A 249,127-nucleotide genomic window follows, 5' to 3' on the forward strand; every position below is an offset into this window, starting at 1 on the left:
AGACCCCTCAGTCTTTCTTTCACATTAACCTGTGCAACATTAAGTTGGAGTTATACACTGCCAAAATAATCAGAATTATTTCTTAGATGTAATAAATAAATAAAAGAACATAAATTGGTCACATTAGTCATGGCTGTCTGAATGGGTGGTTCCAACATCATTGGACACTGCTGCCGTCTGCATAGTTTGCATTCTCTCAAAATATGGAGAGGGATGACCTTTAACCTTTCTATCTCGATTACCAAGGTACAGAGCAGAAAGGAAATAAGCCACATTTTGACTTGCACTTCTCCTAAGGACAATTTCTGACTAAAGTGTGCAATGGAAAACAGCTGCTTGACAAAAAATGTATGTATAAAATCTAATTTAATTGATAGATCACATCATTACCCTATATACCCTATAACCTGGATTTGACATCTGTAAACCAATGACACTCTATTTCCTAAGACCCCTTCAGCAGCTAAGAAAAAAACACTAAACATTTTTTACGGGAGAGACATATACATTAATTCAATCCAGATAACAACTTTGCAAGTCTTCTGCTTCAACATCCCCCTTAAAGGTGAAAAAGTGTTAATAATTAATTGAGTTCAGAAACTAAACTATGCATTATTTTTTTTATTTTTTGTTGTCACAAATCTTACCGCTCGCAAAACCAATTAAGTGCTCACTTTATATTCAGAGACATCACAAAACATCACACATTTGTGGTTTAAAATATATCAGAAATAGTTTTGACTGCAATGCAGCACATATACAGAGTGTATCGTTCAAACAAAACAGAGTGAAATCATTGCACTATTGCAAACATGTGTCCAGGAGCTAAATGGAATATCTCACACTGATCGAGAAACATATCCTCTAACATGATGAGCTGCTGCCCCCTGCTGTAACACTGCAGGCATGAACATCTTCAAATCCTCCCATCTATATGTGTGACAACAGCTAGCTAGGACAGCATTGGTTTTTTTTGAGAGTTTTTAATTCAGGGGCAGCAGTGTACAGTAACAAAGTACATTTAGTTAAATAATGTACTTTACTTGTGTATTTCCATTTCCTTCTAATTTACACTTATACTACAATTCAGAGGCACACTATTGTTGTTTTTTCTCCTCATTACATGCATAATGTATGCTGTTACATTTCAGATAAATGACACAAAATATAATCAACAGATAATTAATCATTTATTTTTAAGATTAAGACACTTTGGATGCCTTGGTGAGATTTACAAGCTAACCGTTTACTATCTGCAACATTAAAGCTCTATACACAACATTGCATTAATAATTTAATTTAAAATATTCTGAAATGAGCCATTAAGTACTTTTACTTTTTGGACTTTAAGTACATTTTGATGCCAATATTAAAATATGAATGCATTACTTTAAAGAAGTATTTTATTTATTACTGTTCAGACGCTGCTCTTCACCTATAATCATGAAAAGGTATTCAATCAAAGTGATAAATCCAAACGTTCATAGCTTTGGAGCAAAACAAAAAGCACTCTGAACGTGCTGCGACAGTAATAATGCTTCAGTGTGATTACAGCAATCAAGAGAGTAAAGGTGTTGTTTAGAATAATGGCACTCCTGGAGTTGGCACTTCACATCACCATCAAAATTTAAAACCTTGTAATTTCCTGGCTGCGTTCAGAGAACATAATCTTTGACAAGACTCCACCGTTCCTTCTGTTATACTTGGCTGTTGTGAACAGTTTGCATGGTTGCCTTGATGGGATCTTAGGAATGTTCATGTTGTACATTTCAAGTAAGTAGTTGAGAAAAAAGACAAAACAATTACAAGTTTTCTTATATATGTGAACATTTTTATTACAATGAAATACAGCTAAGACGACTGTTAAAGAGTCAATGAAGTACAAAAATAGGTGTGCACATTGAAATGATTGTTCTTTACATTCATTATATTTCAACATTTAAGGTGTGTTTTTTAAGGTATCCTGGTGCTCGGTGAAAAGAGTAACTGTGGATACATTTAACTGCTCTATAAAGATAATATGCTTTGGTATTGTAAAGTGTTTAAGAGAACACACATACACACACACGCACACTCTTGTCTTTGCTCTCTCTCACACAGACAGGCACATTCAACTTTTTGAAACTTTATTTTGTTAGTACATTCAGTAAGTGATGCAACTCCTCAAAATCAGGACGCTTCACTAATTCTGATAGTGTTTTTAGTTAGTTTTTGTTAGGTTATTAGTTTATTAGTGGGTTAGTATGTTAGTTTGCAGAGAGCTAAGGAAAGCTCTTTGGTTAGTAAATGTTAATATAACTTAGAGGTTAGTAGCTTGTGTTTATAAGGATTTCTGTAGAGCATGTCACCGCCACGGTTAGAATTATATAGTTCCCATTGCTAAAAAGCATACACTCATGGCACTCAGAAATGTTTTGGATAGAAGTTTCTGTGTAAAATAATTGAGTGAAAATCACTTAAACCATGAGGCATGCTTTGATATAATTAAAGATTAACAAAAGTCATTTGATCACAGATTAGAGAGAATTATTAGTGAGAAATAACACAGATGTTAGTAAGAGCAACCGGTGGGCCTTTATCACCTCACCACTGTTAGTATCCACACCATAATAAGTTAGTATGAGGTTTGCTAGGCCTGCTGGAACAGCAATACAGGCACTCACCTGCGAGGGTTGACCACACAGCGCACAGACCGTCTCTGCAGATGTGAATTTAGCCTGTGAAGCGTGACGATGCATTTTTGGGAATCAGATCATAATCAGTGTTGTGAGGAATCTTCTAACGTATGTGGTCAACCCAGTTTGATATCCGCAGCTGTTTCTGCTCCTCTTTTTATCTACTGGTTAATAACATTTCCCTTCCCAAGTCCTGAAACCCTTCTTGACATGCTCACTTTAACAGTTTCTCATTGATTTTCCCCTTTAATCTGATTTCAAGAAGAAGGATTGCAGGCTCATGAGAGAGGAGTGTGTGCATCGGACTGCGGGCATAAAGCAGAGGGTTAGTCAGTGAGTTAGGAAGAACAAGGCCAGCCATGAGCATTCAGAGTACATGTTAGTAATCACCCGACTGTTAGCAGATATTAGTATTGTTAGATATTAGTCAGATACTGTTAGTATAATCCAGACATGGGTAAAAAGCTATTTGGACATAATTATTAGCATTTGCTGTAATTTGCTGGAGTATCAGATGATGGGGCTGTAGGAATCGGGACAGTTTAATTAACGCTAGCATACACCATTTAGAAAACTACACACCATTAATTTCCAGCGACATTCCTGCAATTATCTAAATCACAAGAACCCCCACCTAACTGGTACTGCAAATATGTCGTAACAAATGCCAAGAATCATTTGTAAATACTTTTTTATCCTTTGTCCGGTACATCCATTGTGTTTAAAGAAGAATTTCAGGCATGTTAAAGTCTGTGCAGCGATAGAAAACCACTGAAAAGCAGCTAGTAGCTTCAGGCCCATTACAAACGTGTTTCATCAGACTGACACATGCACACATAGGAACAAACACGCACAGAAATAGAGCACATGCACAGACACACACACACAGACACACACACACACACACCCACGCGCTACAGCAGAAATACGCAGTATATGCACTGAATACAGTACAATAAAAGAAGCTGACATCACACATAATAAGGGTGTTTCAAGACAAACAAAGAACATATTGTCAAAATGTGAGAAAATGTGAGTCATTCTCACACCGAAGCAGATTTCTTCACGTAAATTATTAAAGGCTTTGCCGTTTTGGATCTGGCATAGAAACATGCAAGCTTTGGTGAGCAGATAACACACCGCTTCTTGTGAATTTGATACGAAGAGAAGAGAAGAAGTGTTGGACAGAATAAAGAGAAAACGAGCAAAGAGGTCACTGCACACGGCAGCTTAGGAAAAAAAAGCATGTGAGATGTTCAGTGGCTGCAGTGTATGTTTTTTATCAGGCCAAAAATAACAACATGAGAGTGGGGGTGGATGAAGCTATATTAGTATTACTCACAGCTCGGAAAATAGGCACATTCGAGAGAAACAGGAATGAACACTGCAGCAAATTATTTTGGACTCAAAACACCACCCCTGCTAAATCTGATCATGCTGACAGTGACTACAAAGCACTGGTGGCATCTTGAACTCTTCAAAGCCTTTTTTACTGATACACAAAAGCTGCGGAAGTCGTCTCTCAGTAGGGGAACACGAGGACACGGATCCTCTCCTTCTGAGGGACCAGAAGATCAGTGAAGGCCCCATGCATCGGTCACTGCAGGTGAAACGACACGACAGCTGTTAAAGGATGAAATACAGAAGTGATGTACAGATTTCCTTACAGCTTAAACACATTCCTGTTGGACTCTTTTACAAGACTACCAAAGACATATATGTGTGTCCTGGTCTAACAAACATTTTCTTTCTATGATAATCCTACATAATGTTGAAAAAGCAATCTGAAAAGCTGATTAAGCTAAATCTGATCATGGTATCCACTTTCAGGTTAGTGTCCCCGCCCTCTTTACTGTAATCCTCAAAAAAAAGGATAGCAGCATATTGCGGAAAATATGGCAGAGATTTAACACATAACTAATCTCCCATGTTCTATCTGCTCCCCATTTATCTGCACTCTCAGCCAGCAGAGGCTTAACACACACACACACATAGGGACACATCCAGTTTGTGGGCAAAAGGCAAGATAAGAGTCTGTAAAAATGTGCTCTGCAGTTTATATTCATCTAGACCCATATAACAAGTCACAGGGCAGAGAGTAAAGTGAATATGAGGGGGATAAAAGTCACAGCGGTGTAAATCTACTGACAGATCCTGTACCGGTGTGTGTGCAGCGCAGCAGAGGGGCGACGGAGCCATGTCGCTCGCGAGGTCCAGAGCAAGCCAGGTCTGCTTTTTCGTCAACGTAACTAGAGAGGAACACACAACACAAAGCAGCAGAAAAGTGGGACACAACTCAACTGTCCTCCTGAGAAACCCCAGGGATTATTTGTTTTTTCTTATATTGTTCCTGACTGAAGTACACCCACTGCTAAAACAGTCAAAGTATCAGTTATCTAACTGACTGACTAAGGCTATTCAATTCTTCATCTTATATTGTGTGTCATTAAGAGCTATCCTGACTCATGTTTTCTGAATAAGTATATAATAAAGCCTGTACACATAACCTGTCCGGATGTTGGTTCCCATGTGGATCCTCCCTGTTTCCCACCGGTGACATGTCAGCAGCTCTGCAGATGAATCCAGTGACACCGACAACAGGGGTTGTACCTGGAAAATAAAATTGTACGCATTGAATAAATGTGTGAAACATTTTGCAAATTTTAATAATGGTGTCTTTTAGAACAAATGTTGTACTGTGGTGTCTATTGTTATCTATGTTTTGTATTGTCTGGTTGTAGGCCATCGTATTGCCTAAGGAAATGGATTTGTCTTTGCTAAAAATAAAGACATTCAATCTATCCATATATCTATCTGTCCATCTATCTATATATCTATCTAATCAGAAATGTCTGTAAGTTGATTTTGCAGTAAATGACTAATATGCTGTTGCATTTCATTCATTATTTTTAGTTAATTTGCCCAAGTTGCCCTTTAGAACAAAAATAAATACAAACATTCATAACCTGAGACCATAGCTTAGGTTTAAGTTAAATGTGACACATTTTTTGTCCTAGCAGTGCAAATATAATAAATGTACATTGGCTGCACAGAAACTGTCCTTCTTAGGATAAAGACTATGGAGGCTATTCAGTATACTGTAACACTTTCTACAGCAACTTATTGTCAGACATTATATAAATCTTCATTATGTGGTATGTGTCTACCAGAAATAGATTTTTCTATAAATAATCACATTCTAATATTCATAAACCCTTCAAGGAAGACAGGCTGAGGAAAGACAGACCAGGCCCGCCTCTGCAGGAAATTAAATGAGTCCATGTTTATCTAACTTAACAGCAAATACATCTGATTGAACTAGTTTAAACAGCGAAATAAAACGTCGAGTGTGAAAACAGAAACAGGAGGGTCTTTGTGTTCCTACCAGTGTTCTCGGGTCTCCACATGCACCTGTCCCGCAGCATCAAACGGTGCGAAAATATCTCTTCTTCTTTTTCTTCCTCCTCTTCCATGCTGAGGGCCAAGCGCCAGATACTGCAAATCCACGCCGTGTGTGTGCAGCGGTTAGCCCGCAGTGAGAGGCAGCTCGCCCCCCGGACCTCTTCACGCTACGGACTAACACAAGAACAGAGCTTCGTCTACATGGCTGCCGAGACGAGCAGATGTGGGAGTGCCAACAACAGCTGCGCACTGACGGCAGACCAGTCCGGGGAAAACAGGATAAAGTGCGAGACGGAAGCCCCGGGACAAAGGAAATGGATGGGAGGTATTAGAGCGAACAGAGACGTCTTTGAGTGAGAGGGTCCGCACAGACCTGAATTAATCATTAGGCTCGCTCTCCAGCTGCTGCCACAGGTTTAGGGTCTTTTGTATGCGCACCCTTCATCCACCATCTGTGTTTCCTGGGCAACAGAGGACTGCCTGAAGGCAACACCGCCTAGTACACAGCAGCCACCTCAAGCCAAAATACACTATTCTGCTGTATTACACTTAAAAGAGAGATACTCTAGGTTTATGGTTTATATACGTCTAAAATGTCCTGATTTACTTATATCTCTGTTCAAACATTTATTTTTATTTTACTCAAGCAGCACAAAAACACACAATGACAATACGCAGCTGTGCTATCATAATGAATTGTAATTACATTACAAGTTGATTTAATGGTTTATTTAACATTCAAATGACAGCCTTATTGTTTGCATTGTGATGTTTACGCTTAATTTTTGCATTTTAGAGTGTCTTTTATATAAATAATACTTTGCCATATCTGTAATTGTGGTTTCATGTTTTATGATTAAAAACATCTTTGCAAGGTTGTGATTGTATTGTTTTATATAAATATGTGTAATAAATATAAAGTAATTGTTATGAAAATAATAATACATATGTAGTTGTATTTTTCTATATTTTTTAAACATACTATACGATGACTTTTTTCATAACATTAGAGTTTGCACAAAATGAATTCAAGCAAGTCAAGATTTGAGAGCATGCATGGACAGATGGCAGAAAGATCTGCAAACTTCAATGTATTCTTATATTCATGTGTTGTACAACTAGCTTTAACAGGAAATCTCTGTTGAAGCCCATATACCAAAATGTCCTTTGTGCAGTTTTTGAGGAGCTCTAGATAAAACAGCGCACCTTGCAGGAACATTTCTTACATTGCAGTGTCTAACAGGATGTCACTTCTAGGTCAAAAAGTCCTGCTTTCGTTTTGAGTGTGCATGCAAAGGAATATGTCTGACCTGAAAGGCCAACTTTGAAGATGTGAGAAAAGAAAACACATTTCTGTTGACACATTTCTTCTTGCAGGTTCAAACCATCTGTCATGCTTTCATACTCGATTTGAACTTAAACCAGAATTGTGTCTTAGATCTTGACTAGTGCTCAAATTGAACTTTTGCTTGTATTAGTGTTTAAATTCAATGTGACATCAACTTTTATCTTTAAATTATTTTTATAAGTAGGGCTGCAATTGCCAATTATTTTCCTTATCCTTTGATCTGCTGATTATGTTAGTTGACCACATTTTCTTGAATAATCGGTTATCAAGAAAGTTGCCAATTATTTTCCTGCTGTTCGACTAATCATTGCAGAAAATTGTTATGTTATTTCGGTATTGAAAAGCGTTGTCTCTCAGTTGAAGTAGGCTACTGTCTTTGTGACTTGAATGGGAGAAACAAATCAAATATTCAACTATCTGCATATTTGCGCAGTGAGGAACGTAAGAAAAGTAGAGTTTATTTTAGTTTGTTGGTTAAATATATTGTCATACTTAAACCAAGCTGCCTGAAACCTACAGTAACCTGCTGGTTCATAGCGTACAGTAAGTCAAACTCTAAATAAGAAAGTAAGCCTGGCTGCCAATCATGTTTTTATGAGTGCTGGTGTGGGAGAAGGAGATGATGAGCTTCAGACGCAGACTGCCATTTCTCCAGCTCCACCTTTAACTCCACGGTCACCGGCTCCAGATGCACTTCCATCTCGCAGTCCTTCGTTTCCTTTACTTGGCCTACAAAACAAACAGGAGTCATGATTATAATTTTAAGCAGACTGAAAAGAGAAGTTTACATCCATCAAAAAACATCCCTTTGAAAATGTCCTTTACATTGGACAGCAAATATGGAAAGGGAGTAAGGAAATCCTCTTTAATCGTCACATAGGGGCATGTACACAACACCGCACACACAGTGACATTTTTCTCTCTGCACTTAACCATTGCTAGTATGAGGATGTGTTTGGGAGCTATTATAAAGCACCCTGGTACTGTGCCTTGCTCAAGGGCACCTGGACAAGGCCCCTAATGCAAACTAGCACCTCTCAAAGTAACGATCCACAGTCGGGACTTAATAATATTTATAATAGAGTGTATTTATATGGCACTTTTGTCTGAATCAAAGTCGCTTTACAATATTAAGTAAGGGAGGGTTGGGGCACAGGGAGAACAAACAAAAACGTTTACCGGGCATGGATTGATGGGGTGGGGTGGGGGGGCTATGGGTAGGCAGAGGAGAAGAGATGAGTCTTGAGGCGGGACTGGAAGTGTGTGAGGTACTAAGTCAAGGAGAGCTTGGGGACTTGGGGTCTGCTGTGGGACTTTAAACCCTTGTTTCAATTATGTCAGAATGTTTTTAAATAAATAATCTCTGTACTTGGTTTTACAGTGTGAGAAGTCATCTGATAATGTAATGGGGATGTTCAACCTTTTGAAGCTGCTGTATTCTTCTGTTTAGTGCCGCTGTCCGCTCTCCGCTTTGGTTCCTTCTCCTTCTTCTTGTCCTCTTTGAGTTTCTTTCCCAGATCCTAAAGATGAGAGAAAACATATCCCACATAAAATAAATCTCCACGTCGGTTCGATACTTTATAATCCTGAAGCTAGTTTTTCATATATCCTGTCTCGATATTTCCAGACTTCAATTTGACTCCTTGTAATTCCTCTGAAATAGACCAGATAGTTGAACAATTTCTGCAGCTGCTCAGGATGTAAACTTGCCTTTTCAAGTGTTGGCGCAGCTTCCACCTCAGTCTCAGCGTGAAGAGCACCGAAGTCACAGAGGACGTCCACCTTCCCTCCTCTCTGCACCAGGCTCTGCAGCGGGACGTGCACAGAGCCAAGGGTTCTTTGGATGGAGGCGTCCTGCACCAGCTCTGGCAGAGATTTCTTCTTTTTGTCTTTAGACTTATCTTTGGTGGAACCAGATTTAATTGCAGACTATGGAGGAAACACAGACAGGAAATTATGAAAATGATATGCAGTGGAATCTGCCAAAACAGACTTGTGTGAGCTCTGGTGGATTTTACTTTGATCTATTGATATAAGTGGAACTTCAAATGCACAACCACCTCATTAATAAAACCATGATATGGAGACAGAAATGTTGTCCTCTGCAGATAAACAAAAAACGAAATTACACGGGAACATTTTATCTTTTTTGAATTTAGGGTCAAATTAACCTGACCTGCTCTCTCCAAGAAGTCAAACTGCAATACCCTCACACTAGGGGTGTGTATATTGACTGGTAGTGACAAAAACTGTGATATTTATAATCTTAATCAGTACTAAGATACATTCTGATATTGCATCAATCAAACATAAAACTAGAATAAGAATGACAGTACACTTCCCCTTTCTGATTTCCTCTCCACCCCTGATTCATTTCTCTTTGAGATACACGCTGGAATTTCTTAAGGGACTGTAGAGGGTAAGATAAGGATCAGATTCTCTTCCATTATGAGGTTGCTTAAGGGTATTTCAGTGGAATTGGCAGATGCCATAGAGTCTTGGGTCAGCTGCAGATGGCCCGGAGCAAACTTAGCCACTGATTTCTGTAATAGAACTGGAACCTTCTTGTTATCGGTCAACATAAGACTATGGAAAATCATAATCTATAATATTGAAAACATCTGTAATGATATATTTGCTTTTGGATCAATAATATGTATAATACTAATGAAAGTTACTTCAAAACAAATGCTGAACTATAAATACAATGTGATCACAGTATAATGAGATTTAGAGCAACCGAGGCGGTTTTAATAACCAGTGGTAAAAATCTAAATCTCATACAATATTGCCCGGTCAGTGTGAGCACACAGTTTCTATCTACGTGCCCCATTATGGGTATAAATAATACAGCATTTCCCTCAAATGCATACTCATTATTTTTGTTTGTACGTAGTGTATATTATATAGCTTTAAGAGGTTTTCATTTTGATTGAGTTGAATTCAAAGACAAACTCACTTCTTTCCCTTTACCGCCTTTCTTTTCTTTCACAGTCCGGCAGGGTTTGGGCCCCAGGACGTCTTCAGAGGCTGCAGGCCATGACAGAACCTAAAACGTCAGATGCCAGAAAATGAGTCCTAACACTTGTTGATGCATCTAAACATTTACCGACTGTTAACTCACGTGACCTTTTCCTCCACTATCGTCAGATAAAGGCCTTGATTGAAGAATCGTTTAAGGCCTCCGAGATCACTCATGACGTGTGTTTTTGTGTTACTGAAGTCAATGCAGTCTGACCATGTCAGCTTTGTTGTGCTGTGTCTTGTCACTGTAGAAATTAGAGAGTCCAAGTGTCGCACACAGTGGGTATTGCATGTACAAAAACACACAAAAGAATGTCTGTGATACATACAGCCGTTGAGTTAAGATAAGTGATACATGATAACTGATAACTAATCAGTCATCCAGTTTCACTTTGTGTACAACTCTCTTCTACAGTATTTTTCTCTGAAGTTCACGGAAACTGATAAGAAAAAGTTCCTCTCACTTCCACGTGATACACTACCAAATTAAATGAATAATGACATTATTTCAAAATTCCTTGGCACAATACTTTTTTTGTATCATTGAGTGGAAACATATGTGTCAGCTCTCACAGCGTTTATGATGTAATACAGTTTCATGCAGGAAGTCAAATGACTTGATTTACCATGAGCAATATCATGGCAGGTTTCCTCAGTAAACACTGTCAAGGCTTGTGTGTCAGGTTTGGAAGATTCTTTTTCACTACTTTTGTTGGATTGTAGGCCGGAAGAGCTGAAGCAGTCCTCTGTTATATGTGCTGCGTCACATTTAGAATCACTGTCATTATTCTGTAAAACAGCAACACACAAATAATTAAGTGCTTTTTAAAAGACCGTTTCTTGTCATGTTTACTTATGACATCTTTTATATTCCACAGTGTTTTATGTTTTACTTTAAATAACAATACAAAACAGGGCAAACATAAAACTGATGTTCATGCACACATATAGATTCTTAACAGTTTCTGTTGTTATGAAAGTAACTGTGTGCAATAAAGTTAAGTCTAATTTATTCGTATACCAAAAAGGGAAGTTCAATCTAACAGAAATTAAACTTTAAAAGCCAACAAAAGACTCTTGAAATAGGCCTTTGAAATGTAAAGAAAATGTGAAACTTTCACTAGAGTTCAGAATACAAAAGCAACGAAAGATTACGTCACCAGGTTAACAGTTTGATGACTGAGGAAGTCGTATGTGATAAAATAGCTGTAAGCGATGACAGGGAAATCAGGAGTGTTTCCGTCCTCACTCATCAGCGGGTCTGGGATTCCCCTCATCCTGCCCACACTCACTGTGGCTGATGCCCGGTCCACTATTAGATCTGAACATATGGAGAAAATGACAAAAATGATGATAAAAAAAGCCCCCTACATTCAGAGGACTCAGATCTACTAATAACAGCCCTCAGGCTCACCACTCTTCTTGGCCAAGCCTCTAAAGCAAAGTCTTTCCTCAGGGGAGATCCATGAGGCGTCCAGGCAGGAGAGCTGAGGGAGACTGTCCAGAGTGAAGCCTGGGTACGAGGGGGCCAGAGTGAAGGGGTTTCCCTCGAGCACCAGCGTCCTGAGGCAGGGGAGCGTGCTCACAGCGCGCAGCAGGGCCTGCTGGTCCTGAAACTCACAGTGACTCAGGTCCATACACACTAGCTGTGGCCTGAGATCACAAAAACAGTAATAAATTAAGAAGTGGATGGACTCTTTTTTTTTTTTCTCTCTCTTCATTTGTAATAAAACTTGTTGCACAAATAACATAACAAAAAATGTAAAGCTGCTTTTGAAATGCTGTAATAAACCATTATGTGCAGCTGGAAAATAATTGTTTCCAAAGAGCGCTCTAGTGATTTACTATCCCATTTCCAAAAGAGACACATTTTTTTATATATGTTTTTTTAATAACATACTTTTCAATGGTTAAAATTGAAGCAAGAGACCGGATATATCCTGTCTGCTGGCCCCCTGGTAGGGAGTTCCAAAAATGCTGGAACCTACATTTCCCATAAGGCAACTAGAGTATTTGATTTGATCTCCCTGCCTCCTATATGCCAACTAGTTTTAAAGGCCACCACTTTAGCTGATAATGCAGGGTATCTGTTTAATATTTAAAATATTCGCTAGAGACTCAATTTAAAATTAAATTGCAACTGTCTAAAAATCCCCCTGCCACACACAAAGATCCATTAACAAAAGAAATACTGAGATAATTAGTCCAAGCGGCCCCTCCATCCCCAACTTTCTGTAAAAGTTTCTATTCATTTGGATATTTAATTGTAATCGAAACAAGTATCTAAAAGCTGTTGTCTATGTTCATTTTCTACTCCAACGTGCAGGAATACATTCTTATTGCGCAAAATCGAAACAACGTCCCATGTCATCACATTTTTATCGTCAAACTAAGATAAATAAGATGAGATAACATAAGATACACTTTATTAATCCCAAATTGGAAAATGTTTTTTGTTGCAGCAGCATGTAAGAAAAGTATTGCACATAATACAAAATAAAAAAGAGTACGACATAAACATTATACAATATAAACATCTCAAGATAGATAAACCAGAACTAAAAGTGAAAATATAAGAAAAGATATGTAAACTATCTGACAAATAAAACACCAATATAAACTGTTATCATAGTAGTATGATGGAAAGTAGTACTTAAATGGTACTTGTGATAAAAAAAACTGGACTTCATGTCTTTGTAGATAATTACAACTATTCTTAATTGATGATAAATAAGGAAAGCTTAAGAAATGCTTCGCTATGTTGATGTTTTATGGAGATATGTCATTATAAAGCAATACAATTTATTCTGATGTATTTATTTTCTGAAGGAAATCAGAAAATGTTATGTATTTGCTTAAAACATGAGAAAATGGCTCAATTGTGTGTAAAATACAACAATTATAGGCTTTTGCTCTACATTGAAAGCCAGACATAATGAAGTGCATAAATGTATACTGTAATTGCCCTGGGATAAAAATGCTGAATGTAACAGGTTTTAATCGGAACGGACATTTTTGTGTTTCAGTCACAGGTTTCTGTATTTTGGCTAAACAGTTTTCTTGGAGGTTGGAATTCCAGAGTAATAACACAAGTTATGCAAGATACTGAGACAACATCTCACAGATGTCATACATCTTTTTAAAAAACATTTTCTACCTAATCGCTGTCATCACTGTGTCACCAGCTGACCACTTTAAGAGGAAAACTACCGGAGTTATCTCATTAGGTGTCACCATTCAAAAAATTCAGGCACACTGCCATCAAATCAGAATATCTGTGAAATCTAAAAAACCTTCATGACGCTCCATGACATGACATCAAGTCATTCTCTTCCCTTACTCATAATAATAAAAAGTACACTTTGATTGAGATCAGGGTCAACCTGGTTGTGGTTTACCTCTTAAATAACCAGCAACTTCTTACGTGCGTGCATGTGTGCATGCTTGCTTGCGTGCGTGTGTGAGAACTAACCAGTGTCTTCCTGTAAGATAACAGATATCATCATCAGAGCCCAGACAGTTTGAGCCAAGGCCGAGGTACTCCAGGTGAGGAGGCAGGCGGTGGGTGAGACTGTTTAGTGCAGACAGCCGGTTGGCACGTAACTCCAAAATCTGTGTAAGCACAAGTTTTGCAATCAGAGTTAATCATCTCCACATCACAACGCCTGCGACACTGATGTGTACGTGTAATTTTCAGTGAGATACCTCAACGGAGGAAAAGCTTTTCTACTCTGTTTCAAATATTCAATCAAACTGTGGGACCTTTGCAGAGGACACTCACCTTTAAAGTGCTGGGTAGGTTTTCTGCAGGTATTTCTGAAATGTTGTTGGAACTCAGCACCAATTCCTCCAGCTTTGAGAACTTTAACAGCCCATCGTCAATGACAGATACCTGAACACAACACAGGCAAAACAAGTTTTAGTTTGAAGTTGGGCGTAGTCCCAGTAAAGGGTGCGAAGGGGGAAATAGGCCCCCCCCCTCCTCTGACTTAATATCCCTAAGTTTAAGAGTCTCAAAACTTTACAACTGTGTACCTGAGATCAAAATGAAGGCTGAGGTCCAAGATGGAGTGGTATCACTTTTCACCCCTCTCCTGATTTGAAACCACAGCCTTATTTGATCCAATCGCAAGATGGATTCTATTTTGATATAGTGTTGCGTTTGTTAAACATGGCCCCTATTGACTTTAAGTTATTAAGACCTTTTTCCCTTTTGGGGATTTTTTGTCATCGGGAAGGCATGCGAGGAAATCAAATGTCTTCTCCATGAATTAAAGGTAACAGGGTGAGTAATTTGGTACAGCTACAAAGGGTGGTCAGAGTTGTCAGAATCAGCTCATATAAGCTGCTGATGAGTTTTTTTTATATAAAAAGGAGAGATTGTTCCACAGTGTTGGAGCTTGAATAGTAAAGGCATGATTCCACATGTTTTAAGGAGATGGAGGTACTATTAACAACATTAGACTATTTGATCTGAGTGAGGTGGAGATAAATCAGTACACTCACTCCATTGTCCACAATGCGAAGTGTAATAAAGTAGTTGTAGATGAAGTCTGCGTGCAGGCGTTCATGTTGGAGCACAGCCAGCTGTCTGAGGGCCGAGGCCTGAGGGCTCCAGGCTTCATCCAGCCGCCACGGAGAGTGAGGGCAGGTCAGCAGGTCGAGGAGGGCGTCTGTCTCCTCCGTCCCTGCTTCTTCTGTACTATCTCTGCTCTTTCTCTGGAAACATATTCACTCTGTTTATCAATGTCCTGTATAAAGAAACTATAGCTACTGTATGCAGTTTTGATATTGCAGGAAAGGCTAAAAGCTTTAACAAATAGACAAAACAATGAAACTTCCCCATTTGATTTTCTGTTGAATTATGCAAACGATTCGTTTCTAGAACATACTGCCATTTTATCAGAATATAAGAACAAACCAGTCTTTAAAGACCTTCAGAATATAGACAGGAATAAAACTGCATGATTTGTGTAGGAGCTTCTGAGACTTCTGGCTTAAAGTATGAGAACTATTTTTATAGATTTCAAACATATGTTTTCCATACAGTTGGCATAACACTACAGGTAAATAGAATAAAAGATTAACTAATAGATTTCACTTTGAAACTTACCCAGTTGATTAAAAATACATTTTTCTTTGTAATAAAAGTTTTCTGGAATGTAATGTTTAATGTTGAACATGCAAACAAAGCATTATCCTATGCTCAGTTTTAGTGAATAAGGAGAATTCAAAAGGTCAAAGTGAAGCACCATAAACACACTTAAAGAGGCCCTATTATGCATTTTTGGGTTTCCCTTTCCTGTAGTGTGTTATTTAGGTTTTGTGCATGTAAATGGTCTGCAAAGGCCAAAATCCTAAAGTTCCCTCAAGAGGGAGTTTCTCTCCCACACACTCCCCCTCTGCCCGAAACGCCTCCATTGGACTCCACTACATAGTGACATCACTATGTAACACTCGCACTTCTATTGGCTAGCGCTCCAACACATTGGACGTGATTGGCTAACGGCCCACGGCGGCATGCGTTGAAGCTTCAACGCTTCTGCCCATTCACTTTGAATGGGGTGACGTCACGCTTTGCCGAACTGCATTGTGGGAGCAAAGCGTAGCCAATCAAACCGCGTGCTTGTGTGTCTGGGCGGGATATTCATGTGGTTGGTTGTTGGTCGAGCTTCAGACAAGCCCACCGGCATACTTCAACGCACGCCGCCGTGTGTAGGGGCCGTAATGCTGCGTTCACACCGGACGCGATGCGATGTTTGGGGGGCGGCGCGATTACATGTAAAGTAAATACAAAAACGCGGACAGACGCAAATTCACTCTGACGGCGAGCATGAAGCGGTTGATGCGAATTCTGCGGCGCGATTGAGGCGATTGAAGGGGGCCGCGACACACGCTCGAGTTCAATTTTTTCAACTCGAGCGCCATATTCGTGTGACGCGATCTCGCCGTAGCCAATCAGCGGTGAGGATCTCAGCCTGCCGTCACTGACGTTCAACCAGAAAACGTCAGCCGTTAGCTGTTAGCAGTTAGCACACAGAGCTCACAGCTCCTCATATCTGTTCAGAAACTAGACAGAAGTTAAAGAAGAACAAACCACAGACTGTCTGTGTCATGGTGAATACAGTCGCTGGTTTATTTATGTCTGTATGCCATTGTTGTGAGTGTGGACGGAGCATATACAACGTTAGCTTAGCCTGATCGATCCGATCTCCATTCAGAAAATACGCATTTTAAAAGGTTTTTCGCCTGCCGTCTGTCTGCAGACTTGTCAAAGCATTAATTCATGGTTTTTACTAACCGGTATCAGTATGCTGTTACTTCGGCATCATTTTGAAACTTGTATTACAATTAAATCACGGTAAAATATGTTCATTTTGTTGTAGTTGTAGCCAGCGCGTCTTGTTTGAATGACGCGAGTAAACACAGCTGACAGCCGCGGTGAAACTCGAGCGTTTAGAGCGATGCGATAGGAGCGATTCGAGCGAAGCGAATATTCGCATCGCGTCCGGTGTGAACGCAGCATAAGGGTTGACAAATCACAACAGAGCCGGCCAGCAAACCAATCAGAGCAGATTGGGCTCTGGTTTCAGACAGAGGGTGGAAATATGTATGCAGTATTGCTGGTATGCATACAGGCAGTATGAGAAAAATAAAGCACTTTTTCAACATTAACGCATGTAAACATGTCACAGTAGAGGCAGCAAATACAAATATGAACATGAAAATGAACATCATATGTCCTCTTTAATCTCTTTAGTGTTTTCTCTCCATAAGTTGTAATGAAAACATGTTATGGAAGCAAAAAAGCCCCTAAACCCCTGAAAAGACATTTTTTGAAGACAACCTGTTAAACCCTACAACCAATTTAAAAAAGGAAAAACTCACCCAGGTGCCATATCCACATGGAAAGTCATTTAGACATAGGCGGCGAATCTGCTTCTCCAACACAGCAGAAAGTTTCTTTGAGCTCATGGCTGTTACGACTTGTTAACATATAACATGTAACATGTATTTGTTAAGAAGAAACACATGAGGTAAAGTCATTTTCTTTTCTCAGGTAATAGCCCCATGTGTTTATTTACAAATGGCGGCCGGTTGCCCAGCAACAGCTTGTGCTCCCTGCATGGAGTCAGGACTTCAGAGTAAAGGTGGAGCAGATATTAGTTTGGGGGGAGGGTGTTTTTGACAAAACTCTGAAGTGACTTAGTATAATTAAACAAATTCAAGACAAAAAAAGGAGATGATGTCAGGTTTAGACAGATTCTCTTCAAGAAATTGCTGTTGCATAATGTAAAAATAAAACGGTTGACTGAATTTTATTGTAATTTAATAGTGATTTTATTCATAAAGCACTTTTTAAATGTAATTTACACATTGCTTCACATTTGTTAAGAATAACATTAATCCACAGACATAAACAAGTGTGCACGTGTAGCTTAATTACAAAATTAAGCTACAAACCATGCTGGTTTAACAGTGCACAACCTCACTGGTGATGCTGGCACCACATACAAAATACTCCTGCTACTGTTTTTTATTTTTAACTGAACATCAAATGTATAGATCATTATTTTGCAGTTTGCATTGCCACCCAACACTACACCACTGTGGTGAGCAATGCCCCAGAACAGCAAAATGGAAACCTACAGATTTTTCAGAAGATACCGCAACTAAAGCGTCATTCACACTATGATGAGCAAAAAAAAATCCCATGTTTAGATATAAAAACCCAGTGTGTGTCAGCTTAAGAACATTAAATCAACAGCAAAAAGAAAAAGTTCCACCATGCCTGTTGGTAAAGGTAAGCTGTTTTTACATGACAATTAAATTGATTTGGATACTGTTTTGGTCTAGTTTAAGTTGCATTGGTTATTATGTTGTGATTTCAGGAATATTGTTTGATTGACTATAACAACCTCTTAAGCAAACTACCAAATCTGAAATAAGCTTTTATCATTAAAAAATAATCTCTCTGTCTCATCCTGTTTTGACACTGTGATAATGATACTTGTGACACTTGTTTGTGTGTGACCTCCTGTAGAGCTCCTGCTTTGCTCCATCCTGATGATGCACGTCTCTCTTATGATCTCCAACCCAACACCAAGGCCTCTTAAGTATTACTTTTCGAAACTGCAGGAATGGTCTGTAACATGTGATCTACGGGAAGCAGAAAAAGAATACGTGAGTAAACGCATCCTACTTTATGAAGTGCATTAAGAGTGACACCGTTTTTTTCGCATATATCTTTAGAAAGACACGAGATATCCCAAGTTGCTTCACCAATTATTCTGCAGGATGTTCTGACTCGGGTTCCGTAAAAGAAAAAGGCTTGTGAGTAACCAATGTACTCACGGGAGTCAGGTACATCTTGCACATCAAAATTGCATCTAAAAACTGTCCGTAACAGACTTGATAATTCAATACTATAACCCTGCAAAGACGAACAAAAACAAACGTCTGTAGGTTAACACATAGTTTGCAGAGTGCCAGCAGTTGCCAGTTTCACTCTTTTGGACATGCGCACTGAGGCTGCGTTACGGCAATGTCACCTCACCTGTCGTAAATAAAAACAAAAAACAGAACCTTAAAGGTAGTGTAGTTAATTCACTTCGGAAACACTTTTTGTTATATTCCATGGAATGCTCTTAACATCCCGATAGCAAAGAATAAATTAAATGCTTTGACAATAAATATATACAAATATTTCATCTGTGGAAGCCGTGGAAGCCGTGACGCTGTAAAAAGCAAGACCAATTGTCAGCCTTTCATCTCGTGCACAAACTTATCTCGTGCCCTCATTGGTCATGTGCGCGTTCGTGTGTGTTGGAGGAGGGGCTCTGTAAGGAAGTCTGAAGGAAGGGGCACATTTTTTTCGGTTGTGTACTTTCAAATTCTAGCTTACTCGAGCTGGTTTCTCCATTCTTACCTACCCTACCTTTAACATAGTCCAGTAACAATAATATTCATAATAATATATATATACAAAAAAACGGTGTGATTAATTTAAATAATATTTAACACAAACATATTTTCTAAAATAAATGCTTAAATGGCTCATACAAGATGTGTAGGTAAAAGCCAAATAATGTAAGACAACATGAGACATATTAGAAGGTGAAGCCTCCTTACCAGTGGTCACTGTAAGTAGGCTACATTTACTCAGTGTTGGTGTAAGTGTAAGGTTGAGTACATATTCGAGGAATTCGTTTTTCATGTATTGCTACTAAACTTTACTCCTAATTTGTCTGACTGCTTTATTAGTTAGCCTACTCATATCCCTGCTGAATAGAGACACAATTTTGGAGATTTTCGGATTTTAACTGTAAAAGTAATGATGGCTGACAGCTTCGAAGATCTTCATCCCTTAATTTTTTTGTATTGACTCTCACTACCTCCGCAGATCAAAGTCATGTTTCCTGAAAAAGGAAGTGAACAAGGGGACATCTATTTAAGAAACTTAACTTTACCCCTTGAAGGAATTACTCTTGGAAACGCCACTGAAATGGAGAACCAGACCATCTGTGCCATCCACGATTACCTCAACCACCACCTGCCGCCAATAGTCAAGAATCTCTCCATGGGCCAGAACAGCATCCTCAAAAGAACTACAACCTTTCTCACTCAGTTCACAGCAGCTGTTAGCAAATCAAGAGAAGGGGAAGATGTGCTAAAACACTGCCACAGAAATATCACAACTTCAGACCATTTCAGTATGAAAAGACACGGCCTCAGTATCATTTACTACTCCAGACGATGGTTTGAGGAGTACACAGAACCAACCACCTGTCTGGGCTTGACAGATTGAGAAAAATGTATCAAACACTCCTCAACAGTTATTTATTCATCTTATTATTTGTTGGTATGCTATTTAAGGTTTTCTATGTTTATTTATTGATATTTGCCAGTATTTATTTAATTTATATTGAATGATGTCTTCCACCTTGTCTATTTTTGTATTAATAAGTTGCCAATAATAAAATATTTAAATCATGAGTGATTTAACTCCTAGGAGACAATTTAATGTTATTTACTCTTCATCATCATCCCATAATCTATTACAATGCACCTCTGTTTTGAAACACACATACACACAAACACACACAAACACACACAAACACACACACACACACACACACACACACACACCTCAGGTATAAGATGCAGTGTCCTTGTTTGAATGGTGGCTGCCTATGATATCAGAGACAGCACACAAACATGTGACATGCCCTCGTAACCCTATGTGAGTGTCACAGTTAGCCTGCTCCTATTTTCCACCTCTGAGATGGTTTTTGGGATTGGTTGGTAGTTAATCAAATCAAATCAAATCACATTTTATTTATATAGCACTTTTCATACCCAAAGGTAACTCAAAGTGCTTCAACATAGACAATTTACAAATAAAATCAAAACCCCTTCCCAAGTAATAATCAGAGTAACACATAGCTTTGTGTATACATATATATGTGTATACACATATATATATATATATATATACACACACACACACACACACATAGTAAAAAATAAATACAATAAGAATAAAGTGATAATAAAATAAGGAATAAAATCAGATTAATAAAAATACAATTAGAATACAATTCAGTTAAAAGCAAAATGATAAAGGTGGGTCTTGAGTTTGCTCTTAAAAATATGCTTGCTCTCTGTTGCTCTCAGGTCCTCTGGGAGGCTGTTCCACCGTCGTGGGCAGTAATAATAGAAAAACGCCTCACTGTGGGTCTTTGTTTTCACTTTTGGTACGATTTAAAGGCCAGTACCAGAAGACCTGAGGGTTCTAGAGGGCTCATAGGTTTAAAGCAAATCCAATAATTAGCTAGGCCCAAGACCATTTGGAGCTTTTAAAACCAATAAAAGTATTTCAAAATGAATAACCTTGGCCAGAAAAGCTTCCTCTACACTGTAAGCCCGGATAAATTGAATCTACTTAAAAAAAATAGAGGAAAGTGGTTGCCTTTAAAAATGTAAGTAAAGCATTATGAAAACTTGAGTCAATTAAACTTAAATTTATCAAGGACTTGAATTGTTATTTGAAGTACAATCCACTTCATGTCAAGTTGATAATACTTACATTTTTAAGTCAACCACTTTCTATTTTTTTAAGTAACGCATTAGGAAAACTTGAGTGAATTTAACTTAACTTATTCAAGGACTGGAATTGTTATTTGAAGTACAATGCACTTCATGTGAAGTTGATTTTACTTAAAATATTGTGTAATATCAATTGCTTTGCCCAATTATTTAACTTAGAATTTTTAGTTGAAAGTGGTTACATTTCGTATTTATATTTTTTATTCCGTCAACTACAAAAAAGAAAAAGACACAAAAATAAAGTTGTACCTTTTATTAAAACTTGAGTGTTTCATTTGGAGCTTCCTATACAAACTGTGGCAAAAATATTGTACCATACATTTTCCTGAGAACATTTTTCACATGAAACATGAAAGTATAGCAATCTTTCTATATATAAAGATATATAGATCTATATATTTATGTAGAGCTCTGAAAAAATTAAGAGACCTCTGTAAAATGATCAGTTTCTCTCGTTTTACTATTGGTAAAAACTGGATTAACATTTGTGTTTTATTCTATAAATTAATGACTGACAACATTTATCCCAAGCGTTTATTTACAAAAAATACCAAATGTTCAAAGTAACCAAAAAAGATGGAATGTTTTCAGACCTCGAATAGTGCAAAGAAAACAATTTAAAATTCATTTTTCAACAACACAATACTAATGTTTTAACATAGGAAGAGCTCAGGAATCAATAATTGGTGGAATAACCCAGATTTTCAATCACAGCTTTCATGCGTCTTGGCTGCTCTGCACCACCTTTCACATTGCTGTTGGGTCACTTATTAAGCCACTCCTGGCACAAAAACTCAAGCAGCTCGGCTTTGTGTGATGGCTTGTGACCATTCATATTCCTCTGGATCACATCTGGATTGACCTGGCTGTGGGGCATGGAGCATTGTCCTGCTGGATAAACCCACCCTCAGCTTAATTCAGGTGTGAATGGAGGAAGACCAGATCAAGACCCTGTCATGGAACAGTTGGAACCCCACTGAAAACCTCTGGATGTGATCCAGAGGAAGATGGATGGTCACAAGCCATCAAAGAAAGCCGAGCTGCTTGAGTTTGTGTGCCAGGAGAGACATAAAGTCACCCAGCAACAATGTGACAGACTGGTGGCGAGCAACCAAGACGCATTGAAAGCTGTTATTGAAAAATCTGGGTTATTCCACCAAATATTCATTTCTGAACCCTCCCTAAGTTCAAACATTAGTATTGTGTTGTTTAAAGGTGGGGTAGGTAAGTTTGAGAAACCGGCTCGAGATACACTTTTTGTTATATTCCATGGAATGCTCTTATCATCCCGAAAGCAATGAATATCTTAAGTGCTTTGACAAAGAATCCATAAAAAAATGTCATCTGTGGAAGCCGTAGTACTGTAAAAAGCCCGACCAATCATTTTAGCCGGCCCGGCTAAAATAACTGGCCTACCTGCCTGTCAGCCTTCCATCTGTGCACAAACTTATCTCGTGCCCTCATTGGTCATGTGCGCGTTCGTGTGTGTTGGAGGAGGGGCTCTGTAAGGAAGTGGCAGATTTTCTCCGGTTGTGTATTTTCAAATTCTACGCACTCGAGCTGGTTTCTCCGAAATTACCTACCCCACCTTTAATAATGAATAGGAACTTGTTTTCTTTGCATTATTTGAGGTTTGAAAACACAGCATTTTCTCTGTTATTCTGACCAGTTGTAATTTTCTGCAAATAAATGCTCTAAATGACTTCTTTGTTTGGAGTTTGGGAGAGATGTTGTCAGTAGTTTATAGAATAAAACACAAATGGAAATGCTAACAAGCATAGGTCAAACAGTGCAAACATGCAACAACAACAACAAAATGCAATATTGAAGCCTAAATATTTGCCATATGTAACAGTAGCCAACTTTTCAGAACCCCGTTTCACAATGTAAGCTGATTTTTCAAAGTCTGAATTTTGGGTGCCAGCTCAACTTTACCAAGGTTTAACATCACCTGCTGAACAAAGTGGAAAGTGTTTTTCATGCACTTTGGGTACTCCAGTTGCAGGGCATAAATGAGTCCGAACAGGACACAGAAGGCCTGAGGCAGGTTAGCCGGTCCATCCATCACCACATTCCCCTCCAAGACGATTGCCACACTGGATGGGTTGAGCTGAGGATTTTCTCCGACACAGAGGATTCCCAGTGGAGTTTGACATAAGCACATCTTATCAGCCGCATCCTAACAGAGAAATAAAGAGATTGACATATAATTCTACATCGTCCACCAAAAAGTAGCTTCCACTGTTTATAATGAAAAGCATCATACAACATAAAAAACAAAAGTAATAAATAAAAAGACAATCTGGGCCTTAAATTGGCCTTACGTCAGACGCCATAACTGGATCTGTACATTACAAGTACTAGTTGCAAATTGTGCACCAAATATGGTTTTGTATGTAGCTTGGCTGCCATGAATGTGCATTTGATGCAGACAATCTTCATTATTCACCTACAACATATTTGGTGTGCGGGTCAAATTTTCCATTTTCAATGAGTAAAAAAAATATATAAGGATATTTTTGTTCAACCCGTGGGTCGCGTTTGCCATTCGATCAGTGAGAGGAGAGGAGAAAAATGCAACAAGAATTGTCAAAATCCGTTAATATATGGATGAGTGGGGGGGGGGGGGGACACAGGCCGTGGGGGGACACCCGAGACCGGGCTATGTCCCCGTTAGAAGGAACCGGGTGAAATAGCCAAAAAAAGAAAAATTAATAAAACCGGGGGAAATAGGGGGGAAAGTGAAAAAAAAGTGTCCGAAAATAGGCACTCGTGAGGCGGGCAGAGTCCCCTGTCAACTCCCGTTACATTCCTCCATGGTGTCATTTGAGCGAAAAATGGCTAAGTCAACTTTTACGAGAACCAGGATGGGGGGTTCAAAAGGGCTTGACCAAGGCCGACCCAAAGTGCATGGTGAGCGGACTCATCACCTCCGTGAGAGTGGAGGTGTCCTGAGAGTGGAGGCCTGCAGGCAGACCCCTCTCAGGCTGACAGGCAGGTAGGCCATCCAGCTATTTTAGCCGGGCCGGCTAAAATGATTGGTCGTGCTTTTTACAGCGCTACGGCTTCCACAGATGAACATTTTGTATGTATTTATTGTCAAAGCATTTCATATGCATTGCTATCGGGATGTTAAGAGCATTCCATGGAATATAACAATAAGTGTTTCTGAAATAAATGACATACCCCACCTTTAAGGGACGTTAAAGGGCCCATGTCATGGCCATTTCCACTGATCATAATTACATTGTTGAGGTATACTAAAATAGATTTATACTGTGCAATTTTCCAAACTCACATTGGTTTCGCATACAGCATCTCTGTCAAGCATGTGTATTCAGCAGTATTCACTCTCTCCACTAAACGACTCGTTGGAGCTCTTGCCCCCCCTCCCTGTGAGCCTAGTGTGCTCCGATTGGTCAGCTCGGCCACTCTGTTCTGATTAGTCAACCACCAGAGAGGCTCCGCCCGCTTTTTTCGGGGAACATCAGTGTAATAATGGCGTCGGTACAGCTGATATTTTATACGCTAACTAACCGAACTGAACCTACAACTGTTGTTATAGAAGAGTGTGACGGCCCCAGGGCCTTTGTGCAGGTGTGTTGCAGGGCTTACGGTGGGCTGGAGCTGAAGAGGGTAATCAGCGCGATCACGGACACCTCCGTAGCCGGTGCTATTAATCCCAGCGGCCCGGCGATTCTCTCCCCGACCACCTATCTCTGCATTTACCACAATAAATGTGCCGTGGTTTTGTAAACTCGTGTATGTCTCCTTGCCTTTCCGTTGTGGCCTACGAGCCGGTCATAACAAAGAGTAAGTTATTTTTACCTGTAATAAACTACTACTGATTGATGAGAAATCAAATCATGGTTTGCTATATATGAATGATATGTTATAGGAGCAAATAATTCAGGGAAGAAAGGATAGGCCTACTAAGTATTTCCATTAAACTTTATTTTTAGAAATGTACAAAATGAACATAAATATACATATATACACGGTATATCATCCATTCCTCCTCGCATCTTGCCTGGGCGCAGCCGGTGCCTTTTAGCACGAGGCCTCAGTAGTAGTAGAAGTCCCGTCCCCGTCATGGATTGTCCGCCAGGATCTGGCTGGACGAAATCAAATGCAAATCACAAAATATTAGAGAAACTTAGTTGTTTTAGATTCGTTAGTAGTAGTTGTGGTAGGAGTGTGGATCTATCTAATGAACAGCTTGCCTGCTAATATGCTAACCTAGCTTTGTTTACCTTGGTAGCTAACACGATATGAACGTTAGCTTGGAGGAACGGCAACTATAATGCAGTGTAATAAAACTACTATGAACAAAAGCTAGTGGTTCATATTAGGCTAGCAATAACATGTTTATAATTGCAATCGTATACGGGTATTCTGCTACGTTCGGTCATACAATGTAACTTGCATGAATACATTGTTTTGCGCTAGCATACAGCTAGCCTCGTTAGCTATACATGCAGTATATGTACTGTCACAATGTACGGTAAATCACCCGGAGTATACTGTATGAGTATTCCGTGTGTGTGACTGCAGACATTCTCCTGCCATGACAAACATGTAAGGCCATCTGCTGACATTGTAGTTGATATATTTAAATGCTAGCAACGTAGCATAACAAAAATGTTTTTCCGTCCAAACCTAGCTCTAGCTCCGTGGGTTAGATCGGTAGCATACACGCTACGCCAGCTATAATGTAATTACGTTTCGCGACTGACCGCACGGCAAATCACCCGGAGTATACTGTCAATAGGTATTTTGTGTGTGAATGCAGACATTCTCCTGCTATGAGATACATGTATGCAAGGCCATCTGCTGATATTAGAGTTGATATATGGAAACGCTAGCAACTTAGTTAGCACAGTTAGCACTGTGTCAATGGCTTAGCAGTCCAACACAGTTTACACATTTAAACAGTCTTGTTTGATAAATACACAAATAACAATGCAAACTTACAGGTTGTGTACCCGGATCTTCCCCTGCTCCAAACGGTCCAAACAAGCTGTGCATATCCGGCCTCAAACTGGGCAATGTTTTGGAAGCTTTCGTCTGTGAAATGCCGGTTCTTCGAACCTCTGAAGGAACAGTGTTAAAAATAAATTTCAACCACTGACTTCGTCGTGGTTCTTCCGTCGGTAGGACAAACAGCTCAGATTTCTCCTCACATTTCAGGAAACAGGTCCTTGGCAGTGGCATGACTGGATGATTGTGAACTGAACCAGAGCTTCCAACAGTAAATGTTAGGCTGGCAGAGGGTGCGGCCAGCGCCGCTGGGTGTGACCATAGCTCTTCGGGATTGGTCCATTTCGTTCCGGGTACCGCATGACATCAGGCCGTACCCGGAACTAAATGGAAGACTCAAATGGGCAGTGACGTATCTCCAACGAGGCGTTTTGGGGAGGTATTTTCTGTGTTAGAGTTTTACTCGCTACAGGGTGTAGTTTGAGGGTTTTGACTCTGCACACCGTTTACATGCATAAAAACCTTCATAACACACAAGGGGACGGGTAATAACCGGAAAAGCATGACATGGGAGCTTTAATCAACAACATCTGAAAACGTAATGTGATCGCTAATGTTAGCTAAATGGCGTCTCATCAGATGTAGTAGCACAAAGCAGCCGTCCAAGCGCCAGCCTCCTCTCCCTATGATGGAAGCCTGAGACAGCCCGTGGCAGGGTTCTAGCGTCCAGCGTTCAATGTGGGGTGGTGTCCGACTCACACTAAAAGAAAGGTGACAAAAAAAAAACAGCAACTGGGTGAAAAAAGTACAGCACTATCTGTTTAAAACTATCTGCACCTCGTAGCCTACTATCGCTCAGTAAAAGTTAACAAAAGCGAGGGAAACACACATTGCCTGACTGCAGTAGCGTAGAAGTGCTGCAGTTAAGTGACGTAAATCAACTGAAAACTTAATGCGGTCGCTATTCAAATCTAGATCCCTCCGCGGGCTCCATGATCACACTGCGGGGATTGTTCCCCCCCTAATGACCACCTAGCAGCACATTATACCGCTTATTACACGGCTACATACAAAAAAAATAAAAAGATATTCATAATATCGATTTTAAAAGGATTTCATTGACTTAAAAACGATCATAATGCTTCCGCCAAAATAAAAAGTCCGTTCCACGGCGCACCAACTAATGGAACTGTAATTCAGAAAATAAACGGCAGCATTGATCGAGTTTACCTGTAACTGTCAAAGTCTGTTAACATTTTATTTTCCTCTAACAAGTACTTAAACAATGCGAGAGAAGCCCACACCGTGTTCCCGCCAGTTGATACTTCCTGTGGCTGTGACACCCAAAAGTACGAGAATTCAACCACGCCGTGTTAGCTAAATGGCACTCACCAGATTCAGTAGATAAGGCAGCCGTCCCAGCGTCACCCTCCTCTCCCTCCTTTGGAAGCGTAGCATAGACAGCGCGGTGGAAGGGTGCAAGTCAGGTGCAAGTCGAGAAGGGTCTAGCTGCGGCCGCGGCCAGTACACGACACTACACGACACGCCCACTACACGACACGCCCACCTGACACGACACTACGGTGGCTGAGAGACATTACCGTACATGGCAGATTAAAAGCGAATTGACGACACTGACGCTGACGCAAGGATATTTAAGGAGACATGAGGTTTACAGAGAACAGACAAACAATATGGCGCACCGAGTACAGGTAATTAACGTATTGTGGTTTTAGATATAATTACATACTATTTATTTAGGTTCTCGTTTGTTTGTTGATGTGGCTGTTTAGCGCAGTGTAATTGTGTTTATTTTGCTAATTTGTATTTTAAATATTAAATGTAAAGGAATGGAATACATATATATATATATATATATATATATATCTTAGCTCTTAGCTTGACATGCTCGATGTTCAGTTAGCATATATGCTAACTGAACATGCTCGTTCAGTTAGCATGTCAAGCTAAGAGCTAAGATATATGTATATATTTTAGCTTGACAGATGGAACAATGCATGTACTCGCATTTTTACAAGAATCTGATTTTGTGTAAGTTTTAAATATTCATTGAAGGTGTCTTTCACATTTGAATGTTTAAAAAAAACAAAACATGTATTAGCTGCTATACTGACATGCACATATGTATAATTATATTATTATTTTAAGTGTGGTTTAAAGTTAAATGATATATAGTTATTGGGTAGAGCCAAGTAACCCAGGTGGATGCAATCAGGCCTCTGTTTTTAGATGGGGTTTGTGACCATGCTGTAGGCCTGACATTTAAACCATAGACTGTATATATAAAGATTTAAACTAGCTGAAGGGCTTTCTGTTCGAACCACAGTGACATCTAGAGGTTGTTTTGTGCATAACATGTCAACCAAAAGGGTAGAGCTGGCTGAATCAGATGGAGTTAAACTTTTTTTTTTTTCAACAAGATATCAAGACACAAAATGTGCTCTACCAAATGGTGGCGCTGGCAGTTAAAGCGTTACCTTCTGAAAGTGAGGAAGTATGACCAGTTTGTCCCATAGGATTATACAGGCCAGTCCATTGCTGCTTGTTTAAGGAGTTAACTATTTCCAATATTAAAGTCACTGAAATTGTATTCTATTTTATTCACCTATAGACAAACAACACAACACTCCGTGATGGAGCACGCCCAGAGCTCAACAAATTGGACTCGGACACCTTCCAGTGTACATTTTGTGAAAGGACTGGGTCATACCCTGGTCTGATGGCTCATTTGCAGAGCCACCAGAGGGCACTTGTGAAATATGGAGGTAAGTACATCTATAATTCTATATGATCATTGTATACTTCATCACATTACATTACATGTTACTTGTTAGATGTGTTTAATGCCTCACACATTATGGATACATGTGTTATTTCTGTGCCCCAGGACATCCTTGGTGTAAATTAATTTTGAATTATAAATTGAACATTAAAAATTAGATTTATATTCAGGTTATGAAGTGTTAATAATGCTGGGAAAGTATCCTTATTTGGGGTAGGCACAATATGAGCATAATCACACATTCAATCTGCAAAAATGCAGTTTATAGGCAAAAATATTATTGTTGGTGACATGATTATTTATTGCTCTCGCACAAACACCTTGTTTCAAATTGCATATTTACAAGAAATTCATGTTGGTTTGTTTCTAGAATCCTCTAAACCACTTTCTGTCTCTTTTTAGGTTATAATGTTTATAAATGCCATCTCAAATGTGTGGCCAGCAGCCATTATCACTGTGGCTTTTGCCCAAGAATCATTGGGAGAAAGGAGATGTTTATTAGTCACTTTAAAAACTGCTGCACTGAACATCCAACTACGTTGGCGGCGGCCCCAGCAACCACAACGACTCCTCCAGTGATGGCCCCGACGACCGCTCCAGTGATTGCTCCGGCTGCTGCAGCAACATGGCACAATATTTCCACAGCCCCCAACATTTTGATGTCAAAGCGCAAAACCACAACATGTTGTTTTTGTAGCCTACAACTAAAAAGGAACATTTTTCACATGATGTTCTGTTCAATAAATGTTCATTGAGGAAAACGGTATCAGTGTCTTATTGTATATTCATCACAGTGAATGCAGTGCATGCTGAACTTGCCGGACCATATACTGTAGTTGAAAGTACACAATGAAACACTGGCTTGCTTGTATCAAATCAATACAATTCCCACATGCCCTACCCCGGAACCTGCGGTCTTCAGACTCTGGCCCCCCGCACCAACCTGCGATCCTTCGGGGACAGAGCCTTCAGTATGGCAGCCCCCACTCTCTGGAACGCTCTCCCTGCGGAGATCTGCAACATCCCCACGCTTGACGCCTTCAAAAGGGCCCTCAAGTCTGCCAAGGTCTTTGGCCCTGAATCTATTTGTTTTGTCTGTCTAACTGTTCGTCTGACTGCCTTTTGTTATGTTTGTTTCTACTCCTGTTCTTTTTAAAGCGACCTTGGGTCTCATGAAAGGCGCTATATAAATCCAAGTTATTATTAATACATCATTGGAACGGTAAGAATCTCAGCTACAACACTGACTAAAGCCTTCCCATCTCCAGTATGCCTACATGACAAGCATTTTTATAATATACAGTAAACATATCTTTGACTTATTGCAAAATTATAAAATGAAATTCACCCTGCTGTCATTCTGGCTTTGACTGTTCAAATGATGTCAACCATCAAAATGGGATAAGGGGTTCCAGAAATATCACTCTGCAAAACACACCGGCCAATTTTGACCGATAATAGTATGGGAAGGGGGGTATGACCGAATGCAAGAGAAGAGACAATCATCAAGCCAGATACCAAGGTATTTACAACAGGCAACCACTTCAATTACTTTTCCTTTATGTTATTGTTATTTGGTTTTTATTAGTGCTTTTGTCGTTTTGAAGGAAATTAAAATACTGTATTGAGTTGGTTTCTTCTGTTTTGGAAGCCTTGTATATCTTTTTGGTCTTGTTAGAAATACCCCATGGTAAAACTGTGTTCTAGCAGCAGTTAAAGAAGCTTAGTTTGCTGTCTTAGACTGCCAGATGTATTAAGATGGTTTGTTCACAATTTACACATAAAACCTAAATGTTCATCTGTTTATTGTTCTTCTTCCTTTATATTCAAAGCATGTTGATTGTCTATTGGCTATATCTTGACATTATGTTAATTTGATCATACTTGCCATACATTTATTTTAATTGATGCGATTCCTTCAAAGGTTTTGTAATAGACCCCTAGTACTTTTAATTTATAAAGTAATAATACATGTGAATGATTGAGCTCATTAGTGGCCTGACTGGCCCTCCTAATTTGTTCCTTAATGACCCCATGATGTGATTATGTATATCTTAAAACCTTTAACAACTATATTTAGATGTTCACAAATATCTACATTTATGTATAAAATACATGTGTAGCAGTTAGACAAACATAATCAATAGATTATCTCATTAATACCTATTTTATATATTAAAAAAAAGTTTACTAAACCACCGTTTGTTGACAAAATGATTTGGGTTGAAAGTTATACTGTTGTGTCTCAAACGGATAGACTAGGTTATTCATTTATTTGCCTAATAGTTGCTTAAAATGCTACAATAACATTTGCAATTCGTTTTTAATCTGCCATGTACGATCTCAATAATAATAAATGTCGTCAATTCGCTTTTAATCTGCCATGTACGGTAATGTCTCTCAGCCACCGTAGTGTCGTGTCAGGTGGGCGTGTCGTGTAGTGGGCGTGTCGTGTAGTGTCGTGTACTGGCCGCGGCCGCAGCTAGACCATATTGTGCAAGTCCGGCGTTCAAAGTGGGGTTGCGTCCGACTGAGAAATTGCGAGCTGGAAACGTGGCCGCGGCACATTAAAAGATCCTTCTCTTTCCCATCATGCATTGTGAACATGACTAAAACTTGATAATGTAAAGCTACTTAACTTAAAATTATTGACACATTGCTTAACTAACACATGTCAGTATTATATGCTTACATTTGGTAGTCAGCAAGTAGTATATGCTTACATTTGATAGTAATTCAATCAAACTTAAATAATGTCAGTAATTTATAATTCATTATTTAATTAGATATGAACTCCGTGCTAACAGTGTAGGACAGTGTCTCCAAATATTTTAAACCCCCCTCCTCTATAGGCCAGTGCAGAACCATTAAACAGGGTTGATGCATGCCACCTTTAAAATACTGTTTTGGACTTTTCATTGAAGAATAAATAATCTGGTTTACTGGAACAGATGTGAAAAGTACTTGGCTATTGCAGTGATAAAAGTTTTACATTCTCACGAGGATGGAAAATGTTTCGATATATATAATATGTCCTTATCTATGATTAAAGGTGTTGCAATATGTGTATGGTGTACTGTAATGTATGTACTGACCATAACTGTATTGTTTAATACCTGACATTTTGCGATTAGTGTTATTGATAGCGCCAGCGCCTATTATATAATTATTTCTGTTTTCTGTCTTCACGATCCTCCAATGCCCTACACACAGATGAGTCCTCTTCTTCTACTTCTTCTTCTAAGTTACCGATGAATTTGAAAGATAGCATTATCATTTTTTTAATCACATTTTCTATTGAAACTGCAATAATAGTGTCATGAGTCATTATCGTCACGATAATTGTGTTGAATCACATCAGTTGTGATTCTGGTATTGTGACAGCCTTCACTATAAGGTCCAAAGACTCACACACTGACACACACACACACACACACACACACACACACACACACACACACACACACACACACACACACACACACACACACACACACACACACACACACACACACACACACACACACACACACACACACACACACACACACACACACACACACCCTGTGTGAGTAAACGATGTTATCATTGTTTGACTATAGCATGTTACGGGATGTGTAGGTGCAGGGATTCCTCAGAGAGAATCCCCATGCACAAAATTAAAATAAATCCTGAGATTGTGTGACTTATTCTGTGTCAGCATACTGGAAATACCCAGTGGGAAATGTAAAAATGTTGATCATTATCTAAGGATCCCCAATAAAAGGGATCATCAATAGAAAGATGTATCACAGAAAGTCTCACATCAGCCTGCTACTGACTAAAGCCTCCTGTTGTCATGGATTGTCGCGCTGGTAAGCATATTGAAGTCCTTCTGTTTCTTTTCTGAAACCTGGCAGTCCTACATCTTCAACTTCTGCAGGCAAAATTGAAAAACACTTGAAACGTAGTAGCCTAGTGACAGAAGATCTCCCTTTCTCTGTTTATGTGCATGTGTGTTTTAAAAAATCTTCTTTATCTCCACTGTGTGATCTTTTATGTCCCAGCAGCTGTTATCATCTTCCTGTGCCTGATTATTGCACAAGCAGCATGCAGACCCAACTTGGTTATGAACAGAACCATCAAGTATATGCAGACTGAGATACGGAAAACTCTGACCGACCTCGTAAGTATAATTCAATCTAGACTACTTTATTATTTATTCATTAAACTGTACTTTTTACTGAACTACATTTATTTAATAACTTGAGATATTTATGAGATTTGGATTTAAAAATGTTTTTCCCAAATTGGGATCAATAAAGTACTATCTTATCTTATCTAACACAATAATAATTAATTCAAAACATAATCAACGTATAATTGATCATGTATTATAAATAAGATACAACTTTATTTATCCTTTAGTGAAATTAGCTACCTGGCAGTAAACATAGCAACAGAAAAAAGAAGACATTGCCCAACCACTGACTTTTTGAACCACTTAAAGAATCCTCCAAAAATGAGTTGTTGCTATTCAACTTAAAACTTAATGGATCATTTCTTCTAGAACATATGCACTACATGTCTATTTCTACATACTGTAAGTAGGTAAAAGCATATGCCAACATTTGTTTAAATGCTAGCCAGCTGTAGCAGTGTGGTGTTTTGACTACCCTTTAGTCCTATACGTAATTCTTTAACAGCATTGGTAGGCTACTTATTAAAATCCATAAAAATAACTTTAATAGCCAAAAATCAGTATTTTGGCTGCAAAATCACAGCTTTGACACTTCACATGCAGGGTAAAAAAGATCTCATTATACTGAAAGTGGTGCAGTTCAAGCATCACTGGTCAGTCCAACTTATCCCGGGTGTTGGCATTTTAAACAGTGTATTGATATTACTTGCTGATATGGCCACATACTGACCAAGTGTGTCTCCTGCAGGCTCCAGTGCTTCCCAAGACCCCCTGCCACTCTATGAACATCACGTGGCTGGTGGAGTTGGAACAACCCCTAACCGCTCACCGCCTCTCCCTTCTTCGCTGCTACATGCAGACCATATCCGGGATGGCCCCAGATCTGTCGAGCGACCTGCGTATGATCAGCCAGCAAACAAAGCTCATGGAGGATCTGATGAGTAAATCCGTACCCCAAAGGAACTGCAGCCTGCCCGCCATGGAGATGTTGGAGGCCTCTCGGAATGTAAAATGTCTGCTGGAGCGTCTGGACAAGCAGCTTAGCAAAGTAATATTAACTGTGTAGTGTAAATGTAACTATTTTAATGATTGTTTAAATGGTGAAAATATGATATTTATTGAACTTCATTGAAAATAAAGCAAGTCAAGATTTTCAAAATTGTTGTTTTTATTGTGATTCCGAATCATTCAAGGCTTCTTTAAACTTGTTAGGTGAAGAAATTCGGGAACTTTGCAAGAACACAAAAAAAAACACAGATGCAACACATAGAAAATCTCTTTATGTCTTAAAACAATAGAAATATAACACTTAATTGGTGAAGAGCCAACGTGAACGGATGCAGTCTGCAATGATTGTTCACATCATCAGGTAAAAAACCCTCAGCCTGGTATGACAAATATTTTACAATCAGAGGGGAAGGGAAAAAATAACAAACCAATAAAATGCTGCAGTGTTACACTGGGGTATTTGACATAGGCCTATTGATTTGCGTCACTGTGAATGTTTTAATTGACATCGGTGATTACTGCTATCCCTATCTTACTGTATAGAGCAGACTGTACATTAACAGGTAAAGTATTTTAATCATGTAAAAAAACAAAAACAAATAAAAGACTGCAATCTGCAATCCAAAATAAAACACACAAAAAGCTGCACATTCAAGAAATAAGAAAGACCAGTGTTGCCATTTTCTAATGTAACACTCAGAGTAAACAGGGTTGTTCTGCACAAAAAGAAAGAAATATCCCAAAATCATTGCCTGTCTGAGGAGAGCCGAACCAAATTAAAGTAAGGGCAATTCATTTGAGTTTAAAGCTGATGTACGGCAGACATGCCGACTGCACATTGTCTTATTCCAAAGCAGGAAACAGAGCATCGTCAGTAACAAAAACAATGACCTATATGTCGGTTAACTATGTTATTTATTTGTTTTTGGGTCTGTTTCTGTCTTTCCACGGTATAAATTAGTGTGTCTACGAGCAGAAAAAAAACATAGGCAAATGTAACTTGTAACCTTACATGCAGGGTTCGAGTTAAAATCTGAGTTTTATGGGGGTCTTTAAAACTAACGCAACAAACACACACACACAGGTTTTTATTTTAGCCTATTTACCTCGTTAACGAGTAATAAGACTCATTACATTGCCACATGCATTTTTTGTGATTAAAATAATGGTTGTTGGTAATGCGACCCCCACAGATGTATGATTTCACTGCTTTCATAGGAGCTCAGACCCCTCCTTATGGGAGCTCAGCTCCCATTGGCTCCCACATAACTCGAACCCTGCTTACATCCCTACGACATGTTTCCTGCGGAGAAGGACACAGACTAGATTTGTTCAGCTAAATGGAAAATAATTACGCTGACCAGCAAAGCCCTGAGTGACTACTTTGCATTCAGCTAAGATCTTGTAACACTGTACATGTGAAATATGGTATATATAACCTCTACTGCTATTTCAGTTAAGTTCCCTATGAGGGTTGTAAGTAATATTGCTCCATGATGCTGTGACCTGCCCAGTTGAGACCCAGGTATGTAACATTCATACTGTATTTAATATGACTGCTTTCTTGTACATTTTGCAGTTGAATTCACTGGAAACGGGCAGAGCAAGCAGCGTATGAAGAAAAATGTTCAGCATGGGTGGAAAACCACTTGCAAAAAGGCGTTCACCTGAGTAAATGATAGACAGAAAAGAAGACACAGCACTCTGCTTCCTTGTCCTTATTAAAGCACAACATTGGTATTTTTCAACTTGGACACTATTCTAGTTTAGTCTTAGTGACTAATGGGTTAACATTTCTTTTAAATTGGTCATTTAGGGAGAGCGCTGTTGTTGGAGTAAAGAAAGTGTAGCTTAGTGTTATCTTACAGATTTTAATGTCATGGCTGCTGTTTTTGACAATGTGGATGTGACAAGATTTCAGGTGGAGACATTTCCGGGCTAACAGATCGGATCAAGTGAAAGAAAAAGGTTTTCATTCACTGAATGGTCCTTTCCATAATGCTGTCAGACAGTTAAAAGAATAATATTTAACAATATGAGCATGTCAGTGGCCAAAAAGCACTTAAAGTAGAAATACACCGACAGTGGTTGATTTACGGGAAGGGTTACATTGCAGCGCTCTCCCTGCATGACCAATATTAAAATATTGTTTTCCCCATTAGTCAGATACAAAACCATAAGAATTAGGGTCCTAGTTGAAAAATATCGGTTATACTTTAAGCACAAGTGATTTTCGTGACCACGTTTCAGGCAATCCACTACACTCCGATATAAAACCTATATAGGTTTCAGAGCTGCCACAAACAATGCTATACTCCACCATCTCCTTGTTATGAAAGCATCTTATCTCTACACTTAAACAACTGCTAGAGAACATAAGATGAACAATCACTCAATAATTCCCTTTCCAACACATTGTTGTGCTTTCACATCATGCAAGTAATTTTTTATATATATTGTTGTTCACAAATAAACAAAAAGTACCACCTTTCGATTTTTTCAAAAGATCTTCACCTGATATAGGCGAAGGTAGACGTAGTTGTCATTAAAATACAACATGATAAAGCCATTTTTGCACTATTGTTATAAAAGTAATGTAAAAGATAAGGCCCCCTGTGTGCATTATTCCCAAGAAGCAACGTACAACACAACAAGTGTAGGACCGTCGTACATACAGAGTGAAAGTAGGACAGACCTAGCTCGCATTTTTTCATTTTGTTTATTTTTCAGGGAGGTGGAGGATCTGTGGAAGACGTGGTGTCCTTGCTGAGCGGCTGTAAGGTGAACTAGTGATATGTCATTTTGATGATTGCTTTAAAAGTTTCAGGTGTTTTTTTTGGCCGCCTCACCTCTGAGAGCGAGGCTACACGTCTGTGTGTGAAACGGCCTGGATGGCTTCTTCAGGCAGGAGGGATGGATCGCTTAGGATGGACGTGTTTGTGCTCAGCTTGCGAAGAGTACTCAGCACCACTAAAAAAACAAAACAAGAAACTGCATTTTAGTTACCAAAACTGGACTGTAAAACAACATTTTCTTCTTTACAAGATACAACTGTATCTGTATGGATGTACTTGATTAAAAAATGTCAAAACCAATTTTGATTTGGAAGCTCATTACTTACTAACTATGACTGACATATTTGTGGTTACTTGGTGGGAGGCGATGCTTGGTCTATTGTTAAAAAAAGCTCTTTTGGAAAATGTTAATGTGCAACCAAGTTGTAGATTTGCTGTTATTTTGCATACTCTGGGCAAATGTGTCATATAACAAGACTTTCTTTTAGGACTGCTGAATTTAATATTTGCATTTTTTCCAGAATGCATAAGAAGAGCCTTGTTTTTCATGCTAAGGACAGTGACTCAGGGGAAATTTAAAACATGTCTCATAACCAAGCAGATCTGAATGATTACATTTGAGGGGGCAGTCCAACCTGTAATGGAGTAAAACAGTGGAACGATAGTTTTTTCGATTATCTCTCGCAATTGTTTTCGGTTTGATTTGTCTGTTTGTTTCTAAGCCCGATTGTAGAACAAACTATTCGGGCATTTGGCCTTGATGGAGGTTTGCTTTATCTGAGTTTGCTTTTAGTTCTTTACCATTTCCTGCAGCAGTGCAGGCCCAGCCTCCAGCGAAATGCTAAAACTGTGACTTTACTGATAGAAATCTTTGACGTCACCATTATCAGATCCAAGTGTCATTGTTAAAGTCACACTGAGTCAGCAATACAAGAGTATTTTTTTGAAGTGGGAGGAAAAAAATGATTAGAAAGTGATTCTACACATCAAAGGAAAGTTAGATGCACTGTTACATTTTCTGTTACGGCATGGCTGATTGATGACTACATGAAAAAAATGAGACAGTGACAGATAGCAGGTGTTTAACCATTACACACTGTAATGATCTAACACTTTGCAGTTAGCAGGGTTCCTGCAGGTTTCGCCAACTCAAATTTAAGACTTTTTAAGACCTTTTTAAGACCACTTTGAATAGAATTTAAGACCTATTTCACGGCAAGAAAGTATGAAGGAAAATTGCTATGAAAGAAGAAATACGTCCCATAAATGTATTCATGTTCAACATAAGAACAATGACTGAACATAACAGCATAACAGTACAGAACTGTGTTAGCGTGTTAGACAAAAAGTGTGTATGTGTGTGTGTCTCTGTGTGCTTGTGTGTGTGTGTGTGTGTGTGTGGGCTGTGCAATTAATCATATTTTAATCGCAATTACGAAACAACATAATCGATTATTTTGCTTTGCTAGGTTGTGACAGTGCACTACAACATATTTGATTAATTAATTTTAGTCTAATTTATTTTTATTTATCATATGTGTGGAAGTGCGCTCCAAAATATTTGTTGATCTTGTTTATTGGTATTTATTATTTTTGATATTATTTATTTAAATGTATAATTTATTTAATTTATTTTTTCAGTTGAATTATACGTTCAGGGTAATCAACAGTTAAAAAGATACTGTCCAAATTATTATTTGTTTTAAAGTTCAATAAATGGATGTTTTCAAAGTCAATTAATAATTGTATTTAATAATTGTGATATCAATTATTGACCAAAATAATCGTGATTATGATGTTTGCCATAATCGAGCAGCCCTAGTGTGTGTGTGTGTGTGTGTGTGTGTGTGAGAGAGAGAGAGTGTGACAAGAGCTATATTCAGAGCTCTGCTGCCTTGGCTACAATCTTTCATCGTTGCTGTTGTATGATTGGTGTTTAACTACGGTATTTAGCGTCTACAGCACCTCCGCTTTTAGGGTTGACGTAGACCCAAACGTTGCCCGGAGGTCCCAATGTGTTGTTGCGGGAGCTGCTGCACTAGCTAACGCTGCACTAGCTAACGCTACATTAGCCAAACAAACGCTAATTTATTTTGCAAAAGGTGCAGCGGGCTTTAAACACGTTCCCCTCCCCTGGTTTCAACCAAGCACTAAATTCGATGTTTTCCAACCAATAACGGTTGAACTTACACTTCCCCATATTTATTCGAAGATACATGAGTTTCTGTCTGCCGCTAGCTGAAGCTTGGTTGCTAGGTTACTAGCTGGGTGTTCTCCAATAAGGGGCCGGCGGAAACAAAGTTAGTGATTACTGGTTCCATGTTGATTTATTTCAATACAAATTGTTGGGGGGAACTGAAAGGCTATTACCATACTGGTTACTTTGCAGCCCGGACATTTCCCCCAAAACACATTTAGACGCTATCGCAACACAGAAGTACCTTTCAAATCCGATCATTTTTAAGACCTTCTAAATCATATTTAAGACCTTTCTTATTTTTTTGGCCATATTTAAGACCTTTTTAAGGCCTTAAATTCATATTATCAAATTTAAGACTTTTTAAGACTTTTTAAGACCCCGCGGGAACCCTGAGTTAGAACAAAGCTGGACTGCAAATGCTCCGACTATTGATTTGTTTTTTGCAACCATATGCCCCTTTGATACATGCCACCCCAAAATCCAGAAGTCCAGATGTATGTGAGAATGCAAATGTATGAATCATTCAGACTAAGTTATCAAACAGTAAGTCATTTTCTGTGTAATGTCCAATTGAGCACATGTGTGAACAGATCTCCGCTCATTGTCCGGAGATTTCACGGTAAGGAAGTGGGCTTTTTGATTTTCTTTGTCGGCTAGAACACAACCGGATGCAAACAAATATCTAAGGGTGAATAAAAGTGGTCATTTACATAAACTGGAGAGAGATTAGGAAATGTTTTTCTGTAATGGCCGAACTAAAGACAAATTCAAGGAACAGCAAGAGACGGTGTTGTTAATGACCAATTTAAGAACAGTTATGTGACCGTTGTGTATTCCGTGTCATGTCGTGCCTCCTGCAGGCTCTACCAAAGCGCCACCACTTTCTTAAACTGAACGTAGTGTTTCCAGTAAGGGAGGATGGGTCTGACACGGACATCTCCTGCTTTGTGATAACCTGGATATTAATGGGAGTACATGAGGAAAAACTGCGATAGAGTAGGAAGGCTGGTGATGTATAAAATATCTGTTCTTCTGGATTTCCACCTGATAGTCCTTTACTTACTGGGTCTGAGCACTGGGAGGGAGCAGTGACGATCGACCCACTGCAACGTGGTCTGACACAGCTCTGCTCTGCTTGTGGTTGACACCATCTCATTGAATGAATCAAACAGAGGCTTGATAATGATGCTAAACTATAAATGGATGATGGTCAAGGATCTATTACACTACAGAGTGAGACAAAAACAATTCTGCCTGACCAACTGTAAGAGCGCAAGACTGTAACATTAACATATTTCTTTTACTGCCTTTATTAAATGACTAAAACATGAACACTGTCAGAGATAATTACTGCACCTGATAGCAAATACATGGCTTCTGCATTTGTTAAAAAACAAAGCAATTTCCCTTCCTAAATACAGTGTCTTGTACAACTTAACGTACATTTTTGGTTATACACCTAGGTATGGAAGCCCTGAGAGACAAGTGGCTAAACAGATCTTGTGATCCATTTTCTAGGTTTAATCTTAATGAATTTTTGCCCCTGTGCTCATGACTAAAGAAAAAAAGGCAACAAAAGCCAATATAAAATCATTCATGTTTTCTCCATTTTAAATGTCTCTATTCACCCATATATTGTGGGTTAGTAAGGTGAACTTGCAACATCACTGTTCATTGAAAATAAAAACTCACATGGTAGAAAATATGAATGATCTTAGATTTCTTGAACATGGTGTAGTGGTGCACTTCAGCCTCTTGTGGCCTGAATGAGTAAAATAATAAAAAACATTTGGCAAAATAGTTTGTTTTGATGACTGAAACATTTCTTGGTCCAATCTTTGTTCAACCTTCTTCATAGATGAAACAAAAACAGCTAATAAAGATCATCTTCGCACACCTTTTCCACCTGTTCTTCAATCATAAACACAGGACAGTAAACTATTTAGATCAGACTTAGAAAATTGTTCACCAGAATTGTTCTTCTTGCATCTCACGGAGCCATATTAAGGCTACTAAATGAAGTTGAAGAGGTCTGTATATAACCTGGACTTAAAGTAGATTGCTTGTCCTCAACAGCCATTGGAAGATTTTAAAATGTTAAATGTACATTGTCCTTTGTTATTAATAAGCAGCAATATGTATCAGCCGCTTTATGTAAGGATACAATCCAGAACTTCCAGTTCTGCAGGGTGCGGTTCTTCACATATTCTTTGAACCTCTCCTGCATGTGTTCGAAGCGGTTCCTCCTGATGGGCACCCCTGTCGCAGGCAGCTGCTCCTGACACGAGCTGTGGTTGAGCGGAAACATTTGAGTGGTAATCAGTTAGGTATCTGTTCAACTTTTGTATATCAGACGAGAGGTGAAGCATATAGAATGATTTGAAATACTTAATGGAGGCGTTGAGCTCCTCTATCTCCTCTCGTAGTCTTTTGACCTCCTCCTGCATCTGCTGCCTCTCCTGCTGGATCTTCCCAATGTGATCCACAGTCTTTTGCAACGTGATGGCATTACTGATCTAAACACAACACAATGATAATGAATATCATAAGGCAGATTGCAAAGTAAATGTGTATAAACTATATATAGCAACATGAACAACAATAATGGTATCCTGAAAAATAACTAACGATGAGTTTCATTATCCACTAACCGACATATTCTTGATTAATAGTTTTGATATATAAAAAGAAAAGATATTCAGTTTGATATTATAAACACAACATATATTCTTTATGAAAAATGATTGTAATGATTAATCCTTAGATACAAATGTGTATTTCAAACGATTAACAGATAAATCAACTACTCATTGCAGCTCTCGACCTGAATCTGTTGCAGAGGTTTTAATAAGACACAGGTGTAAACACTTACATTGGATTGGGACTTTAAAGTAGGGATCAGGTTGCAGAGTGTTTTATAGCCAATGTTTATATTTGATCGTCTCTTTTGCTCAGCAGATATGTGTGTTGTCCTTCGGCTCTGTCACACAACAGCAGTGAAAATATTACACAGAGGCTGACTGAGATTGTATCATGGGTTACAGAGGAAAAAGTCAAAATGCTACTTATGTATAAACAGGTTTATACAATTGCCAAGGGATTTAATCCAGCCTTTCTTAATTCATGTTCAGCATTGGGATTGCCCTTTTCACGCTTTAACACAAATTGTCATTTTTGATTCATTGCAAATATGTTTTCATTAATTGCCCCAAGTCTGCGAGAGGCCAAAATGTCATTCAATATTCATATCCACACACACCATATATTTAGCATTAATGCAAATAAACGGGTTCATGTTAAGAAACAATGACGCATAAACACAAACCTGGTTTTGTTCAATCTTCACCAGCGTTACAGTGCTGCTGCTGATCAGCGACTGGGGACTAGGAGCTTGATCTAACCCACACGGTGATCCCTGACCTGATCCTGGCTGACTGTGACCTGGAGAGAACAAAAACAAAACCAACATGTAACGAGTTGTGGGTCAACACTTAAGACTTTATTTTTTGGAGTAGTGAAGTCTCACCGGCACTGGAGGAGGCTTTTTGATTTTTGCGGTTAGAAGACTTTTCTTTGGGGACTATCAGTTGTGGAGACTTGTGAGACACAACGTGAAATCCAGGAGCCTGAGATACAGGAAAAGAGAACAAATTGGCAGGATATAAAAAAAAGAGGACAGAGAAGCACAATAATAAAATATGACCTCACTCTGATCCTTAGTAAGGTTTGTATTTTACATTCATGCATTACAAACGACAGGAAAATGACTATAAAATGTAAACGTTGCCGTTTTTAAATGTTCTATTTGCAACTCAAATCTCTTTTGAGGATGAGACATCAAGTGTAAGTGCAATTTCCTGTATATATAAAGGTTAATTAAAAAAATAAAGACCCACAGAGGAATAAGAGCTGAAAACATACCCCTCCAAGTTGAGAAGGAGCGATGACTACTCCAGTATTATGGACGTCTGCTTTCAGAGGTGTTGGTGTAACAATAACAGCGTTGGCATGACCTGGGAAAGGGGCTGAGAGGATGAACATTGACAGTGAGGCGCTGCAGGATGACTTTTATGTGCATTCATACGTGAACATCTATTCAGGAGTTATCATTTTTGACATGCTGCCACGTCCTTTCTTCCTCAGGGGATTTTGCAGAAAATAAACTATGTGGTGATTAACATTAGTCTGTACAAGTTTCATTGTACGTTGACTATGTAATGCAACCAATTGTTGTATAAGTTATTTATTATATTAGCTCTATTAAGTATTTCAACAGTCGTATGGTTCTAGTATCTTGAATAATGTTTTAAATGTGTTTCAGATTTTAATGAAAAAACAATATTAAAGAAATAACATGGTATTTATTTGCTACAGAGATTATTTTCCTCGTTTAACGGTAATAAATTCATAGGAAATGTACTTGCGTACACTTCAGTGCTTACAAAAGGCATCATTGTGGCCTAAACTACAGTGACTACAACATTGTGAATCAAAATACTGAATAAGAAAGGCTTGAGCGCTATCTTGTGTAATTTAAGTTAAAGTGACACAGCTCCACTGACAGATCAACAAGGTAAAATGCACATTTTCTCCAAATGCAGAAGCAATGTCTTGATTTTGAGTAGAGAAACAACAGACCTGTGAGGATGAGGTGGGAGGTGGGGAGGGTGTTCGCAGGAGCAATCCTTTGCACAGGGCGATTTTTGTTGGAACTGGATGACTGAAAGGGGCGAGGCAGGACAAAAGTCTGAGGGTGCCTGACAGGAGGGGCCGGTAATGGAGCCAAGGACTGCAGTTGGGAAGGGGGTGCAGATATGGAGCCATACTCTGAGGCCTGGCTGAAGGTGGAGGCTGCATCGCTGGGTGGGACTGTAGAGGGGGCGGTGTGCGTCTCATCCAGTGCTGAGGTATTGTCCAACGGTGAGGGAACCATCAGAGCTGGTGCTGAGGTCAAGTCCTGACCAGAAAGGCACTGCAATAACGGATCATGGCTTAATGGCTGAGAGACTGAGGAAGCTACTCTTAGATCACAGGGCGCCACCTGCCCAGGAAATAGAGGCATGTAGTCTCTTGCATAGACAGAATCACGACCACCACCCCCAGCACCTCCTGTTGGACTGGTTTGACTGGCCATGGGAGAGGGGATGGGCAGAGGGCCAGGAGGGGATATGTGGTTGCTCGTGAGCATGGAGGACATTAACTGGGTCTGATAAGGGATGACAAAGGGAAAAGTAAGTTCATAAAAGATGTACATTTCATTTTTGTGCTGGTTAAGATTATGACAACAAAAAGGGTTTTTACACACCAATTACACACTCTGACCCCGTGTCTACATCGCAAATGGAGCGACTCTATACCGCTTCCATCTGATCGGAGCATTTCAAAGTGTCAAAGGGTAAAGGAACTTCCCATCCACAATACAGAATCAACCAATAAAGACGGAAGGGTAAACAGAAGATAATTGTGGAAACATTTCTGTCAAACTAAAGCATTTGTGTCAGTGTTCACTTTCTATTACATTCTATAGACCGTTCAGGCAGATGCAAAATGCCTTTACCACTTTTAGGCCAAGGTTTTAGCTAGAGCAAATCAAAGAGGCCACTATTTCTCCTCCACTGTCTTTAAGTGAGTTTAAGGATTCTTTGTTTAATGAAGTTCATTTGTTAATCTAGGTTCAGGAGCATGGCCACGCCTCAACCCCATCGCTAATCACGGCTAACGGCCCGTCCACACGGCGGCGTGCATTGAAGCATCAACGCTTCTGCCCATTCACTTTGAATGGAGTGACACGCTTTGCTGAACTGCATTGTGGGAGCGCTGCTTCGCTTTGCTCGCGTTCCTCGGCCGTCAGTATCCCACACACCAGCCGTCACTTCCGCTCAAGGAAATGTCTCCAACTCCAGACAGATCCCAGGCCTCCTTCGCCAGTGAGGGCCAAAAAATCGGGGCCGAAACGGGCATAGCCAGCACCAATCCTCCCATCATCGGCAGCATGCCTCATTCACAGCCACCAGCTATTCACCTTGGCGGACTCGACACGCCTCTCGGCAGAATCTGCGTTCCGAAACGGAGCTCGACATCACGAAGTGGACAGTCATACAAGTACAACGTTTCCTGAAAGAACACGGCATTCATTTCCATCGAAACTACAACAAAACAAGACTGTTTAATCTCTATAAAGCCTTCAGCAGCACACAGGCAACAACAAAAAGGCCTTCAGCTCTTCCTGCTTCAGAGCCAATCACCGCCCGCTGCCCGCGTTCACCTCCACGGACACAGCCCGAGTCACTAGCACCCCCTGGTGGGGGCCAAGCCGTATTACCCCCATGTGCCTGCTCTCTCTGTGTCTGACCTGTTTCAGCTCATCAACCTTCTTCTCATCCCTGTGCCCACAGGCCTCACAAATCCCCTTGCACATACATCCCTTCATCCCTTCTTCTTCTCTACCTTCAGCAGTCCACAGCAACCCGGCTTCTGCTTACCTTCCTCCTTGAGCAGCTAACTTTGTAGCACCAGTGCCTCATCCAGCAAATTACCTAGCTACTGCCTTATAAAATCATCCAGATAGACAGTTTGTTTACTTTCTTAGCAATGGCTTCACTCAGGGTTTCCACCCAAGTATAGAAATACTCCCTAACACATCTCACATCTGCCACAACTAGGGATGCTCCGATCGCCAATTTTGGGGCCGATCGCCGGAATCAGTATCGGCCGATACCGATTGCCGATCCGATCGAGTGGGCGGGGCCTAAATGGAAGATTTAAACATCACTTTAAATGGAAGATTTAAAGTCAGTTAATGGGGCTCATTCACTGGAGCTTCCACAAACAACCAACTTAATTATTACATTCAAATGATGTACATTATTTAAGTTTACATTCACTTTGGATAATAACACGGGAGAAATTAGCGGAAGCGCTCTCCTTTCCTCTCTCCCTCTCCTGACAGCCTGTCAGTATCTCATGCAGCTCACTGATCCAGTAATGAGTGACCCGACAGTGAAGAATAAATATATTTATAACTAGTTTAGCTAGTTCCAGAGGTAGATAAAATAGCTAAGTGTGTTAGGTCTAACTCTTGTGTGTTTCGCTCCGCTCACCGGTCCGTCACAGCGGGCGGAGCTGCAGGATTTCTGCTTCACACACACGTTGCATACCGCTATTTTACTGTCTTTTTCGGACACCTTAAAATACTGCCAGACCGGTGAAGCCATTTTGGCGAGCTTGTTTTGCCGCGCACAGAGAAAAGTGTCATGTATTTTACGTCATGCGATCGTCTCTCGCGATCGGCATGTTTAGAGAGCACCCGAGATCGATCGGAGCATCCCTAGTTACAACCTTCAGTCCGCTTTAAAAGAACCTCACACTGTCGATATCTTACTGGCTACAGAAATCGAAGAAGGATTCATGATAGGCCCATTCGATAATCCTCCCTTTCCCATGTTTCACAGACTCCCCTACGTCCTCCATCTTCTCGACGATTTTTCTCGTCGTGTCTCCACCATCCTCACCATGGGCTGAACACACTTATACAAACATTTTCAGACCTTGGCATCCCTCTGTCCGAAGAGAAAACCTCAGGGCCTAGAACCTCCATTGAGTTCTTAGTAGGGATGTGCATCTCCATCACTGAGGCCAATGCGATGCGCATCTCGATACGTTGCCAACGATACGATACATTAACGATACATTTGAAACACCAGGCGGTGCGATACGATACGATTCACCCCTGTTGCGATACAGTTCGATACGATTTGATTCAACATTATGCGAAACGGGGCGATACGATGCGATTCAACACGATGCAAAATAATGATACTTCAATATGGTACGACAGAGGATTTTGTTGTATTCCTTATATGCAGCAAATCATATATTAACAAAAAGGTGCTTTACATATTTGGTTCTCTCTACTAGTACTGCACATCCCATTATGCTGTTTCTTTTTTACCTTAAAAAACTCTCCAGAGTACAGTACAATTGTATAACACCTCACAGTTAAACAATTTAAGGATGCATTGACCATGATTAACAATGTGCAAATAACAACTACCATAGTGCAATGCCCATACAACTGCCAGCCTGATGTGCTTAACACTCATTCATAGGCTAACTCACCAGTGAGCAGAAAGCAGTGGTTTCTATATGAACAATAACAAATACAAATAACCTTTCACAAACAGGTATTTCATAACTGCTTACAATTGTAAGGAAGACATGTAAACTATTATTGGCAGTCACAGGCTGCTGTAAACTAAACACCACTCTCTCTGACATTACACCTCACTGAGTGATTGAACTCATATGTCTTACTTTCAGGTTTCTCTTTTCAGCCGCAGACCCCATGTCGCCTCTTTATGTGCGTCGCTAAGTTCCTCGTACTACTTGTGTACTTTAAAGCGGCACGGCATCGTTTACAATTTGCGAGCGATTTTTCAAGTTGTCCGTCTTTCTTGAAAAATCCGAATTGTTGCCAAACGTTTGATTTGTAGGTATTTTTCGGTGCGTTGTGTTTCTCTTTCTCCTCGACTTCCATGTTTGTTGATAACTGAGACTCTCGGCCTCCGTAGTGCGGAGCAAAGATCGTCTCTGCTGAGTGCTGACAGGATGAGAGGATATTATATGAATGAATCGTTTTTTTACCTACAATCGATGCATCGCGAGTTCAACCCAAACTGTAGCCGATGTGCACTCTTTCAACCGGTGCACTCGCATCTTGAACGTTTATGCCGGTGCACCGATGCGAATCGGTGAATCTTAACATCCCTAGTTCTTAGGCATCACCCTGGACTCAATGTCCTTCCAGGCTTCTCTACCCTCAGAGAAAATGCATCACTCTTCTCCTGTTAAATTACATGCAGGCAGACAAATGCACAAAACGTCAACTGTTAGCCCTCCTCGGCCACCTAAATTACAACCATTCGCATAACACCACAAGCAAAACCTTTCTTGTCAAACCTGCTGAACAAAGTTGCATCTGTCCCCTCCATCCACGATCAATTGGTTCTAGACGATGCTTGCCAAATGCATCTCTGGCAACATTTCTTGTCTTCATGGAATGGCATCTCCTTCTTTTATGACGATTTCATCCCCAAACCCGAGGATATTCAACTCTTCACGGACGCAGCTCCTTCTGTAGGCTTCAGCGGCTACTATGCAGGGAGATGGTTCTCTTCCGCCTGGAGTTCATAGCTCTCAATTCACAGGTGCTCTCTCCTTCATCTACGCTTCACAAACTGTACCCAATCATCATAGCTTCCATTCTTTGGGGGCACGAATGGTCTAGGAAGCCATACTCGTCTACACCGATAACAGTGCAGTCTTAGAGATCCTTAACAAAGGCCGATCTCGCTCCCTGGCCATCATGCAGTTCCTGCCCAAACTCACTTTAATCTCAGCTCAACACACATTCCAGGTCATCAGAATAGCATCGCCGAGTCTGTGTCTTGTTTCAGAAATTCAGAAACTTGGCCCCAGAATTGGATCTTCATCCCATACCAGTCCCACCATTTTCAGCAACAACATTCAATTAAGTCCACAACTGGAAATGCTCTCTCACGCTTCACGGGAAGCCATCCTCAACAGCCTTGCCCCAAGCACCATGTCAGCGTATATTACAGGCTGGAATTGCTTTAAGGCATATCACGGCACATACCAGCTACCATTCCACACACACGTCATATCCATCTGCAATTTCATTACCCTGTCATTCCATCCGGAAATGCCAGACCTCCACCATTCAGACATACTTGGCAGGAATCAACTTCTTTATAAAAAATAGCCAGTGGCCAACAATGTCCTTCCACGTCCCAATGCTGATCAAAGGCTTGCGTAAGCAGGAACCCTTCCTCACCGCCAAACGACTGCCACTCACTTCTGACCTTCTCAGCCTCTGCATCCGTTCCCTAGGCTCAGGATACTTATCACCCATGGTCGACCTCACCCGCGAATGCATGTTTCTGCTAGCATTTTTTGGCTTCCTGCGATGCTCCGAATTTGCTTCTACTTCATCTGCCTACAATCCTCATCATCATCTCAGCCTATCTAACATACTACGAAGGACTAAAACAGATCAGCTGGGAATTTCTTTCCCCATCTACATCTTCCGCCTCAACTCCTATCTCATCCCATACGAGCCGCTAACAAAATACCTCAGCGCTAGGTGCGCTGCCCACCCGACGCCTCAACATCCACTCTTCTCACCGAAACAGTAAAAATGGCCACACATTTCATTTTCAAAACATCCTGCGTATTTCTGGGATATTCTAAGAACATTAGTCGAGCCATTCCTTCCACATCGGTGCAGCGTCCACATCGGTGCAGCGTCCACAGCGGCGAGACTGGGCATCTACAATCAAACCATCCAGGTCCTCGGCCACTGGTTATCCCAAGCAAACCACGCTTACATCTGCAACAATCTAAACAATCTCAGACATGCACACGCTCAACTCAGCTCCATTTAATCGGACTCTTTTGGGGGCCCGTAATCAGCCTGAGCGGATCATGCCGGAGACAGAACCCCCACTCAGTCTCCCTCTGCACGGACCACAGCACGTCTTCCCAGACCAGACCAACAGACGTCATTCATCATAAACATCTCATCACCACCTCCATATCAATTCATTGTTACTTCATTCAATAAGGCTACAAATATCACACTGTTGTGGCGTGGTCCCTGCTAGTGAAATATTATTATTTGTTTTTAAGAATGTGTCCATGAACATGTCCCTAACTACACTGACAAATAATGACTTCTGTACAACTCTTAGATACAGTTTTAGTTTTCTATGTGTACCTTTAAAATCAGAGAAAGACTGATGGTAAAACTGCATTTTTGATCCGACAGTAAATACAACATCATTAAGTACTACAGGGAGAACTTCAGAGAGGATGATGGCATGAAATAAAAGTAAAATTAATTTTAAATGTTTTAGATTCTAGAAAGGAAAATAAGTTTAATGTTAAGCAGAGGAATAAGTAATGCATGAAAAGTGCTATGTGAATACATTTTAGTAATATTATGTTACATAGTTGTGTTGTGTGTGTAACTACATTAAGACAGAAACATGTTAGAAGATGTGACAAATGTGACCCGCTCTATCGAAATCAGTCGGAATTCGCAACGGCTCATTTCAAAATAAACGTGGAATTGCATAAAAAAATTGTTTTTCGGGGTTCGGGTGTTTTGTTTGATTTTAACTAAACAAAGTCTTGGCTTTCAGAATATGAAACTTTTATCTCCAAAATCACACGATAAATAAATCTTTGAAGCTTGTAAAGGGAAGATGACAGCTCTCACTCGCACTCGTGCTGTTCCGCAGCGCTGCTTCCCCTCCCTCCGGCTGAAATTATGAATGTAAGGCGTATAGTAATCATAGATAACACGGCAGGGTCCGTTACAGTTTGTTTTCATCTGATTTCAAATAAACAATGTCTTGGCTTTCAGAATATTAAACTTGTTTCGGCAAATTCAGATGATAAATACAACTTTGAAGCTTGTAACAGCATAATTACAAGCGGAGAACGGAGTAACTAAACGTCACAGCAGTTATAACAACAGCCAGTGTTTCTCGTGAGTGTTTTCCCCGGGAAACAAACACAATACACACAAACGCAAAAATACACAAACACACACACACATACATACACACTCGCGAGCTTCCCCCAGACCAGTAATCCAAACGAAAATATTTTCCCTCCGGACTATTTTGATCATTTATTAGCCGCTAATAATCAATCAGATCGATGGATTCCAGAGAAGAGGACATTTTGAAGGCCTTTTTCTCAAAATGATGACTCGGTGACAGTCATTATATAATGTAACATATTTTGCTTAATATTTGGAGTACAAAAACAATCCTGATATCATTAGAAAGCTAGGAATCTCCTCTTTCCAAGAGTGTATACAACTCAAAATGTGTCTTCGGGTCAATGCGACTGATTTCGATAGAGCAAGTCACAAATATCCTCATCAATTGACCACAATCACAAACAAATTGAGGAAAAATAACAGTCGTTGGACAAATCTCTTGCTGGTGGTGTGTGTTAGGGGATGTGGCTTTATGTGTGTTTACCTGGGACCGAGAGCTGCTGCTGGGTAGAGGGGTGACAGATGGTGCAGTGGGTAAAACAGAGGGGAAGACGGGCGGACGGAGGCTGTGAAATAAGTCTGGAACAAGAGTCTCTATGTTAGCTAGAGGTTAGTAAAACCACACTACTTTGTGCGTTAGGCTAAGCAAACTGCTTTTCCAGAGTTACTAGAACATGTGCGTTGATTCCTGTAAAGTGTGTGTGCACCACTACAGCAGCTACAGGTGGTGCCTTACTCCTACCTTGCAGTGGATCAAAGGAGTCCATGAAGTCTAGGTTGGGTTGTAAAGGGATGAGTCCAGGTTGGATCATGTCTGCGTTCCCAGCATGAGCTGTAGAAGGTAAAGAGGCAGAGGTAAGGAGAGGAGGGGGAATACAAAGTAAATTACCAATAAATAAAGCAATAGTATCCCTCCAAAATGATCATTTGTATATCTCTTACTTACCCTGTGTTACCTTGAATCAGAAATCGGAGTAAAGACTTGATAAATGAAAATAATATTAGGGCCGTTTTAACAGCATCAATACTATATCAAAACATACATTTTTAAACTCTCATACATCAAGTTTCTAAAACACTTTAGACTCGCACAGACAAGAAGCATGCCTGTGCATGAGGGACACTGTTTATGTGGTAGAGTTTTAAATAGGAAGGTTTTAGCTAAATGCATGTGTTTGGGAAGCAGTGAGCATATGAGTGGATAAATTAAACTTGGAAACAGTTTGGACATAGTCTCAAAATATGTATTTCTTAATAACATGTAAGGATAAATATAAACCAGTGTTTTAGATTTGTATTTACTAAGTTTTGCTGTTATTAAACCCGGCCACTACAAGTAATCAAGTTCAGAAATTCTTCAAGTCTTTAACGTTTTTTTCAACAGTTCTGAGTAACACAGGGGGTTAATATTCCTTTAAATTACTGAGAAAGTAGGAGACAATAAAAATCTATTTATGATGTCTTATGACCACATAAAATACAATGCTTTTCTCACCAATCTCCCTTGGATTAGGCCATGCTATGTGCTGGTGCGAGGCCAAGGTTGAGAACAACGTGTCTGAAAACTCAGACATCAGAACATCCATGTCAAAGAGGGGGTCCATCTCCATGGGGGCCGGCATTTCATTATGCCTACGAGGCACACGGCGAACTGCAGTCTCTTCATCCTGATAAAATGAGACACGGAGCATGTCTGGAGAGACTTCCCCAAACAGCGAAAACTGCTCCTCGGGTCCCTTTGGGTGTTCAAAATGCAACCAGCAAGCCAGTTAATGACACACAAGCATGCAGTGTTGAGTACCGCAAGCATGGGATACACTAAACTATAAACAACACTTTGTATCCACACGTCATGCACTAGAAACACATTTATAAATGCATATATACAAAATATTTTACTCTGACAGCAAGATCAATTAAGTGAAACTAGTCAATAGGAATTTGTTTATATCGCCAGGTTTATCCATTGAAAGGTAAGTCATAATGTGAGGGTGACTGGGTTAGCATGGGTTAATTCATGTTGGAGCTAAAAGCACTTTGGTGGGTTGAACATGATGCAGTTTTACATACCTTAAGTAAGCTTGAGAGGTCATCATCCTTGTGCTTTTGTAACTATAAAAGAGATAGATATGAATGTTAATGAGCAGTAAAACATATAGGATTAGATACAGAATACCCAGTATCTCTCTGAACTATTACAGAGCCTTTATATACACAATTGAAAAATAGAATACCCTTTTTTTAAAGTATGTTCTCCACTTGTGGTATTCTCTGATGACAATTTCAATCCTCCTTTTCAAGCATTTCCCCTCTGTGGCAATGCCCTTCAAAAAAGAGGGAGATGGGGAATAATTGAAGTTACAAGTGAAACATAAATACAAGTGTTTAAGAGAGAACAGAAACAAATGAATGGAGGAATTCGGTGACAAGAAACAACACAACAAAGTTTGAATTGCCGTTGCGTACATCATAATAGTCAAATGTTTCTGTCTTTACCTCTGCAGGACGATGGACGTCCAAGTCCATGTTTCCATCCAGGGGAGTTGCAAAGTGACACACAGGATTCTCCCTTCTCTCCACATCTGGGGGTAGAAAAACAACTTCCATGTCACCCCAGGTGAAATGCACAGTGGTTGTTATTCATACTGTTAAATTACATTAACAATTAGGGATGAGACAATAGGATTTTATGCCAATTGCCAATTTGCTGTCATGGGGGAGCAGTGACATGAAGAGCTTAATTTACAAATAAATACAAGAAGTATCATGTAAAACTTAACAGACTCAAACAATGTTGCCATTCATTTATGCAGAGGGTTTTATTATGTTTTACGATTGCCTTATTTCAAATGTTTTGATGAAGACACTTAGGTACTTAACACAAAAGTGTCTGTGTAGAATAACTAACAGTCACTGTAACCAATCCACTCGTGGCATGTAAACGAACAATAATATTGCAGCAAGTTGCGAACAGGGTTCAAATATGATCTTAAAATCATGAAAAACAAAACCCAGTTAATCATTTTACAGATAATGTTGCGAGTTCTGTTAGTTTGTTATAAACCAAACGTATTAACCAAGAAGAAAAGTAAAGCGTTGATCCTGACGTCTTCTCGCCCCAGCTTGATGAAAGAGATGTTAAAAAGTCATATTAAACTAAATACTAACAATGCAGTGTACACGCTCTATGGAAGACAAATGAAAGTTGAACTCTTACACTGCATATACCAGGCTCTCCATATGGCGTTGTTGAGACGGATCTTGTCTCTCCAAAGCAGTTTTAGACCTTTGAAGTTTTTCCATTTGGGAGATACCAACTTCCCACTGAAAAGACAAGGACATGACACAAGTCATTTTATGATACACAATTGTTGGCTTACTTGCACAAGTTCATTAATAGCTCAATAATAATTAAAACGTTCAAAGATCATAATCCTCAGCAGAATAATCCTTATTCTATTCTTGCTTGTGGAAGATAAAAACATTTTCAACAGATTAAAATACTTATTCTAGCACCCTACAAAAACACCTTAACTGAGAATATTAAAAAAGTTTGTTTTATCAGTAATTTTATATGCTCTATTTTTGTTAGGGATGACGGGATTACAACATGAAGCAGCAGGAAGAAATGTTTTGTCTCTCCCAGAGGCTTTTAAAAAGTCACTTTGAACCTGACGCTTGTCAATTACTTTAACCATTAATAAGAAAGAGAATGAGGCTAGCTCGCTGTAACACTGCTCCAGCATCCATCACTCAGTAAAAGGTAAGATAGCACGGCTTAGTAGGGCTGCTCAATTAATCGTATTTTAATCGCAATTACGATTTTGGCTTGCAACGATTATGAAAACAACATAATCGAAATAAAACGATTTATTTTTTTTATTGGTTTTTCAGTTGAATTATACTTAAAGTTCAGGGTAATCAACTGCTAAAAACATACTGTTCACATTTTTTTTTCAATAAATGGATGTTTTCAAAGTAAATGGATAATCGTTTTTAATAATCGTGATATCAATTATTGACCCAAATAATCGAGATTATGATTTCTGCCATAATCGAGCAGCCGTCATCAGACATGTAACTCCTGTTACTAAGCCCTAGGGCTTAGTAACAGGAGTTACATGTCTGATGACGGACTTATCTGAAGGTGGCTTCTCATACGAGTACACTAAGCCCTGGAAGAATGCCTCTAACAAATGACACATTGTACATTCTGTTCTTGCAGAAAAACACTAAACTCTACCCTGAGGATCTCAATGTGCTCAATCTATGGTGTACACATGACTTAAAATAAAAAAAGGTTGCTTGCACTGGCAGTGCAACGAAAAGACCTCCAGAGATAAAGCAAACAAAACAAACAAGCATCTGCCAAGGCCACGCTCAAGTAAGATTGATAACTACAAGTTTGATATGGAAACAACTCAAGTTTAGAGTCAACTAAACAGAGAGCCAACACACGTGCACTATCAAATGAAATCAAGGCCTCATCGGAGGGATTCATCACTATTATGGTTACAGTATGTGAAACTTTTTATTACAGCACAGTGGCATTACATAACCAAAGCTGTGGGCGGTCTGATAAAAAAAGTGTTTTTAAGTCAAACCGACTATAATAAAAAAGTGAGTTGCAACGTATTGGATTAAAACTTTGTTGCCTAAAGAATGCTGAGTGTATTATTATTAATGGATCATAACAGTTATATGCACCGACATTTTAAAAAGTTTTTCAAATAACATGACTTTAGTTTAGGTTTTATTTGAAGGGGACAGTGGAGAATAACTTTAAAATCTGCTTAGATAGGGAAATGTTTACCACGATCCAAAAGGGTGAGCTCAGAGTTCCCCTCTTTCCTTCCTTCCTCTTCCTGTCCAGCCTTTCCCTGTTGTCATTTATGTGCTTCATTTTTTTATGAATACTGTTTAAAAAGCTTTTCCAATAAGTAAGCGGGTAGTACAATTTGAACAGAGAAAAAGCTGTATTTTACAGATCCCCTGATGTTCTTGTTGTTATTAAAGGCTCTTCATGTACATACATAGTCATCACTTGAGTTTAAAACAACAGCAGAACATTAACTGGTAGTAATGCTTTCCTAGTCTATAAATAGTTGAATCCAAGTTGGTGCCATTTGCAAAGTCAGAGGGAATCCCCTGAGCAGATGGTTCTGCAGCCCAGTAGAGTAATTAGATTAACTACACTACAGTAAACACAGAATCATGGGTACGATGGTTAAGGTACAAAGACTATGGATAGGTACCTCACATTAAGCCCATTTACAAACAATCATCTTAAATGTGAAAAAGCCTGACTGAACAAGTCCTGAACAGTGCCTGCTGCCAGTGTTTCAACACTATCAAAACAAAGCAGTATCTCTCTGCCATGAGAGAAGCCCTTGTCTTTCGGCTGAGATTAAAGACTTGCATAGCCTGTGGTAACTTCTGTGGTAGCAAGACGTGCCAAAGCTCTGATTGCATCTAGTTTGGGCACAACACCACCGAAAATGAAAGTTAGTTCCTGGTTGCTTGTTTAAATCGTTCCAGCCCATGCAAGTTAGAAAAATGATCTCTCTTTTTAAGAGCAACGAGAGTGTGATCTGAGTTTATCAGGCCCTGTCACCAGTCCTCATGTCCCAATAAAAGAGTACACATGACATACTAGTTACTACTAGTACTATACTGAAGTATAAACACAAAGTGATTTGCAATTGTCTGTATATCTCTAAATGATATACTATCATATGTATATACAGTATAGTATAAACCTATATTCCTGCTACTGCAGTATTTTTGACCTTTTAAAAAGAACATTGTATAGAGAATTTGTTATATTGTTTATATTTGATATACTATTTTTTTTTTTTTTTATTGTTAACTATTCAGCTTCTTAAGTATTTGTATTTTAATGTTGAACACACTGGCCCTGTAACTAAATCATTTTCCAATTTGGGATTGATAAAGTATCTATCTATCTATCTATCTTTACTTGAGTGTTCCCATTTTAGGCTACTTAATAAAAATATATATATATATGTTTAAAAAAAACAAACATTTGATAAGATCAATTAAAGGGTTTTACAATTTGTTTGGCTCGGGACCCATTTCAGATGTCTATGTATTGTTAGCATTTCCTCTTAAAGCTTCGCAAATGGTTATTTTTAAATAACTGCTTGGGGCCCGAAGAAAGAAAATGTACTAAAATGTATTGAATGCATTTTATCTTAAGACTTATTAGCGGTTATACATCTGTATTACATCCTATACTTAGGTAGAATTAAGTGCAGCACTTGTGCTTGTGATGGAGTATGCTTACTAGTGGTATACCTACTCAGTGGTTTGATTGATTGATTGAATGAAAAGTTTATTAACAGCTTGTATATTGGGTACAGTACAGTACAGCTCAAAACATACAATTGTTAAGGGGATGCAGACCAGAGAAAGACTTTCGTCTTGTTTACATCAGGGTCCCCCATTTCCAATTCATCATATTACGGTATGGTATTGGTACAAATATACATAATTTATATTTAAAGATGTTTCCCTTGACCAGAATCATGAGTGGTCAAGCAGGAAGTGACAATAAGAGGAGTGACATTGCTGGCCTCGTGACAGCAAGTGTCCGATCCCTTTCCTTAATGTTCTGATGTGCACAGTTGAAGAGATAACATGAATAGTTATACGGGGGGGGGTTAAGATGTGTTATTATTACAATAACATACCTGTACGCTAGAGTCATGCACTCAAAGAGTTTGGTCAGTGAAGCATCTATGGAGAGGTGGGACATGCTCGCCTTCCCAAAATGATAAGTTTGACAGGTCTGTTTGTTGACAGTGTCGAAGTCGTAGCCTTTCTTCGGAGGGTGCTCGATGTGCGGCGAAGACACCATGAAGTGTCCGCTGTGGATGACCTGGTTCTCCAGCCCGTCCACCCTGATCAGCAGACCCGGTGGAGGCTCCTCCGCATCCGAGTCTTCATCATGACCCTGCTTTATGCTCGGCGGAGGGCGCCGGTATTTGTACCGTAAAGACATCCCTCTCCGTCTGTATCCACCAGACAAATAGCTAACGTTAGCCAGCAAGCTAGGACAATAAAACTCTCTTTTTCATGAGGCTTGGCAGTTTCAGCCTGACTCCCCGTTAGAGTTTTTCAACGTCATGCTGTGGAGTCCTGTTGGTCCGTTGCGACATTTGTAAAGCTCGCTGTTTGTAATGAAATGCCTAAGTTAACTTGTTGTTGTCTTAAATAGTTGACGTAGCTGCGAGTCGCAGCGACCAGCTGGCAAAAAACAGCCTTCAGCTCCTCTCTGTCGGAGCAGGAAGTTCCTGTGCTGAAACGATTCTGATTGGTCCGAGTCACAGCCCCACCCGCCAACCTTTATATATACAGTCTATGCGCAGAACTCAAAATAAACCTCCGGTGACAGGTTGCACAGCACTGAATGAAGGCAACTGGAAATGTGTCACAATAATCTAGACTCAGTTCAGTTACTTGAACATTTAAAAATACTCCATTATAAGTGAAAAAAAAATCATAAATTAAAAAGGTACTTAAAGGTGGGGTAGGTAATTCACTTCAGAAACACTTTTTGTTATATTCCATGGAATGCTCTTAACATCCCGATAGCAATGAATACATGAAATGCTATGACAATAAATACATTAAAAAATGTCATCTGTGGAAGCCGTGGCGCTGTAAAAAGCACGACCAATTATTTTCGCCGGGATGGCCTACCTGCCTGTCAGCCTTCCATCTCCTGCACAAACTTATCTCGTGCCCTCATTGGTCATGTGCGCATTCGTGTGTGTTGGTGGAGGGGCTCTGAAGGAAGTGGCAGATTTTTTTCGGCTGCGTATTTCAAATTCTAGCGCACTCGAGCTAGTTTCTCCACTCCTTTAAGTAGAAGTAAGGAAATATTAACATCAGCTAAATGTAGACTGCTTAAATATGGGCTCAGAACAGTCTCATAATACACACATGCACACAGAAGGATTCACACTTGTATTTCATGATCCGCAAAAGGATTCACACTTGTATTTCCGGATCCACACTTGTGTTTTTCAATGCACACACAAATGTGTTCCGTTTCATATACATGTAAATAAAATCCAAATACAGAAAAAAGTTTTACATATGTATTTTTGATCCTCACATATTTGTTTTCCGTTTAAATCCCCTGAACCTGCAAACACAAACCGCCTTCTGTGCATGGATCGCTGTGCATTCGTGTGTGGGTTTTTTGAAACTCCCCTGACGGTGACCCGATTCGTACTTGTAATTTTTTCTATCTATAGCCAATCAGATGTCTCCTCAATTCTAAGCCAATCACATGAGCGCGTCCCCACGAGGGTAGATTTCTTGCGTTCATGACACTTCATATACGCATTTTGCGCTGTCCGGAGCAGGGTGGACAGAATTTATTTTACCGGACAAATTTGAAACTTACCGGTCATGTTTCAATAATAATAAGAAGAAGAAGAAGAAGAAGAAGAATTGTGTAGCAGAGTTTCCGTTAGCAGGTAATTACCGGACTATGACCGGATATGGCTAATAACACGGGAGTAACGGATCCCCTCTTTTCCTCTCTCCCTCCCTCTCTCCTGACAGCCCGTCAGTTTCTCATGCAGCTCGCTAAAACTTCACTCGCGTTTATGTCCATATCGATCAGATCCAGCTCTCCTGTTCGGCCTTTATAGAGAGCACCGATCAAACTATTAAGAGTGAATATCGGCCGATAATGACCGGCGGGGCTCCCCCGTTGACAGTTCACTGTCTAGCACTGGCTTCGTAGTGCACTGATCGATTAGGCAAAGCTAACCTGTAGCTGCTCCCTCCACACTCACAACAACTTCATACAGACATAAATAAAGCAACTGTATTCGCCATACAGGAAACACACATTTAAAGCTCCCATGTCATGCTTTTCCGGTTATTACCCGTCCCCTTGTGTGTTATGAAGGTTTTTATGCATGTAAACGGTGTGCAGAGTCAAAACCCTCAAAGTACACCCTGTAGCGAGTAAAACTCTAACACAGAAAATACCTCCCCAAAACGCCTCGTTGGAGATACGTCACTGCCCATTTGAGTCTTCCATTTAGTTCCGGGTACCGCATGATGTCATGCGGTACCCGGAACGAAATGGACCAATCCCGAAGAGCTATGGCCACACCCAGCGGCGCTGGCCGCACCCTCTGCCAGCCTAACATTTACTGTTGGAAGCTCTGGTTCAGTTCACAATCGATCCAGTCATGCCAATGCCAAGGACCTGTTTCCTGAAATGTGAGGAGAAATCTGAGCTGTGTGTCCTACCGACGGAAGAACCACGATGAAGTCAGTGGTTGAAATTTCTTTTTAACACTGTTCCTTCAGAGGTTCGAAGAACCGGCATTTCACAGACGAAAGCTTCCAAAACATTGCCCAGTTTGAGGCCGGATATGCACAGCATTTGAAACTGAAGGACGATGCTATTCCTAGTTTGTTTGGACCGTTTGGAGAGGGGGAAGATTCGGGTACACAACCTGTAAGTTTGCATTGTTATTTGTGTATTTATCAAACAAGGTATCTACCACAACTGTTTAAATGTGTAAACATGTTTCGGACTGCTAAGCCAGTGCTAACTGTGCTAACTAAGTTGCTAGCGTTTCCATATCAACTCTAATATCAGCAGATGGCCTTACATACATGTATCTCATAGCAGGAGAATGTCTGCATTCACACACGAAATACTCATAGACAGTATACTCCGGGTGATTTGCCGTACGGTCAGTCGCGAAACGTAATTACATTATAGCTGGCGTAGCGTGTATGCTACCGAGCTAAACAACAAGGCTACTAAGAGCTAGACATGAGTTTGCTCGGAAAAACATTTTTTTTATGCCAGCTACAATGAATGTAGCAGACTACCCATATAAGATTGCAATTGTAAACATGTGCTTGATAGCCTAATATGAACCACTATCTGTTGTTCATAGTATAGTATAGCATATTGAACAACTGAACAACTAGCAAACGTAGATTAGCATTGTAATCCAGCTGGCAAGCTGACGAACATCAAACAACTAAGTTTATTTCACACTTCCAGCAGAGACAACGGGGAAATCCCCTCTCTTTGCCCGCTGACAGACCCCCAAAGGACGGTACATTACAGTTAGCTTTCCTCCGACGCTGATAGCATGTATAGCTAACGAGGCTAGCTATACATGCTAGCGGGAAACATTGTATGACCGAACGTAGCAGACTACCCGTATAAGATTGCAATTATAAACACGTTATTGCTAGCCTAATATGAACCACTAGCTTTTGTTCATAGTAGTTTTATTACACTCCATTATAGTTGCCTTTCCTCCGAGCTAACGTTCATATCGTGTTTGCTAAGGTAAACAAGAAAGCTAGGTTAGCATATTAGCTGGCAAGCTTACTGTGTTGATTATATAGAAACATTGTATGACCGAACGCAGCAGACTACCCGTATAAGATTGCAATTATAAACACGTTATTGCTAGCCTAATATGAACCACTAGCTTTTGTTCATAGTAGTTTTATTACACTCCATTATAGTTACCGTTCCTCCGAGCTAACGTTCATATCGTGTTTGCTAAGGTAAACAAGAAAGCTAGGTTAGCATATTAGCTGGCAAGCTTACTGTGTTGATTATATAGATGGATTAGATAGATCCACACTCCTACCACAACTACTACTAACAAATCTAAAACAACTAAGTTTCTCTAATATTTTGTGATTTGCATTTGATTTCGTCCAGCCAGATCCTGGCGGAAAATACATCACGGGGACGGGACTACCACACTGAGGCCTCGTCCTAAAACGCCCCGGCTGCGATAGGCAAGATGCCGACAACGGGGAGGAATGGATGATATACCGTATACGAATCGGGTGACCGTCAGGGGAGTCTCAAAAAACCCACACACGAATGCACAGCGATCCATGCGCAGAAAGCGGTTTGTGTTTGCAGGTGCAGCGGTTTTAAACGGAAAACAAATATGTGTGGATCAAAAATACATATGTAAAACTTTTTTCTGTATTTGGATTTTATTTACATGTACATGAAACGGAACACATTTGTGTGTGCATTGAAAAACACAAGTGTGGATCCGGAAATACAAGTGTGAATCCTTTTGCGGATCATGAAATACAAGTGTGAATCCTTCTGTGTGCATGTGTGTATTATGAGACTGTTCTGAGCCCATACTTAAAGGGTATACCTTTATATTTGTATGTCTATCTATTATGCAAAATCCACTTTTTCATATCTTTTATAAACATGTGTAAAGATATTCTGAAAGTTTCAGGAAAAAGGATTCGCTCACTTTTTGTCCTGATCCATTTATATAAAAACCTGACTGAAAAGGAGCTGATCAGATTTTGGCAACTTTATGATGTCATAACGATTTTTTGGCTTGTGTAACCATTAGCCAATCACCCGGTGGAGGCTCCTCCGCATCCGAGTCTTCATCATGACCCTGCTTTATGCTCGGCAGAGGGCGCCGGTATTTGTACCGTAAAGACATCCCTCTCTGTCTGTAACTCGCCAGACAAATAGCTAACGTTAGCCAGCAAGCTAGGACAATAAAACTCTCTTTTTCATGAGGCTTGGCAGTTTCAGCCTGACTCCCTGTTAGAGTTTTTCAACGTCATGCTGTGGAGTCCTGTTGGTCCGTTGCGACATTTGTAAAGCTCGCTGTTTGTAATGAAATGCCTAAGTTAACTTGTTGTTGTCTTAAATAGTTGACGTAGCTGCGAGACGTAGCTGCGAGACGTAGCTGCGAGACGTAGCTGCGAGACGTAGCTGCGAGTCGCAGCGACCAGCTGGCAAAAAACAGCCTTCAGCTCCTCTCTGTCGGAGCAGGAAGTTCCTGTGCTGAAACGATTCTGATTGGTCCGATTCACAGCCCCACCCGCCAACCTTTATATATACAGTCTATGCGCACAACTCAAAATAAACCTCCGGCGACAGGTTGCACAGCACTAAATGAAGACAACTGGAAATGTGTCACAATAATCTAGACTCAGTTCAGTTACTTGAACATTTAAAAATACTCCATTATAAGTGAAAAAAAAATCATAAATTAAAAAGGTACTTAACCTGTTAAGCTGAGCCTGTTTTTCAGGTCTCAGGCTCGAAAATGACATTCCCAGAACAAATGACCATATCTTCCCTTCTAGAAGGGTTAAATTAATATTCTTTTTCCTCAAAGTAATGATAAACCTGTGAGTTGGATGTAGAAGAGTCAGAACAATATAGATGTTTTTTATTTTAAAGGGCCCATGTCATGGCCATTTCCACTGATCATAATTACATTGTTGAGGTATACTAAAATAGATTTATACTGTGCAATTTTCCAAACTCACATTGGTTTCGCATACAGCATCTCTGTATAGTATGTGTATTCAGCAGTATTCACTCTCTCCACTAAACGACTCGTTGGAGCTCTTGCCCCCCCCTCCCTGTGAGCCTAGTGTGCTCCGATTGGTCAGCTCGGCCACTCTGTTCTGATTAGTCAACCACCAGAGAGGCTCCGCCCATGTCTAACAGTGCTTTTTTCGGCTCGCTCTCGGAACATCAGTCTTATAATGGCGTCGGTACAGCCGTATATTTTATACGCTAACTAACCGAACTGTACCTACAACTGTTGTTATAGACAGGGGTGCACACAACTTTCTCAGTGAGGTACTCAGATGAGTACCTGGAGTCAGTGTTTGGTACTCCAACTTCTGGCGATTGTCAACGGAGGGGGGGGGGGGGATGGCGTCAGTGGAGTACAGCGCTTCGCGATTGTCAACGGGGGGGGGGGGAGGGGTAGTGGAGTACAGAGCTTCGTGACCGCGGAGCGTGTGAACGTTGTGATCAGCTGTTTTAGCGCAGGGCTGCTGTACAGACCGACGTTAACAGCAGCCCTGTCTGTGCACACGGAGACCGACTCTGTCGTCCGGTGAACTAACCGCCATTTACGTCGGTACGCAAATGCGCTTTGTGACACAAGTGACGGTACGCATTTCAGATTGTTGCCGCGCATGCGTACCTGCGTACCAGTTATGTGCACCCCTGGTTATAGAAGAGTAAGCATAGACTGTATATATAAAGAGAGTAAGTTATTTTTACCTGTAATAAACTACTACTGTTTGATGAGAAATCAAATCATGGTTTGCTATATGTGAATGATATGTTATAGGAGCAAATAATTCAGGGAAGAAAGGATAGGCCTACTAAGTATTTCCATCAAACTTTATTTTTAGAAATGTACAAAATGAACATAAATATACATATATACACGGTATATCATCCATTCCTCCCCGTTGTCGGCATCTTGCCTATCGCAGCCGGGGCTTTTTAGGACGAGGCCTCAGTGTGGTAGTCCTGTCCCTGTCATGTATTTTCCGCCAGGATCTGGCTGGACGAAATCAAATGCAAATCACAAAATATTAGAGAAACTTAGTTGTTTTAGATTCGTTAGTAGTAGTTGTGGTAGGAGTGTGGATCTATCTAATCCATCTATATAATCAACACAGTAAGCTTGCCAGCTAATATGCTAACCTAGCTTTCTTGTTTACCTTGGTTGCAAACATGATATGAACGTTAGCTCGGAGGAACGGCAACTGTAATGGAGTGTAATAAAACTACTATGAACAAAAGCTAGTGGTTCATATTAGGCTAGCAATAACGTGTTTATAATTGCAATCTTATACGGGTAGTCTGCTACGTTCGGTCATTCATTGTAACTGGCATGAATACAATGTTTCCCGCTAGCATGTATAGCTAGCCTCGTTAGCTATACATGCTATCAGCGTCGGAGGAAAGCCAACTGTAATGTACCGTCCTTTGGGGGTCTGTGAGCGGGCAAAGAGAGGGGATTTCCCCGTTGTCTCTGCTGGAAGTGTGAAATAAACAGAGTCCCCATTTCAGGGACACGTCTTGGAGGTCTCTAGGCCGTCCTTTGGGAGTCTGTGAGCGGGCAAAGAGAGGGGATTTCCCCGTTGTCTCTGCTGGAAGTGTGAAATAAATGTAGTTGTTTGATGTTCGTCAGCTTGCCAGCTGGATTACAATGCTAATCTACGTTTGCTAGTTGTTCAGTTGTTCAATATGCTATACTATACTATGAACAACAGATAGTGGTTCATATTAGGCTATCAAGCACATGTTTACAATTGCAATCTTATATGGGTAGTCTGCTACATTCATTGTAGCTGGCATAAAAACAATGTTTTTCCGAGCAAACTCATGTCTAGCTCTTAGTAGCCTTGTTGTTTAGCTCGGTAGCATACACGCTCGGAACGCCAGCTATAATGTAATTACGTTTCGCGACTGACCGTACGGTAAATCACCTGGAGTATACTGTCTATGAGTATTTCGTGTGTGAATGCAGACATTCTCCTGCTATGAGATACATGTATGTAAGGCCATCTGCTGATATTAGAGTTGATATGGAAACGCTAGCAACTTAGTAAGCACAGTTAGCACTGGTTTAGCAGTCCGAAACATGTTTACACATTTAAACAGTCGTGGTAGATACCTTGTTTGATAAATACACAAATAACAATGCAAACTTACAGGTTGTGTACCCGAATCTTCCCCTGCTCCAAACGGTCCAAACAAACTAGGAATAGCATCGTCCTTCAGTTTCAAATGCTGTGCATATCCGGCCTCAAACTGGGCAATGTTTTGGAAGCTTTCGTCTGTGAAATGCCGCGCACACAGTAACGTTCTTCGAACCTCTGAAGGAACAGTGTTAAAAAGAAATTTCAACCACTGACTTCATCGTGGTTCTTCCGTCGGTAGGACACACAGCTCAGATTTCTCCTCACATTTCAGGAAACAGGTCCTTGGCATTGGCATGACTGGATCGATTGTGAACTGAACCAGAGCTTCCAACAGTAAATGTTAGGCTGGCAGAGGGTGCGGCCAGCGCCGCTGGGTGTGGCCATAGCTCTTCGGGATTGGTCCATTTCGTTCCGGGTACCGCATGACATCATGCGGTACCCGGAACTAAATGGAAGACTCAAATGGGCAGTGACGTATCTCCAACGAGGCGTTTTGGGGAGGTATTTTCTGTGTTAGAGTTTTACTCGCTACAGGGTGTACTTTGAGGGTTTTGACTCTGCACACCGTTTACATGCATAAAAACCTTCATAACACACAAGGGGACAGGTAATAACCGGAAAAGCATGACATGGGCCCTTTAATGAAAATTCAGATTGAACATAGTAAAAAACTGTAAATTATAGTGTCCGTCCAAAAATTCTTTTTTATTTATAGTGAAAACTACCCTTGGATGATGGTAAGGTAGACTAAAAGCTTTAGGAATCCAAAGTGCAACATATAATAAGTACCCTGTATCAAGATTGATGCAAAACAAGTGACATTTGACCTTTTTAGAGTGGTTTAGCAAAAGAAACTCCACCTCTGAGGTGATTTGGGTGGAAATGGGGGTTTTACCGTTTCTCTGGAACCCATTGGTCGATTTTGGTGATTGACATCTCTTTCTGACCGTTAGAGCTAATAGAATCGAAGGGGAATCTCCCCACTCACTAACATTGTACAACAAAAAGGTGGGGGCTTCGCGCATTCAGAATTGCATCAGGGCGAACCTATACTGTAGCTCTGACATCTAGAAACGGAAAAGCAGTTTTATTGCTCATGGATTATCAGAAATCATTTCAAAGGGACACAGACACATTGGATTAACCTATGGATTAACCTCAGCAGCGTTTTTATCGTTTTAATGCCATTGAAGACCACTTTGGACCAGACTACGACACAAGGTAAACCATGTTAGCATTTTTAGCTACCTAGTGCCACATGTTTTGATGTCTGTTTTTGTTTATAAAGTCGCGATTTCGTATAATTGAGTGATAATGAGGGTACCCTTCAATTATGTGTCACCTCACAATGTGAAACGATGTCATGGATGTGCAGAAAAGATCAATAATAAGGTTTTGTGAGTGAATTTCGGTGCAGTAATCTGTTAGCATTTTTCGTTGCTAATTCAGAGGCTCAGTGTTAGCATTGTGGGTTTTATTATTTTTTTTAAATAAAAATGATCAGTTAGATGAGTTTCTTCCCGTTACATGGATATAAAACATTCATAGTTTATTAAATGAACATGCCCTCAGCCACTGTTTCCTGCAAGATGTTGCGGCAGTGCCCCGGTACCGGGGTCTCTCGGGCTTAACAGGTTAAAGGTGGGGTAGGTAATTCACTTCAGAAACACTTTTTGTTATATTCCATGGAATGCTCTTAACATCCCGATAGCAATGAATACATGAAATGCTTTGACAATAAATACATTAAAAAATGTCATCTGTGGAAGCCGTGGCTCTGTAAAAAGCACGACCAATTATTTTAGCCGGGATGGCCTACCTGCCTGTCAGCCTTCCATCTCGTGCACAAACTTATCTCGTGCCCTCATTGGTCATGTGCGCGTTTGTGTGTGTTGGAGGAGGGGCTCTGTCAGGAAGTCTGAAGGAAGGGGCAGATTTTTTCGGCTGCGTAGTTTCAAATTCTAGCGCACTCGAGCTGGTTTCTCCATTCTTACCTACCCTACCTTTAAGTAGAAGTAAGGAAATATTAACATCAGCTAAATGTAGACTGCTTAAAGGGTAGCCTACCTATTATGCAAAATCCACTTGTTCATGTCTTTTATAAACATGTGTAAAGATATTCTGAAAGTTTCAGGAAAAAGGATTCGCTCACTTTTTGTCCCGATCCATTTATATAAAAACCTGACTGAAAAGGAGCTGATCAGATTTTGGCAACTTTATGATGTCATATTTTTTGGCTTGTGTAACCATTAGCCAAACACCAACCAAGGTAACCCCGCCTACCTTATCACCTGAATCTCCTGCTAGAGCTCCATTGTGTTCTTGTTAACCAATCATCTCGCAGAGGGGCGTTGGGAGTGGCTCCTTATTTTCATCTAAAGTAACAGACAGAGAATCAGCACTTTTGAAACAGGGCTGAAACAGAGGGGATTATTGTATTCTTTTTTTTTTTTTTTATTTAACCTTTATTTAACCAGATAACATTGAGATAAAATCTCATTTTCAATGCTGACCTGGCCAAGAAGGCAGCAATGTTACACATAACACATAACACAAACATATAAAATACGGAGAACATAACTAAGAAAACAAAAGACGAAAAAGCAGTCACTACATTGAGCACATTAGGACAGTAAAAAAAGTACACTACTTGTTACTGCAAGAGCAGCTGGTGGTGAGGACTTCAGACAACTTCAATTTAAAACATGATATAGAGACAAGTGCCATCAGTTTTAGGCTTGATTGAAGGTCATTCCAAGACCAAGGACCATAATAAGAAAGACTCCTTTTTCCAGCCTCAGTCCGTACAGTAGGTGCTACAATGCATGATCTGTTTGGTATTTCGAGCCAAACACTTCAGAGACATGTTTTGTATATATCTGAGACCTATAATATATTGATGAAAAACAGTATAATAGGGAACCTTTAAAGTTTTCAAAAAGCAGAAAGGCACTTCACATTTGCATCAGAGGGTTTTTATTGAATATTATATAATCCTGTTTATATCATTTTATTACAGACATTTCAATGTCATAGTTTTTCAAACTGTAAACCCAATGTATGTTAATTTGTAAAATACTGTGTTGATTGGCTACTATATCATATAAAATAAGCATATCATGTGTTTTTATGTGAAAACACATGATATGCTGTGTTGAATAAATGTTAATGAGTAAAAAATACAATATCTGCCTCTGAACTGTATATCATTGAAAATAACTACAGTAATGATTACTGTGGTATTTGCTACCGTGTTTATAGATATATACCTTTCTTTCTCCTGAATGAAAACAGCAATGGATCAATGGAGTATCAGTGACTCCACGGCGACACTATCTATAAAGACCACATCTGTAGTGCTTTATGAAGTCAGTGAATTATATTGTCATCATTATATTCATAACGATTTATGTGTAACCAAATAAATACACTTATATAGAAGTGGACTGATAAGGCTTTAACATTCAAAAGTTATACTCACCTATACGTCAACATTCAGCTGTTGTAAGGACTCATAGTATACCATAATAGTCCATACATTTTTTACATAAATCTTTTATGTGTGGGAGTGAGAGGGTGTGTTTCAAAAGTATGGAACAATCATAACAAAGTCATTATCTGCTGGGTGTAACTATTACAATGGCTGTACAGCTGATGATTTGTTAGAATATCCCAACCTATTGCTTTGGAGAAGTATTGAAGTTTGTTACTGAAGCAACATCGGAAATATCAGTAGCAAGATGTGCCTTAAATACATATTCTTAAAAGGAAAATACAGTTAAATTAATTAATTTTACAATATATATTTTATAATTGATATTTGACAAAGCTGGACATGACGATCTAACTTCCAATTTATATTTATTTATCACATTTCAAATTATAATACATACACATTCCAGTATATTTGTTAGAGCATGTCATTGAACTACATCTTAAAAAAGCGTTGCAGAGACTCTGAGGCTCCTCATCAACACCACTTCTTTAAGACGAGCAAACCGTTTCTTGCTTCCATCACTCTGGAGGGGAAGACTGGCCACTCTTCTCTGCTGAGGACGGGAAGCACATTATGTGAGCCGTAAATGTCTCCATGGATATCTCATCTGGGACCGCACCCTCCAGAGAATACTCAGAATCTCCACCTGGACACACAGCAAAAAGTGATGATGTATTTCAGCTGTTTTTTGAGTTCTTAGTATTGCCTGCTTGTTAGTGAGGTTTTTCATTTACATACTCTTAGATGTATTATTGTCATGCCCAGAATGTTGTCTTCCTCTGGCTTCTAGTGCCTTTTCTTCTCCTTTTTCTTTGTCTTTATTGAGGCCTAAAAGTGTAGTGAAACACTCTGCCATCTCTTCCTCTGTCATGTGTTCTCCTGTCAAAGATAATATATGATAATGAATTTGCATGTAGAAACTGGAAGAAGAGCAATGTGACAGTAATCTGACTGGAAAGACTTCAGAATACCTTGAGCCTGTAGGAGTTCCAGCAGTTCCTGTCTCTGCAGAACAGGCTTTCCTCTCTTATCAGGGTCTCCAAGGATATGAAAAGCTTGAGCAAGCTCATGGTTAGAGATGCCCAATGCTGGCCGGTGGTTGACATACAGCTTAATTACCTCCTCCAGGTCAATGTCAGTCACATATTTTCCTGTTTCTGCATACTTGCTGAACTTGACCTCGTTATGCATATTTTCTATCTGGTAAGAAATAGAATGAGCAATTTGTTACCACATTTGAGTTATTTGTAAATCATTTATCTTGTAATGAATCATGTCAGATAGAATCACATGCGCCTTTGAAACATGTTGCTTCATTTTCACACATTGTACCTCTTGCTCAGTTGGGAAATAGGCCAAAGCTCTCATTAGAGAGGGAACCTCTGACAGGGGGATTTTGGTTGACAACTGCCATTCCTTTGTTGAGTCATTGCCTTGATGACGGAGTTGGCAGTAATAGAAAAGGTCCTCCATCTCCTAAAGACAGAACAATCTCATAAAACGGAGAATCTATGGATAATACCATGAATGCAAGTATAAGCTATTATCTTGATAGTGTGGCATTTTATAATCCAAATATATAATATACAGAATGTGTGAATATGGGCAATGCTCCCCTATATAAAATACAACATTTTTATAGTAAATGTTGCATGTGTGTTAAATATTGTGCCACTAAAGAATCCACTGTCCAAAATAATCACCCACCCATCTTTTCCAATTGTTTAGTGTATTACATTTCTGTGACAATTAAGATCATACTAACATACTGATAAAGAGTAAAACTCTTACAAATGGTAAACAGGAAAATGCAAGAACATATTATAAGATTGGAAAATTACATGTGCAAGCTGAGCGCGTCTTTCTTAATGTAACAGAGCTTTAAATAACAGAATAAAAGATGAGTGTTAACCATAAGGGAACTTACAAATGTTGACCCCAAAAACTGACCAACAAACCAAGTTCTTAATCAAAATCAAAATGCAAATGATGCATTTTAACCTCGATGACACTACACCTTAACGAACAGAGCACATGCTTCTTCTTTTAGTAAATGAAAGAGAAATATGTAGCTGTTGATCAGTGAACACAATTTTAGGTAACAAGGAACTCTTTCAACGGACCCTGTAGAACTTTCCGTCTCTGCCTCCCTCTAAAAGAGCATAAAAGGGCAACATGTTCTTTCCTCCCAAAGCAGCTGCCCCCTCCAATGCACTGCAGACACAATAAGAGAGACAGTTAACAACAGAAAACTTGGCCACACTGCAACAATGCATTTCCTTCTATTATCTGGTTGGTACTATTTGACTTTACTTGAAGCTTATCTCCCAGGACAGGACAGTGCCGTCAGATCCTCCTGCAGTGAAAACAAACTGGCCATCGTAGGAGCAGGCTAAAGTGGACACCCCTGTCGGGTGGCATACCACAGCATTGGACTTGTAGGGGTTCCCGTCCAGAGGCAAAATCTGGAGACCAACCTGGGAATATTACACAGTTTTAGTGGCATTATCTTTATTGTGAGTAACAGTATTTTCTTACGTGAAAAAACCCACTTTCATCTACATCCTTTCTTATGTCCAACTGGCCTATCTCACACTAAACCAAATACTGTGACAAGAAGCAACAGAGAAAAATAATGAATGAGAAATTAAAAGAGAAAAGCCTTGCACACTGAGCTGCTGGCAAGGTGATCATGTAAAAAAAAAGAAGTGTTTGTTCTTGTGACTTCACACAACCTGTACAAATATAATTACATTATTTGTAATAACACTAACAAGAGCAACAACTTTTCTTAAAAGGCTTGTAATTGTTTATAAAACGCAAACATTTAAGAGAAATACTTTACACATCTGACGCACAAACCTTAATTTTGATCACAAACAAAATAAAATAAGCATTAACTTACTAGAAAATACTAGATACAGATTCCAGCACTGACCTTGTCCTCTGTGATGTATGCCATGTAAAATGAGTTCGTGTCAGGGTCTTTAGTCAGAGGAAGGACCATGGTTTTCTTAATGGGCGAGCCATAAGTTGGGCCAAGGAGAGTCTTTCTGTTTTAGTGAAAAATGTTGTAATGTATATAACATACAACACAATATAAAGTATTTGTAAAGACAGTTTGACAAATACAAATACATCTGATTTCTATATATCTCACGGACCTGCACATCTTGGTGGTGCTGTTGAAAAGCTTAATCTTGTATTGGTCTGAGGAAACAAGTAGAAACTGCTCTGCAGTGAGGGGTGGATACCAAGTCATGCCAGTTGGCACTTCACTTTGCTCAATGCGCTCCGAGCTTAGGATGAGAAGTTCATTCACGTCACTTTTTTGTAGGTCATACTCCACCTATTATTCACAAAGATGTGTGTGGCATTAAACACACAACTCTTAACTAGTCCACAGTGATACAACTTTGACAAAGGGGACTAACCAGTCTGCGGTCCATTCCCAGAGAGAGCAGTCTGGGTTGAGTGCTGTCCAGGTGAACTCCAAAAAGAAGGTCTTTAATGGGCTTGTAGTGCGAGTAGTATCTGCCCAAATATGTCCAATGAGGCTTAGAGCCTTTACTAGTCTGCAAGCGAAACACCGTCACTGCTTTCCCATCATCCTAAGAGAGAACATGGAAGTAAAACATGTCAAACATGAAATCATAAGAAGATAAGGATGAAAATATACTATTGCAGTATACATCATCAAAGCCTTAAACCTATTGTATTTCGTTGCTCACCGCAGTAGCAAGATACTTGGAGTCTGAGGAGAAAGTGATGTGATGGATGCTGTCTTTACTGTAATGGAAACACTCCGCGGGATCACTTTTTAAAGTCCTGGAATTCAATATGTGAACGGCTCCACTGCCAAAGCCAACTGCCAGGTATATCCCTGTTCAGAGACAAGGAAGAAGAAGAAGACATACTTTATTTATCTCCGTTTGTTTACACACAGGACACACAGGCTTGTTATACATGCACAAACAGAAGCATATGCAGGATAGGAGAGCTGTCAGAGTGAAGGGGCAGCCAGTTAGCCGGCACCCAGAGCTTTTGGGGTTCGGTGCCTTGCTCAAGGGCACCTCGGCAGTGCCCAGGAGGTGAACCGGCACCTCTCCAGCTACCAGTCCACACTCCAGATTATTTTGGCCTGATCGGGATGTGAACCGGAGACCATTTGGTTCCCAGGCTAAGTCCGACTGAGCCACTGCCGCCCAACAAGGCTGGTGTTTACATAGCAAAACACAATGGCAAATTCCTGCAGCTACTGGCTGGTAATATGCAACATGTGTTTGTTACAAAGAGAGTCTCAGTAAGCAAGTTGGCTAACCTTGAGGGTCAAAAGTGACACACTGAATCTGCTTCTCTGTCTCAAAGATCCTGCTGCAGATGATCACTTTGGTGTCAGAGTCCCACACTTTTAAAACACCCTTATGGTTGCCAATGGCCACGATTGGCTGCTCAGGGTGGCAGGCCACTGCATGTATAGGACCACATTCTTCGTGTAGCAGGATGTCGAGTCTGCCATTCTGTGTATTTACATGTACCACTGTAGAACTGACTGTGGACACAACAAAGTTCCTGCAGAAAAAGAGAGGTTAGAATGGATTCAGATACACATAACATCAAGACTGAACACATAATAGATTGTGTTTCCTCTACCCGATGATCAAAGGTTTCGCCTCCACAGTGCAGTCCTCCAGGTATCCCTCTGTACACTCTTTGGAAAAGGAAATGGAAACAATAGCATCCAGGTGGAATTTAGTGTACGAAGTGAGAATCTGGAATTCTTCATCGTAAAAGTTGATGTGGCCTTGAGTGTCACCCGTCACGAAACAGCTGTGATATCACAAGACACACAAACAAAGAGACATTAAAGACAAAATACATGACACATTTCTAAAACATTATGAATATTATGTTCTGGCTACCTGTCAGTTACGGTGAGAGCAGTGATCGGGTGCTCCTGAATGGGAATCAGTTTGACTGTGTGGAGGCTTTGGTTTGCAGCTAAGTCTTCCTCCAAAACCCACACCACAATGCTGCCTGCTGCAGTCGCTGTTATGATTTCAGGCTTGCTCCAGTGGAACACAGACTGGCTCAGTGACCCAGCCATGAAGGTTGTCTGAGAAGTGTCAGAAGAAGACTGAGTTAAAACAGAAGTATCAGATCCATGGAAAGCTGCATCATCAGACTGCAATGTTGAACAATGATATATATTTATCAAACAATGATTTGCATTAAAAGTCAGAAACATCTCCGATAATTTGATGGCAGCCTTTAAGACATTTTGATTATCATGTCACCTTTTAGCCTTCAGTGCAACGTATTGAAGAGCCCCAGGGGTCTGAAAAAGACCAGATGATTATCGCAATAAACATACCACATAACAGCTGTATTAACTGTTTAAATTAAAAAAGAACAAGTAAAAGCAAGACTTACCCTGCTGTAAAACAACACATGGCTTTCACTGCTGCTGAGCAACTGAGTGCTATCATTTGGATTAAAAATTATGTAATCCTAAAAAACAATCCAACATTTAAACATTTGATCTGCTGAATGCAATATATCTAAGATAAGGTGGCATTAAACTGTTAAAAGAAGTTACCTACTTGGAAACCATGTTTAGGATCGAGTTCAGTAAACCACAAAGGCTTCATGTTGGTCATGTCTGTTTCATTTGTCCAATCCCAAATATACACACACTGTAAAAATAAATGTCAAATGGTTAATAGATTGTGACTAGATGGTGGTGTTTGTGTGGAGTCATACTATGGAGCTTCATTTAAGAAGGTCAACAGTCCTGGCTGTCATTTCCTTTCATCATAAATGAAGACCAGAAGGTGATACTTTGTATAACAACAGATATTATTATGTGTCTCCATTTTTTTTTAATGGATTGTGTAATTTACAATCTATATTAAACAACACTGTTAACTTTATTTTTATTTTTTTAACTGCTGTGATACTCACTTGAACTTCCTCAGCCCCAAGGGTTACCAGATGCTTCGTGTCTCTTGAAAACGCCATTGCCATGACACCACTCTTAGGGTGGCATTCAAACAATGTATGTACAGGAATGCTGAAACATTTATCATTAATGTGGTTACCATTTAGAGCAAAGGTTAATACATAAAAAGCCTTTATACACGTAGAACAAAAAGCTACCCAGAGTAGGAGTCCCATATGATCACTGTGCTTTTTGGACCTCGGTCTGCTGTTGCAATCCAGCGTCTGTCTTCACTCACACACATAGTTGAGATGGGATGGCAGTGACCCTGAAAGAATTGAGTATACATAGAAGGTTATTTGAATCAACACTGCAACCTGCATGCATGATACTTGTGAAAAGATTTCTGTAGCCAGTGAAAGTATTCAGATCCTTAGGTAGTTATAAATACCCCACTACAAAAATAAATCCTTTACAATAAGAGTCCTACATTGAAAATGCTACTTAAGTAAAATAATGTAGTATTTATCAGGTGAATACTCAAATTAAATGCATTATATATTATATCATTGGGTTTTTATTATGCATACTATAATTTGAAAGCAGAATTTTCTGATGTAATGTAGCAATTAATTAATATTATGTTATTATTGATTAATCTTGTTAAATTCTGAAAATAGTGAGAATGTTTGCAATAATCTTAATTTGTAAATTAACTAGTAAACAAAGCTCAATAATTAGACTAGAATCTTCTCTACAATACAAACATTTCAGTAGACTCTGAGCTGCATTGGAGTAGATCTGGATTGTGGCATTATGAGAAAAGACTCAAGTAAAGAATAAGTACTTGTAATGCTAACTACTTAAATACATCGCCACTGTCTATTGGAGATTTTTACCTAGATAACTTAATCTAAAGGACGCTGTCTCGTCTCATTTTCAACATATTCCATGAAGTTGTAAACTGTTTATTATTTTGTACTTGAAGTATGTGCTGGGAGTTGGAGGTGTGATTGTAGAGGACCCCGACATGAGCTCCAGCATAGAAGACCACCAGTTGGCCGTGGTCTTGCAGACAGAAGGCAGGCAAAGCAGGATTCATCCCAAATACCCATTCTAGGGACTGAATGAGGAGCAAAAGCAATTGTTACTGCAAGTGCAGAGGGTAAACATAAAAAAAAACACTTATTTCAGTAGAAATATAGGTCACCTATTCGACAGGATATGCTTACCAATGCATGAGTTCCATTATGAGTAATCTTCTTTGGGAACAGTGTGTCTCTGGTTGCAGTGTAGACCTGAGACTGCCTCTTGATCTCAGCATCTGTTTCTTCTCTTCTCAATTCTAAACTCTCCGTGAATTCTTCCTTAGCCTCAGCACCTGACATGATGACTAACCTCTCACTTGTTGAAGGTTATTTTCTCTTTTTAAACAACTTTAGAGAACGTCTCCCATTGTCCTGTCAAGTCGAAATCTCTTTTTGTGATACGAAACATACTATTCGAAATGTATTAAATAGAAAACACATTATCAGGTCCGCTCTTGAACAACTGCCTCCTTCGTGTCGAACGCATACACTTTTTATTTGGGTTTAGCTGGTAAATTTGATTTAAAAAACCCGCAATCTCTATAATTTTGCTCGCTCCTGCGAAGCGTTTCGTTGCCTGGTTACCGTAGCGAGGTTGGGGAACGAAGGGATGGTTTCCTGCTATTCCTTTCAAGTTAAAAGCGCGATCATTTTATAATAAAATAAAGAATATCAGACTTCAAGATTTGGCTTTAGTTTGCTTTACTCAAGTGAGTGAGAGAGAGTTTTAAAAGTGTAGGCCTTGTCTGTTTTATTTCAATGTATTTACACATCACAGAATCATTAGCTTTCAATAATGATGGTTCTCTTTTTAAAACAACAAAATAGTGATGCATTTTTGGTTGAATGGACAGATAAAATACATTATTCAAAAAGTTTTCATAAAAACGTCATCAAAACAGATACTAAAATGACAATGAATGCAGTAGTTAACTTAAAAAAAGCACTTCTAAATGTTTTCATTTAATAATGTAGAGTTACAAACCGCAAACACTTAAACAAATAATTGTAATTTTTTCAGTTTTGGTCATTTTTTTAAACTACCGTTATGCTAGATACGATATTATAATAAAACTTCTGGTTAAAACATTAACATATAAAACTTTTATAAGAGACACGGGTGTAGTTACGCATTGCGACCACTAGAGTGTAATGTAGACACGGGACTGTTATTTTTTTATAAAAACAATGTTATTCTAGTGAATTTATTTATTAATTATTATGTGTATTTGATGTTATTGTATTCATTTATTTATTAATAATTTGTACTCAGGCTTTTCAATGCTCTGGGGACAACCCCAGAAGTAAAAATCAAGGCAGGCAAAAGCAAATAAAGATTTCCGGTACAGATTTTCAAAACAAAATACCTTTATGTTTCAATTAGAGAGACATCAGGTTACAGCGATTACGGAACGTGTTCTTATTCTATATCTATAGTTTTGGTTGACGGATAAGTGATGCTGACTTGATGTTCGTGTTTTGGAGGTAAAAATATCGTGTTTACTTAGGGAACAGGTACAATTTTTTGCGATACTTTTGCTTTGAAAGGACGCTGCCTGGTCGATCACAGCTTGCAACTTGACTTTTTATTTCCCTCAATACTTTCCGGTTGCACAGGTTTGAAATCAGCTGATTTTCTGTCTGCGTTTCTAATTAGTTCACCGTGAAGTTTACCTACCTTTGTTTAATTCTTATTTAACAACATCTCATCGACCAAGGGCTGAAGATTATGGTTTTCATTTCATACTTATGATGAGTTTGTGACAGTTAAGAAACCAGAAAGGCGACACTGCGATCAGGAAGCGGCTAACTTAGTTATGATGTCACCAGCTGACAGGTGAGGAGGCATTTCAATAACTGGACCTTATCATTACACTTATTTGCTTTTTACCTGCGACACAAGTTAAATTAGATTGTACATTTAACTACAATAGTTGTCAGCTTTAGCCAATCGGCGTTAGCTAACAGCCATTGGTTCTTATCGCAAATCCCCTCAGCTGACAGGCAGCTTTTTACTGTTAGCTAACAATTTAGCCAACACTCATGAACACAGTTTTGTATAGGAAATGTAAGCCTGAGTTTCAGCTTCTTTTCTTACTAGACTGCTGACGCTTTCATGTAGTATTAATCATTTGAAAACTTTTAGGAAAGGACTATTATGGACTTGCATGAAATAATTAGAAAGAGGAAATAAAAGCAAAAGGAGTGAAAGGATACAAAAACGTACTTTCAATTAAACTTTGCATGTTTAGGTAAAAACATTGATACATTATTGGATAGTATTTCCTTAAAATGTATCTTCCTTAAATCAATATGTTGTGCCTGAGCATAAATCTCAATTTTTTTTCAATTACTGGATAACACACTATTTGGTTATTTTCAGTAGCCTACTTAGCAAAATATTCAATGTAAACGTATTTATATACGCACAACACTATATGTTAGTTGTCAAGTGCTTTTGGTTGTTGTTTTCTGCTGTTTATAAAAGAAGCCGTAGTTTTTATTGAAGCAGAATATCTCAATTTAAACCAGTTCAAGCTAAAAATACAAAATGTCATCCCTTTATGACACAATGTAGTGTAGTGTTCCTCGGTTTTAAGGGCTGAATTGCAGCATTGTGTGTCCTAAAAGGATGTCTAGATGAACAAGTAAGATGCCTGAGGTGATGTGCCAAGTTTAGTAGCACAACCAGGCTATAGCTTGAAGTTTTAGTTTACATATGTACAAATGTCTGAAGGAATTATATTAGAACCACAGAGTTAGTTGGACAACTTGAATTCAACTTTAAATATTAATGTTTTGTCCAATAGGCGGAAGTAGTATATGAAAGAGCTCCACAATGTCGACAGATAAGCAAAGGGGAATCCACGTTTCTCAGGAGGAGCTGCTCTGCAAGAATTCCTGTGGGTATTATGGAAACCCTGTGTGGCAAGGCTTCTGCTCCAAGTGCTGGAGAGAGAAAGCACGTATAGCTGGAGCTTCTAGGCAAGACACAAGGTAAATAGAAATATTATTTATATATATATATATATATTTTAAACAGTCATTCTGACTCAAAGGAGCCTTTTAGATCTTGATATATTTGCCAGCAGTCATTTAAGTCACATCTTAAAAGCAACACGTGAAAGAAACGTCATAGTTACGACCTTAATGACTATTGAAGAAAACAGTTTCACATATTAATTACACATTTATGGGAAAATTCAATACCATACCTAGTAAAGTTCTTACTTTATAAAGTGCATTGTAGTACCAACTGGATTTGTAAGGGTAACTAGTATGTCATAATGATATAATTACTGGAACATAAAATAAGTAACGTAGGGAACATAAGTGCTTTTGGTTTGAACTGTCTACAGATTTGAGGTCTTATGTTGTCATTCTTTGTAGGCCGAGCAATGATGGAACTCCTCTCACCTTCTCCAAATTTGAGGAGAAGAAAAGCACTGAGAAAGGACGTCGTATCAACACAATGAGGAGACTCTTTTGGGGCAGCCCATCCCCTCCTAAACTTCAAGGTACTTCTGTTTGCTTTGTGTCCTCTGATTCATTCTCTGCCAACAAGTCAAAACAGTATCTGTAAGCTACTCACAACCAATTTAAGAGACCTAGTAACAAAGGTAGAATATAAAAGTGCAACCAATGTGTAGCTTCGACTGCACACTGCTTCATATATATGTCTTATTATCCTAAAAAGTAAATTCAGTAAAAGTAAAAACGTAACTTGATTTTTATCTGCGCCATTAAACCAGCACTTTTAACATTACTGCTTCATGAGCCATAGACCATATATTTCACAGCAGATAGCAGGTGTAGCAGGTTTTCAACCTCAAAGGATTCTGAAGGTATCTGCGGTGAATTTTGTCCCCTTGTTCGCTTGGTGATTCACTTTTTTATATTCTTTGAAAAAATGTTTTAATTTCTGTTTGTAGCACTTAAAGGGGGTGACGTATTTAAATCCAATGAAGTAGCACTTAAGATTGGTTTTCTTATTGAAAGCTAATGTGCTTGAAAGATTCAGGCGGTTTTTGGTCTCTTCATGGTTGATTACTGTAAATCGCTTTGGATAAAAGCTTCAGCTAAATTAAATGTAATTTAGATTTGACCAAAAGCAGTGACTGGGCCAGAAGTCTTTCAAAAATCTGACGCCATTTCAAATATGATATTAAGATATTAACATGTGTTTATTTATTTATCTAACAATAACATACACCTCTTATCCCTCTAGAGTCTTCTGAAAGCCATGCTAATGTGCTAAAAGCTTACCAGAGCCTCGAGGCCGGGGACTTCACCGGTTTCCTGAAGATACTAAAGAGCCCTTCCTCACAGCGCTTGCAGTCCCGATGTACAGCCTTCCTCAACACAATGGAAGCTTATCATGTAAGTAGCTGTTTAAACGTTTGACAATACACTTATTTTAACTTTTCTTTGTATGGCCAGAGCTGTTCTGATAAGTGGCTTCTCATCATCTTTACAGGATCTGCCGGTACAGAAGCAGTCAGATCTCGTGCAGGATTTCTACCAATCCTTTGCTGAATATTTTAACAGTGAGTCAGATTAATTCAGTATTTCTTGTCCTGTTTATTCTGAAATCAAAAACATTTGAATGACTTTTACATTTTAATAATATAACTGTATATGTTTATTTTAATTTCAGGTTTTCCTGAGGCTCAGGTAACTCAAATAATGGAGCATGTAGAGAAGCTAATAATGACCCGGTTGCACAAATGGGTTTTCTGCCATGACAGCTGTGATGATGAACAGAAGGACCTGGCTCTCCAGAGAAGGATACGGTAACCCTTATATACCAATCACCTTTGTTGATTTATCAAAACCTCTTACCTACAACCCTGTTTAGACGATAATGTCTTTACTTTGCAGCTCTTTAAACTGGATCACTCCTCAGATGCTGAGCGTACCCTTCCCTGATAAAAAGATTGAAGTCACAGGCGACCCCTTCCTGCCTGCTATAACAGGTGATCACAAGGACTCTTTCGTAACTTTGGGAAATATGTTTATTATCTTTCTGGAGGATAGTTAGCTGAGAAGATCAATATAACAATCACATCAGATCTGAGAGAAGGGTAGGGAAGAGCGAAACAGGACAAACTGACTATGTTCCTTTTCTTAGATTAAGTGTATTTGTATTGATCTCCATGTACCTCTTGAGCGGAAGTATATTTCCCAACAATAACTCCGTAAATGTGGTTGGGAAAAGCCCTTTTTTAAAGCTCATTGGAGAAAGTAGTAGGTTTCCCATATACTGTTAGCATCACTGGAAGGTCTGAAATGCTAGCCTTTGATATTTCGTTCTGCCCTCTTATTTTTTAACAGCCATAATTGAAATGGATGCCAAACGAGCGCCTCAGGACAAACTTGCATGTGTGTCCAAATGCAGTCAGCATGTCTTTGAAGCGCTCTCCACCTCGAACAGTGAGCCCGCTAATGCTGATGACTTCCTGTCAGGCTTGGTTTATGTGGTGCTGAAGGCCAATCCACCCCGCCTACACTCAAACATGCAATATGTGATTCGCTTTGGTCTTCCTCACAGTCTGATGGCAGGAGAGAGTGGATACTATTTCACTAACTTGGTAAGTTTATTGCAAAGTGACTCATCTGGTGACCACGACAGGATGCTGTGGAGCGAGGTCAGTTATGCTCACATCTTTGCTTTTTGTCCCCTGTTTTAGTCTTGTGCAGTGGCCTTCCTCGAAAAGCTGGATGGACCGGCTCTCAACCTCAGTCAGGAGGAGTTTGAGGGCTACATGCTGCGTCAGCGTGCTCCTTCTGCAGGAAAGAGGCAGCGGGTTGTCAGTGACACACAACATCTGTTAGAAGAGCTTCAAGGCAGACAGGAGAAGCTCGACCAAGGGATGGATTCTCTTAGTGTGCAGCTACAGAGTTGGGTCCATGCTGTTAATTCACAACTGGATGAGGCCACAGCTCAGTTTGCTCTGGTACAGACGGAGGTCACCGCTAAGACTGAGTCCTCACAGGTTTTATCATCCTCATCTCATGATGCATTACTGCAAGGTGATGATAAAGACGAGTCTGTGCTGAAGCTTATGGATCAACATGCAGGTCCACAAGATACAGACTGTTAGTTGTATTAAAAAAAAAACCTAATCTGGTACTAAGCTCTTTTTAATCAGCATTACTAACGAAACAAACAGATTTATATTTCACACATTCCAACTACAGAAAGCCGGGATTTGGAAGCCAGTTGAACATGAAGGAAAACTTTTTGAAGGAAACGTTTTGCATTTGGTATCACGGGGCACACAGAGGTTTTTATTGATAAAAAAAAAATTGCACTTGGATCCTGTTTCAGGATGAAGGACATTAAAAATGCATTCCAATTTGTATTAACGGATATGATCAGAATGAATACTCAAGCACTCAGGGTACACAATACTTGGAGCTGTCAGCTAATACTTCAAGAGTGCTTATATAATATTCACTTTTTTATTTACGTGTATACCAGTGTGCCTCTATGTAAACCGCTGTGAAATGAAAATAAAAATGCTACAGAGGAAATGTCAGATGCCAGATGTAGACCACTACAAGTCAGAAGGTGTATTTAGTTATACAATGATTTCTTTCAGAGCTGTGGATCTGTTCTCAACATGCTGCCTTGAAGAATAGCAACACATTTTGCCATCTGCATTAGTGTGCTAAATGTTTCCGTTGTTTACAACTTTTAAAAAGATTTCTGAAGTAATTATAGTGTAAATGTTATGAGGAATTATGTACCCAATATTATATTAAAGGTTACTTTAAAGGTTAAATGATGTGCTTTGTGAGAAAAAAATTCGACGGACAACTCTTAAAAATGAAGACATTAAGAGTACAGTTTTATTATAGGGTTTTGCTTCAAACACAAGTAAAGTATTTAAACACCAGGTTAAATCCAGTTCTTAAATAATTACTATAAGAGTAAATGTGTCTGTTTGGTTATTTATTTGAGAGGGGTGCTTTGGAGTGGGAAGTTTAACAGGTATTCTTTTGACTTTTTATTTTTTATGTTGGTGATATCAATTTTTTTTTAATAAAAATGTAGTTAACCTAATGGTAACATACTGTATCTGCTCTTCAACGGTTTGAATAATAATCCTGTTTATAATCACTTGACTATAATCAATTTCATGTATTTTATGCCATTCAGGAGCTAAATACGTACTTTGAACATGCTGTATAATAATGCACTTTACTGTGAATATCTGAGGGTTAGTAAAGTAAACATGAATATAAGAAATCAGATTTGTTTTTGTAAATTATCTGGTAGAAAGAGAAATACCAGTAAAATGATCCTTATTTTATCCCTAATTTATCAGAAATGTTGCATATAAAATGTAAATAATAACAAAAAGGGCATTAAATGCAAAATAATATTTACTGCCTATTATGCCTACCCTTTTAACATAGCATATTCCAATAGACAACAACAAAACATTTGATTTGCAAGGTGCACAACACGTTCTTAATTACTTATCAGTATCATTCCACAAACTACATTTTTGACAGATATTCGTCCTTTATATATATTTTTAAAACGTTATCATTGTTTTGTAATCCCTGCACTGCCCTTGGAGAACAAACGTATTTATGTATTTAATGCATGATTTAATGTAATGTTCACATCGACCAGTTGAGGGCGGTATAGCGCGAACACTGCCTTAAAGCTACCAGATAGAAGAACCCGGATGGGATGTACGTGCAACCATGAAGATGACAGGGGAAAACAGTGCTGGAAATTTGGAAATAACAATGGATGACGTTAAAAACCTGATGAAAAAGAAAGATGAAATTGAAGAACAGATAAAGGCTTATTATGATGTGTTGGAAGACGTAAGTTTGTCTGTTAGACATATTAAGAAAGCGGCGCAAAGCTAACACAAGGCTACATACATTAACTCTGAATAATCTAAACATGCCTTCCTTTATTTTTTTATGTTGACAGCAAGGTGTCGGAGTTGAAGGTTCCTTGGTGGACCCGGAGGGCTTCCCCCGAGGAGATGTTAATGTATACCAGATCAGGACAGCAAGGCACAGTATTTCATGTGAGCAGCGTGGTTGTTGTTGTTGTTGTTGTTGTTTACTCCTGTGTAACTTAGTCTGTGAAAGCCAGTGATGGAACAACAATTGAGATGTTTTACTTAGGTACTTAGATACCCAACTGTAAAAATACTATGTTACAACTAAAAGTCCTGCACTAAAATTGTTACCTTAGTGAAATGATGTATAGAGTGGCGAAGTCCCTCCCCTTCCGGTGGACCTCCATGGGACCTTATTTCGGAAAAATTATGTATTGAAGTCAATGGAGAGAGAAAGATTATCTTTCGATCCCGTTTGAATTGTGCCACGAATTACACATATGATGTTTGTCAATTTAAAAGATAATTTTGCAAGTCAAAAAAAAAAAAATGTGTCGTAAAACTGTGAAGTAACACATTTGTTTGTGTGAAACGCTCAATGAACTACATCTCTGGTCAACAACACACATCACCAAGATGGCCGTCACTACTGTCTTGTCAACAAAACGATTGACTATCCTCACTATCACCACAATGAAACACGTCCTGAAGAATGTCATGCAAAGCTGCCTGCCTGCCTTCCTTTGATTCTCTCTGAACTGCCTGGTCGTTTTAATGTTTAATGTCAACCATTTGTGCAGATAGCATGAAGTAGAGAAGATTGCCGATGCTAACGTTAGCGTTAGCATTTCTCCCCCGGGCTTAAATGGTGTATTATAGAATGATCACACCGGTGACAGTACTATTCAAAGGGTTCACGAAATATGACTACTACTCTTACTGTTTAACATTTTGGGTTACTTAATGTTACTTCATGTTAAGGCTAATAAAAATGACAAGGCTGTAATGCTAACTAACGTGCTAGCTAGGTAGCTAACTTGATCAAGCCACTCCTGGTCCTTTCATCAGACGGGAAGCAAAAGAACGAGCAAGACCCATTGCTGGTATAATAACAACCTGGTACTAAGCACACAGGCATCTTGTTAAAGTTATCTTATCTTAGCCAGCGCCATATAGATAGATTATATCTATATTGCGCTGATCTTAGGTATCTGAATGGTGGAGGAAAACAATTGTGACATCACTTACGCGACTCTGGGATTTGTAGTCTTTCTCGTTACGTATTTTTCATAGTCTTATATTTCAACAGTTTTACGACAAACTGTGACTTTTTTGACATGGAAATTATTTTTTAAGATTGACAAACATCATATGTGTAATTCATGGCACAATTCAAACGGGATCGAAAGATACGTTTTCTTTCCCCATTGACTTCAATACATAATTTTTCCCGGAAGTAAGTGGGCGTGACTTCGCCACTCTATAGAGTGGCGAAGTCACGCCCACCTACTTCCGGGTAATGGGACCTTATTTCGGAAAAATTATGCATTGAAGTCAATGGGGAGAGAAAACATATCTTTCGATCCCGTTTGAATTGTGCCATGAATTACACATATGATGTTTGTCAATCTTAAAAAATAATTTCCTTGTCAAAAAAGTCACAGTTTCTCGTAAAACTGTTGAAATATAAGACTATGAAAAATACGCAACTAGAAAGACTACAAATCCCAGAGTCGCGTAAGTGATGTCACAATTGTTTTCCTCCACTAAGAGATAGCTAAGATAAGATAACTTTAACAAGATGCCTGTGTGCTTAGTACCAGGTTGTTCATACCAGCAATGGGTCTTGCTCGTTCTTTCGCTTCCCGTCTGATGAAAGGACCAGGAGTCTCTGGATCAAGCTAGCTAGTAGCTAGCACGTTAGTTAGCATTACAGCCTTGTCATTTGTATTAGCCTTAACATGAAGTAACATTAAGTAACCCAAAATGTTAAACAGTAAGAGTAGTAGTCATATTTCGTGAACCCTTTGAAGAGTACTGTCACACCGGTGTGATCATTCTATAATACACAATTTAAGCCCGGGGGAGAAATGCTAACGCTAACGCTAGCGATCTTCTCTACTTCATGCTATCTGCACAAATGGTTGACATTAAACATTAAAAAGATCAGGCAGTTCAGAGAGAATCAAAGGCAGGCAGCTTTGCATGACATTCTTCTGGACGTGTTTCATTGTGGTGATAGTGAGGGTAGTCAATCACTTTTTTGACAAGACAGTAGTGACGGCCATCTTGGTGACGTGTGTTGTTGTGCAATGATGTTTGTCAATTAAAAGAAAATTTTGCAAGTAAAAAAAAAAAATGTTTTACCGTAAAACTGTGAAATAAGACTTTTTTTTGTGTGAAACCGCTCAATGAACTACATCTCTGGTCTCGCACAACTACACACGTCACCAAGATGGCCATCACTACTGTCTTGCCAAACAAGGGATTGACTACCCTCACTATCACCACAATGAAACACGTCCAGAAGAATGTCATGCAAAGCTGCCTGCCTGCCTTCCTTCGATTCTCCCTGAACTGCCTGATCTTTTTAATGTTCAATGTTAACCATTTGTGCAGATAGCATGAAGTAGAAAAGATTGCCGATGCTAATGTAGCGTTAGCGTTAGCATTTCTCCCCCGGGGGCATCCAGGCTTAAACGGTGTATTATAGAATGATCACACCGGTGTGAAAGTACTCTTCAAAGGGTTCACGAAATATGACTACTACTCTTACTGTTTAACATTTTGGGTTACTTAATGTTACTTCATGTTAAAGGTGGGGTAGGTAATTTTGGAGAAACCAGCTCGAGTGCGCTAGAATTTGAAAATACACAGCCGGAACAAATCTACCACTTCCTTACAGAGCCCCTCCTCCAACACACACGAACGCGCACATGACCAATGAGGGCACAAGATAAGTTTGTGCACAGATGGAAAGCTGACAGGCAGGTAGGCCATCCAGTTATTTTAGCCGGGCCGGCTAAAATGATTGGTCGTGCTTTTTACAGTACTACGGCTTCCACAGATGAATTTTTATGGATTTTTTGTCAAAGCACTTAAGATATTCATTGCTATCGGGATGTTAAGAGCATTCCATATAATATAACAAAAAGTGTATCTCGAGCCGGTTTCTCAAACGTACCTACCCCACCTTTAAGGCTAATACAAATGACAAGGCTAAGGCTGTAATGCTAACTAACGTGCTTGCTACTAGCTAGGTAGCTAACTTGATCCAGCCACTCCTGGTCCTTTCATCAGACCGGAAGCGAAAGAACGAGCAAGACCCATTGCTGATATGATTACAACCTGGTACAAAGCACACAGGCATCTTGTTAAAGTTATCTTATCTTAGCTATCTCTTATATTTAGTGGAGGAAAACAATTATGACATTACTTACGCGACTCTGGGATTTGAAGTCTTTCTAGTTGCGTATTTTTTCATAGTCTTATATTTCAACAGTTTTATGACAAACTGTGACTTTTTTGACATGGAAATTATTTATTAAGATTGACAAACATCATATGTGTAATTCATGGCACAATTCAAACGGGATCGAAAGATACGTTTTCTTTCCCCATTGACTTCAATACACAATTTTTCCGAAATAAGGTCCCATGGGTCGGAAGTAGATGGGCGGGACTTCGCCTCTCTATAATCTTGAAAATGGTGTTAAGAATAGAAGTAATCAATGCATTTCTCACATTTGAGAAGCTGAAGATTCTGGGAAAAACTGCAAATCTTATTATATTATTAGTTTAGTTTCCTCGTTAATGGTTAGATCTTGTTTTCCAGGCCTGCAGAATGACCACAAGGATGTGATGAAGGAGATAGAAGAAGCCCTTCACCAGCTGCATGCTCGAGAGAAAGCCAAGCAGGGCGGGGACGCAGCAGGAGGCCAGGAGGAGCCCATGGAGCAGCAGGTCACTCTTCATGCTCCCTTTGCACGGGTGGACGCTGTCACACAGGGCTCTCCTGCCTGTAAAGCTGTGAGTGATGTGAATGATGCTTTGGTATCTGGTTAAAGATAAACCATCAGTATTCTTTGACGAGTTGAAATTAAGAAGAAACCAATCTGCTTTTGATCCTGGGATTAAAGTAATCGTTTTTTCTTTTTCAAAGGGGCTGAGAGTGGGTGATGAAGTCACTGAGTTTGGTTCTGTGAACACGGGGAACTTTCAGAACCTGCAGAATATTGCTTCTGTGGTGCAACACAGTGAAGGGGTAAGCTACAGCAACTTTTTGTTTTGTCACACTGCACAAAGACAACCATTTTTTTAAAACAACGTTTTGATATATATCCTTTCAATAATCTCCTATATAGTGTCTGGCGTTGTCTGTACCTTCAGAGACCTGCAGCCCTCTGCCTGTATTTCTTTTTTTGCAGTGTTGGGGAAGTTTCTGGGTGTCAACGTCTGTAAAAACATAGAAACCAGGTGCAGGCGTAAGCTCACATCTAAGAGGAAGCTATAGAGATGGAGGACAAAGCCTTGAATACTTACAAACATAGGAAAGCAAAACATCAAGCTGACAAAGCTCTTTCAAATAGACTCTGGGATTGTCTTTCACATGCTGCAGAGCTTTGAGTGTTGTGTTGGAAAACCACAACCGTCACATTCTACTCATTGTGCCTTTAATTGTGTTGTGGTAGTTTTATTATTTTGTGATACAGATGGATGTGTGAGTTAACACCAAAACGATTTTAATAACCAAGCTGTTTCCAAGCATTTTTTTTTTAAAAATCCCATTTGAACTACATTTTTATTTGATTTATTCAATTAGGTTTTCTCAGACCTATCTGTCCTTTAGTTAAAATTAGAAGAAAGTCTTCTGGTAATCACTGTATATTCTTTCTCCTCATTGCACAACCATAGGTTACATTTTGCTGAACACTCTTAATATCTGGAGTGTAAACTGTAATATTGTGTCCTTTTACAGAAACCATTACGTGTCGCAGTCATCCGGGATGGCCAGAGAGCTCAGGTGAGCCTGACTCCACAGCGATGGACCGGCAGAGGTCTGCTGGGGTGAGTGCTACAACACAATCAGTCATGTACATGAATTGGCACAGATTTATTGGAGTTAATATCATGAAACAAAAACAGCTGTGAAGCCCATGTAACACATCTGTTGAAGGCTTTGAGTGACCCAAGCAGATATGTTAATTTATAATAATATTATAATTAAATATATTGGTGCATGTTTTACATGACCACACGGTAGGGATATTGGTAAGATATTCTTTAGTACATCAAACTTAGTTCATGAATGGCAGTAATAAAATGGTTCACTGGTCCTTGTTCTTTTTCGATTTCGATTCTGGGCCCCATCCTTTTTCTACTGTACATACTGCCCCAAGGTTCAATTCTCACAAAACATAATATTCCCTTCCACTGCTACGCCGACGATGTACAGATATATCTGCCTCTAAAAGCAAATGTCAAACACTCACTACAGCAGCTGATGGACTGCTTAGCAGAGATAAAATCCTGGCTGAGCAAAAACTTTCTCAACCTCAACGAGAGGTCATCTTTTTTGGACCGCAACCTCCAGCCTCTCCGGTTGATATTCTGGGGTCTCTCAAAAAAAACATCCTCCCCTCGGTCATGAACCTTGGAGTGACCTTCACCAGCACTTTTAAATTCGACAAGCAGATCAGCACTGTAGTCAAATCCTGCTTTTTTTAAATAAGACTATTGGCCAAAACCAAGTCGTATTTATCTTTTAATGACTTAGAAAGGGTTATTAACGCCTTTGTAACCTCGAGACTGGACTATTGTAACGCTCTGTATGTGGGTATGGACCAGGCCTCAATTAAACGCCTGCAGCTAGTCCAAAATGCAGCTGCATGTTTGCTGACTGGCCACAAAAAGCGTGACCACATCACCCCTATTCTGGCTTCACTGCACTGGCTTCCAGTTCGGTTCAGAATTGATTTTAAAATCCTTTTATTTGTTTTTAAAGCACTAAATGGGCTGGCTCCGGCCTATATAGCTGAACTCCTCGAGCGCTACACCCCAGCCAGAGCTTTAAGGTCTGCTGACCAGCTGCTGCTGGTAGTGCCCAAGACCAGGCTTAAAACCAGAGGGCACCGAGCCTTCGCAGCAGCTGGCCCTAGGCTCTGGAACACTCTGCCCCTCCATGTGAGGTCGGCCCAGACCCTAGGGGTTTTTAAATCCACTCTAAAAACACACTTCTTCTCTCTGGCTTTCTAGTTAGAGCGGAGCACGACTCCTGACTTTTCCTTGTGTTTTTATTTTAATTTTGTTTTTTATATATATCTGTTGTAACTTATTGTCGTTTATTGTGATTGTAGTAATGTGTTTTTATTACATGTACAGCACTTTGGCTCGACCAAAAATCGCTTTTAAATGTGCTATATAAATAAAACCTGATTTGATTTGATTTGATTTTCAGATGCAACATCGTCCCAATCCATCAATGAGCCCCATGACGAACAGAATTTCCTCTGTGAAACCTCCTCCTCCACTTCTGTGAATCCTGTATGGTTTTAAACTAACTTTGTACATACTGCAAACATTTACACCTGTTACATTTCTCCAAATGTTAAATCAAAACTGGTTCTATTTTCTTTATACAATAGAAGACTTCTGAAGGGGATTTATGAACATTGAGTGTCACAGTACTTTTGTTATGAGGACATGCTGAGTTTCCCAAATAAACATTGGTTGACCAAATTGTAATTTTTTCATGTCCAATGCTGTTATTTTGTATCTATGAAAAAATTGCTCTTGGGGAAAGATGTCCCATCGACTATTATGCATGAGCAATAGCAAATCGGGGATTTTTGGCATGATGGTAAAATATCAGCAAAAGGTTTATTCCACAAGTAATATCTTATTTTGAGTAAAGTTCAACACAGCTTCTTTACCCATTTAGAGCAGGGGTTCCCAAACTTTTCAGCCCGCGACCCCCGAAATAACAGTGCCAGAGATTGACAGCCTCGCTGCGGGGAAATTCTACAGATGGCCAGTCCGCCCCTGAAAAATGTCTATGCACACATTATTAATCATAATAAAAACAAATCATCTCGCGACCCCCACTTTGGGAACCCCTGATTTAGAGAACCTCGACCAAATCCATTGTAGTCATCTAAAGTCATATATTATTACATCAACACATTGATTCAGCCACGAATTAAAGAATATTCAGAGCAATATCTGAAAATCCCAAAACTATAATGAGAAAGGCAACAAGCTGGGAGACAATTTTAGGATGTTTTTTTATTTTGTAAAAATGTTCATAAAAAATCAGAAAGGTATTTTTTCCAAAAGCAGTGAATCCATTTACATGTAGGCTCAGCCAATCTTTTTCCAACAGCATGAACATTAATGGCACTTGTGATTCACTGGAACAGCTTTTTACCACAAGGAAGTATTTGGTATAATGAGATGAGACTGGAATGTTTGTATTATTTAGACTAGAGAACTGTTGAAGTGAAGTAATCAGCCTGAACATGTAAGTACATTCAACATGTTCATATGGCTAAAGGATGTCACTGAAGCGCGTACAAATCTATACCACACAAAATGGTATAATCCTAATATAAAAATGAAAACTAAATCCTCTACATTATTTCTATTCTAGCAGAAATCATGTTTGTTGCTTGAGTTTCTTCTTTTTGGGCTTGACCATCTGTGGTAGTTGGATTTTGAAGGCAGTCCTGAAAAGAAAAGGAATTATAGAAATGTGAACCAAAAGAAGATTAAATCAAACTGCATGATTTCAGGTGAATAACATTAGTTCAAATTTAAGAGGTTTTGTATTGAATATTTTATATAATTTGTTTTAACTCACTCGCAGGTTGTGCAGATGGGGCTGAAGTTGCAGAATACTTAGAGATAAAGAGAAAACAGGAGAATGCGTCACCACAACAAATAACTAACTGCAGCTTTTGACAACTATTTAAAGATTGAGGTCAAGATTTTTTTTAACTAGTATTCAAACTTACTTGATAGACATACTGAGCACACATAGCCAATCTCAATGAGGTTCCTGTGGCAGAAGCATGCGGCTCTGTAGTCCACGTGCACAGGTGGAGGAAGAACCAGCTGGGCCCGCTGCTCACAGTCAGGCAGGAACACCCACTGTTCAGAAAACACCACCATAAACAGAAAGCAAAGCTCATAACAAAAACATGAGATGAATGATACTCTGATATACATTGTGTAAATCTGTGTTGCACTCTCACCAAAAGGTATTGTGCCAAAGCAACTTTTTGTGGTATCTTGAGGTACAATCCTCCAGTTATATCGCAAGCCTACAAAGGACAAACATATAAAAGTAAAAAAACTGAGTATAAACATACAGCTTAGGACAGCATACAGTTGAAGTATGACCATTAAAAAAAACCTGTACACTTGGCCAATAGAATGCCACAGTGACGTGTCCTAAAACCCGGAAGTAAGTTAGCATTTTACCACTTTCTTTATCATTTTCGATTCCTAAATCTTATTGATAGATTTATGATCGATAGATTTATGATTCGGAAATTATAAAAGTAGGGTAGACATGTGGATATTATCCGGCTGAACAAAACGTGATCCGTCTCTTAAATGTGTGTCAACCACAGACCTTATTTCGAGCTATTTTCCACTTGGAGAAATTGCATTGTTTTTTGTCGAAGGAACCGGAAGGAGTTTACTTCCGGGTTTTAGGACGCATCACTGTGGCACTCAATACAAATGTATTTTTATTTAAAGCTTTTTGAATTTCATTACATTTGAATCACCAACAAAATCCTCAATTATTTTGTATTAAATCAACTTCCTCTAATAATTATACATTTTCCATGCATGACTCACTCTTTGTATGGCAAGCAGGAGAGCAAATTGTTTTTTGTTTGCAGTGAAAACTATTTTTTTTTAAAAATATGGATGGAAGCAGTATATTTGGCAAGAAAATTAATTTGGTAAATGATTACATTTATATATTTTCAATTTATTTGGGATTTCAACCCACTGGAGTTATTGAAAATGTTTGGATCACACAAGTCTAAAACAATCCTGATGATTTTAATAAACTAAAAAAACACTTTAAAGAATAATACAAATTATATTGGTTTGAGAGACAATTAATGGATGTTGATCTTCCTTGAATTATTCTACAAGTTATCCAATATGATTGCATAGTTGTGTTTGGTATTCTCAGGTTAAGCCTTTGGATGGAAATGTCCATCATAATAAAAGTATAGAATAACATTATAGTCAATGTCCTAACAAAGCCATAACATTGTACCTGCTGAAGGAGACCCGAGTCTGAGTCCAACACACAGGCATCTATCAGGATGTTCTGTTTTAAAATACAAAACAAATGTATTATAAACATATGTAAATGTTAAAACAAAAAAATAATACAAAACAAAATTGAGATCAATGATTGTACCTGCTTCTGGGAAGCAAAAATGACATTCATGAAGTTCATGTACTGTAGGGCACAGTCCTCGGCTGCTTTTATCACCTATTCAGTCAAATACAGAGATTGATTTCAAAGGCACGGACTAAAACAAAAGCACTCTCAAGCCAAATTCAACTTTTTAGGGCTTACCAATATTCTTGATTTTGTTTCTTGTCCAACTTAAAAAGAAAAGACAGTATTATTAAGTATGACAAGGAAAACAGAACCCGTTAAAGAGTATAAATTAAGATTAATAATAAAATAAACATTTAATTACCTTCATGATCTTTTGCGACTCTGTTAATATCTAAAGTTAAAGGATTAAGGAAAACTAGAAAAAAATGTTTTGCCTCTCTCTCTCAACCACAATCCTTGCTGTGTACAGAAAATGAGAAAAGCAGATATTACTTTCAACGAAGAATCCATCATCTAAGCAAGGGAAATAATAGCATATAAAAACACAAATGTTATCTTCCAACATATACAATTCAGTAGAGTCATTCATTAAAGTAAATGTATTCTAATACTAGTCAATTTACCTGTTCTTAGATGAATCCTGATCTTGTAAAAATGTCAAATTATTATTGAAAGGATACAGCACAGAGCTTTGGCCAGTGACCCAGCCAACAGAGTATCTGTGGAATTTCCCGTCACATCCGCTGTAATCACATAAGACACATTGTAACAATGCACAGTGTCATTAAACACTTGAACCAACAACGCATTATCGTAAATTCAACAACCAAACTTTTTTATATTAGTATTTTGAGAAAGCTACTGTATATATATATATATATATATATATATATTGAAAGGTCAAGATACCCTACAACAACAGACCTGTACTTACTTTTTGCAATAACCTTCCTGATTTCTTCAGCAATAAAGTTATTAGCGACTGACAGGAGTTCATATTTCCATCCCCACTGGAGGAAGCATCCTCCTCACAGCTGTCGCCCGCTCCCCAGCTCTTACCGGGATATAGGAAGTGACTGAAATAAAGGGAAGTTGGATAAATGAGGCACAGGTTTATTTATGTCTTCATTGTTTATTTTGTGGTCTGAAAATGAGAACATTTACGACAATAGTCTATATTCCTAAGGGCCATGAGATAAAAATGAACAAACGTTTTTTTAATGTAAACAATTTCAATTCTTAAACTGAAAAGTCACTTACAGCTCCCAAATAAAGGTAGTAGAGTAACATATAATAAAAATACAACACATCCAACCCCACCCCCTTCAGTAAATGCACTTTTATTAATTATATATTGATTTTCACCACTGTTAGCTGCTCTATAATTACTTAGACCTGAAAGGGTTTGGATTACCAGAAACTAATTTACTTTCAGGATTATTGTGGTTCTGAATTGTTGTCCTTGTGAATGATTGGACTTATTGTAAGTGTATTTGGATAACACCTTCAGCTGAATGAAAGGAATAAAATAAAAGAAGACCATAATAAAGTTACCTGTCCTGACAGTGGCTGGCGATGACAGCCAGCTTGTTGGTCCTGGACATGGCCATGTGGGAGTTCCCCAGCACCATGACTGCATCCAGACACTTGGACAGGGTGAGCTACACGGAGACAGGAGGACAGTACGTGTTCTTTAGACATGTAATAACTACAAACTGAAAACCATTTATAAAAAGGTCAGAGAAATATCTGACTATACTACCTCTGTCTCGCGTTGAGCTTGCTGCCCCCACCATATCGGATTTACATCCACGACGATGACCAGCAGATTAATATCATCTTATAAAGAAATGTTGGAAAATTCAAGATAAACCTGTATGTAGCCTACAGGAAAAGCTAACTGTATGAGATAATCATCAGGACCACCTACCTGATGCCATGTTGGGATTTATCTTTCAATGAAGAGAAACAATAAGTGATTATTGTTGTTCTCCTGGTGCTTTATCTCTTGTTACATTCCATTTTTGCTCTGAAAATACAAAACACATATTCAACGTTTTTTTTTAAAGTCTGGATATCCCTACTATGATATAAAAACCCTGACATTTGTAAAGTACAGCCCTTTTCATTCACTGTTGATGTTACCCACCGTATTAGCCACATTAGCCGACCATGTTCTTCTTCTACTGTTCATATTGGTACCACACGGTGCATTGCTGACACCTAGCGTTAGTTTACGTAATGCCTCCTACACACACGGGGGGTGTTTCTCAATCGCGAGTAAAGCTGCTTCAGAGCCACTATTTCAAGCATACTACGTCATCGAGTGCCGCCGAAGTACTGTTCCAATCTCCAGCATACTTGGAAATCTACCGAGCCCGGCGTACTCCGTTTGGAGAAATATCGAGGCTGCACATGAGTAGACTCCGCGGTCTTAAAATCCCCACAATGCTTTGCGCACGGACCAATTTCCCCAAATCTGTGGCGGAAGATGTAAGGCGGGGCCTCTCATATGACACACACCTGCACACTTGCTAGCGTGTTCCACACTTCGTTTTCTGAATGCCAGGAAGTATTCTTGACTCGCTTCTGAAGCAAGATGCTCGGCAGACATGTGCTACCAAGCAAGCGTACTCGCGATTGAGAAACACCCACACAGTGTACACACACACACTACTAAACGTGTACTGATAATTTATGTAATGATATAACAATGGAAAAAAAACTCAATTAAAAATAGTAGACAAGTATATGTTGGCTTCTGTAAGTATCGAAAGCAAATTAGGTGTTAAGCAGAGAACACGTTTTTTTATTACATAATTGTACTGTTTATTAATACAATTGGTGGAAGTAGTATTGTACTGTTGTAGTTGGTTGATGGTCATCCCTATGTTCCAAGGGTCCTATGTTCTGATGTAAACATTGGAAGTGTTGGTAAGGGCTATCCTTGCAGTTCAAAATGCAAAAATACAAAGGGACCATGTTTCAAATGCAGTTTAGTATACTGTAAATCCATTCAGCCAATGTGAAGTTCAATTCTAAAGTCAAGGCAATTGTTTAGATAGCAGATTTGAGGGTAAGAGTTTCCTAGACCTAGAGTATAACATCAGAAAGCTTTAAGATACAGTATATGTGTGATATTTCAACATATTAACCCAGGGAGACATTCAATTAAAAAAATGTTTGAAGGTCTACTTTATGTCTCATTAAAAGGACATTGAGCTGTGAATTAGGATCCTGGAAACATACAGTACATCCTCTTGGTTGATTTCTTTGTACACTCTGTACTGTTGGGTAATCAAATTGCAAAAATCCAGTGATAGAGTAAACTAGAGTTATTTCCAAATAATTCCCTGAGTGTCTGGTTATTTTTAGGGCTTTGGTTTTGTCTGGGCCTGAATTGAGCCAGTCCTGTATCTCTCAGTCTGGTAGACATCTGACTCGATGGCCTCGCTGCAGTCGTTCAGTGTTACATATACACTCCCTTTGACCTCAGTGACCTTGTGAATCCTCTGTTTGACACCCTTGGAGCGCCAGTGTGTCCTCAGGGGTTTGACTGTAGGGTCATCCACGGCTTGGTAAAGCCCTTCCCCTTCTGCTAGTGTGATCTTGTACTTATGCCACGGACACACAATACATAGCCGCCCATTAAACTCCTGATGTTGGCACAGCATGAAGGTGATAAGAGACATAAGAAAGACACTATTAGCGGCAGTTTTGAAAAAAAAGGCAATGTTTTTTAGAGAATATGTAAACTTACCTCAATGTCTCCATGCTGTAATGGACCACCTGCATCTGTAAGTGGAACATTTGTGTCATCATCAGTAGTGTTTCACAAATGTGATGAGCCATTGCATTCATTTTAAAACACTTAAAATAAACATTAAAATAATGAATGTCAACATCTTTCTAAATGTTTCAACAGGAAATACCTAAAGATTATGACAGGATCTTACAATTATAGCTTTATGCATAACATTTCCATACATTTTTCAGCCCTCAGTAGTATGGGAGATTTCAGTGTTTGCTTTATGCATAACATCAACACAAACACAGACAGAGCTTACGGTAGCAGCGCATGTCCATTGCATGAAGCGTCCCTTGGTGGTACAGGACCAGTATTTCCCTGCATCCATTCACAGTCTTGATCAGGCGCCCTGCCTTGACAATGTCCTCCTTACTGCCGATGAGATGTGAAGCAGGGGCAGGTGAGGAGGATGGAGGGGGAGAGGAAGAAGGAGTGTCCTCCTCAGAAGACATTTCTTGATCACTTCTTACATCAGTTTTCCTGATAAAAATAAGAATATAGTTAGTTAGACAGATATTTGATATATGATATGTTTGAAGGGACAACACATTTTTTAAAGATGTTTTTCTTTGCACAGGGAATTTTAGACAATTAAGATTAGCCTATTTTGGGAACATGTAATGGTCTGCTCAACTATTCCTGTAACATGCAATATGTCTATTCCTCCCCAGTCAAAAATGTTCACCTGTTCTTTTACTTTTTCAAGGTGCTAACATTATTTGGCATGGATTTCTGCAGAAAAAAACTATTAAAAAAACATTAAATCTGCCTACTTCATATGTTGAGGGTTCACATCTCTGACACTTCCCAGGTCTCTAGTAAGCGGCTTTGGTCGTCATCTTTCTGAATGGGTCTGATAACCTGGCAACTAGTTTCTGGTTCAATTGTATTCAAGTCCTGGGCCGGATATGAGAAACTTAACTTCGCAAAAAGTACACACAAGAATATTCTCATGTTGCTAAATATGTATTAAACAGGCTCTGTTCATTTTAGCGTTTAAAGTTATCTACGGGTCCTGTCTGATAAGTTTGAATTGAGCAGAGACGGTTTGAGGAAGTGCCAATGTTGTGTGTTACGTCCAATGTTGTCCCTAGTGAAACACGGGTTGATGACATTGATTCCTTGGCTTCCTTCACGTCCATGGTTTAACTAAGCATACAACACAAGTATGCACTCATGTGTTCCCTGCATGGATGTGTACAAAAATAAAGGTTAAGTTATATAACATAGCCTTCTAATATCATGTATAAACGATAGTTGCAGAGACGTATGAGGACCTATGAGTGTATATAAATACAATTATAATAAGAAGAAAAACGAATAAACATCTCTGTTAGTATTAGATACATATAAATGTATACTTTTTTGTGTTTATTAATCAATCTATGCATTTATCAATTTGTTTTGTTGTTTTATCATTAATAATAAACCATAAAAACACATTTACATCCATTGTTCAGCCCTCAATACTATACGTCGTACAGTCATTAGGGCACATGTCCTAATAGTTTAGTCTAAGAAGGCTTTTGTCCTAGCAGGTTTGTTGGTGGGTATTAAGCCCTCCGAGGGATTATCTCTCTTTCATGCTGAACTGAGCGTAATTTGACCGGCTGTCCTTCTGAATTCTGCATTTAAATAAGATATGATATGGTATCCTTATTTCTGCCACCTGCCACCTCAGGAGTTGTGTTCACGGACAACAGGAACTAAAATCCCCCTCCCAAAACCGTTTTTGTCGCTATGGAGACCTACTCTGTGTACGGAAATAGTGATACTCCTCAAGCAAGCAACTTTTTAAACATTAATGCATTTTGTCAGTTCAGAATGTTCCATCAGATAAAACGTCATGCTCACTCATTTGCCTTTTCAGGTAAGTATTCTATTTACTTTTGCCATTTGATGTTACAGTTTACAGCTTTTCACTCAGTCATTCAATTATTTGGGAAGCACAAGCACCCAATGATAATAATGCATTGTCCAATGTTTGATGTGTATTATAATGTGACAATGATTTTAAACTGGAACAACGTTTACCTTTTTTTTTAATTGAGGGTTTGTTTAATAGATAGGAGTTAATAATCCTCTTCCACTTTACTTTGTGCAATATGGCTAAGGGCTAAACCAGCCGTAATGTAAACTGCTCTGCTGGTTGTCTTTGTGTAATTTAATTAGCAGAATTACCAGTTGCTGACTCTCAAATTCCACCACGTGTTCAATGTAGGGACTGTGACCCCACCTTATGGAAATATGGAGCTCTAGGAGGGGGATGATTCGAAGAGGTGTACTGTTTCATGAACACAGTAATGAACGGCACTCTCACCTTAATGCATTTGAGTCATATGGCAGGAATATTGCAGCTGCCAGCCAATCTACTGTAGAAGTCAAAGAAGCAACAGTTGCATTCTTATGTCTGCTATATTTATCATATTTGCTACGGTACAGACATGTGTCTGCCCTGGTTCATTGCTGACCAAGTGTCACATTTCAGCATCATACCAGTGTCGTGTGCTTTGCTTGACACCACAACTCTGCAGTGTGGTAGTATGACAAAGTGACCAGCCAGACCATTGGCAATCGGTCTCTGACAGGAATCACTGAGGGAGAGAAACAGCAAGGGTTTACTGTGTTGGAAAATAGCAGTGTGGAGCTTGTGTGGGGGGGGGGGTTTAGTGTGTAGTTGTTTGGAGTTTTTTTTGTATATTCAGCCTGTGTCATAGAATTTGTCTAGCTGTAAAGTCCTTTCTTTCTTGCCTTTGCCTTGTGTGGCCAACTGATGGAGAAACTAAAGCGATATGTCTACCGCCCCCAGGGTAAATGGAGGGAAGAAAAAGAGAAAGAAAAGAAAGGGGAGGAAATGTCACTTTCCCTGTATGAGTGTCTGAGGGCCGTTGGGCTTCAGCGTCACTATGCTAGGTAAGCTCACTCACATCACTTCCAAACTAACACTTGCCCTGCCCCCTCCTCATCTGACCATATGTCTCCCTCTGTTTCCTCTCCTTCAGGTTTACTTCTGTGGGTATTTGTCGTGCAGCCCACCTCTCAGCGCTGACCATGGAGGACTATCCAATCCTTGGGATCTGCTGTATGGAGGACAGGACTCGACTCTTCAATCTGGTCCAAATGGTCAAAGCTCTTGACCTAGAATATGAAAATACTAGTGAAGATTATGGTGCTGACAGTGGTGATGAAGGCTACATTGCAGCAGATAGTAGCTTTTCTTATGTTGGTGGTGAAGATGAAGAGTATGTTTACAATGATGAGAATGAGAGGGGTGCTGCTGAAAGTAAGCTTAATGCAACGCGTTTTACAAAACCCTCATCCGTTCGCAGACGGCTTGATTTTAATTGTGAAACCATCGATCACAATCTGAATCTTTTTGTTTATCCTGATGCCTCTGTATATGTAATGAATAGTGAGGCAGGGCAGGGCAAAGGGTCGGCCCTATCTGTGCAGCTTGACTCTGCGGTATGTGGCTGCAAAGGGAAGAACAACCACAGGCTGGATTCTCATAGGCATCAATCTGGTCGTCACACAGGAGCAAACACTGAGCCAAAGATTATGGAAGGAAAATCCATGTTCAATTTTCACACCAGATTATCACCAAAGTGTGAATCATCCATCAAACCAAAACCCCAGCCTGAAACAGTGGCATCAAAGTTGTTTACCAACAAACTATTTGGGCATAAAGATAGAAAGGGACTTTTAAGGAAGAAGAAACCCTTTACAGAAATTAGCAGTAATGCGGCTTCTGAACACACGCCTAAACCAACGCCTGTTTATGAACTAATGAGAACAGCTGGCTACAACTATGGACTACCACTGAGTTCCCCTCCTGCTCCAAACAAAACGTGAGTGGCAGTGGTTTGTGTTGTTTTCGTATTTAGTCCATATTTACAATTAAGTATCTTAGTGCAGTAACAGTACTAGATACATGTATTGAATATGAAATACATTTAGATAGTAATATCAAGTATCTAAATGGCTACAACATTTACATCTAGGCAATGATAATCATGATTTTCTTTGCACATGATAATCATGATTTGGTTTGTCTGTGATTGGTGTGTGTTGCAGACGACCAGGGGCGCAGCGGATCAGTGTGTGTGTGAGGAAAAGACCTCTGACACGCACAGAGTGCAGGAGAGGAGAGACAGATGTTTTGACAACTCCAAGTGAAGAGTGTGTTATTGTTCATGAAAGCAAAGAGGCTGTGGATCTCACACAGTACATACTAAAGGTAGATATAAAGTCAAGATATGAGGCAATGTCTGAAACATCATGTAGGAAGAACTTAAGACAGCATTTTCTTCAAATAAACACTTTATCATTAAACTGTGATGATGTGAAATAAAGCAGGGTGGATTTTCACTTTAAGATCTACTTCTCAAATCATTGTGCTGTTCTTCCCCCTTGTTCTTTTGTCCCTGCAGCACAGGTTCTACTTTGACCAGGTGTTTGGGGAGGAGAGTTCCAATGAGGAGGTGTATCAAAGAACAGCATATCCTCTGGTGCAGCACATGCTCAATGGGTAGGTTAGCAATCATGTAGTGGCATTTATGGAGTTGTGTGTGTGTTGTCAGCCTTACCTGCCTTTCTAATGAAGCACCTGCTTGTACATGGTTTTGGCCTAATGTTTCTACCAACCTGTGCTCCCTAACTATCTTTATTTGTGTTGTGTTGTATTTGTGTGTCCATAGAGGCAAAGCCACCTGCTTTGCATATGGCCAGACAGGTGCAGGGAAGACTCACACCATGCTTGGTTCCCCTGTGAGACCAGGGTTGTATGCTCTGGCAGTCCGGGACATTTTTGCTCACCTCTCCACCACACACATGAACTCACCCTTGCTGGTGTATGTCAGTTTCTTTGAAATCTACTGTGGTCAGCTGTATGACTTGTTGGACCACAGAAAGAGGTGCGTGTTTGTATCAGTAAGCGTGTGTATGTGTCTTGTTGTGAATACAATTGGTTAAACGTTTTATAGGTGGAGTTGCTATCAAAAAAAGTAGCAATTGGTATAAAGAACAGATGAATAATACCCCATTTGTTCCATAGGCATGATTATTTTTTTTGGTAATCCACCATCAAAATGAACCTCTTTAAGCTTGATTTTTCTTCTTTCTTGAGTTATTCCCCCTCTTAATCTCGTTTTTTTCTTTCTTTATTAGATTGTTTGCCAGAGAAGATGGATTTAAGGTGGTTCACATTGTTGGGCTGCGTGACGTCAGAGTGGACTCAGTCAGCTCACTGATGGAGGTTCACCCTTTTTTTTCTGCTGTCCATGCTGTGTAGACAAGAGCTAGTCTTCTGGTTACCACTCAAACTTTGTGAACACATTGATGCAATGAGTAATTCCAAAATCAGAGATCTACCATTAAAAATAAACATCAATAGAAAAGTATAACAATATATTGTGAGGAATATTCCAATCTTAGGTCACACTTACTTGAACATTATCATTATGTTTTCTTTGTCTCTCTTTTTAATTATTTGTCCTCCTTTCTAAGGTGATTTTACAGGGAACAGAGGTGCGCACACAGGGGGTGAGTGGGGTGAATCCACTCTCCTCTCGCTCCCATGCCTTGCTTCAGATTCAGCTAAGGGATGCAAACCAGCAGATAGCTGGAAGGTGAGTGACAACATGTGTTTTTATCATATTGTAGGCTTATTATACTGTACACACTATCTGATTGTATTGTCTTGTGCTCCCTTGTTTGTGTGCTTTCAGAATGTGGTTTGTGGACCTGGCAGGAAGTGAGCGGGCATCAGACACCAAAGAAGACAGGCAGAGTCGCATGGAGGGAGCAGAGATCAACCAGAGTCTGTTGGCTGTAAGACACACGGACACACACAGACAAACACACGCTGGGATTTTACATATTTTTTAATTTGTTTGTCTTTCTTTTATTTCCTCAGCTTAAAGAATGCATTCGGTCCCTGGATCAGGAGCAGTCTCACACACCTTTCAGACAAAGCAAACTGACTCAGGTACTGCAATATTCTGTTGTGTGTGTATAATTATTATGGCTGATTTTTTTGTCCAGCTTGATCAATAACCTCTCCTGTGTTTTGCAACACATTGTTCCTTTTCTAGGTTTTGAAAGACTCATTTGTTGGTGACTCAATGACGTGCATGATTGCCAACATTTCACCTGGTCACTTAGCAACTGAAAACACACTAAATACACTGAGATATGCTGACCGGTAAGTGTGCGTGTTTCAATATAGTTGCTGGAACGTTTTTTTTCTTTCTCAGAGCCCTAGTGGATTGCATTCATCCTACTTGAAATCCTGATTAAATGACTTTGGAAAATGTAAAATATAAATGTGATGTTTAAGAACAAAGTTTATTTTCATCTTACTCCCAGTGTTGACAACTTATCAAGTCTTATTATAACGTTTTGTTATGGACTGTTAAGGCAATAATCAGTGACTGCTATTTGAGATATTACATCTTGTATTTTTTTCATAGGGTGAAGGAGTTAAAGGGACAGGGGGGACAACGAGGAGGAAGAAGAGGAAAGACAAATCACTCCCCCAAGCGTAACTTGTCAAACAGCAGCAGCAGCAAAAGCACAAGCAGCATAATTGGCACCCGAGGGAAAAGTCCTCCCAAAAAGCCAAAGTTAGGGAGATATAGGGAGAATTTTTGCCCCATCTCTCCCATTAGATTGACCATGGGAGGCGAAAATCTTTGCTCTACACCCAAAAACAGCAGATGGGGAGAGGAAACAACTGCAACAACAAGAAAGGGAATTGACTTTGAACATATAACACCTGTTGGAGGTTTGCTGGGAATGAGTGGTAGGAGGGACAGGACGGACAGAGCAGACAGGAGGGAAGGTAGAAAAAGAGAAAGGTATGGAGTATCTGACAGTGTAGACAACACAGTTGGTGACCAAAACATAGAGGCAGAACTGGTCTTGAGACAAGCAACAGATGAGCGGCTTCACTTGTGGGAGGTACCGAGAGAATCTGGATTATGCTACAGAGGAAAAGAGAGACAGCAAAGTTCAAAAGGGGCAGGAAAAGATGAGAATAGAGGGATAGAACAAAGAATAAAAGTGGGAATCAGTAGAGACACATGTGATGAAGCAGAGAGGCTAAGGGAAAAATATTTGAAAAAGGCGGATGAAAGGGAAAAGGACAGAGAGAGCCATCTGAGACAGTATCACCAGCAGTTGCAGCAGTTCATGCCCTCATCTTCATCTGTCCTCTTCTCATCCTCTACATCCCCGTCTATTTCTTCCTCAAATCAGGCCTCTCTCTCTTCTTCTGTCTCTCCTTCTACCTTTCAACAATCTTCCAGCCTGTCAGTTTCTGCCCTTATGTGTCATGGTTTGGAAGGAGTTTTTGATGCATACGGGGCTAATGTTAAGGTCAGGGTAGATAGTAACAGAGGACAGTCATCTTTCTTCCCCAGTCAAGAGATTTGCTTACAAACTAAAACCTCCCCTAGCTGCAATACAAACAAGGCTGTGGTTAGTCCTGGTGACTCAGGTGGATCTGGTGATGCTTGGAGGGTATCCAGGGATGGAAAAGAGGAAAGATTTGGGCAAGACAGAGATACACATGAGAAGTTAAGGTCACTGAAGGCAGCAGGGGAAGGTGAGGTCAGAGTAAGGAGGGAGGAGTGGAGACCAGCAATGGAAGGAAAAGGAGTGGGGAGGTGGGCCTGGGTAGCATCAACAGAGACAGAGCAGGCAGACAGGATGACAGGTGCAATCCCCGATGAGGCAGTAGTGTTGTACAACCGTCACTCAGAAGAGGGTGAGGAAGGTCTTAATGCTTCAGATGTCACAGCTGATAGAGTGTGTAGTACTGAGGAGCGAAGAGGAGCCGACAGTTACGGTTTTCTGTCCTCCCAAAGAAACATTGACAGTAGCAGCCTCTTTAACCGCCCTCTGGATGAGTCATCCCGTCAGCGAGCTACAGCAGAACGACCTCTCTCCCCAGCCTGTGGACAACCAAACACCCTCCTGACCCCTAATCCCTCCTTTGAGTTAAAACACACTACATGCACCTCAAACATCGAGCCAATACCGTTGAAAAATGCTCATCAGGAAGTACCATTAAGCAGCTGTAGAGTGAAGCCACCATGGTTCAATGCCTACGACAATATACCTGATTTTTCAAATTCTCAATGGGCCACACTACCTCTCACTACTCCCACAACACAGAATAGAGGTAAAATACCAGCAGAGCCTCTCAACATTTCATCTGAAAATCCAGCCTACACTATGGCACACAACGGTCCAGATGCTGACGCCAAAAAGTCAGAATTACCTCAGGAAGAGACTGCAGGTTCAATCAGCTTCGTCATGGACCCCCTCAGCATCTCCTTGCTTCAAGTGGACCAACAGGCTGACAACCTTTCTTTCCTTCAATGGGATCAGAACAGAACCGCTGCATCCCCACTCAAAACCTCTACACGTTCTTCTATGCAAACTTCTGTCATGCAGTCCAACTCCTCCTCTGTCAACCAGTCTGCAAACACAGGTTCACTGAGCACACACGATCTAACGACCAATGGTCCCAACCAGAAGCCATCAGAACATGCACACAATATGCACAAAGAACTTTCTTTGGCCATTTCAACACCACAGTCAGAAAGGGTCTTGGGACAGTTGACCACAGCGCCAAAGCATTGTCAAACTGTACATTCAAACACCTCAATCCAAACCAACAGTCCTTTACAATTAAATAATCAAGAGAGCACCAGCAATCAGCAAATTAGACCCATCTGCCTTTCTAGGCTGGAAGACTTGGATCACGGCCAGTAAGTACCAGACATGTCACAGTTTTTACACAATCATTTTAATGTTGTTAATGAGTGTTTCAGAGGCCAGTGCCCATTATAATGAGACAGACTGGATTGTATAATTCCCCATTGTGTTAGGTTGATATCTTGTTACAAGTTGCTTTGTTTTAACATTTGATTTAATTTGCATTTAAGTGGATCCTACAGACATGATACAAACCTTTTTGGTGGTCAATTTAGAAAACCTGCTGTTTATTTCAGAGTAACGGAGCAATCACAACCTACAATATTAGATGAAATAAAATAAGTATGTATTTTTTCCAATCCAATTTAAGGTGGCGTGTTGTCCAGGCCCACTGGGAGGAGCTAGAAGAGATGGAAGCTTTATGTCGTAAAGAGGGGATGCTTCTGTGTCGTCAACCTGATATGGTCAGAATAGATCAAAGCCACATTTGTGAACTCCTTCATTTTTGTATATTACATTTTAACTTGCTCATTTAACCTCTATCCCAAGCACTAAGGCTGCTTTTTAGATCATTCTGCAACCAACAACATCCCACATTTATGTATTTATATATAGGTAAATACTGCTGAGTATCAAGCATTGTTATAATGTTTTGATGGACTTGCAGAAAAATCAATTCACTCATCGCTTCTATTACTGTCACAGATTTACAAATGAAGAATTGCTGTGTTTTGTCTTATATGTCACTGCCAAAGGCATTTTTTGATTTTATGCAAGTCTAATAAACAATAAAGTTATTTAGATCTGAATACATTTTAAATTAACGTGTGTCTGTCCTTATACTCTCTGTCTCTCTCTTTATAGGCATTTGGGGATTATGTCCACAAACTGAAGGAGATCATGGAGAGAAAAGCTCAGTGTGTCCACATCATGAAATCTCACCTACAGCCATACCTTAAACCCAGTCAGTGTAATCAACCACACCACCAAGAAAAAGAATAATCATGATCCAATTCATTGAATTAAATTAAGTTAATAGGCATATAAAAAGGAATATTTGAATTGTTAAGCGGAGTCAATATCTTTAAATGGCAGGTTTGCTAAGGTGGGCTGTTGATGAGTGAAATTTTTCCTGACAGCACTAAGTTTGTGCATTCTGCAAATTGATGTGGTCTGTGTATGTATGTGTGTGTGTGTGTGTGTGTGTATGTTTGTGTGGGTTTTGTTTTTGTCTTCGGTGCAGGAGTGTGGTTGTTTGGTGTGTGGTTTATTTTGTACATTCTCATTTAAATGCTTATTCAGATAAATACTGTATGTTATACTGTATACTATAAGACATATTGCCTGAGTTCTTTGAATTATAATTTCTGTTTTTCTGCACAAAGACCCGCCGAACCTGGTCTTCCCTTTAGCTATTACTTAAACTGTGACTCTGTAATGATGATGCTCTGAACTTTTTTTTTGTTGCAATTACAATTGGAATTTGTGTGATTGTTGCTACTTGTTAAATACAGTTCTTATAAGACTTTAAGATTAAATGAAGTTTGTCTAATGAACTGTTCTGTCTTTTGAAATATTTATCTTGCGTAGTATATATGTGAATATCATTTGAATAGAAAATGCCATCATAAGACAGTGGATTTAGTTGATGCTAGTATCAGTAAAGAAATTTACAAAAACGGTTTGGCTGAAGAAAAAAAAACTCCCTCTTGATCAAAAAATAAATAAAACATAACCTATCATATGTGTATTTGATATCGTATCAGAAATTACATGTGTGCCTAATTAGCTAAATATGGGAAAATATCAGCATATTTTATTTGTAATAAACTATTTGTATAAGGTTTAATTTCACCATGGTTTTCACTTGTACTCAGACTCAAACATAGGCTGGACTCAACCCTGGAAATATTACAGCAACGCGCGCTCCCACACAGAAACGCGCACGCAAGGGCACGTTGTTGAACCACGTGATCATCTCGTAGGGTTATGGTTGGCAGTGTCGGCTTCTCCTCGTTGAACAACGGCGCGTTGGGTCACGTGACAGCATCTGCTGCTGCTGGCTGAGCGAAGCGTGTTAGCAGGTAAAATGAAGAATAGACATTTGTTGTTATATTGTTTTCGAATTGAAAGCCGTTTGAACGACACAGTCAGCCTATCGTACAACTTTTACAGTAGTTTATAGAAAAACGATCGGTCGATTCAGAGAAACAGTTTGTCCTTTTCGGTGGTTACCTAACTAGCTAACTTACTAGCTAACAAGCTAGCGTCGTATCCGTAATGCTCATTGTATGCGGACGGGCCGTTCACATGCCGGGTCAGTTCGCTAACGTAACTGCTGATAGCCGCTGGAGTTAAACATGAAGGGTTCACACGTTTCTTCGATACGTCCCCCCACACGCAAACAGTATTACAATATCAGTGTAGATACATGTTGATAACCTCTCGTGTGTTCGTTTAGTTTCGGTTATGTTTGCTGCTGCTAACTTTAGCTACATGTAGCTTTGAGTGACTAACGTTAGCTTCTCTCTTGGTTAACACAATAGGGTACATCGTCGCACTTTGTTTATTATCTTTACCTGAGTCGAGGTGGCTTCACGAACCCAATCACAATAACGCACAGGTTAACTTACTATATAAAAAACACTGATACCTTGGCAGTAGTTGTAATATTCTATTTTAACGTTATGAACCGTGTGTGTATCGCACACGGAACAAAGACGAGGCAGGCTAAAGCTAGCCCGTGCTAACGTTAGTTGACAGAGCTAACGCTGATGTGAAAGTTAGCAGTGTGGCTCATATTTCCATCGAGCTTCTTGTAACGTTCACCTTAATGCGTTTACGATTCAGTATGATCCTAGCCGGTCGACATAATTTGTTGTGTTAACAGGCTGACATGTTGTCACTTGTTAGCGTTAATATGACTTGCTACAATGAGTCACTTTATGTGGTACAGTCTAACCCACGGAACTTGTGTATGCTTGCAATTTCCTTAGACACAGCTCAGCATGGCGTTAAGCCCAATATATTTTGTGTTAGGTTACTTTATACTTTAAGTCGAATTCCGAATCGCTGTCGCTATCTAAACGTATTTATTAGGTGAAACGGGTTATTATTCTTAATACCCTTAACATATGGTGGGGCATAATCGTTGTGTTTTTGTGTGGTAGACTGAGGGAGGGTTGTAAGTTGACACCCGGATAGTACCCTCTTGGCTGGCTAAATTTAACCCGGGTGGTGGGGTGGGGGGGGGGGGGGCGACAGATGGGGTTATAGTCTTACATGGTATACTTGACAACAGTAAGTCTCAGTCTGCTCTTAGTTCGTTTATTGTACTTGTATTCGACATTTATTCAGTATTATATTTCACATAGCGATTTTACTAACTCACAATTGTTATTCAACTTTGTTTATGTTCCCTCTTCCTCTCTCCCCCAGATTTTTCTATTTTGTACATACATTGTTTTGTATATACTGTATATGATGACTTCAGTGGTCAGCAATCCAGCCCGAGGGCCTCGGGACAGAGCGCTGCCCGCCACCACACAGACAACACAGCCACAGAAACAGATACAGGTGAGGGGTCACTGTTGGACATTCAGAGGTGAATCCAGGCCTTTCCTGTTCAAGTATTATTGTTTCATCTAACCAAAGGTTGCCTCAAAGTGATAAATACATTTTTTGTTAAAAAACGTTATCATACTGAATAGGGATGGAAAGATAAAAGGTATCACAGATTGCAAAAAAAGTTATGGCGATTGAATTCCCATTTTTGTGATCGTGAATATCCTCACATTAATGTCTTCAGAAAGCTTCTTTGCTTACAAGCATGGTAGTTGGGTGAAAAATAGTCGGGAATTAAAAGATAAAGGTATTGTCAATTGCAAAAGCACAGACTCTGTCTTCTTAATGTATTGTTTTAAACTGAAGTCTGTTTCTCTACCAGGCAACAGCAGAACAGATTCGCTTAGCCGAAGTGATCTACGACAAAAATGATGCTGACTTTGAAGACAAGGTTAAACAGGTAACAGTCTTCTATATTCAAACTTAACATTTTTAACATTACAGCCCTCATTGCATCATTGATGATCTAACATAAGACTGTCTGTTTTTCATACTCAAAGCTGATTGAGGTAACTGGGAAGACTCAAGATGAGTGCGTGGTAGCCCTCCATGACTGCAACGAAGATGTAAACAGAGCCATCAATTTTATGCTGGAGAGCACCTCTGACCCAGTAAGAGTCTTGTATACACATTCCTGAACCATACTGATATGATACTTTTTATTATGCTTGTGTTTGCATCTGTTTGCAATTCCTTTGGGTTTTGAAGAATTCACATATATACAAGTGTTTTTTAAATGTAAAAATTCTTCTTCTCTGATTTACCTCTGTCAGAGCTCCTGGGAGACAGTGGGGAAAAAGAGGAGCCTTGGGAAAGAAGGACCCTCAGAGATAAAGGAGAGCAGAGAGAAAAGGGGAGGAGAGAGAGAGGCTAGTCGAGGACGTGGGGCGTCCAACAGGAGGGGCAGAGGCATCAGTCGAGGGCGTGAAGGTAAGCCTCTATATGTTTTATGTAGCTGCTGCATGTTCCCTGTTAGTTTGTTGAAATAATGTCCTCTCTTTGATGCATCTTTCCTCATTGACTGCTTATTATCACGGTTATGTTGCTTAAAGTATGGTTGGTATATGGATTTGTCAACTAACCGTCTCTCCCAGATTTAAATAAACTTTAATTTACCAGCAGGTTTCATTAAAAAAAAAAACGTTATTTTTGTATTCCACTTTAGTGTTCACAATGAGATTCCTAATTTAAATGAATCACTGTTTGTTTGTTTCCAGGTCGGTTAGAAGAGAATGGGTTTGAGGTGGCACCTGGAGAAAGAGGGGGAGACCGTGGGCGCAGAGGGCGTGGCAGAGGTGAGTCATATGGGAAATTACACTCCTTCATAGATTATTTACTACATTGTCATTTGTTGGCAATGAAACCAAAAGCACACAGTTTGAGTATATAATTATTATGGAATAAAGCTGGATCCAAAGCTACAACCACATTTTTCAGATGCTCTTTTTACGATACATAAAAAAATAAATAGAATGACAGCAGGCTAGAAACTGAAATGTATGCTTTAAGAACATTTAATAACGTCTTGTCAACAGCGATGATAAGATAGGGTTTTTTATGTGTTGATGAAGTAGCTCGCAACACATCTATTTGTGTCTGCAGGCATTTAGAGTGTTGCAGCACTCAACATGTGTGGAATGTGCTCAGTCCCTGCAGCTGCTTGAGTGTTTGGTGAGGCAGGTTGTCAATAGATAAAGAGAGTGAAAGGGAGTAGGATCTGACTTGATTTGTTGGCATTTTGTGATAAAGAATGGTGAGGTTGATCAAGGCCTGGTTCAGAGGAAATTGGGTCAGATTTGTTGTTGTGCTTTTAACAGCGGAGAAAGGCATGTATTCTTGCCACTTATTTGATATCTATGAATGTTTTAGCAGTTATCTAGTCGCTAAACCAATATTCCCAGAGGTTCAATTATTCTGAACATAGAAATGCAGATCTTATGAGTTGTTCAGACAGCCTGTCAACAGTTGCCTCAATAGCTCATGCTTCTTAATTTTTATCCTACAGATTGGTTTGGTATCAATTTCAGGCAGTTAACTGTGCTATGCTTTCATTGTAGAACAAAAAGGGAAAATATAACTTAATATTAAAATAAATAGACACATTAATGTAGGTATACTAATGCTCAACAAAGATCAATGATTACAACAGATGTCATCTGGTTGTTTTGTTTCCTCAGGGGCAGGGGTTCGCGGTAGAGGAAGAGCAGCTGATGGCACCAGGTTCTCCGGCGAGGGAATGGGGTAAGAACATTTGTCAATTGTAATCTTAAGCCTGAAGTAGGATGAGGAGGTGATGATGGTAATAACAAGCACATATCTTAAAAAAACAAACGTGTAGATGAATGTTTCTGAATCTCCTCATTTATTAGCTACAGCATACCAGATGATATTCTCATTAATTGTATCTTGGCTCATCTACCTTACCTGTCTCCTCACCTTTCTTGTTGTCTTTTTTTCCACTGTCCACTTCTTTCAGCACCTTCAATCCATCTGACTATGGGGCTAACTCTCGAGCTCGCCAGGAGGCATGGGATGGCAATGGACCTGCCGAAGGATCTGGTAAGTAAAATAACAGAACATAAGATGTTTTGAAGCAGGCTTTTAATTTGACTGGTGTTAAGCCAGGCACTTTTTTTATTTGGTATCAAATTTGTTTCATATAGCCCAATATCACACATTTGTCTCAGGGGGCTTTCATGGGTGTACAGCAGACAACACCCTCTGTCCTTAGACCCTGACAATGGACATTGGAAAACGCCCAAAGTAACCCCACAAAAAACGTATAATAACATTAAAACATGGCCAATATAAAATGCAAACTTATATATATATAATAAAAAACAATATATATATATATATATATATATATACCGGAAAACCGGTTCCGAACCAGAAGAGCGCAAGCACGGAGCGGCGTTGGTGTGAAAGGGACATTACATTACTCTGCAAATGTGGCTATATAAGGAAATGGCCTTTTTGCATAAAACATAGTTGTGTTAAAGGTGGGGTAGGTAATTTTGGAGAAAACAGCTAGAGTGCGCTAGAATTTGAAAATACACAGCCGGAAAAAAATCTGCCACTTCCTTACAGAGCCCCTCTTCCAACACACACGAACGCGTACATGACCAATGAGGGCACGAGATAAGTTTATGCACAGACACACTGACAGGCAGGTAGGCCATCCAGTTATTTTAGCCGGGCCGGCTAAAATGATTGGTCGTGCTTTTTACAGCACTACGGCTTCCACAGATGACATTTTTTTTTATGGATTTTTTGTCAAAGCACTTAAGATATTCATTGCTATCGGGATGTTAAGAGCATTCCATGGAATATAACAAAAAGTGTATCTCGAGCCGGTTTCTCAAACTTACCTACCCCACCTTTAACTCAGTTATTGTGCAGTTGGGTTATTTGAATACTAGATTTTCTTACCGGATTACACCAGACGTTTTAGAAAATATATTCCTTGATGACTTTGGCCTGGAGATAATGATGACGTTATCAAGCACATATCCTAATCTTTTATGTGGAAATAATCGACTGAATCTCGTGCTAATGTATTTTTGTAAAGGTTTTTTTATCCCAGTTCAGCAGATTGAGCACTGAAGTTGTGCTAACCAATTGAGTACAATTGTCATTCTTGAATCAACCATTTATTCCTAATGGAAATTGACCAAACGATAAGTCCTCCCCCTGAACGCAGGACTCCCTGGTAACCTCAGTAGCTTTTAATACTGGCCAACTGCCAGCTAAGAGACACAAAAACTCTGGGGATGCTTAGTTAGTAACATGCATTTAGGGCATACGAGTGCATACATTTAAAAAAAGGTCCCCAAACAGTTTAACTCATAGCACTGAGTATGTGAGACTCATATGAGTCATGAGGCAATACTAACTTGGCTGATTTCCTTGTCTTTTTTTATCCTAGGACCATGGACAGGCCAGGTTGAAGACTGGGCTTCAGAGGACTGGAATGAGGATGTAAGGCTAATTAATATGGCTCTGAATGGTTTCGGCTGCACAGCACATATGCCTAGATTAATCTGATGGATGCCTGTGTTTGCCCATGTCTTTTTTTACAGTTGTCTGAGACCAAAGTATTCACTGCCTCTTCTCCTCCAGCCAATATCACACCTGGACAAAAGTAAGCCACCCTGCCCAATTGTGCATTCAACTTAACACACTTCATAAAAAAAATTAAGCTTTTTACACATCAAGTTTATTTTTGAATAAACACTTTATTTGGTCAGTTTGGTTATCTTTTCATTTTTGACCCACTTCATTAAATTCCTTATTTCTCTTCCTCTCTATTCCCCTCACTCTTTCTGCTCCCTTGTCCATTGCTTCTCCTCAGTGTGGACCTTGCTGGCCTACTGCCTAATTCTGGAGTGGACTCTGACTTGGGGGCCATAGTTGATGGACCTTCAGCTGAGGATTTGGGCCAAAGCCTGGTGTTTACCAATTCCCACCACAATGGACGCACTGCAACACACAGCTACGCACACGCAACAGCCAACAGCTATGCCCATGCCGCCTCGGCTAGTTCCACCTACGCACATGCTGCACTGGTACAGAAAGCCACACACACATGCACTTACACATGACAGCACCAGCAAACACTTGTACATGGTGTCAGTGTATTCAACTCTTGTTTTGTTTCTCTCATCCTACCAGTCCTCTGTCCTGGGTTCCGGGTTCGGTTCTCTCAATGCGCCTAAGCCGACCCCTGCCGCTGATGTCCGGGCGTCAGAGCCGCTTAACGGGCCTCGGCTCGGTCAGAGAGCTGGTCCGACGTTGGCATCAGCCAGCAACATCAGCGGTTCCAAAGACACAGGGCCATCCCCGATACAGAACCCTGCTCCTGTCCTCTCTGCAGAAATCAAGACTCAGAGAGTGGAGAATGGCTCTGTTACTGCCCAACACAGTAAGTGGATGAGAAATCTAACACAACATTGTAAGACATGCCTATTACCTCTTTACTATGCAAGATGTACAGTGCACTGCAGTAAAATGATAAATGTATCTCCATTCTCTTCAGTGGCCATGAAGCTTCAACCGGAGCCTTCAGCGGTGCTCAGCCAGCTGTCGCTGAGGCAGCAGTCCTCCAACCTCCCCAGCACAGAGCCTCTGGGCATGTTTCATGCTCCACAGGTCCCTACCCCGCCAGGTACGGCTGCATGGCGGTGGTATATTAATAATTAATAGATATATGATATAAGACTAGCGAAGGTGAGGGCAACATTTGAAGTGTACCTTTTGCCGTTGTGGACTGTGATCACTGTGGACTGAAAAACAAAAAAGTGTTTTAGCCTGCTATACAACTACCTAAGCAATTGTTTTTCAGTGCATCTGTAGAAGTGCAAACGCACTAACAGTATCTGCATTATCATTGTGTTCTGCTCTGACAATTACTTTGACTTTAACAAATGTGTTAATATTCTTTAGGTCATGAGTCCTCAGTCTCTCTTATGAGAGATGGAGCTTCTCCAGGAATGAAGTATCCAGGCATGGAGCCTTCTGTCACAGAACCCCCTCAGCGGCAGCTAAAGACACAGAGACGCAGAGTACCTCCTTCCTCAAAGGTAAGCGCCTCTAAAATAGGAAGGTTCTTATGACAAAACAAGTGTTAACTTCACTGAAACAATAACAAAGGACTGTTACTTGTTAGACATAGTAGAAGCTGAAATTCTTTTCAGTAATTGATCTGCTCTCGCATGCTTGACAAGACGATGTGACAGACTCAACAAATAGTTCCTAAAGCTGTAAACTGAACTCCCATGACTTTATTTTTCATGATCACAGAGAATATCTTGTCAACAAACACAAAGGGTGCAGATAAATATTCAATACTTTTTCGGTATATCCATCTCATACCTTTATTTGTTAAAGCCTGCTGCTTAAGTCATGGCAATTTATACTGTAACTCATTCAAGTGGCAATTTGAAATATTTTGACTGAACATTGCCACTAACAAGTTAACATCTACATTCATTTTTGGACTAAAGAGAACCTTGCACACACACTGAAACATCTGATGCTTTTATGTATCATACATAGTAGAAAAACACATGCAAAATAAATAAAATTGGTTATAAAGTTATCAGCTATACTCAATTCCCTCCTGTGTTTTCAGATCCCTTCATCGGCAGTAGAGATGCCGGGCTCAGCTGATATCCCCGGCCTGAATGTTCAGTTTGGGGCTCTTGACTTTGGGTCTGAGGCTGGTGGTGGAGCAGTAGACATGGGACAGAAAGAGTCGGGCAGGGAACACGCCCTGACTCAGGGCCAGGCTCCGGCAGCTCCGCTTCCCATGGCTGTCCCCACTGCTGTCCCCACGCAGCAGCAGCAGAGCAGCCTGTTCTCCAAGCCAGGATCCATGAGGTTTGTGTGAGTTGTTTTGAAATGGTGTAAGGCACAAGTTACAAAGAGAAAACAGTTTTTATGTTTTAAATTAAATCAGTAATAATACATCCCACCTTTTACTCCAGCAGTACAGATTTAAACATATGTATCTAAATGATGTTAAATGATAACACAATTACTACCTGTTTAATGAAACTACACACGTCTGTATGTATCTTTTATTTATTTCGTCCCCTTTTTTTTCCTGGAGATAATGATGACGTTTACAAGCACATATCCTAATCATTTTATGTGGAAATAATCTACTGAATCTCCCATTCTCGTGATAATGTATATATATATATTTTTATCCCAGTTCAGAAGATTGAATTTAGCACAACTGATAACATTAAGATGGACATTTTAGGCAACTTTCGCAATGTACTTTCTTTTTCTTATTTGGTTGCTTCTATGCAATTTTATGTTGGCTGTTTAAATTAAATCAGTAATAATACATCCCACCTTTTACTTATTTCGCTTTCTCAATGTTATTGTGTATTCATCCATCTTTTCCCTTCTCTTGGTCCTGTGAACAGTGAACACATGAGCAGCCTACCCACCATGGGCGTCTCAGATCCCAGTTTCCCGTCACCATCCTTGGGTTTACCCAGTGCCACGCCCTCCCCCTCTATGGGTCTTCCCAGTGCATCGGCTCCACCCTCTTCAGTCGCTCCTCCAGCCAACCGGGTGGACACCAGTGGGCAAAGGTCCCTGCCCCCTCATATGGGCTACTCTCAGAGCCAAGATGTTCAATCAGCTGCTTCTCTTACAGTGAGGACAAACCTTTTTCTCTAAGTGCATAAGGACCCCCCCCCCGAAAACGAGATCATCTCAAGGGGCTTATCCTAATAATACCTCTAATGACAATAGGATGTGTGCTAATTTCACTGTTATTTCTAGAAACGGTCTACTTAAGATCTGACAGAGTACACTGACAGATAACAAATCAAATGATAACACTTTGATGATTTCTTCTTTTCATAGAATGGCTACAATGGCATGAAGACACAGAGCATACAAGACAGTAAGTACACTCAGCAACCGGAGTGGCCAATCAAATCCAATATGATATTGATTGCTAAATGCATCCGGTAGGAAATGGAAACTGTCCTTTTACTGAAAGTGAAGGATGTCTGATAAGCACCAGGACATACTCAACCAATCTGTTTTTTTTCCGATTACTTGTCATTATTTTCTCTCACAATCAGCTTGTAACATCAACCCACAAAAATTGACATCAAACCATTTTTTTTTTTCAGCTACGTCAGCATCCAGAACAGTGATGACTGAGTCTCCCATTATGACGAGTGACAGTGGCCACCACATCCCTTCCCCTGCAGTTACACCTTCCCACTCAACATCCATCCCCTCGCTCAGCAGGTACGGCATGGTTTAATGGTATTTTGTATTGCACCTCGATTCATTTATTTTGTCCCTTTTTTTCCCCCTTGGAGATAATGATGACGTTTACAAGCACATATCCTAATCCTTTTATGTGGAAATAATCTACTGAATCTCCCATTTTTCTGCTAATGTTTCCTGTGTAAAGGACTTTTGTTGCCCTAATAGATGTAAGCAGGCTTACTGAATCCTTTTTGCTTTCTCTAGTCATGTGACCAGTGCTCACTCAACTGGATTGGCCCTTGCCACAAGCTCCTCCCTCACTGTAAGTGTTTGTTTATGCTTACACACACACAATCACTCTTACATTACTTTGCAGATGTGGCTATATAAGGACATGGCATTTTTGCATAAAACATAGTTGTGTTATTTGAATACTAGACTTTCTTACCGGATTACACCGGACATCTTACAAGAAAATATATTCCTTGATGACTTTGGCCTGGAGATAATGATGACGTTTACAAGCACATATCCTAATCATTTTATGTGGAAATAATTTACTGAATCTCCCATTCTCGTGATAATGTATTTTTAAAAACAAGTTTTTTTTTTTTTTATCCCAGTTCAGCAGATTGAGCACTCTGCTGAAGTTGTGCTAACCAATAGAGTACAATTGGTATTGCCAGGCCACTCATCCTTGAATCAAGCATTTATTCCTAATGGAAATTGACCAAACAATAAGTCCTCCCCCCGAACGCAGGACTCCATTGTAACCTCAGTAGCTTGATGGGGGTTGGGCCTGGCAAAGGATCAATGAGCGAAAACATAGTTATTGTTTTAACTCAGTTATTGTGCAGTTGGGTTATTTGAATACAGGACTTTATTTGAAGCTAAGCTCTAAGGAAAACAAACAGTTGATTTATGAAGATATCCATGACCTGATCTGAAAGACTGTAAGTGGTTACTTCCCGCTCACTCACTCTGCTCTTGTCCTGTAGCAGCAGATGAATCATGAGGAGAGCAGCCACCTCCATGCCTTTTCGTCGGCCAGCCAAGCTGTCCATTCCATTCCCTCAATTCCTATGGCTGTCAGCAGTTCAATCTCCAATGGTATGCACCTATCTGGAGCACCAGGACTTACTCCTAACGGCACAACCGCTGCGCTCTTAGCTGCTAGCAACCGCGGGGCCCCCCTGCTCACCGCCACCTCTGGTAAGCTCAATGTTCCCATCACCGTAACACAGGAACTCATTTACAAAAGATTCTTTCAAAGGAAAATGACTTCCTCATCCCAATTGCTTGTGGAATCAGGCACTTTTGACACTCATATTAGGCAGTACAGATTTAACCTGTTAAGCCCCAAAGACCCCGTCGGCGGGTCCTTTTTTTCCCCACAAATTCAATAAAGAAAAAATAAATATATATTTTTTTTATTTAATCTTTTAATTGTAATTGTTTTTCTTTGGATGGAATGAATACCTATGGTGATAATTCAATGTAATATACAATTTTTATAGTCTGGTACCTGAAAAAGGTCAAATGGCACTGATGGAACCAGATGTACCCAAATGTGCCCAAAGCTTATTCCGCCTGGACCTTTCTTTTGCTAAACCTCTCTAAAAAGGTCAAATTTCACTTGTTTTGCCTCAATCTTGATACAGGGTACTTATTATGTTATACTTTAGATTCCTAAAGCGTTTAGTCTACCATCCCGTCATTCAAGGATGGTTTTCACTACAAGTAATGGTTTTTTTTTTTAGGCGGAGGTAAGAATTTACTTTTTTTTTTTACTATGTTCCATCTAAATTTACTCTGACTGAGAACAATCTATATTGATTCTGACACTTCTACATCCAACTCACAGATGTAACCTTGCTTTGATAAAAGAAATTATTCATATAACCCTTTTAGAAGTTAAGTTGTAGTCATTTGTTTTGGGCATGTCATTTTCGAGCCTGAAACCTGAAAAACAGGCTCGGGGCTTAACAGGTTAAACGAATGTATCTAAATGATGTTAAATTATAACAAAATGACTCGCTGTTTAATGAAACTGCACGCACGTCTGTATGTATCTTTTATTTATTTCGTCCATTTTTTTTTCTGGAGATAATGATGACGTTTACAAGCACATATCCTAATCCTTATGTGGAAATAATCTACTGAATCTCCCATTCTCGTGATAATGTATTTTTCGTATCCCTGTTCAGAAGATTGAGTTTAGCACAAATGATAACATTAAGATGGACATTTTAGACAACTTTCGCAATGTACTTTATTTTTCTTATTTGGTTGCTTCTATGCTATTTTATGTTGGCTGTTTAACAGATTATCTTTCTCAACTTCCGTTTTGTCTTCTTTACTGTCATTTTCTGTAGTATTATATAAATCCCAAGATAAGTAATTACTTAAACAATGTCCATGATTTAATTCAAGCCTAAAATCCTTGTTTGTCCTCTTCAGGTAAAGCTCCTCCCAACTTGGCACAAGGAGTGCCACCTCTCCTGGCAAACCAGTACATCATGGGCCCGGGGGGGTTGCTCCCTGCTTACCCGGTAACTACACTTACCTGATATCGTTGATGTACTTGTTTGTGTATTCATTAGTTCCCTAGTGATCCAAAGGCTTGATTACTAAAAGCAATTGAAGTGTTATATCGTATGGAAACTGTTTAGCATCTTCATTCTGTCAATCTTAAAGAGCCATGTGTTTACCATTAGTTTATAAACTGAAATGTGTTTTGGTTTTGACACTCCTTATTCTATAGAGCTTGTGATGACTGTTTTAGTAGCTTCTGATCAAACATGACGTCTTTGGCACGCACTGATTAAAGCAGAGTAGATGAAAGTTGAGTTGGCAGGAAACCGTGAGGTTAAGTAGGTACTCCCATAGATGTGTATCTATACACAGTATTTTATGATCACTAATTATTCTCGACATTATCTTTTATTTCGACAGCAAATCTATGGATATGAGGACTTGCAGATGCTGCAGTCTCGCCTTCCTATGGTGAGTCTGGTTATCCTGCACTGTACCCTGCTTTCTGGAAATCAACAAATTCCCAAAGAAGTCATCTGTAATGTATTGATTGGCCACCTTTGGCTTTTAAATTAATTTGTTTCTCTTTCTACTCAGGATTATTATGGTGTTACATTCCCTGGTACTACGGCTGCTATGCCTGGAAGAGATAGCCTGGCAAATAATCCATATTCTGGTAAGTCAATTTTTAACACAATTGCTCCCTGTTTCATGAAATGTCTGTATTTATTTCGTCCCTTTTTTTTTTTCTGGAGATAATGATGACGTTTACAAGCACATATCCTAATACTTTTATGTGGAAATAATCTACTGAATCTCCCATTCTCGTGATAATGTATATTCATCACAGTTCAGCCGATTGAGTTTAGCACGACTGATTACATTAAGATGGACATTTTAGGCTCTTTTCCTTATTTGGTTGCTTCTTTTGCTAATTTATGTTGGCTGTTAAACGGATACTTTTTTTTCAACTTACGTTTTGTCTTTACTGTCATTTTCTGTCAAGGTGAGGCAACAAAGTTTGGCAGGAATGATTCTTCATCTCCAGCCCCCCCCACCAGCCTGTCCTCTGCGGGGGTGCAGTCGCAGGCTCCACAGGCCGGAGTACAGGGGCAGGGCCAGGGCCAGGGTCAGCAAGCTCAGAACCAGGCCTTCCTCAACCCCCCTCTGCCCCCTGGCTACGGATACACTGGTAAGGAACTGGGATGCCATTCTGTGGAACATTTTCAACCGTTGACTTAATTGACAACACCTTTCTTACCGGATTACACCAGACATTTTAACAAGAAAATATTCCTTGATGAGTTAATTTGATCTCTGACGTTGTTTGGCCTGGAGATAATGATGACGTTATCAAGCACATATCCTAATCCTTTTATGTGGAAATAATCGACTGAATCTCCCATTCTCGTGCTAATGTAATTTTTTCAGTTTGTTTTTTATGAAGTTCAGCAGATTGAGCACTTTGCTGAAGTTGTGCGAAATAATTGAGCACAATTAGTATTGCCAGGCCACTCATCCTTGAATCAAGCATTTATTCCTAATGGAAATTGACCAAATACTAAGACCCCCCCCCCCGAACGCAGGACTCCATGGTAACCTCAGCAGCTTGATAGAATAGCAGCGAGGGGTGGGACTTAGCAAATGAGCGATGGGAATTAATCATTTCTTTTGTACAGGTCTGCCGTACTACGCTGGTATGCCAGGAGTTCCCTCAGCGTTCCAGTACGGCCCCACCGTCTTTGTGCCTCCTGGTTCGGCCAAGCAACCGGGAATGGGCCTTGCGAACCCCTCCAATCAGTATCATCAACAGCATCAGCCCAATTACGGACAGCATGCATATGGCGCAGGTAAGACCAGAACAAAACAAGAAGGCTCTGGCTGTCACTGCACTGACTGGTGTTTCCAGACAGCCAGCACATCGTATTTTTGTCAATTAATGATAAAATGTTTGAAATTAGGAATTCATCCAGTTTTTATTTGATGCATCTTACTTAAACCTGTGCTTTGCTGTTTGAACTAAGACGGCACAGGTTTATCTTAAAATGTTACTGCAAAAATATCTCAATCGCACAAACTGTCACAGCCACTTGCCACAAGAAAAAGGTGGAAAGGTTACTTGATGGACTTCACCAGTTGGAAAAGTTCTGGTGGTGATTGGTGCGTTATCTGGCCAATCGCTTCTGTGTTATGATTCTAAAAAGTACACAAGTTACTGTCTTGTAGAAGTTCTGAAGTTTTGGCGTAAGGACTCTTTGAATTCCATAATGTGTATTCAGAGACCTTGGAATTAATTAGGGGTGGACAGTGTAGAGGGAGAAAAGACCATTTAATTTCCAACCCTTTATACACCTTATGCTGCATGTGTGTGTGTGTGTGTGTGTGTGGACTTGGGCCTATGTGTGTTTTTGGCTTGTGCTGCATGCATAGCTCAAACCCCCTGCTGAAGTTGGACATGGCTCAATATAGACACAGCTGCCATTTTAGTCAGGTTACCTTACTGCCTCTCTCTCCCCTGCCCCCCTCTCTTTTCTGTGCCCATCTTTCCTCTTCTTCTCTTCCCCTTATCTCTTTCTCTTCTCTCCCTTTCCTTTGCTCGCTCTGCATCCTCTCTTCTTCTGTACTCCTGCTCCTCCTCCTCCTTCAGCCTTTGATGACCTGTCTCAAGCCCACGGTGGGGAGTACAGTAAGGGAGGGTACGGAGGCTCTGTCCAATCACAGGCCAAATCAACGGGCGGCGGCCCAGGGAAAGGTACATACACAACACATGTGCGCACACTCTAAAAGCCAGTCAATGTCAGTGGGCATTTCCGTGTAGGAAAAAACGGATGTACTCACAATTGCAGATGATTCTACAGTCAAGAGTGTACTGGAGGGAGGTGTGTAAATGCACGTGTGTGTGTGACTGCACTTTGATGTGCATTTAAATGAATATAGGCAAAAGTGAGAAACATGCCTCTGCACCTCCTCACTTAATATGCTTCTTCCTACTGGCTGGCCCCCCTCTTACTAACAGTGGAGATTGAAATGTTTAATATTCAATTATCATCAGTGAAGTGACACCGTTGTACTTCTTCTCCCTTAACCCCCTCTACTCTCCTCTCCTCTTCTCTCTATGGTCTTCTTCCCTCCCTTTTTGCTTTCCAACCTTCTTCATTTCAATCTTTCCTTTTTTATCTCTTTCCTATTCCCTCCTATTATTCTGCTCTCAGCTCCAGGACTGTCAGGCTCAGGTAACAGTGGAGGCGTACCTGACATGGGAGGGTCAATCTACAGCAAAGCTCAGGTGAGTGACTTCTGTCATGTGCTATGCCTGTATTTAGTGCAAGACGTAATGCTTGTTAGATAATGGTCTTAAAATAACTCCTGTGACCCATTTAGCAAATAAGTCTCTTCATTGAAGCTAGAAAATACCTTCACTTTATCAGCACATCATTTTGAATTGCCCGTTTACTTATATTGTAAACTTTGGTTACAGTAGCATGTTTATTGAAAGCTAAATGAAATTAGCTCTTTTTCTGGACATGCTGTATTTGCTAATGTACTGTCTTATGTCTCTGTTCTCTCCAGTCATTTGACAAGCAGGGCTTCCACACGGGGACACCGCCTCCCTTCAGCCTGCCCTCTGCACTGGGGGGGACGGGGCCCTTGAACCCCGGGGGGGCTCCTGGCTACGCCCCTGCTCCCTTCATGCACATCCTGCCACCGCACCAACAGCCCCACTCCCAGCTGCTGCACCATCACCTCACACAAGATGGACAGGTAAACAAAATGTCATGCATCACATTCTGCCTACCAGGGTTTTCACAACACAAATATGCCAAAAAAAAAGGTTAGGCCTAGTTGGGCTACTAAACAAGTTAACTCCTGTGCAATAATGGAATTCTTCACCTACAAAAGGACAATTTTTAGATCAATTACCTGCCTCATATTGCCTTAAATTCTTGAAAAATGTTTTTCCCTTGCATAACTCCACAGTGAACGAAAGATTCCCAAAATACGTAAAAACTTGAGTGTAAACGAGGGCCGCGTTGAACGATTGCAAAACATGCGAATGGTCGGTTTTTGTTTATAAATTCAACTTTTGTGGGTTAATTATTCTTTAAAATGTAATAGGCCTTTCTGAAGAAAATAGTCAAGGATGATTTGAACTTAAGTCAGGTCCTCTTAATGCTTAAGGCTAAGCAGCCAGTAGCATCGAGACCAATTCTTGATCTATAGATACTGTGGGTTGTTTTTGTGACGTTTGAGTCCGTGAAAAGGTTAATGGAAAATATTCCTGAAGCTGGAAAGCTCGTCTATCATAGATTAAAATGTAATAAACCCGTTTCTCTTTTTTCACCATTATTGACTGAATGGCTTGTTTCCCCCCACAGGGTGGTCCCGGTCAGCGCAATCAGTCCAACAGCATGCAACAGAAAACCCAAGGCAGCAAGTCCAGCTATGGCAGCTCCCCCTACTGGGCCAACTGAGGAATGCTTTCCGCCCCCCTCTCCCCGAAAAGGATGTGTGTGTGTGCGCGTGTGTAAAGCTAAAACAAAAAACAGAGACACACTACCTTCACAATGAGCAACCTTGGGCCTCCTCGTCCCGCTCCCCCCACCTCCACAAGTCCTCATAAGTCTTTTGGATTCTCTCTTCCCCCCCCATTTCAAAATTGGTTGTACATGTAAGATATTTATGTATGTATTTATATATATATACTGTATATGTAATAGTAGAACATAAAATGTGGTTGCTGCATTTTATTTTTGAAGGACTTTTTGTTTACTTTTTTCAAAACTGCAGGAAAAGATGTTACATTAAGACAGAATGAGATGGTAATTATGATGGTGAAGAGAAATTATCTAAAACTTCCTGTAAGAAACCAGAAAAAGGAAAAAGAGAGAGCTATAGCACTGATTGCGTATGAGGACATTTCAGATGGGGGTGGGGTTTATAATAACTAACTGCATCTGTCTAGTCTTTTTTCTTTTTTTATACATAACTTCCTGAATGACCAGGCTCATCCCACAAACTTAATTTTGTAGCTTCCTGTCTTCCCCTCCTGCCTCTTCCTCTTCTCCTTGTGTCAGCTCCCTCCCTTTAAAGACAGACCTGCCCATCTAAATTTTATATTTTTATTTAATTTTAATCCTGATTTCCCTCGAAATAAAAGTTCTGAGCAGTTCGAAGTCTGACTTCTGAGTTTTTTGTGTATGTTGTGCATGATTGTTTTTTTCACATGGATTTCTTTCACATTCTTACACAGGCACACATTTTCTGATCTATGTATGCAATGTCAGAGATTTCAAATGTCAAAAACCTTCTGGCCACTCATCCATTTAGATTTACAGTTCATGAAGAAACAAAGAAAAGGTAACCTGAAGACTTAATCCAAATTGCTGAATTGTGTGTATGTAATTGCATGGAAACATTAGTTTAGGTGCCTGTGTATATACAGCTCATACATTTATTTAAAATGACCGTTTCAAAATATTGTATTTTTCATTTGTCAATCATTGCTTAAAGATAGATCTTTGAAATATTCACAATCAGATGTGACAAGTTTACTTCAAAATATTTACATTTAACTTGAACCAAATCTGGAACAACATTTCTGGTAACACTTAATTGAGATATCCTGCAACTCCACCATTTTTCTTAAACGTTTAGAAGATTATATACTATGCAACAATTCATTACCATGTCTACATGTACTTGAATTACTCATCCAACCATTGCTATACAAAATAAATCATAGGTTGAGTGAGCAGTTCAGTATATAATTTATACCTTGTAACATTGTGGCTTATATGATGTCTCAACAGGCATTTTAAGCAGACATAAGTTATATAATACACAAGAAAGATCATGCTAATTGATGAATTAGATTTCATTTGTATTACTGTATCTCCTCAGTGAACTAATAAGATGTTGGTTTTTTTCCTTAGATGAACTGTTAACTGGTGAGAGGTTCTGTTGTAAATGTGCAGAGTTGTGTGAAGCGCTGAGGGAGCTGGGTATGTTGTTTGATCCACGGGCAAATGAGCATTTTCTGTGATCAGGTTGCCATAAGGTTCTCTGTAATAGTCTTTTAAGCCCTTTGGCCATATGGTAACCCAGCTGGTGTGAGACGCAGGTGGCTCTATCATATGAAACCTGCATATTACACAATGGTATTAATTAAAAACTTTGTACAAAACCAAAGGAACGAAAATTAAACCGTTATAACTCAATATTGGGAATGTATTTGTTCTTGGCTTGACTCTGCTCTTATAGTTTAAAATAATTAAATATGAAAAGAAGTAACTGGAGAATATAATTTGGCTTTCAGACTACAGCAATTAACCAACATCACGTTGTCTTAGATGTGACGTGTGCAGCCATGCAAAACAAATGTGAAAGAGAGAAAATGGTACACAAGATAAACTGAGATATCAGCCTGTTTCAGACCTAGCCCCATTTGCTTTTTTTAGTGAAGTAGTGGCGCAAGAGGGAGGTGGATACAGTTTTGTCAAAGATAATGTTCTCTAACAGGTAGAGGGTAAATCTCCTCCTGTAAAAGTGTAAAATGGCACGAATATGATAATATTGATAGGATTGAACTGTTAACTCATATTTGTAATTCTATTAGTGACCACTAGATGGCGATATATAGCTATGTCTCATGAAGCAAAATGCCGGTTCCATACCATACACAGCAGTCTTTTTTTTTTAAACAGGAAACCAGACCAGGTGGGACACAGCTCCCAGGTAGGCCTACAAAGAAAATAAGTAATTTTATTTAAAAGGTGATTTATAGTGCATAACATCGACCTCTGTGCTGAGTAAATGCACAGTCACATTCAGTACACAAGAAGATGGGAGGCTGTGGCGCAGTGGCTTAGTGCGTTAGGGTTCGGATCAGGGGAGCACAGGTTCAATCCCCACTGGAGTCAGCATGTCGTTGTGTCCCTGGGCAAGATACTTCACCCCAAATTGCTCCTGTGGGGATTGTCCACAGTATTGAGTATGTAAGTCGCTTTGGATAAAAGCGTCTAACAAGTAACATGTAATGTAATGGAATACATCATAGTAAAAAATGCATCGTCAATAATACGCAAATTAAAGGAAGGCATGTAAAACAATTAATCTTATGTGTTGACATCTGTGTGACAATGCCTGCGCTTGAGATAATGAAACCTGATAAGCTCTTCTTACATTATTTGACTTTTTTCAAACTGTTGAATTGATACACATTACCATACTGAGTATACATTCAACTGAGTCCATTGAAGAAAATAAATCATATTCCTCGTGGATGCAGGAGACCAAACCTTGACTTGCATTGCTATACCGCTCTATCTCTCTCTGTCTCCCCCTTCTTCCATCTCTACAGAATGTATAGTAAGTGTGTTACCCCAGAAAAGCCTGTCTCACACTGGTATGTGTCTGACAAAGGAGAGGGCGAAGAGAAGAAGAACGGAATGGTGGTGATTGGAGGGTGAGATGCAGAGCAAAGAGGATGGAAAGTGGGTGAGTGGCAGGTGCTATTGTGGCCTAAGTGCAGGAGCCTACAGCTACAAGGTCAAAGGTCAAAGTGAAGTTGAAAGGTCAACCTTTACTCACAGGAAGCCCACCCAGTGAGAGATACAGATAAGGGGGGTCATAGAGAGCAACTAGCCCGAGGCCATAACTGAAGGAACAGAAAGGTACATGAATGAAAAAAGAGTGAAATCAAGATGCAGACTTGGTGAAACGAATGAAAAAAACCCTGAAAGAAATACAGGCTATAAAGAATGGATTCAGATTTATTAAAAAATACAAAAAGTGGAAAAACATAAACAATCGAAGCAATAATCGTGAAGCAAAGGCTTACCCCTAAATGCAGAGACATTAAAGAGGTATGGAGAAGCAGTGGTTGATGGGTAATCGCAAGATGCCCTTGAATGCAAGATGGGCACACGTTTGATAACACCCCTGTATTGATGGGATGAGAAAATCACGTGGGAGGTTCTCCCCTTAAGATGTTGGGCTTGCTACTGAATAAACAAATTAGCTGTGTCCTTGGTGAATAAAGCTTATTGGCTGCTGTTCCCAATTGGAGCCTTCCATTGTGTTGTATCCTGGGGGTTGTGTGAAGTTTTTTTAAAAGTTGTGTTGGGCCTAAACACGCGATGCACCACGTTTTTTCATTGAAGAGGCGCAGGAATGCACACAGGAATGCCCCTCAGACTGTTTGTTGACACTCATGACCGATCCGCTCTCACATGCTGACAAAGACGTTTTGTTGGGGTTCACTTGGTTCACTCCCTGGAGAAACCCGGGGAGCTGTGAGTCTGTCACACAGGATATCGCGACACTTCGGACCTGAATGGAAATTGGGGGCCCTGGTTCTCAAGGTGGCCTCGTGACCTGGGTACTTGATTTAGACACTCAAATTAATTTCTTCTGTGTTTCGTCTCCTCCCTTTATTTTCTTATAATTTCAAGCCCCTCCATCTGCCTGAATGGAGAATGATCACTGAGTGTTTTTTTTCTTCTTATTCTCTTTCATCTCCATCTGGGGGACCATGAGATGTTCTTGTCCCCCTGTGTTGTGAGATGTGACAGCGGGGTCCATTCAGTGAGAAATTGGCTGCAATTAGTGCAATTATGCTGATTTTCACTTGTGTCCCATGAAGAACAGACTTTTCGCTGTGCACAGAGACATCCCCGGGAAACTGCTGCAAAACAAAAACCCATCAATCAACAAAGGCCTTGAATGAAAGGCTCAACACGGATAATACCGGGCACATTCCATAATGACAGCGTTTAGTCAGCTGTGACCTGTGCTGCGATGTGGGGCATGACGTCTAGAGCTTCACTGATTCAAGGGGAATATGCAATAAAGTTGGCCAGCGCATGTCAGTGCAAAATTAATATCCCTGTGGTTGTTTACAGGATGACAGAGGTAAACACATCGGACATCAGCTCATGACCAGCGATTTAGCTGACTCAATCTTGTTCACCCACTCTGCTGCAAGATACATTGCAAGCTATTCAAACGGTCAGCCATAAATAACTGACATTCACAACAAGAAAATTATAAAGTTGAAAAATGGCTGGTTGTTTTAAGGGAGAAAAAGAGTAATATCATGTTCTTTTTAATATATATATATTTTTCTGTGGCTGTTTCCCATTGGATGATGACTGAGGTGAAGGTCATGGTTTACCTAACATTGCTATGACTATGTCAATATTTCCAAGGAGACCAACAAGGCTTGCTTTCAACAGCAGATTTAAAGGTGTGGGACGGGGAAGCTATATCCAAATGTAATGCATCCACTTGTTAACAGAGGGACATTTTAAAGTAAACTTTCAGAGGAGAATAATTCACTTTTCTTGCTGTGCAGCAGATTGTTTCACTAGCAAACATACTAATATTTAAGTCACCCACGGAAATCGTTAGAACACCACCTTGCTGCTGCAAGCTGCTAATAAAAAGTCTTTAAAGTAATGCTTTAAAAAAAAGTCACCGTTTTTTACAAAAAATAAATATGTCAAATGCCTGTTACTACTTGTACTTTTTTAATTTCTATCGGAGTTATTGGAATTTATGACCTGGGTTATAGGGTCAGTGCAGGGTCATGGCAACAGGCTCAGGGTTATGGTTACTATGTAGGAATGGACCACACAAATAACCATATTGTAGCAGTTGTGATGTAATGCATTCTTGATATGGAAGTAACAGCATTGACATGAGCACTGCCAAATATAATATGTTTCTTTTGTCATTTCAATTATGACAATCAATACAAATAATCAATTGTTATTTACTTTTCGACCATTTTCAGTAAATTATTCTTAATTTTAACAATAGGCCCTCCTGGAGAAAGCCCTGGAAGCTGGTCCCCAAGTGGCTCCCTGGCCCCCAGTTTGACCCCCCTGTCTGTGTCTGGCTGGCGGCGGAGTGTCTTTAAGACCCAGCGGAGCTCGGCAGGGAAACCCCGCGGCTTCAGTTGTTTCTACTCTCCGGAGTGTCAGCTAGTTATTTGTGGGGAGGCGCTGTAGCCATTTCGCCACATGAAAGCCCGATGAGCTGAACGACCAACATCCGAGTTGTTCGTGGAGAAGAGAAATCAGCTTTGAGGAGCTCCGCGCGCACACAGACGTACACGAACTCACGCGCAAAGACGCACGGCGCGCAGACACGTCCACTTCTCCCTCCTCCGCCGTGGAAAAAAAAAGACAGCGAGAGAGGAACAGAGAGAGGGCACACGAAACGCAAACTTCCAACTCTCCCATGTGGAAAGCAGAGGTTTGAGGATAAGGTAGATTTTTCCTCCTTGGGGCTCCGTTCCTCCCCCCTCTCTCTTCCTCTCTCTTTAAACGTATTTGCACCGGATAGTTGTGTTTCTATGAGAGTCTTGCTCGGCGAGAAGAGAAGTTTGGTTGTTCGCCTGGTCGGCTGAGGAGGAGGAGGAGGACAAGAGTCGGGTTAAAGTGGGGGGAAGATGGTCCAAAACGCCGCTTGTAGAAGAAGCTTGCTGTGCATCCTGGCGCTCAGTCTCAGCTTTGCGTGTCCGCCGTGCAATGCTCGGATTTACACCAACCACTGGGCGGTCAGGATAGCCGGTGGACCCGATGTCGCCGAGAGGATAGCGGATAAATACGGCTATAGGAACATGGGACAGGTAAGTCGTCTAATGCTCTATCAAAAGTTGCCTCTTATTTGTAGGGATGTGTCGTTTCTTGTTTTTGACTAATGTTGTTATTACTTTAGCAGTAGACAAACAATACGAAGTCAGTGGTCTGAAGTCCAAACCTGAGCCACAGACCTTCTCTAACTCAGCCTGGTCTTTCTGTAGCTGTGTGTCCTCGAGACAAGGAGAGAGAACCTGCAGGGAACAAGTAAAGAAGGGCAGGATGGCACAACAGGTGCCTCCTCACTGTTTCTGCGGATCATGTTCAGCCACAGGGAGCTCTCTACCAGCCTCTCGGCCACAGCAGTCGCTCGGTCCTTTTGACAAACAAGTGAGACTGCTGTTTGGCTTGTGGTCTGGGAATTGACATTAAAAGAACCAGTCAAACTGAGCCTCATCTTGGTCCTTTGTTACACTAAAACGGTAGTTTCCCATACTTTCCAGGACTGTTTGATAACAAAAAAAACTCCTGATTTACTTGGAAACATGAACTATTTCATTTAAAAACGTGCCAATATTTTACATTACATAGAAGAGATGATCCTATGAGTATTAAAACGTATCCATGTGATCCCACTGGGTCAGCTGCTAGTAATCAACACTGTTGAGCTTTGCCTTCAATTAGGATAATTTGTAAAGTAAACACTCGCATACACCAAAATAAATGACAGTTTAGTTGTTTTTCTTCTGTGTTTCTTTATTAATTATAATCCACCACTAGCTGAACACATTGAAAATAAGCTTGTCATCTATTGGTAGTAGTAAACCACCAAGCACATGTGCATCAACAGTGTAACACCTTACAATTCAGATCTGACCTTCAAGGCCAAATGGAGGTTAAATCTAACATGAATTCCAACCCGAGCTGTAAAAAAGGTACATAAGTACGGTAGGGAAACACTGCGATTTGTCTGTCTCTCGTCACATTGTGTCATTTTATTATCCAACAGGGTCTGCACAGGTCCAGGAGGAGGGGTTTTAATGGTCACTTTGTTTTGGCAAAGTTTAAAGAAGAATCCGGTGTCCCTTTGTAATGAAAAAGAAATGCACCACACAAACGTGGACCCCACACATACTTCAGAGTATCGTGACCAAAATACGTGGGTAGTTCATGCCTGCACTTGCCGACGCGAAGACGGCGTGGAACAGAGGGGGGCATTCTGACAGGTTGTTGTGGGGTAGCCTAGTCAACAGCTATTGAACCCCCCCCCCCCCTTTCCTCTTCGCCTTATCCAGCCCGCCCACCCACTATACTCCCCAGAGAGCAGGCCTTAATGGCCTCGTTTATCCCCTCTCTTTGACGGGAACTAATGTGTGGAGTCCTCCCCCCCCCTTTCCATACCAGCCCCCATAGGAATTCCCCTGTGGAGTGCACTGTCGCCCCCAACCCCCACCATTCGCCCTAATTTCCATCTCAATATGGAGTGTTCATTGGACTTTGACACCTCATAGACAAGAGTTTTACTTCACTTCCTGGTTTTGGGGTCAGCTGAAAGCCGCTCCCATGGGAGCGATAACAGCACACTCTGGTTTCCTAATGTGAACTTTGACATCCCTATCATCAACCCCCTCCCTCATATATCAGTGCAGCACTAATAAATATTGAAAATTGATTTGAACTTATCAAGTGAGAACACATATTGCATTTGTTTGCAGTTGGAAATTACTGTATATTGCGAAGGCACACCGTAAAAGTTATTTCAACTAAACTTGCTTTGACTATTCATAATCATTGGACTGTTTGCAATACACTATTTAGGTATATTACTGATACATCTAATGGGGTTATTCCATGTAAAGGAAAGCAAAACAGGGGGATGGGTAAGGAAAACATGTGACATTGGGACAATATACTCTTCTTGCCAGGGGTGTAAAGAGAAAAACAGACAAAGATAACCACACACAAGGAGATGGAGGGAGGAGGGAGAAAAAGAAGGGACGATAGATGGACGGAGGGATGAAAAGAGTTGGCATGGAGTGAGAGAGCATCTCGTTGGGGAATTCTGGGTAATCCTCTTAACCATGGAGCCCCCTTCCCAGACTAAGACAGTGGCCCAAAATGAGTCTAATCACAAGACAAGATCCTTGATGTGGATATCTGTTCAAACTGAAGAGAGGAGTTGGATCCATTGAGAGGTAGACCTATGATCTGTACCCAGAAAGGGGGCATTGCATCGATAACACGTTTTGAGATTATTGGTTGATCTGTCGGTTCTTAAAGGGATCAGGCCTGGGATGTTGTTGTTAATAAGAAATGTATCACTCATGCTGATCATTTGAACCAAGCTGATAATCCAGTGTTGGTGATGATTAACAAAAACAATCAGTGTCTAGCCTGATCCATTTGAATTCTTATGATGGGCCAGTAGATTATATTGCAGTGTGACAACAAGCCTTAACAGAATAAATAAAATTTCAGTCTCAATTTGCCTCCATCTATCCATATGGGGACTGGATTGTATCAGCGTCAACCTTGATGTCACACCACGTAGGACAAAGTTAGATAACATTTATTTTGTAATTCCAATTACACTTTTGTAGGCACACCAGATGTTTTTTGCACTTACCTCACGTCTGTGGCAGCAAACATTTATCTTATTCTCACTTATTCATGTCAAGCCTACACCTATATCTTTGAAATCTAATCCAAGTATTACACACCCTGAATCAGTCCCGGCAAAAGTGGTATTACTGTAAGTCATCTGTGTCAAGTAAGATTGAAATGGTAATACATAAAATAACAAACGCCTGTGGTGCAATACATCATGAATCAATGAACTGCCAGTAGTTTGGCTTCACACATTTGTTACGACATAATTCCTGGTAACCAAAGATGATGCAGAAGTTCAGATTCACTGAGTTCAGTTTACTTTATCACCTCTGCCGTTTGTTATTTATTCTATTTTCAAAACTCAATAGGAGGATGAACTCCTCGAGATGCCACAAAGGTGTCCTCAGACACAAAAAGTGGAAGTTAACAAACATTTAAGCGAGGGAGGGAGATGTATTACAAGTGGTGTTGAAGCTATGATTAGGATGTGCATGTCACTGTATTAGGTGATTCTTCTAAAAACACACATTGTAGATGGCTTTAAAAAGAGCAGTGCAGTAAAGTTTAAAACCTGCCTTTAGGGTTTTTTTAATTCTGTGTGTAGAGCTTTTCCCTACAGACACTCCTAGAGTGAGGGGTGGCCTGCTAATGGGAGTGCAGATGTTGGGTAGATTAAATAGGCATTGGAAGCACGATATGTTTGGACCTGTTTACACTATGAGAAGTATCCAAAGTGGTAGCTATTATGGCAGCACATTTTTTCAGCATTTATGCAGAATGCTTTTAACTCTGATAACCAAAGACATCTAACGTGTGCCGCATGTTTAGCTAATGTTTGGTGTTTGCTGGAAGGTGATCCAGAAGGGCCAATTGGGACTTTCTTGTTTCTCATTTCATCTGTCTTGAAGCTGTAGAATATGTGTATGTGCATGAGCTTTGAGCTGAAAGCTGATCTAATGGGTTGTGTAGCGGTGGAGCTCAGCTGTGGATCAGTGGCGCGCCACAGGACCCTTGGCAGCCATGACAGTTTGGATTGTATGGTCTTTATCAATTATTAAAAGTAATCACCACTGTCCAGCAGCTTGACGTTCTCCTCATCCCTCTGTCACTCAAAGTCTGTGTGTACACTTGTCCGTCTGTCTCATTCTGTCTTTGTGTGTGTTTTTGTTTGACTTGTCTGCCCTTTCTGTCTCACCTTTTAGTCCACGTCTTCTTCTCTAATAGTTTTTAAGACCTCAACATAACTTTTTGTATAGCCCTTTAATGTTTGTTTGTATAGGGGCAGGTATGTAATATCGACGACTGACATAGCCAAGGAATTGCAATGCCTATGCCGAGATGGGCTTCTTTTTTTTTAGATACACCAACAAATAAACAGGAGACTAAACAAAACACAATCTCAACAACAGGTACATACATTGAAACACAAAGAACTAAACGAGAAATACGGTGAATTTAAGACAAACCAAAGCTGCATAAAAGAAGAAGCATCATATCACTTATGATTACTTCACTGGTCCTTTTATAAAAATGATCCCAGTCAGGATACACTTTTGAGTTTTCTAGGAAAGGAATTCCACATGTTGATCCCCCAAATAGGAAAAAGCTGTTTTCTATCAAACGAGGATTCATGCAAGGTCACCTCACATTTCATGTTGTTTTAAAAAAACTCAAGCTTTGAGTGGAACCACAAAATCGCTGAGCACCGATCAACCTAGGCATTTAGGATTTTAAGATTAGAAAACCGATTAAAATTATCAACAATCAAGGCTACCCTACATCAACACATTTGACAAACATGGATATTAAAACTATAACCTACTCTACTACTTTGAGAGAAGGACCTAAAATTACACATTTATTCTTTAAAGTACTCAGTCACTCACAACAGGACTTTACTCTATTCATAATTTCTGTCTTGTGTTTGTACAATGTGTTTACAGCACGTGTCTATCTGTTTCAAAATGCAAAACGTCTCTAGAAGAATAAATAGAGGACACGGTTGTTGATTACTTTTAGTTGGTTACCATAATGAGTTATGTGAGGTAGAAAGGGTTATGGAATTCATAAATAAGTTTCAAAATAAATAATAGATAACAATAAATAATGTATACATGTGTTTTGCAGATCGGGGATCTCAAAGACCACTATCACTTCTTCCATAGCCGGACCATCAAGAGGTCGACATTGTCCAGCCGCGGTCGCCATAGTTTCATCTCCATGGAGCCCAAGGTAAGCCTGATGTATTGTTTTGTGAATGATGGGTTGAGAATCCAAATACTTTATATCTCAAAGATTTATATTTAAATATCTGTCCTATTCCATCTGGAAATTGAGTTATTGAATAGTAAATTGCCCTATGGCCCACTGGTTAAAGCCCTTTCATTTGCAGTATTATAAACTGGGTGTCTGTGTAGTCACTCCTGGGAAATAAAAAAAAAAGTAAAAAACGGAGATCTTCAAGTTTGTAACTGGAGATAGTTTCTTAACTCGAGGTTCCAATACCAGCTTTAACGATTAATCAATAAAGGTAAATTATCACGATAAATGACATTTATTTGTCTTATTATTGACATATCGATTAGCAGTCCCAAGTTAATTAATTCAGAGTAAAGGAGAAAAACAAATCTCATGTTTTCTACTTCACGTTGTTTTGGATTGCCTTATTAAGTCTAAAAAACATGTTTGCAAGGCATCCTAGTCATCTGAACAATATTTAGTTTTGTGTAAGTTTGACCTCAGCTAAACCCTTCTTCTTGTCCTGTCAGTGCTCCTCTCATCACTGCCCAACCCTCGCTGCATTATTAATGAAGCCTGAACTTTACACCACTCTGAACTTAATCAAAATACGTAGAACAATTTGCCAATTCAAAGCAGCACATTGTTATTGTTTAGCCTTTTTCCTTTACTGATGATTAAGAGATTGGTGTGTACTAGTGCTACATTTAAATTATATGACAATACAGTTTGATTCTAAACATGTGAAAGCCTCACTCTAATAGAGTATTGTTTTGTTAAAAGTGGATTTTTGCCTGTTTTATGAAGTGAAACCAAGCAGGCCGGCACATGATCCTGAGAAAATAAGATGAAACTCCCCTTAGAAATATTGACTTTTTGGAAATTCAGCAATGACTTTGTGAGAGTGTTAAGGGCAGTCGAATCACGAGCATGCAAGTTTGTTTGCTTCTGTGATGCACATGGATGCATGCTGACCGCTGAGGAATAATAATGACGTATCAGTATGGCTATAAGAAGAGAGGATTAAATAGGAACAGACATAGTGAGTGAAACATAAAGAAAAGATAACACAATGGCTGTCACCTTTTGTTTTCAACCTAACTTGTGTTCTGCTATCTCCTTGTTTCTTTTCAACTCTTCCTTTCTCTACTTTTTGGTCCACTCAGCTTGTTTTGTCCACCTGCTGTCCTTACCTGTCATCACGTTCCTCTTCTTTTCTTCCTCTCCTATCTCCTTTTATCACTTTCAGCACACTTGTCTCCCTCCCTCCGCCTTTGGTCCTCTTGCTCTCTCGGTTTGTGTCCTGACGCCAGCTGGCCAAGAGATGGAGATTTTAAAGGTGTAGATCAGAGAAGAGAGGTTAACGGAGAGAAGAAGGAGCTTCAACAACAGGAGAGGAGCTGAGGAGAGAAGGGAAGAGGGGAAAGATGAATTAGAGAAACTGAATAAGGGAAAGGCAGTGTGGAGAGGAATGGAGCTGTCAGTGTTTTCACGCTCACTGGTTCTACTTTCAGCGTAATCTGCGACCTGTGTATGTGTTTGGGATCAACATGAGGTCTCGTTTGGCACCAGCGTAGTCTGGCATTGTGCTAATGATGTTTTGCAATCAGGTTTTGTAATAATGACAGCGTGTGTGTTTGTGTGCAAGTGAGTCAGATGGGTGTAGCGGTGCCATGAAAGGCGCACCCTGCCATCCACAGTAGTTATTGGCACGCATGTTACCATGGTGATGCAGTACAGCAGAGATTACTGCTTTACGGCATCTGCCTTAACTGCAGTGTCACTTACCTCTCAGGTCAAAGGCTTCTTATTTGTTCACACTGGTGTATGACTCTGTGAAGGCCGTTGACTTGGAGAGAGTGTGTCTTGAGTTGGAAAGCTGCTCCATTTTATTCTGTTTTCAAATATAACATTTAGATTTTAAGACTATTATGGGATTGTTATATGAGCATTTCTGGAAGACAGAGAAGACCCAAACTAATTTGTAATCTCAAAATAAGGACATTTCTAAATGACCATAATTCCCATTTCAATAACACTCTTTTATAAAACAACTTTTTATTCTCTTAAGTTATTGTAGTGTCGTTGTAATTCAACTAAAATGCCAGTTACACTCAATGTTTGAAATGTCGGTTTCCCTTAGTGAATCACCATCTGTAAATCATTATGAGAAAGACAAAGTGGTGAAATGCATCTGCAGAGGCATTAAACAGGCATATACAAACCTGTATGAGGAGACCTTCTCTTCGTTTGTTAACCAGCACTCGGCTTGCACCTTGCACGGCTCTGCTGACGTGCGCACATGACTCATTCATACTGGGAGTTCCAAGAAAATGTGCACAGCCAGATTTTTTTCTTGTAGCTCTGCACTGTTATTAGTTTTTGGTGTGAAATGAGTTCAAGTAGACTCGGCCTGCTTTGTTTAAAATCCATTTCTAGCCATGTTGAGTTTACTGTAAACACCAATTGGAGTACTACAGTGATTGTTCCTCCTTTATATAATGGCTTTTGAAGTCTGTGCAGAGATTAGTAGAGAGGAACAAGTGCTGAATGCCGGCTGTCTGTCCGCGGCAGGAGCGTGGTGTTTCCATACGGTTTCACTTAGCCAGACTCTTGTTTACTCAAAGTCATTTATCCAGAAATCTGCTGGAAATCTGAGAGCCAGGTGTGGTCCGCAGCTGTATCCTCGATGGGATGTACTGAAATGCAGAATTGCTTTGACGCCAAAATGTAATTTCAGTCTTTTATAATATCTGAGTTGCAGGCTTCTAGAAGTCATGCCACAAAGAAAACTATATTATTACATTTGAATGAGCTCAAATGATTGAACAGTTGTAAGTCTGCTCAATAGTTACCCATTACGGCATTTGGATATTTTCTTATATTTATAATCATGTTTGGAAGACTCACAGCATCGTGGAGCGTGTGTACCTTGGGGGGTAACTTCACTTGCATATGCACAGTCCCAGATACATGCATCCATAAAACCAGGATACTTTTGGGACATTCTGCCAAATACTCCCCTATCAGTTTTTGCCTTTAATTTGTTTACCAGATGAACCATTAAGCAGTGGATGCCCTGAGAGGAGCACCTACAGCTGGCCAGCACAGCACCACAGGGCTCAATCCGTCTGTGAAAAGTTGGGCTGAGGCCCTAAATTGCACTTAAGAGAGCAGAAAGACCGGCTTCTCATGTCGGTCCAAGGGTTGTTGTGGGTGTTCTGCTACACAAGCCTTTTGACCTTTTTTCTTTTTTTAAACTCCCACATTTCTGTTCATTTGCCTGCAACTCAAACGGCGTCTCAAAAACAGCAGTGAAAGTGGATCAATTTGTTCCCATTTGTTCTTTTGAAGTGAACTCTTCCCCAGTTTCCCCTGGTTACTGACCCAGCCAGCAAGAGCCACCTGCTAACTCTTACACAGAGAGGGAATGAGAGAGAGAGAGGAGGGAGGAAGGGGGTTGGAATGGGGAAAAAGAGAGAAAGACAGGCAATCTAAGAGAAAAAATCGGCATCTGCAGAGAAGACCTGAAATGCCACCAAGGAGAGACGGCAAGGGTGGGATCGAGATGAGAAAAGTAAAGAGTGAGATAGGAGAGGGAGAAATGAAAAAAAGCAGGGTGACGGTACAGGTGATCGCACATCATTCATCTGCTCCACCAAGCTGGAGTTAAAAATATTGAGTAGATCATATCTTCATGCCCCAAAGCCTACCCTCAAATTGGCAAAGAAAAATTACATTACATTACATGTTACTTTTATCCAAAGCGACTTACATACTCAATACTGTGGCCAATCCCCACAGGAGCAATTTGGGGTGAAGTGTCTTGCCCAGGGACACAACGACATGCTGACTACAGTAGGGTTTGAACCTGTGCTCCCTTGATCCGAACACCAACGCAATAGCCCACTGCGCCACACGCCTCCCTCCCAACAAAGGCAGTGATACATAGGCACGTTTTAGAGGCATAATGGAGAGCAATATTGTCTTTGTTTGGATCGGGATTGGCAAACGTGACACAATTGAGGCCAATAACCGCAGGCTGTTACCATTGAGTGGTGTTCTTGCAGCGAAAACAAAAAATGGCATAGCCCTTGATTGCTTTAGAGTAGCCCTTGATTGCTTTACAGTTGAATACCATTTATTCACCTCAGGTCGTCCTGCAAATAGAGGATGAATGTGTTTTTAAAATATATTCATGTAAAGAAAGCAACCTATGTTTGTTCCCAGTTTTTTATCTAGTAAGATAGGGACTCGTTTAAAAAAAATCTGTGTTCTCTTTTTTTAACTTTTGAAAGTAATCGCATGAAATACCTGAAAAGACACATTTTGTAGTTAAACTTTTTATTAGAAAGTAACACGAAAGATTTGAAAAGCAAACCAATATTATTTTGACTACACGGCACAAGGTAGATGAACACTTGAGTGTTTCTGCTCCTGCTGTTAGAAGGTCTTGTAGCACCAAGGTAAATGTACCGTATATAGCAAAAATAAAGCCTGGTACTTCACTGATCCTAAATGCTTTATTTAGCACCTCTTCAGGGAGGATCAAAGACATTATTTTCTGCAGAGCAGCACCTGACAGAGGTTTAAGTGTTTCAGTGTCTTGCTGAAGGACACTTGTGGATACTTGCCAGAACCCAAATGCAGGAACTTGTCACATTCAATTTAGCTGACGCTTTTATCCAAAGTGACACACAATAAGTGCATTAAACCATAAACATACAAACTCGGGACAACAAGAAACATTCAGGTTAATTTGCTTTGCTTTTTTCATCAGGCAACTTCAACAAAAATCGGAGACATCTGAGGTTAACTACAAACCGATTGAGATCTTACTTTAGCAATTTATTCTTTCCCCGCCATATGTTAAGGGTCCATCTCGTCGGTCTGCAAAATAATGTATGGCTTAAAGGACAGATGGCAGTGATGCATTATTTGTCAGACCTTTTATTGAATTACCAAGGAACAGACGAGAGCAGTTAAGAGTTACAGTGCTGATCAAAGATTGAGGTTGATGCGATGCTAATGTATGCAAATTGTAACAATACACCAGAGCTTCAGCACAGATCCACACATGCACATTTCCTGATGACAGTGTTGTTTTTGGGGCTAATGGCGTGTGTAAACGGTCATTTTGAAGCTGATGTTCCTGACAGAACTTGGCGTGAAATGAACTGAGACCTCAGCAGACGTACGAGCACACTGCTGAAACAAAACGTCTCACTGCGCTTTGTACTCATTCTGGTCTGTCGTTTCTTTTCCTCCCATATCTTGCCCTCGTATAAGCAAGGTCTCCACTCTTGGGTATGTCATTTACCGACTGATTTTCTGCTCTCCCTCCTTTACGATCTCTAAAAAGCTATATACTTGAGTTATTAAATCAATTTGTAAAGTCAATCATCCTCCCTCCACTTGCTGTCTTTCGGTCTCACTTGCTATTTGTTTTCTCTTCCCTCCTCCTCGGGCTCTGTCTTTTTTTTTATTGACTCTCCAGGGTCTCGTTCTCTTCAGCTCTTTATCACCTCTCCTTCTCTCGTCTTATCTTGTCTTGTTGCCTTCCTCTCCAACTCTCCGGAGAGCCTGGCAGATTATTTCAGTGCATGAGAGAGAGCAGATAATCACTCTGCAGTCATTATGTCAGCTTTTCTCTCCTCACTGTCTGCTAGAGTTGTATTGATGTGGAGAAAGGCTCTCTCTTTGCAGTGGGACATTGTTCACCAAAGCCTCAGACTCCTGGATCTAGCAAACGGAGCATCAAAACACTTTTTCTGTGTGAAATGTACTCTATTGATTAATCTGTTATAGGCAGAGTCAGTAGATGTTCATCGCTTCAGCAGGAGTGCACATTATTTGCCGTATAAATAAAAAGTAGACGTCTGAACTAGTTGTTTTCCCGAAGTCTGTTGAAAAGGGTCCTACTGAAGTCTGTGTAAGCTGTCACTCAATCAGGTTTTTGTGTTAAGAAATAATTTATTTATCCACATTAACATATCAAGATGCTTTCATACAGCTTCACACATGCTCCCTCTCAGTTTTATGCCTGCTGATATTTTAGGTTGTGTGTTTTCATTGTTGCTGCTACAGAAACACTTCTCATGGTGTCTCTTTAGACAGATTAAGTCTGCAGGACTGAATGTAGACTAAACACAAGATGTCAGGTTTTAAAAAGAGGTGACCAGCCCTCTTGTTCAGATCCAATAATGCTGATTTTGAAATCGGAAAATTCCGTCTGAAAGTGAAACGAGATTCCTGCCAAGGAATGCCTTGTGCCTTGAAGCGAGCCCATAACATTTGAGAGATTGATGTTACCTGAGAGACATTTATGTCTTTGGTGCATATGTGTGTGTATTAGTCTGTCTATTTTGCAGATGGGATGAAAAGTACTGATGGAGAGGAAAAATTGAGTCCACTAAAAAACCCTTGTAGGCTAAAACTAGAAAGAATAAAAGGTGATACTTCTTGAACGCAGGATTTCGGTTCTATAGTTTATCTCCGATTCTTTTTTACAAGTCTTAATTTACTCATCTTTGTTGCAAGTTATTCAAAAATGAGTCATATGGCTGAAATCACTTTACAGCTGAGCATTGTCACACTTTTAAAAATGTTTTCTTAAAAATGAAAATCACCTTTACAAGTGAAAGACTGCTTTTTTTTAAATTCCGCTTTGTTTGCTGCTGCAAGTAAAATGTCATCTGGATTCATGGCTCACCCATAGCAGGAATGTAATTCTCCTCTGCTGCTTTTTTATGTTTTGCCTGTGCTGGTCAGGCGCCTCAGTATATTCGCCATATCTATTCTGTGAAGATAGATATGCCAAAAAGAGGAAAAATAACCAGGATGTTCACTTTTCTGTGGAAGATGCAGCACTCATTAATGAAAAAGATCCCAGGTTTTTCACAACTGTATATTTTCCTGAGTGTACATGTTGAATCATTTACACACCATTTCAAATGAACTTTGATGACATTCCACCTTTTGCCTGATTGTACTGGTCATCCAGTATTTCTATCACTGTGTGGTATTGCTCGATGCTTACTCCGTTTTTGTGTGTTTCAGGTGGAGTGGATACAGCAGCAGGTGGTGAAGAGGAGGATCAAGAGGGATTACCAACTTGTCCCGCCCCTTTCCTTGACAAGCCCCGCCCACAGCAGCCCTGCCCAGAACAACATATTCTATAATGACGCCAAGTGGAGCAGTATGTGGTACATAGTGAGTACGCTGTATACTCCTAACGCAGTTTATCCCCGCCTGTTTGCATGTTTGTCGCACCAAAACACGCATATCGCAGTCCGAGGCAAATGCTGCGCAACATCATTTAGGGTCCTTTATGCTGTCTTTGTCTGCTCCCCATATTTATCGGGTTTGTGGGTCAAAGGTCAGCCGAGGTCATGGCATGATCCTGATTACTGCAGGGTCAGTGAAGCTGAGGGATTTGCGTGTCTGTTTCCCTGAATGAAAGGCTAGAAGAGCCATAGTGAGGACATTTTTTGACTTAATTTGAAAACAGAAAATGTAGGGTCAGGGTGAGACATTCAGTCCACAGCGTTCTGCTTTTTCAAATCATTTCCCCTTCAAGCGTGCACACACAGAAGCACACACACCCACACAGTACATTCAGATTCTCATTGCAGAGATTTGCCTGCTTATCACGAGTGTTTGCATACACCCATTAGAACATTGCTCTTTAAGATACGCATTTGTGTGTTTGTGGTGGAGTGTACTCTGCTCTGTCAATTGTTAACTTTGTGAAGATAACTGCTAATACTTTGACCAGAGGTTTAAAACATGTTTTTAGTTGTAGGAAAGACTCTCTGAACTGTGTTTGCAGGTGTACTTTGAAACAAATGCTTCCTCTGGTCATTTTACTGACAAAATACTTGTAATTTGACACACATAATGACACTGAAATATTTTTGTCAGTTTGTCCACATGGGATTTTGATCCAATTTTTATATATATATATATATATATATTTTATATAAAAAAAATAAAAAAAAATGTACAAATGTTCAAAAATAACTTGGACTTTCGAATCAAATGAAAAGTTTAATTCTTTAGTTAACATACTTTAAAATGTATTTAAGGTATCTAAATGTTTATTTGGCATGTAAACAAATGACAGCTGGTAGCACATGCAGTGCTTTTAAAACAATGTGAAGGGGAGGATATTGAATTGCACAATAACAGCAAGAAAAAGTGTTGTGACTGAAACAGCTGAGTAAGAGTTGTCTGAGATTTCACTTTTTCAAACACTTTGAGACTTTACTTGTTTGGACTGGTTTATATGTGTCCGTGCCTCTATGTAAAAAAAGGTATGGCTCACATACCATTTTTGAAGTAAAGTGGAAAATGTCATTATTTGAGCCTTTTCATATTTAAGGCTCTGCATCCGTTTTGTTTTGTTTTCCCACTCCTCTTATTTGTCACCTTCTCTTTTTTCACCTCCTGCCCCCCTCACTGCAGCACTGTAACGACAACGTCCATAACTGTCAGTCGGATATGAACATCATGGGGGCTTGGAAGAGGGGCTACACGGGTAAAAACGTGGTGGTGACCATACTGGATGACGGCATCGAGAGGAACCACCCAGACCTCTTTCAGAACTACGTGAGTGTGTATGTATGCATGTGTAGGGCGGCTATGAGCGGCATTGCATGTGTGTGTATGTGTGTACATGTTGATTCCTTAGTGGTCACTGAAAATGTAAAAAAAACAAAAACCTTTTCATCTATATGTCTGGGTGTGAAGTTTATAGTTATCAAATGTAGGCTATATGTAATCTGTATTTGTGTGTTTGGCTACGAGTTTGCCTTATTGAGGATTAACAAGTCCCATCGGTAACAGCATTTCAGTTGTCTGATTATAAATATATCAACAATGATTATCTTTTTTAAATAAAGTACTATTGTTATTATAGTAATTGAACACATTCATTTGATTTCATACATATTCATTGGTTATTCCCCTTGGAATGTTAAAAGATACCTAAGTCTCAAAATGTAAACTACATTTCGATACTGTAATATGGATCAGATAATCATGCGTCATGGATCACACTTCCAAGGAAGGCTTCCCGGAACCTGTGGGTGTTCAGGAATGCTGACATGTTTATTTGTTTGTGGTTACATACTTTATGTGCATGCCGAGGTATGTCTACGTCAGACCAAGGCTGGATAGTTAGAGGAACTTTTTTGGCCTGTGGCGGTAGGTAAGGCCATCAATCAACTGTGCAGATAAAATGATTCACCCCCTGTGTGACAGCGCCTGCTCTGCTGTTATTAGCTACTCCTAATGCCTGGATTTGTTTATGCCGAGGGGGAGCGAAGCAGCAGATGGAGTTTGCTCTGATTGCATTCGATTTACAAAACTGTTGAGTAATGCTAAAGTGAACTATTTGATTGGGTTAGAGAAGCTTGTTGGTGTTCTAATGATCTATTACTTAAACTTAAACACACACACACACACACACACACACACACACACACACACACACACACACACACACACACACACACACACACACACACACACACACACACACACACACACACACACACACACACACACACACACACACACACACACACACACACACACACACACACACACACACACACACACACACACGTAGTTTGCAACTCTCATTTTTATGTTTGATTTATTTGCTCTGACCTCCATGTCTCCTCCAGGACCCTCAAGCCAGCTTTGATGTCAACGGCAACGATATGGATCCCATGCCTCGATATGACGCAACCAATGAGAACAAGTAAGAATAACAATCTTTATTAAATCATTTGAAAAGGAGACATTTCATTCCAATTCTTACAATATGATTCAGGTGAAAATAAGGATGTGGCGTCAATGTTGTGGGGTTACATTGAGCCAAATGTCCGTCTGTGTGTTTTTCTTATTGATTTTTAGCAGAATTGCTTTGCCTCAATATGTTTGTGTTTGCTGAGCCTGACCTTGTTGTGGGTGCAATGAGTTACTTTAGAGAATTTATTTGTGACAATTGTGGATGGGTTGTGGTTTTTCTCTCTTGAAGAATTGTTGTGCATATGTGTAAGCAAGAGTGTGTGTGTGTGTGAGAAGAGAGGGGAAAAAGAGAGGCTCGCTTGTCTAAGCACTTGTCTTGTGCCAGTTTTGGCTTAGTGAGTGATTTTTGGTGTGTGTGTGTGAGAGTGTCTGTGTGTGAGTATGTGCAAGCGTGTGTATGCGCTTGGCTGCAGCAACCCAAATGCCTTGGCAGCGGCTCAGTCCCTGCTGGTAATGCATTGTCTTAAAGAGACATGAGGCCTACAGATGCAGCTTAATGATCTGGTTTCCTTTTTTAGGCTGAATTCATACTTGACTATTATGTTATACGTGTGGACAGAAATCTTGTCATATTACTATTCTTTTTCAAGGGGTTTTGTAGGATATAAACGCTGGAAGTAATGTTGTTTAGTCATAGCATTAAAGTACTGAGAGAGTCTGATGGAATAGATTTTAAAGAATGGTGTGTTGAGGTCCGCAAATTATAACTGGTTGTTATGCTGTAAAGGCAAGAAACACACTCTTAAAATAACACACTATTGAGGAATAACGCTAACTTTGTTAACTAGTTTTAACTATGTTTTGGTTACCAAAACAAATTATACAATGCTGACTTTATCATAATGTCAGTCGACCTTAAATGTGAGCAGGAGGAGGAAAAAAAGCAACTAAGAAGTAATACATTTGGATGCACCAGCATCTATTGCTAAGCCAGTCCTTTGTGTAAACTGACTTTTTAAATATTGTCCACAGAAAATCTATCCAGCCCACCACGGATTTAAAAGGATAGTATGACAAAACAATTTGCGGAAAATCCTGTTATGTCTGAGTAGATGGTTCGTCACTCAGCTTCCTGAAAGTTTTAAACAGTTTGGGAATCTTTGGGATTCTCTACCTGCTTCTGAACTCGCAGATCTGCTGCACATTAATCACTTTGTGTGTCCAATGAACAAAGCTGCAAATTGATTTTTCACTATGACCTTCTGCTAACTTTCATAAAACACAACACAAAGCAAATATTACTCCCTAAATAGATCTAGGAAACATAAAATGTTCTCCAGTATTCTGCCATACTAAAACTATAAAACAAACCATCAGGCACACACTGCAAAACTCTATTTGAAATGATTGAAAGCCTGAATCACAAACAACCAACAAATATGATATTTTTAATTGTTAGAGTTTAAGTTAAAGGCAAAACACACATTTCTCAATAAATGTGTGTACTACAGAGAGTTGAATGTGAGTTGTAAGAGGCTGTGTCCTTTGAAACCTTCAGAAAGGGTAAAAAGTATGTGTTTTTCAGTTGAATAATTACTCTTGTGTATTGTTCCGCTTGACTTTTATCGATTGCACAAACATTATAAGACTCGGGTTTAAAAGAGAGAGCTCCCCGAGTGACACAGATGTGTATAAAATGGAAAATGCAGGCAAACACAAAGACTGGAAAGGCAGCCAGACAGACAATTTTATGGATTAGTGGAGTGAAGTGATGTGAGTAAAGACTGCTGGAGCGTTTTGAAAGAGGAAGCCAGCAGTTTGGCTCATTAACTGTGACAAAGGGGCCTATCACGGATGTGCAGCCGTTTAATATATTAAAGCCTTCTTTAACCCACACCGTTTTATCTGTGTTCACTTTTCTGTAAACTCATACTCAACAGATGATAAGGTTTCCACATAAACACAAAGGCTGACACATCTAATATCTTTACTGGATATGAGTTTAAACTACATCTGCATATCATTGTCGAGTAGTTTCAGTTGAACACGTAGAATGGGTACTGAGATATACTGTGCAATGAGGAATGCCAAAATCCCGTTAAAGTCGAATGACTTGAACACAAGTTGTTGACAGAATTATTGTTAATTTTAGAAAATACACATTCACTTTCCAATTGGCAATAGATCAGAATATGGATATGACCCTTATAGGCTGTCTGGTTTCATTTATTTCATTTTTAAGAGACAGCTGTTTAGCTTAGCATTCACCAAGGGAAACAGCTAGCCTGGCTCGGGCAAATGTTAATCTTCCTATCTTTTAAATTCACATATTGACAAATGATATATATCTTGTACTGGATTGGCCTGATGTTACCTTTGGACACTGACAGTCTAGCAGTTTCCTCCTTTTTCTATTCTAAAAGTTTGAAAAACATCCACTAATTTCATGATAGGTTAAATTAAAGTTCTCAAAACCTTTGAATCACCTTTTGTTTTGTATTGCACGAGTGTAGGGGATTATTAAATGCTGGAGCAGATTGTGGGTGGAGAAAAGTAAAGAGTGTGATATAAAATTCATACATTATAGAATATTTAATTTAATGGTAGTAGAAAGAAATGACCATTGTTTAAGAATGTTCCAAACATGGATAGTGCAGTATACATCTTAGATAAGTGAGGACAAAAGTGACGATTAAAAAAATATTCAAACATTTGATCAAGGTAAATAAATGTTGACCTGAAATCATTAAGTTAGTAAAAAGTTTAAAGGTCCAGGGAAGCAAAGGAAAGTCTGTGTTCCTCAGGGGTTTGGAAAGCTAGATGCTCGGTCTCCATGGCAGCGGTCAGCAGTTTTCCCGGGGGGTGTTGTGTTGCAGATGTTCTCTGCAGGAGGTGTGTGTGTCTCTGTGCGTTTGTGCCGATCCAGAACGTGGTGTTTTTGAGGAGGCGGCGGACGCAAACATAGTGATGTTTGTTTACGCTGGTTGCTGACCCGGGCCGATTGTCACCACTGCAGTTACTGGTGGAATGTTACCCTGGTGTGTGTGTGTGTGTGTGTGTGTGTGTGTGTGTTTGTGTGTGTTTGGTATGAGATTAATCACGGATGTGTTGGATATTGTTTCAGCTACGGCTGAACAACTACCACTTATCTTAGTCACTAGTCGATATTGCGATTTCCCCAAACATATATTCAAATTTCAGGAAGCACAACATTTGTTAGAGGCTAAATATGTGTTAAATGTTAAATTACCATTTTGAATGAAGTATTGTGGAGCTGCAGAGTTATTCCGGCCTACAGATCTGATTCTACAGACTTGGCAAAACATTTGTGTTTGTTACAGATCCTGATTAAAAGAGAACACCATAATTATCTTGCAAATTTTAACATTATTTTAAATGTTTTTTTCCCCGCATCGTGCAGCCCTTCTAGTAACTTGTATCTAACCCTATCTTAATCACAGGAGGAGAAATATGTTTGACAAACTATTTGTCCTAATTCTGAAATTCAGCATTGTGGTGCTGCAGAAATATCCCGGTCTACAAATTGATTTCTGAGTTAAAAAAGCTTACCTACAACGGCCTGCAAATCCGGGAAGTAAAGAAATCATAATTTGGTGGAGATCCTCACAGATAATTCACTCTATGATCATTTTCTATCTTATTTACTGCAAATTAGATTAATAATTTAAATAGATTATTCCCACCAATATCATGAATCATGTCGCGACTGCAATATCAGTCAAAAAACACATTCATGTTTTCTATCTCGTTTAGCCTTGTTATAGATGCTGTTGTTTTTGTGTGTCTAATACAAACACAACATTGGCATTAAGGAACTCCCAACACGTTACCTTTTTCTGTTCTGTTAGGTGAGGAGGAAATAGAGATGAGGAATAAACAAGTATAGTAGAAATATTTACAGTGGTTGCTACATTTGTAACACTTATTACTGTAAAACTATTTAGTTTAGGATTGCATTTACAGGAATGTACACATCTTTTTGTGTGTGTTGACGTGAAAGTGTCCTTGCTTTCCACTTCAAAAGCTGCGTGTTTATCTGGTAGTTTGCGTTTGCTCTCTTTCCTGTGTACACACAACATTTATTTTAGCTTTGTGTAATAAGATGTTCATTTATCCCGCTTTCCTAAGGCATGGGACACGGTGTGCGGGCGAAGTTGCTGCAGCCGCAAACAACTCCCACTGCATTGTGGGAATTGCCTACAATGCCAAAATAGGAGGTGAGTTATATTTTTTCTGGTTTAACTAAAATGAACTCATCAGACTGCTTCTGCACACACGCATTCTTGTGACAGCAACAACTAAAAACGGATATGTAATAGGAGGTGGAATCATTTAAACCTTCCCCTGATAACCAGAGGCTCAGCAGTGTGTGTGACACTGTACAATTAAACACCGGAGACAACTTTACTGCTAATTTCCTTTTGGCCTCGAACTGATCTGCTCTGAATCCATCCACCCTGCTTTCCCTCTCTCTCACTCAAAACATACTTTAAGTTTCACGTTTGCGATAAAAAGTAATTTACTCATTACACCACATTTGGTTTTTTTCAAATCTGATTTGGAATTTTAATTGGTACCCACTTAATTGCGCACACTACGATGACAACCTGTGTGTCCTGAAGACATCCACCTCAGTGGTTATGTGGGACAAGCATACCGACTTGCTCACTAATGTATATTTGATTAATGACAGTTTTTTCTTCACTTTTTCCTGAATTTGTTATCATTATAATGATAGCAGCTTAACTGGCTTTATTCATTTTTTCATACCAGGTAGTTCAGTGGAAAACCATACAATCCATTTGTGTGTGTGTTTCAGGTGTGCGAATGCTGGATGGCGATGTAACAGATATGGTGGAGGCCAAGTCTCTGAGCCTCCAGCCGCAGCACATCGACATCTACAGCGCCAGCTGGGGACCTGATGATGACGGAAAGACCGTGGACGGACCGGCATCTCTGGCCAGGCAGGCCTTTGAGAACGGCATCCGTATGGTGGGCACATGCACGCACACATGCATACACAATTACAAGAACATCATCGTATAATTGAACATATGCTTCATGCTCGGCTCAGACTTAGACTCTAGTATCCATCTGTTGAGAAAAGAGTTTGCACTGCACAGATGTGTGTGTTTCACGCTCATTTACTTGTATCCCAAAGTTCTCCCTGGCTACCTCCACCTGTGAAGCTTCGGACATTACTATTAGCATACATTCATTTACATATTCATCGCTTCATTTGCATAACGACAAGCTGCCGCTGTGTTGTTGGCTGTGTGGAGTGGAAAAGCTATAACAGAGGTTAAGAGGGGCGATGTCATTTACTGGTCACACTTTCACACACACGTCTTTACACACACACACACACACACACACACACACACACACACACACACACACACACACACACAAAAACAAAGTTTGCCTAGACAGCTCTCTGTTATTTGGTCGTGCAGATGTACTCCTTCGAGGAGGTGAGACAGAAACTGTTGCTTGAAGGCTAAGTGCCTGTGGCATGTTACAAAAAAGAGAGTAAAAAAGGGACGGACAGGTGGGGAGTGTGAGTAAAAGAAAGTATTCGTGGCTCCTGACAGGCTGGCCTTTAAAGAGGACAGAGGTGAGGGAGACATCTGTCCAACTGCCAAGAGTTGGGCGTGTGAATATGTCTTCAGCCCTCACACTGTGTGTTTGTGTTTGTGAAGCTGAGTGGACATGACATGCTTGTGAGTGTTACAGGTATCTATGTGACACTCTGAAGAGACAGTTTATCACAGAGAGCTGAGGTGTTAGATTTCACTGACAGATGTGGAGAGGGTTGTACTCAGGTTTCTGTAACTCTGTGTGTAAAATCTGTAAGAACATGTCTTTCCTTTCCCTAATAAGGCAAACCCTGTTTTTGTGTATTTAGCTTCCAATCCAAACAGTGACCAAAAGTAGGACATTTAAAAACTTAAACTTAGTATCCTCTTTATTGTTGATTAATCGGCCCTATTTTCTGGCACACGGGTTGACTGTTTTTTTATTATTTTTTATGTCAAACGAGCATCACAACCCCAAGATAACAATAGTAATTTTGATAAGTTCAAAACCCAGAGATATTTGATTTACAATAACGATGTAATCATTGCTCTCTTTTCATTATGATTGCTCTATGAGTTTCACATTTACCTCTCTTGACCTTCATCGTCCTCTCGTCCTCGTCCTCTCTACTCACTGTTCCCTCTCAGTCTTTGTCCTCTTTATCCGTTCAAAGCGCCATTGCTCTCATCTGTCAGCGTTTGCTCTTGTCTGATCCCCTCTCACTCAGAGGGGCTCCACTTGCTTATCGCTGCCTGACAGAAGTCCCCTTTTTGAAGAACTTTATTCCACCTTTTATATCTTTTATGTCTGTGTGTGTGCACAAGTGTTCTTTGAGTATGCCCTGACAAACCCTGTGAATCTCAGTGCCACTCACTTTGTCAGTCTTTTGTGCTGACTCCCTGCTGAACCCTGCCTTCACACTTCAGTTGGACATCACCAGCTCAGTGACCAGCTCAGTGTGGCTCCACCAGGGCAGGCTTTAGATTATTTCCAACTCTGCCAACTTTGGACTGACAATGTCTAACCTAATGGTACAATTAATTTTGCCTTCCAGTGAAAAGTTTCCAATTAAAACGAATTCAGAGTTTATACTCAAATATCAAGATCCTTTGAATACATCTGGGATGAGTTTTAATATATTTTGTAACAACTTCTGGAAACCTAGATTTGAATATTAAAAAGCTGCCTGTTTGCACATGTATTGGGCCTCAGGTATAACAAATGTGAAATTTTTTTGCATGGTTTAACCAAATCACGAACGTGCAATTGTTGTAAAAACACTCTTGACTTATTTGCTGAAAACTTAAAATACTACAAGGCATGTAAAAAAAAAAAAACATATATATTTTTGTAAATAAGGGGAATGGAACTGACTTATTCTTTTCAACCCTTTTATTGCAATACAATGTGCGAACAATCTTCCCTCTAAAAAACCAAAGGCAAAAAAACTAAACTAAAGCACAAGACCTGATGCTAAAAATGTACCACCAAATAATGTCCTTTACCTGACTTATAGCGCTACTAGGACCATTTTGGTAGTAAATAAAGTCTGATGTCAGCGAGTAAATATCCTAACTTGTCTTTTCTGCTACTTATGTGAGAATAAATGGAAAAGTCTGAGATGGGGGAAAAAAAACAATTGAAGTCACTCGCCAATGTCAACTTTTCAAAAGAGAGAAAAACCACCAATGTCTTTTGCCCAGTTGAATCAAAAAGATGTACTTGTGTCAAAACACGTCAGACTGCTGCCAGACACTAACAATATCCTGAGTGCTAACATTATATCCCAACTGTTGTTCGCAGCTCAACCCCACTGTTTCTGTTATCCTCAATTTATTTATACAGTGATTTCTGCACATTAAACACACAAATTGATACTCTGCCTCTTGATTTAAAGATCATGTGAAAACCAACCTATAACAAAGGCTGGCGAGGAATAATCATCTCTAAATACTGAGACAGATCTGCAGCCTCTGACTGTGTTCTCTCTGCATTCTTTCCTTCCAGGGGAGAAAGGGTCGTGGCTCCATCTTCGTCTGGGCTTCAGGCAACGGCGGGCGCAGCAGAGACCATTGCTCCTGCGACGGCTACACCAACTCCATCTACACCATCTCCATCTCCAGCACAGCAGAGAGCGGACGCAAACCCTGGTACCTGGAGGAGTGCTCGTCCACACTGACCACCACCTACAGCAGCGGGGAGAACTACGACCGAAAGATTGTAAGGACTGAAGTGTGTGTGTGTGGTATATTTGAACATATCATGCTGAATGCGCACACATATAGGCACACACGTTCTTGAAAGAAGCACAAGCATCCATGGCATATTGTACTGCAGGTAGAGAGTTCTTGTTCCTTCTTCCCTAATTTCCAATTTAGACAAGATTTATGTTTCCTGTCTTCAAATAAGGACTCTTTGAGGTATGCCTCGCTGTCCTAGATAACTATTGATTTACATCTGCAACTGCCCATATGTGGAATGGGAAGTTTCATTTGGTTTCCATATCATTTCTGTTAAAAGTACACGATTAATAACTTGGCCTGGTTTGTCAGTACTTGAGGGTAGAGTTGTGTGGCCTCTTTTCACCCAAATTGACAAAACCACTCCCATAATCCACTGGGATGGACAGTGACAGTTGTACTCTGTAAACTAGCTGGTCTGGCAGTGTCTTGCTACATTCCTTGGACTGATGCTACACACACACACACACACACACACACAGACACACACACACACACACACACACACCCTTTACAGTTTCCCTCCAGCTTTGTACACTTACAGTAGAATGTCATATATCTTAATGTCAGTCTAATGTTCTTGAGCACACAATGTCCTGTCTACTAAATGCTATTGGACCATTTCACGTCTTACTCTACAGTTTCACTTTCTATCTGTGTGTGTTTGTGTGTGTCTTCAGTCGATCCCTCAAACTCAAGGAATGGTCCTTTGAAGAGGGCTCAAACTGGAAGTTTGCCAAGCTTTTCTTGGCTTACTGACTGCCAAGCTGTCTGACTAGTTGGCTGTCTAAAGTCCATACAATTTAAAGCGTACATACATCACTTTAACAACATTTTTTTTACTACTTCTTTCGTACTCTTTGTCCTTGATTTGTACTCGGGGAGGAGCTGTACTGAATGGAATTTTTCTACATTCAAAGTTTCTTCAAATTTAAGTTTTCCAATCCTCAATTGTATAAAGCGATTTACAGGATTGAATTTTTTATTTTTTTTATTTTTTACTTTACAACCCCCTGGGGTTATTAGAAAATGTTTGGATCAAACAAGGGTGAAACAATCCTACACAGCCACCACTAGAATGTAACTCTTAAAATAGTACAATACAAATAATATAAATGTAGTCTAATCTTTATCTGCAACTGTGTAGAAGTATCTGGTTTAAAAATATGTACAGAATTGTAATCAAAGCTTCAAAAGATTCAGTACAGCTCTAAATTGGGGATTTAATTGATTCCTTGAATTCTTGGGGAAACTGGTCATTTATGTTTCACAGTTTGAATGTGAGTTTCTGGTGTTACAGCAGTTTCCAGATTCTCCTTAACCTCACGACTTCTATCTCTGTCTCTCTGTTTATGTATCATTCTCCTCCTGCCACCACTGTAACAGTCTTCTCTTCCTCTTCTTTAAACTTTTCCTTTTGAGTTCTGACTTTTACTCTTTTCTCATCTGCGGTCTCTTCCCTGCCCCACTTTTCTACTTCTTAATACTACAGGTATCATCTCACTTTCCTCCCCTGTCTAACTTTGTCTTACCTCTCCTTCTGTCTTCAGATCACAACAGACCTGAGGCATCGATGTACAGACAGTCACACAGGGACATCGGCCTCAGCTCCCATGGCTGCTGCCATTATTGCTCTGGCCCTGGAGGCAAAGTATGATCCACTTAACTTCATCCCTTCCCTTCATCCCTTTGTCCCTTTGTCCCTGTCTTACCTTATAATGCCCTCTTGTCCCCTGGCCTCACTGATCTATAAGGGGAAGCACTTTCTCACAAATACTCCATTGTCAAGTCAGCACACGGAGATGCATTTCAATACTTTGAAAAGCCGACTCTGTTTAAGTCAGTAACCCAAACAACAATTCTGCAGCGGAATACCAAAACTATACATTGACTCTTCATAGACACTCAGCTCCTTGCTTTTAGTTCGAGCAGTACAACATAAGTAATTGTACTTCTGTATGATTGGCTTGTGTATGTAAATGTTAGAGCATATTATCTTAGTATCTTACATTAGAAACCGGCATCCGGTTAGTTCAGAGTTTCAGCACTTAAGCAGCCTCTGAGGAGTGATCTTTTCACATTTACTGATTCTTCTTCAAAAGGGTCTGCTAAATAACATGTAATGTAATGCCTTATCTTAAAGGTGGGGTAGGTAAGTTTGAGAAACCGGCTCGAGATACACTTTTTGTTATATTCCATGGAATGCTCTTAACATCCCGATAGCAATGAATATCTTAAGTGCTTTGACAAAAAATCCATAAAAATATTTCATCTATGGAAGCCGTAATACTGTAAAAAGCACGACCAATCATTTTAGCCGGCCCGGCTAAAATAACTGGATGGCCTACCTGCCTGTCAGCCTTCCATCTGTGCACAAACTTATCTTGTGCCCTCATTGGTCATGTGCGCGTTCGTGTGTGTTGGAGGAGGGGCTCTGTAAGGAAGTAGCCGATTTCTTCCGGCTGTGTATTTTCAAATTCTAGCGCACTCGAGCTGGTTTTTCCAAAATTACCTACCCCACCTTTAAAGGGCTGTATAAAGACAGGACTCCTTCTGGTTTGTCCAAAGCAGATTTGTCACAAATATCATTTTATTAGCTGAATGCTTGTGCAGATGGTAAAATTGAAAAGCCTGAGTCATCAGCTATTAATTGTTAACCATTATTCTCGATTCAAGGCTAACATCAATGACAGTGTGTTGATGTGATGGTAAAATATAATTTTGTTGGTGAATCCCTGCCCCTGTTTACCTAAGCTGGGACATATCATTTGATTTTATATTTGTTATTGCAAAGCATGGCCTTCAAAGAGAACTGACCTCCTTTTAAGGCTAATGGTGCATTCACATGCTGTTTGAATGGTCCCATTTCTAGAGTTGGAAAGTCATTCCATGACTATTATGTTAATGAGCAAAGAAGATATGATTTATTTTAGTGTTTAAACAAAACGTTTATATTTAATTGATTTTTTTCATTCACGAAGCACAAAAACCCTGCGACAAAGCTGAAAACATGATAACCTCTGTGGTTAAAAGGTGTCACAGGGTCCTGAGTTTCAGAGACCAGGACTCTGTGCTGATCTACTTTCTCTCAGTTTATGGTTGTCCCAATGATGGCACTCTGGTACACAGTGTTTTATCTCATGTTTATACACCTATAAAAAGAGTCCATGTCTATAAAACAATAGTCTATTCATGAGATCGTGCATAGACTACTGTATGTTCCTGGTTAGTGTGTGTTCTTAAACAAGTGTTTCAGTTTAAAGGCAACAGATGTATTAATGGTTGTCTTAAGATAAATCTGTTATTTTAAACACAATCCCCTGGATAGTGATGTCATCATTATTGCGGAAAAGGTGTGATGATAATTTAAAACCCAATTCTCCTAATTTCTTGTTGATTTAATGCTTAGAACATGATTGTGCTACCAATAGACATTTTGGCGCCAGATCCTTTCATGATAAACATTTCTGTCAAATGTGCCAACTTTCAAAGTGTGTACTGTGATATAAGTTAAGACCATTTGAAAAGTAAGACTTCTTTTCAAGATTTTATTTTCAATTAGCTATTTATTTGATTGTCCTTGGTTGATGTTTAGTGTGAGAGACCAGAGATCCCTTCCCCACCCTTTATAAAAACGTGTTGATGTGCTTCATTTGTGTTAAATGAATTAATTGGAAGAGTGCAGTACAGGTGCAGAGACTCTGAATTGGGCTTTACCTCATCATCACATGTTGAGCGGCTCAGTTAGAAGAGGTCACTTCATTTAACCCAGATAATCCAATCCAAATCCTCCCCAGTTGAAAATATTCTCGGTTTCCAGGCAGTGCTGTGAACATAAGCCTGTTTCCTCAACAAGATTATCACACGGTGCTTCTTGCCTGTCTGCTTTTTCTTTTCTGCTAGCTCTCGTGTCTTCTCTGTCATGCATGCGATGCCTCCACCTCCATCATGAGATTTTTCTTTTTTAAATGCGAACAATTTTCCTTGCCTTCTAACCTTTCATTGGCTTTCGAACATAGATACACTTGCATGCATCCACATGTGGGCGAAGCGGATGAAAGAGCGTGAGGGAAAACGTTTAGACAAACTCTGTGCGATACCGATCGTATCTGCTTTTATCTGGTGAATGAAAGCGAGGAAACTCTTTGATAAACTTGTGGAGACGCCATTACGCTAGACTTCTTTAAACTTTATATTGCCAGGTCTTTTCCCTTCCCTACTTAAAAAAGTGTCCCATGCTCTGTTCTCTGCCATTTTGCCAAGTTTAATATGTTTTAAGTCAGCCCGTGATGTATCCCTTTTATGAGCGTCAGTCTAGCACGGCAAGTGGCAACGCTTTTGAGGTTCAGAAACGTTCCTTTCTTTCCCCTTTCCCTTTGTCCATAGTGAAGAAATAGGAAAAGTGAAAATGGAGACAGGGGACTTCAGTGAGGAAATCAGGAGGGATAAACATAGACGAGTAGGGATAAGAATCTCATTTACTGGGAGCTTGTAAGCAACCAACGCAGCTAAAAAGAAGTTTGATTTCCTCTACATTTGTCAAATTTAAATATTCATCTAGAGAGGTAGATTTTTGTGTTAAAAAAGCAGACTATAGTTTAGTGGGTAATCTTACAGACCGATCAAGTTAAGACAAAGATGGACTATTGTCATTTTGCTTCTTAATTTTTCTCTTATACATCCCATTTAGCTTTTTCTGTGCAAATTACCCATGTGTGTTTTTCCATAATTACACAAGCACCAAGTAACCTATATTGGGCACACTGATCTGCTGCTGGTTTCTCCCAGTATGCATGCTACTCCATTAATTAGCATTGGCTTGTTTATGGGAGACTGTGGTGGCCTAGATAACGTTGCCAAAGTTACTTTTAATTAATGACCATAAAACATGTATGGAACCATAATCACACAGTGGCAGCTAAGCCTATTAATATTGATCCGAACATTAATTATGCTGAATTTCTACGAGTAACTGTGCTATTGATATTTTTTGCATCAATTCAATCTATGTATTCAGTTGGATTTGATTATGAATTCAGGCCATGAGTTAATCTTGAACGTGTTACAGACTTTGTTATGTCTTAATTACTGTTGACATCAAAAAGCAGTTTGTCTTAAATATAACCTGGATAACTCCAAAAGTTAATTTGATTATTTTAATTAAAATCCAAGAATGATTTGACAGCTAATGTGTACAAAAACCAACCTTGCACCCATTGACTCTAGTGTGCATTTTCTAAAATCGCAGTGTTTAAACTTTAAAAACTAGTTTTATGTAAACCGATGCAGAGTAGTGCAGATTGTGGAGGTCTGGGATGGGAGGGAGTGACATGATGGGAGGGAAAAGAGCATCTGGTCGGCATATGAGATGGAAGGGAATCCCAGGAAACTTGGTGACCCACTTCTTACTGGTTTTTCCTTTTAATGTAGCATTTGGACATCAAAGCAGTCGAGGCACATGGCTGCCATCTCGTAATGGATCTCACGTGAGATCTGAGAGACTAGTGACGGATGAATGGGCATCTATGCGCTCCATCTATGCCTCTCTGTAATTTTCTCTCTCAGTAATCTTCCACCTACTGTTTATTACTATGTTTTATTTACCTTGTTATACATTTAAGCTGTTAACCTCTTTCACCTTTTATCCTACTCTTTTAATGTTCCTCCTTCATCTATCTATCCTCCTTCTTGCTCATGTCTGAATTTACATCATAAGGAAGATTTTGTGCCTAATGACTTAATTTAAATCATCAGTCTTGCTTTAAATGTATGTGTGCTTAAGTTAACGCGCAGAAAAAGCATTTCTTAATGTGACTTTGTTCTTGCTCACTTATGTCTTCCTAATGTAATTGTGTGTGTGTGTTTTTTCCACTGTAGTGCCCGTCTCTCATGGAGAGATGTTCAGCACATAATTGTAAAGACATCTAGAGCTGGACATCTAAGCGCCCCTGACTGGAAGACAAATGCTGCTGGTTATAATGGTACACACACACACTCACACACACACTCACACACACACACACACACCACTTTTCTCAACCTAGAATCATAATATCTTTATAGCAATTCTACACAAAACTATCTTTAAAATACTCAAACGTTTTTTGCAACTTCATTCTATCAGTTTATCTTTAGATCTATATAGATTAAATTGCAATGGTTGCATTTAAGATTCATAGTGGGGTGTAGTGTGTTTGAAAGACACAAAACAGTTAAAGAGAACTCTAGATGCAGTATTTTTTACTCCTGAAGTTTTTTCCAGTGATGATGATGATGAGCAGTTTCCTATTCTTTTTCTACCTTCACTACTGCATCACTAGCCGCCATCTGTCAGAGTGCTTGTTGTGTTTGCTGTTTGTACATTTAAGTGCATATTTTAGTGTGTTTGCAAACCTGTGCATACGGGCCTGTTTGTGTGTGTGTGTGTGTGTGTGAGGGAGAGAAACCAACACAGTGAGACCTTGAGGTCAGCCGGGCTGCAGGCCCAGTGTTCCTGGAGATTTTCAGATTTTTTTTTGTAAAAGGGGAACTAAAGAGGAACAGAACAGGAAAGACAGGAGGGAGAAGTATCGGAGGAAAGCATGTTTTCGGCTGCTATATCCATTACTTTGCTGATGTTCGATCTTTGTTTACAATGTTTTGAGTAATGCCTAAATATCCTCAGTATTTTCATCCGCCTGTTCAGAATATTAAAACAATTGATGCTCTGAATGCCTTTTGGTCACATTTTAATGTAATAACCAAGAGATAAAAGTCTTTACTATGAATATTCCTTAAGGAGTTTGTAGTGTAAACAATCTCTTTTTGATAAACCATCATTTTAATGAGTGACAGTAGAGTTGGCAGTCTGTTCAGCTGTGACTTCTCTTTGTTTCCCACAGTAAGCCACCTGTACGGCTTCGGTCTGATGGACGCTGAGGCGATGGTGATGGAGGCGGAGCGATGGACGCACGTTCCCAGTCAGCACGTCTGTGTGGAGACCGCAGACCGACAAATAAGGTAAAACAAACAAACACAGACATGTCCTGACCTAGCCTGCTAATAACAAGTATTGATTTTAAAGTGTGCGTGTTCCTCTTAAAACCCAGAGAACCATCAGTCTGCTTTAGCATTTTCAACATTTCTGAAAAGATATGGACAAGCAGACATTTCACCAAAATGTCATTGTTAGATCTCGATTTGCAGGTTCTTCCACACTAAAACTCACTTGGTTAAAGGGGGAAGGGGTTCCTCGAACCAATCATTCTGGGAATCATCCGCTGTACTTCAATAATGGATGGCTATCCAACAAATCATGCTTCATTTGTTTAGCACATTTTTTAAGTGTAATGCAACACAAAGTGCTATACACAACAATACAATGCCCATTATCATATTTACTTTTTATGTGTTATATATTTTGCTTTTTAATATAGCACTAAACAATAACAACATTCAATAAAAACAGAATCATGACCTACATAAAGGCTATTCCTTAATGTACAGAGAGAAAACACCAGAGGCAGAATAAGACGGATACAAATATACACCAAGTTAGTATGAACCAAGAAGCAAAACAGACTTAACACCTACATACATTGACAGATCAAAAAAATAAAGCTCAGTTAAAAGCTAAACTAAAGGCTCCAATGCAATGAAAAAATAAAAGGTAAATTAATAAAGTTTAATTGAAGGTAAGACTAAAAAGATCAAAGACAATAAATTATTAGACAGATAAACAAATAACGCTCAAATAAAAGACAAACAAAGGTCAAATACAATACAAAGTAAGACGGATAAATACATTAATCTCAATTAAGAGCGAGGCTAAAAAGGTAGGTCTTGAGTTTACTTTAACAACTATCATGATTCTCTGCTGCTTCAGTCATTCTTTAGTCCAACAGATCGGCAGAAATGACAAAAGAGCTCTCCTTTTCCTCTCATTTTTGTGTCTTATGCACCGGCATGTGTTTGGGATTGCAGTTGTGAAGGTTGTACCTTGATAGGGGCCAAGCATTAGTTCTGGCAGGGTGATTCTCACATAAGACCTTTACTACGCGCACACACACACACACACACGCACACGCACACACACACACACACACACAGCTTGTTATTCTTGATGCAGCTGGAAGCCGGAGCTCTGTTCTGTGTTAGGCTGGCTGAACTTGGGCCCTGAACTGGTTAGCTTTCAGTCTCAGGCTCGGTGTCTAGCGACTGCAGCATTATCAGTGTCATTCTGTCTGTTCTGCTCCAGTGAACAAGTCAGTCCTCATGGGGCTTATGTAAAGTCCGGCTTGTGTCAGAAGCAGTCATGCTCAGACCTCAGTACTTGTGTAATTTGTGTTGGCTCATGGAGAGATTACCAGTGTCGTTGCATGAAATAAATAAAACCAAGACCGTCTTTTTAGCTTTCTTTTTCCATGTGCAGAGAATTTATGAGCAGCCTTAGGGTTGTGTGTGACATGGTCAGTAACACATTTGGCCAGTAGCTTAAGCCTTGTTCATAAACAGAATCACCCCCGGCAAAATTAAATGACAGGCCTGCAAAGAAGTAGAAGTAGGCAATCACCTGGACATGGATTGATTTAGTTTTTGGAACAAAGGCAAAGGTTATGAAAGTTCAGTGTGCAGCACAGTACAAAACTACCCCAAAAGTCTGAAACCACTTTATTTCACAAGTTTATGTATAAACATCTGTGTGCTCACTTGGATCACGAACATCGAACATCTTGTTATAGATGTGTTTTGTTACAAGGTCGATATGCAACTCTTTTTCTCTGTTGGTTCATCTGCACGTGTGTGTGTAGTCTTTTTCTGTGCCCCTAACTTGCTACACAAGTGCAGCCCTCACCTCACTGCTGTGTTCCCACACACCCTCTGGCTGGCCCCTCTGACTGCGTTCGGTAATGTCTGTCGGCAATCGCTCGCCTCAATCCACTTGGAAAACTGGCTGATCTGAGTGCAGGCTGCTGTTACTCAGCTGTGCATCTGCTCCGCTCACTCCCATGCGTACGGTTTATTTATCTGTGTTGTGTTATGGAGAAGCCAGAACTGTGATATCAGTCCGATACTCCCCAGCTATTACTGCTGTCCGCCTTCCAAACCATCATCGAGCACTTACGATGGACAATCTGTGTTTTCTCTCTCGGCTATTCATTCCATCATGTCTGCTGGATCTCAAGCAATTTACTTGTTTTAATGTTTAAGTGTTTCTATTGACTATTTGTCCCTGAAGAATTATGAAAGTGATGACAGATGGAGTCAAAGGACAGATGAAGAAATTGTTATAGGTTGTGAAAATAACTTCTGGTCATTGGAAATAACAATTTGTATTAATAACAATCTGCTTTTAATAACAATACACCAATTTGACCTATTAAATACTAATTTGGTGATTTTATTGAAACAGACGAGTTTGTCTCATCCATCTTAGCAGTTTAAAATGAATACTTTTTAAATACACTCCTCAATGGAAGTCATGAGGTGCATCTTGCTTGCCAGTTTTGGCCTTTCACAAACAAATTGACATATTTACCTTTAATAAATAATCGATAGACTGCGCAGACAATAAACACAATCGCTTTCTCATAATTTCAGACCTGGTATTTATGACTGTAGTTGAACTCCCTCTGGGTATTGGCAACACTTGGTCTGAATCGCAAAAGGGAAAACTTAGTTTTTGAATACACCCTTGTATTGCTCTTTGTCTCAGTTAATCCTTAAGCCAAGTTTGAGTAATATGTTGATCCCAGAAAGAAACGTAATGTTCATTGCAACAGCTTATGGCGGTCTTAACCAGCCGATAATTGTCTTGTGGTAATTTTCCCTTTTTAATGATAGACATCTGTGCTGTATCAGGCCCTAAACATGTCATCACTTTCATTGTAACCCTGACAACAGGGTATATAATGAAACCGTTTCCAATACAGGATCAAACGGCCCAAGTCACTGGCAATAATTTCAACACTCTACCATACAAAAAATAATTATAGTAATTAGTTTTATATGCAATTTGGCTAGCAAGTGTAATTCACCAGCTCTGTTCAAGTTTCCAGCGAACAGACCCTGCATTCAATTCAGTGCTTCTGTGAGGTATTATGTTGTCATGGCTCTGCTATAAAAAAACAAAACTGGACCTGTCCATGTTTTCACTGTTTGTCATTGTGCCGCTGTTATATTAGATCATACCACAGAAGTTATTCAAGGGGTCATCAGCTGTTTGGGTTGGCTGTCTGGTGATTTTTCTGCCGCTAAGCTGTGCATAGCAGACAGAACAGATAATGTTCTTGGTCTCTCTTATCATGCTCATGCTTCTTGGTTTCTTTGGCCGGTTGAAATGGAAAACCTTAATATCCTCTTGGTTTTGTGAGGGAGGCTGAATCAAAGTACACCTGATTGCTTTTAGGGAATCCTCAGTGTATTCAAACGTGATACTGAGTGTTGTTTCAGCCACTAGCAGAATTCTTGGTGAGGCTTGACTGAATGTGTCAGAGTTGGGAGGCAGCCACCGTCCCAACCTCTCTCCCTGGTAGAGAAAACAGACGTTACGGCTGAGGGAACACAGAGTTAACTTCAGCAGCTAAACCCTGGGACTCAAGAACCATTCACCATTTTCTTACATTTCACAGAACAAACAATCACCAATAAATTAACCTGCAAATAAATCGATGTGAAAATAATTTTTTGTTGCAACCAAAATCATTACTTACTTAAAAGGAAAAAAGATTTAATTTTGAAAGATTAATATATATCCTGAATTGTAATCAGAGTTCTCTCGAGTATCTTATGTGATTTGTCCCTGATGATTTTTGCTAAAAATGAAATGTATTAGTGATTCTCATTATCCATAGATTTGTCATGTTTTCCCCAGCCTTAAGTCAATGGAGCTGATTTTGGTGTGTCATTCTTGTTTTCATCAGTGGACATATCAATACAATTGATTTCGGACTACATTGATCACATGTTTAACATTCAATTCTCCCAGGAATACCAAACTGTGGATATTTCAGTTTTTTCTCCCCATGTCTTATGTTTGGTCCCATCTCTTCCCGCAGAACTATCCGACCAGAGCACGTTGTTCGGTCAGTGTACAAGGCAACCGGATGCAATGACAACCCCAACCATCATGTGATCTACCTGGAGCACGTGGTCGTCCGTATTACAATCACACACCCTCGCCGTGGGGACCTGTCAATCAATCTGACCTCACCCTCAGGGACCAAATCTCAGCTGCTCGCCAACAGGTAAAGAAACGCATAGTGAGATTTTATCTGCACTGTAATACCACATAAACAGGCAAGACAATGCAAAATAAAAATGACCATCTTATGTCCGTGTGTTGTATTTAAAAAGAATAACCGGTGTTTGGGTATATTTAAAAAAAGAAGAAGTAAGGGTAGAAAAAATGATTTGCTTTGGGTTAAAATAAGTCAAGGTGCTTTTTAAATTTAAAATACTTACAGAAGCTAAATTAGATGTGTTTTATTGTATTTAAATACATAAGCATTATTTTATTAAAATGTGGAATAGCTATCTATGCTGAAAGAGCGAAAATGTTGTAACTTTTAGGCAATTTGATTCTAAGTGTATGTCTGGCTGTACATTACCTTGGGCTTATTCACCTCAAATAAACCACAGTCATGTAATGTTTGCCCATGGCTCATTAGACACTGTTGGTTGAGTGGTTGAGATTGTTTGTTCAAGTATTTGCGGTACTCAAGCTGTTTCCCCATCTGATATCTTCTGTGTGATTCTTTGTGTGTGTGTGTGTGTGTTTGCCTGCATGTGTTTTGATGTGCAGGTTGTTTGATCACTCCATGGAGGGTTTTAAGAACTGGGAGTTTATGACCACCCACTGCTGGGGGGAGAAGGCGGCCGGCGACTGGGTCCTAGAGATCTACGATTCACCTTCTCAACTCCGCAGCCAGAAAGTGCCTGGTATGACATCGGTGCTCTTTTTTTAAATTCATAAAATATAATTTTTTTATATGATTGAATTTAAAGACATGGTGGAAATAGAGGACACAGGAGATGGTTTTATGCGGGGTGTAGGAGAAGCATGAGCACACATGTTTCTCTGGAGGCAGTGAACTTAACGGCTCAAATGACCCACTAATTTAACAGCATAATAAAGTCTCAAATGGAGAGTAACAGTTGCTAAAAAGCTGTTATGTCGGTCACCATCCTCCCATGTCACTTCTGCGTAGTTCTCTCGTGTATTATAATGTAATCTACTTGGGGTAGCTGAAAATATAAAGGAATTTAGAAAAAGGTTAAAGATGGCTGAACTGCTGTCCCCAAATTTACATAACAACGGAACGGAAACTAGGTGATCGGAAGATCAGTTGTTGTTGTTTTTTAAAACAACTCTCTGTATTAAATATTCACATCAAATATCAAATTCAGCTGCTTGATGGACTAAAGTGGATCTGTGTCCGAGACTCTTACAATGATTCTGTTTCCTCAGGCAAGCTGAAGGAGTGGTCCCTGGTGCTGTACGGCACATCTGTGCACCCGTACTCTCTGCGCAGCGAGAAGACCCGCTCCGCAGAGATGGTGGGGCCCACCGAGGAGGAGCTCACAGAGGAGTACATCGGTACGTGATAAATCTGTACACAGACAGTGGCGCCACAGTAGCAGCATCACAATGTAACATGAGTCTATGGAAGCTGTGTTTTTAATGTCCGGTCACAATGGTGCCAGGTTATACTGCCGCAGAAAGGAATAAGGGTATTTAAAAATGTGCAATATAATGTAATCAATAATTCTGTAAAGATAATATGGACCAAGATTTATTAGATTGTAAAACCTTACGTTCATGGTCTTCTTACGCTGTTGGTAACGTGTATTTTCCTGCAGGCCCCTGTGACTCTGAATGCAACGAGAACGGCTGTGAAGGTCCTGGACCCCATAACTGCATCAACTGCCTCCACTACTTCCTCAAGTTCAAGAACAACACCAGGTCAGTAATATCAACATGATATAAATTAAGACATTATGACTGTATATTGCTGCCATGCCAAAAATAGAAAATGGATCTGTATCACGTTACAACATGAACGTTTATTGTAATAAAAATACTTTTTTTATGACATAAAAACTTAAAAAACTCCACATTAAAACAAGAAACAACACCATTGTTTTGAAGTTATTTTGTAGTATTTTCTTTAAATGGTTTCAAGATACAACATAACCATTTTATATTCGTATAACATCAAACACCTCAAGTTTTACCAGGTTAAATTGACTATCCATCGTATGGTAAGGTTGTGTACTCGCGTATATAAAGTGTGAATTAAGTGAAGGAGTGAATCAATACACTTAATGTATTGTACATATTTAGTTTGTGGATAGCAAAATGTAAGTGTTATTCCTAAATGTGGACTCCCTCATGTTTATAGACAGTTTATAGATCCTCAAAGAATACATTAAGATATAAAAGCTATTTCTCTGTGGACTTCACCAGATCCAATTTTCCTCTATTAAATTAAAAAGGGCACCTGAGCTACGATGCTTCAGATAGAAGAAACATCTGGCTCATACGTTTATTAAACAGATTCTTGTTTTTCTCTTGATTGTTTTAAAGAATGTGAAGTCCTCTGGGAGTTCAGAGACAGCCACATGAAGAAAGGGATCAATATTAGCCGAGGGTCTCAGTCAGAAAGTGAAAGAGTCTTTGCATACCGAATCCAACAATAACTGGATTTAATCAGCTAAAAGCTGTTTTTCAGTTTGTTCATGCTTTTGGGTAACAACATGAACTTAATAATCTTAATTTAAAATGAAACTTACTTTGCATGTTTTTCTATGTAACAAAATGACTAAGTCTTCTTGACATGTTGATACAAAATAAACATACTTGGGTAATTATGTGGATATACAGTAGATGGTTCTATGAAGAGTAGGAAACGCAACAAGCAAGCAACCTTTCTGATGCTGTTGAACAGCAAGGTGGCAAATGCTCAAATGTGTTCGAGCACCTTCTAGATCAGTTGTCTCAATTAACGACAAAAGGAAAACACAAGGCAGAGAAACAATGTGTAAACAGTTAGGTCTTATGCTGCTTTTTAAGAGTTTCCACAGTAGGAGCCAACATTTCAAAGGCACCAAGTCAATGCCCGGTACCATTTTTCTTTTATGCGTCACAACTACATGACCTTATGCCATGTGTTAGTTGTAGCTTTTGTTCTGAAGTTCAGAAAGTCACAAAATAAAACCTCTTTGAAGAACTCCCTTGCTCAGGATAATTTAGATGTCCCCTTTGCCACCATAAAGGTCACTGCTTGCCCCTGTTATTTGTTGAGCTTAATGTGAAAAAGGTTAAGAAAACAGCGCAGGTGGTGACCTGATTATTTGACCTTTTCAGTCTGATAACAGAGTTGCTGTTTCCTTTCTGTCATGTTACGATCAGTATCTCCCATCCCCCTTTTAACAGGTGTGTAAGTGTCTGTGTGTGGGACCTTGAATGTCTTTGTGTGTGTGTGTGTGTGTGCATGTGTGTGTGTTTGTGTGTAGGTGTGCCCTTAGGATCCCATTAGGATCAAAGTCTGTTGTAATTGCCTTTGTGTCGGCGGGTCTCTGCACTAATAAAAGGACAACAGATGCAGGTGCAGGAGCATGTGTGCTGCCTTATCATTAGCCCACTTTAGAGGTGTGCTGCCCTTTTCTGCCACCACAGGGAGCAATTGATGAATAAAGATTGGGGGAGTGGTGGGAGGAAGGAGGAGGGATGGTGGTGGTGTTTAATGTTCGGATAATTACATCCCAACATGTGTTTGAAGGTCTAGACTCACTAAAAGTTGTGTGGCTCCTTGAAACTATGTAGGTTGGACCTTTCTGTATTTGTACATGCAGGTGTTTTTTTCTTCTTCTAAATTTAAAGAAATATATATGTATCGTTATTTTTACATAATTTAAAACGTAACACCTTCCGTGTAAATGAAATGATGACGTGTAGACTTCTTAGCAGGAAAGCATACTGAGGACTGTCTTTAGGCGCATGTATTGGAATATATATTTAAGTATCAATTCATTTGAATGTATTGATCACTCTGCTTTATTGGCATGAAATCTAACAAACACTTTTAATTTCACCTTCACCAAAAGTGACTTACAAACCTGGTGTTTGCTTGACTGCTTGTGTTTCTTGCCCTATAGAAAAGAAATAGCTACATTCAAATATCTTGGTAATAAATACAAAAATAATTCATGTTGAAAAACAAAACGTGAAATGTTCTGTTTAAATGTATTTAACCATCATTTCCTGTCTGTACGGTTTCAAGGTCTCAACCACTTCCATCTGTGGACAGTGTGGTCAGGAACATTCAGTTTAAAGTTGTTCTCATATTTAGTGGTGTCCTTGGTGTAGGCGGTGCATTAAAGTGTTTTTACAATCTTTATTAGTTAACTAATCATTTCAGGACAGCAGAGAAATGGTACTGAAGCTGGAGGACAAACTCATGGCAGTTTATACGTGCACATGCGGCTTATTCGTTTCACACATGCAGTGTGTGTTTCTTGGCAGAAAACTCTGCAGTGTGTGTGAATGAGGCTTAAGGTGTGTGTGTGTGTGTGTGTGTATTTTGTGTTCTTGAGGATTTTGGAGTCTTTTTCACCTCAGAAGGGAGCCTCAGGCTGAAATGAGGGGGTGACGGAGGGCTGTGAAGTTATCCAGCAGATGTTACACCTGTTCGCCATATAGCACCGGCACGCACACACTTTGTCCCTCTACTTCTGCTTGTCCTAACTCATTATGTGCTATTGGGACATTAAAAAGTAGTTGTGGTTTACAGTGGGTGGAAAAAATAACTATGCTTCAGTGCTATAAAATGATATTTCACTTAAACGTATATTTATCATCGCACAGAATACATAATGCTCATAATACCCTTACTCAAGGGGCTCATGTTTTTTGTCTGACATAATGTTTTGCATTTTGTGCCTGCTAACATAAAACTGAGCTGCGTGATAGCGAGTGTTAATCTTGGAACATTGAGTATGATTTGGTTTTTATTATGTTGCACAGCATAAACTGAATATATATAAAGAAATACAAGCTGTCCTTTGTTTTTGTTCCACTTTTGCCTTTGTTCACGCTTTCTTTCACCTCGTGCTCATCATTTTCTCTCCCTCCAATCCCCCTCTCCAGGATGTGTGTGTCCGAGTGCCCCAGTGGCTTTTTCCGTGATGACAGGAAGCGCTGCAAGAAGTGCTCCTCGTTGTGTGAGACCTGCGTTGGTAGCCGTAGCGACCAGTGCACCACATGCAGGACTGGTTTCCACCTCAACGAGGGCTTCAACACATGTGTCGCCAGCTGCGGTGACGGCTTCTACCTCGACCTTGGTAAGTTCCCTGCTGGCCCAACTGGCTCCACCATGTACACCTTCTCAACTAGTTAATGCACACCTGATAGCACATAATGCAGCCCAAAAAATATTCCCAAAACTCTGTCATCTTTCCTTCTTCCCATTCGGGGATTTAATAAGCTGTGTCTTCTTTTCTCACTGCATCCGTTTTCTTGTAGTTCATAAACAAACATGTAGACTTAACAAAACGTAATAGTTCTGGAGATGCTTCAGCAAAATGCCTCCTACAACCAAAAATCAGGCTCAGCCCATGATCACTCAAAGCATCAATGATTTGTTTTTGCTGCCAATGAATACAATTCTCAAGTAGTTGTAAAGTTCATAATTAATTAGAATAACAACGTACTGTAACTGTAGTCCTGTAACTGGCACTGCTGTAAACAAACTGGACTTATAGAAACATCTGTGAGCTTGACGTTATGTCTAGCCGGTTGTTTATTATCATGCACTTGCTGAACCGATCAGGACTGAAAAGTTTCTGCTTGTAGATTTATTCAAAAGTGGAATAAGTCAGGATAAAACCTTTTATCCATAGTGAAATGTTCACGAGAAGTCAGCTTGTTTTCGGGTTTATAATAAACAGAGTAGTGCAGTAGGGGTTTACATTCAGTATCTACTGCTGGTATATACTTACTGGTTTGTCTTATGTTGAAGACGTGGGCCAGCCTGGCCGAGAGTAAAGCAGAAATGAGAGACTGAAACTATGTATATCTTATAATTATGTATGTTGGTTGGCAGCCAACACGGTGTAAGTCCTGGCAGCGTGGAGTCTCTGGCAGCAGATCTGATGTGATCCAGTCCAAGTTCAATCAAAACATTTCAACGGGCCAAGATGTAGTGAATATTTTTTATTTTGAAATGTTGGCACTGCGGAGTACCGCGTTGTGTTAAAGGAGTTTATTTTCTCTTTGTTAGTCCGACAGCAAGCCGAGGTGAATTCCTGCCTTTTGTCAACGCATGGACACTTCCATGTAATGATTTTATTACAGGTCAAAATACTCTTATTAAGGATATGCCAGACTAATGAATGAACATGTAATGTAAGCAATATGTTGTATGTGTGGTATCAACAGAATGAAAATTAGAGCATTGTGTTAAAAGTCCATTTTAAATCACAAACAGTCCCACGGCCATAGCTGGAGTTTTTAGATTTGCTTGTGTTGTTTAACCAACTGTCTTAAATCCAAAGATATTCAACCTTCGGCCCTGAAGCTAAACTGTTTTGAATTTCTATAACGACTGAAAATTGTTGACGCATTTTATTTTAATCTTTTTATTAACTTTAATAATAAACTCATCGTTTCAGCTATATTCTTTACCTCCAGTTCTCATGAAAGCTAAAGCGAAATTGCCTTTTCTTTTCACATAAATCTGACTGCGACCTGTCCAAATGCTTCCTCACAGTCTTGATTAATAGTACAGTCTACTCAATAGTTCCCCTAGGAATAATAAATCACCTTATACACAATTCTTATTTATAAATCTTCATCAGTGCTTAAGGCAGCAGTGTCCATGTGTACTGTGTCAAAGCCTTTCATTGCCATGAGTCTGCCTTTTGAAATATTCATCTATATTCCTCTCCTCCCTCACCAACACTACTATGTACTTTTCATCCCTGCAGCTCGAGCCTTTTGACATTTCCTTTCCTTCATCGTTGTCTTCTTCCACCGCTCCCTTTGTTCATCTCAAATGCAGCCAGACTTCTGGTTCCTATTACTCACTGTTTATGATGGTCTCTTTCAGATTCCAACATTTGCAGGAGATGTCCAGAGAACTGTAAGAAGTGCACTTCCTTCAATATCTGCACAGAATGTAAACCTGGGATGAGGTGAGTTAAAGGCCGCTGAGCACCGCCCAAGTCACACTAAAAAGAGTTTATAGCGTTGATCGTTTGAGTGTCTTGACAGAAAGTGATTTAAGTCTTGCTGTGTCTGCTGCTACCTAACTTTGGATTATACACCTTATAAACACCGTACTAACGGTATGGTTAGAAATGCTGCAATCACATTCAAATCATTACATAGCCTCTTTACTGCTGCAGAAAAGTTGCCACTTTGGCGTCCGTCTGCTTCAAATCAAGTGGTCTTTGAGGCGTACAGCGTCCAACCCCCCCCCTCCTCACACCTTTCTGATGTGAGACGTCAGTCTGATTCAAACTGAGCATTTTTCGTCAATGGAATTGCCTCAAGATGAAATAATAAATCTAGATATCGTGATTACATCGCCTAAGTTGATGACAACCATTAATATCTCAGAAAATCTGAACAAGCCATTAAATAAAAATAATGTTTCTGTGTCCATGTGTCTGTGGTGTGCTGTCCAGGAAAAAGCCTTTAAAATGAAATCTAACTGAGAGCCAGTTGTTACAAGACCTGCTGGTATTAATCATATGAAGACAGTCAGTCTTCTGTCACACGAGCACAAATAGCCCAGGTTTTGACTTCTGGCATTCATTTGGCTTCAATATCAGTGTTGTGGTTTCAGGATGAAAACCTTTTGTGTTCATCCTCTCTAACGCAGCAGGAAGACAGTGTTGCTAATTCGAGCACATCTGCCCTGTGGTTTAGGGTCGCAGAATGAACCGGTGACACAGGGCTTCCCAAATGCGTCCCACTTGGGACCTTGTGTTGGGTAAACAGAGTTTTACCCCGTGACCCAGGCTGATTAAAACCTGCATATACTCGTATCATGCGGAGACCCACAAGAAGTGGAGCTGTTTTAAGTTGTGGTCCTCACTTTGAAGAACCTCTGATATACTGTAAGCATTTCAGTTACCCAGACATGTTGCAGTTCATTTAATGTTCTCTTCTGCAGCAGCCTCTCCAAAACCGCACCACTACACTTGACCTGACAAAGAATAGGGCTTTTCAAAGTGCTGGAATTCCTGATAGGTCATGAAGGAAACACTTGTGAAGCGCTTAAAACATATTGCGGTTTTGAACTCAGCTTTCAGTGTTCAGGGTAGCCAGAGGTGGAGGTGGAGGTGGGGACACTTGTAAGCCATAATTTCCTCTTAATGCCAGTGAGACCACAGAAAGACACATGCTCACACACACACGCACACACACACACAGTCTCCCATTGAGTACACCATTCATGGTCGGTTAGGAGCCGAAGAGAGGAACAGACGAGATTGTTTCTGGGAAACGTTAGCTAACACAGACCAGCTGTTTTTCAGTTTAGCGCGTCAAGCTCACCAACCTGTCCTCAATGTGACTTCAGAGAGCCGACTAAATATCCTCCAAATCTACTTCCTAACTGACCTCTACATCTGATCAAATATATATGTATGTTAATCTCTGTATATACTATTCATAACAACAAATTCCCTTTTAAAGACAATTGAGTCTTGCAGAAGTTCCTGTACATCAGCTAAAAGGAGCAAGGCCAGCTGCTGTGAACGCCCACGTGTATTTAATGTTGCTGCAGTTCTTTTTTTTCTTCCTAAATACTTGCCCAGAAAGTAAATTGCTCTGTATCTGCTGGCTTTTAACGGGCAAACTTTGACTGTTTTAAAACTGATGGGGAAACTTTAAAGTGTTTTCACAAATGTTTACTTTTTTGAAACTCACCTGCCGCCTGTATGGAATGTATGTTGCTTATTAATGATACATTTATAACTTTTACTTACTTTGGTTACTTGGTGTTTACATTTAGGATTTTAATGTCAATTATTTTCTATTTCTCTCTTAAGCCTTCAAGGAAACAAGTGTCAGATGACCTGTGACCCCGGGACTTATTACAACGGCCACAGGAGGACTTGTGAGCCCTGTCATCGGGCATGTGCCACCTGCGCAGGTAGGAAGTCATACAATTTACTACAATTGATATTTATCATTTAGGTCAGTGTGCTCTTTTGTTGTTTAGCAGACATGATGAATACTAGAAACAAGATTCCTGAAGTGGTTCTCTGTGTTTTCCAGGCACAGGTATAGAAGCATGCAGTAAGTGTGCAGAGGGCTACTTACTGGAGGACTGGCGGTGTGTGTTGACGTGCAGCACTGGGTACTACCTGTCAGAGCAGACCTCAGACAGCGGGCAGCTGCAGAGGTCCTGTAAGAAGTAAGTCAGCACACCTGCCAACACCTCAGTGACCCTGCAGATCTCCAGTCAGCAAAGATAAACAAGGAAATCAGTGCAAATGTACTAACTTCTTTCAGCATGATCTTTTCTCCCTACAGTGCCATGCACGCAGGAACATATTTTCATGCAGAGGTTGCTTAGATATGTGCAAGCATGTGACCACTTAAGATCATGCTCATATTTATAATAACTGATAAAAGTAGAACATTTTCTGAAGTTAAGTCCAACACCTGTGAGGAAATAATAAAACAGCAGGATAAACGGTATGATCTGTATCATTGAGACTATTTCACCCCATAATGAGCTCATCTGCACAATATTAGTGATGCTTCATGTTTCAGATATGTTTCTATCCTGTCTCATCTGTTTGTCCTCAGAGTCGGCACATTAAAAACATTCTCTGCATATGGCATTTGTACTTAATCCCCTTAACATTAAGTTGTTATTAACACATGGTTGCATGTTCATCTGAGGAACTGGATTCTCATTGTTTTAATGATTAATGTATGTTATTAAAACAAGCTGAGCTGCCCCTTGATTCCATCTTAAAGCTGTGAGCAGTTTTCCCAGTCAAGTTGCTTCACTCCTCACCGTGCTAACCTGCTCGTATTCCTGTGTGATGACTGCTTTGCCTCCTATCCCACCCACAGTCCACCTCCTCCACACAGGCAGACATCTTGTCTGCTTTTCTTATCTTTCCTTGAGTGAACTTGCCTCCCTGTTTTCTCTCTCCCACCTCAACCTATTTATTGCATACTTGACCTTTTACATTGCTTCATTTGCTGTTAGTTACCTCCTGCTTAAATCGTTTTGATAAAAACCCATTTTCACGCTTAATATGATAGCTTTTTGTTGCCTTAATTGACCCTTTGCTTCTAAAGGATTATTTGCTTTCAGTCCTTTGTAAAAGCTACTCACCAACACACACTGAACTACAGTTTATAAATGAAAAGCTTAGATGAATAAAGCAGATAGTGCAGAGGTTTGTCATGTTAAAGTAAATACAACATAGCATTTGATTTGGATATTCTATGCTATCCGCTCTTTTGTACGTTGACTATTTATCCACTTCCAAGTTATGATGTACACCAGGACAACAATTATATGTTTTTTGAGCATTTATTGGAAAGAAGCAGATTAGACAAGTGAAAGCTCTGCAGGGACAAAATGAATGACATTAGACAACTATAAAGGCAAAAACTAGTGAAAGATAGTCGATTATTCTTAAAAAAACTGTTCTCATTTCAAAGAGGATATGCGAGTACAGCATAGTGCTGCATAGACTTTGACATACAGTAACTCATTCTTCATACAACCATGGACAGGTGTGACCATAGCTGCTACGAGTGCCTGGGGCCCGGGGAGAGGAACTGCAGCAGCTGTGTCAGTGGATACAATCTGGAGGCAGGAGCCTGTGTGGTCAGCACCATCTGCAAAGATGGTGAGTTGTCAGCTTTCTTAGCTACAACATGACCTCAAAGTGTCTCTTTATACCTGTTGCATTGCCTCTCACAGGCAGTGCATTTTCCCAATACATTACTATGGTCTGGAGATAACATTTAAGGTCTTGTAGCAGTTAGATTATTGAATGGACAGAGACAGAGAATGTTAGAAGAAGTACACACATTTTGGTCTGAACAATCCTAATCAAAGAGCCAAAGTTTTACATCTGAAATCTCCCCAAGACTAATTTGCATCTCCAGATTCAATTATGTAATGACCCAAAGTGTATGTAAATGAAAGCAGAAGGTATAATTATTGAGTAACTGCGAAGCATTCACCTTTTTATTTTTATTTGAGCATCGCACTAACTCCTTGCATCAAACTGTTTCGAGGCAAAGGGTGGACTGATCTTGCTTTGCCCTTTTTTGCTCTTTAACTTAATGTCTTTTGCAAATATACTAATGTAACATCTCTCTGGGAAGACACACTCACATTCTTGTTGTTTTATTGTAACACAAACTAACACTTTTCCCGTTATTTACTGGTAAAGTCAGACTGCATAGGCTGAAACGTTTCTTGAGGCATTTACTTTCTCCTTCTTTATTTCACTCAACTATTTCTTTCCCTTCTTTCATTTCCGAATAATGCATGTTTGGCTTACAGACCTTTAAGCGTAAATCTTCCTGCTTCTCACTAACTAGCTGAGGTGATGGTCTAATTATAAGGCTTCTACTACAGTGTGCGACTTGCTGCTCTAGTCATGACCTTTAACTTAAAATGAACCCATGGCCAGAAAGCTCTGAGGAGGAAAATGTCTTTACTGTGTGACCTTTCTGTTAATGATGAGTACTTAAAGTGCACACCCAGTCTGTTTCCGACCTTTCTAAACCAAAGCGGTATGTTTCAGTGCTGCTGATAAATGAAATAATTGGCTTTAAGCATTTAAAGACTGGTGGTCCACTTTAAGATTTCTTTATTACACAAGTTGTGAATTAAAAAATCTTCAATTTGCTAATTTTGTGACGTTTGTTTTTTCTCTCTCTTTTTCTCTGTTGTTCTCCCAAATCCCAAATTTGATCATGTATACCTCTCTCTCGACGTGGATACAATCACCCCGCTGGACAACAATACTTTTCCACCTCGATGAACATCACCTGTGATTGGATGAACAAACTCTTCCTGTCACCTGACCAATCATACGGCTCTGCCTGCCATTCAACCATTTCTAATGGTTCTCCCCTGTGTGTTTTTTGTGTGTGTTTCCACATGCATTTGTATATGTGTGTGTGCATGTTTTCCCTCTCCCTCCTTCTTATCTCTTCTTCCTGGTCTGGGGAAAGCAAATGAAGAATCTTGGGCGGAAGGTAGTTTCTGTGTGCTCGTTAAAAAGAACAATCTCTGCCAGAGGAAAGTGCTGCAGCAGCTGTGCTGCAGAACGTGTTCGCAGAAGGGCTGACGGGACGTACTCACTGGGCGTAAAGGGAGTGCAGGGGGGGGGCGTGGGGGCAAAGGGGGCACCCCTCCTTGTCAAACCCCCCTGCCCACTCATTCACAGTCACATAATTTATAAGAGAATCTGTGCCTCTTAAAGGGACTGCATCGGAGGTGCGATGGCAGGACTACAACAAACCTACCTTTTTCTGTACTGGGACACACACACGTGGTCAGGGTGTAAAATGACTGGGACTTATTTCAAGAACAAACGAGCAAATGAAAACAAAAGTGAAAACAAACAAAATAATAAAAGTGTCGGTATTTTGTGACCAAAGCATCGATGCCAAAATAATTGAACCTTCTATTTTTTGCCAGTGTAGGAAGCATAGCTTAAAACAGGAGCCACTTAGCGTCTGAATACATCTGTGTGCAGTTTTTTTGGCTCTTTCTTTCCTCCTATCTTTCCCGTGTTAACGGTAAACAGATGGGAAGTGAATATACAGTAGGAAAGGCCCTGGTTTTTCTGCCTGTAAATATATGTCAAAGAAAAAAAAAAAAGAAGCTAACTCGGTAATGTGAAAATAATGTCTGTCTGGGCTGACTTTGGCTGTGTAGGAGTGGGAAGACAAACACACACACACACACATATGAATATGTAGCTCACACATACTCTAATAAACATGAACTCGGACACCACTTGAAATTCGATGCAACAATGTCACGTTATCAACCAAAATCACCACCTCATTTCGTTTATTTAAAATCATCAAACTGCCCACTGAAAAGTGTGTGTGTGTGTGTTTGTCTTTATTGGTGTGCGTTAGTGAATGCCATTAATTCTTAATGTAAGCCCAGACAGCATTGATTCATTCCAGAGGTACTACAAGACGAGTCGATAGTCATTCCTTCCGGAGTTTTCTGCAGGGAAGGAAACGCTGCAGTGAGTTGTAATGAATTTGTGGTACGAGGGATGCACAGATGCCTATTTTTCACTCATGATGCAGATCCTGGATTCTTAAATTTGCCCAAAACTGAGTATTGATGCCATCCATTACTGTGACAGAACAATTTGAAGCTCCATCATTACTTTGTTGTCACTGGATATAATAATTAAAATATAACTCGTATTTGTTACAGGGAACTGCAATTGTTTTATATGTCTGTTTGATTTCCCAGATGCCATATGTAACCCCCATAAAAGGGAATTTTGTCCAATAGTAATATTTGATCTGTATCGGTGCATCCCTACATGTTACTGTTCTCAAATAAAATAGAGTTTTAGAAGTTTCTACTATTCGTCATTCCATATAATGGCAAATCATATCAACGAGTATTGCTCTACACTTTCAACACAGTGAACGGCACAGAAAATATTCTGTCGTTACCATGTTTCATGTGCAGGTAAGGTCTCTGACACACAGACTGAGGTGCAAATCAGAGCTGTGACCGTTTTGCTCTGTTATTTTAGAAATTGGATTTTGCGCAATGTTCAATATGGAAACACATTTGGCTTCAGTCAACCCATGAGAAATCTGAAAATAAACATTGAGTAAATCTTTTTTTTTTGTAATTACATTTGAACCAAAAGTGTACTGACGGCATCGTGTGCCTGAAATGTTTAATCATATTGAGCTAAAACTGTAGATGTGCTGAGGCCGACAGACTGTCTGTTTCCCTTCTGTCTGTCTCCGGACCTTACCTGGTGAAACTCAAAGGTTATTCTGGTGGTGCTGGTTTCTAATAAAGAGCAGCAGTTATAATGTTTAAGATTCTTATTCTATTTCTGTGGGTTTTCATACCCGCAGCTTGAGCATTTACAGTATTAGATGAATTGTTGTACTGTCAACTGGTTATGGTTCTTGATGATTTGTAATAAAGATTGATGACTCCCCTGTTTGGTTAACAAAAACGTATTCCTGGTCATTGTTTAAGATGACTTGAATTGACTTTAGATTGTGTGGTAGTAGAGGCACACACACACACGCCCCTCGTATAAAAGCTGTTTTTATTGTGTACCTGTGACATATCTGTGACAATGCATTATTAATGTTACTCAAAGTCCTAGTTTTGAAAATCTTTTTTTTTTACTTAAGTGTTCTTATTAAAATGTTTAATCTGTTCATGTTTTTGTTTTTAGTTTTCATTGATTATGTTTCAGAGTTTTAATCGGTTTTAATCATCCTTAAATATTTTTGTTCAACCTCTCACTTCCTTTTTTATTTTATTATGAATGGCAATATCATTATTGAAATTCAGATCAATGCCTTCAGAAACATTTAGTTTTTCAGCACTCAACTGGATTAATGAAATACAAGTTGCACATATTACATGTTACTTGTTATAATGAAGTAGCAGGTGCTGCTGCTTCATTATAGGTGCAACACTTGAATGTAGCACTTAGATTTGTTAACCCTTTTCCAGTTTTTCTGCATTATCTTTTCTTTCAATACTGCAGCTTTTAATATCGTACAAATCATATTTTGAAGAAAGAACTCCAAGGCCAAAATCAGCCTTGTTGGAGGAAATGGATAACAACTTCCCAGAGTAATTGCAGTTTAACCCAAAATATATTTGTCAATGCTAGTCTTGATACACTTACAGTATATCGCATATACATATACAACTGTGACCAGTATCTAGATTGATAGACACATTTTCAATGACGGAGTTTGTGTGGTAAACCCCAAATTATTGTTCTAATTTGTTTGAATAATCCCTCACAATCTTCTGGGATTCCTACCAGACTCAGTCATGTTTTTTTTCCCGTCCTTATTCTTTTGAATTTGTTAATTACGAAGTACACTTCTTGTCATGGCTTGAGTTTTCACCAGAGCTCATTTGGAGTCTCCTGGCATTTGAATCATGTGGGCAGCCATGAGAAATCTTAGTTCATCCTGCTGTAACTCCTGCGCGGGCTGCACTGTGGCTCCATGTTCATCAGTGTGTCATTTTTGTCCCAACCCAAAAGGAATTATTAGGTAATAATCCTGACTTTCCCCTTGACCAAGGCATTGGGTTACTGAATAGTTAGCATAGGTGAAATACTGAGGACAAATTACCTCAGGGGGATTAATCATATCCAACTTAACTCGGGACAAGTAGAAAGAACCCTTCCCTGTGGTAATACATACTGTCAGATTCATGATGTGGTTAATATTCTCTTGACCACCTGGTGAATGTAGTTAATATATATGCTCTCACAGCGAGGTATCAGAAGGTGGAAGAGCCATGGAATTGGGATGCAGGGCCAGATGTGGTGGATGTCCGTGTGATGTCTGCCAGCAGATTGTTCTCTCCTGACAGAGTAGACTGTCAATGTCCTCCCAAGGTCAGCCCAGTCCATAACAGAGGGAAAGTTTTACCCCCCTGAGTGACAGGCTCTTTCTTCCCTACCATTCTTTTTCTGTTAGGCGGTGGGAGTCCAAAGTGTCTGCTTTTGCTGAGTAGAGTTGTGCAGCTTTCCGTCCCTAAAGAACTTGGCTCCCTTGGTTGTTTGTGTGCGTGAGTGAGGGGGAGACAAACAGAAAGACAGGGAGAAAATGTGTGTGTGTGTGAGGGAGAGTGACGGTGTTTATTCGGGGGCCGTTTGAATGGTTTCTGCAGAGCTCTACTGAATGGGAAGCCACCGCCTGTTGTGTTTGTACACAAAGAAGCTCTTTTGTTTTAAAAGGAACAATTGAGCTTTTCACAGAAAGCCAGAGAGCACAGACAACCTCGCTGCTGCCGTGAAGGATGCTCACACACGCACGCACACACACACACACACACACACACACAGACAGAGAAAACCACACAGCTCTTTCCTTATGCCTGTGTCACCTTTGTAAAGCTCAAGGTTGCGTTTTTGTTTGTAACTTTTTGCTAGATTCTTTAGCAACTTTAGACACCTATAGCTTACAAACTTTCCATACTGTTTCGACAGAATATCATGTGTTACCTGGGGGGTTGTGATCGATGTTTGTGTATTCATGAGGCTGGGAAAAAAGATGATTTGGTAGAGAGGGTTTATTTATAATGTATGTGTCCGATAAGTATGCTTTTACTGCTGCGTACTGCACAATGACGATGAAATATCTATGGAGTGATAGTGCTTTTGATAAATGTCAGTGACTCAACAATTGCTACGCCAGGTGTTGAGATTTCTGGCCCTCATAGCTCCGTTATGCAACAAAAACGTTCCGACTTCTCCAAACCTACGAACGTTTTCTACATCCTCTACAGTGGAGGCGGTGGTCAGTGGGCTACAGGCCCATTTCATTCTTGAATAATACAAAAGCAAATTATACATTTGTAATGTCTATGATATGATAGATTATCTTTGCATATCTCCACAGGGATGGCTTAAATGTATGTTCACCTGAACCTCATGTCTTCAGAATTAAGAAAACATCTGATGCCCACACAGGGTTGAAGCCATGCAGGAGCTTTCTGCTTTAAGGCAGCAGAATAACAAACTTAAAGCCACTATGTATATATATATATATAGAAACATGTTTGTGTAACTGCATTCTGAAAATCCCTCATAATTTACATTTGTTTAAAAAGTCTTGAATTGTTTTGGGAATCTTTACCTTCGCTCACAAGGATCAGATCTACATCATATCTCTGTTTACTGTAAACACATTGCACTATTAGAAAGAATGCTTACTGCTTCACGGACATTTTAAAATGATGTTTAATCATTTCATTCTCAGGGATGTTTTTGAACCTGTGAAGTGTATTTGCACACAGTATGAGAACAGGACAAGAGGAAGAAGACAACAAAAGGAGATATACCTGTCAGAATCCAGAGGATAATGAGCTAGACCTTCAATGAAACCAAAACAATAACAACTGACTGTTGCTTATAATTGCTGCACATCACAGCATCTCGAGTCGCTCCAGTAAAAAGAAAGAAGTGTGGAAGTGAACACATAACACAGCTGGTAAACAAATAATGACAATTTCTATAAGAAAACTGTGGATAGGTCTCTCTTGAAAAGATGGTTCTATAATTGTTGTACAAGAACTTGAGGCAGAATTTGTTCACAGTTGCTCTCCGTCTGTAGGACAGTACATGAGCACACATGGATCGTGCCACTTCTGTTCTGTGACCTGCCTGCAGTGCACGGGTCCGGAGAGAGAGGACTGCTCCAGCTGCCCTGCAACACGGTGACAACCTCTGACATACAAACACATATTAAAGAGAAGAAGTCTTATTTATCTTGTCAGTACAGCGTAGGCTATTAGAGAAACCCCACCGGCACAGTGTTAATCACTATAAGTACTGATTTTCCACTGGGAGATTTTTAAGTTGAATATCAGTTAGTGGTTATCAGTTCCTAGATATGGGTTAGAAGAGGCCTGCTTCACCTAGTAGCAGATTAAAACAAAACCAATTGATAATGGCCATTTAATGGACTGATTACTGCGTTAAGACGTACCTACTATTTAGTGCTGCTTCTTATTTAAAAGGACAACAGTTGCACCTAAATTATGTATTTTATTTGACTAATTTCAGTGGCTGAGGCAGATTTTTCATGTTCATTGTTAACCTCCTTCCCTCCTTTAGGTTCTTCGATGATGGCAGTTGTGTGATCCGCTGCCAGCTGGGGCGTTATGCCATGGAGAGGCAGTGCCACCTCTGTCACCACACCTGCAAAGAGTGCTCTGACCAGGGTCCTGAACACTGCACCAGCTGCGACACAGGTACCTTACCTGGTCCAGAATTAAAAACACTATTTTTAAATGATGAAAGGCTCAGTCAACCAAAACACCTTGACGATTTTCCTTACACAGGATCAGTTAGTGCGGATTTTTTAAAATACGATATAAGATATTTGTAATGATAACCATATTATTCGTAAAACATCTATAAACATTACGTAAATCAGACTTAATGGTTGATAATTGGTTTGTAAACCTTGACATTATTTGCATGGCTATTGTAAAGTTGCAAATGATGATTATAACATCTTGTTAAATTATTAATAAATACATTGTAAAGCATCTATAAACATTATTTAGATAGATGTACAATGGTTTCTTGTGCATCTATCTATGATTTGTTTCTAGCTGTTTTACAAACAATTTCAAATATCATTTTGGTAATACTTACCAAATACTTAATATAATTTAAGAAATGTCATTATGTGTGCAATGATACAATTAACTGTGAATCAATAGTCAACTAATTAAATCAAAATGTAATGGGTATAGTCTCTTATCAGCTATAATACAATATATAATTTACACAAACTGTTAAATTATACATCGAAATGATAGCATTTTCAGTAATAAGTTACTTATCAATTAATAGTGTGTTAATATAATAATAACTATCAACTCAAGTTTTTTCACAGTAACTATTTGACGGTAGTTAATATACAGCTTTACCAGCTTTACAGGTTGCTTTTATCAGAAGGTGCACAGTGTTCAAAACACATCCATCTAGTTGTAGCTGCAGTGTCAGTGAATCGTGCTTTTTCGTGACATCACATGGATCAAGCCTCGGCTCATTTATGCCAGACTCCACCAATCTATCCTCTGAAGGTAAATGAATCTAATTAAAGCTGTAATTCAGCCGAGGCCTGCTGATAGATGTGCTGAAAAGGGAAATCATTAATTTGTTCTTTGTATCCTCATACCGAGGTCACTGCACATCTCTCAGGGTGAAGCTCAGTTAAAAGACAAGCTGCGTTTAGATTTCACGTCAATGAATACATCCTCTCGCCTTCTGCTAAGGTTTGTAATCCTGCTGAGGATCAAAAGACAAAAAAAAGTTGTTCCTCAGTGTGAAAAAAAACGTTATTATAAAACCCGGATGATTAAAGGCTCACAGCTGTCGAAATATCAACTTTTAGCAGGTTGTAAAAACGGTGTTTATCACAGAGTCACAGACAGTGTTATGGCTGTCAGAGTGAATGTATTTACACTGGGGAGATTCTGTTACGCACGCACTCACCTACACACCGCCAAGGAGGAGATTAACACCAGATTTCTCTCTCTCTCCCCCTCACGTGTGCACACACACTCTTAATTAGGCTGCAAGTTTGTCAGACTGTGTTTGCAAATGTGGTTCCATTTAATTGCAGGTCTGTCTGAGGCTCAATGAGACATAACAATAATAACATGAAGAAACCCTCCATCTGTCTCTCCCCGTGTCATTTCTCAAAGAAATCACACACACACACACACACACACACACACACACACACACACACACACACACACACACACACACACACACACACACACACACACACACACACACACACACACACGATACTGACCTTTGATAGTAATGTGGAGTCTTAAATTCCTCTGTCTCTAGAGGAGGGGAAGAATGAAATAACTGCGTTACAGAGAACAAGGGAAGAGGTGAAAACAAGAAAAGATATAACGTACAGACATTTTAATTTCATTTTTATGAAGCAAATGAATACTGTAATCGTGAGATAAACCACTGCTAAACAGTTGATATTGACATTAAAGTATCAGTCAAAGAGTGTTCTTAATGTAGTTGGGGTTGTACTAATTTAAATTGCCAGTAAGTCCTTTTAATATGTGCAATAACAAAAGCTTTTCAGCGTTCACACATTGAGACAGAATGTGTTTGACATTCTGAAATTAATATTTAAGTTGCTCACACTGTTGTTTATGTATCTCTTCCAAAATTGAAGTTGAGTCACAGAATCAGGTTAATAAGATTATAATTCAAATTCATACATAAAACGTGCACTAAGGATAAGCAATAATGTCTGAATTAATTTAATCTACTCTAAAAATAAAACACAGAAGAAGGAAAAAGAACATATTCAAGAGAGAAAAGTTCACACGAGCAATATGAAAACCATGGATTCGGGATTTATAAACCTAAAGAAAAATAATTCAATTTTTTTTAAATGTAAGACTTAAGGAGACGTATTAGAAATGTCAACGAGTGGAATTCAAGCCACTTTTATCCAGATAAAGTACGTGGTTTTAAACTAAAAACACTAGTTTTATCGATTAAGTGGTATAGCATTTTTAACACAATGAATAGTGGTTGCTTATAAAATCATAATTATGTATGGCCTTTTTTTTTTGCTTCCATACTTCATTTCTACTCAGTTTTTTGTGAATATGTATTTTTTCAAAAAAGCTCATGTTTATTAATGTCTTTAAAAAAAAAATGTTTACCTGCAGTAAAATGTGGCTGCTGTAACATTGTCAATCAATGTTTATATAGTGAATAACAGACAACATGTCTCATTTGTTGTTGATTTCCTCTTCTATTTTTGCTCCCTCTAGATAAGTTTAATGTGGCCAGGTACCTCTTCCACTATCAGTGTCGGGATGTCTGTCCAGAGGGGTTCTTCCACTCACGATGGAGACGGTGTGAAGCTTGTCCCGCAGACTGCATCATCTGTTCATCCGCAGATCACTGCCTCCACTGCGGCCCAGGACACCAGCTCAAAGACAGCAAGTGCGTCCCCTTGGAGTGCAGCGCAGGTGAGAGGGGCACACACTTTGTTTACTCTCTTTGACTAACTCAACTATGTACAGCACAGTATTTAAGTAATGTTGTATTACACATAAAGTATGAAAAAGAATGCCAGTTACGTCAGTGGTATCCAACCTTCTCCCTTAAAGGTCACCTATTATTCAAAATGCACTTTTTGATGTCTTACATACATAAATATGTGTCCCCGGTGTGTAAGGAGACTCTCAAAGTGTCCGAAAATACAACCCTCTCTCTTTTCCTCCTTACCCACATCTCTAAAAACGGGGGTACAATGGAGCTGATCCAGATTTGCTGCGGTCATGACGACATTACTAAAAATGTGGACTGGCTTTACACCCACGGCACTATCAGAAACGTCGCTGTATCAGAAACAATGCCCGACTGTTTTGAAAGTAATGGTCTGTGTTTACATTAGCAAGCATCGCTAACACTCAGAGCTAACGCTGTACTCGAGAGAGTATGTGTAAAGCAGTCGGATATACAAATGTACTCACCTTGTGGTAAACGCACGAGAGAGAAAGAGTTTGAGCTCCATACTGTTTCAGAAATAATGCTTGATGTGGCGTTTAAATATTTAGCTGAGAATCTGAGTAGAATTCTCTTTCTACAGACCAAGAATCAGCGTTTCTCTAACAGGGCTGAAATAGAGGGCATGGCTATGGGTGATCTGTTTGGTATTTTGAGCAAAATACTTAATTAATAGACATGTTTTTTATATATATATGAGACCTATAATATATGCCTAAAAATAGTATAATAGGAGACCTTTAAGAGTAGGAAGTGAAGTGAGAGAGGAATGAAATAAATACATAAATAAACTGTAAAAAAATTGTCTTAAGAACAAGCTTCGCGACCCCTGTAAATATTTTGCGACTCCTACTGCGAGTGGGAACCCAAGTTCAGCAATGTTGACTAAATAAAGATTTTGAGCATGAGCTTCTGCCACTATTCAGCACCCCTGTCACAGAGCTGGGCCAAACATAACCCCAGGGAACACACATGCAGCACAGTGACCTCATTTTAAGAATTTAAGTATTCAAATTCAAATACAAAATATGCCGAAAGAAAACATGCCAACACCCAGGGCTCTTTGGGCTTCTTTGAATTTGAGACATGGTAATATGTAGGGTTTTAAGCTCCTCAGGATAACAGATCGTTTGTAACGTTATAAGGATCAAGTTTAGCAATTAAGCAATCTTCATTTATTACGTGATGTCGAATGTTTGAGCTAAATACAAAACAAAGAACATATTTAATAAGGGAACAAAAGAAAATTCAAGATTTGACAAATACAGTTATCTGTTCAACAAAAGACCCTTTACTGAATTTGTTTACTATCCACGGGCAGATTGTGAAAGTCAAACACACTTATCTCATCGTATGAGATCAAATATGAAGCTGAAACGCTTTAAACAAGATATTTTGTTTTGCTTTGAGATATTTCCGATAACGAGGAGAGGTGAAGGGAGTTCCAGCTTCACAGCATTTAATGTGAGAGGAAGTTGAAGGTTAAGGATGAAAGCTTGTGTGTGAGGATATAAAATGTATGTGACTGAATTCTCATCATATGTAGCAGGCAGGTCTCAACAGGCTTCACAGGCAGCTTTAACTCAGTATGCGTAATATAACTACAGCTATTCATTTGGCAGTTTTGCTTTTCTCTCCTCCTCCCGTTGTTGTCTTCTCTTAATGCAGAGCCATGACACCACATTGATATATGTGATATTAATATAAAAAATAAACATTACAAAAAGAAGCTCAAAGGTAAATAGATGGGAAAGTTATTCTGAATTAAGTCAAGCACCGTAAACTGGTAGCATCATAACAACTAATGACACAAGATGATGAGAAAGGTAACTGTGTTTTCCTGTATTGAGCAATTCACATGAACTCACGTACTTTTCACAAATGGACATATGCTGGGATTGGGACAAATTGGGATCAATAAAGTTCTATCTTATCTTATCTTATGCTATTTAATCATCATTATTTTCTTTTGTGTTTCCTTCAGGTCAGGTTGCAGATGCAGATGCAGAAGACTGTGTCCCCTGTGACGTGGGCTGCAAGCAGTGTGAACGCAGTAAGTAGACCTCACCTTTTTCTCACTCCCCTCTTTCTCTCTTTGTAACTTTTGTCCCTTCATCATCAATCAGGTGTGGGACTAAAACGAAATACACTATAGCTTCAGCAGCAGCTATACTGTATGCCACACCACAACATCTGGCAGACATAGTGACTGCCAGATGTTGTGTGTTTTCCCCATTTAAATACTTTTGATTTGAATCCTTAGGAGTGAGATACAGTCAGAGATAAGGGAAGATTATTTACAGTACTAAATCTTTTTCACAGTGTAGTTGTCAGGTGGGCTGACTGCATTTAATAATGATGCTGCCACTGATCGTTGTTACACCTCTCTCTTTGCTCCCTTTTTTTTCAATGCAGATAAATCATCCTTATTGGACTTAAATAAGTCCTAACAACTGAGCTTGGTTATTAAAATACAATTTGTTTTGCAATTAATGAGCATTTTGTTTATTCTCAAAAGCCTCATTCATTAGGGAAGTCATTTAGACAAACCAAAGACCATCTCTTACAGGTGCAGTGCACTTTTTGCAGGAGGAACACTACCAGAATATTTATATCAGAGGTAGATTAATTATTAATAAAATAAATGATGTGTCCTTTCACTGCTGTTTCCTTCCATAATGTTAAATACATATCTCAATCAAAATACAGCTAAACAGGATGCTGAAAGGCATTTTTTCTAAAATGGTGCTGTGATTAAGATGCGTTGTTTTTTCTTGAAAGTGTGAAATGTGAAAACGTATGAAGTAAATCAGTATTAAATCACCATGCTCTCTCACCTCACCCTGTCAGAACAAGCCACATGAAGACCAGAGCACTTCCTTTTCCCAGAAACTGTTACAGACATACCATAGAAAGTTGTTGTTGTGCTGAACTAGTCTGAGGTGGAGACGGGTTATTATGTCATTATGAATTCTGGGTGGAATATCTGTCTTCACTCTCTCGCCCACCGCAGCCTCCCTGCCACCCACCCTCTCTTAGTGATCACAATTCTCCAAGCTAAACAAGTCAGTCAGCAGATTAGAGATTTGCGATGATTGGCCCTGTGACGTGATGCTGCGGGCTAAAGTGAAGATGAAACAAATGAAACAAACATGTAGTGTCTGGAAGCTTATGAGTGCATGCTTATAATACAGTACGTCCTCACTCTGCATTTCTAAGCATGAAAGCCAGCAAAATGACTGTAAAGACATGTTTGGAATAAAGGCAGTTTTGGGTGCCACCCACATTTTGTGGGTCTAGTTTGCGGTTAGGATTAAAGTGTAGCTCTTTAATTACATTTCGGTTTACATATGGTTAGAATAAAGACATACAGCGTTTTGTATTTATATAAAGTTTACCACTAAATGGTATCATCATCTTTTTAGGCATGGCTTTAGAGAAATGCAACACATTTTTGGTTTCAATAAGGCACCAAAACTAATACAACTAAAAACTCTATACGTTCTCTGAGGCCAAACATTTGCACAAGAGATTTGGCTTTTGATTATGTTTTGGGTGAACTACATATGAGGTTAGACAAGTTTGTGAATGGGCTGTTTTGAGTTTGTAGTTTTCTCTACCAGCAGCCCCCTCCTCCGCCCTTCCTCCCCTCAAATATATGATAATGGCTACATCAAATAAATTGGCTTGACTTGGCACTGAGTAACTTAGAGAATTGCACTCATGCACTTGCCTAATACCCGTAAGAGCTCTACCAGGCTGGTAAATCCACCAGAATAGTTTGTATCTGAAATAAAAACCTTCATTATCTATGCCCTCCTGTCACATGGCTCCATATCTTCCGCTGCAGTTTTGTGTGCTCTTCAGAGTTAATCTTTTCTCTGAACTTTACCAATCCTCTTCTCTGGGATTCTTTGCCCTTACTTCTTTTATTCCAACAGCTCAATATGCTTTTTTTTTCATTGATGAGGTAGTGTTCAAGACAAGATGATACGCATCCTGTGCAATGCAGCGTGATGTGTTGACTTTGTTTCTATATGTACTACTTTGTATCTGTATTAGTCATATCAATCTTCAGTTTAAAAAAATAGTCTTCGCTCTGGTTCTGTACTCTTTCTGCTCAGAGGCTGTCGGCATGCTGAAGCTCATCCCACCTCCAGCTCTCAGCGCTGCGGCTCATATCAGTGTTTGACAAAATCTCCCTTTCTCATGAATGTTTTGCTTCACTACACTCTCACAATGCTTCTGTTATCCTCATCAGCAATCAACTCATCAAACACTTCTTGATAAACACACGTTCTCACACAGAAGTGATGATTTGTGATAGTAGTATGGCGTTCATCCATTCCCACTCCTGACTGTGTAGCACTTCATATTTCTGACACTGGGTGCTAATCACCTAAATGTATGATTGTATGCATATTCATGTACATCATATGTGAAAGTGTTAGCCCCAGATGTAGCTTGTGAGTGCATGTTGACTAAATGTGTGTGTGAGAGCTTGCACATTCCACAAGTGCATACTCCAGGATGTGTATGCCAGTTTAAATTCTGCTGAAATCCCCCCCCCCTCCCCTGGCTTTCACAGTTAATATTTATGCAGGAGCTATTTTCTCGCTTCACATAAGACACAGCCTGGAGGCATGATTTCCGGCTCCACTGTCCCTCCCACCTTTCCTTTGTCCCAATCTCTCTCTGTATGAGTAATTGCTTTCGCAGGTAGTGGCTTGTCGACTGCATTGAAGTGCAAACCAGTGCAGTGTTAAGTTATAGGTGCTGGAAGAAGACAGAGAGAGGAATGGGGTGTGGGGGTCGATGGAGGCTTTTCTGGAGAGCATGAATGTCCCGAGGGAAAGTCTGCAGAAGGGGCTTTTTTTTATAGTTATTTCCACCTCTCTCTTTCTCTATCTCTCTCTATCTCGGCTCCTGTCTGATCCTATCTTCCTCTTCCTCTTGCCCCCCTTCTCGCCCCCAAAGTCCTTGGAGATGTTTTGACATCTTTGGACTATTGGATGACAAGGTGGCGCTTCCTCAGTTACTAGCTGGATGATTTTGATTGACAGCAGGAATTAATTATTTGGAAGGAAAATGAACTTCCTCCCTTGGTGTGTACCAGAACAGCCCCTCAAAAACACCTGGATTACTTATTTATATCCCTTGCATAGGTTTTCAACTCTACAACAACAGAAAACAACAACACCAACAGCAAATATGCAACTGTTTTACATAACACTTCACTCACTTTATTTGAGTTGCATACACCTACACCCACACACAGACAAAACCCAAACACACACAGTACAACAGAGCATCTGCCTTCGGACTTTTTCGTATATGAGAGAAACTAACAGTCATTATTGATGTAAACTAAAACTCTTTGACTTTTACTTAAGTTTGACCACTTCCATGTTAGATTTATTTGCTAGTTCATCATTGATCACATTCACAGGGATCATTGATCCAGGAGTGTCACTCAACTCTAAAGAATCTCAACACATTTATTGTGTGTTGTCAGAGTGCCTCCTGCTGGTGTTTAAGGAAACCGTTTTTTTGAAACAGAAACAGCCATGCTGCCTTCGCTGCAGGTAGATGAGATTAATTATGGAGAGAAAGTTTTGTAAGTGCAAACAGTGTGAAAAACAACTTTTTATATCTGATTTTAACAGAAGCTACAACAATTGATATACGGCTGATACTTTAGGCTCTCTTTTGACCTGCCTTTAAGTCCAGAAATCACACAATGCTTGATCTGTTGTTAATAATTCATTTCATTTCTGCTCTTCACCACAGAGGTTTCAAAAGACGAGGCACGGGAGACTGTGTGCCTTAAATGTGAAGATGGTTACTACCAGTAAGTCTCCTAGATTGAGAGTTTCTTTGCACTCACATATTCATATGTTCTCATAATAATTGGCTAATATCTTCTGTCTGTCTGTCTGTCTGTCTGTCAGGTTAGGCTCAGACTGTCATCAGTCCTGTCCAGACCGGACCTACAGTGAGAAGGACAGCATGGTGTGTGCTCCGTGTGAAGACAAACAGTGTATGATCTGTGACCCGTCTCAATGCTACTGGTGTGAAGAGGGATTCTACGTCTCTGGTAAAATGTCAACTATTTACAATTTCGGTTTATGCTGTGAATATCAGCTGGAGATATTTCTTGGTAAACTGTGATTTGCATCGGATTTTAATCTGTGTTCCTCAGACGACAAGTGTGTGGATCACTGTCAGGAAGGTTTCTATGTGGATGAGGAGAGCCGGGAATGTGAGCCTTGTCACCGCGCCTGTCGTACCTGCGGAGGGCCACAGTATGACGACTGTGACTCCTGCGAGGAGGAACTCACCCTGAAGAACGGGGAGTGTTTAGAGAGCCGACAGCTGGCTTCCTGTCCAGAGAAACAGTTCAGAAACAGTACGGAACATTTGTATTTATCTCAGTATGCTACTAAACATTAGCTACTTGTCTTTACATTTATTTGTAAACTGTAATGCTGACATGCTACATTTTTTCTCATTTAAACACCAGACTTAAAAGAAAAGTACTACTGTCAACTACTGAAGCATGTATCATTAGGGTAGCCAATAATACCTCATTTATTCTAGTTTTCATCCCATGGTGGGGTCCTCCCAGCTCATTACTTTCTCTATTCCATGTCAATCATGTCTACATATGTCCTGGTTTCTGTTTGCTGTTAACCATCAGGTCAGGGCGAATGTGAGGTGTGCCACTCCTCCTGTAAGACGTGCTCTGCTGAGGGGAGGGAGGACTGCAACAGCTGCTACTCAGGTAAAATCTTGCTGTCAGTATGCAACAAGACTGAGCCTCTGAAAATATAAAAATGTTTACTCGGCTTATCTTCTATGTTTTGATACAGAACTTGCGATTTTCTTTCACTGTCAATATGGATGAAAAGGATACTACCCTAAATGTCAGATTTCAATAAAGTATATAACAACAAAAAATACCTAAAATGTTTATATTAAAATATGTACAGTTTGTTTTGAATATTAATAATCACATGTATGCTGAAAACTATATGATTGCTTGAAATGTACAGTATAAAACAGTGATGTGAATAGTGTAGAGTTGTGTTTTGTGTTGTATGCTTTTGACCACAGACAGTCTTTTCTTGTACCATTTGTGTGATTTTTCCTTCTGTCCTCAGGTAGGTTTTTGACTGCTAATCAGACCTGCGTGTCCCGCTGTCCAGCTGGCACGTTTTCCAACGAGGCGTCCAGCCAGTGTGAAGACTGTGTGACAGGCTGTCTCTCGTGCCAGGACGACAAGCACTGCCAGCACTGCCGCAGGGGGCTTTTCCTCCAGGACGAAGCGTGTGTGTCGAGTTGTCAGAGGTGCATGCCCTGTTCTCACATTTCTGGGCTTGCAAATATACACACAATCAAAATACATCAATGTTACAATATTCTTTCCTGTTTCTGTTTAGAGGGTTTCCTCAAGATGCTGTGTGCTGGCCGTGTGCCACAGAGTGTGCGTCCTGCAGGGGGAACTCCTCTCACTGTCTGAGCTGTGAGGAACACTTCTTGCTGCTGGAGCACTCATGCAGGTCTCACTGTCTCGAGGGATATTACGCCACAGAGACAAAATGCCATCGCTGTCCAGCTCAGTGTACAGAGTGCAATCAAGATGGCCTGTGTAACAGTAAGTAAGCTGAGGAGAGAATTGGAAGGGGGAGAAAAGGAAGATGTGGAGTGGAGAATTACAGAGAGGTGCTGTTTTGAAAGGTGACATAGGAGACTAGGAGGAGAGGGAAGATGAAGAGAAAACGCAGAGAGCTCCTTCTCTGCTCGCTGGACTGCAAATATTTCAGCCATGAAGCTTAAATGTGAAAGGTGAAGAGTAAAGGAAATAGAGAAAATCACATGACAAGAAGGTAGTGGAATACAGGAGAGAGAAGAGAAAAGATTATTATAGGAAAGATAAAACAGACAAAACCAACATTAGTCAGGATCCGAGTAGTTTTAATATTAGCATCTTTGAATAAGATAAGATAAGATGAAATGTACCTTTATTAATCCCCGTGGGGAGATTCAGGAGCTTTAGCAGCAACAGAGTGAGAGCGAACATACAGTATTCACAAAAGATTATTACAATTAAAGATCAAATGTAATTAAAAATTAAAAAATGATATATATATATACATATCTGAGTCCGGATTGTTAAATATATTTACATGTGATGAGATTGTTTATAAGAGCATGAGGGCTTCCCTGAGGTGGTTCATTAATGTCGACAAAAAAATTGTTAAATTGACTCATTATACAGTAGGTCATAATGTACAGTTTGCAATATTAATAATTTTTTTGTCACCGGACCATATTTTTCTATCATTGTTTTACATCAATACCAACAACACTGCTTCTTCCACTTCTTCTTCCTCTTTCTCTCTCTCTCCCAGAATGTGCCAAGTACTACTTCCTGCATAAGGATAAGTGTGAGGATGATTGTCCCAATGGCTTCTTTGCCAGCGAGGTGTCACAGGAGTGTATACGTTGCCATGCCGATTGTGCCTCTTGTGACGGACCGGATTTTGATGACTGTGATGTGTGCATCAACCCGAAAGCTGTGCGCCACAACGGAGAGTGTCGGGTTAATTGTCCAGACAACACTTACTATGATGCCACTACCAATGAATGCAGAGGTAGGGACGTTGGAAATGTTTTTAATAATGCTAAATAGATGAACATACTACTCTATTCAATGAAAGATATATAGCTCTCCTTCTCCCCAGATTGTGACAGGTCATGTCTGACCTGCTCAGGCCATGAGCCTTCATCCTGCCTCAGCTGCAAAACCAGCATGACAAAAGATGCCAGCGGACACTGTGTGGGGTTCATGCAGTGCCCTCTGACCTCATACCTGGACCATAAAAAGGAGTGCCAAAAGTGTCACAAACGGTGTCACCGCTGTTCAGGGCCGGACAATGACCACTGCCTCAGCTGCAGCGAGACACACTTCCTCCTGAGTAAGTAGTTTCAATGATAAATGTTATGCTTGTTGTCCATCAAAGGGGATCTTCTCCTTCTTAAAATGTTAACTTTGTGTTCATCAGACAACACGTGTGTGCAGGACTGTCCTGTGGGTTACTATGCAGAGGATAGGGACGAACGTGTGTGTGAGCGCTGCCACTTCAGCTGCAAGTCCTGTGTGGGCCGTCACAGTTTGCAGTGCAACGACTGTAAATCTGGATTCTTCAAGCAGGGCAGCAACTGCGTGGAAACCTGCTCAGAGAGGTTAGAAGAACAAACTGAAATACAGTCTCCTTTTAAAATGTTCCTTTAAATAACATCATCAACTAAACAGATTCCTTCTCTCCTTTTCAGTCACTTTGGCAACACCACCACCATGGCTTGTGAGCGATGTGACCCCTCGTGTACTCAGTGTTGGGGTCGTGGAAACAGAAACTGTCTGGACTGTCGGGAAAGCTACGTCTACCTGAGGCAGTTCGGGCAGTGCCTGAAGAGCTGCCCTTCAAGCTACTACCAACACAGCCGGTCTAAAACCTGTCACAAGTGTCACCCCACCTGCAAGACCTGCAGCGGTAAAGGAAGCCTGTCTTGGCCTGTTTCTGCCATGTGTTTTTTTTCTCTTTTGGTATATTTGTTTATCCTCAGAAACACGGAGAACACAATGTTACACTGTACACATAATATTTATTTACATTTTTCCACCTTAATTATTTCCACCATCCAGTTCCCACTGCCAAACACAGGACAATTCACAGACGACCAATAACAGTAACAAACTAAATCAATGAAATGCAAGAGGGTATTTGGGAAAGAAAAGGAGAAAATATATTTGAGGAATCAATAAATTGAGTCCTTAATTTATAAACTATTGTTCTGTTGGACCCCAAGTGGATTTTACTTTCTCAGGATGCCCCCCAAAGGCAAGATTTTCTCCAATTTTTGAATTTACACCAGGTTCTGCATAGAGAAAAGTTGGGGGATGTGGTGACTCCTACAGTACGTGCCAAAAGATAAAACAATTATGTTTATTTTTGTAATTCTATCTCTGTCCCCCTGAACACCAAAGATGCACATTCCTGCATATTATAGATTAGGAAAGTCTATTAAACTTTGAATGTTGTATCCCAGTAACTTGTTAGTTGTGGACATGACCAAAACACGAGTGTACAATCTGCTGGTTAATTGCAGCTATTCATTTGAGTCTCAAATGTTTGGAGTGAGGATAATTTTTGGCGATGCAGTACAGCCACTGTGTTCTTGTGTGACAATTGAGCATTAATTGTTGTGTAGAAGTATCCTAAACCCCTAAAAGCCAGGACACACCAGAACAATTTCTTTGGTATAATATGTGTTATTAGAATATATGTCTTATCAATCACATTTTCCCCTGAAGCTATATTGATTTCAGCTGCTCTTTTGTATATGCTTTTTTAATCTGGAAATTCGCCTTCAACCATGTGAGGACATTTGACAGTATTTCCTGTTGTGTGATCCCTCTCTAACTTCTAACTCTCTTTCTCTGTGTCCCTCTCCTTCCAGATGAGGGTGCTCTTGCCTGTCAGTCCTGCTATGAAGGCTACACGTTTATGGGAGGCATCTGTGCATCACAGTGTCTTTTAGGCTTCTACGTTGCTCCACAGGTGACAACAGCATGACTGTTAAATCATATACAGAGTGTTTGTTATTTATTATTCAGCTAACTATCACAATTGCCTGAGAATAAAGTGATAGCTGCAGTTTACACAAGGCTGCTTTGTACTGTAAGTCATGAAGCAGGAGTAAGAGATTAAATGAAAATGACACAGAGTTCATCTGTTGCTCTAGGGATCTGATTCCACGAGCAATGAGCCAAACTGCCAGGCATGTGACCCATCCTGCCTGGACTGCCGCGGTCCCGGCGCGTGGAGCTGCACAGTGTGTCCCGCACTCCAGATCCTGTCTGAAGATGGCCGCTGCTTGTCCTGCTGTGGAAATGAGACACACCATGACAACAAACCAATACCCTGGGAGTGCTGTGACTGCAAGGCCTCACAAGGTAAACACGAACCTTCCAACAAAACACACACAGATCCAAACTGTGTTGAGTCGTGTTCCTGGAATATAGTTAGCGTGTGTGTGTGTGCGTCATCAGTCACATTCTATCAGGGCATCTTTCATTTGAAATGGCTACCCTGTATAATTCATGTAATTGGTGGCCTTCCCACTGTGTAAACACGAGTTGTATCTTCCTGCCTAACAGGGGTTTCCTGTATTTGATAATCATGGAAAATATGTTCCTATTTTAAGTAATTTTCCAAGCTCTTTTGGCCTCTAGCAATCACAAACAACCCTGCATTCCAGCAAAACAAGAGCATTGTATAACACACTTGTGTTAGAGAGGGATTCATCAAAAACACATACCCAGTATACAAATCACATTTGTTGTTGTAACCTAATTGTGTGCTTCATCTCCTTCTTCTCAGTGGAGTGCATCAAGGGTGTCAACTTTGTTATGAAGGAAGCAGAAGAGTTACAGGCTCAGGGCAGGACTGCCAAACTCTTTGTCACTGTCTGTGTTCTTATTATCCTCTCTGTGGGCGGAGGAGTCTTCCTCTTCCTCAACGCACGATCTAAAACACTCGCCATCATACCCAAAACCAAAGCTGGAGGCTATGAGAAACTGGACACCCAAGTAGGCATTGCCTCACAACCCACCACCTCTTCCTATGGGGAGTACAATGACCGAATCGTTGAATGTGAAGGTGACGAGGAAGACAACGAAGATGATGAGGATATTGTGTACATGGGACAAGATGGGACAGTGTACCGGAAGTTCAAGTACGGACTCTTGGATGAAGATGAGATTGAGTTAGAGTATGATGATGAGAGCTACCAATACAAATGAAAAGAGGACACAAAAGACTGGAGAGAAGTGGCTCCTGCTTTAAATTGTTTTTCACCAGGCCTGTATTTAATCATTTTTTTAAAGTTGGAAATCTTCATATGACGTTAGCTCAATCAGCAGTAAGAGCAGACGTGGTTGAGGGAGGGTTACAAGCACACATCAATGTTTTTCAATAGCTTTACATTTCAAAGACATTTAAGTTATACTAGCCATTTACCAATGAATATGGGACATAATAAAACATGTATAATGGCTGGAACTGAAATTCTATCTACAGTAATCAACATAATTCAACCTAATCATTTGATTGGACGAGGAATTAGATGTATTTTTCAGAACCTCAGGCGTGCTGACAATCTTATTCATTTCATGCTTTTGTTTACATTTTTTTTATAGAATAAATAATTGTATTTGAAAATATTGTATATGTACACAATAGTTATTGTCCGCTAATATTGCTTAATATTAAGACAACATTTCTCAATTATACATTAAAATTAGTAAAAATGTGCAGAGCTAGATTTAAATAAACAAAACTTTGATTTTTGAAAGATAAAACGTCACACATTATTTCTTCATTACAAATGTTAGTCTATTTTATTAACAACACAGTTTACTTGGGTACATAAATGTGAAATACGTTATCTAGTTTAAAGCTTTGATTGAGTCACAGTTGTAACTTTAGAGTTGTTGTTTGATTTTGTAACCTGGACTGTGTATCGCACTGCAGGAGGCAGCTCATAATTCAAAGAAAACTTTACACAAAAGCACAATTTGATCTGTAACCTTGCACTGTTTGGATGGGTTCAGGTTAGTTTACAAAGAGAGCAAAAACTTTCTCAGGGGTTTTTATCTTGTTTAGGCCTCAGTCAATCCTGGCATCTGCTTGTCTGTGTGTGCTTCCAGATTACTGCTCAAAACATGGAAGAAGCTTGCAGTAGAAATTATTTTTGCAGGACTTTTCCCTCAAAGATATTTTAGCTATAAGTTTGTTTTGACCTTAGGTTTGTTCATTTGCCTTTAATGGCTGTCTCCCTGAGATAATAACAGGTCTTCATCTCACCCACCCACCCAGTGTATAAAGAGTAAATAACTAGGATATTTCTCTGTGCTTGATTGAGGTGAAATGTGAATTGTTGTTTCATAATAAAGTTAGATTTTAAGTTGTGTTATGAGTGTGCATTTTCATTTTATTGTCTGCTGTTGTACAGAGGTGAGTTCAGGTGCATGCAGTTAGCTGTTCCCTTTTATGGTTGAGCTTAGTACACTAATATGGTTGCATTTGAGCCTTGGTCCTTATTAAACTGGTTCCTTATCTGTGTCCCATGTCACATGGGGTTTTTATCAGATCACATTTCCATTGTTGTCTATTTAATGTTAAGAACTGTATTCTCACACAAACCTAAAATGAAGACACTCAAGTTATAAGTCTTAACGTATTACCAAAAGACAGATTGTAAGGTTCCAAGTTGTGATCTAATTCATAAGCTTCATGATCAACCTTCATGGCTTTTGGTACTATGACCTTTATACTGAGCAGGTTGAGTCCAGTGTCTTATCTGATACCAGACTAACAAATAGACACAACATTGACTCAGGAACATCTGCCACGGTACCTCCCTCCCCATTGAGTGTTTTACGTTGACAATGGCCTTCATTTCTTGAGCCATAACATGTTAAATGCTTTGGACTGAAATGTCAGTAAAAACAGTAAAAGGAAAACTTTAAGAATCAGCTCTTAAATGAAATTACAGGAACATATTTTTTACTGTAAACACCAACTTCCTTTTAGCTTGTGCTGTAAATATCACATTTCTACAAACGGGACCCTTGAGGAGTCGAAGGACTTGCTTATCTTCTAGTTTTTTAATACACAGTAGTTTAAAGAGGGAGCAAATACAACTACATCTGTGGATAAGAAGAAATTAGCAGCATTTAGCTGGGCATTAGGCAATGGTGTCAGTCACATCATTATGACTTGGCTGCCAAAACAACAAATGCAGTATGCAAGAACGCACAGTACCCCTGGCGCATGTGTACTAGAGGAACTACAATAATGAATTGCAAGAAATGAGGCCTTACTCCAGACATGCAATGAAAACGCTCCTCTTAAAATCTTCGACCGGTTAGAAGAAGCACATCACAATTTAAAGTTGCACTGAAGTTTATTCTGTACATTAAGTGCTTTAGAGGATGAATTTATGGGTAATGTAGCATTCATTATGTACGAAAGCTTTATACAGCAGACAGTTTGTCGACAAGATTAAAGTACTGCTTCCTGTGTTGATTCTGTCATTCCCTGTCAGTAAAGAAACTAAACTGAGAAAAGCAACAAACTACCAGAGTAATAATAGAGAGGGAAAAACAGCTAAGCTCTTCTTTGGAAATTAACATAGGTACTGTGGCATGATGAATGTCCACATTCATACATTTCAGTCATGTCTCCCTAAATAACACAAATGCAATACCGATTTTAAACCCAAAATCACATGACTACTTCATTTAAAACATATATTTACAGGGGATCAAAGAATTGTACACACAGAATTGTAGTTGTATTTTAGAATGTTTCGAGTTATTTTTTCTTAACAGTTGTTCACACACACAGACCCAAAAACCCCCGTCAGAGCAAACAGTTTTCCAACGTCTCTGTTGACATAAAAGATTCAAATGGAAAAAGGGTAACACTGTAATATATATATATATCAAGAATATAATGTGTATTTGTGTGACTGTTACACTTTGTACATATCAGAGCAGGGTACTGTGACCCTATACGTTATCCCATATCATCTATCAATGTTTTACCACACACACAAACAACCTGTGACTGACGGACTGTAGGTCAGAGCATCAGCCAAGCTAAAGCCAAAACTTCATCTCCATTAAACAATAATCATTTTGCTAGTTATCAAATAACCATAGCAATACGATATTCTTCCTGCATAATGCATCAAAAACCCCAAATCAAAATGTAATTCCAGTGTAATTGGGTCATTCGTATTTTTAGGGCAGTGATAATGAGTGCCCCACTGGAAGGGAAATAGTTTTCTCATGAAGAAAGTTAGAAGATACTTTAATACCATTATATTATTATAATGTTATAATTTAATCTCCACTTATTCATTGCATTTAGCCACATTGTTGCATAAAGTCATCTAACAGTACGACCAGTTTTTTTTTTTTTTACTGATAATAATGCCCAAAATTTGAAATAACATGTGTGTGTCTTTAACCAGTGAGAGACGAGTCGGGTCTACAGGCCGTTAGTGTCTTTTGGTATTTACAGATCAAAATGACCTCATTAGGTCTCAATAGGTACCTTCTCACATAAAAGATTCCAAATATACAGCAGGACCAGTGAGAGCAAGAAATTCATACAGTTATGCTCTTATATGAGGCAATCTGGTATGGATGTATACAAATAAACATCTAACTGGCTGTGTGCAATAAACACAAACAGGAACTTAAATAGTTGAGACACATTGAGGAAGTGAAAGAAAAATACAATAAGAAAAAAAAAAGGTTGGTTGTTTACCATTATGTGCAGTCATGGTGACAGCTTAGACATCTCAGTATGAGGCTGTGCATGTTAATGAGTGCAAACACCTGTGTGTCAATAGAAACCATTGTGATGTTCTGGGGTGTGTGATGAACGTGTGCTACAGTCGTAAGCAGCTGTTAGTGACCGTTCATAATAGTCTGTGATGTGGACGCGGTGGTGGGGGGCGGTGCTGACGACAGGCTGGTAACGCTGGTGAAGAAGTTGTCTTCTTTTAGTTTGAGATGCTCCGGGAGCTCCAGCTTGAGCTTGGCTTCCTCAATGTCGTTGTTTATGGCAGCAATTAGCGCTTCTGTTAGGGAGAAATTAAGACAGGCAGAAAATAAGTCAGGTGCGAAGAGAAGAATAATGAGAGTATAGGATGTGGGAAATTATGGAGGGTAAAGAGGATAATTTAACAGCTGGAACCCAGGTTATATTTTAGATCTTTGAGTGAGTGAGTTATAATAATATCCAAATGGAAAACTGTTACCTGTATTGTGTTAGTGCTCAAATTATTGGTTTTGTGTATTTTATTTATGTGTTCAATTTATACTTCAATGCTTTTGAAAAATAGTTTTTAAGCTTTCATTCCAATAAATCTATTGAATTCCACTGTGTGAGTGCGTGAGTGTGAGAGAGAAGGATTTCATACCAAGTGAGTCGTAGCTCCTCTCTGGGCGAATGTAGCCCACCATGACCACACTGAGAATCTCTCCATAGAAGTCCTCTTTGAATGTGTGAATCACATGAGTCTCCTATAAAAAAAAAGGTCATATTTACAAGAGAACTGCTACTGTCAAATGTGTTGTACCACCACATTCCTGTTGTGGGGGAAACTTCTGTAGCAATGGAGTCAGGACTCAAAGAGACACGAGGAGAGCTGGAGCTTTGATGACAAACACTGACGGTTTATTTGGAGCTTCGGCCGGAGAATTCACAAGACATGTCACAGGGCCACGATCTGACCACACGGTAGAGATGCCACATCAATTCTGAAGAACCCTCCTGTAGTTCCAGGTTTTAACTAGTTCAGAGTGTAATAATCAACATTCTTCAATAGATAGACTAAACAGCTGAGGACACTGAATCACATTTGTTGTCGCTTATGGCTCGGGGTCATCTACACCCCGAGAAGGATGTGTTCCAGGTGTCCCACAACAATAACACTCTGACAGAGAGTTGCCCGAACATAAACTGGTAACAACAACAAAATGCTAGGGCAGCCCCTCCTTAAGGGAGATAGCGGCTGCCCAAGGCTAGGCATCTGCGTCAGAGGGCAAAAGGTAAACATGTATACAGAATTATTCCCTGACAGTGTTAACAAACCAGGATGTATTACAATGTCTTGCATTCAGCCCTGCTCCTGCGTCTGAAATTAATCAAATGAGGAATTTGCTAAATAAATGCTGAAAAATGTACCGAGGCTGTCCAAAGTTTACGGTACTATCATAGTCATAATAAAAACATGTTGAAAACATCCCTACATTATATTCCACTAAACAATTTTGGCCTCTTTTTCTACAATATCAACACATGAGTTACTAATTTTATTTTAATGAGCAGTTATTTCTTTATTTTAAAATTCAAATATGTTATGTACCATTGTGGAAGGACCACAGCTTTTTTGACGACAACATTACTGGTTTTAAACCCTTGTCAAAGACAACAGATTTGATAACTTATACATAGATTTGCAATGCAAACACTTTCTTAAACTGAAAAACACCATTTGCAGTGAATACTGCCTTAAAATAATACTGACCATGGACTTCTTGGTGTTTTTGTAGTATGGGTTCCAGCCTATGCTCATCACCATCTTGAAGACATCACCGTTACCGACGCAAGCCCAGCCATAGTAGATCCCTGTGCCGATATCTGCAGGAAGATGGTCCACCACTGAGACTGGGAAGTTGGCTGGAGATGGGAGAGAGAAGAGGGGGAAGAATCAGAACCTGTTAGCATTAGAAAGTCTGACTTTTTATTTAAAACAGAGAACACTTTTAGGAGAAACATTTACAAATGTATTCACTGTTTAGAAGCCCTGCATGCCTAGACATACTACTGTTCTGTAAATCTGATATGGATTGCTCAAGAATAATATATTCCTAAATGTAATGAAAGGACGTGTCCCCTGTTGTGGGATACATAAAGCAACCTGTCTCTGTTTGACAGAAGTAATAAGTGTTTTTACAGGATTTACAGTACAAGAGGGCCGGTTTGAAAATGTTCATATAACAAACAAAACAAACTCTTTCTTGGACCTTGTGGCTTAATCATTTTTAGATTATGTAAAAGGTGTTACTTTATTATTACTCAATGCTTTGATGATTTTACATGAGAATATTTTCATTAGATTTTACACTTAAGCGATACATTATCTTTACTGCGTCATGTTATTAAGTTATTCTCCATTCATTTGCACGCTCACGACGCGTTTCTGGAAACATCTCTCATCTCATATAAACTATAATTTCAGTAAATATCACAGCTTACATCATCTGTCAAGTTATTTTACTCAACTGACATTTACCCCAGTCCAAAAAACGGTGCGCACTCGAGACCTGCTTAAAAAGCTGTCACTAATGCTGTCGGTAACTAAACCTTTGAAACCATTATACATGATAACTTAGGTACCTGCAGAATCGCCAGAGTGCACATTTGGGTAAATATGTTATATAGCTGTGTTGCACAACAACTACAGACTGTCGATGTTAATGCTATAGTCTGGTTCTCTCTCTGATTAAGTTACTCCCAATAACAATCAGACTGACCTAACGTTGTCTACGGTAGCTATAGGTTAGCCACTTAAAAACCCAAATATATGAATGGAAGATGATAAACTCACCAGTGGGGATCCCCAGTTCTTTGCTTCCTCTCCCGAAGCCTCGGACGACCTCTCCCCGGCAGAAATACGGAAGGCTCTTCATGACCGCTAGCTTCCCGATAACAGCTGGCTAGATGGACGCTACAGAATGACCTCGAACAAGACAAGGAAGTCGGACTGGTAAATCAGCCAGCAGCACCACCTAGCAACTCTTCTGACAATCAACACAACCAGAATCTCCTCCCGGTACAGTTCAAAGTCCGTCCTCGCACGAAGCTACACCTGCCTGGTTAGCTTGCTCGAGTTAGATAACGTTTATTGTCAATGAGCAACGATGGTAAAAGTTCACCAGCTAGGCTAGCTGCTGTTAGCTTCAATAGAGACTCCTGGTTCCTGAAACGGTTTTATCCGACGCTTTTGGGAGTTGAGTTCTCAACAAATGACGGTCCCGGTTTCGCTTAGTTCCACTCTCAGTATGTAAGTGACCATGAAGTAGTAGACATATTACATGTGTGGTGTAATATTACATGTGTAGTCACATATCAACGTCAGTAACGCTGCTGCTGATGTCATCAACCGCGTGACCAAAGCGGGCTGGCAGTCACGTGTTGTGTTCAGGTGTTGTAGGAAATACAGCTATTACGTGTGAGGCATTCACAGTCTCATCCGTGGAAATACGACGCAGGTTTTCTCATGTGGATGATTAATTGATAACAAATAAAGTGTTTAATAAAGCACCTTTAGCGACGGGTCGCACGGCGAGTTTTAGGAGAGACACAGTGTACTGTCGTTCCTATACAACTTTGTGTTTTTGGAAATGTCTTGATGGTAGCCGGGCTTCTTGACTTAACTGCAAGGTTTGCTGGTAGTCTCCTGAATCAAACCACAAGAGGGCGACAAGAGGACTATGCTTCCCCTGGCACCCTAACCATGGCCAGTGGCGGTTCTAGACCAATTTGACTGGGGGGGGCCAGGCTGGGGCCAGTTATTTTCTGAGGGGGGCACAATAAATGCAGGACGAAAAAGACAAAGACAGTATGAAGTAATTGCGCATAAGAAAACAATGCAACACAGTTATTTGTATTTGTTTCATTACACATTATTATATGCTTACCTTTAACCTTTGTGTGCTGTTTGGGTCTGTGTTTTTTAAATGTTGAAGTGAAATGCATCAATCTGGTGCACTTTGAGCACAAAATGAATTTATGGATACAGCTCTCAACACTCATATGAAAGGGAGCTGTATACTTTTCAATAATCCAAACATCTTTAGAATATGATCACAACCAATAACAAATCATTTAAACTAGTTTATTCTTATCTTATGTTACCTATAGTTAGCATTCTTTCTTTTTATTTATGCATATTTGACTAATCACTCCCCTTTTAAACTGTTTTTTTTTTTTTTTACTGTCCTATAGTACACATTGGAATGATTTCTTACTTTATTTTTTACAACTATATTAAATAGATAAAGGTGTGCTCTCTCTAGCTCTCTCTCTCTCTCTCTCTCTCTCTCTCTCTCTCTCTCTCTCTCTCTCTCTCTCTCTCTCTCTGTTTCGCTCGCTCACAGAGGCTGTGCGCTCCTCCGTGGCGATGACGGCTTGCATTAAAAAAATTAAATAAACATATTTGTAAAGTGGGGGCTATTGAGGGCTTGCGATATACCGGTAGCTCGCGATCGACGTGTTGAAGACCCCTGCTCTAATGGGTCCGACTGGAATGGCAAATATCGTTAGTTCCGCCTATTCCGTCAGCCAAGAAATCGTTTAATCATAAACTTTTTTCATTTTTTTTTCATTTTCAGTGGGGCCACAGGGGGGTCCAAAGTCAGTGTTAGGGGGGCACCCCCCCCCCCCTAGAACCGCCCCTGACCATGGCCTATGACCATGGCTCAGGCAGCAACATACATTGACATAATATTGACTGTCAGTTAAATACAATTTAACAATTATTGCTTTCAGGCCTCGTTCAAATGCTTCCACATTGAAGTAATTGTTTACCAAAAACCTGAATGTCCATCTACATTAGTAGTTTGTGGGTTGTGAGTAGCCAATGTGTTTGGTAAATATTCTTTATTTTTTACTTCATGATCCTGCTTTATGAATTCTGTTGTCTAACATAAACCAGGTCCTGGTTTTAAATTCATACAGTGTTTAATTCCATGTTTATTTTAATATGATTGCATACAAAGGTAGACATACTGTAGGTCCTGTATGCAACCTTTGGTACTATTGCCAGTTTAGCAATTCAGCTAGTCTCCACCTTAGTTACACTAATAAAGGTTTTTATGACTTTCTCCCTGAGATGTGTACATTCAACAAGACTTAATCATGCCACACTACAACCTCATGAATTCATTATGAGTGATTGCAATACTTTCAGATATTTGTATAATTAAAGCAGGAGCATGCAGTAAGCACTGCAGGTATCTGTGTTTTATACATATATATGAAGTCTAGACATTGTGCAAAAGAACAGTGTCTCTGGAAAATATCTATTTTCCAGCAAAACATCTATTTTCCAGCAAAACAATGGCGCTAAACCTATTCAGGAGTGACACAATAATGATGTTAATGAAACTCTTCACTGTTGACACTGTCAACATAAATGAGATAATATCTGTGTTTTAATCTTTTAGAACAAAAACAGTGAGAACTTTTGATTATTAGGCAATGAGCACTGTGTTTATTGTAGTGTATTGTATATGGTACTTTTTGACAGGAATGCCAAGGAGGAACACATATTTAATTAAGTTAAACAACTTTAACAACAAATGAATACCTTGCAAGCAACAAACAAGTGTATACAAATATAATATAAGAAAAGCATGTTAAAGTAGACACACCCCCCCTCTCTCTCACACACACACACACACACACACACACACACACACACACACACACACACACACACACACACACACACTCAAACTAGCAATTGAAAGCATGCAATACGTTACTGCAGCTACGATGGCCCCGAGAGCTAAACGCACTGCAACTTATAGACAAACTAAAGTAAATACAGAATCACATTGCATATACAGAGAACTTTGTGAAATCTGCATTCTATATTTGCCTATGTTCTTTATATATAGCATCTATGCAATTGCTTTTGTGTTCTGTTTTTGCAGAATGGTTCTGTATTTGGAGCTTATGTGTTATGTTTCTGAGTTTTCTTTTGTTTTGTCTTTCTGCATGTGTTTAATTGAGTTTGCAGTGCACTGAACTTTAAGGGCAATCATAGATCCCTGCTATTTTGCTACCTTTAAGAGTGCAAGTACTTTCACAGTGACAGTGTTAGTGGAACAGCCTAGAGACAGCCTTTTAGAAGTTTCCAGAGATGTTGAGTGGGATGGTGGAATAATATAAAACTCACTGTGACAGGAGCCATCTGAACAATTGTAAACTATTCATACAACAGTTTGACCATTTGTTTCATGCCATTACAAACATACCAGACATTTACAGTACAAATACTTTTTTTGTGATTGGATCATCTTTTTTGTAAACCTTTAATACCTAAAACTATGGTCTGAATAGAGTATCCCTTAACGTTACAGTCCACACCAATAACCAATTGCCAAAGCAAAATACGTGTTTATTTGTGAACAGATGGGAGGTAATAAAACTTGTCTTTTCATGTGTTTGGTAATAAGGTAAAAGTCATAAGCCTTTCTACGTCTTCGAGGAATCCACACTTATTATTACCATGGTTTACAAAAGGTACAGATGGCAACTGGCAGGGTAGATTAATACATGAATTAAAAATAAGCCTGTTAGTAATTTCTCCAAAGTAAATGACATAATAATACAAGTTGTGTTAATTAAAGATTAAGACAAAGGAAATAAAAGCTACAGAATGTGTAACACAATCAAGTGCTGTGTGATGTACAGTAATACAGGATAAAGCATCTTCCCTTCAGCACAGTGACAGTCTCTGCACTGTAAATACAGTATTATGTCCAGCACCCTCAGGTTGGTACTCTGCTCAATGAACAAGCAGCTGCCTGATGTTTTGTACCACAGCATCTTCCTTTTCTAACCATTTTCTAGTTGTTGTTGTAACAACTATGTGCCGTACATGTCATGCTGCCGACTAGCTTATATTCAAATATGCCATAGCAGAGTACAGCATAATGCAGGGAGAAGACGGGCAGCAGTCCGGGATCTTTTACTGTCAGACAAAAGAGTTCCCCTTCTTGTCGGCTCTGATGTGGGGAGAAGATGAGAGGAATAATTTTAATACATCTTTGTCATCATGGCATTAGAATTATACATTTATAGCAGGGGGATTGGCAAACAAAAACTGAATGATATGTGAGAAATAAAAACAGAAGTCAGATCATAAACTGGATACCTCTGCAAGGGCTTCTTGCTTGTAGCAGATGCAGATATATTATCATCTTAATTTAAACGGCACATCTCATTATATACAGCGTTTTTCTGTTAACACTGGTTACCAGGCCAGCTCTTAGATTTATTCGCAGTGGCACAAAAGACAGTTTAATAAGCATATAATAAAACTCAGAGTGATGCGTCTGCTCTGCAGGAGGTTAAATATGATGCTCACCTATGTCTACTCTAGACTAATCAAATACATTCTTTGGGACAATTTAGTTGTTAGAATTAGATTAGTATACTTTTTAGGATGTATGTTAGTTATTATGTAGGTTCTAAATGTTTCTGTACAATAAATGAACTCAAGCCAATTCTAGACTTGTTATTAAGATGTATTTCAAATACCTTCTCTTTTCTGTATAGTCCCCTATTCGCAAGCTTCGGATAGCTTATTAGTATGTCCTATTTCTCATCTCCATTCTGTCTTATTATTGTACTTTGTATTTTAACTGATTGTAAATAAAACGAGTTGAATTGTCTTTGCCTTTATCAATTATCTTCCATTCTTCACTTATAAACACCGATTCATTCAATACAGCAGGAGACCGGCTTTGCTAAAGTATAAATTACCTCAGAAACCAGCCAAACACTAGCACATACTTTGTAGGCTAAAGACACATAATTGTTCAATGTTCTACTGCAGGGAAATATCTAAAGTACACTTGTGCAATGTCAATATAATCTTAAATATAAACATTTATTTTCTTGAGGCATATCCGTGCTGTATGTGTCCTTGTCTTGGCTAATCAGTATTTTATCACTAAGACCTGCTTGGGGTTTAAAGCAGTTAGTTGAGTAGATAAGATTTTTGGCCAGTCAAGTTATTCTATGATAGAAAGAGGCAGAGCTTAAGACAGATATACAATATACAAAGACTCGGCACATTACTACAGGAAAAAAGATTGTTACTATTAAAGAAAGTTGTGGTCTCAGCATGTTTTCGTTCAGTCTCTCTTAATCTCTGCAGTGTCTACGTGCTGTTTGATTGGGTAAACACCTATTTTTTTATTTCTTTTTCTAATTCATCGAATGTTGGTGATTCAGCAATCATGTCCTTCTTTGTCTCTGTTAAATTCCCTTGCTGACAGAGAGTGGCCCTCTACTTACTTAGCAGATGTGTCCTGCAATGCAGTATCCAGTCTGGTTAAGCATTAAGTTAGAGGGCAGAGAGCAAAGGTTAGTGAGGGAGGTGAACAGCTGACAGGGAGCAACCATATTGTCAGTACACATGCAGTTGCTGGGGATTAGTAGCCTGCTTCCAGACTGCCATTGGAGGGTGGATGAAAGGAATGGAAAACAAGCATCAGTTCTCTAAATTGGTAGTGTTTAAGGTTGAAAGAGGGAGCCCCAGATACACTGCAATGCATATGGAGGATAATTTACCAACATTAAACCAAAGAACATTGTACCCTTATACAGTGAACCCTTTTTCACAAACACTGGTTCTAGGTCAGTCTCTAGTTTTCAGACTCAAGACACCCTCCCTTCGATAATGAATAGAAATGAAGTATAATATAAGACAGCTTTAATTTTTCCATGTTCTCAACATCGCTCTATTTTCATCAAAGCACCAGCAAGCATGTGCGTGTGTTAGGAAGTTTGTTTGCAAAATAACTCCAAACAGCAAACAGACACATACAAATCATAAAACATATACAGTATGTTCCACAGAGATACGGCCCTAACCACAAGAAAACAACAGCATTGGTCATTTGTTTATTTTTTCTTGAATAGCAGCCTGGTAGTGGTGTACATGAATGTTCTCTAAGTATCAAAGATGTGTGAGACTGTGTTGGCAATTTACACCAACTACTGTGTTTTGCTTTGGTGGTACCAATAAAGTCCCACCGAACAATTAACACTGCTACCTTTATGACTTAGTTTTAGTTATTGTGGTTACTGGCCAATAGTTTGTGCCCAGTCTCAAACACACGATGCTAATAGTTTTAACTCATCTCACTGAAATCTATCATTAGCCAGCTGCAGTTAGAATACTGTACCTCATATTATTTCACACTGTGGTAATATGTTGCTGCCAATTATGAGAGAGTCCAGTCTCTGCTACTTGTCTGCAAGGTCGACTGACAGTATGATTCGGTCACATTATGCATTTCAGGTCGATTGAAAACAAACCGTAAGACCTGCCCCACGTATGGAAGTCACTGTGTTTATTTGTTGGTTTATAACTTAGGTTGTATTTGGTCATTAGATCTCAACTAACATTTAACAAAATATTAACCGAGCTACAGGAACAGGCACATCACAAACTGAGAGAAATAAGCAAATCAAAATCTTTCTCATTTTATGTTGAAGAAGAAGGCAGCCAATAGTCAGTAAAAGGTTAGTCCCTGCTTGTGAAAATTCAAAAAATGTCAGTACAGACAAGTTAGTCGATTTACCTCATGCATGCAAATTTGTGTATACCCCTCTCCTCGTCATACCTTGGGGCAGAGTGAGAAATGTTTTAGTCCACAAACAGCCGCCAAAAGAAATGATCCTATGACTGAGGATTTCAACTGAATATACTAAGGAGGGGGACGCATTGGTTAAAGAAGTGTACTAACAATGGTTACATTGTCAATTCATGGGGATTAAGGTGTCAGGCTGTTACCAAAAACATAGACCTGACAGGAAGTTTTCCAAAAACTCAAAGAAATACAAACATTGTTTTTACACAAGAAAAAAATGAAAGGGTAATCGTTTTCAACTTGTGATGTGTGGTTTTATACGTTACACTTTAAGAAGAGCTTACTCACTTTACAATGCTGGGGGGAATGTGGACGTACTCCATTGGGATGATTTCTCCAAGCTCTCGCAGACTGTTCACATACTTTATCTTGCTGCTGAACTTGGAGCTGCAGAGACAGAAACATATGGTTTATATCAGTAATGTGAAATATTGTGTTTCCAATGTAAACAAAATGTGATTTTGGACAAATAGGTTGTTGTATTTTGATTTGTAGTGTTGTCAAGTGCTAATACTTAAAAAAGTAAACCCATAGATGCAGAAAGTTAAATATAAAAACCTGGAAACACATACTGTTGGTGGAATATAAGTTAAAAGAGGAATGTGTACATGTAAAACAAATGTAAACCTCTGTTGCGCTTTACTTCCTGTCAACTACTGTGATGATGTGTGTGTATGTGTCATCTAAATGTTTACTACAAAAATGAAACCTTATGAAGGGTCTGGTGATTCCCAGCAGAGTCCTTATGAACCAGGAAGGATGGACAATGATGAACATCTTAAGATTTTTCTTCAGTCTGTGAGGAGAAGCAGTAGTGGTGTAATAAGATTAGTAAAGGTTTAACTAATACCATATTGACTTATTATTAGGTATTCCATGTGTATCATTCCTGCTTGCTGCTATAAAGTAGACTTTATTATAGGAGTAGAATGAAGATAAGAGGTAGTACACACAGGGAACTAAGCTCCTATGATTTATTTCTGTCACTGACATTATTTACAGAGTTTTACCATTATACATCAATGAAGCACAAGTATCTGAGCATTTATAGATCTGCCTCAATGATCACTCAAAATGATGATTCTCAGTGTCTGAAGTGTCAAATGAAAGCTCAGTGAACTGACTGTCTGTCAGTATAGGGAGAGGGTTGAGTGAACTAGTACTTACTGACACAGATAATTCTCTTTTAAAACAAAATCTACAACTGAGTTTATCTCACATCTTTTGTTGAGCATTTAAAAATTAAGGTTTGCAGTAGGTTTATCCCTACAGTCTATGGTTTACTACGCCCCCTTCTGGCCTACTGGTACAGCACAAGCGATCGTCAAAAAGTATTTACAAAATAATGTAGGCTTAGCAGAGCTTCCATAATTGTATGCATATCAACTTTTGCTTATATAATTAAAACTTACACAGAAATGTTTGTGTGCTTCAATAATAACAGTTATACATTGCATTTTCTTGTTTGTATAGTACCTTCTGTCTATCATTTGGTAGCACTTTTTCATCCAGGTAAAGCCCGGCATCCTTCTGCGAGGTGTGGCACCATTCAGGTAAACAATCATGTAATCTTCTGCCACCATTAGTTCCAACGTACTTATTACATACCTACGCAGACATAGAAAATGCTGTGTAAAGACGATAATATATAAGAACTGCTACAAAAGCAACACCAGTGTTTTTCTAGTTAATTGAATTGTATAAAATACAGTAAATAATCAATTCCAAGTTCACATTTAAGTGAGCCGTTTTGGTCAGAACTGTTTTTTAATGGTTTGATGTGGCCCCTATGCTCCGATGAAGGAAAATCTTTGTGCAACAAATCAAGACATCATTTGATGTTCGCTTGTATTACACTACATCATGAAGCATAGCTATACTTACAGAAAAAGGTTTTCCATTACATAATTGTAATTGTCAAAGTCGCTGTCTGGTAGGAAGCATGCTGCAAACACGATGATGGCATTTTGTTCAGCATAATAACCTGACAAAATAAAAAGACACAATGTGCAGTTATCCACCACTTAGTCATTTCTAACATTGAGTTGGAAATGATTTACCATAAGTTAATTTAATCATGAACGAGGAAGACACACCAACTGTCAAAAGGCAGAGCATCACTAGACTCAATATGATAGAATGATATGAAACATAAAGAAACAGGTACAGCTTTTAAACATTTGTATTTGCGTACCTCCATGAGAAATGACTCTTTTGTATGGCTCAATGCACTTCATGTCAATGCGATGCTCCTGCTCTCCGATCACCACACTCCTCCACAGACGGTTTTCCCTGCTCTCCTCAGCTGCTCTGTGTGCTGCAATCGCATCACCTGATGCTGCTCCTGCATCCATATTTGACTCTTCTGAGTCACCTGTTTGTGAAATAAAGACAATTTTACAGGACAATAACTATACTTTTTTAGACAATATGTAATGTCAGTGTGGCTGTGTGCATGTTTGTATTGTGTCTTCAGGTGTTTGACCGTGTCTGTTGAACTCCAGCTCGTCTGCCTCATCAGGACTGTCCAGCTCGTCTACATTGACATCCAGGTCATCTCCAGTATCCAAGGCATCGTCCTCAGTGTCCAGGGCATCTTCTGAGAGAAGAGACCCCTCACTGCGGTCCAGTGACACATTCATTGGTGGAGCTGTCAACTTTCTCCTCTGATTGGAGCCCCCTGACACATCAGCTGAGGATGGTGCATCTGGTCAAAGAGAGATGGTTTGATTTTATTCTTAGATTCAAATATGTTTTTCAGAGAAATGTTTTCAATCACTGTTATTTCCCCCAATGCAACTTTCTTTAAGTCTGTAAAACATAATAGTGAAAAGAGATTATTCCTTGATAGGGTAAATCAGAGAAGTTTAGTTTATCTTGCTGTTTATTTACCTTCTCTGTTATCCATCTCCTCAGCAGCCTCCTCACTGGAGGCCGTCTTCATCATAATCCCCGATGCACCGTCTCCCTGTTGGGAGTGTCTGCTCAGAGGCACAGAAACACAATAATAAGCCACAACATAAATTATCATCGCTATCACCACTGCCACCAGAGGCACAGCTACGAATAGTATTGGGCCAAACAAGACAAAGACAATCATCTACAAAGAAAACTTTTCCCATGACAGCAAATGAGAAAGAGTTTCAAATCTGTTCATTTGACTTTGGACATAAAAAGATAACAGAAGCAGACAGAGAAAGAAACTCACTGCTTCATTCCCTGGCTGCACGTGTGGGAAGAGGAAACAATACTGAGCAGTGTTGCTACCTCCCCCAACCAAAGCCCCTCTAACAGACTTGATTAACATAAGGCCTGGTAACAATAGAGGGAAGCAGTACTGAGAAACCAGTACACATGATTATAGCAACAACGACACCCGCACATTTCCTCCTCCCTTTTTTCAATAATCTCTGTCACCTACCTTTCACTTACTCCTTCTTCTCCTATCAGAGAGACTGAACCACTCTTTCCACAATCATAATCAGGTCATGTGACCACCTGATTAGGTCTGCCGTGCACGCAAACACACAGAGTACAAGACAGGGGAGGGTGGTGCATCCCAAAGAGGGGGCAGGTCATCACAATTACAAAGTGGGGCAAAACAAGTACCATGGTGCAACTGCTAACAAGGAACAATTAAACTGCAGAACACACACGCACACGCACGCGCGCGCACACACACACACACACACACACACACACACACACACACACACACACACACACACACACACACACACACACACACACACACACACACACACACACACACCACACACACACACACACACACACACACACACACACACACACACACACACACACACACACACACACACACACACTACATGCATGTACACTAACTGAATATATATAGACAAACACCCTGTGATGTTCTATATTGTATTGGTATACGCTGGTCAAGTCAGTACTCCTCCTGCAGTTCTTTCTATTTTTCTTAATCCTTATTGATGGTGTAAAGAAAGGGGGTATCATGTGTGGACTAATTGAGGGGAAATTGTGGTATTGGTCTCTATAAACAAAACTGACACTTCTTTTAAATTTCACTCCTGCTGATTTGGGTAGATCATTTTTGCATGACCTATAGCCACAGCCACATCTTTGTACATTTTGAGTTCTGTAAATCAGAAATGAACCCAATCTTGCTTCTTCAAACCATTTTGTATTATGTATCATGTCACAGGACGCACTGAAATAGTAGTAAATATATTTGAACCTGTTCATCAAAGTACAACATATTGTAAGGACTGATTCCAGCGTTAAAATGATCTGTGCTGCCTCTTTGTGGTAAAAGTCAGTAGTACAGCTTTTAGTCTGTGGAAAGTCTATGCACATCCTTAGCGCTCTCTTTCTCCCTCATTTATAATGAACAGTAAACAACTATGATCATGTTTCAGCTTTTAAGAAAAGACAATGAAAGAACATCTCATTTAAAATGACATTGTCTTTTGGAGGCTAACTTGAAAAAGGGATGTCTGATACAAAAAGGACATGAGAGCACCCACATGTTCACACAGTGCTGGGTCTGTTGAACCTACTGAGGAGCAACATTTAGTCAGTATGAGCGAAAGCTCACCTTGATGGGAGAGAGTAAATATTTTCCTCTGGCATATACAGCGCATGATCTTCCCTCTCAGGGTGGACATTTGATTGGTAGAAAGGCTGTCCGTCAAACTCGTAAGTCTCATTCCGACTCTGGCCATCAGCTTGATACTGAGAGGACTGGAGTTCATAGGCGAACATGGAGTTGGAGTCATCTCCATACTGGCTTTCAGCTGTATATTGAAACTCAGAACCATGTTCATCCATACAGGCTGTTTGGGCACACTGGTTTTCAGTTCTATGGTCAATGTGGTGGTAGCTGTAGCCGTATTGTGTTTGGCCCTGGGTTACATTCTCAGTTCCTGTCCACTGGTAAGCAGCGTTCTCGTTGGTTGGCGGGGAGGAAAGCTGTGAAGTCGCATCTTGTTGTCCTCTTTCAGGGGAATAGGGGATAAGGGATCAGTACAGAAAGAAGGAGAAATTCAAATGAGACAAGGAACCTCATCCATTTGCCTTTAGTATTTTGTATGACTCGTGTTTTTTTACGTTAACATTTTCATGTTTTTCTTTAAATTACTATATTCAATACACTCATGATCTGCTCCACTGTATTCTATATTTTATAATATATATACTATATTCTAATGGATTGCAAGATGAGATCTTCATTGGTCAATTGCTGTTCTGTGGCTTGTCCAACACACTGTTGAGTTTAAATCATAATATTAGCTTTACATTAAAGGTAACCTGTGGAGTTTTTGACCACTAGTAGCAATATAAAGCACGGTGTTTGCAGGTGGGTGTTGCATCTGTTCTCACCACACACATGAAGACACGTGTGTGGTGAGAATGCAAGTGCAATATATATTCCTGCAATTATAAGTGATTGAAAGATGTCCGAAAGGAAATGTAGAACTGCCCCAGCAAAAACAGGTTGCAAAAGCTACAAATAAGATGTATTGCAAATGTTTTCTGAAGAAGGAAATGCATTCAACATGTCTGTTAGGACTCAAGGACACACATTGTGTTTTGGTGAGTAACACTTATTTAAACAGAACATTTGTTTACAAGAAAACTCCACAGGGTACTTTTAACAGTGTTTAAATCCACACAAACCAGAATCATTTTATGCTTGCTATTCATTAATTTGAAAACCAAATCTTGCAATACTTGTCCAGAATAACAAACATTGAAGCAATGAGTCCACTTCACATACAGTATATCAAAAACAATTCAACAGAAGCAAACAAAAACATAGACACAAAGAGGCTATTGTATTCACTCATTGATAATGTAAAATTGATACTACACGGACAAACTATTATTGACTGATACATTGGGTATTACCTAATCACACATTCAAACACAGTCCTGTACGCATGCACTCACACCCACACCTTCTAAGAGAGCTAGGGGAGCTGTTTCCATTAGCTGTGGTGGGGCTCCAGCTGTAATGAGGCAGGTAATGCATATTTAATGAGGCGTAAACAGATTTATAAACACACACAGAGCTGCAGATCAAAGCTTGCTGACAATCACATGAAATACATGCACATACAAATGCAGTTTGTTTTGCGCTAACAATACACAAACACACAGACGGACACAAAATCAGTTTCTGTCACACCACTCATATTCATTTTCACATCCTCACTGTCAATCTTAGTCTGTCACTCACCAATACAACACACACACAAGACTCATTTCCTCACGAGGGCCTTTTAGCTCAATTTCGACCGTCTGTTCAGTGATTCCCATATTCCTCTGACATTCACACCATTGTGAAAGCTGTAGAGACTAAAACACTGAACAGAGAACTAAAGGAGCGTGAGGGAAGGGGTGGTTGGCACGGCACGTGTGTGTGTGTGTGTGTGTGTGTGTGTGTGTGTGTGTGTGTGTGTGTGTGTGTGTGTGTGTGTGTGTGTGTGTGTGTGTGTGTGTGTGTGTGTGTGTGTGTGTGTTTGAGCAGAACCAATACATGAGCACAGGCATATTTATTCTCTAGTGTAGAGTTAGAAGTCTCAGTAACAGATATCTAAAAAAATTGGAAATCAAACAATAACCATTTGCAAGGCTACAGCAGATGTACATGACAAAATGATGTTGTGTTTTTTTAATGTAGTTTGGTTTAACAAATATTTTAAGGGTGAGTATGTTGTCTTTTAACTTTAATATCTATCTTCATTTTTTTTTGGTATGACATAATTGTTCTTACTTTTGAATAATTATAAATGTGTCCAAGGTAGAATAAAACAGAGCTTAAGACAGTTTTTGCTTACCTTGAAACAGGTGAAAAGCGATCTTGAGAAGATTGATGATCTCCAACGTGTTGTTCAGTCAACCATTCATCACAATCAACAGTCCTTACAGGTTGGCCATTATAGTAATCCACTGTATTTGGTAGGAGCCTCTGTGGCTCAAGAGTTTGTAAACCTGTTTGTTGAAATGATGAACCTCCAACCAGCTCCTCAGTGAAGCTTAGCAGATCGCAAGATCCTGACTGTTGTCTTTCTGTGCTCTCTTTATCAGTTATCTCCTCCAGCTCTTCCTCATCATTCTCATCCTCCATCAAATCTCCAGAAAATGGTAATCCAAGTCCTCTTTGAGTAGAATAGCCAGATTCACTTAAAGGGGTACCAAGCAAAGAGCTGGTGTGGGAGACTGAACTGTTGGTAAGTATAGGTGATTGTGGTTCACATGTGGTTGGCGGTGCAACCTGTCCCACTAACTGGGACCCCCAGCCTTGAAGGTCTCCCAAGGAAGTGGGGCACTGTGTAGGTGCAGAGGGTGACTGCCCACCCTCGTCTGAATCTTCCATTGAAATCTGTGAATGGACATAAACTTCCTCTCTGGTCTTCAGGAAGTGGTCTGATGGATATCTAAGTGATGGGGACACACTTCTGGCCACAAAGCTTGACTTATCGTCATAGTTGCCTTCTTCTACCTGTGTTGGACTGCATTCTGTTGATCTTGAATCTGACTGATGAAAAGATTTAGAGTTAGTTTTCGACTGGCTAGGACTGATTATTTGTGGCACCATGTGATGATCAGTGGTAATATCAAGACTTGCTTGGTATTGTGGGCATGAGACAGCTTGACTTTGCTCTGTTACTTTGCTTAGTGTGCTGTCAGTACCTCTGATAATTTGGTTTTGTATACTTTGTTCTGGGTTCTCCTGGTGCCCTCTGTTTGCAGCTTTGGCTTGGGCTTGTAGAACAGTGGCAGCATAAGAAAGCATGCTAAATGTCTCCATGGACTTTCTTGTACCTTTTGATTGACTGACACACTGTTTAGGCCTATCGTGCCATTCTCTCTCAGCTTCTTTTACTGTGCCAGACACAATGATGTAATCCATTTCTAGGCCTGATGATGAATCTCCATCTGAATTGGATCGGAGTTCGTCTCGACTACCTGGGTGAAGGCTGTCCGGGCTATATTTCAGCGTGTCTCTATCCCCCCCAGAGCTGGAGCTTAAGGACATGGTTTCTGTAGTTTTTCCCACTGCATTTCCATTGCTCTCATTGTCATGACCACTTTCACTGGCATGATCTTTCGACACAGGATTATCAACAAGGCTTGGGGATAATGATTGGTCACACGGCACTTGAGCATCAGCAGCTTCTCCTGGACATGAATGATGTTTAGGTGAAGTGGTCTGAGTGACAGTGGAGTAGTCCACCAGGACAAATGGGGAATGATCACCATGTTGCTCAATCCAATCAGCTTCCTTTGATGTTGTTTGGTCCTCATTACTCTCATTTGAACTTACTTCACTGCTAATCATGTGACCCAACTCACTAGCTCCCTCAAAAAGGAACACTTGGTTGGTCGTCTGTTCTTTGTCTGAAATATCTGCTCTGGATTCAGTGTTTCCCAGAGGGTCAGCCTTCTGATTGGGCCCCTCGATCTGATTAGGTCTTGTCACAGCTATAAAAGGGCTAGACTGCTCCTCAAGCTGTATCATGTCTACTACGGGGCTAGAATGAGCATCAGGGGAGGATGGCAGGCTCCAAGGGCCAGCTCCTACATTTTCATATTCTGAAGTAGAGGTGACCATGCCAGGCACAGGTAGGTCCCACATGTCAGTCCCTTGGTGGGGGGTAGTCTCATATTCTGAACGTTTAGATGCCAAGTCCTGCAAGACACACTCTTGGCTCTGAAAACTCTGGAAGTCATCGTCGCCTGTTTCTTCACACTGTGTTGTACCTTCTGCGGCCTCTATAACTATTTTCACATTGTGTTCATAACATTTCCATCCCACTTCTTCAGGTGATTGAGTAAGTACTTTATTCATACCTCTCTCCTCTCCTTTAGCTGTTTCTTGTTCTACCTGTTTGTTTACATGTGTCTCTGGAGAATCACTGGTGTCCAGGGATCCCATGTGACTAAGGTTCTTTCCATTTTCAGGTCCTTCGGGGCTTGTTACTGTGGAAGAGCTGTCTTCCTGTATGGTGGTGTTCCACATCACCATTCCACATCCAGGGAATCCTTCTGGACTTTCCACAGATGCACCAGTCTTAACGTTTGGGATCACCCCACAGAAAGAACCTGAGTTTCCAGACAAGTTGTCAGGGGTCGTGAGAGGTGATAGACTGTCATCCCTGATTGTCATATTCCACAAATCTAGGGATTCAGGGTAAGACGTGGTGGTTCCGCTATCTGATTTGAGAAATCCCTTCTGTGCTGAGTATGTCCAGAAATCTAGGAGCTCCATTTGCCTGTCTCCTTTTTTCCCTTGGACCCCTTCGTCATCTTCTTTAGATGTGTCTGGTGTTAGAGTGTTTAGGGTTGCTTTCTTTCTCAACAATGAGGATGTTTTTTCTTTCACTCCAATGATACCAGCCCTGCATTTTCCAATAAATTCCTCCTCTGGTGGTGTCAATTGCAGACTATGTAAGGTAATGGGGTTCCACTTATCGTGATCTACAGACTCTGGGTTCCAGGTGTCGTATGATTCAGTCTGCTCAGTGATCAGACTAAGCTGGGGCTCAAGGTTCTTTCCCCTCTGTTGGGCATTTTCTGATTTTAAGATCTCTTCTTTGCTGTTTTGTTCAGTCATATCATCAAGTGACTCTTTCCCTCTATCTTCCTCTATGATATTCAGCGGGCTCTCAGATCCTTTGGTCCTATTCCAGGCATTACTGTCACTCAAGGACATTGCTCCTTGTGTTTCAAAGCCAAGTTCATCCCAGGTCTCTGACAATGAAGATGACACACTGTCCTTGTGCTGCAGGCCATTAATCCTTTCAACTACATCTTCTGGAAAGAACCGGACCCCACAACTGCTGGGTGGACGGCTACCTACCACGCTGTTGACTGGAGTTGGAGGAACCACAGTGTCAGTCATGTCACTACCATGGATTTGACCATGGTCGTCAATTGAAAAATGTCTACTGTCAAGCCCACCTAATGAAGCAGAGAAATCCAACAAGCTGAGCTCATCAAGTTCTGATAAGCTAGAGCTACCTTCTCTTGTTTCTACTTCATCTACTCTCGCTCCAGAAGTGGCTAATTCTCCTCTTGTTTGCATTGACTGGTCACTGCTATTTAGTGGGTCAAAACTAAACAGGTCTAAGTTTTCATTCTTATTTCTGCCGGAGAGGTTCTTCCTCCTCTCAGGTGGAACAGGAGGTGAGAGGGATAACATTCCCAGGGGAGAAGGGTTTCTCAGGAAGAGTCCTCCTGGTCCTGCAGCTGGTCCTCCTCCTGCTATAACTTCCCCGACTGGGCTGTCATCACTGAGGAACACCGAACTCTCTTTGGAGGAGCGGCTGCTCCGGATGGTGGTCATACCACTGTCGGGGCTCACAAGCTCCCCACCAGCACCAGCACCTACCCCTCCTGTGACTTCTTCTCCATCAGTCATCACTCTATGTGCAAAGATAAAACAAACACCATCACTGAATTGTGTCGATTTCTATCCATACGTTTTTTCAATATATATATGAGATTTGAACCAATACTGGATGATACAGCAATGCATCTAAGTACCTTGCTATTGGCACCACATCTCCACTGCCACCCTCGGTTCTCTCAATGTCAGAGCCATCCATGTCATTGATACCAGATGATCCCTGGGAGAACTCGACACTGCCTGCCACTCCCTCTGTGGAAGAGGTCCTACTGCTGGGGTGGCAGGCTAATACAGAGCTCCGCCGATCGACAAAGTCCCTGAGGAGGCCCTTTATTTCTTCTACCAGCAGAGGAGGAGTACCGGAAGTTAAGCAGGTGTTTATAGGAATGTGATAGACCTGGAGACCCCCCCTGGCCTCCATTTCACCAGAAAGAGACCAGCTGGAAGACTCTTCCAACTCACAGCAGATCTGCAATATAAAGCCATTATGTTTTACTTTTTGGTTTATTCTAATGTATTTTTTTCCAAAGAATAGTTAGCTTATTTGTTTTCATTCCCAGGGTTAGGAGAAAAAAAACTGTGGACGACCCCTCTAATAACTGTTCAGTAAATGAGGTTTCAACAGGCAGCTGGTGAACTAAGATTAACAGTAATAAACAAGGGGACAAGCTTGCAAAACTCCACTGACAGTAGAAGTAACACAATCTGCCTACCAGTACCTCAAAAACTAATTATTCAAGAGAAAAACTTGTTTGCTTTTTTCAGGAACTGCTAAGCTTCTGCTGCTAGCTGTACCTCCGGTTTTGAAAAGTGAAGCCTATACAGAAAAGCCTTAAATATGCATGCTTTCTAATGGCCAGTGACTCTTCTGGTTGCAAAACATTTTTGATAGTATATAAGTATATGGGAATATTGATAGGAAATCCCACTTGATTTATTACATTATTAAACGTTGTAAACATTATGTTCATTTTTTAAATGATGGTCCCATTTACAGTTAAACAATGCTAAGAAGAGTATGCTTTGGGAGTGACTACTTTTTGATGGAAAGTTTGCTACCACAGCGTTGTAATGTCTGGGGTTTTCCTGTGTTTTCATCTTACAATTTAAACGTAGACAAAAACCCTCGTAAAAGTTATAGGTATAAATCCCCTGAAAATATTTTCAGGTTGTACTATGCTCCACTTAGGGTTCCAAAAAGGATTAATTCAATTGAAAAATAAATAAAACACATCACAATGCACATTTTAATTCCTCAACGTTATTCATAGGGGTGTGTTTATAAAAGAAGCACCATTATTCTTGACATGTGTGGCTGTGTTGGTGGTTGTAAATGTGATTTACCTGGTTTAGGAGATTTGTGTTGTTAGAGTAGACAGCCACCTGCTGGCGGGGATGGTGAACTGTATCATTGGTGGATAGGAGACCCACCAGAGCATCATAGCCATGGCGATGGCTGAATGATTCCAGCCCGTCCAGATAACCATGCCAGTCCTGGGAGATTATATAAAAAAAGTAAAAAATAAGCAGAAAGAAGGGGCAAGAATCAACATCTTAAATGTGTAATGCTAATTACTAGTCCAATGCAACTTTTTTTTTAATATAGTATTAATTAACTCATTATGAAAAAAAGCATTTATTACATTTTATTTGAATATTCCCAAAGTGATTAATAGACATTTTGGTTACAGCTGTATGGGAAACTTTGTTAGACCCCTGCCTTTCATTGCGCATATGATTAAAACATTTTAGGAAAACTGAAATGGTTTGAAGTAAGGCTTCATCTGTAGCAATGAGAGACGAAGCTGTCAAAACGCACAGAGGGGTAGAGACACTTTGTGATTTATTGTTTTGAAATTAACTGTTTGCTCTTAAAACAGCCACCATGCACAGATTATGGTAATTCAGTGACACACACAATGATTGATGGATGAAAAGTTGCATTAATTAATTGTTTTGCTTGTCAAGGAAACTTGCTTTTTCTTTCTTTCTGAAATGATTAACAACAATCTTATGGAAACCATAATTTGAAACGCTGGGTTACACACAAAGTGATACTTTTGAAAACATATTTGCTTGATTAATCTAGATTTGTTGTACAACTGTTTGTTTTGTAAAGTTGTCAAAATTGTTTTTGTGCTTATTTAAGTAGAACTTTTAAACAAAAGAGATACTGTCGTTTTAGTAAAGCTAATAGAGGCAAAAACATTACATTAATGTGTGAGTTTTTATCATTTTGCTTAACGTGTCTAAATAGAATGATTCTGCCCGACTTTAAAAGTTTGTATTCTTTTCTGTGTGCTGTATCTTACAGTGTCTGGTCCTTCTCTCTGCTTGAATGTGTGTATGAGTGTTTGGGTCCAGTGAAAGTGATTGATGATCGCTGCAGGCACTGTATCTGCCCAGGCTGTGTCAATATTAACCTGTGAGGATGAGGGGGCTACAATACTCCTCCCTCAGTTCCTCCCTCCATCCCTTCATCCTTTTCCCTCTTCACAATATGGCTGCTGCCAGACTAAGGCCCATCAATCCTAACACACACAACTGTCACTTCACTGACACTGCCATTTCTCAACACTGATATCCTGATGAGTTCAATGACGCTTCCCAAGATTCGTTAAAACACACATATTCACTCACATAAGTACAAACACACAAGCAAATGCACATGTAACCCTGACACATGCAGATACACACATGAATCCGCCTGCAGTCGTCTACTGTAATCTCAGTGTATGAACAAATATGTACCATTACGTACACATATGAGCGCTGGTAAAGCAATAAAGCCTTCATGATTTACAATACAACAAAGCAATGCTCAAATGATGCTGATATTCTAAAGCTACTACCCAACTGCGTGCATATGCACACCAAACTGCACAACACATTCTCACACACACACAGGCAGGGAAATAGTCAGAAAGCGAGCAGAGTGCAAATCTCTGAGATAACACGCAGAGCGACAGTCTGTCTGCCATTTGGCTCTTAACTTAGTAAATTACTACTCATATTGCCTGCCCCTCCTCTTTCACCCTCTTTCTGCCACCCCCAGATACACAGATTGCTTTTTCTTATAAATTACCAACATGTTAGCGATAAAAATCCACTTGCTAACTGTCTCCAAGAACCTTAGGATCCGGACAAAGAAACCTGTTTATCATTTGTTGAGCTTTTAGTAAGCTGAGATATCAAAACCCAACAGTTTCCTTTTAAACTCTTAATTTTCAGAAACGTCCTTTTTTATTTAAAAGCTAATTTTTCTTTAAAATGTTCAACATCAATAGCAGTAAAGCGAAAACACCTCAAATAAATGTTACAATAGCAATACAAAATAAAAGAAAACGTGCAACATAACATCAAGATAGTAATATAAGTAAGGGAAAATACCACATAAAACCCTGAAAACCCTTTAAGCAATATCTCTAGGTTTCAAAAATATTTCTTAACAAACACAATGAAAGGAAAGATAATCTGTTGTGATGATGGTGATAGTGCAACATAAGCTAACCAGATCTTTATGGCCTCTGATGCGTTACTGCAAATGGTTTCTGCGTAAAGTAATAGAATCCAGAGTGAATCAGCTGAAGAACATTGACCCAATGAATGACAGATAAATCCAACTGTGGACTTTGTGGAATCAGTCACTGGCCAATGTCAATGGTCAAAACAGTCAGAACTCATGCACATGCCGATAATTTGTGAATCAAAGGGGAATTATTCTACCTTTAACTGAACTTTGGGTGTATCTCATATTTATTTTCTAATGGCATCATTTCCTTTATCCTATATTTTTCTTTAACCAAATCCTTACAGTTCATTTGATTCGTTTCCCCCATCACCTGTGTCTCTTGATTCCGTCACACTTAGCCCTTATATTACTTTATTTCACATATTTTGCTCACACAAACACGCGTGCACACACAAACACAAACACATATACAAACAGACGCACGCACACAGACACGCACGCACACAGACACACACGCACACACACACTCCCTCCCTTTCTCTTGGTTGTCTTTGCTCCACAGGTAGCAAGTCTTTAGCGGCTGCTTGCAGTTCTCCCAACCTGCCATCATTATGCACAATAGCCTTAGGTACAAAACTCAGGCCTCATAACTCACGCCCCGCGCGCGTAAATTCCCGTGCAAACACAGTCAAAGCAAAAACACATTTCCTGCTGTCGCCAACATCTCCGGCAAAGAATTAATCAAGCGTTCATCCATTTAGGCTCTTTGCATACCCTTTCCGTCAGAACACAGAACGCTAAGAGACTTGCGAGTTCTTCTCAGGCGATCGTTTCGCCACCCTGATGAATCCATCAAGCGAGGTTTGATTTATACATCTGTCTGTGATCACAGCGGTACAGCTACAGCAAATGGGGTGGCAAGGAGCGAGCTGACACCACCCTGCTCAAATACACACATGCAAATGCACGCACACACGTGCAACATATACTACTTGCCACACACACACACACACACACACACACACACACACACACACACACACACACACACAGACACACACACACACACACACACACACGCATAGCCAAACTCACGCATGTGCCTACAAACCAACAGTCAAACGCTCTCGTGCACACACACACGCGTACACAAGAGTATTACTGCTTATGAAGTTTTTGGAGAGACAGAGGGAGAAGGGGAGGGGGGTAAAAGTTTGCAGAGAAAGGAGCCCAAATGTCTTTCTGTCTGCCTTTCTCATATGGGCCTTCTCCGCATGCTTCATTCGCTCAGCTCTAAGTGCAGGGATCTTGGGGCCAAGATGCAAGCACTGAGTCTATAAATGTTTTGTTTTGTTTATTTGTTTGCCCTCATAGCCCAAGGAAGCCACAGGGGGAGAATGAAATGTGGGAAGAGAAAGAACGAGAGGTTGCGGAGGAGATGATTAGGAAACAACATCAGCGCAAGTTCTTTTTTGTTTAAATTAAGCTACAGAATGAACGACTTGTAAAGTGGTTTTCCAAACTTGTTCAAATATGTATATGATTTTTTTCATAACTTTATGTCTGTTACAGTCAACAGTGAAACAGAGAAAAGTGATTCATCTTTGGTTACATTATTCTGAATGTATTCCCATATTAAGATATAGAATACTACACATATATATTAAATGTGTATATTATGTGCTTTATTGTGTTCATGGAATTAGCTCATCTCAGACTACGGTACATAGGATGTCATGTTTATGTAGATTGAGAATAAGAAGAGTATACAGTGGCGAAATCAGGACACTCTCACCAAAGACAGTCACTGAAGAGCCAGAATAAAGAGAACCAGGAAGTCAGAGAGGAATAGAAAAATAGAGGGGTGGAGGCGCGGGCCCCCCTGACTTCCTGGTCTTCAATCTTAGTCCCTGGGAGGCCCACCCTGCACCTGCTGTCTCCTACTGCCTCTCATCAGAAAGGCATTTACAGAGTGCTGTGGCTGCGGGCCCCTTCATTAGTGAGCATAATTATTTGTGCAAGTGGCGTAGGGCAAAACTGGCCCCGCATAAACAAACAGAAGGGCCGGAGGACTGTGAACAAACAAGACATTAGAGACAATCAACGTTTCCGATATGAAACCTAAAGCATACTTCAGATGGAGAGATGGACACACAAACACACACACACGGTCACAGAAAGAATAGAAAAAGCACATCAACAACATAAAACATAAATGGGAGAATACAAATCCACAGTAATGTCTTAAGTCATAGATGCATTATCCTATAAGCAGATGTGTTTAACCTTCGACAATAAACAACGTAAAACACAATTATTCAGATATCAGGTTTGAACATTGGATTAGCCTAATCCTTGTATTGACAGCTCATACACAAATAACAAAGCTTAACTACTTTCTCATCGCTCTTCCTGTTCAATCTTTAAAAGTGCAAATAGATTTTAAAAGAGAGAAAGCAAAGAACATCAAAACATATTCTTTAACTAAATGACCATGTTAACATGCAAAAAACACATCATTCACATATTCATGAGTTTGTGTGTGGGTGTGTTTGTGTGTGTGTGTGGGCTCCTGTCCTTCCCACAGTTCATCAACTCCACAGCATGACAACTATTTATCCGACCAATGTTTCATCTGCCAGCGCTAATTACTGAGCCATGACAACCTCTGATACACAAACACACACTCGCTGGCATGAACATGTGAATAATGTGTTTTGAGTGTGTTTATTCATTTGAGCTCCATGTAAGTCTTTTTAAAAACATTAGAAGAAGAGATTTGAAACTCCTCTGTTACCTCGAGTCAATCTAGCTATTGGCTGTCATGTCTCCCACATCCACAGGTGCTGCTGCACAAACACTGTGTGCCCTTGAGCAAGGGTCTTGACCCCTATTGGCTCATGCGGTGAATCTTCCATAGCTGACACAGTGCTGCTACCAGCCTGTTAGACAATATAACAAACACTGTACACACAGGGACAAATTGTTGACCCTAATAAAATAGCTTGACCACATACAAGTTCACACCCCTCTGTGTGGGCAGAAGCAACAGCAAATATTGACACTTAAATAATGCATTAGACACACTACATGTCTTTCACAACACGAGAAACAGCCACGCAAAAATAATTTAAAACTAGGACATTACTAGAAATGACTAGCTGCTGATCATTTTTTATTCTGTATAAAAACAATTTCATTTTTTCTAGAAATACTTTCAAATCTGCTCAATAAATCAAATGACTAACCTACAGTATGTATTTGCCGGTATTCTCCAAATGTATACAGATTATGCAATATTTATTGGATCTATGAGCACTGCAAATTAGACTTAAAGTTTGAACTCCATAATGGTTATGGTACTTATTTATTTACTAAGTTACCAAATATCAGCTCAGTCTCTTGGTTATTGCCACTGAATAGTTTGTGAGGCAGCATTAGAAATAAAAGGTCTGGGCTCCTATGACACAACATTTAAATCACAGTTTTGTTCTTATATGCCGAAATAATAATAATTAAAAAGGTCAGACAAACAAGCAAATGGTCTTAGCTGACAACTAGAAAAGTCTTATTTTTGTGGTACAGACTGAGAATTGGTAAACTAAAGCAACATTATTTACAATACGCAATAAAGCAAAGCTGACAAGGTTGCATTGCAAATGTATTACTTACGGCTTTCACAGCTTTATACACTCCACTCAATTATGCAATGTGACACTTTCAATACAACTATGCTTATACTGAATTACAAAAAGCATTTTCTCATGATAGTTCTTGAGCAGTATTTTGTGCCGTTGTAGCAAAACATGAACATATTGTTTGAGGAACGGAAATATTTGCCTTTACGGCTTCAAATGTAGCGCACATTGATGAGCAGATACAAATGACACACAGACACATCCAGACAGGCGCTGTGCTTTTAAAAGAATGAAACTCCATTCATTTCCACTTTTCTCTTCCATAATAAAGGAGCACACAGACTGACTAATGTATGTTTGTACAGTATACAAAAATACATTAGTCAGTCTATACGATGCGTCCTTGTCGTTGCACCAAACTGAAGCTTTTTCTTCCTCTAACTAGGCAATCACAGACACATTTTTTCAAAGCCGAAATCCAACACTGTCCTCTTTAACGGCGATCAAACACACACACAGACAAAAAACACACTTTGACAAACACATAACACATAAACCATTAAAGACTAATTGAATCTAATTTATTTAGTTTTCTGGAAAGAATCATTTAAGGCAGAACTTCCCTAAGCCCCCTCAATAAATGACAGTCATACCGTTTTACTCTCTTTTCAAACACAATTAAAAAATAATATATAAATATATACACACTGCAAATGACATGCATATAAGGAGTTCATTTTTGAGCCCGATCTCAGGTCATTAGTAACCCACCATGACGCTGTGGAGTTGGAGGGTCCGCTGGCGACACACAGGCCCCTGGCCATTTATTCTATATTAAGTCTCTAATGGGCCCTCTCTCACACACACTCCCTCTCTCTCTCTTCCTCCCTCTCTCCCTCTCTCTCCTGACACACAGCATGCAGGCACAGCACTGGTAAAATATGCACAGAGAGTCCAGTGCTCACACACAGACAAAGCCATTCAAATGAATGGTTATTTATTCGCTAAACGAGGATCTGGGTGTTTAATGTTCCTTGGACGTTAGGTAGTTTTCTGGGGGAGGCAGAGCCATACCCCTACGGCTACAGACATCATTTATTTTACACATAGCCTAATACCGCACGCTAGGCAGCCGCTGAGAAAAATGGGCTTTGGAAGTGAAAAGGAGATATAAAAGAAATAATGAATGATTTTTTTGGGGGGTGTAGTGTTGGTGATGGGAGGGGGGTGAACACATTAGAAGTTACAGCAGGGAGAGAAGCAAGGGGCTTACAGGGCTTAAAGCACCCTCTGTGTGTTTGTGTGTGTGTGTGTGTGTGTGTGTGTGTGTGTGTGTGTGTGTGTGTGTGTGTGTGTGTGTGTGTGTGTCCGTGTGAATGCAAATATGAAGAGGAAGAACAATAGAACAACAGAGATAGAAAGAGAAAAGTGAACACAATCATCCTACAATTGTGTATTAAAATGTGTGTGTTTCAGTGTGCATGTGTGTGTGTGTGTGTGTGTGTGTGTGTGTGCGTGCGTGCGTGCGTGCGTGCGTGCGTGCGTGCGTGCGTGCGTGCATGTGCGTGCGTGCGTGCGTGCGTGTGTGTGTGTGTGTGCGCGCGCGCGCGCGCGCGCGCGCGTGTGTGTGTGTGTGTGTGTGTGTGTGTGTGTGTGTGTGTGTGTGTGTGTGTGTGTGTGTGTGTGTTGGACTCTAGTATATCAGTGGGGAGCCAGGTGATACCTGGTTGTGTGTGAGGCTCAGGATGCATCTGCATCTCATCCAAATGCAGAACATCATTACATCAGAGGGGCTCCTCTACATGCATAACAATACTTCCCAAAAATGCAACAGCGCTAGAGTGATGTATCCAAAACAAAAAAGCCATCAAAAGTAACTTTATTTTTTTTTAAGGAGACATTGTCTATTCATTTATACATTACTTTTGGCAACATGTCTACATGTTTCTCACACTTCTCTGTTTCAAAAGACTATGCAAGTTATCATGTTTTAAAAACAACGAACAGAGGGAAGTGGACCACATTATATCCAACTTTAATCACCATGATATATTAAAAAGAACCAGTCAGGGTAATGAGGCCATTAATGTAAGTAATAAGGGTGTTAATTAGCAAATATTTATATGTCTGCACACAAGCCTATTATCACATAAGATATATACTTAGAAGAGTCTCCATGTAATCATGGCGTGAAATGGACACATTTTAAATGTATTTAATGGAGTTGTAAATTGTCTTTAAATGTTATTGACATGAAATGGTTATTTAAACTAATACTCTCGCAGTTAACATGTTCGACTGAGCTTCAGATAACTTCATCTTTATTGGGATTTCTGTCTTGCAGAGCAGGGTTCATTATTCCCTTAATTAAAGGAGGCCAGTATTGAACTACCTTCAAAATTCCAATATTAAGAACGATTTTTACCATGCTTCAAAAGAAAGATTATCCATAATATTGTTTGTTAATTGGTTTATATTAAAGGTAGGGTAGGTACGTTTGAGAAACCGGCTCGAGATACACTTTTTGTTATATTCCATGGAATGCTCTTAACATCCCGATAGCAATGAATATCTTAAGTGATTTGACAAAAAATCCATAAAAAAATGTCATCTGTGGAAGCCGTAATACTGTAAAAAGCACGACCAATCATTTTAGCCGGCCCGGCTAAAATAACTGGATGGCCTACCTGCCTGTCAGCCTTCCATCTGTGCACAGACTTATCTCGTGCCCTCATTGGTCATGTGCGCGTTCGTGTGTGTTGGAGGAGGGGCTCTGTAAGGAAGTGGCAGATTTTCTCCGGTTGTGTATTTTCAAATTCTAGCGATCTCGAGCCGGTTTCTCAAACTTACCTACCCTACCTTTAAGGTTTTGATTTGACAAACGGTAAAGTAATTGGAATCCAACATTTGTTCAGTTTTACAATAAAAACGTACCTCCTTATCTGTGGTCACTGAAGTGAGTGCTATGGTCATCTCTCCATCAGAAAACTCCTTCAGCTCCAGAGTCAGCAGATGCTCCAAGTCTACATCCAGTCAGCACACAAACAGACTGACAGTTATATAAGACACACACACAAAATACAAAACAATTTCACAACAGACAGAAAAAAAACACAAGCATGAATGCCCTCTCCAGATGTGAGAAGTAATTGAAAGGTTGTTGAAATACTTGGAAAATGTGCCATCAAGCTAAATGTTACGATAGATAGATAGATAGATAGATAGATAGATAGATAGATAGATAGATAGATAGATAGATAGATAGATAGATAGATAGATAGATAGATAGATAGATAGATAGATAGATAGATAGATAGATAGATAGATAGATAGATAGATAGATAGATAGATAGATAGATAGATAGATAGATAGATAGATAGATAGATAGATAGATAGATAGATAGATAGATAGATAGATAGATAGATAGATAGATAGATAGATAGATAGATAGATAGATAGATAGATAGATAGATAGATAGATAGATAGATAGATAGATAGATAGATAGATAGATAGATAGATAGATAGATAGATAGATAGATAGATAGATAGATAGATAGATAGATAGATAGATAGATAGATAGATAGATAGATAGATAGATAGATAGATAGATAGATAGATAGATAGATAGATAGATAGATAGATAGATAGATAGATAGATAGATAGATGGATGGATGGATGGATGGATGGATGGATGGATAGATAGATAGATAGATAGATAGATAGATAGATAGATAGATAGATAGATAGATAGATAGATAGATAGATAGATAGATAGATAGATGGATGGATGGATGGATGGATGGATGGATAGATAGATAGATAGATAGATAGATAGATAGATAGATAGATAGATAGATAGATAGATAGATAGATAGATAGATAGATAGATAGATAGATAGATAGATAGATAGATAGATAGATAGATAGATAGATAGATAGATAGATAGATGGATGGATGGATGGATAGATAGATAGATAGATAGATAGATAGATAGATAGATAGATAGATAGATAGATAGATAGATAGATAGATAGATAGATAGATAGATAGATGAATAGATGAATAGATTATCCCACATTTTCAACATTTTGGATAATAATGAACTTGCAATCAAATTCAGGACACTTGGCATTACAAGTGAATGGGCCATAATTAGTTTAATGCTTAATAATATGACAACTCAAAATATCTGCTGTAAAAAAAGCTCTTTAATACATATTTAAAAGGTGTTTTTAAAAGGCCTATCCTTCACCTGTTGCTGTCTATGATGACAAGGATGATAGAGAACATTACCATTTTTATTTTTCATTATTGAGTTGCATGAAGGACTGCAAATCACAAGTTAAGACACAGTCCCACAATGCAAGAGAGATTAGTTGCAAGCCACATCTCTCTGTGTTCTATGTATAACTCTTCTGTTACAATTAAAGCCTAAACAGCTCTGTGTGTTCAAATATGCACCTTGCAGCTTTGCCACGTCATGTTGAGCGGCAGTGACATCACTCCATTGCTCCCAGGATCTCATGAGCTCCTCTAGTTGAGCTGAACGACGGCCGTGTTTGATCCACAAAGCTTCACTTTGCAGCTGTAAGGCCTCTGTAGACACACAAACACATAAACAAATGTGGGTGAGTCCAGGATGCACATTTAGTTCATGACTTCATTGTGGCTCAATAACAGCGTGGGTGATGATGATCAATAGAAGTTATCGGGTTCATGATGCATTTCTGCCTTTCAGAAACTTGTCTGAACTTCTACTGTAAGGCAACTTACCAGCACTTTTATGTTGATGTTCAAGAGATTGGTAAAAGCAAATCCTTGATTGATAATACTGAATCGATAAAAGTCATGGATTACTGAATGCCCTTTTAACCTTTTGTACAGGATTTAATAAACAATGACAGATTGACAATGTAATCTTTCAACCACACTTAAGCCATCATGACCAGGGAGAAAACTTCTGACCAAAATGTGTCATCTCAAAACTCCAAGGTAAGGTTGTTCTTGTACTGTATGTGCACAGGGCTATCACTGAGGTGCCACACTAGTAAGTATTAGTACAGTATTCTGCATTTTATGAATGGCAACAACAATCTTTTTGGAATATTTCTTTGTACTATTTCTGGTTTCAAATATGTTGTGCTTTGCATGCAGCACTACATATTTCCAATTGGTCTTAATCATTTTAATCAAGAAAAATCCCAAATATGCAGTTTATAGAAAAAGCTGCAGTACAATTATACATTAACATTTACTGTACTATTAAGAGAATGAAAAAAGTACAAAGAAAGTTGCTTGTTAACCGTCAGTTCTATTTATGAACCAACAAACTATTACATGTCCCTCTGGTAACATCTTTCTTAAGAAGATGTTTATAAGAATCAGGGATAAAGCTGAGCCACTGCCTCTTTAGGAATCAATGAGCCTGTAAATGCATGTCCAAAGAGCTCTCAGAGAGAAATACAAGAACTAAACTACACACATAACTCTATCTGTTTCCCTGAACTTAACCTAGCTCTTTTCCCTTCACTTTATCCACCTTAGCCTGTCCATCTTTCTGTAAATAACCGTGATATCCGGCAGAGAAGAGAAGCAGCAGAGTGTTATTGAACAAGGATCAGTCATGTCTCCTGACCGACCTTGCACAGCTGCTTAACACTGACAACGTGAGTACATGCTTGGCAGGCTGTAACTGACAACACACACACACACACACACACACGCAAACACACACACACACCAAAAGGTACTACCCTGTCTCTGTTCTGCCAAATCACTCACAAGTATTTGAAAGCAGCTCTAACTGGTTAAACTGATATGATACGATGCAGTAAACTAGTACCTATATTGTTACTTGTTAATATCATTGTACATAAGCCCACACAGAGACACTCTGTACTACGTTGCAAGACTCTCATACAACCTCCTCTCTACTTTCTACAGTTTTTTTAATTGGCTTTCTATTCGTTTCAAACATTTATTGATTTCTCTTTGATTTCCTGCAACAACTTTTCTTTCTTAAGTGTAAAAAATGTGACTGCCTGATAAAACAGAAACAACGCAACAGACTAAACTAACCTGAATAAAAAAAGAGTCACATTACGGGACTGTGTCTGTGTGTCTTTGGGCACTCTTCCTTACTCACACTCACCACCCCTCATCTCTCTCTTTCTCCATCTCTCCTGGTGGGTGTTAAGCGAGTCATGTCAGGGGATTTGTGTGTGTCCTCCTTCATCGCCCCATTACTCCCCCTGGGGGGCGCCTGCGCCTCCCTCACCTCCGAGAGTCTCCCCCAGCGCTGCTCCGATGTGCTCTGATGCCTCTTGAAGAATCTCCCCGGCGACTGTCGACACCGCGGACGATGCCCGATCATCCCCTGCGTCCTGCTGCCCGCCATGATGGACCACTCGCAGGATGCTGGACTCCAAGGTGTGGTACTCAGAGCTGGAAGAGTGAGAACATGGGGGTGAAGGGGATGTGCATGGCTGCAGGGGAAGGAGCCATGATTGTGAGGCATTTGCATAAATAAAACTCCCCTTTGGGTCATGAGTGATGAACACACGCAGGCCTGAAATGCACTCCAAACACATTCTCAGTTTTATTTTTCCATCAACAAATACAGTCTTCTGAGCCAGAACCCCCTGTGTCCGGATATGTTTGTGAGCTAAATGGGTATGTGTGTGTGTATGTGTGTGTGCTTCAGCATCACCAGTACACATAGTAATAAGTGTTGCTCCATTGATACATAAACCTCATTTTAATTCACTAAACCCTCTTTCAGGTAAGATTTTAACGACTCCCCGAGAGTCTCATCTTTAAAGCAGTTAAAGATCAGTTGAAGTAAAACCGACCTGGTGTGTGTGTTTTGACGCAATGTGTGTGCATATATAAATGTGTGTTTACCTATCTAGCAGTCCATCTCGCAGAAGTGTGAGTGAGAGTTTTCCGGTGTGATGGAGCTTTACGAGGTCTACATCCTCCCTCCACACCAGCGAGCTCTGAGAGATTTTCACCCTCTGCAGATACCTCACCGTCTCCTCGGGCAACGCAGCGTCACAGTGCGGGCGGCACAGCACCGGCACACACACCCCACCTGATGTTTCCTTCTGGAACACACAGACACACAGAGAAAATCAAGCCAGATTTAAAAATGAAAAAAAACAAACATATTAGAATCCGATTACCAACTAAATTAAGCAATTTTTAAGTTTGATTTGATAAAATAAACATTTTAAATATAAGTCCAGTATGTTATGAGAGCACGAAAAAGTGTTAAAATCTGAATAATTTGGTCAATATTTTACAACAATATTTTTCTAAAAATGGTATCTTAATATTTAAAGGTGGGGTAGGTAAGTTTGAGAAACCGGCTCGAGATACACTTTTTGTTATATTCCATGGAATGCTCTTAACATCCCGATAGCAATGAATATCTTAAGTGCTTTGACAAAGAATCCATAAAAAAATGTCATCTGTGGAAGCCGTAGTACTGTAAAAAGCACGATCAATCATTTTAGCCGGCCCAGCTAAAATAACTGGATGGCCTACCTGCCTGTCAGCCTTCCATCTGTGCACAAACTTATCTCGTGCCCTCATTGGTCATGTGCGCGTTCGTGTGTGTTGGAGGAGGGGCTCTGTAAGGAAGTCTGAAGGAAGGGGTAGATTGTTTCCGGTTGTGTATTTTCAAATTCTAGCGCACTCGAGCTGGTTTCTCCAAAATTACCTACCCCACCTTTAAGTAAGGAGCATTTAAGTGGGACAGATTGACCTCTCTCTCTCTTGAAACCAAACTGAAAGCCATTTTTGTAGTTAATGAATTTAGTTTGATATCTGACTGATTTGTAGGTATTTTCTGCCATGGTGCCACTCCACAATTTAGGCATATTTTTATATTTGCCAAAGCAACACTCAGGGTTATCTGTTTTATTATTGTAACATTGTGATAAACCATAACAATCTTGCTAGTTCTCAAATGATTCAGATGAAGTTTTGGGTAATAGGACTGTTCTGCCCTTACAGCGCGTATCCCTATGCGTAGCTAGACAGTTAGCTAACATTTAAAAGTCCTCCAATAAAGATGCAAGGTTTTCTTTCTTGACTTTACTGTTCTTCTTTTACTTTGTAAAACTGTAACAATACAGAAATAAAACACATATAAGTATGCAGGCTTTACATAACATATAAGTAGCATTGTACAAACGACACACATACTCCTATTAAAGGAATTAGCTATCATTAGCATCACTATTAGCTAGAAATAGCACAGATCACCATTAGCTAAATTAGCACACATTAAACTAGCTTCAGACCAAAAGTTACACACTTCAAACATTCTGCACATGAATAACTCACAGACAAATAGTCTCCAAGGCTCAAGCATCACAGACACGAACACAGTTTACATGACGTCTCTGCTCCATGTGTTGATCTCCATGTGTTGATCTCCGTGCTCCGTTTACAAAGATCCTCGCAAACCAAGGAGCGCTCACTCTGAGCCAAAAAACATGTCCCAACTCTATAAACATAGAAATAGGCAGCACACTCCCCGCTTGAGATAATAACATTATATCACGACAAATACAATTGAACTTGAAAGGGAATGTCCACTGAAAACAACATATTAAGAGTTCTTTCTCTAAGACTCTGCAAGAAGGACAACAATTTCTGTTACAGGCCTAAGGAACACCTTGGCTGTCCCGTCCTTCACAATCCGCACTTCTACTTTGCGGACCCTCTTGTCACTGCTTGGAAAAGTCTTAACAACCAATCCCATTGGCCATTCGTTCCTATGGGCTTGACTGCCTTTGAGAAGGACGACGTCTCCTTCTTTGACGTTCGGCTTGTCTTGCGTCCACTTCCTGCGGCTCTGCAGAGTAGACAGATACTCTCCTTTCCATCTCTTCCAAAAGGTGTCGGCAAGGCACTGAACTTGCTTCCATTGCTTTCCGAGCAACTGAGCTGTATCGAAGTTTCCAGGAGGTGCTGAAACTGCACTCATTTTCTGAGTCAGGAGCATTGAGGGGGTTAGAACTGCAGGCATATCTGGGTCAGTAGACACAGACACAAGGGGTCTTGCGTTGATGATCGCCATCACCTCTGCCATGAAAGTGCTCAAAACCTCATGTGTAAGACGTACTGGTCCCGTCTGAAGCAACATTGCATCCAGAATGCGCCTGGCTACTCCGATGAGCCGCTCCCAGGAACCACCCATGTGGGAGGCATGAGGGGGGTTGAAAACCCAAGAGCATCCTTTCTCCTGGAGGTACTTCCTGATTAATGTGTCGTCTGTGTTAATCCTTAACTCTTTTGAAGCCCCGACGAAGTTAGTCCCTCTGTCAGAGCGCAGGAGCTTTGCTGGACCACGAACAGAGAAAGATCTTCTTAAGGCATTGATAAAACTGTCTGTTGACATGGATTCAATCAGTTCAATATGCACCGCTCTGGTAGACATGCATGTGAAGAGCAAAGCCCAGCGTTTGCTGTCTGCAGCCCCTCCTCTTGTGCGTCGTGTCATGACCAACCACGGCCCAAAAACATCCAGTCCAACATTGGTGAACGGAGATTCGGGTGTTAGTCTGTCAGCTGGCAGATCCGCCATCTTCTGATCTTCCAACCTTCCTCGCAATTTGCGGCAGGTAACACACTTGTGGATGACAGAAGATACCAGATGTTTACTCCCAACTATCCAGTATCCAGCTGCTCGAATAGCTCCTTCTGTAAAGTGTCGCCCTTGGTGAGCTACTTTTTCATGGAAGTATCTGACAAGCAGTGTGGCGATGTGATGATTGCGTGGAATGATCAGAGGGTGTTTTTCTTCTTCTGACAGCTCAGCCGATGAAAGACGACCTCCAACACGAAGAAGACCATCTTTATCCACAAATGGATTGAGCTTCTCAAGTGTGTTTTGCTTGGACCAAGTCTGTCCGTCTTCAAGACATTTGAATTCCTCTTTGAAGGCCTTGTGCTGGACAGAGCGGATGATCAAAACCTTGGCTTGTGAGAGTTCACTTATGCTGATTGTTTCTCCGAAACATTCCCATCCTTTCTTTCTTGCTTCGTCAGCCTTGCTTTTGAAGGAAGCGGCAACATGAATGAGTCTGGCTATGATCTGACAGAGCTTTTGCCAGCTTGAGCATCGCTCAAAGTGTTGAGAGCTCAACATGAACTCTGAGACCTTGGTTGCCAGTGTAGACACTTCAGGACGCATCTCGTTGTCATCTTTGGACCTGACGAACACCGAACACCCGAGATTGTCTGTAATCGCAGTGCAATCTGTGTTCTGCTTACATGCAGGGAAGGTGAGACTAGGATGCTGTGTCATGCCACTGAAGTCTTCTTTAACATGAATACTGTTTGGACATGGACTGAGATAAGATGTGCAACCGTTGTGCAGTATGTTGGTCTTGTAGACATTGACCTCTGATGGTTTGTGAGCTATCCCCAAGCATACTTCTCCCACAATGACCCAGCCTAGGTCTAGCCGTTGTGCGTAAGGTGCATTGTGCGGTCCATTGATTTGCTCACGTACTTTGTGCACCCTTAGGATGTCTCTCCCTAAGAGCAGAAGGATAGGAGCGTTTTGATCTACTGGATGAATCTTGTTAGCAACTGGCTGTAGGTGTAGGTGATGTAGTGCAATCTCTGGAGAGGGAATTTCTGCTCTTTCATCTGGCACCATGTCACACTCAATTAAGGGTGGTAAGGGAAGCTGTACTTTCCCCTCCACAGACTCAATGACAAAATTAACGGCTCTCCTACCTGAAGTCTCTGACTTCCCAGAACAGGTGTTCAGGGTGTATGGAGTGGAGTTACCTTTAACTTCAAAGAGGTTGAAGAACTCTGTCTTGGCTAGTGACTTGTTACTTTGTTCGTCCAACACTGCATACATCTTCATTGCCTTCTCCTTTTCCCCTGCAGGATATGCTTTCACCAAGATAATTTTGGAACATGAGCGTGAGCTATAACCCTCCCCACAAACCTCCGTACACTTTGAGGTCACTGATGAAGATGAGCTTTCACTTTGCTCCCCGCTTTTGTCTTTCCCAGCCGTAGCACTCTGAGCGTTTAAAGGAGGAGGGCCTGGATGCAGTGCGGCGATGTGTCTGTCACTGTTGCACTCGAAGCATTTGACAGTCAGTTTGCAATCTTTTGCCATGTGTTGAAAAGAACCGCAACATCTATAACAGATGCGATTGTCTCTGAGATATGCTTTGCGGTCTTCAAGAGTTTTCTCTCTAAAGAGCTTACATTTTTTCAGTGGGTGTGGCTTCTTGTGAATTGGACACTGGCGATCTGGCTCATCCAATTTTTTAAAAGTAGGACTGCTTTGGGTGTCTGCTGGCTCTTCTGGGATGTCTGTTTTGTGTACAGTCACAGAGGCTTTGTTGCTTGGTGTGGATATAATAAAGCTTGGATCGTTCTTAATCTTTGCTTGTTGCTGGACAAACTTGGCGAAGACAGAGAAAGGAGGGAAGGCTACTCTGTAATCCTCCTTGTACTTGCTTCCAATGCTGGTCCACCTCTCTTGCAGATTATAGGGAAGCTTTTCCACTATTTCTCTTACCCCACGAGCTGTATCCAGGTACGAAAGCCCTGGCAGAGCACCTTCGTCCTTAGCACACTCAAGTTCGAGGAGAATGTCGCCGAGTTCTCTCAGTTTAGCATTGTCTTTGTTGGTGAGCTTCGGAAAGTGTTCTATTTTCTTGAGCAGTGCGTCTTCAATGACCTCTGGCGCCCCATAACACTCTTCAAGACGTTGCCAGATCATGTTCACACCTGCTGCAGGATTGAGTACGTGTACTGCACGAATTCTCTTTGCTTGTTGCATGGAGTCGGGCCCTAGCCACTTAGTCATCAAATCTAGCTCTTCTCTGGCTGTGAGATTCAAGTCCTTAGTGGCACTTATAAAGGAGGCTTTCCACGACCAGTAATTTTCAGGCTTGTCATCGAATTGAAGAAGACCTGCACTCACCATTTCTTTTCTGATGAGGTATCTTGCGAAGTCTTGTGCACTTTGTGACTCATACTGTTGATCAGCGTGCTTCGGAGTACTGTGAGGGTAAGTATTTGATGTCGGTTCATTTTTTAAGTCTTTGTAGACTGACTTAGCTTGAGGTGGTTCAAACGTCTTTATTTTTCTTTCCTGTGCCTCCACTGCTACCTGTGTATGATGCGTTCCGGAACAGGTGTACTGAGACTGAGCTTGAACATACTTGGAAGTGCGTTGGACTGCACTGAAGCGCTCACCTTCAACAATGGGTTCTCGACTTAGCTTCACGCTTTCAGCATCTGCTTCTTCATAAACTGCAGCTTCAGCTTCAGCTGCAGCTGCAGCTCTTTGGCACTGGAGCAGATGTAGACTGGCGTCAAAGTCAGCTTTTTGCTTTTCCAGGTCTGCCCTCTGTTTCATCACGTCAGCTTCTTTTTCAGCATAAGCTAATTGAGCATGAGCTGCTTTTGCCTTGGCATAGGCTTTCGTGGCTGACGAACTTGTTGCTGATGATCGCTGAGACGATCTAGAGGCTGCTCTGGATGAATATGACTTAGCATCAGAGGCTTGAGGATGTTCTTGCCACTTGGCTGTTTGATCCACAGTCTCTGCTTGCTGTTCTCCACTTGCTTCTTTGTGCGTAGTGGTGTCTTCATTATTATAGTTTTTCCCTGAGCGTAGACTCATGTTGGCTGTGTAGTGTACTATTACTTGAACCCGCCGTGCTTAAAGGAGTTATGCCCCAACTATACAGGAAACAATAACACAAATCATACAACAATGCATGAGTACAATTTTGTTTGCAAATTTGATAACTATTTAAGTAATTTCAAACAATGGAGTATGCATTTTAAATATGGAAAATGGAGGAGCTGCTCACAGTTGCAATACAACTAAAATAACTTAAGGATGAAACAGCTCCACTCCAGATCCAGGAAAAATAGAATAAGTGTAAGAAAAACATTTTGATGTCTATTTGTGAAGTGTAATCGGCTGTTCAAAAGTCACAATTTCATTGACATCTAATCTTGCAGGTATTGATTAATTTCCTGTGAAAATAAAATGGTTAATATGTTGATTAATTGTATATTAACTGAAACAGTATCCTATGACGACTAGCATATATATTTAAGTACAAAAAGAAACACATTCTCACAAACTTAATTTGTGTTACCTGGCTGAGATGCAGTGCTATGCACAGTGTTGCAGCCACAGTATCAACATCTGGCTCTGGTCCGCCTAAAACAGCATGGATGGTATCCTCTGATGCATCTGACTGGAAACACACACACACACACACACACACACACACACACACACACACACACACACACACACACACACACACACACACACACACACACACACACACACACACACACACACACACACACACACACACACACACACAAACTGTACGTCATTGTTTGATTGGATGGCTGATATAACTGTCACTTGAAACTCCTTGAACCAGCATGACGACTGCAGCATTTCGAAACCAACAGTATTAATTAATAATAAAATCATGATACTGCAAGGTTATGCTCATTTTTAGAAGAGAAAATATTCAATAAGCACTACACTAGAGACCAAATCAGTTGTAATAGTGATGCAATGTTCGAAATAATAATGATAAACGTTTTCACTGCTGACTCAGAGTAACGCTCTGTATTAGAGAAGTGATGAGTTCCATTCATTTCACTAAACAATGCAGACAGACACTCCCCATTTAGGTTAAGTGGACATTAATGACAGCTCCATTACAGAGATTAAGCATTCATCTCTTGGTAAAAAAGGCAGAAAATTAAGTTTCTCCCAACGTTTGTTGACTGGGACTCTTTGTATTAGAATTTAACATGGCATTCCGGCCTTGGTTTTTAAATACAGATATGCACATAGAGTTACATTGAAGCACACATCCAAAAGTCAAGTGTCTGGCCCTTCAACAGCTGCTTGTGAGAATGTGAAAAGTACATATTTGTATGGAATTTGAACCATAATAATAAAACATTTGCTAAGGCTTTCTGTTATTGACATCCTAATTCATATGCTTACTGAAAGTTATCATTTTGGATAATTGGGATCAAATGACGCTCACCCACATCCCCACAATGCACTGGGTGTTCTGCGTCAATCAGAAATGTTTTATCTCACACAGATAAGCTGACTCACCATAGTACAAGCCTGCCCTGCAGCCTGCACCATTAATCAAGAAGCAAAATGTGGATACAATGAATATCCCGTCTATCATAGCTCATCTTAATGGGCTTGTAGGATGCTTTGATGGGAGAGGATGGCGCGGTGGAGGGGAGGAAGCACGCTGATAGAAAGCTTTGATTATTCGTGTTTCCTGGAATTTTTATACCCAGACTGGCAACCCACAAGTCACAAGCAGAGTTTGTATCTTAGCATCTCCCAACATTAGTCTTGCAGTCCTCGACCAAAAAACTTCCTAGAAGTCCATCACGACTGTCCAAATGTGTATTTGAAGGGGTTCCATTTTTATAATTCTGTGTTCTTGTCGTCACCTTAGCCATAGCTTTGTCCATTTGCTAAACATTCCATCAACGTTTTTTTTCATTTCTTCTTTTTTTAAATTAAGAACATCATTATTGTAAGTAAATGCAGTTGCAAAGATTTACATAACAGGTCATTCCTGCTGAGCAGTGGAGATGTATCTTATTCAAGCAATGTTGTTGTATGGATGAGTATGAGACCTGGATATCAAACAAAGTTGAGAAAATGTTTTTATAAATTTGAAGAGGAATACAAAAAACTCATGGCCTACAGGTGTAGGTGTAATCTGCTGCTATAACTTACATGTCCTATACATGTTACAGATAACAGCAGGCGCACATGTTTTTCCGTTGTGGACAATCTCCAGATTTGATTATATATATTTCCATTATACGCTTTTCATCCAAAAACAAAGATGACTAAATGTTAACTGCGATAGATTGACTATAGTGACACAATCAATGAAAGTCAATCGCTGCATTGAAAGTAGAAAATCAGTCTAGCAACATATGGTGTGCTTTGGAGAAAGGTCAGCAGGAATATAAATGTGTAGCTAAGCCCCCCAGACTACAATAACTTACAGTTACTTACTTTCAAGTGGTTGATACATTCTCAAATATCACCTTGATGCTGAGCACATTTGACAGATCAAATAGATAATGGAGTCCGGTGATTTAAGGGAGCTTTATGCTATGGATAGCAGAAATAAAGTACCGGTAATAATGCATACAGAATGGAGGTGGTGTCTTGTTTCTGTAGGGCCTTACCAGATTCATATGGCCAGATGGATAAATGAAATGAGTGGAGAAGAAATGACAGACCAAAGCACAGATAGGGAGGCTGAGAAAGAGACAGGAAGTGACATTGGAGGAAGGATGGCAAAGAGTTCTTCTAAGAGGCTTATGAAGAAGGAGACTGAAATATAGGTGTTGGAATGTGTTCGATAAGTCAGACATGTAAAGGGGATGGTGGGGAAAGGAAGAGGAGAAAATGTGGCATAGACGGGTGGGAAAACATGATAAGGAAGAAAAAAGAGAAGGAAGGAGGTAGAAATTAGATAACAGGGAGTGAAGACGAGAGGCAATGAGTGGGAATGGAGGGAGAGAGCACTATGGAGCGGAAAGAGGAGATGGTGTGTGAGAGAGGGAAGGAGAGGGGGTGGTCTGCAGCCAGTTCCTTTATAGGAGGGAGAGAAGAGAATAAATCAATACTAGCCAGAGAAAGGAAGAGATGCATTAGCAGGAGAAAAGGCCACTCAGTGTCTGTTCTACTGCAGCGAGAGAACATACTGTAGGTGTGCATGTGTGTGTATGTATGTGACTATGCGTATGTGTGTGTGTGTGTGTGTGTGTGTGTGTGTGTGTGTGTGTGTGTGTGTGTGTGTGTGTGTGTGTGTGTGTGTGTGTGTGCACAAGTAGCATTGACCATCTGATACCCTTTAATCTGAGTGCTCTCTCCCTCTGAGCTCTATCACCCTCTCTCACCATATATCTCCTCTCCTCTCCTCTCCTCTCCTCTCCTCTCCTCTCCTCTCTCCTTATCTTAGGCCAGGTTTGGAATATATTGTGAATCTGTATTAAATGCACTGCTTCCTCAGTTTGTATTTTAAGCCCTCTGCTCCTAGTACTAGGATGGGTAAAAAGCAGAGACCAAATGTCACTGTGTGTGCTGTGTGCATGTATGTGTGACCAATAAAGAGGGTTTCATCCTCCGATTCTATCTAAGCCAATTTACTCTCTACGATGATAAGATTTACTCGCCTACAGTAACTGCTCTATGCATAGGAGCCGTGGAGCTGTTCAAATACCACCTTTAAATGAATTGTCAAACAGTAAATGTTTACATGATCTGGTGTTTGCAACCATTGGAGCAACTAGAGCTTGTCCAAGTATTGTATATTGAAGTCAAGAAAACATGTCACCAGTCTATCACAAACAGACATCTCAACTATGGTAGTCTCAATTTCATCAGAAATGCACAAAAGTGAAGCATCCAAAGGAAACCCTCTTACAGTAACAAGGCAGAAAGCAAGAATACACAGGAAGGACATGGACTGAGAATGAGAGGCAAGTTATGTTGCTGTGTGGTGACTGTGTTTGACACTGAACCACAATACCACTATTTTCAACAAACTATTTACACTTTTTGTGAATGACGTCTAATGTCTGCCTTGCAGTAGAGAGTACACTCTTTATATTAGGAAGAAGAAGACAACAGTGATGTGTGTTGAATATGCCCAGTGAACAACTCCCCATTTTCTTCGCACAAAGAGAACAGTAAATGTTTTCAGGAAGTTTAGGGGACTCCAACGCAGTAACTTATTAAAGATGGTATCATTATTCGGATTAAGGACATGCCAGTCAAAGTTGCCTGTGTTTTCTTTTTGTAATATTCCATTCGGTACAGTCATGCCAACTTGTGCTTTTAAAGTTATTGCACTTTTATAGCCAACCTTCCTTTTCACAGCAGGAGTGTCTCGAAAGGCAGTGATGGATGGACTTCTTTCTCGCATTCTGGCAACTTGTTTTACGTGTCAAACATTATTTGTTGTGCTGTATGTAATTGTGGTACTAAGATTGTTCTTTTTGTGTGTGTGTGTGTGTGTGTGTGTGTGTGTGTGTGTGTGTGTGTGTGTGTGTGTGTGTGTGTGTGTGTGTGACTGAGAAGGACAGATGGTGGAAGTCCACTCCGCACATTGCTACAGCTCTATGCCAAATGATGAGAGAGTGAAGGAGGGAGAGTTACACACACAGAGAAAAAGTGAGGAAGAAAGAAAGATTTGGTAAGCGCTAAGTGCTAGGCCAATTAGAGGTATGGATGTTCTGGACGGCGGCCATACAGAGAGTAGAGAGGGGGGGGGGGGGGGGGGGGAGAATGACAGGGAGTGGTCAGCAGAATAGCAAAGCATCAAAGTTCATAAGAGAGAGCTGGGAAAGAGACATACAGTGTGTCTGTGTGCGCGAATGTGTGTTTGTGTATGTTAGAGACATGGTTGCTAATCTTGACATGTGTTACACTTTATCTGCAACCTCCATGACACTCATCAGTTGCCCTCCTTATCACTCAATTACCCTGCTGTGCTCTGATCTGTGGATTTGCTTCTTTGAACTTCTCTTCTCTTCAGCCTTCCCCTACGTTTATGTGAAGTACACACCAGATAAAAGCTCTTATCCTCTTTAAATTGAATTCCAAACAGGCTGTCCATATGCATGTTTGTATTGTGCCGACAGACACCTGCTAACATGAATAAACTGAATACTCTAAAGAATGTAGTATGGTTGAACATTGTATAAATTAGGAGAATAAAGTAGATGCATGTCTTTGTGGATAATATCAACAATGTGCGAACTGTAGTAACATTATATTACTCTACATTTTCTAACATTAGCATTTACAAACTTCAAAAGCAAGATTTGCTATTATTTACTATTAATTGATTGCCTGATGAAGGTCATGTGATATGAAAGCGCCTATAAAAGCCACCTAATGAGATATTACGGTGAGAAGGAAAGCTAAAGCTCAGTCTCTAAGTACGGCTTTATGGAGAATAATTGCACATCACAAACATTTTAAATCAAATCCCTCAAAGACGATATTGTGATAATATAATAGGGTTGGTGCCTTCACTGAGAGTTTTGAAAAACAATCATCAGTAATGTGGATGTATTGACAATATTAAAGCAACTAAAACAGTCTGGTTAGTACACTCAAGTCTTTCAAACAAGAAAAAGACAGCAATGCCAAATTCAAATATCCAAAACCTAAGAAGATATCTATTCTCATATCACAATATTGATTTTTTGCTATATTGCCAGTTCTACTTTGAAGTACAAATAAAGAGGAAATGTGAGAATGTATGTTATTTTACAACAATGACTTAGGTAAACTATGGTAAACACCAGCTAGATATTTCTCTGTCAACTGTGGATTCATAATTTAAGAAGTTACAACAATGCCTGCAAAGATTTGCTAACTGGGATGAAGGGAATGGGAGAGAATTATATTCTAAGGAATCGATCCGATGGTAAGAAAACATAAATAAAACAAGTGTGCAGGTTTGTGAAGGTATAACACACGTAAATAAATATTTGTTGCATTTGTTTGAGTATTGAGTAATATACTTGTATTAAGTCACTGATCAATGGTGTGTGTGCTCTTTAGATCAATTATCAATTGTGGACAGGTGCATGGATATTTCCTATACTAATCTCAGAAATTAAATAAATAATACAAGTCATGTTACTATTGCCTATCGGCAGCAATCATGCCATCATTAACAATTCTCTTTGAACTGTGTTCACAGATACAAATCCTTTGAAATATAACTTCATGGCCATGCACTGTAACTGATATTATGGTCATGCCCCTGAAACAAGAATATATACAGTAGAAAGAGCAGTATTACTGCTATGGGCCCTAAAGCCATATGGCCTCAAGGCATGTGCATCATCCATTAAAGGCATTAAAGGGTGATGTAAACATAATGTTCAAGGGTCGCAGGACACTCCTAACAGACTACACAAGCCAATGGTACATACAAAAACAATATATTATATAACTCATATATGATCTATACCAATATGCAAATATGTGTGCCCCATAGGCTCACCAGTCATTTAGTCTATATCAATGTGGTTGTTTAGTATTTGCATAAGGCTTTTTTCAAGTGTTAACAGACCTACAGTCCTTGATCAAATGCAAATCATGAGTCAGTATCTGCAGAGCAGCCAGATAGCAGGGACGGACAGCCTCTGGCTAAACTTGTTGATGTCACGCCTCCTCCTCATTAGAAATCAGCTCGTCATTCAAATTCACACACTGCTGTTCCCGTAAACACAACGAGCTTATTGTATGGGGCCAAACACGCCTTACTTTCTCCCTGTACTGCTTACATGTCGATCTACAGGTGCTTGGGGGACCGATGGGACATGAGAGGCTTTTGCTGTGCGCTTTTTCAGCAACAGGAACGCAGCCTGTCGCACACCAGCGTCAGCCTTCCCGTCATGGTCTCATTCATTTCACCCACAACCTGGTGTTAACGCCGCTGATGGCTCAACTCACCCCGAGTCTCCTCTGGACCCTCCGCAAATACTCGTCCATCTCGGTCTGCGTCGCTACAGCGTCGCTGCAGATCTCGCCATAGACCAAGTTTCGGCAATAGGCTGGATGCGTGTGTGTATGCGTGTGTGTATGTGTGTGTGAGTGTGTTTTTCCCCCTCCGCTTCCGAGTCCCCCGCTGCGCTCGCACTGCAGCACTCTCTGCTGCTGTGTGTGCCGTCGGTCCTCCCCTTCTCTACGGGGTGAACCCACAACACCGAGCAGTGGGTGTGACGGCAGGAAGAGGAGATCCGACGGAGGCGCGCTCGGTGATTCAGCCGCGCTCCCTGCAGCAGGGAGCCCCCCCAATCGCCGCCACGTATCGACACACACACAGACAAACACAAACACACACCTATCCTATAGCGTACATGGCCTCAGCGTCCATCAATGAAGAAAACGTAGTGAATGTTAAATAGTAGCGCTTCAGCACCACGGACAGCACCCGTTCATTGCCAGTGGCCTGAGTGTTGATTGCAGCACCATCACACTCCTGGTGAACATATTACTGAAATGCGTATTTATTAGAAGATGTGAAGCAATTTTCACACTTTTTTTCCATTTTGCCGCAATATGATCAAAACCACTGCCAGAACCAGAGTGCACTGCAATATCCTAGTGTTGGGAGTGTGTGTGACAGGAAGCACTTTAATTAGTCTGAAAGATGACCTGTGAGTAACAACCAGAGAAAACACACGAACAGAGAAGCTCTCTCTATTTCTCTGTCACACACAGACACACATGCATACACACTATGACAGCTGGCCCTAAAACTTTACTTTAATATTTAAAATGGACAAGGCATTTATCATTTGGTCAGGGTGTCTCTGGATTTATATTTTTCTTTATGCCTCCCTCTCTCTTTACTTCAGACTTTAATGCATTTAATTACAGCAACATTTACTAAATTAGGTAGAAATATTTATACATACAATTCCTAAATCCTAAATTAAATTCCAAAATTGTTAGTAGTTTGAAACTTAACTACACAAACATGAACACAACACAATGATTCAACTAATGTACCTACAATGGATATAGGAACGTTGTTGAAGTACAGTACCAGCAAGATAGAACATGTAGGCTGGTTAAAGTTCAACCTTTCAATAATAACATGGGACCTCAGTTATGTAATGAAACGCTCTGAACCTGGAGCTTTAGGGGCACCTGGGGGTCTGGGACACCAAATACAGTTGTATACTTTCTACTTGGGTAGGAAATGTAGGCCTCGACTACAAAAAGGAAATCATGCAAGTTTTTGGACTGAGCTGTAATTTACATGATATGAAACTAGTAACTGCTAACAATTTAAAAACTAAACACATTACAATATGCTCACACATTAATACTTAAAGCATATAAAGTGTTTGTCTGAATTGTTTAGTTAAATTATTAAAACTCACTCCTCTGATTCAGTACGATACTCTGATTCAGCGGTGAAAATGTTTATCTCTATTATTTCGAACATTGCATCACTATTACAAGTGATTCTGTCTCTAGTGCATATTGAATATGTTTCTCTTGAAACATCAGCCTTACCTTGCAGTATCATGATTTTATTATGAATGCATACTGTTGGTTTCAAAATGCTGCATCTCACACAGTCATGCTGGTTCAAGGAGTTTCAATTGATACATTTATATCAGCTATACAATCATATAATGATGTACGTATACCGCCATCTGATTCACTTGTTTGACGTTGGAAAAACGATACAATTATGACTGATTGATATCTTGTCAAGCATGTCTAGAAATGAAAAGTCAGCAGTAACCTTGTGTGTGTGTGTGAGTGTGTTTGTTTGTGTGTGTGTGTGTGTGTGTGTGTGTGTGTGTGTGTGTGTGTGTGTGTTTGCTTTTTTTCATTTTACTGTCAATTGCTTTTAGGTGAGAACAACATTCATTCACATTGCCCCTCTAACAGATGCTGTGATTTCCTATTTGTGGGAAAGGCAGTGATGCTCTGGTCTGACAGTAATGGAGTTAGTGCACTTCCAATGTGGTGAGCCAAATGGTCTTTGTACTCTTAGAACAGAGCAAGCTATAATAATGATTTCCGGCTAAATCTTCCAAATAAAACCCTCACACAATCGGTCAAAGCATTTGGCTGAAAGGTGAGCTTTTGGTTATCATAATATATTTAGTGTTGTGCATGTATGTTTAGTGT

The 249,127-nt window shown here is 39.9% G+C and overlaps 12 protein-coding genes and 5 non-coding genes across 25 annotated transcripts; 9 read left to right on the plus strand and 8 right to left on the minus strand.

Moving 5' to 3' along the window:
- Positions 1-6,791: 6,791 nt before the first annotated feature.
- Positions 6,792-18,946, minus strand: LOC117472913 (leucine-rich repeat-containing protein 43-like). Of its 4 annotated transcripts, none has more exons than XM_034118357.1 (13): positions 18,805-18,946; positions 17,338-18,609; positions 14,956-15,168; positions 14,231-14,341; positions 13,922-14,061; positions 11,864-12,102; positions 11,610-11,770; positions 11,076-11,238; positions 10,555-10,694; positions 10,385-10,474; positions 9,136-9,354; positions 8,846-8,945; positions 6,792-8,154 (listed from the first exon to the last, which is right to left on the minus strand). In XM_034118357.1, the coding sequence occupies exons 2-13, from the start codon at positions 17,422-17,424 to the stop codon at positions 8,018-8,020; spliced, it is 1,800 nt and encodes a 599-aa protein (XP_033974248.1). In that variant the 5' UTR covers positions 17,425-18,609; positions 18,805-18,946; the 3' UTR covers positions 6,792-8,017. The 4 variants fall into 4 exon arrangements, with proteins under 4 accessions (XP_033974248.1, XP_033974250.1, XP_033974247.1 ...); XM_034118359.1 differs by having other exon boundaries at positions 6,792-8,148; positions 18,733-18,946; XM_034118356.1 differs by having other exon boundaries at positions 18,733-18,946.
- A 15,725-nt stretch (positions 18,947-34,671) lies between these two features.
- On the minus strand, positions 34,672-58,408 carry mlxip (MLX interacting protein). The gene is made up of 17 exons (XM_034118096.1): positions 57,828-58,408; positions 54,332-54,438; positions 53,611-53,696; positions 53,349-53,438; positions 53,185-53,226; positions 52,610-52,850; positions 51,857-51,946; positions 51,599-51,693; positions 44,163-44,730; positions 43,446-43,549; positions 43,051-43,150; positions 42,850-42,965; positions 42,397-42,504; positions 41,913-42,040; positions 41,689-41,812; positions 40,588-40,717; positions 34,672-37,499 (listed from the first exon to the last, which is right to left on the minus strand). The coding sequence occupies exons 1-17, from the start codon at positions 58,136-58,138 to the stop codon at positions 37,393-37,395; spliced, it is 2,547 nt and encodes an 848-aa protein (XP_033973987.1). The 5' UTR covers positions 58,139-58,408; the 3' UTR covers positions 34,672-37,392.
- An 11,104-nt stretch (positions 58,409-69,512) lies between these two features.
- cfap251 (cilia and flagella associated protein 251) lies at positions 69,513-76,557 on the minus strand. Its single transcript, XM_034118350.1, has 20 exons — positions 76,328-76,557; positions 76,078-76,218; positions 75,314-75,423; positions 75,119-75,227; positions 74,758-74,850; positions 74,588-74,665; positions 74,450-74,492; positions 74,077-74,296; positions 73,808-73,984; positions 73,476-73,726; positions 72,886-73,037; positions 72,589-72,765; positions 72,319-72,503; positions 72,093-72,207; positions 71,468-71,631; positions 71,278-71,368; positions 70,487-70,630; positions 70,126-70,354; positions 69,893-70,033; positions 69,513-69,800 (listed from the first exon to the last, which is right to left on the minus strand). Exons 1-20 carry the CDS (start codon positions 76,481-76,483, stop codon positions 69,673-69,675), a joined length of 2,904 nt encoding a protein of 967 aa, XP_033974241.1. The 5' UTR covers positions 76,484-76,557; the 3' UTR covers positions 69,513-69,672.
- Positions 76,558-77,778: 1,221 nt separating this feature from the next.
- Positions 77,779-83,252, plus strand: LOC117472908 (rab5 GDP/GTP exchange factor-like). The gene is made up of 9 exons (XM_034118348.1): positions 77,779-78,020; positions 78,994-79,180; positions 79,574-79,701; positions 80,412-80,563; positions 80,661-80,730; positions 80,841-80,976; positions 81,065-81,159; positions 81,518-81,774; positions 81,874-83,252. The coding sequence occupies exons 2-9, from the start codon at positions 79,023-79,025 to the stop codon at positions 82,285-82,287; spliced, it is 1,410 nt and encodes a 469-aa protein (XP_033974239.1). The 5' UTR covers positions 77,779-78,020; positions 78,994-79,022; the 3' UTR covers positions 82,288-83,252.
- A 610-nt stretch (positions 83,253-83,862) lies between these two features.
- Positions 83,863-90,662, plus strand: psmd9 (proteasome 26S subunit, non-ATPase 9). The gene is made up of 6 exons (XM_034118188.1): positions 83,863-84,031; positions 84,144-84,243; positions 87,893-88,086; positions 88,220-88,321; positions 89,036-89,124; positions 90,515-90,662. Exons 1-6 carry the CDS (start codon positions 83,906-83,908, stop codon positions 90,540-90,542), a joined length of 639 nt encoding a protein of 212 aa, XP_033974079.1. The 5' UTR covers positions 83,863-83,905; the 3' UTR covers positions 90,543-90,662.
- Positions 90,663-91,321: 659 nt separating this feature from the next.
- gtf2h3 (general transcription factor IIH, polypeptide 3) lies at positions 91,322-97,527 on the minus strand. The gene is given in 16 exon segments (XM_034118676.1): positions 91,322-91,781; positions 91,916-91,952; positions 92,070-92,205; positions 92,310-92,378; positions 93,356-93,409; positions 93,503-93,577; positions 93,665-93,693; positions 93,792-93,821; positions 94,111-94,173; positions 94,365-94,430; positions 94,433-94,506; positions 94,985-95,091; positions 95,193-95,269; positions 95,361-95,459; positions 97,191-97,225; positions 97,498-97,527. Coding segments are annotated over 14 exon segments (897 nt in total). The 5' UTR covers positions 95,371-95,459; positions 97,191-97,225; positions 97,498-97,527; the 3' UTR covers positions 91,322-91,711.
- On the minus strand, positions 96,219-98,301 carry LOC117473172 (Rieske domain-containing protein). Its single transcript, XM_034118677.1, has 4 exons — positions 98,012-98,301; positions 97,498-97,718; positions 97,191-97,225; positions 96,219-97,086 (listed from the first exon to the last, which is right to left on the minus strand). The coding sequence occupies exons 1-4, from the start codon at positions 98,014-98,016 to the stop codon at positions 96,802-96,804; spliced, it is 546 nt and encodes a 181-aa protein (XP_033974568.1). The 5' UTR covers positions 98,017-98,301; the 3' UTR covers positions 96,219-96,801.
- A 9,654-nt stretch (positions 98,302-107,955) lies between these two features.
- LOC117472552 (ubiquitin-associated protein 2-like) lies at positions 107,956-125,041 on the plus strand. Of its 4 annotated transcripts, none has more exons than XM_034117814.1 (29): positions 107,956-108,046; positions 109,401-109,538; positions 109,909-109,986; positions 110,087-110,197; positions 110,360-110,516; positions 110,804-110,881; positions 111,764-111,827; positions 112,063-112,145; positions 113,515-113,567; positions 113,669-113,730; positions 113,941-114,154; positions 114,261-114,510; positions 114,625-114,753; positions 115,032-115,168; positions 115,720-115,973; positions 116,525-116,759; positions 116,973-117,012; positions 117,248-117,368; positions 117,597-117,654; positions 118,331-118,544; positions 119,793-119,884; positions 120,288-120,338; positions 120,465-120,543; positions 120,874-121,059; positions 121,547-121,717; positions 122,515-122,619; positions 123,080-123,153; positions 123,438-123,629; positions 124,244-125,041. In XM_034117814.1, the coding sequence occupies exons 2-29, from the start codon at positions 109,443-109,445 to the stop codon at positions 124,337-124,339; spliced, it is 3,480 nt and encodes a 1,159-aa protein (XP_033973705.1). In that variant the 5' UTR covers positions 107,956-108,046; positions 109,401-109,442; the 3' UTR covers positions 124,340-125,041. The 4 variants fall into 4 exon arrangements, with proteins under 4 accessions (XP_033973705.1, XP_033973706.1, XP_033973707.1 ...); XM_034117815.1 differs by having other exon boundaries at positions 118,334-118,544; XM_034117816.1 differs by having other exon boundaries at positions 115,720-115,967.
- Positions 113,064-113,140, plus strand: LOC117473255. Its single transcript, XR_004555004.1, has one exon. It is a non-coding gene; the product is annotated as a small nucleolar RNA SNORD121A (small nucleolar RNA).
- LOC117473268 lies at positions 116,194-116,267 on the plus strand. The gene has a single exon (XR_004555016.1). It is a non-coding gene; the product is annotated as a small nucleolar RNA SNORD121A (small nucleolar RNA).
- On the plus strand, positions 117,437-117,510 carry LOC117473270. The gene has a single exon (XR_004555018.1). It is a non-coding gene; the product is annotated as a small nucleolar RNA SNORD121A (small nucleolar RNA).
- On the plus strand, positions 117,830-117,907 carry LOC117473267. Its single transcript, XR_004555015.1, has one exon. It is a non-coding gene; the product is annotated as a small nucleolar RNA SNORD121A (small nucleolar RNA).
- LOC117473269 lies at positions 120,617-120,690 on the plus strand. The gene has a single exon (XR_004555017.1). It is a non-coding gene; the product is annotated as a small nucleolar RNA SNORD121A (small nucleolar RNA).
- A 4,824-nt stretch (positions 125,042-129,865) lies between the features above and the next one.
- pcsk5b (proprotein convertase subtilisin/kexin type 5b) lies at positions 129,866-197,756 on the plus strand. 3 transcript variants are annotated; one of them, XM_034118093.1, is made up of 37 exons: positions 129,866-130,503; positions 135,191-135,295; positions 142,361-142,513; positions 143,753-143,911; positions 144,994-145,070; positions 149,210-149,298; positions 149,901-150,073; positions 152,669-152,881; positions 154,452-154,552; positions 158,779-158,882; positions 159,783-159,900; positions 163,938-164,126; positions 164,684-164,820; positions 165,350-165,478; positions 165,742-165,844; positions 169,031-169,224; positions 170,991-171,075; positions 172,942-173,045; positions 173,171-173,309; positions 174,656-174,771; positions 181,256-181,358; positions 181,759-181,895; positions 184,479-184,679; positions 186,704-186,772; positions 190,510-190,570; positions 190,671-190,816; positions 190,922-191,128; positions 191,420-191,503; positions 191,883-192,069; positions 192,162-192,376; positions 193,134-193,376; positions 193,467-193,700; positions 193,788-193,968; positions 194,059-194,276; positions 195,244-195,344; positions 195,529-195,739; positions 196,167-197,756. In XM_034118093.1, exons 1-37 carry the CDS (start codon positions 130,324-130,326, stop codon positions 196,586-196,588), a joined length of 5,688 nt encoding a protein of 1,895 aa, XP_033973984.1. In that variant the 5' UTR covers positions 129,866-130,323; the 3' UTR covers positions 196,589-197,756. The 3 variants fall into 3 exon arrangements, with proteins under 3 accessions (XP_033973984.1, XP_033973985.1, XP_033973986.1); XM_034118094.1 differs by having other exon boundaries at positions 143,768-143,911; XM_034118095.1 differs by lacking the exons at positions 181,256-181,358; positions 181,759-181,895; positions 184,479-184,679; ... (12 more) ...; positions 195,529-195,739; positions 196,167-197,756 and adding an exon at positions 176,114-178,327 and having other exon boundaries at positions 143,768-143,911.
- A 978-nt stretch (positions 197,757-198,734) lies between these two features.
- On the minus strand, positions 198,735-203,528 carry rfk (riboflavin kinase). Its single transcript, XM_034118154.1, has 4 exons — positions 202,978-203,528; positions 201,895-202,046; positions 200,785-200,887; positions 198,735-200,442 (listed from the first exon to the last, which is right to left on the minus strand). The coding sequence occupies exons 1-4, from the start codon at positions 203,057-203,059 to the stop codon at positions 200,270-200,272; spliced, it is 510 nt and encodes a 169-aa protein (XP_033974045.1). The 5' UTR covers positions 203,060-203,528; the 3' UTR covers positions 198,735-200,269.
- A 2,295-nt stretch (positions 203,529-205,823) lies between these two features.
- On the minus strand, positions 205,824-214,947 carry LOC117472558 (protein prune homolog 2-like). The gene is made up of 10 exons (XM_034117822.1): positions 214,934-214,947; positions 214,422-214,820; positions 212,717-212,805; positions 212,310-212,531; positions 212,019-212,198; positions 211,709-211,808; positions 211,301-211,432; positions 210,534-210,620; positions 210,113-210,211; positions 205,824-207,166 (listed from the first exon to the last, which is right to left on the minus strand). The coding sequence occupies exons 1-10, from the start codon at positions 214,945-214,947 to the stop codon at positions 207,136-207,138; spliced, it is 1,353 nt and encodes a 450-aa protein (XP_033973713.1). The 3' UTR covers positions 205,824-207,135.
- A 561-nt stretch (positions 214,948-215,508) lies between these two features.
- Positions 215,509-218,122, minus strand: LOC117472762. Its single transcript, XM_034118152.1, has 2 exons — positions 216,667-218,122; positions 215,509-215,835 (listed from the first exon to the last, which is right to left on the minus strand). The coding sequence occupies exons 1-2, from the start codon at positions 217,866-217,868 to the stop codon at positions 215,739-215,741; spliced, it is 1,299 nt and encodes a 432-aa protein (XP_033974043.1). The 5' UTR covers positions 217,869-218,122; the 3' UTR covers positions 215,509-215,738.
- Positions 218,123-249,127: the final 31,005 nt, after the last annotated feature.

The sequence above is a fragment of the Trematomus bernacchii genome, unplaced genomic scaffold (assembly GCF_902827165.1).
Source record: "Trematomus bernacchii unplaced genomic scaffold, fTreBer1.1, whole genome shotgun sequence".
NCBI classification, from domain to species: domain Eukaryota; kingdom Metazoa; phylum Chordata; class Actinopteri; order Perciformes; family Nototheniidae; genus Trematomus; species Trematomus bernacchii.

Excerpts from the sequence above, each read along its gene's own strand:
- LOC117472558 (XM_034117822.1), bottom strand. Across the intron at positions 211,433-211,708 it reads GTAATGGAAAACCTTTTTCT|GTATGTAATAAGTACGTTGG; the intron begins GTAAGTATAGCT and ends ATGTCTGCGTAG. Across the intron at positions 207,167-210,112 it reads ATTCCCCCCAGCATTGTAAA|AGCCGACAAGAAGGGGAACT; the intron begins GTGAGTAAGCTC and ends TCCCCACATCAG.
- LOC117473172 (XM_034118677.1), bottom strand. Across the intron at positions 97,226-97,497 it reads AATGGACATGCGCTGCTACC|ATGCAGGTGGTCCATTACAG; the intron begins GTAAGCTCTGTC and ends TTCCACTTACAG. Across the intron at positions 97,087-97,190 it reads TACAGCATGGAGACATTGAG|GAGTTTAATGGGCGGCTATG; the intron begins GTAAGTTTACAT and ends TGCCAACATCAG.
- pcsk5b (XM_034118093.1), top strand. The coding sequence starts at position 130,324 with ATGGTCCAAAACGCCGCTTGTAGAAGAAGCTTGCTGTGCATCCTGGCG. Across the intron at positions 181,359-181,758 it reads TCCAGCTGCCCTGCAACACG|GTTCTTCGATGATGGCAGTT; the intron begins GTGACAACCTCT and ends TCCCTCCTTTAG. Across the intron at positions 193,377-193,466 it reads CACTACCAATGAATGCAGAG|ATTGTGACAGGTCATGTCTG; the intron begins GTAGGGACGTTG and ends CCTTCTCCCCAG.
- psmd9 (XM_034118188.1), top strand. The coding sequence starts at position 83,906 with ATGAAGATGACAGGGGAAAACAGTGCTGGAAATTTGGAAATAACAATG. Across the intron at positions 84,244-87,892 it reads AGCAAGGCACAGTATTTCAT|GCCTGCAGAATGACCACAAG; the intron begins GTGAGCAGCGTG and ends CTTGTTTTCCAG. Across the intron at positions 88,087-88,219 it reads GCTCTCCTGCCTGTAAAGCT|GGGCTGAGAGTGGGTGATGA; the intron begins GTGAGTGATGTG and ends TCTTTTTCAAAG.
- mlxip (XM_034118096.1), bottom strand. The coding sequence starts at position 58,138 with ATGTCTTTACGGTACAAATACCGGCGCCCTCCGCCGAGCATAAAGCAG. Across the intron at positions 44,731-51,598 it reads GCAGCAGCTCTCGGTCCCAG|ACCCAGTTAATGTCCTCCAT; the intron begins GTAAACACACAT and ends ATCCCTTATCAG. Across the intron at positions 42,041-42,396 it reads CTTTAAAGTCCCAATCCAAT|ATCAGTAATGCCATCACGTT; the intron begins GTAAGTGTTTAC and ends TGTTGTGTTTAG.
- LOC117472552 (XM_034117814.1), top strand. The coding sequence starts at position 109,443 with ATGATGACTTCAGTGGTCAGCAATCCAGCCCGAGGGCCTCGGGACAGA. Across the intron at positions 110,882-111,763 it reads GCGCAGAGGGCGTGGCAGAG|GGGCAGGGGTTCGCGGTAGA; the intron begins GTGAGTCATATG and ends TTGTTTCCTCAG. Across the intron at positions 117,013-117,247 it reads GACACAGAGCATACAAGACA|CTACGTCAGCATCCAGAACA; the intron begins GTAAGTACACTC and ends TTTTTTTTTCAG.
- rfk (XM_034118154.1), bottom strand. The coding sequence starts at position 203,059 with ATGAAGAGCCTTCCGTATTTCTGCCGGGGAGAGGTCGTCCGAGGCTTC. Across the intron at positions 202,047-202,977 it reads AGAACTGGGGATCCCCACTG|CCAACTTCCCAGTCTCAGTG; the intron begins GTGAGTTTATCA and ends TCCCATCTCCAG. Across the intron at positions 200,443-200,784 it reads GAGGAGCTACGACTCACTTG|AAGCGCTAATTGCTGCCATA; the intron begins GTATGAAATCCT and ends TCTCCCTAACAG.
- LOC117472913 (XM_034118357.1), bottom strand. The coding sequence starts at position 17,424 with ATGAGCTCAAAGAAACTTTCTGCTGTGTTGGAGAAGCAGATTCGCCGC. Across the intron at positions 14,342-14,955 it reads TTCGCATTGTGGACAATGGA|GTATCTGTCATTGACGATGG; the intron begins GTGAGTGTACTG and ends TGTTGTGTTCAG. Across the intron at positions 14,062-14,230 it reads ACCTACCCAGCACTTTAAAG|ATTTTGGAGTTACGTGCCAA; the intron begins GTGAGTGTCCTC and ends GTGCTTACACAG.
- LOC117472762 (XM_034118152.1), bottom strand. The coding sequence starts at position 217,868 with ATGTCCTTAAGCTCCAGCTCTGGGGGGGATAGAGACACGCTGAAATAT. Across the intron at positions 215,836-216,666 it reads CGCTTTTCACCTGTTTCAAG|CTGGAGCCCCACCACAGCTA; the intron begins GTAAGCAAAAAC and ends GCCTCATTACAG.
- cfap251 (XM_034118350.1), bottom strand. The coding sequence starts at position 76,483 with ATGTCAGGTGCTGAGGCTAAGGAAGAATTCACGGAGAGTTTAGAATTG. Across the intron at positions 71,632-72,092 it reads CATACATCACAGAGGACAAG|GTTGGTCTCCAGATTTTGCC; the intron begins GTCAGTGCTGGA and ends TAATATTCCCAG. Across the intron at positions 69,801-69,892 it reads TGACAATAATACATCTAAGA|GTGGAGATTCTGAGTATTCT; the intron begins GTATGTAAATGA and ends CTGTGTGTCCAG.
- LOC117472908 (XM_034118348.1), top strand. The coding sequence starts at position 79,023 with ATGTCGACAGATAAGCAAAGGGGAATCCACGTTTCTCAGGAGGAGCTG. Across the intron at positions 80,564-80,660 it reads ACACAATGGAAGCTTATCAT|GATCTGCCGGTACAGAAGCA; the intron begins GTAAGTAGCTGT and ends TCATCTTTACAG. Across the intron at positions 80,731-80,840 it reads CTTTGCTGAATATTTTAACA|GTTTTCCTGAGGCTCAGGTA; the intron begins GTGAGTCAGATT and ends TTTTAATTTCAG.